The following is a 288358-nucleotide window of genomic DNA, read 5'->3' as shown; positions in this document are numbered from 1 at the left end:
CCATGTCAATATGGTTAGCTTATTGTTGTTTCGGTTATTTCTAATTGTACTATTTCACTGTAGATCCCCCAGCCCAGCTAAACCTGCCTTAGATAGCTCCTTTGTCCCACCCCCCATACACGCGGAGACCGACTCAATTGGTGCTATCTTTTTCATTGTTACCCAACGCTTAGGTTTACCTCCACTTTACTCATATCCTTGTCTGTACATAATGCCCTGAATCTTTTCTACAACGCCCGGAAATCTGCCCCCTTTATTCTATGTACCCAACGCACTAGAAGACCAGTTCTTAAAGCCTTTAGCCGTATCCTTATTCTAGTCCTTCTCTGTTCCTCTGGTGATGTAGAGGCTAACCCAGGCCCTGCAGCCCTCAGTATCACTCCTACTCCCCAGGCGCTATCATTTGTTGACTTCTGTAATCGCAAAAGCCTTGGTTTCTTGCATGTTAATATCAGAAGTCTACTTCCTAAGTTTGAGTTATTCACTGTGTTAGCACACTCCGCCAACCCTGATGTTCTAGCAGTGTCTGAATCCTGGCTTAGGAAGGCCACCAAAAATTCTGAAATATCCATCCCCAACTATAACATTTTCCGTCTAGATAGAACTGCCAAAGGGGGTGGAGTTGCAATCTACTGTAGAGATAGCCTGCAGAGCTCTATCATACTATCCAGGTCTGTGCCCAAACAGTTTGAGCTTCTACTTCTAAAAATCCACCTTTCCAGAAATAAGTCTCTCACTGTTGCCGCTTGCTACAGACCCCCCTCAGCCCCCAGCTGTGCCCTGGACACCATATGTGAATTGATTGCCCCCCATTTATCCTCAGAGTTCGTACTGCTTGGTGACTGTTACGCACGCCTCTCGGAAGAGGGAACGCAACACCCTGCTACAACTCAACTCTCCGTGGTGTGAAAGAGGTATGGGACTGTAGGTGTGAGTAAGGATGACAAAGGGCAGAGAATACCGTTAACAGGGAATTTTATTCCTTCACACGGTAAGTTTGGGGAAAAGGGGCTGAACGGAACCAAAGCAAAGAAAGTAAATATCAAAGCCCCCTCTCCTACCTTACCTGCCTACCCACTACTTACTTAACTAGCACCACCTGGTGCACTAACCAAAATACAAGGGATGGTCCGCCCAGGTCTTTCCTAGTGTGCATAGACAGTCAACTTCTACGGGTAATGTATGCCCACGGGCCTCTTGCCTAAGCTTTCCCCAGGTGCCTTCCCCTTCCCCCCTTGGGAACAAATGAAACAAAAATAGCACAAACTGGTTCTCAACAAAAACCTGAGAAAAAAACTAACTCAGGATATTAACGAAACTCTGAGCCACAAACTAACACAAAACATTACAATTGGTTCTCAGAGCAACAACAACACAGTACATACCAAACTCTTAGCATACAACCAACATGCTGTAACTCTCAGCAATTCTGGTTCCCCTTTCCTCTTCTGAGCAACAGAACTGGGGCTTATATAGCTTCAGAAGGAGTTGGTAATTGGAGACAGCTGCGTCCTGATGAGGGCGCATGGTCAGCTCTCCAATCATCAATGTTCATTGACCAATCAGCTGCTTGTTGGGGAATTTCAGGAACCCATTTCCTGAAATACATACATGAAAATACACAACCTACAACACAGAAACTGGGGAACGTAACAGTGACCTAAATTGGGATATGCTTAACACCCCGGCCATCCTACAATCCAAACTAGATGCCCTCAATCTCACACAAATTATCAACGAACCTACCAGGTACAACCCTAAATCCGTAAACATGGGTACCCTCATAGATATCATCCTGACTAATTTACCCTCTAAATACACCTCCGCTGTCTTCAACCAGGATCTCAGCAATCACTGCCTTATTGCCTGCGTCCGTAACGGGTCCGCGGTCAAACGACCACCCCTCATCACTGTCAAACGCTCCCTAAAACACTTTAGCGAGCAGGCCTTCCTAATTGACCTGGCCCAGGTATCCTGGATGGATATAGATCTCATTCCGTCAGTAGAGGATGCCTGGTTGTTCTTTAAAAGTAATTTCCTCTCAATCTTAAATAAACATGCCCCATTCAAAAAATACAGAACTAAGAACAGATATAGCCCCTGGTTCACCTCAGACTTGACTGCCCTTGACCAGCACAAAAACATCCTGTGGCGTACTGCATTAGCATCAAATGGTGGTCCTCTGTAGCTCAGCTGGTAGAGCACATCGCTTGTAACGCCAAGGTAGTGGGTTCGATCCCCGGGACCACCCATACACAAAAATGTATGCACGCATGACTGTAAGTCGCTTTGGATAAAAGCGTATGCTAAATGGCATATTATTATTATTATTATAAATAGCCCCTGCGATATGCAACTTTTCAGGGAAGTTAGGAACCAATATACACAAGCAGTCAGGAAAGCAAAGGCTAACTTTTTCAAACAGAAATTTGCATCCTGTAGCACTAACTCCAAAAAGTTTTGGGACACTGTAAAGTCCATGGAGAATAAGAGCACTTCCTCCCAGCTGCCCACTGCACTGAGGCTAGGAAACACTATCTCCACCGATAAATCTACAATAATCGAGAATTTCAACAAGCATTTTGCTACGGCTGGCCATGCTTTCCACCTGGCTACCACTACCCCGGCCACCAACTCTGCACCCTCCGCTGCAACTTGCCCATGCCCCCCCCGCTTCTCCTTCACACAAATTCAGACAGCTGATGTTCTGAAAGAGCTGCAAAATCTGGACCCCTACAAATCAGCTGGGCTAGACAATCTGGACCCTTTCTTTCTAAAACTAGCCGCCGAAATTGTCGCAACCCCTATTACTAGCCTGTTCAACCTCTCTTTCGTAACGTCTGAGATCCCCAGAGATTGGAAAGCTGCCGCGGTCATCCCCCTCTTCAAAGGGGGTGACACTCTAGATCCAAACTGTTACAGACCTATATCCATCCTGCCCTGCCTTTCGAAAGTATTTGAAAGCCAAGTTAACAAACAGATCACCGACCATGTGCAGCCGTCTTCATCGACCTGGCCAAGGCTTTCGACTCTGTCAACCACCGCATTCTTATTGGCAGACTAAATAGCCTTGGTTTCTCAAATGACTGCCTCGCCTGGTTCACCAACTACTTCTCAGATAGAGTTCAATGTGTCAAATCGGAGGGCCTGTTGTCTGGACCTATGGCAGTCTCTATGGGGGTGCCACAGGGTTCAATTCTTGGGCCGACTCTTTTCTCTGTGTATATCAATGATGTCGCTCTTGCTGCTGGTGACTTTCAGATCCACCTCTACGCAGACGACACCATTTTGTATGCATCTGGCCCTTCATTGGACACTGTGTTAACAAACCTCCAAACGAGCTTCAATGCCATACAACACTCCTTCAGTAGCCTCCAACTGCTCTTAAACACTAGTAAAACTAAATGCATGCTCTTCAATCGAATGCTGCTGGCACCCGCCCACCCGACTAGAATCACTACTCTCGACGGGTCTGACCTAGAGTATGTGGACAACTACAAATACCTAGGTGTCTGGTTAGACTGTAAACTCTCCTTCCAGACTCACATTAAGAATCTCCAATCCAAAGTTAAATCTAGAATCGGCTTCCTATTTCGCAACAAAGCCTCCTTCACTCATGCTGCCAAAAATGCCCTCGTCAAACTGACTATCCTACCGATCCTTGACTTCGGCGATGTCATTTACAAAATAGCCTCCAACACTCTACTCAGCAAATTGGATGTAGTCTATCACAGTGCCATCCGTTTTGTCTCCAAAGCCCCATACACTACCCACCACTGTGACCTGTACGCTCTTGTTGGCTGGTCCTCACTACATGTTCGTCGTCAAACCCACTGGCTCCAGGCCATCTATAAATCACTGCTAGGCAAAGCCCCGCCTTATCTTAGCTCATTGGTCACCATAGCAGCACCCACCCGTAGTCTGCGCTCCAGCAGGTATATCTCACTGGTTATCCCCAAAGCCAACACCTCCTTTGGCCGCCATTCCTTCCAGTTCTCTGCTGCCAATGACTGGAACGAATTGCAAAAATCTCTGAAGCTGGAGACTCTTATCTCCCTCACTAACTTTAAGCATCAGTTGTCAGAGCACCTTACCGATCACTGCACCTGTACACAGCCCATCTGAAATTAGCCCACCCAACTACCTCATCCCTATATTGTTATTTATTTTGCTCTTTTGCACCCCAGTATCTCTATTTGCACATAATCTCTTGCACATCTAGCATTCCAGTGTTAATACTAATTGTAATTATTTTGCACTATAGCCTATTTATTGCCTTACCTCCATAACTTTTTACATTTGCACACACTGTATATATATTTTCTGTTGTATTTTTTTTTTTACCCCATATGTAACTCTGTGTTGTTGTTTTTATCGCACTGCTTTGCTTTATCTTGCCCAGGTCGCAGTTGTAAATGAGAACTTGTTCTCAACTGGCTTACCTGGTTAAATAAAGGTGAAATAAATTAAAATTAAAATTACGCCATTTTTTCCCAATGCATACACCTGATTAGGAGAGGAATCTTACAAAGGGAGTTTTCCAATGCAACTTTAATTATTTATAGACTTATACACTACCGGTCAAAAGTTTTAGAACACCCACACAGAAGCTGTCAGTACCTACATGAAGGCCCAGATAAGCATGGAGTGGCGTTGGTGCTGGGGACTGTCATCCCACAGGAACGTGCATGTCTGTTAGTCGCTGCTGTGGCACCCTGTTGCCATCTGGGTGGGGAAAAAATTATTGATTTATTTACAGCGGCGCGGGAACAGCAGTACCAAATGTGCTCAAACGACCGTGGACGTGCTTCATGAGCCTCACAAAGCATTATGTACACTGAGTTATTTAAGAAACTGCCATTTAGGGGTGACAGTAGCGACAGGGACATGAGGGATAAATAGCAAGCAGAGAGAAAGGTTATAAAAAGCCTCTCAATTAGAGAGACGTTTTCTCTCTCTCTCTTTTCTTTCCTTGAACCCTCTCAGGTACAGGGTGACAAAAGAACGCTGACAGAGAGGCACATGCTACTGGAGCCATTCTGTATTGATTATGTCTCCCATTCATCACTGAATGGTCCTGATCTGCTACAGAACAATGAAGAGGAAATAGTCTGGTATTGTGGTGTGTTGGTGAAAAGGAGTAGGAGAGACAGACAAAGAGAGACACACAGAGATTGAATTGAGCGGTAGAGAAAAAGAGAGAGAGAGAGACTGAGGTATATATAAAGAGAGAGAGAGAGAGCACGAAAGGTAGCGAAAGAGGTTCTGAAGAAAGAGAGAGAGAGAGAGAGAGAGAGAGAAAGAGGAGAGGGAGAAAGTGATTGCCTATGAAGATGGAGGCCCAGAGAACATAACACATGAGTTTCCTGAATGTAGGTCATCGATTCAGAAATGTGTGTCAGTGTGTGAACTGTGAAGAACAGGGAGCACGACTTCAAAGATCAGAGGAGAGAGGGGGGGCAGAGGGAGAAGGAGAACAACAAGACGGGGAGGGAGGAGGGGAATGCAGCAACAGAGAAAGAGAAGTGAAGCATGGTTTGACAGATCGATTGGCCTTTTAATTATTAATAGACTTATACACTACCCGTCAAAAGTTTTAGAACACCTACTCATTCAAGAGTTTTTCTTTATTTTTACTATTTTCTATATTGTAGAATAATAGTGAAGTCATCAAAACTATGAAATAACACATATGGAATCATGTAATAACTAAAAAAGTGTTAAACAAATCAAAATATATTTTATATTTGAGATTCTTCAAATAGCCACCCTTTGCCTTGATGACAGCTTTGCACACTCTTGGCATTCTCTCAACCTGCTTTTCCAACAGTCTTGAAGGAGTTCCCACATATGCTGAGCACTTATTGGCTTCTTTTCCTTCACTCTGCGGTCCCAAACCATCTCCATTTGGTTGAGGTCGGGGGATTGTGGAGGCCAGGTCATCTGATGCAGCACTCCATCACTCTCCTTCTTGGTAAAATAGCCCTTACACATCCTGGATTTGTATTCCCAAGACTAAAGCCATATACTGTGAGAAAGATCAGTTCAGTTAAACTAAAGCTCTCAGTCTCATACTCCATCCACTGCAGCACAGCTGGGTAAAAGCGTCTGCCCGCCCTCCCTCCACCCTACTCTCTCCCCCTCCCTCCCTCCCTCCCTCCCCAATTCCTCTATCACTACATCTCATTCTGACCTTCCTGTTCTCTCCCTCCCACTTCCTCATTCCTTCCTCTTCTCTGTACCCTTGATGTCTCCCTGACTCTCCCCTCTTTCCCTCCCTCTCTCCCCCTGCATCCTCTCTTCCCCATCTCTCTCACTGCCCCTATTCCCCAGCATGCCCTCCTTTCTCTCCCTCTCTTCTCACTCTTCTCACTCTTCTCTTTCTAACTTTCTATCCCTCTCTTCTCACTCTTCTCTTTCTAACTTTATATCCCTCTCTCTGGGGTTGGCAGCACCTGGTCCAGACTAATCCCCAGTGGGTTGATCTGAGGGGGAAAAGTACAATGAGGGAGGGAGACAGAGAGACAGAGAGACAGAGAGAAGGCTGTGCTTTTCAAGCTGATCAGACTCACCAGCAATCTGCTGGAAATATATATATAAACACACCCATAAACAAATTAATCAAAATGGCAGATTAGACTAGACTCGGGTGTGTGAGTGTGTGTGTGTATTCATAGTGAGTATGTATGACAGTGGAGGCTGCTGAGGGGAGGACGGCTCATAATAATGGCTAGAACGGAGCGAATGGAATGGCATCAAACCATGTGTTTGATGTATTTGATACCATTCCACTGATTCCGCTCCAGCCATTACCACGAGCCCATCCTCCCCAATTAAGGTGCCACCAACCTCCTTTGATGTATGAGAGTGGCTTCATCGACATGTATCTTACAACAGTTCATACAACTTCACATAACTCATCCATCTTGTACGAATGGTTTGGCCCATTCCAGGAACTGCAAAACTGCTTTCCATAGAGAACGTGGCTGCCCCCTACAGGAAGTGAAGGGAACTCACTGCTAACTACACTATATTCTGTATATAGTAAGTACATTTGTTCCCTCTACCTCCTCAGGGAGAGCTGACTGGTCCCAGCTGGAGGGCTTGAATTTCAGCTGGTTTAGTGCTCCCCGGCAACCCTCTCTCTGATCTCAGTGTGTTTGTATGTGTTAGTTGTCTGATCTCTCTCCTCAGTCTCTCCCGAGATCACAACATACGTGAATCGCCCATTATTGTTTGATCTATGCAACTGTCAAATTGCATGCACCTAAACCCAGAGGTAATACGTCCATTTAACTCGCACTAACACTGTGAGAGAACATCAAATCCCAACCAGAGACGTAAAAAATGTGTATAAACTGTATGCACTCATGACTGTTAGTCACTTTGGATAAAAGTGTATGCTAAATGGCATATATATAATACATTAGAGACGTGATTGTATATATATGTAGATGTAATGTGTCTAAAAGCAGTATAGTCACACAGACTAAATAATGAACCATGGCCAATGTTACATAAGGTCGATTAGACGGAGGCACAGCAGCCACTCCGGTTCTAGGAAGGAAGATCCGCCTGGTATCAGCCTGCCTGGCAGCACATCTGAATGGGGGCGTTCATCTCAATGTCCCTCAGCAGCGACACTGCATGAGAGCTAGCAGTGGTGCTGTGTCTCAAACGGCTCCATAACCAAAGGCTGCCATTCGTGAGTGGGTGGGTGGCACAGGCTGGGTAGCAGGCTGGTGCCAAGGCTGGCCTGGCAGCGGCCACTGGGCTGGAGTGGTGAAGTGGAAGTGGCACTGCCAAGGAGGAATATCACAGCCCATATGGGCAGTGAGTGGCCCTCTGTCCACTGTCAATATGGGCCAAACCATTTAAATTAATCTAGAATCAATTTGTTCTCTTCATCGACATGTATCTTACAACAGTTCATACAACTTCACATAACTCATCCATCTTGTACGAACCTCATATTTTCCAAGTTGCAACCATCAACAAAAATATGGCCTACTTGGCTATATGACTGAATTACATAATTAGGTCACATTCTCCAGTAACTCTCCCTCACTCCCTGAGGAGCTGGACACTCTGGGGAAAAAAGGGATCCAAAAGGGTTCTTTGACTGTCCCCACAGGAGAACCCTTTTTGGTTCCAGGTAGAAACATTTTTGGTTCCAGGTAGAACCCTTTTTGGATCCAGGTATAACCCTTTTTGGTTCGAGGCATAACCCTTTAGGGTTCTACATGGAACCCCAAAGGGTTCTACATGGAACCAAAAAGGGTTCTTTAAAGGGTTCACCTATGGGGACAGCCGAAGAACCCTTTAAGATTCTAGATAGCACCTTTATTTCTAAGAGTGTACAGTACTGTATGTATCATTAAAAGCACGGAACCACCTACGTATAATCAGGGTAATTACTGAGCTGTTTGTCTGATGACACGTGAGAGGAGAATATAACACACAGTATGAAAGACAGAGCTGACTTCTACACTGCTGAGTGTTCCGTGCAAAAGTTTACATCTGTGAAGCAGTTTGCAATTATGCACAATGGAACTTACTTTGCACCTTACTTACGTATTAAAATACTAGGCTATATAAAAGGCAGAACAAAATGGTGAAAATCAATCTTGAAAAGCATCACAATATTGTATTGCATTGTATTGTCAACACAACCAAAATTATCACGTTCAAATACAACATTTTTGAAAAAGGTCAACAGCGTTCATTCACATCATTCTTGGCAAAACCTTCCAATACATCTGGTCATTTCCATATAAAAGTACCCTTGAGCACCAACATGTGAAGTTCATAGGAGCATTGGGTGTCAAATGAGTCTATATTTTGGGGAAATGAAGGCATAGATATATTTTTCAACCATTTTCCATCTTAAACATTAGGCATAAGTAATGGCTTTGATTTCTGGTCAAATAGATGGAAAAGTATTAAAAGGTATTAGAAATATATCGAAACACAAAAATGTTGAAGTAAAGAACCATTCCAACTAATATCAACACATATCTAGTTTTGAAGAACGTATTTGCCTGAAACATTGCCTTGTAACTGATGTCAATTTCTGTTTATGAATTATTAAGTGATTAAAACTCCTAATTCTGTTACCAAATCAGTAACGGAATTACTGCAATTGGAAATCATAGTAGTCACAAACAACAGTTGGGTCACCTGCTACTGTCCTCCTTTCCCCTGGCATACTGTTATGTTCAGCTGATAACTTTTTTCTTTCTCTTTCTGTCGTCTGGTGGTCAAAGCGAGGGTGTAAATTCTCTCTCTCTCTCAATTCAATTTCAATTCAATTTCAATTGAATTTAAGGGCTTTATTGGCATGGGAAACGTATGTTAACATTGATTGCCAAAGCAAGTGAAGTAGATAGTAAACAAAAGTGAAATAAACAATAAATATTAACAGTAAACATTACACCCAGAAGTTCCAAAAGAATAAAGACATTTCAAATGCCATATTATGTATATATACAGTGTTGTAACAATGTGCAAATAGTTAAAGTACAAATGGGAAAATAAATAAACATAAATATGGGTTGTATTTACAATGGTGTTTGTTCTTCACTGGTTGCCCTTTTCTTGTGGCAACAGGTCACAAATCTTGCTGGTGTGATGGCACACTGTGGTTTTTCACCCAGTAGATAAGGGAGTTTATCAAAATTGGGTTTGTTTTCGAATTCTTTGTGGATCTCTGTAATCTGAGGGAAATATGTGTCTCTAATATGGTCATACATTTGGCAGGAGGTTAGGAAGTGCAGCTCAGTTTCCACCTCATTTTGTGGGCAGTGTGCACATAGCCTGTCTTCTCTTGAGAGCCAGGTCTGCCTACGGCGGCCTTTCTCAATAGCAAGGCTATGCTCACTGAGTCTGTACATAGTCAAAGCTTTCCTTAAGTTTGGGTCAGTCACAGTGGTCAGGTATTCTGCCACTGTGTAATCTCTGTTTAGGGCCAAATAGCATTCAAGTTTGCTCTGTTTTTTTGGTTAATTCTTTCCAATGTGTCAAGTAATTCTCTTTTTGTTTTCTCATGATTTGGTTGGGTCTAATTGTGTTGTTGTTGTCCTGGGGCTCTGTGGGGTCTTTTTGTGTTTGTGAACAGAGCCCCAGGACCAGCTTACTTAGGGGACTCTTCTCCAAGTTAATCTCTCTGTAGGTGATGGCTTTGTTATGAAAGGATTGGGAATCGCTTCCTTTTAAGTGGTTACAGAATTGAACAGCTCTTTTCTGGATTTTGATAATTAGCGGGTATCGTCTCTCTCTCTCTCTCTCTCTCTCTCTCTCTCTCTCTCTCTCTCTCTTTCTATCTCTCTCTCTCTCTCTCTCTCTCTCTCTCTCTCTCTCTCTCTCTCTCTCTCTCTCTCTCTCTCTCTCTCTCTCTCTCTCTCTCTCTCTAAAAGCTGTGGTTGTGTTAATGAAAAAAGCAAATTTGGTGGGTAGGCTCATTGCTAGTGGAATATTTGTAAGGGGTGTGTTGGTGCCAATTTCTCCTTTTTCTACCCCTTCGACTAGGGTGGTATTTGGAAATGTGCCTCCGTTTATTACGGATGATCAAATCAGGAAGGAGCTGAGTCGTTTTGGTAAGTTTGCAAGTGGTTTTCGTGTACTGTCGGCAGGTTTTCAGCCGTCAAGCATGTTGTTTTGTTTCTGAATAACAATGAGCAACAGTTAAATGTGCATTTTAAAGTGAGGCATGAGGAGGGGCTCTATGCAGGGTTTGCCAGCACAGATAGTCTATGGCACTTTGAGTGTGGGGATTTGGGGCATAAGAGCTTTGCGTGCCCACATAATGGCCGTAGACAAAGTGAGGGTACAAGCACCAGTGGGGGAAATCTAGCCATGCTACAGATGGTAGAGTAGCTAAGGCTGGGTCTAGTCATGCTACAGATGGTGGGGTAGATGAGGCTGGGTCTAGTTATGCTATAGATGGTGGTGTAGGTGAGGCTGGGTCTAGTCATGCTGTAGATGGTATGGTAATATTTTATGTATCATTAAGGAAAATGTTGGGAAATGTCAAAGATAAAACATAGTAAACATAATTGACATTTTATAATCCAGATGCATGTCTAAATAAGGAATATAGTCAATACTCAATACAATGTGTAAACATGCTTTAATGGATAAGAGGAAGAGGCCATATGGAAAAGCGCCCATGGTCTTTTGGAGTAAACAACATGTGACATCTGGACGTTGAAAGATAAGGGTAGAGTGGCACTAAAAGATGTTAATCATTTATCTTAAGGGGAGTAGCTTTGTATGCTATGTAAACATGACTGTGCATTTGTGTGTGTATATAAGAGATCTCTAAGCCAAAGAGAGACAGACGTTCCATGGAGTGGCTCGGCTTTGTTACGCAATAATAAAGTCTAATTTCTGGATTCACAAGCTCCAGTCTCTTGAGAGATATTTTTGAGTTGACTACTTTTGAGTCAAATATTTCTACGACATATTTGGCGAGCTTGCCAGGAGTTGAAAACAGGGGCCAGAGACGGTGTACATCTGCAGTTATGAAACGGCTTGGACGGACCATACAAACAAAAGCGGACGCTTTTAATAGGTATCAGCTGCAGAAATACCAAGTAGGTCTCTCCAAATTTAAGAACCAGAAAATTAGAGACTGGGAGCTTTTGAATTTAAGAATACATGTCGATGTCAGTCTGTTGTTCGTCTGAACCGTCTGTTCAATTGATTTGATTCATTTGATTCATTTGATTCATTTGATTCATCCTGCTGATCTCTTTGTCTGGGTCATTTCGGCACGGGCGGTTGTCCATCTGGTTGAGCGAAAAGACAATAACATGTTAAGTCCTACGATTACCGCTATAAACGTGTCGAGGAAGTGTATCGTTTATAGGCTGCTTAGGTAGGCAGAAATCCTGTGCAATACTGCTTATTTTCTGTGTCGAGGAAGTGAATCAGAGAAGAAGGGAAGAATTTACAGGTCGCTTAGGAAAGCGTAGTAAAAGTCCAGGTGTGTCGAGGAAATGTATCACCTAGGGGGCTAAATAAATAGAAATTCTGTGGATACCGCTTTGGAGAGCTAAAATTAGCGCTCTAGAGAGCTAAATTTGGGACCTACGGTTACCGCTCTAATGAGGAATTCATTGTTAGAGATCTGCTCGGGTAGGTGGGGCATTATCCTGTGTTGTGGTGATGCAAAAGTTAGGCAGGGTCGATCAGGTAAAAAAGTTAGGTCATCCTGAGTAGGTGAACAGGTTAAACAATCACTAAGGCTTCAAAATATAGAAAAAGTGTTAAATAGAGTAGGTCTGATCATGTGGATGAGTGGTTTGCTTGGGCTACTGTGAGTCATTAAACTGTCTGATTCATTTGGGCACAAGTGGCTGCTCAACAGTGTGAGTGAGAATAATAAGAAATCCTGCAAGTAAATAGCCTTTCTGTAAGGAAAGGAAATATATTTGAGGTCGTTTGAAGCTTCTGTCTGATGGAGAAAGGGCGTGCCTAATCTCACATTAGGAAAGAGACGAATAAATGGTGCGTGGATATTCATTGACCAACTGAGTGTAGAAAATTCACGTTACCAGGAGGGGTAGAATAAATCCAGGTCACGTGTACCGGTGTGATCATATGACGTCTATGCATTGTATTTTGATCAATCTTTCAGGGTATGTTTCTGACATTATATTTAGAAACTTTAGAGGTGATGTAGTATTATGATAAATTGACTACAGTAAAATAATAACTGGGATAGGGTTAACATTCCACATTTGGGCCCTTTGATAGAATAAGTATTCCTGTAGGTTATACAAATAGTAATTAAGCGCGTTTGAGAACAACATTGTATAAATATGGAATGAGAGTGGTATAAATGGTGTAAATGAGTCTGAATGATGAGATATAGAGGTGTGTACGATAATTATATATACGTTGGAATAATAAGCTTTTCTTGTAAATGATATCTTGGAGTTTCGTACAACAATGCCTGTCATAGAATTTCGTAAGATCAGTGAATAGTGACCAGCATATACGATTCTGGGAGGATTCTATGACTGAGGGGAAGGATTTGGGTAATTTGTTGTTCGTTCCACTGAGACTAGATTGTGATTAACTGATTTGTGGCAATAAAGAATCATTAGAAACATGAATGGTTTGGTAGATATGAATATATTGGAATAGAATGAATTTTATGTGAGTATAATTTAATACGAGGGATTGGATAAAATTATAGGTGTTGACTTGCCTAAACACGTAGACGTACGTGGGAATGGGAGAAAGTACATAGGGCATGTGGTAGAATTAAGCATTATAATAAACTATCTATTATTTCAGAAGCAGAGGTGATATAGTCAAGGAATTTTAGTATATTAGGGGAAAATATAATTCATTTGGTTAGGTTGTTAGATCTTTTTCCAAATCAATGAATGTGGGGTTTGACTCGTTGACTGTTAAGTTGTTTACGTTGAGCGTGTGAGATCTGTGTCCTTCAAAGCTATTTTCTGATAAAGTGTGGTATGTGGCAGATACTAAAACTACTGACCATTATCATTGGAATAAAGGAGGATTAACTTGTCATTTCAATAAAGCATAGATTCTGCATCGCTGATTAGAGTCTAGGTTTTCTAAGTATAGTTCAGCTATGGTTGTGGGTTGTTTAGATTGAAGGAACAGTCAGGATAAGACTGGATGATTTAGCAGCCTGAGTCTTTTCAGACTGAAGGACTCACTTATTCAACGGGAAAGAAGGAGGAGTGACTATAGTCTAATCAGAAAGGACAGTTACATACATTTGAATAGCGGACTGGCAATTGCGATAGAGTTATGGCCATAATTTGAATTGTTTAGGTAGACTGGAATGAAAGTAAGGTCCTTTAATAATATGAATATACATTTACTATTAGTTATTGTTGGGTTGTGAATAGACTTCACTAATGCCATGATTTAGTTCTCGGGTAAAAGAGAGTCGTACTTGCTTGACTGTATCGAGCTGAAAGAGATATTTGAAGCAAGTTTGAATAGTTGGATGGAAAATCTTTATTTGACAAATTCTAATTGTTATTAATTTATTCTATAGTTTGCGTGACACCAGTGATGTATGCGAATAGTTGGTGAATTCTAGAACGATAATTTATTTTCGTTACGTGAACCAGGGGATGCAAGGAGCTTTGGCTATTATGCTGAGGGAATAGCACCAATTTATAGTTGGTTCTAGATTTGTTGAATAAACAAACGTATATTTTAAACTAAGGTAATGCAATAGGCTACAATTATAACATTATCAGAAAAAGGCACTATATGCTCATCTGTGGTCCTCTGTAGCTCAGTTGGTAGAGCACGGCGCTTGTAACACCAGGGTAGTGGGTTCGATCCCAGAGACCACCCATATACAAAAATGTATGCACGCATGACTGTAAGTCGCTTTGGATAAAAGTTTCTCCTAAATGGCATATTATTATTATCTGGAAAAAGCTAATTTAAGACACAGAAGGACAATAAAAAAACCAGAAAAATAATGGATATTAGGGGTGCCCAGAGAATCCTAGAGGGGAGGGTCAGCTAGTGGCAGTAACTATGCAGGCTGATCAAGAACCTATGCTAAAGGTTCAGGTGAAGAATAGAGGCACCCCAATGATGATAGATACTGGAGCAACTTACTCATGTGTAAATCCAAATTATGCCTCTCACCAACCTCATGTCAGGCAAAGATGCACAGACAATAGCATTTTCATGAAAACGCAGCTAATATATATGACAGTTCCAGTAGAATAAAAAGCAGGAAAAAGTTACGTGTACATATATTAGTGTCAGAACAAATTCCAGTTAATTTAGTAGAAAGAGATACACTGTGTAGATACATGAAATGCAGATCAGAGGGACTAATAATAGTTAAGGAAGGGGTATGTCCACAGAAGGTAATGGGGAAACCATCATCACATTAGTAAACTATTTTGGTAGAAGGGCCCGGCTTTTGTGGAGCGACGGGTAACGGTGCTTCGAGGGTGACTGTTGTCGATGTGTGCAGAAGGTCCCTGGTTCAAGCCCAGGTAGGGGCGAGGAGAGGGACGGAAGCAACACTGTTACATTGATGCTGTTGACCCAGATCACTGGTTGCTGCGGAAAAGGAGGTCAAAAGGGGGGTGAGTGTAACCGGTGTGAAATGGCTAGCTAGTTAGCGGTGCGCGCTAGTGGCATTTCAATCGGTGACGTCACTCGCTCTGAGACCTTGAAGTATTTGTTTCCCTTGCTCTGCTAGGGCCACAGGCATGTGGGAAAGTACAACAACCGAGGCAAGGAATAGCATATTTGAGTTTTCGAGGTAACGAAGCATGTTGGGGGTGATGGAGTGGTAGCAGTGCGGCTAAGGAAAAGCCTAGGGGTTTATGTCACACCCTGGCTCTGGGACTCTATATGTTGAGCCAGGGTGTGTATATTATATGTATTGTATTTCTGTGTTGGCCCGAGTGGTTCCCAATCAGAGGCAACGAGTGTCAGCTGTTGCTGGTTGTCTCTGATTGGGAGCCATATTTATAGAGGCTGTTTTCCCACAATAGTTGTGGGATCTTGTTCCAGTTGGTTTGTTTCCTGTTGGTTTGTACCGTAGGACTGCACGTATCGTTTGTTGTTTTGTTCGAGTGTTTACTCTCTTTAAATAAATATGTTTGCCTTCAACGCTGCGCCTTGGTCTACTCTGTCTAACGATCGTGACAGAAGATCCCACCATACCAGGACCAAGCAGCGTGTCCAGGAGCAGGCGGCCTGGACATGGGAGGAAGCGCCGGGAAAGGAGCTGGAAAGGTTGGCGATGGCCCAGGTGAGCAAATCGTGGTCCTGGGAGGACATGCTCGGGGGCAAGGGGCCATGGGCTAAGATTAAGGCCCTGGCGAGAGAGGAGCAACGGCGTCAACAGTGTCGTCGTCGGACGGACGAGAGGCAACCCCAGAAAATGTTTAGGGGGGGGCACACGGCATGGGGCGACTGGGCAGCAGGAGGCTGCCACAGGGGCGAAATGGGAGACGAGGAGAGAAGGCCACCGGGTTACGGGAGCCATTGGTGAGAGGAGGGAAGGAAGTTGTAGAGGCACGGCGAGAGGTACTGAGGTGTATTGCCAGTCCGGTCCGGCCCGTTCCTGATCCCCGTTTAAGGCCAGTGGTGTGTGTTCCCAGTACGGTCCGGCCTGTTCCTGTTCCTCGCACCAAGCCTACGGTTCGCGTCGCCAGCCCGGCCCGGCCTGTTCCTGCTCCTCGCACCAAGCCTACGGTGCGCGTCGCCAGCCCGGTCCGGCCCGTTCCTGCTCCACGCACCAAGCCAGGGGTGCGAGTCGTCAGCCCGGTCCGGCCCGTTCCTGCTCCACGCACCAAGCCAGGGGTGCGAGTCGTCAGCCCGGTCCGGCCCGTTCCTGCTCCACGCACCAAGCCAGGGGTGCGAGTCGTCAGCCCGGTCCGGCCCGTTCCTGCTCCACGCACCAAGCCAGGGGTGCGCATCGTCAGCCCGGTCCGGCCCGTTCCTGCTCCACGCACCAAGCCAAGGGTGCGCATCGTCAGCCCGGTCCGGCCCGTTCCTGCTCCACGCACCAAGCCAGGTGTGCGCATCGTCAGCCCGGTCCGCCCGTTCCTGCTCCACGCACCAAGCCAGGGGTGCGAGTCGTCAGCCCGGTCCGGCCCGTTCCTGCTCCACGCACCAAGCCAGGGGTGCGCATCGTCAGCCCGGTCCGGCCCGTTGCTGCTCCACGCACCAAGCCAGGGGTGCGCGTCGTCAGCCCGGTCCGGCCCGTTCCTGCTCCACGCACCAAGCCAGGGGTGCGCGTCGTCAGTCCGGCACAACCCGTGCCTGGGTCACCGGTGCCTGGTCAGGTACCGGTCAGCTGCTCCACACCGGAGCTTAAGCAATCCGCTCCTACGATGTCCAGTCCAGCTCCAGCCAGCAGGGCCAGACCGGACCAGGGGCGCTACGGGGGATTATTGGAGGGTGGTGGGCGAGCCCGGGCCGGGAACCGCCTCCGAGGAGGAATGCCCACCCAGCCCTCCCCTGGTTTGTTTATGTTTAGGCGCGGTCGCAGTCCGCGCCTTTAGAGAGTACTGTCACACCCTGGCTCTGGGACTCTATATGTTGAGCCAGGGTGTGTATATTCTATGTATTGTATTTCTGTGTTGGCCCGAGTGGTTCCCAATCAGAGGCAACGAGTGTCAGCTGTTGCTGGTTGTCTCCGATTGGGAGCCATATTTATAGAGGCTGTTTTCCCACAATAGTTGTGGGATTTTGTTCCAGTTGGTTTGTTTCCTGTTGGTTTGTACCGTAGGACTGCACGTATCGTTTGTTGTTTTGTTCGAGTGTTTACTCTCTTTAAATAAATATGTTTGCCTTCAACGCTGCGCCTTGGTCTACTCCGTCTAACGATCGTGACAGTTTAAGTCTTATGGGATTTTATTTCGTTTTATGTGCGCTGAATTGTGGAATTCACCGGAGAAGGGAGCAGTCACAAGTGATGATCTTGAGGGTTGTCTGAAAGGAGGGATCAGGAGATGTGGCAAGAGAGTGAGAATTTCGAATTTAGATTGTGTGGACTGATTAAGAGGTATCAAAATGAAAAATAACTAAATGTGTACTTTTTCTTCTAGGAAAAAGGGGGGAGTGATTCTTTTTTCTTTGAAATATTTTCTGAGACTATAAATAAGGCCTGGCCATTTTTTGTTTGTTTATTGTTTTACTATATGGTGTTCGAATAACCACAAACATACTACTTAGCATGAAATGTTAGCTGTATAGGATTTTTATTTCTATTTTGGGTTTTTTGACGGGATGGAAGTGCAATATCTTAAAGGGGCATACACATGTAATTTGGGTTTTTATTTACTGAGGGATAAGTAAATATGTGTGATTTATTTTGAAAACTTACTGTACACTCGGGATACAACATTTATTAAATGTCTTGATGGTTGTTAAGAGTAGTATACTATTGGATGAAACAATTCATTGAATGATTTCAATTACCTCTGAAATCTGTCCTGGCTTTATAGTGTGACCTGATCACCCGCACTGTAAATTCTAGAGGCATGCTGAATTAGGGGGTTAGATATAATAAGGACAATTGTGAAGAAGTTTATAATTTGGAAAAAATCCTATATATAAATTAGTCCAAACAGGACAAGGATGAAGTGAGAGAGTTAGTCCTGAAGGAGAGGTATTCCTTGAATAGTGTTATGGGAGATACAGTTAAGTAAAGATATGCTCAAGGGTTGTCATTTTAAGGTTAGTTATTATTTTAGGTTTGATAGGCAATATTGTTGTTGTTTTGTTTTTTTGAACACATGAATCACGATGTGATGCATGTGTCCAAGGGGGGAAGTTGGGCTTACAGAGGTTTTAATGTTTTATAATGGTTTTGTGGGGAAATATGCAAGGTTTATTAAGGATATGAGCAGTAGTAATAATGTGTTATGGGTTAGGTTAAATCTTTTTTGTTTTTGTGATAGGAGGCATGGTGTAGAGGAGGTCTGTCTATGAGATAAGTGGACTACAACAAGCTGGAAGCAGGTGTGTTTCATAATCTCAAGGCTTCTCTTGACGGATGAGAGGACATGAGTAGCATACTGTGTCTCACCTAACCTAACAATGCTCTTAAGATTTTCTTTTCATGGGTGAAGATAACTCTGCCCAACTAAGTAGGATAATCTAAGTATTCTCTGCGCCCTGGAGACTATGTGATGGCAAAAGACTACAGAAGAAAGAGCTGGAAAGACCCTATGTGGAGGGGCATGTACCAGGTGTTGTTGGCTACCTTAATGATGGTAAAAGTGGTGGAGACAGATACTTAGATCCATGTTTCCCACTATAGGAGTGTTCCAACCTCAGCAATTGGGTAGCATTGTTGTCTTTTGTGTGTGTCTGTGCTTGTGTCTTTGCAGCAGTAACTCTGAGCTTCCCTATGGGTAGGCTGATTGAAGGACACTCTTCGCAGACCGATGTTGATAGATTGAGAGGGACTCTGGCTGATCCAGAGACCCTAGTGATGGAAGAAGGTTAACAGCTAAAGTGATCATACATCGTCGTCCAGGTTACACCAACAACGGTACGGATAGAGGGGAGCGTGATCGGGTATCATCTAAACCATTGTACCAGAGTGAGGAAACTGATGACTAAGAGACCACCGAGACTTTTAGGACCTCCCAAGACCTTCCAGACCGCCGAGACTTTCAAGACCTACAAGACGCACCAGAAATCCTCATCATTGAGTTCTCTGTACTTGACTAGTTCCCTGATGAATAAGGGGAATGGAGTACTGATAATAGTAGAGAGCAGAAGAACAAGACATAGAAGGGATATAGACAGGATTAGAATGTATATTCTTGCACAGGCAGGAACCATAACTAAAATGCAGGAAGGGATCACTATTAAAATACAAGGGTTAAAATATTATTGATGTGTGAGGAACCAGCACAAAGAGTATGGGGAAGTCACATGGGGTAGTGTGACCTTAAGATAATGAAAGAAAGAGACAGGTGAATCATAGACATAAGGAGAACAGTCCAAGACTTAGATAAACTATTTGATGTAGTATTTAGTGTTAGATTTCCAGGGGGGAGTGTTATTGGAGTAGTTATTCCTTGGAAAAGTGCACTGAACCCTGTACATGTTAGAGCCATACCAAATACAGAAGAAAGGGAATTGAAGGAGCCGTTAAACAATGATTGGTATAGATGAGTACAATATATTGCATTAAAATTAAATAAAAGAAAATAGTCTAATATGCACCACATCTCCGTTTTAAATAGTTAACAGTGGTTCAACATCTTCACAGTTACTAGGACTGTGTGCTAGGATTCAATCACAACTTTTGTAATATTTCAGAAATTCTAACTATAAACAATTTTATGATCAACCAGGATGAGGAGAGAAGTGTAAGCAATTGTTAGAATAGGAACAAGGAAAAGGGAAACACCAGAGTAATGTCAAATAGATTATGAGCAAAAATATAGGAATGTTAAAGTAAAACAATTGGGTTATATAGTTTGGGAGAATTCAAGGGAGAATGTGAAAATAGGGGGTGTTTAAACAGATAGCCTTTGGAATACAGGGACCCCTCAAAGAAAAATCTATCAGGCATTAGATGGAAATGGGTATTAAGAATGAGTGATGAAACATAATGATTTGTCATGTAGACAATGTTAATAGGGATGTTTTGGATTGGAAATTAACTTAACTAAACTGATATGATCTGTCCTTTCCTGAGGCTGCTACGGATGGTGTCGTAATGCATAGCAGAAATAATTCGGTCCAGAGCGGTGTAAACCTCAATAAAAACCAAAAACCCTCTACCCGGCTGAAGAGGAACAACAAAGGCGGTGAAGACGTTCCTGTCCGACACCACCTCTGCCAGGAGACCTGAATCCAGCATCAAATCAAAGCAATCAATTGCCTTCTCTTTTGTGCCTTTTCTCTCAAGAATGTGACAGGAGTCCATGTGGAGTGAGCAGGAGGAGAGAGGTCTATGCAAATGCAACGTTCTTCAAGGTTTGGGTATGCTGGTTTGCAAATGGACAAAACAGAATGATGGTGGAGGTGGGGCGGTTCAGGTGTGACATTGGAATTGGGATATTGCCATGGGTAATCCAAGATGAACTATGAAGCTATCTGAAGAACATAATGAAGACGCCAGAAGATTGAGTGCCGGTAGAGGAAGGGACTGTTAGTTGAGGTAGTATGTTGATTAAGGAGGTATTATACACTACTAAATTTATAGTAATTTGGACTAGGAATGCATTAAGATACTGATCTGTTGTAATTCTCGTTTTGAGGAAGTTAATGCTAGAATTATTATAATATAAATATACATTCCGCCAGTGTCAATATGTGCCAAGGTGAGAGTTTTGACTTTGAATGATGGAACAAAGGTGACTAACTAAGAATTGTCATTCCAAAGTTGTTTTGGGTAATTCATTTGATTATGATTATAAATTATAAGTGGACTGATTGATCTGAATAAGTTATTAATATTAATGCTTAGTGATGTTGACATTGCAATTAATGGATTAGATATTGATATTGATTATTTTGGTTGTTATAATACTTGTGATATGGGTGAAAAAGGTTATGTAAGCTAAAGATATTGACACCATTCTTAACATGTCTAGATATTATTGTTGATACTAACACATATATGGGAAATGCTATAACTAAACAAAAGTGGGGAGCAATGTTTATAAAGAAATACACCCAGTTCAGGGAGCTCCAGGACAGTAGGTAAATGAATATGGGAAATTTGGGGAATGTGGGAATCCTGAATGTTTGTATGAAGTTGTTCCTGGGGGTGGATGGGCCTGCCATGGTTGCAAAGCCTAATAGAAAAACTTGGAGGTTAATTTAGAGGAAAACCTTCCAAACTTGTATCCAATACCTGACTGGGCTCTGGGTCCTTATCAGGATGGGTCAAACAATGAGGAATATATATTGGTTGATTTTGGATCATCACATAACCATGGCTCGGCTGTCTATTTCACCAGGGCCTCGGCAGGCATCCTATTGGAAGTTGAATGTAAAGCTCTTACAAGATGCCAATTTTTGCTCAGGTTTCCAGACTTTTTGGGAAAGGTGGGGGCAGCGGGGAGTATACGTCTCTGAGTCAATGGTGGGATGTGGGAAAAGTCCAAATTCTGCTTTTCTGTCAACAGTATACAGCTCTCTCATCCTCAGAGGCTAGGAGAGTATTGGGGTAACTCGAGCGTAGTATTAGTGAGATGGCGGTAGAGCTGGTGGGGCAAGGCAATGTAGGCCTCCAGGCTAATTTAGCTGAACTACATAGGGACCTGGGCAGTTTTTTCCAGGTTAAAGCAAAGGGAGCACTTGTAAGAGCTAGGTTCTCCATGCTAAAGGAGATGGATGCTCCCAGCTCCTTCTTCTTTGGTTTGGAAAGACAGAGCGGTGAAGCCAAGGGTATGCATTGTCTACGCCTTTCGGATGGGCGGGTGACCTCTGTGGTGGGGGAGATGCGGGAGTGGACTGTGGAGTTTTATACTGAGTTGTATAGGGCAAAACTGTGTGATCCTATGTGTGCTCAGGTTTTGTTTGCAGAACTACTTAAGCTCTCTCTGGCACAGAGGGATGAAATTGACATTCCCCTGTTGTCCCATGAACAGGCAGAGGCCGTAACCCAGATGTCCCCCGGCCGTGCACCGGGAGTCAATGGACTCCCAGTGGAGTTTTATCAAAAAGGACCAGACATATTGCGTACCGGGACGCTCAATCAAGGACAACTTGTTCTTAAACAGGGACATGTTGGACTTGTCGAGAGGTTCTAATGTGAACTTTGGACTGGTCTCTTTAGACAAAAGAAGGCTTTTGATAGAGTGGACCATGAGTATCGGTTTAATGTGATGTCTGTGTTTGGGTTTGGGGAAAGGTTTTTGGCCTGTGTGAATATGTTGTATGCTGGGGCGTCATGTATGGTCAAGGTGGGCCAGTAGGCCAGTCTGGGTAAGAGGGGCTTTAGACAAGGATGCCCTCTATTGGGGAAGTTATATACACTAGCCATTGAGCCTTTTTTGGGCCTGCTACGCAGGAGACTGCGGGGAGTGTGCTGGACAGGCATGGGTGTGTTGACAGGCATAGCAGTGTCAGCGTATGCAGATTACGTTTCTGTGATGGTCAGGATATGCAGGCATTAGAAACTAGTCTGAAGGTGTATGAGGCAGCTTCATCAGCTAAGGTCAACTGGGGCAAGAGCAAAGCTCTGTTATGTGGGGCATGGGGGGATAGGGTCCCTCCTCTGCTTCAAAGGGGTTTGCAGTGGGGTTGTGAAGGGCTTAACATTTTGGGGGTGTACCTGGGCTCGGAAAGGTGGATCAGGAAGAACTGGGAGGGGCTGTCACAGGCAGTGGTGTCAAGACTGGCCAGGTGGAGGTGGCTCCTGTCCAAAGTGTCATATAGAGGGAGGGTGCTGATAATCAACAACCTGGTGGCATCTTCCCTGTGGCATAAACTGGCTGTCCTCAACCCCCCTGCCGATCTGCTCACAGACCTGCAACGCAAACTGGTGGATTTTTTCTGGTCGGGCCATCACTGGCTGAGGGCGGCAGTGTTGTATACTGTATGTCCGTAAATGAAGGAGAACAGGGCCTGGTGGAACTGGAGAGCAGGGTGGCTGCATTCAGACTAAAGGGGGCGCAGAGACTACTGTACCATACGGATGTCGGCTGGAGGGAACCAGCATGCGCGCTGCTGAGGAGAGCTGGCGGATTAGGGTTGGACCGGCAGCTATTCCTCATGAGGTTGGAGGGGCTGAGTACAGTAGGTCTCTCTGATTTTTACTATGCGGTGATGAGGCCCACATGAGAAGGGGGTGTGGAGCCTGGGCTGTGGGCGTGGGAGGAGCCTATCTTCCACAACCCAGCCATCCTTTTGAGATCGGTTCTGTCGGCCACCCTGCAGAGGCGACTGATGGCAGTGGGATTACTAAGGCTGGGTGACCTGCGACTACTAGGAGAGGAGAGGTGGAAAACCCCAGAAGTCCTAGCACAACAAACAGGACTAACATCTCTTAGGCTGCTGGAGAGATTCCTGGGGGAAGTCCAGGAGGCACTGTCTGAGCCGGTAAGGGGGGTGTTTGAGCGGCCAAAGGGGAAGGGGCCACCAATGTTTCCGCAACTGCAGGTGATGGCAGAGACTGGGGACTGGCAAGGGGGTCTGAAGGACTTGTTACATTTTAACACTCCGAGCCAGGGGGAGTTTGAGGGAGTGGGAGGTAAAGCCCAATACAACCTCTGTATTACGGTAAGGAACATTAGGAGCCTAACAGGAGTGAAGGCACATCAGTGGCAGGGGGTATGTGGGGCGGAGAGTATGGTGGGTTTTGGATGGAGGGGGCTCTACAAACTCCCAGTACCAAGAGCCAGCTCTGCACCCTCCGCAGCAACTTGCCCATAAATGCGGTGCACCTCAGCCATGCTCAAGGTCCTAAACGATATTATAACCGCGATCGATAAAAGACAGTACTGTGCAGCCGTCTTCATCGACCTGGCCAAGGCTTTCGACTCTGACAATCACCGCATTCTTATTGGCAGACTAAATAGCCTTGGTTTCTCAGATGACTGCCTCGCCTGGTTCACCAACTACTTCTCAGATAGAGTTCAATTTGTCAAATCGGAGGGCCTGTTGTCTGGACCTCTGGCAGTCTCTATGGGGGTGCCACAGGGTTCAATTCTCGGGCCGACTCTATTCTCTGTGTATATCAATGATGTCGCTCTTGCTGCTGGTGACTCTCAGATCCACCTCTACGCAGACGACACCATGTTGTATACATCTGGCCCTTCATTGGACACTGTGTTAACAAACCTCCAAACGAGCTTCAATGCCATACAACACTCCTTCCGTAGCCTCCAACTGCTCTTAAACACTAGTAAAACTAAATGGATGCTCTTCAATCGAACGCTGCTGTCACCTGCCAGCCCGACTAGAATCATTACTCTCGGCGGGTCTGACTTAGAATATGTGGACAACTACAAATACCTAGGTGTCTGGTTAGACCATAAACTCTCCTTCCAGACTCACATTAAGCATCTCCAATCCAAAGTTAAATCTAGAATCGGCTTCCTATTTCGCAACAAAGCCTCCTTCACTCATGCTGCCAAACATGCCCTCGTAAAACTGACTATCCTACCGATCCTTGACTTCGGCGATGTCATTTACAAAATAGCCTCCAACACTCTACTCAGCAAATTGGATGTAGTCTATCACAGTGCCATTCGTTTTGTCACCAAAGCCCCATATACTACCCACCATTGTGACCTGTACGCTCTCGTTGGCTGGCCCTCACTACATATTCGTCACCAAACCCACTGGCTCCAGGTCATCTATAAATCACTGCTAGGCAAATCCCCGCCTTATCTTAGCTCATTGGTCACCATAGCAACACCCACCTGTAGTATGCGCTCCAGCAGGTATATCTCACTGGTCATCCCCAAAGCCAACACCTCCTTTGGCCACCATTCCTTCCAGTTCTCTGCTGCCAATGACTGGAACGAATTGCAAAAATATCTGAAGCTGGAGACACTTATCTCCCTCATTATCTTTAAGCATCAGTTGTCAGAGCAGTTTACCGATCACTGTACCTGTACACAGCCCATCTGTAATTAGCCCACCCAACCACCTCATCCCCATATTGTTATTTATTTTGCTCATTTGCACCCCAGTATCTCTATTTGCACATCATCTTCTGCACATCTATCACTCCAATGTTAATACTAAATTGTAATTATTTTGCCCTATGGCCTATTTATTGCCTTACCTCCATAACTTACTACACACTGTAAATAGATTTTCTATTGTGTTATTGACTGTACGTTTTGTTTATCCCATATGTAACTCTGTGTTGTTGTTGTTTTTATCGCACTGCTTTGCTTTATCTTGGCCAGGTTGCAGTTGTAAATGAGAACTTGTTCTCAACTGGCTTACCTGGTTAAATAAAGGTGAAATAAAAAAATGCCTTTAATGTCTCTGTTGGAATGTCTGTGTGAGAGGTTGGGGGTTGAGTTTACTGTAGGGATGTTTATAATGGGGTTCAGGTATTCAAATAAGGAAAAGGCCAAATGTGTGTTGTTGAATTTTCTGTTTGCTCAGGCAAAGCTGGCTATTTGGCTAACAAAGAGGAACAGGGTCAAAGGTGGGGGGATAACAGACCATTTACTATTATTTAATGGGATGGTCTCTGCGTGCCTTAGGGTGGAATTTGAGTTCTATAAAATGATAAAAAAGTGTGGCGATGTTTCAAGAGATACAGTGCCTTGCAAAAGTACTCATCCCCCTTGGCGTTTTTCCTATTTTGTTGCATTACAACCTGTAATTTAAATTGATTTTTATTTTGGATTTCATGTAATGGACATACAAGTGAAATGAAAAAAATTCTAAAAAATTAATAACGGAAAAGTGGTGCGTGCATACAGTTGATGTCGGAAGTTTACATACACCTTAGCCAAATACATTTAAACTCAGTTTTTCACAATTCCTGACATTCAATCCTAGTAAAAATTCCCTGTCTTAGGTCAGTTAGGATCACCCCTTTATTTTAAGAATGTGAAATGTCAGAATAATAGTACAGAGAATGATTCAGCTTTTATTTATTTCATCACATTCCCAGTGGGTCAGAAGTTTACATACACTCAATTAGTATTTGGTAGCATTGCATTTAAATTGTTTAACTTGGGTCAAATGTTTCGGGTAGCCTTCCACAAGCTTCCCACAATAAGTTGGGTGAATGTTCGCCCATTCCTCTTGACAGAGCTGGTGTAACTGAATCAGTTACAAGCCTCCTTGCTCGCACACGCTATTTCAGTTCTGCCAACAAATGTTCTATAGGATTGAGGTCAGGGCTTTGTGATGGCCACTCCAATACCTTGACTTTGTTGTCCTTAAGCCATTTTGCCACAACTTTGGAAGTATGCTTGGGGTCATTGTCCTTTGGAAGACCCATTTGCGACCAAGCTTTAACTTCCTGACTGATGTCTTGAGATGATGCTTCAATATATCCACATAATTTTCCTTCCTCATGATGCCATCTATTTTGTGAAGTGCACCAGTCCCTCCTGCAGCAAAGCACCCCCACAGCATGATGCTGCCACCCCCATGCTTCACGGTTGGGATGGTGTTCTTCGGCTTGCAAGTCCCCCTTTTTCCTCCAAACATAACGATGGTCATTATGGCCAAACAGTTCTATTTTTGTTTCATCAGACCAGACGACATTTCTCCCCCTGTGCAGTTGCAAACCGTAGTCTGGCTTTTTTATGGCGGTTTTGGGGCAGTGACTTCTTTCTTGCTGAGCGGCCTTTCAGGTTATGTCGATATAGGACTTGTTTTACTGTGGATATAGATACTTTTGTACCTGTTTCCTCCAGCATCTTCACAAGGTCCTTTGCTGTTGTTCTGGGATTGATTTGCACTTTTCGCACCAAAGCATGTTCATCTCTAGGAGACAGAACGTGTCTCCTTCCTGAGCGGTATGACGGCTGCGTGGTCCCATGGTGTTTATGCTTGTGTACTATTGTTTGTACAGACGAATGTGGTACCTTCAGGCATTTGGAAATTGCTCCCAAGGATGAACCCGACTTGTGGAGGTCTACCATTTTTTTCTGAGGTCTTGGTTGATTTCTTTTGATTTTCCCATGATGTCAAGCAAGAGGCACTGAGTTTGAAGGTAGGTCTTAAAATACATCCACAGGTATACCTCCAATTGATGTCAATTAGCCTATCAGAAGCTTCTAAAGCCATGACATCATTTTCTGGAATTTTCCAAGCTGTTTAAAGGCACAGTCAACTTAGTGTATGTAAACTTCTGACCCACTGGAACTGTGATACTGTGAATTATAAGTGAAATAATCTGTCTGTAAACAATTGTTGGAAAAATGACTTGTGTCATGCACAAAGTAGATGTCCTAACCAACTTGACAAAACTATAGTTTGTTAACAAGAAATCTGTGGAGTGTTTGAAAAACGAGTTTTAATGACTCCAACCTAAGTGTATGTAAACTTCCGACTTCAACTGTATGTATTCACCCCCTTTGCTATGAAGCCCCTAAATAAAGCCCCAGAGTCTGCAACACCACTAAGCAAGGGGCACCACCAAGCAAGTGGCAACATGAAGACCAAGGAGCTCTCCAAACAGGTCAGGGACAAAGTTGTGGAGAAGTACAGATCAGGGTTGGGTTATAAAAACATATCCGAAACTTTGAACATCCCACTGAGCACAATTAAATCCATTAATAAAAAATCACCACAACAAACCTGCCAAGAGAAGGCCGCCCACCAAAACTCACGGACCATGTGAGGAGGGCATTAATCAGAGAGGCAACAAAGACACCAAAGATAACCCTGAAGGAGCTGCAAAGCTCCACAGCGGAGATTGGAGTATCTGTCCATAGGACCACTTTAAGCCATACACTCCACAGAGCTGGGCTTTACGGAGGAGTGGCCAGATAAAAGCCATTGCTTTTATTTGTTCACCAAAAGGCATGTGGGAGACTTCCCAAACATATGGAAGAAGGTACTCTGGTCAGATGAGACTAAAATTGAGCTTTTTGGCAATCAAGGAAAACGCTATGTCTGGCGCAGACCCAACACCTCTCATCACCCCGAGAACACAGTGAAGCATGGTGGTGGCAGCATCCTGCTGTGGGGATGTTTTTCATCGGCAGGGACTGAGAAACTGGTCAGAATTGAAGGAATGATGGATGGCGCTAAATACAGGGAAATTCTTGAGGGAAACCTGTTTCAGTCTTCCAGAGATTTGAGACTGGGACGGAGGTTCACCTTCCAGCAGGACAATGACCATAAACATACAGCTAAAGCAACACTTGATTGGTTTAAGGGGAAACATTTAAATGTCTTGGAATGGCCTAGTCAAAGCCCAGACCTCAATCCAATTGAGAATCTGTGGTATGACTTAAAGATTGCTGTACACCATTGGAACCCATCCAACTTGAAGGAGCTGGAGCAGTTTTGCCTTGAAGAATGGGCAAAAATCCCAGTGGCTAGATGTGCCAAGCTTATAGAGACATACCCCAAGAGACTTGCAGCTGTATTTGTTGCAAAAGGTGTCTCCACAGAGTATTGACTTCGGGGGGGTGAATAGTTATGCACGCTCAAGTTTTCTGTTTTTTAGTCTTATTTCTTGTTTGTTTCACAATAAAAATATTTTGCATCTTCAAAGTGGTAGGCATGTTGTGTAAATCAAATGATACAAACCCCCCAAAAATCCATTTTAATACCAGGTTGTAAGGCAACAAAATAGGAAAAATACTTTCGCAAGCCACTGTATGGTGTGGTGGGGGGGCTGTGTCTATACCTGGGGAAGATGTCTGGATATACGGTTGTAGAAGTGGTGACGTTTGGGTTATTGTGATGTGTGGTGTTGTTTTTGTATCGTGGGGTAGAGGGTAAGGTGAGTATGCAGTATAGGGTATATTATTTGTTTTAAAAAATTAAGGGGGGTGAGTTTTTAATTAAATGAGAATGTATCATTAAAGAAAGACAAAAAGTCTCTCTCGCTCTCTCGCTCTCGCTCTCTCTCGTTAATGTTATCTCTCCCAGTTCTTACTGACACCTACCCCTGATTTCCATTTACTGTAACCAGCATCCGCACCCACTGAGCATCGACCGACACCGGACATCTGTGAACAGTGAAAAGTAGTTTACATTTGGTCAGTCCGCCCTGGCCTTGATCTCAGCGTCCACAGATGTTGTTTTTTGGGCCAGTCCGAACCGACCTTGATTTCAACGTCTGTAGATTTTTGGTCTGAACCTATCATAGATGTCTATGTTTCACAAGTTTGGACAGTACAGTACAGTACAGTACAGTGAAGCACAGTAGAGTACAGAAAGAAAAGTAAAGTAGAGTATAGTTCAGTACAGTAGAGTAGAGCACACTAGAGTACAGTATAATATACTGTATTGTACTGTACTCTACTGAACTATACTTTACTGAACTCTACTATGCTGTACTGTGATATCCAAACTTGTGAAACATAGACGTCTATGATTGGGTCAGATTTGGTCCAATCCGGACCAACCAAATGTGGTTGTTTTTGGGTAAGGAGCTCATTAGAATAATAGCCAGTGTGTAGAATACGGCTGTAAATCCACTTCACTTGCTGTAGTTCAAATAACCAAAATAGATTTTTGCAAACTCAAGGTGTCATGTCATAATGGTCGCATTAAAAACGGAGGGATATTTTACCGTAATTCTGTTACCAAACTTTGTATCAACACAGTTCTTCCAGTAAATGTGTTTTTGTGAAGATTTCTATGTAAATTGATCAAAGTATTCATTGTGCATAGAGTTGTATGGTCTGTTAAAATTTGAAATCAATAATTGAGTATTGCATTGTGTAATATAACAGAGTCAAGTGCAGTCTCCATGGTAAACTAGCCTCCACACACTCACAGACACACTCTCATGCACGCACACACATATTAGGATGATCTTGGGTGACTGCCAGTCGAAGAAGAGGACATTAACACACACTTTCCAAAGTACATGCGAACACTCACTAACACAATTCCTAAAGAGAAAAAGGAAATGTCCACAAAATTCGCTTCCAACCATCATAATAATAATAATAATAATAATTTGGAGGGTGCTTATATTTGTCCTGTTACAAGTGTGTAATGGAAATGTGATTTTTGCATAACCCAACTCCCCCTGAGACACCCACAGGGAGTGGGGTCACGGCCAGGGTCACTATTGTCCAGCGCCCTTGGAGCAATTGGGGTTAAGTGCCTTTCACAAGGGCACAGCTAGAGGTTTTGACCTTATCGGCTCTGGGATTCAAACCAGCGACCTTTCGGTTATGCTCTAACCTCGAGGCTGTACCTGATGTTCAACTCCATCATCCCGTTATCCACCCATGGAGAAGGACAGATTTGACTGATACATTTCTGATCCAACTCTGTTCCATTACTTTCTCAGATTGAAATGTTATTTTTGGCTTCACTATTGTCTGGATCAGTGGATTTTCAAAAAGAACATCACACTTTACTCACCACAGTACATCATGATGGAACAGATGGAATCCTCACAATACTTTCTTCTTCTATCAAGTTTTATTCATACACACACCTACAAGTTTTATAACAACCTAGCTGGAAAACAGCCTCCTGGTCTTCTTGTTCCCCAGCCAAATAACACAGAGCACTAGATCCTGCTCTTGGTGAGTTAAGAGGAATGCTATGGCTCTCCAACTCCTCAATCAAGGTTGCGACTCTACAAACTTGTTGGATGTATTTGCGGTTTGTTTTGGTTGTGTTTCGGATTATGCTGTGCCCAATAGCAATTAAAAAAGCATAAATACCAAAACATGCTAACCTCTCACCATTACCAATAACGGGAGGCTAGCATTTTTCAACTTGGACTCAGGGGTAGACGTAACATAGTAAACATAAATCTGTGTCCCTCCATTTAGTATGATATGTTACGAATTACACTTCTGTCACGGTTTCGGCCGAGACTGCTCCTCCTCCTGGTTCGGGCAGGCTTCGGCGAGCGCCGTCCCCGGAGTACTAGCTGCCACCGCTCTATGTTTCGTCAGTCGATTGCTTTTGTCTGTCTGTATCACCTGTGGCCATTTGTGTGTTGATTGCGTGCCCTATAAGTTCCTTGTTTTGTGTTAGTATTATTGTGTGTTGTTATTTTTACTGCCACAGTGTCGGAGCTACGTCTTTGCTCCCTGTTTGTTTTGTGTTTAGTGTTTACGCGTGTGCGTAATTCTCCCTCGCCTCTTTGTGTTTTTGAGGTCAGAGGTTTTCCAGTTTCTTTGGACTATTAAATATACTGTTGGACTTTACCTCAGTGTCCTGCGCCTGACTCCTCCACCACATCCACATCGGTAACGTGACAGAACAACACACCATCATGGAGTCAGCAGGAACAGCGGCGGTACCCGAATCCCTGGAGGACCGGATCAACTACCAGGACAACATGATCCGGCAACTTCGGGACCGCCATGGACGAGGTGTCCCACACTCTGCGCCGATTGGTGAATCGAGAGGTGCCCACGCACTCTTACAACATCCCATCACCAACGGCCAGTCCTCCTCTCTCAGCACCGGAACCCAGTGGCATTCGGCTCTCGCTCCCGAGGGCATATGGCGGTTCTGCAGCCGGGTGTCAGGGATTCCTCCTGCAGGTGGAACTTTACCTTGCCACCATACACCCGGCGCCCTCGGGATACGAGAGCGTCTCCGCCCTCATCTCCTGTCTATCCGGCAAGGTGTTGGAGTGGGCCAACGCCGAATGGAGGGGAATAGACGCCGCAACCATCACCTACGCGGAGTTCTCCCGCCGCTTCAGGGCTGTCTTCGATCATCCACCTGAGGGGAAAGCGGCGGGAGAGCGTCTATTCCACCTTCGACAGGGGAAGAGGAGCGCACAGGAGTTCGCACTGGAGTTCCGGACACTAGCGGCTGATGCGGGGTGGAATGAGAGGGCCCTCATCGACCACTACCGGTGTAGCCTACGAGAGGACGTTCGACGTGAGCTGGCCTGCAGGGACACCAACCTGTCGTTCGACCAGTTGGTGGACATTTCCATCCGTCTAGACACCCTGCTGGCTACCCGCGGACGTCCCAGTGGGGGTCGTCCATTCCACCCTCCAGCACCTCCGAGCCGATTCCCATGGAGCTCGGGGGTGCTGGCGCTAGAGAGAGGAGGAGAGGGAACCCGAGGGGGGCCATCCCCTGCACCACCTGTGGTCGTGGAGGACACACCGCGGCCAGGTGCTGGGGAGGGTCTCCTGGGAGAGGTGACAACAGGCCACGCACTGGGGAGTCATTTCAGGTGAGTAGGCGCCCCACTTACCCATAGCTTTCTGTTGGTCACATGAGTATTCCTGTGAGATTTCCACAGGTGGCACCTCATTCCCAGCATAAGGCGCTAGTAGATTCAGGCGCAGCTGGGAACTTTATTGATCGGGCATTTTGTGGTAGGTTAGGAATTCCCCTTCGGCCGGTAGAAGCTCCATTTCCTGTCCACGCATTAGACAGCCGGCCGTTGGGGTCGGGTCTGATCAGGGAGGTCACAACACCACTGACGATGACAACGCAGGGGGGTCATGAGGAGACCATTCAGTTTTATCTGATTGACTCTACTGCGTACCCCGTGGTGTTGGGCCTTCCCTGGTTAAGCACCCATGATCCTACCATAGCGTGGCAACAGAGGGCTCTTATGGAGTGGTCTGCCCAGTGTGTAGGGAGATGTCTAGGTGTTTCCGTAGGGGCGACCTCGGTAGAGAGTCCGAACCAAGTGCCCGCACTGCGCATTCCCCCTGAGTATGAGGATTTAGCACTCGTGTTTAGCAAATCGAGGGCAACACGGCTACCTCCTCACAGACAGGGGGACTGTGCGATAAATCTCCAGACAGGAGCAGCCCTTCCCCGGAGTCATGTGTATCCCCTGTCTCAAGAGGAAACAGCGGCAATGGAGACTTACATAGCCGAGTCCTTGGCACAGGGATACATACGGTCCTCTACTTCCCCGGTCTCCTCGAGTTTCTTCTTTGTGAAGAAGAAGGACGGGGATTGCGCCCGTGTATTGATTACCGTAGTCTCAATCAGATCACAGTTAAATACAGTTACCCACTTCCACTGATTGCGGCGATGACGGAGTCATTACGCGGAGCGCGGTTCTTCCGAAAGTTGGATCTCAGGAGCGCGTACAATCTGGTGCGCATTAGGGAGGGGGGATGAATGGAAAACAGCATTTAGCACCACCTCGGGTCATTACGAGTATCTCGTCATGCCATACGGGTTAATGAATGCTCCTTCAGTCTTCCAATCCTTTGTTGACGAGATTTTCCGGGACATGCATGGGCAGGGTGTAGTAGTTTACATCGACGACATCCTAGTGTATTCTTCTACACGAGCCGAGCATGTAGCCCAGGTGCGCCGAGTGTTGAGAAGACTGTTGGAGCATGACCTGTATGTCAAGGCAGAGAAATGCCTGTTCTTCCAGGAGTCCGTCTCCTTTTTGGGTTATCGGTTGTCCGCGTCTGGCGTGGAGATAGAGGTAGACCGGGTATCGGCCGTGCGTAATTGGCAAACTCCAACCACTGTAAAAGAGGTGCAGCAGTTCTTGGGTTTTGCTAATTACTACCGGAGGTTTATTCTGGGTTTTTGACAGGTTGCAGCTCCCATTACGTCCCTGTTAAAGGGGGGTCCGGTTCGTTTGCAGTGGTCGGCTGAGGCGGACAGGGCATTTGTCAAACTAAAGAACCTGTTCACCTCGGCCCCTGTGCTGGCGCATCCGGATCCCTCTTTACCCTTCCAAGTAGAGGTAGACGCGTCCGAGACCGGTATTGGGGCAGTTCTGTCACAACGGTCCGGCACGCCACCTAAACTCCGCCCCTGTGCGTTCTACTCCAAGAAGCTCAGCTCGGCGGAGCGTAATTATGATGTTGGGGACAGGGAGCTGTTAGCCGTAGTCCAGGCCCTAAAGGTGTGGAGGCATTGGCTTGAGGGGGCTCAACACCCTTTCCTCATTCTGACTGATCACCGTAACCTGGAGTACATCCGGGCAGCTAGGAGATTGAACCCTCTCGTCAGGCTAGGTGGAACATGTTCCTAACCCGGTTCGTTTTTAAGATCACATACATCCCTGGGTCCCAGAATGGTAAGGCAGACGCCCCTGTCCCGGCGGTATGACACAGAGGAGAGGTCCAACGAGCCTACTTCCATATTGCCGGAGTCTTGTTTGGTGGCTCCGGTGGTATGGGAGGTCGATGGCGGAAATCGAGCGGGCACTGCGTACCGACCCTACTCCCCCGAGTGTCCTGTGGGGCGGACGTACGTTCCGCTCGAGATTCGTGATCGACTGATTTATTGGGCTCATACATCACCCTCCTCTGGACATCCAGGTATTGGCCGGACCGTGCACTGTCTTAGCATGAAATACTGGTGGCCAACGTTAGCTAGGGATGTGAGGGTTTATGTCTCCTCCTGCTCGGTGTGTGCCCAGTGTAAGGCGCCTAGACATTTGCCCAGGGTAAGCTACACCACCTGCCCGTTCCACAACGACCATGGTCCCACCTATCGGTGGATTTCGTAACCGATCTTCCCCCTCCCAGGGGAATACCACCATTTTGGTCGTTGTGGATCGGTTTTCCAAGGCCTGTCGTCTCCTTCCCATGCCGGGTCTCCCTACTGCCCTACAAACCGCTGAGGCCCTATTTACCCATGTTTTCCGGCACTATGGGGTCCCCGAGGATATAGTGTCTGACCGAGGTCCCCAGTTCACCTCCAGAGTTTGGGGGCGTTCATGGAACGGTTGGGGGTCTCGGTAAGCCTTACCTCGGGGTACCACCCAGTGAGCAATGGGCAGGTGGAACGTGTCAACCAGGATGTGGGTAGGTTTTGAGGTCCTATTGCCGGGACCGGCCGGAGGAGTGGTCTAGGTTCATCCCCTGGGCAGAGATGGCCCAGAACTCTCTCCGCCACTCCTCCACCAATTTAACACCTTTCCAGTGTGTTTTAGGCTATCAGCCGGTCCTGGCACCATGGCACGAGAGCCAGATCGAGGCTCCTGCGGTGGATGATTGGATTCGGCGCTCGGAGGAGACGTGGGACGCTGCCCATGTCCATCTGCAGCGTGCCATCCGTCAACAAAAGGCGAGCGCCGACCGCCACCGCAGTGAGGGACCGGTGTACGCACCGGGAGATCGAGTCTGGCTCTCGACTCAAAGCCTGCCCCTCCGCCTGCCCTGCCGGAAGCTGGGTCGGCGGTTTGTGGGGGCCCTTCAAAGTCCTGAGAAGATTGAACGAGGTGTGTTACAGGTTACAACTGCCTATAGAGTATAAAAATATTAACCCCTCGTTCCATGTGTCTCTTCTCAGGCCGGTGGTAGCTGGCCCACTCCAAGAAGATGAGATAGGAGAGACCCCTCCGCCCCCCTTTGGACATCGAGGGGGCCCCGGCGCACCGGGTCCGGACCATCTTGGACTCGAGGCGCCGGATGAGTGGTCTCCAGTATCTCGTGGAGTGGGAGGGTACGGTCCGGAGGAACGGTGCTGGGTGCCCAGGAGGGACATACTCGATCCATCCCTCCTGACTGAGTTTCACCATGGGCATCCCACGCGCCCGGGTCCGCGTCCTCCTGGCCGTCCCCGAGGCCGGGGTCGGCGCACGGCTGGAGCCGCGCGTCAAGGGGGGTACTGTCACGGTTTCGGCCGAGACTGCTCCTCCTCCTGGTTCGGGCAGGCTTCGCGAGCGCCGTCCCCGGAGTACTAGCTGCCACCGCTCTATGTTTCGTCCAGTCGATTGCTTTTGTCTGTCTGTATCACCTGTGGCCATTTGTGTGTTGATTGCGTGCCCTATAAGTTCCTTGTTTTGTGTTAGTATTATTGTGTGTTGTTATTTTTACTGCCACAGTGTCGGAGCTACGTCTTTGCTCCCTGTTTGTTTTGTGTTTAGTGTTTACGCGTGTGCGTAATTCTCCCTCGCCTCTTTGTGTTTTTGAGGTCAGAGGTTTTCCAGTTTCTTTGGACTATTAAATATACTGTTGGACTTTACCTCAGTGTCCTGCGCCTGACTCCTCCACCACATCCACATCGGTAACGTGACAACTTCCTATGATATCTTATGAATTCCAATTTGTTGTGGCTAGTGTTAGCTTGGTGGCTAACGTAAGCTAGGCTAGGGGTTAGGGTTATGGTTAAGGTTAGGGTTAACGTAATTAGGGTTAAAGTTAGGGTTAAGGTTAGGGTTAGCTAACATGCTAAGTAGTTGCAAAGTAGCTAAAAGGTACACTGACCAAAAATAGAAATGCAACATGTAAAGTGTTCATCCCATGTTTCATGAGCTGAAATAAGAAATCCCAGAAATGTTCCACACTCACAAAAAGCTTATTTCGCTCAAATTTTGTGCACAAATTTGTTTACAGCCCTGTTAGTGAGCATTTTTCCATTGCCAAGATAATCCATCCACCTGACAGGTGTGGGTTATCAAGAATCTGATTAAACAGCATGATCATTACACAGGTGCAACTTGTCTCAGGTTTCAAGTTTGTCTCAAATTTTGAGGGAGCGTGCAATTGGCATGCTGACTGCAAGAAGGTCCACCAGAGCGGTTGCCAGAGAATTAAATGTTAATTTCTCTACCATACGCTGCCTCCAACTGCAGACCAAGTGTTACCACGCCAGCCCAGGACCTCCACATCCGGCTTCTTCACGTGGGGGATCATCTAAGGGGAGTGGGGGGAGGAGCATTTCTGTCTGTAATAAAGCCCTTTTGTGGGGAAAAACTAATTCTGATTGGCTGGGACTGGCTCCCCAGTGGGTGGGCCTGGCTACCAAGTGGGTGGGCCTATGCCCTCCAAGGCCCACCCATGGCTGCACCCCTGCCCAGTAATAATAATAATAATAATAATAATATGCCATTTAGCAGACGCTTTTATCCAAAGCGACTTAGTCAAATTGGAGTGGTCCTCTGTAGCTCAGCTGGTAGAGCATGGCACTTGTAACGCCAAGGTAGTGGGTTTGATCCCCGGGACCACCCATACACAAAAAATGTATGCACGCATGACTGTAAGTCATCTGAGGGGATCTTTGAAAATCTTTGAAATTGTTGCATGTTGCGTTTATAATTCTGTTCAGTATAGTTACACATTTGCTAATTAGCTAAAATACTAAAGTTGTCCGTGACGACATTGGATCACGCAACCTTTAAGTTGCTACATTGAGGGAAAAAAGTATTTGATCCCCTGCTGATTTTGTATGTTTGCCCACTGACAAAGAAATGATCAGTCTAATTTTAATTGTAGGTTTATTTGAACAGTGAGAGACAGAATAACAACTGTCATGCCCTGACCTTTAAATGACTGTTGTTTCTCGTTGGTTTGGTCAGGGTGTGTATTTCTATGTGTCCTTCTATGTTTGTAGATCTATGTTGGCCGGGTGTGGTTCCCAATCAGAGGCAGCTGTCGATCGTTGTCTCTGATTGGGGATCATACTTAGGTAGCCATTTTGCCTACCTATGTTGTGGGATCTTGACTCTTGTTTGGCTTGTTTGTGTGTAGCCATTGTGAGCTTCACGTTACGTTGCTTTTGTTGTTTTGTCGTGTGTTTACTTAGTTAATAAACATGTATGCACCTTGGTCCAATCCTGTACTCAACGAATGTGACAACAACAAAAACATCCAGAAAAACGCATGTCAAAAATGTTATAAATTGATTTGCATTTTAATGAGGGAAATAAGTATTTGACCCCTCTGCAAAACATGACTTAGTACTTGGTGGCAAAACCCTGGCAATCACAGAGGTCAGACGTTTCTTGTAGTTGGCCACCAGGTTTGCACACATCTCAGGAGGGATTTTGTCCCACTCCTCTTTGCAGATCTTCTCCAAGTCATTAAGGTTTTGAGGCTGACGTTTAGCAACTCGAACCTTCAGCTCCCTCCACAGATTTTCTATGGGATTAAGGTCTGGAGACTGGCTAGGCCACTCCAGGACCTTAATGTGCTTCTTCTTGAGCCACTCCTTTGTTGCCTTGGCCATGCGTTTTGGGTCATTGTCATGCTGGAATACCCATCCACGATCCATTTTCAATGCCCTGGCTGAGGGAAGGAGGTTCTCACCCAAGATTTGACGGTACATGGCCCCGTCCATCTTCCCTTTGATGCGGTGAAGTTGTCCTGTCCCCTTAGCAGAAAAACACCTCCAAAGCATAATGTTTCCACCTCCATGTTTGACGGTGGGGATGGTGTTCTTGGGGTCATAGGCACCATTCCTCCTCCTCCAAACATGGTGAGTTGAGTTGAGGCCAAAGAGCTCGATTTTGGTCTCATCTGACCAGAACACTTTCACCCAGTTCTCCTCTGAATCATTCAGATGTTCATTGGCAAACTTCAGACAGGCCTGTATATGTGCTTTCTTGAGCAGGGGGACCTTGCGGGCGCTCCAGGATTTCAGTCCTTCACAGCGTAGTGTGTTACCAGTTGTTTTCTTGGTGACTGGTCCCAGCTGCCTTGAGATGATTGACAAGATCATCCTGTGTAGTTCTGGGCTGATTCCTCACCGTTCTCATGATCATTGCAACTCCACGAGGTGAGATCTTGCATGGAGCCCCAGGCTGAGGGAGATTGACAGTTCTTTTGTGTTTCTTCCATTTGCGAATAATCGCACCAACTGTTGTCACCTTCTCACCAAGCTGCTTGGCGATGGTCTTGTAGCTCCATTCCAGCCTTGTGTAGGTCTACAATCTTGTCCCTGACATCCTTGGAGAGCTCTTTGGTCTTGGCCATGGTGGAGAGTTTGGAATCTGATTGATTGATTGCTTCTGTGGACAGGTGTCTTTTATACAGGTAACAAGCTGAGATAAGGAGCACTCCCTTTAAGAGTGTGCTCTTAATCTCAGCTCGTTACCTGTATAAAAGACACCTGGGAGCCAGAAATCTTTCTGAGTGAGAGGGGGTCAAATACTTATTTCCCTCATTAAAATGCAAATCAATTTATAACATTTTTGACATGCGTTTTTCTGGATTTTTTGGTTGTTATTCTGTCTCTCACTGTTCAAATAAACCTACCATTAAAATTATAGACTGATCATTTCTTTGTCAGTGGGCAAACGTACAAAATCAGCAGGGGATCAAATACTTTTTCCCTCACTGTAGACGTTCGCGTTATACGTCCACCCATCCTTGTTTTAATTTCTAAATGGTAAAACAAATATGTATGAAAATACCTTGAAATAAAAAGTTACATTCTGTCCTGTCGCCTCATATAAAACCTTTTTATCTCAAATCCATAATGCTGGAGTATAGAACCAAATTAAAAGTTTTCGCTTCACTGTACAAATAAATACGGACGGGAGTGTACACCTGAACATGTGCGCATATAATGCACATATTAATCTTTCAAGGAAATCAGCCAGCTCTGATAACTGTAATCTACAGCATGGAGCACCATAACAAGCACTGTACCTGCCATATTATCCACATAAAACTGCAGGGAGATGACCATGCTTTTGACAAGCAGCCATGATGAAGACTCATTGAATGGTTTTTATCTATGGATACTACATTGACATTAATAAAGCCCAGTTTTGGCCGTGTCACAATGGCAATTTAATTGGTCATCAAATAAACAAGGAGGACCAAGGCACTCCTCATATAATTAAAATGCCTTTATTGTCATGGCATGTTCAATGGAACACAGATTTATAAATATTCCCTGACGAAGGCCATGCAGCCAAAATGTGCCAGAGTTGTAAAATATTTTTTCCCATTGAACATGCTATAACAATAAAGGCAGTTTAATTATATGAACAGTGGCTTGGTCCACCTTGTGTTTTTGGTGACCAATTAACCCTTTTACCAAAGAACAAAGATCTACTATTGGGTACCCTAGCAGCGCTTCCATTGCTAATTTTTTCTCCAAAATTGTGATTTTTTTTCTCTCTTCTCGACGCCAACACAGACATAAACATACACACACAGACACAAATAAGCGCACACACACTCACAAACACCAAACCCGCCTAAAGTGAGTCAGCTTTGCAATTGCTTGACCTGTCAAAACAATGTATTTTCAGACTGGTGGCGGAAGCTGCTGAAGAAACATCAAAGAGACATGATTCTGTCTGTGTGTGTGTTTTTGTTTTACTATCCTTGTGGATACCAGAAGTCCTCACAAGGATAGTAAAACAAGGAAAATTCGGACAACTGGGGACATTTTGCCAGTCCCCACAAGAAAAATGCTATTTTAGGCTTAGGGGTTAGGTTTAAGGTTACAATTAGGGTAAGGATTACAATTAAGGTTGGGGTTAAGGGTTATGGTTAGGTTTAGGAGTTAGGGTTAGGTATAGTTTTAGGGTTAGGGTTAGGGTTAAGGTTAAGGTTAGGCTTAAGTTAAGGGTTATGGTTAGGTTAAGGGTTAAGGAAAATAGGATTTTGGATGGGAATCAATTGTTTGGTCCTCACAAGGATAGCAATACAAAACTGTGTGTGTATGCTTACTGTATGTGTGGGCCTACTTGAAGGTGTGTGTGTGTGTGTGCCTTCTTGAGTGTGTGTGTGTGCGCACGCTGAGTCTGGCACAGTGCCCCACTGTGGGGAATGTAGGCCAGGCGCTTCCTGTGTGTTCCCGAGTCTGTCCCCAGCTAGGCCAGGCCAGGAAGGAGCCTCTGTGCTGCCCAACTTCATGCCTGACAATGGACCGCCTTCATCCATCTGCACACATCCGCCCCCCAGTCTGCGCGTGTGTGTGTATGTGTGTGTAAGAGTGAGTGCATGTGTGTGTTTTGTTCCAGAATAATGTATGTGGTTTCCCAGTTTGCAACATAAATACTGTAAATCCCTACCCCACATTGATTGTCAGATTAAAGGCTATACAGTATTTTTATGTTTTCATAAATCAATGTTAATTTTTCCATTTTCCATATTGATCATTTTTGTTTTGAAATCCATTTGCTGTTACTATTCCCCTTAAAGACGGTAAAGAAAGCTTTCTATTCACAGCTGCGCTCAGAGGTGAAATCCGTATTTCTCAGACTCTTCTGTTGAGAGGCACAAAAGCAAACCCATTTTTCCATATTTTCTTGACATCTCTATGAATACTTCGGCAACAATGCTGCCCAATCTCAAGAAGAGGGCCAACACTGCACAGCGCCTGGTGTGTGTGAAGTCTTCATGTGTCAGGCTGCAAAGTTAGGAGGATGTTTATGTTCGTGGAATTACTCTCGGTGGGGTATTTACTGTAGGTTGGTGTTTCTGTTGACATTTCGGTCCCATTCTATATTGTGCGCAAAAACGTTGTATTTACATCCTGATAATAGGCATCACATGGTCTTTACAAGTTACAACTGTTATACCAGTTTACTAGTTGTTACACCAGTTTAATAACCGTTTAAACTTTAAGAAGCATAGGTCAGTCGGTCAGTCCATCTGATATCCTGCTTCACCACGGACAGTGTGTTGACATTACAGCGTGTTCGCCGTATGAACCGAGTCACAAGATGTGGACCTGGGGGGTAGGTAGACTCCTGTAGGGATACCATGTACTGTTCCGTACCAAATTTCACACACTTCGGTTCACTTCACTTGGTTGCAAATCTCAGAATATTTGTTTAGCATTTACAAACCACACTGGCATAAATGACAAGAAAAATGTTACACAAACAGACAAACAGATAGACAGGCTGGCTGGCAGAAAGACAAACGGACAGACAGAGCACACAGACGGACAGACAGCGCGGACGGACAGACAGAAGGTTCTGCATGTCTTCTGTCTGTCCGCCCCCTGATGCTCTGGCTGATGTTATTATCTACTATCAGGAGGAGCTATCAGGGGGCCTCTGGTGGGGAGAAAGGGCCACTAATCTACTGAAGTGAGGATTATGAGGTCGGGAAGGATGCCAGCATGGGAGAGCGTTGTCGCCTGCAGCAGGGTCATTGTCCAGGAGAGCTTTCCCTCCTCACTCTCTCTCTCTCTCACACACAGGGCCCACAGAGTACACTTCTGTTCTCTGCAAGGCTGGTCATAAGTGAGACAAATGAGGGGTGAATGGTTTCAAAGCGTTGCTGTGTGGCTCAGAGGGTAGAGAGCCAGTGTGCAGGAAACCAGGTCAGCACTCCACTGATTACTACTGTGCCACAGAATACCAATACCATCACTGAGAACCCAGAACACACAGGAACACACTGTTCAATTGTTGTCATCATAATGGGAGCTTAGGGCCAAATCCTTCAGAGATATGCACAAAACTCAAAGTTATACAGGAGATGGTATAACTTAGACATGCATTGATGTCAATGGGAGAAGTTACGAGTCTGCCCTTACTGAAGAAAGTTAACTCAGTTAACAGTACAATACATACTGTAAGACATCTTCAGACATCTTGTCCTGTTTTTCTTGTGCATAAGCCACATTTTATTTTCAATCATGTGAGTAACGCAAGACTGCCCGGGTTGAGAGGATCTGATGGAAATAGAGAGCGCATTGAGAAGTCCTGGTCACCAGCCACGGGGGAGACCCATTGGTCATAATGAACAGACAGTGTGATTCAGGAAAAGGCTGTCTCAAGAGCTTCACCAGGCCTGTTTAAGTTGTCTACTCAAAAGGACAACCACAAAGGCAACCAGACCATGAGACTGACCCATTGTGATGCTGATCCAAATCATGGTTTATCCCGAGATGAGGTCTCAAAATAGACAAACTTCAAAGGGTTCCTAGTCCTCTTCTTTTGTAACATACCCTATCATTCAATGGTTTAGAAATGAATGATTCAAAGATTTGATTTTCAGATAACCATTTGGATGGCAGCATGTTTCTTGACAGAGGCATTGCCTAAAAACATTATAAAAGTTATTATCAAACAAGTCTGGAATATTTGTCCTTGTGGTGAACTAGTGTTAAATGAAAAGAGACAATCGACTTGGATTTTGAACTTGTTTATTTTATAATAGATGACAGAGCAATTGATCTCAGTGGCACTTGTCCCACAATAATTAACACTGGGAGGCTGAAGTCAAATCAGGCCATTTGTCAACAGCAGTGACCTTACCTCCTTCAAGACTGTGTGTGGTGATTAATAACATTAATGGGTGACAATGGGTACAGGTACTATGTGTCACATACTGTAGAATGAAAAACATTGGTCCACATTAAATATTTTGCACATACCTTAACCCAGTTAACCTTACACTTCATGTGAGCTTGTCCAGGACACTGGAATGGTATGTAACCTACATTATTTTGGTCTGTTCCAGGACAGTGTCTGATAATGTATGTGTGCTACGGTGGAGTACTAGGGAGTCATGTGGTTCCCTACGGGTCTTATCCACTGTGTTAAAGACTTAGCCTGCTAAAAGAGTCTCAGAGACAGAGCAACAAAGACACCTACCTCCCAGCTGCATCAATTAGGTAAGTGTGTTGGCTGCACAGCAGGAGCGGAGACTCACATGCTGTTGTGATGAGTCATTAGGGCCATGTTGTTGCATTTAGCATTGACCACTTGCCGGTTCTGACTAGAGGGAGTACAGCTATGACCGGAAGTTACTTTTTCGTAGCAGGTTAGAAGAATTTACACAGCAAGTTAGGATAATTAACGTGGCAGGTTAGGAGACTTAGGTTAATGTTAGGAAAAGGGTTAGCTTAAATGCTCTCCTAACCTGCTATGAAAAGTAACTTTGGGTCGTAGCTGTACTACCTCTAGTCACAACCTCACTTACCAATGCCGCTTGTTGGTGTGTGAGCTTGCTTGGTATCTAGGAACTAGGTAATTAGCTGATTATCATTATAATGATTTCTAAGCCCCATGTAGCTCAGGTGGTAGAGCATGGCGCTTGCAACACCAGGGTTGTGGGTTTGATTCCCATGGGGGGCCAGTATCAAAATAAAATAAAAATGTATGCACTCACTAATTGTAATTAAGACCGTCTGCAAAATGACTAAAATGTAAAAAGTAGATGATCCCTGAGAGCATTAAAGGTGTACCCTACAGAACCAAATGTCCAAGGTGGTATACATTTGAAAGCAAGTTACTTTTTTTTTTATCATAAAAGAGTGAGTGATTTTTCGTATGATGCATTGACTACCACTCCCATATGGATGAGGGCATTTCTGTGAACTACCAAATCAATCAGAGGTCCGCAGAGTAATCCTCTCAGAAAAACTCATATCCGATATGAATGTAAATGATGAATGACCTCCTAATAACTGATATAGCCTAAATGCCCACTTTGACAGAGAACGCGGATAAAACCGAGGAATAATCTACTCAGCATTTACCCATCCCTGTGACCCTGGCTCTGACATCATTTCCTTGCCCAGATGGCGAGCGGCCAACAGCGTCAGTCAGGGCTGTGGGCAGTCAGTGAGATAAATTAATATAAGCCTGTTGATGGAAGCTGTCAGAGAGAGTCCATTCATTCACTGCTCAGCAACAATGAGTGTATACACACACACACACACACACACAATTAAACACACACGCAATCAAAGACACGAGTCGCCTGACAGCACATTCTCAATCACAGCTACTACGTCTTACCTGGTGATACTTTACACGTGAGGTAACGCTGTAATACCGCACACCTGATCCCCTGAAACCAATTCAGTGGGCAGTAACGTGTTTCAGCAGGTGGCAATCTATTTTTTCCAAAGATACTTCTACGTCACCACACTCTATAGACGCACCAATCTGTGTTGTCAGTGTGTGAAACAGGACTATAATCACTACCTGCAGAGAGGACTAATTCAGACCTCCATCATAATCATCATCATCCGTCATGCACTACTTGATATGAGGTGGGAGGGAACAGAGAAGGATGCCATGAACGTTTAGAGTTATAGGGGTATGAGTGACAGCTCGTCCTAATCAATAAGAAAATGCAACAGTATATGGGTTCCGGAGAGAAATGCCTGGCTAGGGTCTCTCAATAGTGTACATTCGTATGCTTGAACCCTTCCCTTGAAATGACCCTGGTAGGTGTTGGTAATATGATGGAAACTATCCAGTCCTTTCATAGATCAGTAATCATTAATGACCTGTTATTTTCTTCCCTCATCTCCTTCAGGACTAGAGCCTGGGCCCAGTTTTTTAAGTCATCTATCAGGGGTTTTGCCTTTCGGATAGGATTAAATGCATAGAAATAGAATGAATAGAACCAGAGCCCCCATTCAAGTCAATAATTTGTCCGTTCTATTCATTCTATTTCTATGCATTTAATCCTATCCGATAGCCGAAATCCGGATAGATAACTTTTTAAAAACTAGGCCCAGGCTCTGGTCCTGAAGGAAAGGAGATGAGGGAAGCAAAGAAGAAGAAAATTATAAGGGACCATATTACTGAACTGACTCAGGCTTTCCTCGTTCACAGACAGAGAACTGGGTCGTTCCACAAAATTAGTACCTTTTGCATGCGTCCATTTGATATTTTAAGTAGAGATTGTGACCAATATTGAATTGTAAAAGCCTGTTATATTCAATTAAGTGCCCTTTAATATAGACCACATGGAGAATTCAATAAATCAGATGTTTTATATGAATAAAGACTTTAAGATGAAATCGTCAACCCTGTTACGGTCAACACTGTAACTTTATTTGGCACTTACCATAGTAAATGTTTTTTATTTAACCTCGAGATGGGAAAATTTCATGAAGTTGAACATGTGCTCTTTATCACAGAATGTTAAAATTAGGTGAAATCAAACGGTTTTTTTTCACCAAGTTACACATCTCAAAAGGCACCGAATTGGTGGAACGACCCAACCGTGATGCCTCAGTGAATCTATTACTGCTGCTTCTCCCCTCTGGTAGTTTGTGTGACTGAATTGGTCTTTCACGGTCGCCGGATGCAATGTTCCTTGTCTGGTCTTGACTGACAAATAAGGACATAAATGAAGCCTCTATGTAGACAGGTGGAAGGGTTACTAGAGCAGCCGTGGCCTCCTTTTGTTTGAGTTATATGCTTAGTATTTTCATTTATTTAGAGCCAGCACATAAACACCCAACTGAATATGACTCACATTCCTTTCAATCTTTTACCCAGATTTTAGCATAGATGCAGAGAAGTATATTTAGTTTGTTAAAAAAATAGCCACTGTGGTATCTAAAAATATGTTGCTAATTATGCTGTGAGAACAAGGAGTCCGCTAACACTGTCCTTTGATTATAAAGGTTTATTATTTCAAAAGATTTCAGCGTAAATTTACAGACATCTGCAGAACAACCAGACCCAATCTGTAATATGTTATTCTGTCCTCCTTTGTCCCAACCAAGTATTTATAATCTTTAACATGATATGGGTGGTTTCCCCTACAGACCAATCCCATGACTCCACACAACAGACTTCCTCTGTTTTAGGGTGCCCCTATAGAACTGTTCTCCAGATGCTTCCCTAAGCTGAATCAACATCCTCTAAGATACCATTTGCAAACGTTAGCAAAGTCATAAATTGCTTAGACACCACATATTTCCCCCCTTCGAGACTAATTAAGTCTCGAAAACAAAAAGAATAGGATTATGACAAATAACAATTTCTCTTATTGAGTATCTTTAACAATTGTCACACCCTGGCTCTGGGACTCTATATGTTGAGCCAGGGTGTGTTCATTCTATGTGTTCATTTTCTATGTTGGGTATTCTAAGTTGTTCTATGTCTATGTTGGCCAGAGTGGCTCCCAATCAGAGGCAACGAGTGTCAGCTGTTGTGGGTTGTCTCTGATTGGGAGCCATATTTAAACTGTATGTTTTCCCTTGGGTGTTGTGGGTTTTTGTTCCGTGTCGGTATTGTTAACCGTGGACTTCACGAGTCGTGTTTTGTTTGATACTTTAATTAAATAAAGTCATGTTTGTTTCACACGCTGCGCCTTGGTCTACTCACTACTACGACGATCGTGACAGAAAAACCCACCATACAACGACCAAGCAGCGTGTCCAGGAACACACGCAGGAGGTGACGCTGGTGGATGTCCTCCTCGGTTGGGGGCAGATTACCAAGGAGGAGGCCGTCCGGTACCGGAGGGCTATGAAGGGGGAGACCCAGGCAGGAGAGGAGCAGCAGCGTCAGCAGTGCCATCGTCGGAAGGACAAGAGGCACCCCAATAATTTTTTAGGGGGGGCACACGGCATGGGGCGACTGGGCAGCAGGAGGCTGCCACAGGGCGAAATGGGAGACGAGGAGAGAAGGCCACCGGGTTACGGGAGCCATTGGCGAGAGGAGGGAAGGAAGTTGTAGAGGCACGGCGAGAGGTACTGAGGTGTATTGCCAGTCCGGTCCGGCCCGTTCCTGATCCCCGTTTAAGGCCAGTGGTGTGTGTTCCCAGTACGGTCCGGCCTGTTCCTGCTCCACGCACCAAGCCTACGGTGTGCGTCGCCAGCCCAGTCCGGCCTGTCCCTGCTCCACGCACCAAGCCTACGGTGTGCGTCGCCAGCCCTGTCCGGCCTGTCCCTGCTCCACGCACCAAGACTACGGTGTGCGTCGACAGCCCAGCCCGGCCTGTCCCTGCTCCACGCACCAAGCCTACGGTGTGCGTCGCCATCCCAGCCCGGCCTGTTCCTGCTCCACGCACCAAGCCTACGGTGTGCGTCGCCAGCCCTGCCCGGCCTGTTCCTGCTCCACGCACCAAGACTACGGTGTGCGTCGACAGCCCAGCCCGGCCTGTCCCTGCTCCATGCACCAAGCCTACGGTGTGCGTCGACAGCCCAGCCCAGCCTGTTCCTGCTCCACGCACCAAGCCTACGGTGTGCGTCGACAGCCCAGCCCGGCCTGTTCCTGCTCCACGCACCAAGCCTACGGTGTGCGTCGCCAGCCCTGCCCGGCCTGTTCCTGCTCCACGCACCAAGCCTACTGTGTGCGTCGACAGCCCAGCCCGGCCTGTTCCTGCTCCACGCACCAAGCCTACGGTGTGCGTCGCCAGCCCTGTCCGGCCTGTCCCTGCTCCACGCACCAAGCCTACGGTGTGCGTCGCCAGCCCTGCCCGGCCTGTTCCTGCTCCACGCACCAAGCCTACGGTGTGCGTCGACAGCCCGGCCCGGCCTGTCCCTGCTCCACGCACCAAACCTACGGTGTGCGTCGCCAGCCCAGCCCGGCCTGTTCCTGCTCCACGCACCAAGCCTACGGGGTGCGTCGCCAGCCCTGCCCGGCCTGTCCCTGCTCCACGCACCAAGCCTGCGGTGTGCGTCGCCAGCCCTGTCCGGCCTGTCCCTGCTCCACGCACCAACTCTACGGTGCGCGTCGCCAGCCCGGTCCGGCCTGTTCCTGCTCCACGCACCAAGTCTACGGTGCGCGTCGCCAGCCCGGTCCGGCCTGTTCCTGCCACTCGCACCAAGTCTACGGTGCGCGTCGCCAGCCCGGCCCGGCCCGTTCCTGCCACTCGCACCAAGCCAGGGGTGCGAGTCGTCAGTCCGGCACAACCCGTGCCTGGGTCATCGGTGCCAATTCAGGTACCGCTCTACTGCTCCACTAAGGAGCTGAAGCCTACCGCTCCTGCTACGTCCAGTCCAGCTCCAGCCAGCGGGGCCAGACCGGACCAGGGGCGCTATGGGGGGGTTTGTTGGAGGGTGGTGGGCAAGCCCGAGCCGGAGCCGCCGCCGAGGAGGTATGCCCGCCCAGCCCTCCCCTGTTTTGCTTTAGTTGAGGCGCGGTCGCAGTCCGCGCCTTTAGGGGGGGGTACTGTCACACCCTGGCTCTGGGACTCTATATGTTGAGCCAGGGTGTGTTCATTCTATGTGTTCATTTTCTATGTTGGGTATTCTAAGTTGTTCTATGTCTATGTTGGCCAGAGTGGCTCCCAATCAGAGGCAACGAGTGTCAGCTGTTGTGGGTTGTCTCTGATTAGGAGCCATATTTAAACTGTATGTTTTCCCTTGGGTGTTGTGGGTTTTTGTTCCGTGTCGGTATTGTTAACCGTGGACTTCACGAGTCGTGTTTTGTTTGATACTTTAATTAAATAAAGTCATGTTTGTTTCACACGCTGCGCCTTGGTCTACTCACTACTACGACGATCGTGACAACAATAAACCAAAAAACACATTTTTCTATGGAGTGTAAATAAATTTCTATGAAATATGAACAAATCTTTATGGAGTGTGAGAGCGAAAAACCTGTCTGGCAGCTTTCTTTCCAAATATCCATCAATCAATCAAGGCAGTAAAATTCTCTCACGGCCCCTCTGCCCCAGGCAACCACCTAAGTACTCCAGATCAATTCATAAATCTTTATCAATGCATTTTAAACTATGATGCAATTTGAATACACATGAAAGCCTCAGCAAACAAAATACAATTAAAAATGTCCACATTCAGACTGGTCGACCCATCGGACCCTCCTGTGGATTCTCTCTATCCCTGCCTAGACCCAATATCCCTAAGCATCCACGAAATTAACAAAAACATCTGAGATCCCCACATGTACCCAACAACAGCAAATATCATTCTTCAAAAATTAATACAGAAAGAATATGACACAAATGATGTATTACACATGCAAATATGTCTATATATCATTGCAGACACTGGAATGTAGTCCACTACACTTCATCTCCTCAGTAGTGTCGACTTCCAATTCAACGTCGATGATGGAATCTGAACATTTCCACACCTTCCTTGTTCCACTTCCTCCAGTCCATTCATATTGTCCCTGTTTGAGTATTTGAATCCCCTCTACACATTCCCCCATATGCTTCTGGAAGAAAAGAAAAGACCAAACAGTATCTTTTGCAAAACAACACATTCAAATTAAAACATCAATATCAACTAAAAATGATATATAAAATGAATCACATTCCATTTCCCCCCTTTGATTCATCACAAAATACTAAAATCACACTAATATTTAAAAACGTGAAAAATGATTGGATATTCAAAATGGATATCTATCCCTCAATACTCCATCCAGTCCCACTTGTTCATCTTCATCTAGATCAGTAACAGTTAACAACGGCATCTGAGTGTTTTCTCCAGGCATCACAACTCCAACCCATCTCAATATCATAGCCTTCGCAAAAGTCAATAACAAAGTACAAAAGCAAAACATCACACACAGCGCTATCAGAGCTGCTACTAAAATCTGTACTATCACTGCTCCCACTGGGCCTAACTGATCTTGCAACCAAGCCTTCGCTGACCATCCAGCTCCTTCAGATCTACAAAACGCATCCCTTATATTCTTCAATGCATCTATAACACTAGTGATATTATCGGACCTATCTGGGATCAAAGTATACCAATCATCCCCCGTCAAATTCATAGCCAAACATAAGCCACCTTGTTTTGCTAAAATATAGTCAAGAGCCATGTCATGTTTCAACAGCGTCAGTCTGTGACTTCTTTGAGTATTCGACAGAAGGTTAAACCCTCTTATCATTTCATTTGCAAAACCCTGCAAAGTATAGGTAATATTATCAATGTGATCTGCCAAAAATGTTACACCATACCATGGAAAAAGTCCCAGTCCCCACTTCTCTCCTAGACTTATCCTCCAATGGTAGGCTTCCAGACTATGACATTTCGCCATGTCCCTTTTCACCCTATTTCCAAACCTAGACTCAGATTTATCTGTGTCCGGTGCTTCCCCTCTTTTAATGGTAAAAACCTCATATGGAAGCTTCAACGTCGACATGTAACAACATCCTGTCCATCCATAGGGTAAGAATATATACGCTTTATCACCACAAACCCACCAAATATCTCTAAAATTCCCAATAGTCACATTACCAGGCAAAAGCTGATCTTTCACCATCAAAGTCCTGCTATTCTTACTAACTGAAACATAAAAAGTTACATTATATTTCTCATTACTAACCTTATGTTCATGCTTACCCAAAGTCATCATATAATCATCACAATCTGATATTCCCATAAACATACCCTTTCCATCATATGTTTTATTAGAACAAAAACAGCTTTTAGCCCTCACTGGTTTCACCTCCAATGCTTCAGGAATTGCTGTTAACTGATTTTCCTTCCCATCTAACAAATTCACATAGGGTAATTCATTTAACCAAGAACACTTAAACCTAGGCCTAAACAAATGCTTCGACAACGACATTATTGTATCTGTTAATGATTGTTGCTGATACAACAGCCATGATAAAGCATAAGATTGACACGTACTTGATAGAGGTTGAGCCACCGTCTCTAAGATTGAACCTCATGTGCCTGGTGCTGGAATTCTCAACAGACATGGACCCTCAAGATTCCTCACTTATCTTACAGAATGAGTTAACTGCTGGAACCAAAGATTCCTACCTGCTCATCCATCTTTAATTTGCAAAACAGAAGAATCAAATCCATGGCGCTTGTAACGCTGAGGTAGTGGGTTCGATCCCCGGGACCACCCATATACAAAAAAAAAGTAAGTCGCTTTGGATAAAAGCGTCTGCTAAATGGCATATTATTGTTATTATTATATGCCTTCCTTTTAGTTTCTCTCTTCCCTAACGAGCGGTATTGATCAGATATATCTTCTTGTCTTCCATTAAAATCAAAGAACTCATCCTGTACCTCCATGATAGTATTCTGCACTATTTCAGATGAATCTACATCATTCTCTACTACCAATCTGCTCTCCTATTTCAACACTATCCTTACTACCATTGACAGCACTCTCCATCTGTATCATAAACTCCTGAGTCACTCTTACTACATCCTTTAGTTTCAGAAAAGTTGTTGTTGGTGTCTGTGTGTCACACCCTGGCTATGGGACTCTAGTTGTTGAGCCAGGGTGTGTTTGTTCTATGTGGTGTGTTTCTATGTTGGGGGTTCTAGTTCGTCTATTTCTATGTTTTGCCTGAGTGACTCCCAATCAGAGGCAACGAGTGTCAGCTGTTGGCTGGTTGCCTCTGATTGGGAGCCATATTTAAACTGTCTGTTTTCCCTTTGTGTTTGTGGGTTTTTGTTCCGTGTTCGGTCATTGTCACCGTGGACTTCACGAGTCGTTTCTTGTTTTGTATCTTGTTTACACGTTAACTAATTAAAGTATGTTTGTTCATCACGCTGCGCATTGGTCTCTCCCTGACGATCGTGACAGAAAAACCCAACAAAACTGGACCAAGCAGCGTGAAGAGGAGAGAGGAAGGACTTGGGATCGATGGAGTAGGGGTCTCGACTGGGCTAAGCCGAGTGAAGAGCAGAGAGGGTGGACTTGGGAACAGTGGAGGAAGAGTCTCGACTGGGTCAAGCCTAATGAAGAGCAGAATGGCTGGAGTTGGAGGCAGAAGAGCGAGAGTTGGGCGAAAACTATAGAGGCCTGGCCCACGGGGAGGAGAGACCCCCAGAAAATTTTTAGGGGGGGGCTCACGACGTCGGGGCAGCAGGAGGCCGCGATAGAGCGGTCCAGCGGGTTGGCAGAGGAGGCCGCCATGTTAAGGGGGCCACTGGTCACTAAGGGGAAGGAAAGTGTGGAGGCACGGCGAGAGGTACTGGGGTGTGTTACCAGTCCGGTCCGGCCCGTTCCTGATCCCCGCGTGGGGCCAGGGGGTGTGTGTCCCCAGTGCGGTCCGGGTCTGTTCCTGTTCCTCGCATCGAGCCTGTGGTGCGCGTCGCCAGCCCGGTCCGGCCCGTTCCTGCTCCCCGCACCAAGTCAGTGGTGCGCCGTCAGTCGGCACGGCCCGTGCCTGCTCCCCGCACCAAGCCTACGGTGTGCGTCGCCAGCCCGGCCCGGCCTGTTCCTGCCCCTCGCACCAAGCCTACGGTGCACATCGCCAGCCCGGGTAAGGCCCGTTGCTGCTCCACGCACCAAGCCTACGGTGCGCGTCGCCAGCCCGGCCCGGCCTGTTCCTGCCACTCGCACCAAGTCTACGGTGCGCGTCGCCAGCCCGGCCCGGCCTGTTCCTGCCACTCGCACCAAGTCTACGGTGCGAGTCGTCAGCCTGGTCCAGCCCGTTCCTGCTACTCGCACCAAGCCAGGGGTGCGAGTCGTCAGCCTGGTCCAGCCCGTTCCGGCCACTTGCACCAAGCCAGGGGTGCGAGTCGTCAGTCCAGTGAGGCCCGTTGCTGCTCCACGCACCAAGCCAGGGGTGCGTATCGTCAGCCAGGTCCGGTCCTTTCCTGCCTCACGCACCAAGCCAGGGGTGCGCGTCGTCTGTCCGGCACAACCCGTACCTGGGTCACCGGTGCCTAACCAGGTACCGGTCAACGGCTCCACTACGGAGTTGAAGCTAACCGCTCCTGCTACGTCCAGTCCAACTCTAGCCAGCGGGGCCAGACCGGACCAGGGGCGCTAGGGGGGTTTGTTGGAGGGTGTTGGGCAAGCCCGGAGCCAGAACCGCCGCCGAGGAGGTATGCCCACCCAGCCCTCCCCTGTTTTGCTCTTTTTGAGGCGCGGTCGCAGTCCGCGCCTTTAGGGGGGGGTACTGTCACACCCTGGCTATGGGACTCTAGTTGTTGAGCCAGGGTGTGTTTGTTCTATGTGGTGTGTTTCTATGTTGGGGGTTCTAGTTCGTCTATTTCTATGTTTTGCCTGAGTGACTCCCAATCAGAGGCAACGAGTGTCAGCTGTTGGCTGGTTGTCTCTGATTGGGAGCCATATTTAAACTGTCTGTTTTCCCTTTGTGTTTGTGGGTTTTTGTTCCATGTTCGGTCATTGTCACCGTGGACTTCACGAGTCGTTTCTTGTTTTGTATCTTGTTTACACGTTAACTAATTAAAGTATGTTTGTTCATCACGCTGCGCATTGGTCTCTCCCTGACGATCGTGACACTGTGTCATATTTCCTAAATTTGTTATTGCCGTCGTACCATTAATCTCTTTCAAAGTTACTATTAAAATAGTTGCTTTAGTTTATGTATTAACACTATATTAACACTATTTCCAGTGGGAAAGTTACAGATATCCTCTGTGTATTATTTACTGTTGGAGTGGCTACTGTAATATACTTCTCCTGAACTCCTTTGGTGACTGTGGAAGCTTCAACAGACTTCAAGTCTTCCATCATAAGCGTCACCTTACGAGTTACATAGCCTTTTAACCAATAATTCTTAACCGGAACACATTTTAATGCTTGCACTAAATAAGTACACATATATTCTCCCTGATCTTTCCATGTAACATTACGCAAAATAAGTGAGCAATCACTCATAACACTCTTCCACTTCATATCGTTGTACAAAATATACTTCCTTTGACTAGGTGAAACAGCTTCTACTTCTTGTCCTCATAACAACACTTCTTCTCCATAATTATCTCTCCACTTAACTCTAAATTTCCCTTCACCACTGTTCTCTCTCTCTTACTAACTAACATTGAAGCTGAGCTGACTTTCCTAGAGTTACTTCAACCTTAGTTTTCTTAACTTTTTAGTCTGACCTTTTCCCCTAATTTTTCAAAAACCATTTCACTGATTTATCCACAAAATCCTTTCCCACTAATTTTAGGATATATGATCGGGAAGTCCCCACCTGCTTATGACTTCTTTACACAAGAACTTGGCAAACGACTGAGCATCTTTTAGCTTAGTTTGACATCTTATACACCTCTTGGTGTAGGAATGTAACCAAGAATAACAGTCACACCCCTGCAAACATTATTTTTCAGACAGATTATGCACCTACCTATGACATAGTCAATCTATTCAAGCAAATATGGTTCCCAAAAACCCTACTCCTTTGAGATCTTTCTCCTAATCTCCCCCCTTGCAACATTAGCTAACCCATAGCTTCCTAAATCATCAGACCTAATAGGTCTAGAGGCGCTACTATCAACCCCTCATGGTTTCTCCCAAGACAACAATTGATTGCTACTCTAAGGATTTTTTCATTGTCTTCAAAACACCTGCTTTTGAAAGTCCTTCAATTTCTGGTTCAATCCCTTGGATTGCTTCATCTTTCAATGGATACTGATTCTTCCAAGGAGGTCTGGCTCCTCGTCGAAGTTCAACTTTCACCTCAATTGTTGGATATTTTTCCGGTCCTGATGCTACCAGCTGACACCCCCCTTTCGGATCTTCTGGGCACCCCTAGAATCCTTGCTCCTTGTCCCTATAAGGGTTCACCTGTCCTCCAGATGATCTTGACTTGCCCTTGTATCTTCCTCTGAAATTCCCTCTGATGTTTCCTTCTGGCCCATTGCACTCACGGGCAAAGTGACCAACCTGTCCACAACTATAACACACTTCTGAAGATTGCTGGAAGTATGGCTTAAATCTTCCTCCTCTTCCTCTTTCTAAGCCTTCTCGTCCTCTTCCTCTCCAATTATGTGTCTGTCCAGAAACTGTCTATGGATATGAAACAACTGGTACCGCTATTGGTGGCTGGTACAATTGTGGTTGGAACTGGTCCGGTTGAAGCTGTGGCAGTAATAATCTAATATAATAATATGCCATTTAGCAGACGCTTTTATCCAAAGCGACTTACAGTCGTGCGTGCATACATTTTTGTGTATGGGTGGTCCCGGGGATCGAACCCACTACCTTGGCGTTACAAGCGCCGTGCTCTACCAGCTGAGCTACAGAGGACCACAGTGATTGTTGATTTGGTGCACACTGATTCTGCATAACCAAAGCTTGTTTATTCTCCTTCTTATTCTCCCCCTGTTGTATTTTATTTAGTTTTCTGAGAGTTTCTTGGTCCTGTTCTTTCTGGTTGTGTTCCTTTTTCCTGTACAGATCCACTTGATGGGCTATATGATCTGTATAGACACCTTTTGTCATGCTTCCAAGTCCAACCACCTCTGCCAGTTTGCTCCTTACTGGTGAGGGCAGTCCCATCTGCAGTTTAGCTCTCAAAATTGACTGCTCAATTTGACTCACATCTGGATCATTTCCGGTAATATTTCTCCACACTTGATGAACTCTTGACACATAGGCTCTCGGATTTTCTTGTTGTCTTAGTGGGTCAATCAGAATGTTGTCAGGATGCACATTTGTTGGAAACGTATCTTTCAGTGCTCTCCACAGCCGATTTCTACTTGCAGCCAACAATTCAGGGTCATTCACTGCAGTCCCCACATATCTATTAAGTCCAGCTCTCTGAAATATTTCTTCCATACCTGGAATCCCAAGGAGATTAGCCAAAAGTATCTTAATGTCTCCTATGGCTGACTGTGTTCCCACCGTAATTTCTTCCAATTTTGAAATCCAAGGATATGCTCCATCTTGAAGAGTAGGCAGCTTCTCAAGTATATCTGACATATCAGTATTTTGCAAAGGCTTATATTCTAGGTTTTGTCCTCGGATGATCACTGGCATCATCTTCTTACTGGTGCCCTCTTTCCTTGGCCTCAATGTATACTTCTTCTCCAATTCTTGGGATCCTTTTCTCAGCAGTTTTTTCCTCTGTATCTTCAGCTTCTTGAATTGTTCTTCCAGTTCTCTTACTTCTTCTAAATTATTCGCTTTATCCAGGCATGATACGCATCGGTCTATATCTCTTTCTATTTCTTCTGTGCTAGTCATTGTAGGATAAAATCCTCTAAATATGAAGCACCCTTAATCTCCAAATCTTTATCGCTGTCTTCATCTTCGCTTTCATCAGAACTAGAATATCTTGTATTCATCTTCTTCAAACATCCATCACCCCTTCTTTCCGCTCTGGCCAACCTCCGTCTGATCACAGGGTCATATCCACCCATGATCTCTTCTGAATCACTCTGATCATCATCATCATCATCTTCAAGTTCCATCCTCCTGAACCTCACTCCACTCTTAGTTTCCAGACATCTCGTTTTCTTCTTACTTTTGGAGTTTGGATTCATCTTTATGGTCGTTTCTGCATGTCCTCTCTCTATTATTCGTTCATCTTCATCTCTGATGCAATAATCACCCTCCTGAATGATCACTGGAAGCTGAGGATAGACGTCCTTAAACTCTACTTCTTTCTCATAAGGTGGGGGACTTTTTGCTGAATCCGTATGTGAGAAAGGTGTACTGACTTCTGTCATTAGTTTTTCTGTCACCTTCACTTCTTTTACCATTTTCTCTATACCTTTGTTTCATTCATCGTTTGTATCTTTCATCAGTTTTTGTCCTTCATTTTCAAACAGCTTAAGAACACCCAGCTCTCTTTGTCTCTTTTCTTTACATTGTTCCTTTATTTTTTCCTTCTTTTGATCTGCCTTATAAATTGACAGAAGCACTTTCATTATGTTGATGACGTCAGGGTTAAGAGTCCCTTCCACTGGCCATGGTTGTTCAATGTCAGGCCAACGGTTATTCCGTTTTCCAGATAACCTTGCAATACCATTAACTAGAGAATTACTATTTTGTACTACATCAACAGGAGTAATTACTTTCATAGTTTTGATGTCCTTTTTCCCCATTGTAACAACTCTTTTATATTCCTTTATTGTGAATTATTTTATTATTTTAGACTATATAGCTTATGGTTCCCTCCCTCCCTCCCTTTAAAAAATTAATAAAAATAAATAAATAAACAATAAATTAATAAATTAATTAATCAATCAATATAATGTTGTTGTTTTTTTTTTGTTTTTTTTACCAATTTATTAATTAGTGGCAATCTTACCACATCCGATCAGGAAAAGTAAAGGAAAGTAGTCAACTTCAGAGCAATCCAAAAAAGAAAGACCTGTAATCCAGCAACACTACAGCACTCACAAACCAATTGCTTTATAAGCACCCAATGACCTTAATTTATACAGAATTATGTCAGTACTCGATTTCCAACACAACTCTAATCAAACCAACTCATGCACAAAAAACTCCAATATGCAATTACATCAATTGATCAGTCTGTTGCCAATTCCCTGCCAAATTGTCACAACATGAAATATGCTAGGCACACAAAATATCCTGTATGGGAAGGTAAGTTTTGTAAATAGAACAGTACTGGCCTTAATTTGACTTGATCCGTTGCAGCACACTCTGTCACGTGATGTACTTGTCAGCACCTCCTCTCTCTCTCTGTCTCCTCCTTCTCGTCTCTCATATGACAGAAGAACAGACAAGAATTTAGTATTTTATGCACTCACTGAGTTATTTCAACCATTCAATATTCCTCTGTTCACATTCGCGCTAAGAAATAAGCAAACAACTTAACTCAGGAATATTTATAGATAGCTCAATAACATTTTATTTTATTTATTTTTAATCCGTCAACATATCTCTAGTTTATCAATTCAATAGGTCTCAATTAAATAGTTTCATCGTTAAACAACAGCCGATTTAACAAACAGACTACTCCATTCGTGTGTAAATCTCCCCCTTCTTCTCTGTCTGCTCTGAGTCTGCGTCTCCCAGCAGCTCAGTGCAGGCAGGGGAGTGGCATATTTGCTCTACGTAACTCTAAACTCATAAAATCCCACGCATGCGTAGTTCATTCACCAATGCGATTTCAGAGTGAAAGGAGCTCTCTCCCAGCTAAACAACAGAAAGTAGACAGACCAACTTTACCTCCGTTCTTTCCCCCAACAGACAAACAGTAACACTTAACAGAGCTCACAAACCAACACAAAACATAGAACACAAATCCTACTTTGAAGTTTCTTAACTTCACTTATCCTAATCTGCAGATTTATAGTTATTTTCTTATCCATTACAAAACATCTCTATACACTCTTAAAAACTCCTCCCTGTAGGCTCATGATATTCTAATAGTTAGTAAACGTTCTCTTTTTTAGAGAGTCATACGTTTTTAACCTTAACGTCCTTCCAGGGGGCTCATACATAGTTAACAATTATTAACGTTCTCACCAACGGAGACTCATAAGATTTTTAACCTTAACTTAGATATTTCCTTATAAAAAACAAAAACCCCTGTCCTCAACCAAAAAATATATATGTATATATCTCTAACATAAATATTATCCTAACATGAGTCGACACACAGTTTAAACACAACAGAGACGTCTTTATTTGATTATTTTTCTCTCTCCCACACATACACAGTTTAAGAGGCTTTTTTCCGTTCCTACGGACCTCTAAGGCAGTATTCTACCTCCATCGCGCCGTATTTTTCCATTGTTCCTAAATTTCTGCTACCACGAGTTCCGCGGATATTCAATGAGCGGTTACATCAAACATATACTTCGTCAACTATAAGTTGAGCGGTAACTTGCAATAGAATGTATATACCACAACCTCCAGTCCCCGGGACTGACCTAAATTCACCTAATGTGCTTTTAGGATTTTCGGCCCATCCTAATGATCGAGGGGTTATCATAGATTTGCGATGTCCTAATTTGTATACATTTTTCTTGGCCTTATTCCTTCATTCTATTCTTCAATAGTTATAGACACTCCCCCCTGTTTGCGTTGCTTTCAACGCAAACAAATTTAGAAATTTAGAACGGACTCTTATCCCACAGCAAATAACAGCAAAATGCACACATAAGTATTTCAAACGGTACATCTCCCCAGCGCACACACCCACATAAGCAAGCGAACCGACCAGCGCACAAAATTGTGAGAAATCTCACCTTATGAGCCGGCGTCTTGAGCGGGAGTCACTTCGTAGCTCATGAATGGAACACTGGAGAGACGCAGCACGTCCAAACTACCTCGTCGCCATTCTGTGGTATCTAAAAATATGTTGCTAATTATGCTGTGAGAACAAGGAGTCCGCTTACTCTGTACTTTGATTATAAAGGTTTATTATTTCAAAAGATTTCAGCGTAAATTTACAGACATCTGCAGACATCTGGAGAACAACCGGACCCAATCTGTAATATGTTATTCTGTCCTCCTTTGTCCCAACCAAGTATTTATAATCTTTAACATGATATGGGTGGTTTCCCCTACAGACCAATCCCATGACTCCACACAACAGACTTCCTCTGTTTTAGGGTGCCCCTATAGAACTGTTCTCCAGATGCTTCCCTAAGCTGAATCAACATCCTCTAAGATACCATTTGCAAACGTTAGCAAAGTCATAAATTGCTTAGACACCACACCACCAGTCAGGATACAGACAGCTCAAGAGGTATGCTTAGATATGCAGAAAAATTAACATATTTTTTACATCGAATTAAGTTTAATAATTATGGCTCTAGATTTCAGGAAAAAGTAGTTTCAGGTGTTTGAAAAATTAAAAAAATTCTGGGAGGATTATCCCCCAGCCATCCTCACATACTTTGTGTCCCCTCAGATTTTTGGGGTGCATGACGCCACTGTGCTGCAGCGCACACTTGAAAAAGGCAGTTGAAACATTGGGTGTTTATGTGCTCATTGCTGCAGGAAGATGTTTTGAGTTGGGGGTGCCAAATTACCAAAATGAGTGGATATTCTGACACTGTCAAACAGATAAATAAAAACGACCAGGGCCCGGTTTCCCAAAAGTATCTTAGGCTAAGTTCATTATTAGAACTTTAACTTAGCCTTAAGATACCTTAAGATACTTTTTAGGAAACCGGGCCATGGTCTTGACCTGGCCCAGGGCCAATAAAAAGAAGGGAGACACACAGATTGTACAATATTAGGAGGAAATATATAAATATTATAGGCTACAGTAGGTCACTAAATCAGCTTTCTAGTGGCACTGACTCACCCAATGATGAAGATAGCTTGAATATGCATAGCCTAGGCTTCTCACCTTACCAGTGACGATCTCAAGATAAGCCTGAGCTACTTTGAAAAACAGTCAAAATACCAGGGTGAAATTCCAAAAAATTGTATCTTTGTGAAAGGCCTTTAGCGATTCACTGACAGCTCGAAGAAAAATAGAATCCATAGAAATAGAATCCATACGAAAGTGCCCATTCAAGTCAGGACTGACAGCCATTCTGAGCATACCCACGAGTTTACCAGTCAAATTACCAGGGTGAGATTCCAAAACCCTTCCCAGCTAGCACATTTGGTTCCTTGGAAGTTGTGGGAACCTACGTTTTTGGTTTCCCATTAGTTCTGGGAACGAAGCCATGAGTTAATTGACTGTTAAAACAATGTTTTTTTAAACTTTCTGAAAATGGAAGTGAATGTTTCGCCTGTTTTGGGAATGTTAATTTTTTGGTTGCAGGGAGGTTCTGAGAAAGTTTTTCTGTGGTTCACCAAAAGGATGGAGCTAGCATGCCATGTTTGTTTTACTCATTCAAAACTGTTCATTTTAGTCTATTCAAACAGACCCTATTTCAAAGGAAACAAGCACTCGTTAAGATCAGGTGTGGCCAATTAGTGGGCACAGCCAAGACATCTGAACCGATTTAACAAGATAGAGGATAGAGTTTTGTTGATGCTGAGAATGGAATGTATATGTTTTTAAATAACATTCTTAGGACTTTACTAATGTTTTCTTGTGTTTTTTATGGAACGTTTTCTTAATGTTCTGAGAACAGGACTTTAGATAGAACCTTGAGGAAACCTATAGAAAACGTTATGGGAAGGTTATATGCAAAATAACCATAAAACAACCATGCTCTCAGAGCATTATGTGCTAGCTGGGTTCTATGGATTATATTTCTATGGCGATATTTGGCACACATGCTGCCCAAATTCCGTCAATGTTCACAGGAGTAATTATATCATTTTGGAAACATTATTTAAATTCATCAGGGGGTGCTGCAGCACCTTCAGCACTCCTACTTTCAGCGGCTATGTATGTGATGGCTCTAAATAAATGAAAATACTAAGCATATAACTTTGACATCCTGCGTGTGCTTTTCCCTGTGGATATACAGTGGGGGAAAAAAGTATTTAGTCAGCCACCAATTGTGCAAGTTCTCCCACTTAAAATTATGAGAGAGGCCTGTAATTTTCATCATAGGTACACGTCAACTATGACAAAATTAGAAAAATAAATCCAGAAAATCACATTGTAGGATTTTTTATGAATTTATTTGCAAATTATGGTGGAAAATAAGTATTTGGTCACCTACAAACAAGCAAGATTTCTGGCTCTCACAGACCTGTAACTTCTTCTTTAAGAGGCTCCTCTGTCCTCCACTCGTTACCTGTATTAATGGCACCTGTTTGAACTTGTTATCAGTATAAAAGACACCTGTCCACAACCTCAAACAGTCACACTCCAAACACTATGGCCAAGACCAAAGAGCTGTCAAAGGACACCAGAAACAAAATTGTAGACCTGCACCAGGCTGGGAAGACTGAATCTGCAATAGGTAAGCAGCTTGGTTTGAAGAAATCAACTGTGGGAGCAATTATTAGGAAATGGAAGACATACAAGACCACTGATAATCTCCCTCGATCTGGGGCTCCACGCAAGATCTCACCCCGTGGGGTCAAAATGATCACAAGAACGGTGAGCAAAAATCCCAGAACCACACGGGGGGACCTAGTGAATGACCTGCAGAGAGCTGGGACCAAAGTAACAAAGCCTACCATCAGTAACACACTACGCCGCCAGGGACTCAAATCCTGCAGTGCCAGACGTGTCCCCCTGCTTAAGCCAGTACATGTCCAGGCCCGTCTGAAGTTTGCTAGAGTGCATTTGGATGATCCAGAAGAGGATTGGGAGAATGTCATATGGTCAGATGAAACCAAAATAGAACTTTTTGGTAAAAACTCAACTCGTCGTGTTTGGAGGACAAAGAATGCTGAGTTGCATCCAAAGAACACCATACCTACTGTGAAGCATGGGGGTGGAAACATCATGCTTTGGGGCTGTTTTTCTGCAAAGGGACCAGGACGACTGATCCGTGTAAAGGAAAGAATGAATGGGGCCATGTATCGTGAGATTTTGAGTGAAAACCACCTTCCATCAGCAAGGGCATTGAAGATGAAACGTGGCTGGGTCTTTCAGCATGACAATGATCCCAAACACACCGCCCGGGCAACGAAGGAGTGGCTTCGTAAGAAGCATTTCAAGGTCCTGGAGTGGCCTAGCATGTCTCCAGATCTCAACCCCATAGAACATCTTTGGAGGGAGTTGAAAGTCCGTGTTGCCCAGCGACAGCCCCAAAACATCACTGCTCTAGAGGAGATCTGCATGGAGGAATGGGCCAAAATACCAGCAACAGTGTGTGAAAACCTTGTGAAGACTTATAGAAAACGTTTGACCTGTGTCATTGCCAACAAAGGGTATATAACAAAGTATTGAGAAACTTTTGTTATTGACCAAATACTTATTTTCCACCATAATTTGCAAATAAATTCATTAAAAATCCTACAATGTGATTTTCTGGATTTATTTTTCTCAACTTGTCTGTCATAGTTGACGTGTACCTATGATGAAAATTACAGGCCTCTCTCATCTTTTTAAGTGGGAGAACTTTCACAATTGGTGGCTGACTAAATACTTTTTTCCCCACTGTACTTTTACATTGACTCTTTCTGGAATTAGCACTGCAAACATCTACTTGGAAAAATGTATTATAATCTTGGCTACAACGACTTTTGTTTGAACTCCTCTAATTTGACTCACATTCTGACAAAGATGAAAGTCAAGCCCTTGCTCTCCGTTTCTCTTTCATTCTCCGTTTCTCTTTCACACTCCGTTTCTCTTTCACTCTCTATCTCTTCAGAGGAATAGAAGCAGGGGCTGACAGGTAGAGGGAAAACTGAAAGTGTAATTGGAATTCCATTTCCCACTCAGTCGGAGGTGTGCATTTCCACAGCTCTTTCAATTGATGTTAAGGGTGACTGACTATCAAACATTGGCATCAAATTGCAGGAGTAAATTCCATCACTGGCACTGATTATGTGCCAATTTATGGAACTGACTATGTGCCAATTTATTCAACAAACCTTGAGGTAATTCCACTGTCTACCTGGGTGATTTCTGTAAATAAATGCAAGCTTGTCATATAGGAATAATGTACATGACTCAAGTCACTACTACTACCTAGTGCATAATAATTGGCCTAAATACATGACCTCAGAGTGGCCAGAGACGATGAGAGGTGCCCTAAAGACACAAGGGTGAATGATCTCTAATGACTGTCCTTGCACAGTGCTGACTTCAGCTTGCCCCAGTATCTGTGTGTTAGAGATGTCTCTAACACCCAGGAAGCTCCCATTCAAACTCCCATTAGACAGCTCTGCAAGTGTTTCTTGTACATTTATATTGAGCTTTTTGGAAGTACATACCAGCCTTAAAAGGATCTGACCCTTTTTTTCAATTTTAGCCTAAAATACATACCCAAATCTAACTGCCTGTAGCTCAGGACCTGAAGCAAGGATATGCATATTCTTGATAGAATTTGAAAGGAAACACTTTGAAGTTTGTGGAAATGTGAAATTAATGTAGGATAATATAACACATTAGATCTGGTAAAATATAATACAAACAAAAAACATGTGTTTGCAAGAGAAAGGCCACAATATAATATTTAAGTTTACGTGCAATTGAGATTTACGTGCAATTGGTAATACAAAATGTAAGTTTACACACTCCCAGGAATGTCATACATGATGGATCATTAGCTTATACACTAACTTTCACACATCTAGATGGCCAGGTGGGGTGGGTGTGGAGCCAGAGACAGCAGGGGTTCAAACTGTAGAACCCAGTTCCTATATTTGAATATAAAAATTGATTTTATCAAACAAAACCATGTTATCTCTGGGACCCTTAGGATGACAAATCAGAGCAAGATTACTGAATGTAAGTACATTATTTACCTTCAGTGGTGAATGTATCAAACCAGTTGCCGTTATACGTTTTTTGTTGTACACTCTCTTTAAACAATAGCATGGTGTTTTTCCACTGTAATAGCTACTCTAAATTGGACAGTGCCGTTAGATTAACAAGAATTTAAGCTTTCTGCCCATGTAAGACATGTCTATGTCCTGGAAAGTTTGCTGTTACTTACAACAGTCATGCTAATCACATTAGCGCACGTTAGCTCAACCGTCCTGTATACGGGACACTGATCCCGTAGAGGTTTAATGAAATTATGGGCAGAAAGACAAATTCAACTCCATCTTTCATCGAATCAGATGGCTTATTTATCCCAAAACCATTTGATGTTGCCAATTCTTTTTATGATTATTTCATTGGCAAAGTGGGCAAACCTAGGCAGAAAATGCCAACAACGAACAGTGAGCCGTCGTATTCATGCATAAAAAAATGAATAATGAAAGAAAAGCATTGCAAGTTTGAATTTTGTAAAGTTAGTGTGGGAGAGGTGGAAAAATTATTGTTATCTTTCAATAACAATAATGACAAACCTCCTGGCATTGACAACTTAGATGGAAAGCTACTGAGGATGGTAGCTGACTCTATAGCCGCTCCTATCTGTCACATATTTAATCTGAGCCTAGAGGAAAGTCTTTGTCCTTGGGCCTGGAGGGAAGCCAAAGTAATTCCGCTACCCACAAGTGTAAAGTCCCCTGTAGCTCAGTTGGTAGAGCATGGCGCTTGCAACGCCAGGGTTGTGGGTTCGTTTCCCACGGGGGGCCAGTATGAAAATTTATGCACTCACTAACTTTAAGTCGCTCTGGATAAGAGTGTCTGCTAAATGACTAAAATGTAAAGCGGCCTTTACTGGTTCTAACAGCAGACCTATAAGCTTGCTGCCAGCTCTTAGCAAACTGTTGGAAAAAATGGTGTTTGACCAAATAAAATGCTATTTCTCTGTAAACAAACTCACAATAGACTTTCAGCATGCTTATAGAGAAGGGCACTCAACATGTACTGCACTGACACAAATGACTGATCATTTGTTGAAAGGAATTGATAATAAGAAGATTGTGGGAGCTGTACTGTTAGATTTCAGTGCAGCCTTTGATATTTTTTGACCATAACCTGTTGTTGAAAAAACGTATGTGTTATGGCTTTTCAACCTCTGCCATATCGTGGATTCAGAGCTATCTATCTAATAGAACTCAAAGTGTGGTGTACCACAGGGCAGCTCTCTAGGCCCTCTACTCTTTTATATTTTTACCAATGACCTGCCACTGGCATTAAACGAAGCATGTGTGTCCATGTATGCTGATGATTCAACCATATACGCATCAGCAACCACAGCTAATGAAGTCACTGACCCTTAACAAAGAGTTGCAGTCTGTTTTGGAATGGGTGGCCAGCAATAAACTGGTCCTGAAGATCTCTAAAACTAAGAGCATTGTATTTGTTACAAATCATTCCCTAAGTTCTAGACCTGAATCTGGTAATTAATGGTGTGACTGTTGAACAAGTTGAGGAGACTAAATTACTTGCCGTTACCTTAGATTGTAAACAGTCATGGTCAAAACATATAGATTCAATGGTTGTAAAGATGGGGAGAGGTCTGTCCGTAATAAAGAGATGCTCTGCTTTTTTTAAATCACTCCAAAAAGCAAGTTCTGCAGGCTCTAGTTTTGTCTTATCTTGATTACTGTCCAGTCGTGTGGTCGAGTGCTGCAAGGAAATACCTAGTTAAGCTGCAGCTGGCCCAGAACAGAGTGGCACGTCTGGCTCTTTATTGTAATCAGAGGGCTGATATAAATACTATGCATGCCAGTCTCTCTGTAACAATAAATCCATAGCAGTTACAGTACAATAAAACATGTCAAAATTCATAGCTCTTTATGAACTCTTGAAACAATCCAAACATGACAATTTAATCACACAGTAACATTCATTTAGTTGATTCAAGTTTCATCAGTCTTCACACCTTTCCTGGCATCTGTGACCCCAGGACTTCTGTAGGAATGTCTCTTCATCAAGATCGGCACAGATCAGGTGTGTTTGACCCATGTGATAGCCCCCAGTCATTCAAACAATGTCATAAATCGTGATTGCGTCATCACGCTGGGCCTCGGCGCCAGCAAGTCGCTAGACGCATCTTCATCACTGGCCTTCATCATCGTTAACATTCATTAAATCTCTCTATTTTTGACTACTGGTCCAAAAAAAACATATTTTCACGAAGTCAAATTAATTTGTGTATAGGAGATACATATGTGTCTACATGGTCTGCAGCCACTACCAATAACACATGGTGTTATTATATAGGTATAGGTAAGAGAAGTGAATGGGGGGCTCAGCTCACACAGAACTGGAAAACTCAGCTCACACAGAACTGGAAAACTCAGCTCACATTCACTCCACATTACACTGGAGCTAGCCCCCTGACAGCTCTCATTCACTCAGTACGTTATAACTAAATTTCAATCTCTAATTATCCAAATTTCAATCAGCTTATTATCCATATTTCAATCTCTTGTTATCCAAATTTCCATTCTTAATATCCAAATGTCAATCAATCAGCTTATTATCCAAATTTAAATCAGCTTAACACATCCTTCCACACTCACACAACCATACACAACGTTCACATCCACATTCACTTAGTACTATTCCACAACACACTCGGTAATCTCCCTTATTAACCATGTGCATCTTCAACGATTCTCTTGTCGTTACTTCCTATGCACCATATGTATCTCCTATACATATATAATAACACCATGTGTTATTGTTAGTGGCTGCAGACCACGTAGACAATTCTCTTCTCATAAGACTAGTGAATAGCCTTCTCTCTATAAGACTGTGGATACCTTTTTATGCATTACTCGCCTTAATTTTATTGCTTTTATCATTAGAAAAAATATTTTTTTACAAATTCATTTAAATTGACTTACTGAAATCAGTTGCCGTCCCTCAATTGTTCGCGGATGATGTGTGTCCTCCTGGGCAGCTCACAGTAAGGGTCTGGGTGGGTCTCGTCCTCTTTTGGTCAGACGGGAATTTCCCTCACGCTTCATAAAATGCACCACCGGTTTTCCACTGCACTCACTAACTGTAAGTCGCTCTGGATAAGAGCGTCTGCTAAATGACTAAAATGTAAAATGTAAATGGGTGATCTTGTTCCTGTAGTGTTTGTAAACACCCTGGTAGGTTGATTAATAACCTGATTCAGATTACAGGCACTGGTTACAGTGAGAAGGTTCCTCTTAAGTGGACAGCTTGATGAAAACCAGTGAATATTCAGGTCTCCAAGAAAGTAGACCACTCCGTTTACATCACATACACTATCAAGCATTTCACACATTATTTAGATACTGACTGTTAGCACTTGGTGGCATACAGCAACACCCCAAACGAAAAGGCTTTAGATGTGCCAAGTGAACCTGCAACCACAACACTTCAATATCACTTGACATAAGATCTTCTCTAAGCATTACAAGGATATGGCCCTGAATATATACAGCAACACCTCCCCCATAAGCATTTATGTCTCTTCTATAGATGTTATATTGTCACGAGAATTTCTATCTCTAATTAATCAAACTTAATGCTCTGAATAATTCCCAGAGGGTGTAAATTCTCTGGTTTAATCATGAATTAAACAAAGGTCCGCAACCAGCAAGAATGGTCTGTATTTTTAATCATGGAGAGCTCTGGCGCCAAAAATACACAGCCTTTATACCTCCTGACACACAAAGGCACTTTGCTCCGCCCACCTTTAAACAGCTCCTCAGTCCCCTTCACCCTGGAATGCTTTCTCAGCAGTTTCTAACTCCTCCCCCTCTGTTAGTGGGTTGACACTACATTATAACTCTAACACCATTCACACATTTATACTGTATTTGGGGTGAAATCCTTTAGTCATTATTCTTAAAATACAAATTAATCTATCAATCCACCCCTTTGACTAAATGTTTTCACATTCAGGATAAATGTATTTACAAGCATGATTAATCTCAGAGATTACGTCAGAACTAATAAACATTTAATCCAATTGCGGTCTTTCAGGGTCAAAATCCTCGTCATCCACCAAGCCTGGAGGATCGTTTTTCACATTCCCCTGGTCAGAGTCCGGAGTCGGTCCATCTCTCATCATTGTTGTGATACTGCATTTCACCAACGCCTTACTCACCAATCCTCGGACACAGGGAACAAGACAACAACCACATAATACGAGAATACCCATACAAACACTGACCGCCCCTCAGATGGCGGCTGCTATGGTTCTCCATTTACCAAACATTTCATCAAACCACCCTATCCACGATGTACTAACTTCTGAGTTCTCAGTTCATTCTTCACTTAGTGCAGTTAATTCTGCAAGAGCTCTGGTGACTGTCCCATCCAGTGTGGTGTTGTTAGGGATAAATGTGCAACAATGGCTTATCATTCTATAGACATTGGCCCTTTCTGCCTGATCTAGAGCCAACCTCTTTTACTAAGTCATGAGTGGGATGGCGGATAATTTCAGAAATCCCTTTTACTGCATCCCTAGTCCCGCCAATAAATCGTTGTTGGTCGTAATAGATATAATTAATCCACTTCACAATTTTGTTTATTGTCACCCACCAAAAGAACGTGGTAGTAAACCCTTCCCCTAATTCTTTCATAGCTTGTTATCCATCCGATACCCCCCTTGGTATCCCAATCGCATCCATCTAAATAGGGCTATTCTCCTTCTTGTTAAAACTCATCCTACGTCTGTTTAACCCTTTCCTTGGTTCCTGGTGACTAGTTCTAACTAGCTGAATCAGTAGAACCAGGGCGCACGTATCCAGCCACCCTTTTGGTATTCTCTGCCTTATACTGCCTTTACTGGCACACGCCCACCACACATCGGTTACAGGGGCTGTAAGGTTCAGAATTCTCTCCTGTGCTTCTGAACTCAAGTCAATCACATTACTACTATCTCCAATTGATAATTGGTGATGTCTTTGTTTCTCTTTACCCCCCATCTGGATGTTCAGTCCGGCCCGGTCTCATATTCCCGTCCCCAAGTGTGTTTAAACACTTGAGTCTAGGAACAATCCGCCGTGGGGGCCGAACACAAATATAATGGGATTTTATAATCCCAAGTTGCTTATTGACATGTACCCCACCCATTGGCTATGTCCCTAACCCTTATTCTGAATCCGACAGTCTGCCCTTCTCTGACTCCCATTTTGTAGGCCACTCATCCTTGACGGTCAGTATGTCGGGTCGCTTCTCTTCTCTTTTACTTCTTAACAATGGTAAGGGCATAGCGTAATTGGTGGTGGATCTTGACATATCAAGACCATTGCTGAGACTATGATGCAGCTCAAGTTACCCCTATTCCCAAAAACCGCCAACCCTCTCCTGTCCTCAGTCTTTCTGCTTGGTATCACCCCATACTCACACCCTAAGAACACACTACAGTGATGATAGGTCAGGGTAGGAGATCTTCGTTAACAGAGGTGATTCCCGGACCCTATTGGTCCAGTTCTTCTCTCCAACTCTGCGTGTGTTCAGTGGTGCTTGTATGTGTTCTTACCTTTTTGCAGTGGGTAACGTGGACCCAGGTTGCTCTTTCTGCTATTCTAATGGCAAAGGCAGTGACCAATATAACCTGATAGGGCCCTTCCCAACAGGCCTGCTTCCAGTCTTTCTTATTTAGGGACTGGATGCTCACCAATCACCTGGTTAGATAGAGTGGGTCACCTTCTCCTTTAGTTCACCTGTGGGGCACAAAACCTCTGACATACCGCTCACATCAGTATTCTCTTTCTAGACTGTATCTAAAAAAAAAAATGTTTTTTAAAAAGTATTTTGTCCTCTCCTTCGTATATTATTTAATCCTACCACTAGCCTCTTCCCTCCTCTTGACACATGGTTCTGCTCATGTGTCAATATTACCAGCTACCTAACCAATCACTTATATATCACAGGTAATATTGGTAATTTATCATCCAATTGCCATCCCTTATTTATTTTTGAGACTGTCCCTTGCTTCTTTATTGTATAGGAGTATTTTATGTATCATTATGGCACATGTAGGGAGATGCCAAAGGTAAAATATAATAAACATGTTTGATATTTTATAATCCAGATACATGCTTAAATAAGGAATATAGACATGTAGTATATGCTGTGTTTTAATTGAATGCATGTGTTCTTTCACAAAAGCTCTCAACAGTATGCATTACATTAGTTCTTTTTTAAGAAGGGGCCTAAGCCACGCAGCCAATAGAATGATAGAATGAGAGGCTTCAAATAGAAAAAAGCATTCATGACCTTTTGGAGTGGACATTGTGTGACAGCTGGACGTTGAAAAAGAAGGGTGGTGCAGAACTAAAATAAGTTAGGAATTTACCATAAGGGGGTAACTGTATATGCCATGTACGCATGTTTGTGCATTTGTGTGTGTGTGTATAAAAGGGATGTCTAAGCCAGAGAGAGACAGTTGTTCCATGGAACATCTCGGCATTTGTTATTAGATAATAAAGGTCTGATTTTTGGACTCACAAGCTCCCGTTTCTTGAGAGATATATTTGAGTTAAAAATTTAGACAACAATTGCTCCTCCCACTTCTTTTGTCTTTTATGGCGGCTAAATTCGACTTTCATTCAGTTCAGAATCAATAGTAATCCAATCAATCAATCTCTTATCTTGTAAAAACACTAATGTTTAGTTCAAACTCTGTTCTACACCGGCTCTCCCGGGCTTGACCTGAAGACTGATGGTTGGACATGACAGGTCCAAACTTAAATCTTTCAAACCTAACACAAACTCTCCTTCATGCTGTAATCAATCAAGAAGATAGCAAAGGAGAGACAGGTTTTAGCCTGAACTCTGCTCAACCCTGGTGCCGCTCCCTTCACAATGTTTGAAGAGAGACCAAAAGACAGCCATGGATTGAAGTAAGAGCAAGCACTTCGACCCTAGGTCACCTAAGTCTTCTGCCTAGCAACAAAGAATAAAAAACTCTATGTTCGTGATTAACCCAGTTATATCTAATAGCCCACTAAAAAAACTCCCGCATCACCATCTTTAAATCACGACCAATGTCATATATCCCTTTTTACTCTCTACCATTTGGGTAAAATCCCTGTTATATGTAGGAAAAGCTAAGACTGTTTGGGAAGTGAGCAACTCTTTCCTCTTCATAAATTGTTCTTCCTCCTCAGAGTTCCAAATGATTTTACCATGGGCTGCCATTGCCTTCCCATAGATAAGATCACTTAATTTACCAGTATGCAGTACATAATGGAGTACCCAAGCTTTACAGCAGTCTATCATTCCCAAAAAGCTAATCATTCTTCATCTATTTCTGGACAGCTAGTCCCTATCTTAAATTATCCTATCCAGCTTCCTATTATTACTATCTTCCTGATCTTATTACTAAATCAATGATCTAGGCAATAGCTGTTTCGCATTAGATTGTGCCTTCCTCTGATTACTGCAGCTTATTGCATTAATTTAGTTTCAAATAGCAACTTGTTGTTTATTAAAGCATAATAAAAATGAAATGTAAATGACAACATTTGATAATATCTCAACTTACTTAATCCAAGATTAGTACAATTGATTAGTACAATTGACTAGCAACAGGTATCTTTCATTCAGGGAAAGCTCTCTCCCTCTTCTGTTATTTTAATGTTTCAAATCCTATTATTACCAAATTATAATCTTCTTCACACTTTTCACAGCACTATAAATTACCCTCAATTTGATAAAATAAACCATCCCAAAGTCCTCCTCTCATGTCCCCAGAACCACCAGTGTGGATGACCAATCAACACCAGAAAGTCAAAACAGAGCCCAGAGGCCATTGAAATCACCCAACAAACCGTTCTATCCCACAGCATAGTAAACACCACCTATGAACTGTTGAAAATCCCCTAAATTCAACATAACAACCCTTTATAACCATCATACTAGGTGTGTTGTTTTTTATTTGAAAAACCCTATTTGAAAAACAACAACCACAAATAGCCAGGCCCCACTTAATTTGGTAGCTCACTTTTATTACCTAAATACTGCCTAACTTCACTACTGCTCCCCCTAGCCCTGGGCAACATTCCAATGAGATAAGCTAATCTCTTTCTCCTGGTTATACATTTTGTTAACCTTCAATTACCATCAGTAATCTAATGACGGTAGTACACACAAAACATGATACAGATATCCCCAGTCCTAACCCATCAATAATTGTTTGTATCAATCTAATTCCTCATAACTAATCCATAAAACCACTCAAAATTCCTCGAGTATACAATGATTATTTAATTGATTACCCTAAATCTGCTACATGTGATCTCATCTCAAATTATCCATTATCAATTATTTGATCAACCCCCTAGGAAAATCTGTCTCCCCTTCTATTGTTCCTGTTGAAGTGCTAAGTCAATAGTAGCCAATTCAAACACCTCACAATTTGGATCAAAGGGTTCTACTCTTTCTCCCTCAAGGACTAGTCACGCCTTATCTTCCTCACGCTCAAAGCTGGGAAATAGACGTCTGTTAGGCTTCTCTCTCTTTTCTTTCTTTCCTCCTCCCCTGGGTCTGCATTGAAAAGAGTTATGGCCTGTCTTACCACAGTATCTGCATGGGGCCTCACACTCTCTGCTCCTTTCTGTTCTTTCTTGGCTCTGTCCTGTCTGTTATTCTGCTCATGATGGATTGCATGTCTCTCTGAGGCTATTACACAATTCAGTTATTTTCCCAACATACTCTCCGTGATCGGCCAATGGCAAAAGTGTCCTCTGGGCATCCCCTGAAACCCATTGCCCTCTAACGGCAGCCCAAACCTTACTATTCCTGTTTTGGGGTGGGTCATTCCTTCTACCGCTCTGGCCACGTCCTCTGTGTTCATGGCCTGTCTGCTAAATGGCATATTATTATTATTATTATTACTGTATACATCTAAGGTTGCTGGGGCCCCTTTCATTCCCCGCCAATAGATTAGGTAAGGCTATCAGTGGGTACTGGCCCCCTCCTACTCTCTCTCTCTCTCTCACTGCTTCTTTAAATGTACCCCTACGCGGTTCTCCCTCCTGTTTCCACTCGGAACAGGTTTTGTCTGTTTTTCGTTTTAACGTAATATTCTTCCGTTATTTAAAGTACGTTAGTCTATTTATTTAAATCAATTTATTCCCACCTAATTAGTTAAAGTCGGTGCATATTTATATTTCAACGATAAACCAAATTATTTCAGTCTAATTATTTAACCAGTATTTTGCAGGGTCAAACATCAAACGTTAAATTAAATAATAAACCAAATTGCTTCAACTTAATTATTTAAAACCAGTATTATGCTATGTCAAACATCAAACGTTACAGTTCAGTTATATCAGTTCAAACATTTCAGTTTAGTCATACTCGTTATTCATTATTTTTACCTATATATTCCCAATTTACTATTACTTTAATCATTGCAACCTGTTGCATTGATGTTTTAAAAATATAAACCTATTGTTTAATAACTTCATACTTATAACCAATGTTTATTCAATCCATCATCCTAATAATAAAAACGATATCGCATTGTTCACGTAACGAAACCAAATTATCGTTTTAGAATTCACCACTTATTTTCATACACCATTGGTGTTACCCAGCCTATACAATAAAGTAATAACCATTAGAATTTATCAAAGCACTTCCTTCCAGTCAAGTATTTAGACCTCTACTTGAAATCTTACAGCTCAATCTAACTCGCTGGACCCTCTATTTTTTCCCGCTAACCAGAGCCATAAATTATTCTCCTTTGTCCTCAACTCAATTTTCACAGCTCTATCGCCATTTCAGTTCGCTATTCAATTTCTTTAACTGTTCTCTCTGATTCGGCCCTAATTAATAAAACAAATACTTGATAAGCATACATTTAATGATATTCCTATCATCTGAACTATGTACTGTCTCTCACCCCTCCCCCCTGGTCCTTCCTACACAACGGGGGAGGCGCGGGGACCTGCCCTAATCATCTTCCTTCTTAGGAAATAATGTCATTCGTACTTGTAACATATTTTCATAGACCTATCTAGAATACTTCTAAAGCTATCTAATTCAACTTTTAATACACATAAAACCTCTCTCTCCCTACACCCATTCCCTATTGAATAAGTGAGTCTTTCTATTTAACCCCAACCACGCTACAAATCTTCGATTCAACATCAACAAACCAAATACTCGGTTACCATTCATACCAGCCGTTGAATTCACTCATGCACACAGATTTCACCTTATGCCATTAAAATGCCCAACAAAACATAATAGTTCAATGGAACCCTCTATTGGCTCTCTACTATTTATACATTACTTCTATAACCACATTAGTTATGGTCCGATTACCCATTAAACCTTATCACATAATCAACCAACGGCACAACCTTAACCCTTGTGCTTTGCTGGAAAAAAATGACATCCATTATGTTACGGGTCAAATTGACCCGCACAGTTTAAACACACTCAAGACAGTCAAAGAATTAAGTAAAAACAGAAACAACTTTATTTTGTCTTATCAGACATTTCAGAAAGAAGAAATACAATACTTTTTATTTTTTTTAAACAATATTTAAGAACTATTTGTTAAACATATTTCCTTTCTCACAAACAAGATTTTTCAGTTTCCCCAAGTAGGTTTTCCCCCCCCTATTGGTCCATATTATCCCTTCAGTCTTTCTCTCTACATGTTGAACACAATGTGTGTGTGTGCTTTCTGCAGATGTATTTATTGCATTCTACACAAGTGGTGCTTGTTTTACTGTCTTGTCGAGGGGGGCAGAGCTGGCATCTTTTCCGTTTTCTTGCCACTGCCTGTATCCACTGGATCCATTTCTGGTTGATTGGAGGCATGTGTTGATGGTCCAGCTTGAATTTTCTGGACGGCAGATGCAGCTGCTGTCGACCGAGGAGGCCGGACTCTCCTCTGGATCTTGGGAGTGATGAGAGCTTTGCCGAGCTCCTCTAGGAAAAGCCGGCGTCGGTACAATTTGCCACCATTCCATTGCTGGTTGATTTCAGTCCACAGGACATAGGCATTGTAAGCAGACACATCCACAATGTTGTAGAAAATCACCAAAGGCCAGCGGGCAGTCATGCGCTGACAACTATATGTTGCTGTGACTTTATCCAAATTGTCAACTCCTCCTTTGGTGGAATTGTAGTCCAGTATTATTTGTGGCTTGATGTCCTCTCTTGCACTCAGCGATGCATCTTTGTGCATTGTGCTCATTACAAGAACATTCTTGTTCTTCTTTGGGCAGTATGAAACAACAGTTGCATTTTCAGAGAAAGCAAATTTAGAGGAATGCACAGTTCTGCCCTGCATTTTCAGAAGCTCACTGGGAAGTTCAGGTTTGTTTTTTCTGATTGTTCCAACCATGGTCAGCTTTCTCTTCTGTAGTTCAACACCAAGGCGGTAGGATGTGAAGAAGTTGTCACACGTGATGTTATGACCTTGCAGCCCTTCACTCATGTCCAGCACCACCCGCATCCCCTGGTTTTTCTCAGGCACTCCGCCGGGTGGCTTCCCAGTGTAAACTTGCATATTCCATGCATAGCTTGATGTGGCATCACATGCTGCCCATATTTTGATGCCATATTTTGCAGGCTTGTTTGGCATATACTGTCTGAAGGGACAACGTCCTCTGAATGGAACAAGGCGTTCATCAACTGTAACATGAGGACTGGGATTGTACAGTAACGGTAGAATTTCCACCCATTTATCCCATACATCTCTGATTGCAGCTAGTTTGTCTCTTTCACGTCGACCGCGGTCTGGTATCACGGTTATCAAAGCGAATCACCCGAGAAATTATGTGGAATTCTTGTAGAGACATTGTTGCCCGAAATATTGGCCTTCCATTCTCTTCATTCCACAGGCTGGCCGTTGCTTCTCCGTTTGACCGGTAGACTCCAGCTAATATGAGCAATCCAATGTATGCATGCAAGTCAATCCGATCCAGTGGCTTCCAGTTCTCTTGAAACACACGGCTCCCCCAAGTTGGTCATGTCCAGAACAATCTTCTCTATTGCTTGGGGTAAAAAGAGCTCAAAAAGCTGATTGTATGTCATGGACTCGAGTGACAGCAAATCGTGTAGGTCCTGGAACCATTTTTATTACATTGGAAGCTGAGAGTCTACCTTGACCTCGTTGTGGTGACGGTGACCATTCAATATGACCATCTTTAGACTTCCATGTCTTCTCTTCTCTTGATGATGCTTGTTGCATGCTCTGTCTCTCATCTGATGTAGGGGATGGTACGGCAGACTCCTCCTCTGAATCCTCTTCAATGAAGACAAAATCTGGATCATCAACAGCATTGTCCTCTATCTCTGAAATATCCTCTGTCTCTGAAACCTCTTCTTCTTTTTCACTGTCACAGTCCAGAATTTGTGATAAGACTTCATTGATTGAAAATCTTTTGGAGCTCATTTTTGAGTGTCTGTGTCAGGGACCTGCTGCTCTCACACTGAGGAGAAGCTTGGGAAAGCCCTTTTTAACCCAAACACAATTCTAAAAGTGCAACCAGGACCAGTCAAAACAAAATACATCAAAGACACTTTTTTGTTTTGCACCTGTGCAAATATATATACACATGAAAGCCTCCGGGTCAAAATGACCCACAACATCATGTTTGTATACAAAATGTACACAGACATTCCACAACACATCAGTGTGTCCACATTTTGCAGTTAGGTTCATGACCCTAAATGAGGAAAAGTCATGTAATTTCATGGCGAAAAGAGTGGTTAACTAGTATTTTAGACAACGCAAAAGTGGAAACGGGTCAAATTGACCCACAACATAACAGGAGGGTTAAACTCATATGGGGCGGCAGGTAGCCCAGTAACCAAGAGCACCGTGTCAGCAACCGAGAGGTCGCCGGTTCCAATCCCCGAGCCGACCAGGCGAAAAATCTGCCGATGTGCCCCCGAGCAAGGCACCCAACCCCAATTGCTCCTGCAAGTCGCTCTGGACAAGAGCGTCTGCTAAATGACCGCAAATGTAAATATTCTCTACTTTCTCACCCATGACGTACGTCTACGTTTGCGTGAGAAAGTTCATACATATATATCGTTAGAAATGTATAGGTACCTCTCAAATAATCGCTTCGTGGTGTTTTTAGCCAATTCTTAATCGACACAAATTACTTCTTCAAACATTTTACCCGTATATCCTTGTATTGCTGCTGATGTATCATCAAATGAATTATCTAAGTGAGTCTCAGAAATGGCTAATATATTAATGTTATCTGATTTTAGCACCTTATTAATTTCATTAATCTTATTTCTAAGGCTACATATATTAATATGGGCTATTTTCAGCCCTTTCCTGGATAGCTTATCAGAGATAGACATAATACTGAAAAGAGCAAACAAAGCAAGATAAAAATATATACATTCAGCAGTCCATTAATCAATTGGTGTGTGTGTGTGTGCTGCGGGGTTGAACTACGAACCCATAGGCTCTCTCATCCCTTCCAGGCTTCTGGGAGGGAGGGTGGACAATGAGCCTGTCATTGCGGATGTAAGCAATGTCCCCACGCGCTCTGGCAGCATTCATGGCTGGGATACGTTATTTCCTCCTCTGGCGCAAAGCTTCAGGATAGTCTTCATTGAGGAAGCAATATGTTCCTCTCAAGATCTTGGCTCTATCCAGACAGCTACAGTGGCTTGCGAAAGTATTCTGGGCTTTGACTAGGCCATTCCAAGACATTTAAATGTTTCCCCTTAAACCACTCAAGTGTTGCTTTAGCAGTATGCTAAGGGTAATTGTCCTGCTGGAAGGTGAACCTCCGTCCCAGTCTCAAAGCTCTGGAAGACTGAAACAGGTTTCCCTCAAGAATTTCCCTGTATTTAGCGCCATCCATCATTTCTTCAATTATGACCAGTTTCCCAGTCCCTGACGATGAAAAACATCCCCACAGCATGATGCTGCCACCACCATGCTTCACTGTGGGGAGGGTGTTCTCGGGGTGATGAGAGGTGTTGGGTTTGCGCCAGATATAGTATTTTCCTTGATGGCCAAAAAGCTCAATTTTAGTCTCATCTGACCAGAGTACCTTCTTCCATATGTTTGGGGAGTCTCCCACATGCCTTTTGTACGGCTTAAAGTGGTCTCATGGACAGATACTCCAATCTCCGCTGTGGAGTTTTGCAGCTCCTTCAGGGTTATCTTTGGTCTCTTTGTTGCCTTTCTGATTAATGCCCTCCTTGCCTGGTCGGTGAGTTTTGGTGGGTGGCCCTCTCTTGGCAGGTTTGTTGTGGTGCCATATTCTTTCAATTTTTTTATACCGGATTTAATGGTGCTCCGTGGGATGTTCAAAGTTTCGGATAATTTTTTATAACCCAACCCTGATCTGTACTTCTCCACAACTTTGTCCCTGACCTGTTTGGAGAGCTCCTTGGTCTTCATGGTGCCGCTTGCTTAGAGGTGTTGCAGACTCTGGGGCCTTTCAGAACAGGTGTATATATACTGAGATCATGTGACAGATCATGTGACACTTAGATTGTACACAGGTGAACTTTATTTAACTAATTATGTGACTTCTGGAGGTAATTGGTTGCACCAGATCTTATTTAGGGGCTTCATAGCAAAGGGGGTGAAATACATATGCACGCACCACTTTTCCGTTATTTATTATTTAGAATTTTTGAAACAAGTTATTTTTTTCATTTCACTTCACCAATTTTGACTATTTTGTGTATGTCCATTACATGAAATCCAAATAAAAATCAATTTAAATTACAGGTTGTAATGCAATAAAATAGGAAAAACGGCAAGGGGGATGAATCCATTTGCAAGGCACTGTACCTTGTCCTTGAACCTCAGGAACTTGACCGCTATCGGCCTGGGCATGTCACCTGGGCTGGTGGTGGGTTTTCCAGTCCTGTGGGCGTGCTCCACCTCAATCTTCCTGTGGTACATCTTCAATTTCTTAGAGATCATTTCCCTCACTTTGTCCTCAGAATCCGTCCAGGTCTCATGTGGAGATTCTGCAATTCCATCCACAACCATGTTGTTCCGCCTTGGTTTTCCCTCGAGATTTATCCGTCATTGTTATTATTGAATCACACACAGAACTGACGTCCTCTCTCAATGACTTACAGATTGCCGTCATCTTGCCGTTCTCCTGTTTCAACTCATCGAGCTGACCCTGGGAGAACTGCAAACTGTTCTTCAGGTCCTGGACCTCTCTGGTCAGGTCGTCCATTCTTTTATTAGTTGAATCCATCAGTATTTGGACAAAACACTTTAAGCTATTTTCTTGTTGTTGTAACAACTGCTTGTAGAACTCTTTTTGTTTGTTTAAAAGATCCTTCACGTGTGATCGAGAGACACCACTGTCCTCAACGGTACTCCCACCAGCTTTGGTCTTTGTCATGGTAGCTAGCAACGTATGTTACGCTGTTACTCCTCGTAGTTCCAGACAGGGCAGGTCACAGGGAAGATTGAAAACAACAAACAGCAGGGATCTAGACAGCCACAAACCCGGGACAGTAGTAGGGTCATAGACCCCTACACTAATTATCTTTCATCCTCAGACATAGTGAGTTTTCACTATTCTACAGACCTAACTTGCTTACCAATTTTTCCATGTGGTTTATTCCTTCACAGACTCCATGAAATTATGACCTCTTCCTTAATATTTGGTCACATGATTAATTTAGTTAATGGTTTCCTAGAATCAAGGGGTGGCTCAACTAACCCTTAGGCTCAATTTACCCCACTTTCCCCTACTGTAGGAAACAGCCTGTGAAATTCACCTTACTCTACATGTTGGAAGGCAAGGTTACGGGTTGTTGATCTGTGTGGAATGGCCGTACAGCTTGGTGCTACCAAGCGACTAGCACTTTGGGATGAGGGAAATGCATGTGTGACTGAAATAGGTCATTTTTCTCTCACACACACAACTGCTGATTAGAGGCACACGTCACTCTGTCATCATCAGATAATCTGTGTAGCGCATGACATGAGGCAACAGACCGGTATGAAAAGTGACACTATTGAGATAGAACTAGAATATAGGGCTTTCCTGGAGACACCATGAGCCAATGTCTTTACTGAGAGTGGTGCGATGTACTGGCTAGTTGACAAAACTCATATACTGGTAAATCAATTAAAGGATTTACTGCTGGCTATGACATTTATAAAAGTCTTGCATAATCAACCTGGAGGTTTTTCACAGGATATATTGCCAGATTTTCTCATGAAACAGATTATCTTCTAATCTACTCTAATCATAAATGTTACTTCTTTCATCTACCATTGTGGTACATATGAATCAATGTAAGAATCAATGCACAAATTACTTGGCTACCTATCAAGCCTCGATTGAGCAGAACTGCAGCTAGCTGCATTTCTTATGTTTTTAAATCAGATAATGATACAAAAATAAAATGAAGTGTCGCTCTGGATAAGAGCGTCTGCTAAATGACTAAAATGTAAATGTAAAGTGAACTAGCTATCAGTTCAGTTGCCATCTTGAGTCCCTAAAAACAGATTGAAAAACGTATTTGCTACATATGTCATTATCTGGCTAGCAAGTTCACCGGGCCTTCATAATTTAAACATTCCTGAATTCACAATTAGTTAGTTTAGTTGTTCATCTAGCAGCAAACATTAGATCATCGTGTCAATTGTTAGCTGGCTAGCTAGCTAGCTTGGCTAGCGGGCTGATAAAAGAAAACTTGGTATTGTATGTTCAAATTATTGAATTAAAAAATCATAATAAAGGAATTTGTTGAACATTTTAAAATCCCTTTGTAAGCACAAACATTATTTTCACATTTCACGAAGTTATTCCACATACTTTCTGTAAAATGTTCTCTCCGAAGCGGGGACTTTTGTCAGCCATTAATTTCTTCTTCTTCCTCCTCTTCTTTCTGGTGCCTGGCAGTATGCAAACAAACTTTGAATGTGTGAGATGAAAATAGAAAGATCCCAAAACGCAAAATATATTCATAATACAAACCAAAATAAACCAAACTTACTTTGCCCAAAAATATCAGATTCCGCCATTCATTAATATCCTACCCGGCGAAAGATACATTGGAAGCTGACTTCAAAATCGCCCTTCAAAAGGCATCTTATTCTCTTTAGTCCTGCTTTGAAATGTGGCCTCAAAAAGGCAGCATCCTTGTCGATTTGGGACACAGCCTTTATCAGAATTTCACATTACACAGATGATCTACTCTATTCATAATGTTACTTTCATTTACCATTAAACTAGCCTGAAACACAAAGGTCCAAAATGTTTTGATGGTTTATTCAGCAAATATGATCAAAACCAAGGTATGTGAAAGGCTGATTAGAGATCCTTTCAAGATGGCAAGGGTAAATGTTACAGAAAAGTATCAGAAGTGACAACAGTGAGTGGTTACCCATTCATTGTAGAGAAGAATGTGGAATATAAATATGACATACTCCTTTTCAATCAATGTTAAAGTGATATCTTCGAGGAGACAGGTTATGAAAATGCTGTGCAGATTGTACAGACATACAAGGTATTTTTAAAATACAGTACGTAGTGCATGTGTTCATTGTGTTGAGTACCAGTTTTTGCTGAATATGCCCTTGAAGAAAGCATAACATTTTGGGGTTTCTACATTCAATACAGGAGCATTTGCACCCATTCAGTGGTTTGGAATGCAGCCAGATAATTTAAAGACACTTGAGAGAAAGTATAGTTGGGTCTTCTGAACCCTTGCCCTTTGAAATTACATTGCACAATATGACACAAACGTGTGGCACTGACACATTTACATTTACGTCATTTAGCAGACGCTCTTATCCAGACACTACCACAATACAACAAAACACAGCTCATAATCACATGCACATCCACATAAACTAACTGAGACAATGGTTAACCTTCGAAAAACAAAAAAGTACAGTACAAAAACAGCAACACAAAAACATTTAAATGACAAAACCAGAGCCAAAACTAGACGTTAACTTGACAAGCACAAAAAAACAACACAAAATACAAGTGATTCTGTCTCACTCAACAAATGAAAAAAAGACATCATCACACAACAACAGCAGATTACCTCTCCTATTGCATTTTATTCTATATGTTCTGGAGTGCATTGACAAGTCTGGAGTGGCTTATCCTTGACCTTGATATGCTCTGGCAGCAGGCAGCACAACACAGTGTACAAAGGTTGATATGTCAGAGCAGTCGATTCCTCTTACCTGCAGGCTGATTGCTGGGTTCAACTATACTTGGTCTACTCTATAGGCTCTCAGGGTACATACACATAGGAGCTAGTCAATGGACCAAATCCAAAAAAGAGTGACCTCATTAGCTTGCTTTCAGATTTCTTATGTACATTGAGCTCCAAAAGTATTGCGAGAGTGACATTTGTTGTTGTTTTGGCTCTGTACTCCAACACTTTAGATTTGAAATGTTACATTGACTAAGAGGTTGCAGTGCAGACTGTCAGCTTTAATTTGAGGGTATTTGTATCCCTATCGGGTGAACCGTTTAGAAATTACAGGGACTTTTGTACATAGTCCCCCCCCCATTTTAGGGGACCAAAAATATTGGCCTTTATCAGAATGGTGAATAATGTATTGTCATTTTGGAGTCACTTTTATTGTAAATAAGAATATAATATGTTTCTAAACACTTCTACATTAATTTGGATGCTACCATTATTACGGATAATCCTGAATTAATCGTGAATAGTGATGAGTGAGAAAGTTACAGACGCACAAATATCATACACCCAAGACATGCTAACCTCTCACCATTACAATAACATGTGAGGTTAAATTGCATCTGTAACTTCCAAATAATTTGTAAATAACTGCAAATTGACTGCAAGAAGCCCAAACAGATATAATATTTGACTAAAACATAATAAAACCTTGCTTACATTTGTATACGATCACATATATCTCTCTATTATGTGTGGGGAATACTTTGGAACAGATGTCCAAAATGTAAATCCCTTAGAGTTCCTTTGCTGGTGTTTTTAGTCCCCCCAAAAAAAGATTTGCTCAGAAAACTTGGGAGGGGGCAAATAAAATCACGGTCCGCCAGTCGGGGAACCCTGCTCTATTGGCATATCAAAGTTCCAGAGTGGGATTTCTTCTACTCTCTGTAGCTCAGTGGGTAGAGTATGGAGCTTGCAACGCCAGGATAATGGGTTCAATTCCCGGGACCACCCATACGTAAAATGTATGCACACATGACTAAGTCTGCTAAATGGCATATCATTTATATATATATATATATATATTAATGTCAGCTCCAGGGAACACAGAGACGAACACAACATTTGGTCACTATGGTGGCTACATCCCACTCGAAAATGTGTATGTTTGTGAGTGGACCAAGCATCTGTACGTGTAGTCCATCATCCCTCACCTCTACCACCCTCTCCCCTCCCGTCTTTTCTCTCCATTACGCACTCAGTGGGATGTCCTAGAGGGTGCCGGTGTGTCGTACCTCCTGCCCACTCAGCCTGCCAGAGAAGAGTCCAGCATTGGTAAACAACAGTGTTGGGGAAGCTACTCTGTAAATATAGTTTACCAAGCTACCAATTACTTCACACTGGAATGAGTTAAACTACACTAAAGCTACCCTTAAGAAAAAGTACTTCACTACATCCAAACTACTTCATGAAAAATTGTCATTTGTAAATCTGAAATGCCATAGACTACAAATTGCAAGACAGATCACTTTGGGGTCATATGCAACCAGAAGGTGTAATTTTGCTCATTTAACACAAAAACGATGTTTCAAGTGAGATTTAGGAAGGTCTGATGCTGGAAAAAGAAAGGAAATGATTGCGTACTGCACCTATATTTTATTTTTGCAAAAGAAGTAGTGTGTAGTTCCAGTAGTTATCTACACCGCTACACGGCAAAAAAAGTAATTAACTACTGAAAACACTACCAAGATTTTAATTTAGTTCAACTACCACAAAGCTACTGAAAAATGTAGTTACATTACTAGTTGAACTACATGTAGTTCACTACTCCCCAACACTGGTAAACAAAGCCCCCTCAGCATGTCACCGGGGCGGGCAGTGAATGAGCACTGATTATTAATCCTCACCTAATCTTGCGCCTGAGAAGGGCTGATTAGAGGGAGAAAAGAGAAAGACTGTGACAGAGAGTGGGAAAGGACAGGAGAGACAGACAAACACAGACAGACAGACTACCATGATACACAACAAACACACAATAGCACAGATACAATACTCACACTAAACAGCTCATATTCTCTCATACATTACGCCAGGGTATGATTACAGTTTGTCAGGAATATTCAACGAAAATAGTTATTTTTGTTGGTGAAGGTTTTCCATCTTTCTCTTATGCACGTTAACCATTCTTTTTTGTACCGCAGTCCAAAATGTTTCAAGAACATTGAATGTTCCCAAAAAGTGAACTGAGAGAATGAAGTATGACATTAGGCAAATGGACCATTTTCACCAGCAAGGTCCCTTTATGTTCCACGTTCGTCATTAGCATCACTTAACATTAGTGGAGTGAGTGAGATGCCTTATACTGTCTGTATTGCACACCTGTCCAGCAGGGGGCAGGAGTGGGAGCAATGTTTACAGTACAGTACAGAAATGGTTTTGGTTCCAAAACTTTTGTTGCCACATGGCCAAACTAAGGTATTTTTTGAGTTTTGTTGTGACCCAGAAAGTTATTTAGCAAATATCTCCTTTCTCTCCAGACCCCAGTCTTGAGCCACGACTTCCAATTAGTTAACCACAAAACACCAGAGTGCAGACCCACCATTTAGGGAAACACCTTACGAGGTCCCAACTCAGTCATCGGGTATGGGCGTATTACAGTTTCCATGGTAGATATACACCGGCCCCTCACATCGGTAGTAGAGCTGGAACACGTCCCCATATCCATGCTCCCTCCACCAGGTACACAGCTGGCGGTTCCAGCCACAGGCCAGCTGGTGGAACAGCCCTGGGTGCTCCATGCCGATCATGCTGAAGAAGTCCTGGTCCCCCAGGTGGCCCCTGAAGCGGTACTGGTCAGCCAGCTGGGCCACGTTTCTGGGCTCCAGGAGTTGGTTGTAGAGGGCCGAGGTCCGCATGGCCTCCAGGTCCAGCAGCATCACACCACTGTTGAAGCCCGGCAAGCCATCGGGAGGAGGCTCACCCACACGGGACTGAGGGTTCTCCTTACGGTACTGCCAAAAGGTGTGTCTGGAGGGGAAAGAGACAAAGGGAAGTTCAGAGAAAGTTCACAACAATGCAGACAGAGAAGTAGCGTAGAGAATATGTGATTACCTAGTTGTGTGAAATAAAGAGACAGAGATGGCACTGATTATGTCAAATTGAGACCAAAAAGTTTGACAAAATCGCACCTGCACTTTAAGTCAACTAAAATATTATAATTTATAGACCTGTCTCCTCAAAGATACCGTTTTGAGTGAGTAAAGTATTTTTAAAAATATTTTTTCTTATGCTACGCACCACCATACTGCTACATGCTGAAAGCCTAGATGAAGAATCCTATCATGCTTTTCTACATGCCCCATCCAGAGTGGCCAACACCGCCCTGCACCATCGGGCCCATTCCAGAGTGGACAGCACCTCTCCACCCCACTACCCCCATGCTAACAGGACAACACCACAATCAGAAGAAACCAACAGTCCAGCAAGACAGCTATGCAGAATTGGCACGAAGAATAGAGCACCCTGCTGCAGCTGAGCTAAACCAGAGAAGGTATCTGCTGAAAAAGCCATTAAGAGACTGCAACCAACTAAGCCAACTCACGCTATAGTAGACTAATAGCTGCCATAGCAAGGTTATTTATCACCAAATATGATTACGTAGTACCTGTCTTGGACTACATCAAACCAGGAGAAGCTAGTTAAGCTAGCTAAAATTAGCTAGCTAGGCTAACTGAGGCTGCAGTGCATGCGCTTTCTCATCCTACAGTTACAAATAACAACTTCATTCAGAATATTAAGTAGCACCCTACCTATCTGTTGGCTCTTGGTCATTGTAGCCTATTCTTCTCCTTTAACTTTTAATTCCGTCATTTTAATGAAATCTTCCATTGATTAGATACAGTATCTCCTAACCTTTTCCACACAAGTAGCGTGGCTCTATGACTGTAGCCTATTGCCGCTTTGATTATTATGATTGGCCAAGAACAAGATAAACGCGACACGCTCCACTCGTTAAAAGCAAGAGCAGCAGCCTAAATTATCACATTTCTCTGTCTCTACTGCAGCAGTCGCGTTCGGATCTGTATGGGCCCTTCCGGACAAGTCAGTTAAAATTACACATACCCGAGACCCATGACAATCATATCCGATCCAGACCCGTGACCTTATTTAGATTTCTGGATCCGGGTATTGGGGTACAGGTGGATCCGTGAAGACCTCTAATTCACACCCCTTTGCTATGGCACTCCAAATTGTGCTCATGTGCGTCCAATTTCCTTTGACTATCCTTGAGATGGCACTACAACTTGATTGGAGTCCACCTGTGGCCATTTCAAATGTTTGGACATGATTTAGAAAGAAACACACCTGTCTATATAAGGTCCCACAGTTGAAAGTGCATGTCAGAGCAGAAACTATACCATGAAGTCCAAGGAACTGTCCGTAGATCTCCAAGATAGAATTGTGATGAGGCATACAGTACCAGTCAAAGTCTGGACACACCTACTCATTCAAGGGTTTTTCTTTATTTTTACAATTTTCTACATTGTAGAATAATAGTGAAGACATCAAAACGATGAAATAACACATATGGAATCATGTAATGTAGTAACCAAAAAAAGTGTTAAACAGATCAAAATATCTGTTATATTTGAGATTCTTCAAAGTAGCCACCCTTTGCCTTGATGACATCTTTGCACACTCTTGGCATTCTCTCAACCAGCTTCATGAAGTCAGTCACCTGGAATGCATTTAAACTAAACAGGTGTGCCTTCTTAAAAGTTAATTTGTGGAATTTCTTTCCTTCTTAATGTGTTTGAGCCAATCAGTTGTGTTGTGAGAAGGTAGTGGTGGTATACAGAAGATAGCCCTATTTGGTAAAAGACCAAGTCCATATTATGGCAAGAACAGCTCAAATAAGCAAAAAGAAATGACAGTCCATCATTACTTTAAGAGATGAAGGTCAGTCAATCCGGAAAATGTCAAGAACTTTGAAAGTTTCTTCAAGTGCAGTCGCAAAAACCATCAAGAGCTATGATGAAACTGGCTCTCATGAGGACCGCCACAGGAATGGAAGTTACCTTTGCTGTAGTTTATTAGAGTTACCAGCCTCAGAAATATCAGCCCAAATAAATGCTTCACAAAGTTCAAGTAACAGACATATCTCAACAGCAACTGTTCAGAGGAGACTGTGTGAATCAGGCCTTCATGGCCGAATTTCTGCAAAGAAACCACTACTAAAGGACACCAATAAGAAGAAGAGACTTGCTTGGACCAAGAAACACAAGCAATGGACATTATACCGGTGGAAATGTGTCCTTTGGTCTGGAGTCCAAATTTGAGATTTTTGGTTCCAACCGCTGTGTCTTTGTGAGACGCGGTGTTGGTGAACGGATTAACTCTGCATGTGTATTTCCCACTGTAAAGCATGGAGGAGGAGGTGGTATGGTGTGGGGGTGCTTTGCTGGTGACAGTGTCTGTGATTTATTTAGAATTCAAGGCAGACTTAACCAGCATGGCTACCACAGCATTCTGCAGCAATACGCCATCCCATCTGGTTTGGGCTTACATTTACATTACATTTTAGTCATTTAGCAGACGCTCTTATCCAGAGCGACTTAGTGCATACATTATTTATTTTTATTTTTTCATACTGCCCCCCTGTGGAAATCGAACCCACAACCCTGGCTTTGCAAACGCCATGCTTTACCAACTAAGCTACACAGGCTTAGTGGGACTATCATTTGTTTTTCAACAGGACAATGACCCAACACACCTCCAGGCTGTGTAAGGGCTAATTTACCACGAAGGAGAGTGATGGAGTGCTGCATCAGATGACCTGGCCTCCACAATCCCCCGACCGCAACCCAATTGAGATGATTTGGGATGAATTGGACAGCAGAGTGAAGGAAAAACAGCCAACAAGTGCTCAGCATATGTGGGAACTCCTTCAAGACTGTTGGAAAAGCAGTCCTGGGGAGGGAATGGCCGGCAGGGAGGTAGCTCAGTTGGTAGAGCATGGCGTTTGCAACGCCAGGGTTGTGGGTTCGATTCCCACGGGGGGCCAGTATGAAAAAAAAAAAAGAATAATGTATGCACTAACTGTAAGTCGCTCTGGATAAGAGCGTCTGCTAAATAATGTAAAATGTAAAATGTAATTCCTCATGAAGCTGGTTGAGAGAGTGCCAAGAGTGTGCAAAGGTGTCATCAAGGCAAAGGGTGGCTACTTCGAAGAATATAAAATATATTTTGATTTGTTTAACACTTTTGTGGTTACTACATGATTCCATATGTGTTATTTCATAGTTTTGAGGTCTTCACTATTATTCTACAATGTAGAAAATAGTAAAAATAAAGATAAGCCCTTGAATGAGTAGGTGTTCTTAAACTTTTGACCGGTAGTGTATATTTAAAACCAAATAGTAGTATTTTACTGGGTGACTTTCACTAGAGTCATTTTCTATTAAGGTATCTTTATTTTTACTCAAGTATGGCTATTGGGTACTTTTTCCACTGCTAATGCCTGTAACATGACCCAGATTATCACTTAACCAACTACAGTGTATACCAATAGTGTTGGATCTGTGACTTCCACTTGCATTGATCATATCTTCACTAATGCTGTAGAGCTTTGCTCCAAAGCAATATCAGTTCCCATTGGCTGTAGTGATCATAACATTGTAGCATTAACAAGGAAAGCCAAAGTACAAAAGGCAGGGCCTAAAGTTATTGATAAGAGATCATACAAAATATTTCTCAGCTCTCTTTTGTTGAAGATGTAAACAATGTATATGTTGGTCTATTGTGTATAAGGAGGAAAATCCAGATGCAGCACTTGGACTATTTGTACAATTATTCTTGCCAAATGTTGACAAACATGCACCTGTGAGAACTGTTAGCGCCCCCTTGATCGATGATGAATTTAATAATTGTGTGGTTAAAAAAAAAATTGCTAGAAAAGTGGCAAACAAGTCAGGCTGCTCAGCTGATTATAGTACCAAAACAAGATAAACGACAAAAAACTATGGGAAAAGATTTATGGAGCACCTTAAATTATATTACGGGCAGAAAACGAAATTCCTCTCCAACGTTCATTGAAGTTGATGGGTAATTTATGACAAAACCTGATATAGGCAATCATTTCAATGACTCTTTCACTGGTAACGTGCGTGGACAACCTGAGAAGTGAAATGACAACACTGAACAGTGAACCATCATATTTGTGTATTGAAGATCTAATAATGATTGTATTTGGTCAAGTTTGTGTAGAAGAAATAGGAAAATGATTGTTATCCATCAATAATGATAGGCCACCAGGTATAGACAACCTAGATGGGAAGCTATTGAGAATGGTAGCAGACCGTATTGCCACCCATATTTGCCATGTCTTTAACCAAAGCCTAAAGGAGTGTGTGTCCACAGGCGTGGAAGGAAACTAAATTAATTCCCCTACCTAAAAATAGTAAAGCACCCTTTGCTGGCTCTAACAGTCGCCCAATCAATTTGCTGCCTGTTTTTAGTAAACTGATGGAGAAAATAGTGTTGAACAAATACAACGCTATTTTTCAAAGAACAAGTTAACTACTGACTTTCAGCATGGATATAGGAAAGGGCACTCAACTTGTAATGAACTGACTCAGATGAAAAAAAAAGGATAATAAGATGATAGTTGGAGCTGTATTGTTAGATTTCAGTGCAGCCTTTGATGTTATTGATCATCATTAGTTATTTAACCTCTTAAGGATCGGACCCTTTTTTTCAATTTTCGCCTAAAATGACATACCCAAATCTAACTGCCTGTAGCTCAGGACCTGAAGCAAGGATATGCATATTCTTGATACGATTTGAAAGGAAACACTTTGAAGTTTGTGGAAATGTGAAATGTATGTAGGAGAATATAACACATTAGATCTGGTAAAAGATAATACAAATAAAAAAAGTAGTTTTCTATTATTTATCATCTTTGAAATGCAAGAGAAAGGCCACAATATAATTTTGCAGTTTAGGCGCAATTTAGATTTTGGCCGCTAGATGGCAGCAGTGTGTGTGCAAAGTTTCAGATTGATCCAGTGAAGCGTTGCAATACTGGATTATTTTGTATCAAGTCTGCCCAAATGTGCCGAATTGGTCAATTGATACATTTTCAAGTACATAACTATAGAGAACATACAAAAATGATATGGCAATAGAAAATGTATGTTTACACACTCCCAAGAATGTCATACATGATGTATCATTAGGTTATACACAAACTTTCACATATCTAGATGGCCGGGCGGGGTGGGTGTGGAGCCAGCGACAGCAGGGGTTCAAACTGTAGAACCCAGTTCCTACATTTGAATATAAAAATGGATTTTATCAAACAAAACTATGCTACATTTTATCTCTGGGACCCTTAGGATGACAAATCAGAGCAAGATTACTTAATGTAAGTACGTTATTTACCTTCAGAGGTGAATGTATCAAACCAGTTGCCATGCTACATTTTTTGTTGTTGTGCACTCACCTCAAACAATAGCATGGTGTTTTTGCACTGTAATAGCTACTGTAAATTGGACAGTGCAGTTAGATTAACAAGAATTTAAGCTTTCTGCCCATATAAGACGTCTATGTCCTGGAAAGTTTGCTGTTACTTACAACAGTCATGCAAATCACATTAGCGCACCTTAGCTCAACCGTCCCGTATACGGGACACCGATCCCGTATAGGTTAAAAAAACTCACTTGTTATGGCTTTACATCACTTGCCATCAGATGGTTGGAGAGTTACTTATCCAATAGAACTCAGAGTATTCTTCAATGAAAGCTTCTCTAACATCAAATCACATTTTATTTGTCACATGCGCCGAACACAACAGGTGTAGACCTTAGAGTGAAATGCTTACTTACAAGCCCTTAACCAACAATGCAGTTTTAAGAAAGAATACCAAAAAAATAAAAAATAAAATAATACGAAATAAAAGTTACAAATAATTAAAGAGCAGCAGTAAAAATAACAATAGCGAGGCTATATACAGGGGGTACCGGTACCAAGTCAATGTGCGGGTGCACCGGTTAGTCGAGGTAATTGGTGTAATATGTACATGTAGGTAGAGTTATTAAAGTGACTATGCATAGATAATAAACAGAGAGTAGCAGCAGCGTAAAAGAGGGGTGGGGGGCAATGCAAATAGTCTGGGTAGCCATTTGATTAGATGTTCAGGAGTCTTATGGCGGTTTAGAAGGACCTAGACTTGGCGCTCCGGTACCACTTGCTGTGCGGTAGTAGAGAGAACAGTCTATGACTAGGGTGGCTGGAGTCTTTTACAATTTTTAGGGCCTTCCTCTGACACCACTTGGATGGCAGGAAGCTTGGCCCCAGTGATGTACTGGGCCGTACGCACTACCTTCTGTAGTGCTTTGCGGTCGGAGGCCGAGCAGTTGCCATACCAGGCAGTGATGCAACCAGTCAGGATGCTCTCGATGGTGCAGCTGTAGAACCTTTTGAGGATCTGAGGACCCATACCAAATCTTTTCCGTCTCCTTAGGGGGAATAGGTTTTGTCATGCCCTCTTCAGATATATACAGTGCGGTATCCCTCAGGGCAGTTGCCTTGGGCCGTTACTTTTCTCTATTTTTACAAATTATTTGCCACTTGTCTTAAAAGAAGCTAAAATGACTATGTATGTTGATGATTGCACAATCTACACATCAGCACCTACATACAGTGAGCTCACTGAGACTCTTAGCAAGGAGTTACAGTCAGTGTCCGAATGGGTATTAACAATAAACTGGTCTTAAATACATCTAAAACCAAAAGCATTGTATTTGGTTCAAAGCCTTCTCTTAGACATAAACCTCAACTGGAGTTGTGCATAAAGGGTGTGACCATTGAACAAGTTGAAGAAGCTGAACTTCGAGGAGTAACATTGTATGGTCGGTTATCATGGTCAAGTCATATTGACAAAGTTGTTGTGAAGATGGGGAGAGGTACAGTATGTCTATTATAAAAAGATGTTCTGCGTTTTTTGACACAAGATCAACTGTACTAGCTGTTCAGGCTCTCAGCTTGTCCCATCTTGATTACTGCCAGGTAATATGGTCAGGTGCAGCAAAGAAAGACCTAGCATAAGCCTAAGCTTTAGGGCTTAACTGTACGCGCGCCAAATTGCCTAAACAGCCAATCGCCATATAATGCTTTTGGGAACGGGCAGAAAAAGTTATCAATCCACGGAGGCAAAAAGGACATTGTCGAAGTTTAATTCAATAAGACAAAAGCTGCGAAAGGAGAGTTGAAAATAAAGGGAGGGCCAGAAAAGCCATGTTTGGAAAGGATTTGGTGAAGTGGTAAAAGAGGATGATGGCAGTGCCGGCTATGTTGTGTGATGATTGTGAGGCGCTATACAAATTAGACAGTCACAAGACGGGACTTCAAATAGGCCTATGGCATGTCAAGGGAACTGTAGCCTACTGTTTAGATGGGTTAAATGAAAACTGAAATCTGGACGACTAACCAGAATAACCTACTGTCTTTTGGTGAACACCAAAGTCTTCTGATAATACTACCGTGCGAATCGACATCCCTCTGTTTTGAGAGAAAATGTCTGAGTTTTACAGGTGTTGCTCGCAATTTGAGCAAGAAAACAAACTGATTCGATAAATTGAACGAAGTGCTGCGCATAGCGCATAGTGGCTTGCGAAAGTATTCACCCCCCTTGGCATTTTTCCTATTTTGTTGCCTTACAACCTGGAATTTAATTGATTTTTTGGAGGTTTGTATCATTTGATTTACACAACATGCCTACCACTTTGAAGATGCAAAATATTTTTTATTGTGAAACAAACAAGAAATAAGACAAAAAAACGGAAAACTTGAGCATGCATAACTATTCACCCCCCCAAAGTCAATACTTTGTAGAGACACCTTTTGCAGCAATTACAGACGCCACTCCTGAGTGGCGCAGTGGTCTAAGGCACTGCATCGCAGTGCTAACTGTGCCACTAGAGATCCTGGTTCGAATCCAGGCTCTGTCGCAGCCGGCCGCGACCGGGAGACTCATGGGCGGCGCACAATTGTCCCAGCGTCGTCCAGGGGAGGGAATGGCCGGCAGGGATGTAGCTCAGTTGATAGAGCATGGCGTTTGCAACGCCAGGGTTGTGGGTTCGATTCCCACGGGGGGCCAGTATAAAAAATATGTATTCACTAACTGTAAGTCGCTCTGGATAAGAGCGTCTGCTAAATGACTTAAAATGTAAATGTCTTGGGGTATGTTTCTATAAGCTTGGCACATCTAGCCAATGGGATTTTTGCCCATTCTTCAAGGCAAAACTGCTCCAGCTCCTTCAAGTTGGATGGTTCCGCTGGTGTACAGCAATCTTTAAGTCATACCACAGATTCTTAATTGGACTAGGCCATTCCAAGACATTTAAATGTTTCCCCTTAAAACACTAGAGTGTTGCTTTAGCAGTATGCTTAGGGTCATTGTCCTGCTGGAAGGTGAACCTCCGTCCCAGTCTCAAATCTCTGGAAGACAGAAACGGGTTTCCCTCAAGAATTTCCCTGTATTTAGCGCCATCCATCATTCCTTCAATTCTGTCCCTGCCGATGAAAAACAGCCCCACAGCATTATGCTGCCACCACCATGCTTCACAGTGGGGATGGTGTTCTCGGGGTGATGAGAGGTGTTGGGTTTGCGCCAGACATAGCGTTTTCCTTGATGGCCAAAAAGTTCAATTTTAGTCTCATCTGACCAGAGTACCTTCTTCCATATGTTTGGGGAGTCTCCCACATGCCTTTTGGCGAACACCAAACGTGTTTGCTTATTTTTTTCTTTAAGCAATGGCTTTTTTCTGTCCACTCTTCCGTAAAGCCCAGCTCTGTGGAGTGTACATCTTAAAGTGGTCCTATGGACAGACACTCCAATCTCTGCTGTGGAGCTTTGCAGCTCCTTCAGGGTTATATTTGGTCTCTTTGTTGCCTCTCTGATTAATGCCCTCCTTGCCTGGTCCGTGAGTTTTGGTGGGCGGCCCTCTCTTGGCAGGTTTGTTGTGGTGCCATATTCTTTCAATAAAACATTTTTTTGATTGAATGGTGCTCCGTGGGATAGGCAAAGTTTTGGATATTTTTTTATAACCCAACCCTGATCTGAACTTCTCCACAACTTTGTCTCTGACCTGTTTGGAGAGCTCCTTGGTCTTCATGGTGCCGCTTGCTTGATGGTGCCCCTTGCTTAGTGGTGTTGCAGACTATGGGGCATTTCAGAACAGGTGTATATATACTGAGATCATGTGACAGATCATGTGACACTTAAAGTCCACCTATGTGCAGTCTATTTAACTAATTATGTGACTTCTGAAGGTAATTGGTTATATGCACGCACCACTTTTCCGTTATTTATTTTTTAGAATTTTTTGAAACAAGTTATTTTTTTCATTTCACTTCACCAATTTGGACTATTTTGTGTATGTCCATTACATGAAATCCAATTAAAAATCCATTTAAATTACAGGTTGTAATGCAACAAAATAGGAAAAACACCAAGGGGGATGAATAATTTTGCAAGGCACTGTATGACAGGGCCTACATGTATCAACTTTCATAGTGAATGCTTTTGTTCATAGGTTTTGTGCGATTTTGTTATTTCACCTTTATTTAACCAGGTAAGCCAGTTGAGAACAAGTTCTCATTTACAACTGCGACCTGGCCAAGATAAAGCAAAGTAGTGCGATAAAAACAACAACACAGAGTTACATATGGGGTAAAAGAAAACATAAAGTCAAAAATACAACAGAAAATATATATATAGTGTGTGCAAATGTAGCAAGTTATGGAGGTAAGGCAATAAATAGGCTATAGTGCAAAATAATTACAATTAGTATTAACACTGGAATGATAGATGTGCAAGAGATAATGTGCAAATAGAGATACTGGGGTGCAAATGAGTAAAATAAATAACAATATAGGGATGAGGTAGTTGGGTGGGCTAATTTCAGATGGGCTGTGTACAGGTGCAGTGATCGGTAAGGTGCTCTGACAACTGATGCTTAAAGTTAGTGAGGGAGATAAGAGTCTCCAGCTTCAGAGATTTTTGCAATTTGTTCCAGTCATTGGCAGCAGAGAACTGGAAGGAATGGCGGCCAAAGGAGGTGTTGGCTTTGGGGATGACCAGTGAGATATACCTGCTGGAGCGCATACTACGGGTGGGTGTTGCTATGGTGACCAATGAGCTAAGATAAGGCGGGGATTTGCCTAGCAGTGATTTATAGATGGCCTGGAGCCAGTGGGTTTGGCAACGAATATGTAGTGAGGACCAGCCAACAAGAGCGTACAGGTCACAGTGGTGGGTAGTATATGGGGCTTTGGAGACAAAACGGATGGCACTGTGATAGACTACATCCAATTTGCTTAGTAGAGTGTTGGAGGCTATTTTGTAAATGACATCGCCGAAGTCAAGGATCGGTGGGATAGTCAGTTTTACGAGGGCATGTTTGGCAGCATGAGTGAAGGAGGCTTTGTTGCAAAATAGGAAACCGATTCTAGATTTAACTTTGGATTGGAGATTCTTAATGTGAGTCTGGAAGGAGAGTTTACAGTCTAACCAGACACCTAGGTATTTGTAGTTGTCCACATACTCTAGGTCAGACCCGTCGAATGTGATAGTGATTCTAGTCGGGTGGGCGGGTTTCCAGCAGCGTTCGATTGAAGAGCATGCATTTAGTTTTACTAGTGTTTAAGAGCAGTTGGAGGCTACTGAAGGAGTGTTGTATGGCATTGAAGCTCGTTTGGAGGTTTGTTAACCCAGTGTCCAATGAAAGGCCAGATGTATACAAAATGGTGTTGTCTGCGTAGAGGTGGATCTGAGAGTCACCAGCAGCAAGAGCGACATCATTGATATACACGGAGAAAAGAGTTGGCCCAAGAATTGAACCCTGTGGCACCCCATAGAGACTGCCATAGGTCCAGACAACAGGCCCTCCGATTTGACACATTGAACTCTATCTGAGAAGTAGTTGGTAAACCAGGCGAGGCAGTCATTTGAGAAACCAAGGCTATTTAGTCTGCCAATAAGAATGCGGTGGTTGACAGAGTCAAAAGCCTTGGCCAGGTCGATGAAGACGGCTGCAGAGTACTGTCTATTATCGATCGCGGTTATAATATCGTTTAGGACCTTGAGCGTGGCTGAAGTGCACCCATGACCAGCTCGGAAACCGGATTGCATAGCGGAGAAGGTACGGTGGGATTCGAAATGGTCGGTGATCTGTTTGTTAACTTGGCTTTCAAAAACTTTCGAAAGGCAGGGCAGGATGGATATAGGTCTGTAACAGTTTGGATCTAGAGTGTCACCCCCTTTGAAGAGGGGGATGACCGCGGCAGCTTTCCAATCTCTGGGCATCTCAGACATTACGAAAGAGAGGTTGAACAGTCTAGTAATAGGGGTTGCGACAATTTCGGCAGTTAGTTATAGAAAGAAAGGGTCCAGATTGTCTTGCCCAGATGATTTGTAGGGGTCCAGATTTTGCAGCTCTTTCAGAACATCAGCTGTCTGAATTTGTGTGAAGGAGAAGCGGGGGGGCATGGGCAAGTTGCAGCGGAGGGTGCAGAGCTGGTGGCCGGGGTAGTGGTAGCCAGGTGGAAAGCATGGCCAGCCGTAGTTAAATGCTTGTTGATATTCTCGATTATTGTAGATTTATCGGTGGTGATAGTGTTTCCTAGCCTCAGTGCAGTGGGCAGCTGGGAGGAAGTGCTCTTATTCTCCATGGACTTCACAGTGTCCCAAAACATTTTGGAGTTAGTGCTACAGGATGCAAATTTCTGTTTGAAAAAGCTAGCCTTTGCTTTCCTAACTGCTTGTGTATATTGGTTCCTAACTTCCCTGAAAAGTTGCATATCGCGGGGGCTATTTGATGCTAATGCAGTACGCCACAGGATGTTTTTGTGCTGGTCAAGGGCAGTCAAGTCTGAGGAGAACCAGGGGCTATATCTGTTCTTAGTTCTGTATTGTTTGAATGGGGCATGTTTATTTAAGATTGAGAGGAAAGCACTTTTAAAGAACAACCAGGCATCCTCTACTGACGGAATGAGATCTATATCCATCCAGGATACCTGGGCCAGGTCAATTAGGAAGGCCTGCTCGCTGAAGTGTTTTAGGGAGCGTTTGACAGTGATGAGGGTGGTCGTTTGAACGCCGGGACCCGTTACGGACGCAGGCAATAAGGCAGTGATCGCTGAGATCCTGGTTGAAGACAGCGGAGGTGTATTTAGAGGGTAAGTTAGTCAGGATGATATCTATGAGGGTACCCATGTTTACGGATTTAGGGTTGTACCTGGTAGGTTCGTTGATAATTTGTGTGAGATTGAGGGCATCTAGTTTGGATTGTAGGATGGCCGGGGTGTTAAGCATATTCCAATTTAGTTCACCAAGCAGTACGAACTCTGAGGATAAATGGGGGGCAATCAATTCACATATGGTGTCCAGGGCACAGCTGGGGGCTGAGGGGGGTCTGTAGCAAGCGGCAGCAGTGAGAGACTTATTTCTGGAATGGTGGATTTTTTTAAGTAGAAGCTAAAACTGTTTGGGCATAGACCTGGATAGTATGATAGAGCTCTGCAGGCTATCTCTACAGTAGATTGAAACTCCACCCCCTTTGGCAGTTCTATCTAGACGGAAAATGTTGTAGTTGGGGATGGAAATTTCAGAATTTTTGGTGGCCTTCCTAAGCCAGGATTCAGACACTGCTAGAACATCAGGGTTGGCGGAGTGTGCTAACGCAGTGAATAACTCAAACTTAGGAAGGAGGCTTCTGATATTTACGTGCAGAAAACCAAGGCTTTTACGGTTACAGAAGTCAACAAATGATAGCTCCTGGGGAGTAGGAGTGATACTGGGGGCTACAGGGCCTGGGTTAACCTCTACATCACCAGAGGAACAGAGGAGGAGTAGAATAAGGATACGACTAAAGGCTTTAAGAACTGGTCTTCTAGTGCGTTGGGTACAGAGAATAAAGGGGGCAGATTTCCGGGCGTTGTAGAAAAGATTCAGGGCATTATGTACAGAAAAGGATATGGAAGGATATGAGTACAGTTGAGGTAAAGCTAAGCGTTGGGTAACAATGAAAGAGATAGCATCACTGGAGGCACCGATTGAGCCGGTCTCAGCGTGTATGGGGGGTGGAACAAAGGAACTATTTGAGGCAGTTTGAGAGGGACTTGGGGTTCTACAGTGAAATTGTATAATAACAACGAACCCAAACAGCAATAGGCAAGGCATATTGACATGGGAGAGAGGCATAATGCAATCACAGGTGTTATTAGAGAGAGCTAAGACAACAACTGGTAATAGCGATAAAGTTTGGGCTGAGGCTAAACAGAATAAACAGGACAGGGTACCGTGTAAAGGAACAGTCCAGCAGGCATCAGCTGTGTAGCTGAGTGATCATAAGGTCCAGTGAACAGCAATATGTGAGTCCGAGAGCAGTTCGATTTTTGGTCCTAAAGCACAGCGAGCAGGAAGCACGGCTGTTGTTTGCGTGTGCTAGCGGGCCGGGGCTAGCGGATGGATCTTCGTGGTCGACGTCGTAACGGGAAGCCTGTTGAAACCACATCAGACGATTTCGTCGGCAAACCAGTTGTGTTGGATCGGCGGGGCTCAGTGTCAACACTAGGAGGTCCCGTCCGGTTGACAGAGAGGTAGATAGCCGGGAGATGGGCCTGGCTCGAGGCTAGCTCAAGGCTAACTGGTGCTGCTAAGGGGCAATGGTAATTAGCCAACAACAGGTTGCAGCTAGCTGGTTGTGATGATCCGGCGCTAGGGTCCAGTGATTCCAGCAGAAAGTCCGATATGCTCTGGGTCGATAGCACGCTGTGCAGACTGGCCGACGAATTGTCCAGGCTAGAGCTAGTGCTGGCTGGTGGTAGTGCAGGCCACGGACAATGGTGAAGACGCTAACGGTGGCTAATAGCAAGTAGCCATTCGGTTGCAGCTAGACTAGTTTCAGCTTAAGGTTCTTGATAAAAGTTATAAAGAAATAATAGAATCCTTTCCACGTTGGGTGAGGCGGGTTGCAGGAAAGTATATTTAGTTTAAAAAATGAGAAGTAAAATGGAGAAATATATACAAAATAGACAAAAAAACAAGAAACTGGCTATTTACACTAGGACAAAGAAAAGAAAACACGACCGCACTGCTACGCCACCTTGGAATGTTTTGAACATCGCCAAATGTATCATAAAAAAATATTGCGCCTATTTAATGCAACCCTTGCTGTTAATAGATCGCAAAGCAGCATACAACTGAGCTACACGTTTGGAACAAGTTCACTTTCTCATTCATAGCCTAAAAACATATATCAAGTGCAAGTTAGCTGTTAAGCTCACATCTGAATGCTTGGGTGGATTTAGGACGCATTCTACTGCGGATCGATAAAATATCCTAATGATTATGGTCACACTTCCTCAACTCAAATATTATGGTGACACTATACCAAGATGGTTTGGTAGGTTTAGAAACTTGGGAACCAAACTCGAGTTATCAGTGTAGCCTGTAATCGCCTGGACTCCTTGAAATGTCTTCACACCTAGAAAATAACCTACAGGATTCAGTCATAACTGTCACTTTATATTTAAAAAAAGAATAACTAATTACAGAGGGCCGTTTGGAAAAAACGTAGCCCGTCCAAATCGTCCTCTGGAATAAAGGACATTCTGGGGTAATAAATACATAACCAACATTCTCTAGTAATACTAGTCCCGTGCAAATAGGCCTATAGCCTTAATAATAACTCCTGCAGAATTAAGCATTTCTAGCAATAAAATGATACACCAAATGTAGGCAAAATATGGACTTGGGAACAGGAGTGGAGAAATATAATTTATTTATTTCAGCATTTTGAGAGAATGTAATGCTCAGTTAGATACGATCTGTAGAGGTGCTGTCTTCATCATAAAATCATCATAAAAGCTGATAGTATTTCAACTACAGTTGAAGTCGGAAGTTTACATTCGCTTAGGTTGGAGTCATTAAAACTTGTTTTTCAACCACTCCACACATTTCTTGTTAACAAACTATAGTTTTGGCAAGTCGGTTAGGACATCTACTTTGTGCATGACAGAAGTCATTTTTCAAACAGATTATTTCACATATACAGTGAGGGAAAAATGTATTTGATCCCCTGCTGATTTTGTACGTTTGCCCACTGACAAAGAAATGATCAGTCTATAATTTTAATGGTAGGTTTATTTGAACAGTGAGAGACAGAAAAACAACAAAAAAATCCAGAAAAACATGTGTCAAAAATGTTATAAATTGATTTTTATTTCAATGAGGGAAATAAGTATTTGACCCCCTCTCAATCAGAAATATATCTGGCTCCCAGGTGTCTTTTATACAGGTAACGAGCTGAGATTAGGAGCACACTCTTAAAGGGAAAAGTCCACAGAAGCAATCAATCAATCAGATTCCAAACTCTCCACCATGGCCAAGACCAAAGAGCTCTCCAAGGATGTCAGGGACAAGATTGTAGACCTACACAAGGCTGGAATGGGCTACAAGACCATCGCCAAGCAGCTTGGTGAGAAGGTGGCAACAGGCAAAGAAACACAAAAGAACTGTCAATCTCCCTCGGCCTGGGGCTCCATGCAAGATCTCACCTCGTGGAGTTGCAATGATCATGAGAACGGTGAGGAATCAGCCCAGAACTACACGGGAGGATCTTGTCAATGATCTCAAGGCAGCTGGGACCATAGTCACCAAGAAAACAATTGGCAACACACTACGCCGTGAAGGACTGAAATCCTGCAGCGCCCGCAAGGTCCCCCTGCTCAAGAAAGCACATACACAGGCCCGTCTGAAGTTTGCCAATCAACATCTGAATGATTCAGAGAAGAACTGGGTGAAAGTGTTGTGGTCAGATGAGACCAAAATTGAGCTCTTTGGCATCAACTCAACTTGTAGTGTTTGGAGGAGGAGGAATGCTGCTTATGACCCCAAGAACACCATCCACACCGTCAAACATGGAGGTGGAAACATTATGCTTTGGGGGTGTTTTTCTGCTAATGGGACAGGACAACTTCACCACATCAAAGGGACGATGGACGGGGCCATGTACCGTCAAATCTTGAGTGAGAACCTCCTTCCCTCAGCCAGGGCATTGAAAATGGGTCGTGGATGGGTATTCCAGCATGACAATGACCCAAAACACACGGCCAAGGCAACAAAGGAGTGGCTCAAGAAGAAGCACATTAAGGTCCTGGAGTGGCCTAGCCAGTCTCCAGACCTTAATCCCATAGAAAATCTGTGGAGGGAGCTGAAGGTTCGAGTTGCCAAACGTCAGCCTCGAAACCTTAATGACTTGGAGAAGATCTGCAAAGAGGAGTGGGACAAAATCCCTCCTGAGATGTGTGCAAACCTGGTGGCCAACTACAAGAAACGTCTGACCTCTGTGATTGCCAACAAGGGTTTTGCCACCAAGTACTAAGTCATGTTTTGCAGAGGGGTCAAATACTTATTTCCCTCATTAAAATGCAAATCAATTTATAACATTTTTGACATGCGTTTTTCTGGATTTTTTTGTTGTTATTCTGTCTCTCACTGTTCAAATAAACCTACCATTAAAATGATAGACTGATCATGTCTTTGTCAGTGGGCAAACGTACAACATCAGCAGGGGATCAAATACTTTTTTCCCTCACTGTAATTCACTGTATCATAATTCCAGTGGGTCAGAGGTTTACATACACGAAGTTGACTGTGCCTTTAAACAGCTTGGAAAATTTCAGAAAATGATGTCATGGCTTTAGAAGCTTTTGATAGGCTAACTGACATCATTTGAGTCAATTGGAGGTGTACCTGTGGATGTATTTCAAGGCTTACCTTCAAACTCAATGCCTCTTTGCTTGACATCATGGGAAAATCAAAAGAAATCAGCCAAGACCTCAGAAAATAAATTGTAGACGTCCACAAGTCTGGTTCATCCTTGGGAGCAATTTCCAGAGCCTTAAGGTACCACGTTCATCTGTACAAACAATAGTACACAAGTATAAACACCATGGGACCACGCAGCCGTCATACCGCTCAGGAAGGAGACGCATTCTGTCTCCTAGAGATGAACGTACTTGGTGCGAAAAGTGCAAATCAATCCCAGAACAACAGCAAAGGACCTTGTGAAGATGCTGGAGGAAACAGGTACAAAAGTATCTATATCCACAGTAAAACGAGTCCTAAAACATTACCGATGTCAACTAGAGTGAAGCATTCATTCTAACGATCTATGACATTATTCTGGTGATCAAGGGTTTATTTATTCTTCTAGGGCAACATATAATGACAAAAGAGAAGCTGCATGTATCTAATTACAGACAAGTTGACTAACAAATAGCCTACCAAAATGTAAAAAATTCTAAGCAGAAACATATCTAAATCAGGCAAAACTAAATCCTGCACCCGTCAAAAAATCATTCTGCAGTCTTTGACTGTAGCCTATAGTGCAATTTCTATATTTGCGGGTTAAGGTTGGGGTCGGGCCTCAGGCTCATCATTTAACAAAATTGTTAAATTACGAGCCTAGTTGGTTTAGCCACGGAAAAAGACAGGAACCTTCCCGCTAGCCATGATTGGCTGAGATAATGAATGGGCTAGACATACCGAGAGATGAGTTTCGGTGGTCTGCTATGTAGCATGCTTCTGTCTATAACATGAGCTGCTCAGTATGTGTAGATAATCCTTGCTACCACTGCTTTTTTGAAAGATAACAGCCATGGAGAACTGCAAAAGTGTTGCTACTGCTCTCAACAACATTGCTGCCCTGAATTTAGCAGGCGCTATCGACAAAGATCAGTGGGAAAAAGTTGATGGACTACTTTCTGCACATGGTCAGTGTGAACCGGAGTGATTACGGCCATCTATTGTATTTCATGAACATGTTTACATATCTAGACAATAGTGACCCATCCACTTAGGTAGATGTGGCTGGGGGGTGGTTATAGCATTTAGTGTGTCTGGGTAAGCATCATCTAATAATTATTAAATATTTATACAATATTTTTTATCTGGACACTTTCTATTTTTGATATAGCTACTATGCAAATAACTATTTCACTGTACTGTTTACACCTTTTGTATCCTGTGAATGTGACAAATACACTGATTTTATTTGATATAGTGTGTGTTTACCAGAGACTAATGTGAAGAACAACATGACCTGCACCAACATCAGATTAGGATATAGGTCAAGGAATAGATCATGTATTTTTACCTGGAGTTTTTCCTTATTGTAGGCTACTACTTTCACCCTTTTAGTCTTGAAATCTTTGGTTGTTTACTCCACTACCTTACTCTGTTTAGCACATGGCCTCACGTGAATCCTTTAAGAGATGGGTGGGGTTAAGGCTTAAGAGGGTGTGAACAACGCTGAATAGGTGTAGACAAAGAAGAGCTCTCCAGTAGGTGTACCAAAACATTCAAGGACCATTTTCTCAAAAGTGGGGTTACAATTTTATCAACTTTCAAAGCATTACTTTCCCATTGTTCCTCAACTGCAGTGTATTACATATAATTTAGTAACTCTGAGTCTTTACTTTTATCCAATGTAAAAAACACAATTTAAAATGTTGCTCCATAAGACCGAATCAAGGCGGTCGGTCACAATTAATGCATTGCTCAGTTATGTATAGAGCCATGTCATTGTGAAATGCTCTGCCACCAGAGGTTACTCAGCCAAAAAGCAAATTTAACTTTAAAAAAAGATGTAAAAAAAGATTTTGTATCACAGAGCCTCTCATTTTACATTTTTACATTTTAGTCATTTAGCAGACGCTCTTATCCAGAGCGACTTACAGTTAGTGAGTGCATACATTTTCATACTGGCCCCCCGTGGGAAACAAACCCACAACCCTGGCGTTGCAAGCGCCATGCTCTACCAACTGAGCTACAGGGGACTATAGCTCTCTCCTTTCTAAAAACCTAATTTTAACTGTACTGTATACAAGAATCTGAATATGTATATATGAATAGTGTGTAAATAGTATTTTTGTTGTCTCTTGGTGTCTTTCCAATATATCACTTATTTTTTTATTTTGGGGGGGGATGTAATACTGTATCTTATGTTGTTCTTGTCTATAACTGTTCGGTACTTTGTTATGTAATTGTACGTTTTATGTGGACCCCAGAAAGAGTAGCTGAGGCATGTGCAGTAACTAATGGGGATCCTAATAAAATACAATCATTTTAAACACAGAGATGAGTTGAATACAGCTTAGCAGCAGAACAAGAGAAACTGTAAGAGCCATGTAAGAGTTGGTTGTTCAGTGGAGTGTAATGTTCTAGAACATGGCAGATAGAGATGTAGGGGTATAAAGGTCAAACAGTTATCTGTTGAGCAGGATAAATAATCATGTCTGTTCTACATAACAGCAGCCTACATCTCTATCAAGCTACTGAACATTCCATACATTTTATTTTTTAAAGGCCCATGCTGAAAAAGCCTCAGCCTTCTCATCCAAAGGCTCATAGACCCGTGGTGGACATTAAGATTTCTGTTGAAATGTCTCATTCAAGTGTGTGTGTGTGTGTGTATGTTTGGGCTGGTCCCATTCGATGGCGAGCAGAGAGCAGAGCAGATCTGCTTCAGGCCAGGCCAGGGTCTGCTGAATAAACAGCCCCGCACAAAACAGGAAGAGAGCTGGTCCAGGAGCCAGATGGAGCGCCAGGGGGCTCTGCCAACTCAGCACCCTGCTCTGCCAACACACTAAGCCCATAGATCTACATAGTACATGGCATCTTAAATCACCTTGTGTGTGTATATGTTTGTTTATATATTATCTTGCTACACTGTTACAGTTCCTGTCAGTGGTACCAGTTTGTGGCAGAATAATATCTGATATCAGGTCATTATCACTGTTGATGAGAACTTGGTCTGGACGGAACTAGTCGATTACATAACAGACAGGTAATGTGCTTAGTCCTGGCCTAGTTCAGGAGCTCTATGGCCCTTTGTCTTTAGCCTAGCCTTCTGGCTAACCTCAGGGATCTCCAATCTAAAGGGTATTTTCTAGGAGCAGCCTGCCTCCCGTGTGCTCTGCTCTGCTCTCCAGCTCTAACAGAGGAATGTGAGGCCAGCAGCCTAGAAGTCTGACCGTGTGTTTGCTCAGCTGTGGTTACCTTCAGGGCAAGACGCTGACTCTCCAAAACGTAGACACCACAGCGCCCCCTAATGGTGACGGTACCTCCGTCTCACCTTGAGGGCAGATGAGGTATGGACTGAGTTAGGGGAGCTTAGGGTGGACTCAGGACTGAGAGTCATTTAACCCTCTACACACTGCAGGCTTATCCCTCTTTGCAGCATACAAGATTGAATGACGCATACCTGCCAAGCACGCCTCTCTCTCATAAGCAGCAGCTTATGCAGGAAATCCACAGATTGGCTCGGGCCCGCTATGCCAGGAAATGCCTGGGTAAATGTTGTGAATGCAGGAATTTCGAAATGAGGCCAAATGTCATGGAAATGGCGGCTGATGGGCGTGAAGGCACCTTGAGGGGCGCGGTGGAAATGTACGCTGGAGAGGCGGGCCAGGCTGACTTACTGTAATCTACTGTGTGATGTGTAGAGTACTGTACTTGCATGGACTGATATATTAATATAACTAGGCAGGTACAGGTGTATAATTTGGGTGTGAAGCTTTAAAAGTCAACTGCCCTTAGGTCGTTTAAAACCAGTAAAGTTGGTTCTATGTGGCATCGATATGAGTCATTAATTCTAGTGTCAAAATTGACTACAAAGAGTTAATAGGATAATTTTGGTCATAAAGTCCAGTCTCGGCCAAAAGTGAGTTCGTCATGACTTACTGGAGGTTTGGGTATGGATTACGATCAAGCACACGTGCCCAGTGACCAATAACACGAGAGAAGCAGCTGTGCTGATTGCACTCTATCAGCTGCACATGCTCCATGCAATTTTTACAGTCATTTAGCAGACACTCTTATCCAGAGCGACTTACAGGAGCAATTATGGTTAAATGCCTTGCTCAAGGGGACATCAACATTTTTCACCTAGTCAGCTTGAGGATTCGAACCAGAAACCTTTCGGTTACTGGCCCAACGCTCTTAACCGCTAGGCTACAATCATAGCAGCCAGAACCTCCAGACAGTGAGACAGACCTGCCCATTACGAAGCGCCTCAAACTTGTTTACATAAGACAACACGTCGCCAATGTTATGCTAAAATAACCGTTGGCCCTAAGCCCTTTATGGAGTGGCCACTTGCTTATGCGTTTGTCAATCACTCGAATGTGCCACTTTTTGGGGGCAAAATTAGAATTGAGACGATCAGAGCGCACTTGAATCCCAACTGTAACTTGTCAATATTCCACAACCCATTTGCAAGCATCTTGTGTCCCCGCGACCTGTTTTGTAACACAATTCCCTATAAAACACTGCCAGACAGACCAACACACACTCTGGTAATTGATAGAGAAAGTTGTAAAAAATGAAATGGCATGGAGCACACACGTCGCCACTCGGCAGTGACTTGATAAGTTGATTGTGGCCTGGCTGCTCAATGTGCATGCTAGCTACTGCTTCCTAGCTTCATTGAAAAGGGAAAAGAAAAGGGGAAACACAGAGTTGGAACTTAGCTAGCTACTTTGATGAAGTTGTAGACATGTTATTGTTCTCAGAAAACAGTCCTGGGCACGCAGCCAGACTTTCCCGACTCAATAGACCGTCTATGCAGTGCACTGACTAGTTTTTTTATTTACATGTATTATTATTTTTTTTAAATTTTTGGGGGGGTAGATCAGCTTTAATATTGCAGATAGATTGTAACTTCCATCAATGTAATTGTCTGCATCACTTCCAATCCCCCATATGTTTTCTTTTTTTTTCTCGCATATATACATACAGTGGGGAGAACAAGTATTTGATACACTGCCGATTTTGCAGGTTTTCCTACTTACAAAGCATGTAGAGGTCTGTAATTATTATCATAGGTACACTTCAACTGTGAGAGGCGGAATCTAAAACAAAAATCCAGAAAATCACATTGTATGATTTTTAAGTAATTAATTTGCATTTTATTGCATGACATAAGTATTTGATACATCAGAAAAGCAGAACTTAATATTTGGTACAGAAACCTTTGTTTGCAATTACAGAGATCATATGTTTCCTGTAGGTCTTGACCAGGTTGGCACACACTGCAGCAGGGATTTTGGCCCACTCCTCCATACAGACCTTCTCCAGATCCTTCAGGTTTCGGGGCTGTCGCTGGGCAATAAGGACTTTCAGCTCCCTCCAAAGATTTTCTATTAGGTTCAGGTCTGGAGACTGGCTAGGCCACTCCAGGACCTTGAGATGCTTCTTACGGAGCCACTCCTTAGTTGCCCTGGCTGTGTGTTTCGGGTCGTTGTCATGCTGGAAGACCCAGCCACGACCCATCTTCAATGCTCTTACTGAGGGAAGGAGGTTGTTGGCCAAGATCTCACGATACATGGCCCCATCCATCCTCCCCTCAATACGGTGCAGTCGTCCTGTCCCCTTTGCAGAAAAGCATCCCCAAAGAATGATGTTTCCACCTCCATGCTTCACGGTTGGGATGGTGTCCTTGGGGTTGTACTCATCCTTCTTCTTCCTCCAAACACGGCGAGAGTTTAGACCAAAAAAGCTATATTTTTGTCTCATCAGACCACATGACCTTCTCCCATTCCTCCTCTGGATCATCCAGATGGTCATTGGCAAACAATATTAATCCATGACGGCGTAGTGTGTTACTAATGGTTTTCTTTGAGACTGTGGTCCCAGCTCTCTTCAGGTCATTGACCAGGTCCTGCCGTGTTGTTCTGGGCTGATCCCTCACCTTCCTCATGATCATTGATGCCCCACGAGGTGAGATCTTGCATGGAGCCCCAGACCGAGGGTGATTGACCGTCATCTTGAACTTCTTCCATTTTTTTATAATTGCGCCAACAGTTGTTGCCTTCTCACCAAGCTGCTTGCCTATTGTCCTGTAGCCCATCCCAGCCTTGTGCAGGTCTACAATTGTATCCCTGATGTCCTTACACAGCTCTCTGGTCTTGGACATTGTGGAGAGGTTGGAGTCTTTTTGATTTAGTGTGTGGACAGGTGTCTTTTATACAGGTAACGAGTTCAAAGAGGTTCAGTTAATACAGGTAATGAGTGGAGAACATGAGGGCTTCTTAAAGAAAAACTAACAGGTCTGTGAGAGCCGGAATTCTTACTGGTTGGTAGGTGATCAAATACTTATGTCATGCAATAAAATGCAAATGAATTAGTTAAAAATCATACAATGTGATTTTCTGGATTTTTGTTTTAGATTCTCTCACAGTTGAAGTTATTATTATTATTATTTCGTAATTTAGCAGACACTCTTATCCAGAGCGACTTACAGGAGCAATTAGGTTTAAGTGCCTTGCTCAAGGGCACTTCGACATATTTTTCACCTAGTTGGCTCGGGGGTTAGAACCAGCGACCTTTCGGTTACTGGCACAACGCTCTTAACCATTAAGCTACCTGCTGCCCCTATGATAGTACCTGGCCCCATCCATCCTCTGTACCTATGATAAAAATGACAGACCTCTACATGCTTTGTAAGTAGGAAAACCTGCAAAATCGGCAGTGTATCAAATACTTGTTCTCCCCACTGTATATATACACATACAGTGAGGGAAAAAAGTATTTGATCCTCTGCTGATTTTGTATGTTTGCCACTGACAAAGAAATTATCAGTCTATAATTTTAATGGTAGGTTTATTTGAACAGTGAGAGACAGAATAACAACAACAAAAATCCAGAAAAACGCATGTCAAAAATGTTATAAATTGATTTGCATTTTAATGAGGGAAATAAGTATTTGACCCCCTCTCAATCAGAAAGATGTCTGGCTCCCAGGTGTCTTTTATACAGGTAACGAGCTGAGATTAGGAGCACACTCTTAAAGGGAGTGCTCCTAATCTCAGCTTGTTACCTGTATAAAAGACACCTGTCCACAGAAGCTATCAATCAATCAGATTCCAAACTCTCCACCATGGCCAAGACCAAAGAGCTCTCCAAGGATGTCAGGGACAAGATTGTAGACCTACACAAGGCTGGAATGGAGCTACAAGACCATCGCCAAGCAGCTTGGTGAGAAGGTGACAACAGTTGGTGCGATTATTCGCAAATGGAAGAAACACAAAAGAACTGTCAATCTCCCTCGGCCTGGGGCTCCATGCAAGATCTCACCTCGTGGAGTTGCAATGATCATGAGAACGGTGAGGAATCAGCCCAGAACTACACAGGAGGATCTTGTCAATGATCTCAAGGCAGTTGGGACCATAGTCACCAAGAAAAGTATTGGTTACACACTACGCCGTGAAGGACTGAAATCCTGCAGCGCCCGCAAGGTCCCCCTGCTCAAGAAAGCACATACACAGGCCCGTCTGAAGTTTGCCAATGAACATCTGAATGATTCAGAGGAGAACTGGGTGAAAGTGTTGTGGTCAGATGAGACCAAAATTGAGCTCTTTGGCATCAACTCAACTCGCCGTGTTTGGAGGAGGAGATATGCTGCCTATGACCCCAAGAACACCATCCCCACCATCAAACATGGAGGTGGAAACATTATGCTTTGGGTGTGTTTTTCTGCTAAGGGGACAGGACAACTTCAACGCATCAAAGGAACGATGGACGGGGCCATGAACCGTCAAATCTTGGGTGAGAACCTCCTTCCCTCAGCCAGGGCATTGCAAATGGGTCGTGGATGGGTATTCCAGCATGACCCAAAACACACGGCCAAGGCAACAAAGGAATGGCTCAAGAAGAAGCACATTAAGGTTCTGGAGTGGCCTAGCCAGTCTCCAGACCTTAATCCCATAGAAAATCTGTGGAGGGAGCTGAAGGTTCGAGTTGCCAAATGTCAGTCTCGAAACCTTAATGACTTGGAGAAGATCTGCAAAGAGAAGTGGGACAAAATCCCTAAGATGTGTGCAAACCTGGTGGCCAACTACAAGAAACGTTTGACCTCTGTGATTGCCAACAAGAGTTTTGCCACCAAGTACTAAGTCATGTTTTGCAGAGGGGTCAAATACTTATTTCCCTCATTAAAATGCAAATCAATTTATAACATTTTTTACATGCGTTTTTCTGGATTTTGTTGTTGTTATTCTGTCTCTCATTGTTTAAATAAACCTACCATTAAAAATTATAGACTGATCATGTCTTTGTCAGTGGGAAACTTACAAAATCAGCAGGGGATTAAATACTTTTTTCCCCTCACTGTGTATATATATATATATATATATATATATATATATATAATATTTTATACAGTGGGGAAAAAAGTATTTAATCAGCCACCAATTGTGCAAGTTCTCCCACTTAAAAAGATGAGAGAGGCCTGTAATTTTCATCATAGGTACACGTCAACTATGACAGACAAAATGAGATTTTTTTTCTCCAGAAAATCACATTGTAGGATTTTTAATGAATGTATTTGCAAATTATGGTGGAAAATAAGTATTTGGTCAATAACAAAAGTTTCTCAATACTTTGTTATATACCCTTTGTTGGCAATGACACAGGTCAAACGTTTTCTGTAAGTCTTCACAAAGTTTTCACACACTGTTGCTGGTATTTTGGCCCATTCCTCCATGCAGATCTCCTCTAGAGCAGTGATGTTTTGGGGCTGTCGCTGGGCAACACGGACTTTCAACTCCCTCCAAAGATTTTCTATGGGGTAGAGATCTGGAGACTGGCTAGACCACTCCAGGACCTTGAAATGCTTCTTACGACGCCACTCCTTCGTTGCCCGGGCGGTGTGTTTGGGATCATTGTCATGCTGAAAGACCCAGCCACGTTTCATCTTCAATGCCCTTGCTGATGGAAGGAGGTTTTCACTCAAAGTCTCACGATACATGGCCCCATTCATTCTTTCCTTTACACGGATCAGTCGTCCTGGTCCCTTTGCAGAAAAACAGCCCCAAAGCATGATGTTTCCACCCCCATGCTTCACAGTAGGTATGGTGTTCTTTGGATGCAACTCAGCATTCTTTGTCCTCCAAACACGACGAGTTGAGTTTTTACCAAAAAGTTCTATCTTGGTTTCATCTGACCATATGACATTCTCCCAATCCTCTTCTGGATCATCCAAATGCACTCTAGCAAACTTCAGACGGGCCTGGATATGTACTGGCTTAAGCAGGGGGACACGTCTGGCACTGCAGTATTTGAGTCCCTGGCGGCGTAGTGTGTTACTGATGGTAGGCTTTGTTACTTTGGTCCCAGCTCTCTGCAGGTCATTCACTAGGTCCCCCCGTGTGGTTCTGGGATTTTTGCTCACCGTTCTTGTGATCATTTTGACCCCACGGGGTGAGATCTTGCATGGAGCCCCAGATCGAGGGAGATTATCAGTGGTCTTGTATGTCTTCCATTTCCTAATAATTGCTCCCACAGTTGATTTCTTCAAACCAAGCTGATTACCTATTGCAGATTCAGACTTCCCAGCCTGGTGCAGGTCTACAATTTTGTTTCTGGTGTCCTTTGACAGCTCTTTGGTCTTGGCCATAGTGGAGTTTGGAGTGTGACTGTTTGAGGTTGTGGACAGGTGTCTTTTATACTGATAACAAGTTCAAACAGGTGCCATTAATACAGGTAACGAGTGGAGGACAGAGGAGCCTCTTAAAGAAGAAGTTACAGGTCTGTGAGAGCCAGAAATCTTGCTTGTTTGTAGGTGACCAAATACTTATTTTCCACCATAATTTGCAAATAAATTCATTAAAAATCCTACAATGTGGGGGATTGGAGGGACGCCATGTGCGACTGACGTGTTTTCCGTTTGCTCCCGTGGTATTTTTAAAGTTTATGTGAATTTTGCAGCAAAACCGTACTTATTTTCATATATTATTTTGGTGATCCCTTCCCGTAAAAACCAAGACTACTTTACTTCCAAATATCAGCATGTCGACGAAACATAAGGCCAAAAGCATGACTTTGAGAAAACCCGGCCTACAAGACACACTCTCATCACCGCCCTCCCCTGAGCCTGACGACCCGGGGACTGATACTCTACCCGGGGGGGGGGCGGCTTGGCCTGGCGGCGCTGAAGTGAACATTCTCGAGGCCATCAAACTACTACGCTCTGAGATAGTTGAAATGAAAACGGAGGTGGTTGCTACGATTGAGGCCCGAATAAAGGAGGTTTCTGATACTTTAAAAGCAGATCTAACCATCCTGCGGAACGAGACGGTGCCGGCAATCGCATCACTCAAAACAACAATGGAGTCGCACACTACAACGATTGCAGCACTGGAGACCTTCGCTACAAATGTCTCCGATTTAACTACATCCCTGGAGGCTGACGTGAAACGCCTAGCTGCGGACTTGAAAAAGGTGAAGGAGAGCTGTGTAAGTTTGGAGGGATTCTCTCGCCGCAATAACCTGAGACTTGTATCAGTCCCAGAGTCAGCGGAAATGCCTCGCGCCACGGATTTCGTTTCTGGGCTGCTGAAAGATGTTCTAGCCTTAGATGAAAAGCCCCTGATTGATCGTGCCCACCGGTCGCTGCGCCCAAAGCCCCGGGATGGGGAGAGGCCCCGTGACATAATTCTTCGAGTGCACTTTTTCCATGAGAAGATGGAGATTCTCCGACGAGCCCGCAATACCACTCTGAGCTTTCAAGGACAGAGCTTCTCCATCTACCAGGACTACTCCCCCACTGTTTCCAGGCAGCGCGCAGCTTTCGGACAGGCCAAACGACTACTTCGGGACCATCCAGGTGTGAAGTACGGACTGCGATTCCCGGCCCGTTTATGGCTATCTCATGATGGTAAAGACTACACATTTGAATCTCCGGATGAGGCTCTCTCTCACATTCAACGTCACATCAAGAAGTCTTGAACTTGCTCATAGTTCAGCAACTGTTGCTAGCGAACTGTGGATAGTAAGTAACCCACCTGTGGTACAACTATGTTTAGCTACAACATGCTAATTTTGTATAGTTGGGGGTTGGCGTACCCATTCAGGCTTATTTGATGTGATCTAATGTTTTGATCATCTAGTGTGCTTGCCTTACAAGCATTCAGTCATTTTAATCTCATTGTATTGCGGTTTTACTATACTCCTGTGTTTTCTAGGCTGTCTTGCTCACCTATTCAGTTTGTTTACATAGTGTCTCAGTGACTCAAAATATTCTTGGTTATTTGCTTACTGCATCCGTTTGCATTGACCCAGTAAACAGTAAATGCTTCCCGAGGCGACACGTTTTTTTGGGGTCTTCACTTAAATTTTAAGGCTCTGAGCGTCATTTATGCCCAGCAAGCGTTAAGCGTTGCGCACACGTAGTTTTTGGTCTTGGTTGTAAGCTGTCTCAGCATTCAACTAGACAACTATTATAATAATAATAATTATTATCATTTTTGATTGTCTTACTACGATTTCCTTACTTCAAATTAGGTTTTCGGCTGAGAGCCGTTACACATTCTATTTATTTTCTTTATTTTCTCTCTCAAATGCCTGTTATAAGACTGGGAATATAATTATATACATCTACAAGTGGTGCTTTTGTAATTTCGTCTGCACAAGGGATTCACCTTAATTTCTTTTATTTAAAAAATGATTATCTCTTTTTGCTGTTTGATCCACTAACAAAACACGACTTTAAAGAGCGGGACTGTGGGTTTAGGTTTAAGACCGCACTCTCACAGACATACTGTGCGAAGAGAACATGCTCTATTTAGGCTTGTACCTCGTTTGGGGAGGTACTGTCTGGGATGGGGGAGGGGGGTGGGGGGAGGGGTTGAATTGTTCAGTTCTAATGTTGTCATTCTGTCTTTTTTTTTTTTTTTTCGGTACTTTTTTCTCAACATCTACCACCGTACATTATTACTCTGAGACAAGTTATTCTGGGGTTTCTGGGCGCTCATTGCTTTTCCATTCTATGCTCTAATGACGGGGGTTGTATAACGGGAATGCCCAGAGGGCCCGAAACAATGCGATCAAATACATTTCGTGGAACACCAAAGGGGTTAATAACCCAGTGAAACGTAAGAGGGTGTTGACACACTTAAAGGGTTTGAATGCAAATGTTGCATTTCTACAAGAGACTCACTTGAGGACTGGTGAGCACTTTAGGATGCGTAGGGACTGGGTTGGTCAAGTGTTCCACTCTAACTTTCATAGTAAATCAAGAGGGGCTGCCATTTTGGTTGATAAAGTCACTCCCTTTGTAGCTTCTGAGGTTATCGCTGATCCTAAGGGACGATACGTCATAGTAACCGGTAAACTGTTTTCTACCCCTCTTGTTTTGGCTAGTGTTTATGCTCCCAATTGGGATGACACAAGTTTCATTTCTTCCTTTTTGTCTGCTATACCCAATTTAGATTCTCATTTATTGATTTTAGGGGGGATTTCAACTGCAAAATGTCCCCAGTTCTTGACAAGTCCTCACGAACAACTACAGGCCCATCTAAATGTGCCCTACTTATTCAAGCCTTTCTTCAGAAATATGCCATGTTTGAGGCCTGGCGTTTCCTACATCCTACAGAAAGACAGTATTCCTTTTATTCTCATGTTCATCAAACATACTCCCGGATTGATTACTTCTTTTTGGACAAAAAACTTTTGCCTAACCTTCGGCAGTGTACTTACAAGAGTATTGTTATTTCGGACCATTCACCATTAGTGCTTGAACTAGAGTTTCCCCAGCGACCTCCTATGTGTTATCAATGGCGTCTTAACCCCATTTTACTCTCAGGTAAGGAGTTTGTCAATTTCATTTCTTCTGAAATCACCTTATTCCTAGAAACTAATTCAACACCAGGTATGTCCTGCTCTACCATATGGGAGTCTCTCAAAGCATACCTACGTGGCCAAATTATTTCTTATACAGCCAACCAAAACAGAGTTCGCTCTCAGCGACTTCCGGGACCTGAAGCGAATCCATAGCCACATTGGATGAGAAGTATGCCACGGTTCCTTCCTCTGATCTGCATAAAGAGCGCCAACTACTCCAATCTGAATTTGATGAGCTTTCTACCAGGCAAGCTGAACAGCTACTCTTGCGAGCTCGGTACAGAGTGTATGAACAAGGCGACAAGGCCAGTAAACTCCTTGCACATCAGATCCGTAAATCTGAGGCCTCACGTTTAATCCCACAAATAAGGACCCCGTCTGGTGCCACCACAGTTATACATAAAGAGATCAATGATCAATTCAAACAATTTTATTCTGCGCTATACACCTCTGAATCCCCTCAAGACCCTTTGCTGATTGATTCCTTCTTTAATGGCCTGAATATGCCTTCAATTGATACAGACACCCATGACTATCTAGAAGAAGAATTTACACCTGAGGAGATTGCAACAGCAGTGTCCGCAATGAAAAGCGGTAAATCACCGGGTCCGGATGGTTTTCCAACCGAATTTTACAGGACGTTTTCTGGTCTGCTTTGCCCATTCTTGTCTCGACTATTTGCAGAGTGCCTTAATACCTCAAAGCTACCGCCTAGTCTTTATCAAGCTTCAATTTCATTACTATTAAAGAAAAACAAAGACCCCCTGGAATGTGGATCCTTTCGCCCAATCTCGCTTTTAAACTGTGATTACAAAATCCTAGCCAAGCTTTTAGCCATCCGTATGGGAAGGCTCGCTGCATCAAGTAATACACTCTGACCAGACTGGCTTTGTGAGAAATAGGCATTTGTTTTTCAATATTAGGCGCCTTATGAATATACTGTACTCCCCTGCGTCGGAGGACCCAGAGGTGGTGGTCTCACTTGATGCAGAAAAAGCGTTTGACCGCGTTGAGTGGGATTACCTAACAGCCACCCTTTATAGATTTGGCTTTGGCCCCAAATTCATTGCGTGGATAAAGATTCTTTATTTTTCCCCCCATGGCTTCGGTACGGACTAACAACTTGTCCTCTGACTATTTTCCCTTGCACCGCGGATCCAGACAGGGCTGTCCACTCTCCCCCTTGTTGTTTGCTTTGGCAATCGAACCTCTCGCCATTGCATTACGCTCTAATGATGCCATTCAAGGAATAATCCGGACGGGCTCAGAGCAGAAAGTCTCGCTATATGCGGATGACCTCCTTTTGTTTATCTCTAACCCTGATACCTCATTGCCACGCGCCTTATCTGTTCTTAAAAGGTTTGGATCAATCTCAGGGTACAAGCTGAATCTAGGCAAGAGTGAGCTTTTTCCTGTAAACAAGGCTGCTTTAAAGTGCTCTTTTACAAGTTCTCAGTTTAGGATTGTCCGGGATCAATTCACCTACTTGGGAGTTAAAGTGACAAGGAAATATTCAAATCTGTTTCAGGAAAACTTGGTTGCTCTAGCAGACAGTTTGAAACAATCTTTTGCTTTTTGGAATGCGCTACCTCTTTCTCTTATCGGAAGGATTAATGTCATTAAAATGAGTGTGTTGCCCAAATTTCTATATTTATTTCAATGTCTACCCATTTTTATTCCAAAATCTTTTTTATTTCACTGGATCAAACATTCATGCATTTTATTTGGGATGGCAAGGTACCACGGATTGGTAGAAAACATTTACAGAAGCCTAAGTCATTGGGGGGTTTAGCTCTACCAAATTTTCAGACATACTATTGGGCTGCAAATTTCAGAGCCCTTCTGTACTGGCTGCAGACTGATCCTACTGGCCCTAGACCAATCTGGGTCCAGATGGAGTCTGAATCGTGTAAACCTGCTGCACTTTCTTCTGTGTTGTGCTCGTCTCTCCCAGTGTCCCTAGGCAAAAGGTGTGTCAACCCAATTGTAAAGCAGTCTCTTAAAATTTGGAATCAGTTCCGCTTAGCCTTTGGCCTCCGAGGCTTTTCTCTATCAGGCCCAATCAATCAGAACATTTTATTTCCTCCATCTTTGAATGATGGGGCTTTTGACATCTGGCACTCACTAGGCCTCTCCTCACTAGCCCAATTATTCTTTGATGATACATTTGCCTCTTTTGCTCAGCTACAGGAAAGGTTCAACCTCCCCCCAATCCCACTTTTCCGCTATCTCCAGACTAGGAACTTTGTCAGAGCTAACACACCTGAATTTCCCCATAGGCCTGTGAATACAGCTATAGAGAGCATCCTGGAGCTGAACAAGCTTCCTAGGGGCGCAATTTCAGATGTATATGCAATCATTCATGACTTACAGAACCCTTCTTTGGTGCCTTTAAAGACTCGATGGGAAAAGGATTTGGGGAGGAACTTGGGGAAGACACCTGGGAATCTGTGCTGCGCAGGGTGCATTCGTCCTCTTTTAGCACTAGACACAGCCTCATTCAATTCAAGGTGGTTCACCGTATCCACTGGTCTGGGGCCAGACTTGGAAGAATATTCTCTGATTTTGATCCTACCTGTGTCAGATGTAAAATTGAACCGGCCACACTGTTGCATATGTTCTGGGGCTGTCATAAACTGTCAGGTTTCTGGGAATTAATATTTAAATGTTTCTCTGATATATATAACACTGTTATAGATCCCTCTCCCCTTACAGCCCTTTTTAGGAGTACTGCCCATAAGCACCCCCCTGTCAAGAATCCAGTCGGACACTGTTGCTTATACAACTCTTTTAGCTAGACGGCTAATACTACAGAACTGGAAGATGGCAGCTCCCCCATCTTATAAATATTGGGTGAGAGATGTGTTGTGCTCTCTGAAACTAGAAAAAAATTAAATTCAATTCACGTGGGAACCCCAAACTGTTTAATGAGGCTTGGGCTCCATTCCGGTCTTACTTTAAACAGTCCATCCTCTGATAGCATTCCTATTAAAACCAAAATAAGTCTGTATTTGACCCCCTGTGACTTAGGGGTTGGATGAGCATTTCTCTGTGTTTTTTTCTGGGGTGGGGGTGGGGGCATTAAGGTTGATGTGCTTATTGATTGTGACCTGCGGATGCCTTGTTCATCTCGCCCGGGCAGAGACTAAGGTGTGAGCTTGTTTTTCCCAGTTATTTTTATTTTTAATTCTGTTCACGCCTACATAAAATTATCAATATTCATTTTTATTTTAAAGCATTGTAAACTTTTTATTTTTGGTCCAGTGGATGATTGGTCTGTGGCCTTGACTGTCTGTGAGTGGTTGCATTTCTCCACCCCATCCCTTAACTGTTTACAGGAACAATGGTGAGGTGTTTGCTCTGTCCCTATACTATAGATTGCCCTTTAACCTTTTGTAGCCTTCTGCCTGGTGTGTTTAACTTGTCTAAAGTATGGTCTCTTTAAAGTTATTTTTTTTTTATATTTATTATTTGTATTTTTGTCTAGTTGAGTATATTATTTATATTGCTTTGTCTTGTCTGTGTGTGTGTAAAACTTAATAAACAGAGTTCTCAAAAAAAAAAATCCTACAATGTGATTCTCTGGATTTTTTTTCTCAATTTGTCTGTCATAGTTGACGTGTACCTATGATGAAAATTACAGGCCTCTCTCATCTTTTTAAGTGGGAGAACTTGCACAATTGGTGGCTGACTAAATACTTTTTTTCCCCACTGTGTGTGTGTGTGTATATATATATATATATATATATATATATATATATATATACACACACACATAACACACACACACACACACACACACACACACACATACATATAATTTAAAAGAATATATACAGTGGGGAGAACAAGTATTTGATACACTGCCGATTTTGCAGGTTTTCCTACTTACAAAGCCAGACAGACCAACACACACTCTGGTAATTGATAGAGAAAGTTGTAAAAAATGAAATGGCATGGAGCACACGCGTCGCCACTCGGCAGTGACTTGATAAGTTGATTGTGGCCTGGCTGCTCAATGTGCATGCTAGCTACTGCTTCCTAGCTTCATTGAAAAGGGAAAGAAAAGGGGAAACACAGAGTTGGAACTTAGCTAGCTACTTTGATGAAGTTGTAGACATGTTATTGTTCTCAGAAAACAGTCCTGGGCACGCAGCCAGACTTTCCCGACTCAATAGACCGTCTATGCAGTGCACTGACTAGTTTTTTTTATTTACATGTATTATTATTTTTTTTTAATTTTTTTTGGGGGGTAGATCAGCTTTAATATTGCAGATAGATTGTAACTTCCATCAATGTAATTGTCTGCATCACTTCCAATCCCCCTATGTTTTCTTTTTTTTCTCGCATATATACATACAGTGGGGAGAACAAGTATTTGATACACTGCCGATTTTGCAGGTTTTCCTACTTACAAAGCATGTAGGGGTCTGTAATTATTATCATAGGTACACTTCAACTGTGAGAGACGGAATCTAAAACAAAAATCTAGAAAATCACATTGTATTATTTTTTAAGTAATTAATTTGCATTTATTGCATGACATAAGTATTTGATACATCAGAAAAGCAGGACTTAATATTTGGTACAGAAACCTTTGTTTGCAATTACAGAGATCATACAGTTTCCTGTAGGTCTTGACCAGGTTTGCACACACTGCAGCAGGGATTTTGGCCCCTCCTCCATACAGACCTTCTCCAGATCCTTCAGGTTTTCGGGGCTGTCGCTGGGCAATACGGACTTTCAGCTCCCTCCAAAGATTTTCTATTGGGTTCAGGTCTGGAGACTGGCTAGGCCACTCCAGGACCTTGAGATGCTTCTTACGGAGCCACTCCTTAGTTGCCCTGGCTGTGTGTTTCGGGTCGTTGTCATGCTGGAAGACCCAGCCACGACCCATCTTCAATGCTCTTACTGAGGGAAGGAGGTTGTTGGCGAAGATCTCGCGATACATGGCCCCATCCATCCTCCCCTCAACACGGTGCAGTCGTCCTGTCCCCTTTGCAGAAAAGCATCCCCAAATAATGATGTTTCCACTTCCATGCTTCACGGTTGGGATGGTGTTCTTGGGGTTGTACTCATCCTTCTTCTTCCTCCAAACACGGCGAGTGGAGTTTAGACCAAAAAGCTCTATTTTTGTCTCATCAGACCACATGACCTTCTCCCATTCCTCCTCTGGATCATCCAGATGGTCATTGGCAAACTTCAGACGGGCCTGGACATGCGCTGGCTTGAGCAGGGGGACCTTGCGTGCGCTGCAGGATTTTAATCCATGACGGCGTAGTGTGTTACTAATGGTTTTCTTTGAGACTGTGGTCCCAGCTCTCTTCAGGTCATTGACCAGGTCCTGCCGTGTAGTTCTGGGCTGATCCCTCACCTTCCTCATGATCATTGATGCCCCACGAGGTGAGATCTTGCATGGAGCCCCAGACCAAGGGTGATTGACCGTCATCTTGAACTTCTTCCATTTTCTAATAATTGCGCCAACAGTTGTTGCCTTCTCACCAAGCTGCTTGCCTATTGTCCTGTAGCCCATCCCAGCCTTGTGCAGGTCTACAATTTTATCCCTGATGTCCTTACACAGCTCTCTGGTCTTGGACATTGTGGAGAGGTTGGAGTCTGTTTGATTGAGTGTGTGGACAGCTGTCTTTTATACAGGTAACGAGTTCAAACAGGTGCAGTTAATAAAGGTAATGAGTGGAGAACAGGAGGGCTTCTTAAAGAAAAACTAACAGGTCTGTGAGAGCCGGAATTCTTACTGGTTGGTAGGTGATCAAATACTTATGTCATGCAATAAAATGCAAATTAATTACTTAAAAATCATACAATGTGATTTTCTGGATTTTAGTTTTAGATTCCGTCTCTCACAGTTGAAGTGTACCTATGATAATAATTACAGACCTCTACATGCTTTGTAAGTAGGAAAACCTGCAAAATCGGCAGTGTATCAAATACTTGTTCTCCCCACTGTATATATTCCCCTTTATTACTTTCCAACCCCACCACCCTTTCCCTACTTGGAGTAAACTAGTGAACAACAATGCTTAGGCCTCTACTTCAAGCTTATACCTACTATCTACATTTTATGGACACAGTCAATTTTACAATAATTATATTTTGTTAGTTTTTTCTCCTGAACTTCCTCTACTCTCAACCTCTCCGATCATTTTCATGATGTCCATCTGGTTTGCTTCTACAGTGGGGAAAAAAGTATTTAGTCAGCCACCAATTGTGCAAGTTCTCCCACTTAAAAAGATGAGAGGCCTGAAATTTTCATCATAGGTACACGTCAACTATGACAGACAAAATGAGAAGAAAAAAAATCCAGAAAATCACATTGTAGGATTTTTAATGAATTTATTTGCAAATGATGGTGGAAAATAAGTATTTGGTCAATAACAAAAGTTTCTCAATACTTTGTTATATACCCTTTGTTGGGGGCTGTCGCTGGGCAACACAGACTTTCAACTCCCTCCAAAGATTTTCTATAGGGTTGAGATCTGGAGACTGGCTAGGCCACTCCAGGACCTTGAAATGCTTATTACGAAGCCACTCCTTCGTTGCCCGGGCAGTGTGTTTGGGATCATTGTCATGCTGAAAGACCCAGCCACGTTTCATCTTCAATGCCCTTGCTGATGGAAGAAGGTTTTCACTCAAAATCTCACGATACATGGCCCCATTCATTCTTTCCTTTACACGGATCAGTCGTCCTGGTCCCTTCGCAGAAAAACAGCCCCAAAGCATGACGTTTCCACCCCCATGCTTCACAGTAGGTATGGTGTTCTTTGGATGCAACTCAGCATTTTTTGTTCTCCAAAGACGACGAGTTGAGTTTTTACCAAAAAGTTCTATTTTGGTTTTTGAGTCCCTGGCGGCGTAGTGTGTTACTGATGGTAGGCTTTGTTACTTTGGTCCCAGCTCTCTGCAGGTCATTCACTAGGTTCCCCCGTGTGGTTCTGGGATTTTTGCTCACCGTTCTTGTGATCATTTTGACCCCACGGGTTGAGATCTTGCGTGGAGCCCCAGATCGAGGGAGATTATCAGTGGTCTTGTATGTCTTCCATTTCCTAATAATTGCTCACACAGTTGATTTCTTCAAACCAAGCTGCTTACCTATTGCAGATTCAGTATTCCCAGCCTGGTGCAGGTCTACAATTTTGTTTCTGGTGTCCTTTGACAGCTCTTTGGTCTTGGCCATAGTGGAGTTTGGAGTGTGACTGTTTGAGGTTGTGGACAGGTGTCTTTTATACTGATAACAACTTCAAACAGGTGCCATTAATACAGGTAACGAGTGGAGGACAGAGGAGCCTCTTAAAGAAGAAGTTACAGGTCTGTGAGAGCCAGAAATGTTGCTTGTTTGTAGGTGACCAAATACTTATTTTCCACCATAATTTGCAAATAAATTCATTAAAAATCCTACAATGTGATTTTCTGGAGAAAAAAATTCTAATTTTGTCTGTCATAGTTGACGTGTACCTATGATGAAAATTACAGGCCTCTCTCATCTTTTTAAGTGGGAGAACTTGCACAATTGGTGGCTGACTAAATACCTTTTCCCCCCACTGTATATGCCATATCTTTCTAACTGTGCTCTTTCACAAAAGCTCCCAACCTACAACCTATATACTAATTATGGACACAGTATGCTTACATTATTAGTTATCTTGTTATTATTTGTTGTTAGTTGTTATTAGTCCCATCCTTCAATTCCATTCAACACCTCCAATCTATCTTTTAACACCATCCATATAGGATTTCTATTTGCCATATATATTTCAACTGTACTGTGATGTCTTACAAAAGTTCTGAACCTTTCTATTCTCATTGTTTCTACAGATTGTGAATTGAAAATAATTTGTTTTGCTAAAAGTATTATTATGTTATTGATCGATTGACTATGACTTTTCAGATCACCCAGTAATGTTATCTGCAAGGTTAGCTGCAGTTAAATATTGCAATCCTTAATCCATTCCTGGATCTGTGTCCAAAAACAAGCTACAAATAGACAGTACCAAAACAAATGATCTAATGATTCTGTCTCTTCGCAGCAAAATCTGCAGAGCTGGGAAGATTGTATCCCCCATATAAATAACATTCTATTGGTAGCAAGAATTTTATATAATAATTTAAATTGAAAGATTCAAAGTTTTGAATCCGGTGTCATTTTGCGTATCAGTTCATAAACACTATGCCATGGGATCGGTACGTCAAATATATCGAAATGGTCGGTGATCTGTTTGTTAACTTGGCTTTCAAATACTTTCGAAAGGCAGGGCAGGATGGATATAGGTCTGTAGCAGTTTGGATCTAGAGTGTCACCCCCTTTGAAGAGGGGGATGACCGCGGCAGCTTTCCAATCTCTGGGGATCTCAGACGTTATGAAAGAGAGGTTGAACAGACTAGTAATAGGGGGTTGCGACAATTTGCGGCTAGTTTTAGAAAGAAAGGGTCCAGATTGTCTAGCCCAACTGATTTGTAGGGGTCCAGATTTTGCAGCTCTTTCAAAACGTCTGCTGTCTGAATTTGTGTGAAGGAGAAGCGGGGGGCATGGGCAAGTTTCAGCGGAGGGTGCAGAGTTGGTGGCCGGGTAGTGGTAGCCAGATGGAAAGCATGGCCAGCTGTAGCAAAATGCTTGTTGAAATTCTCGATTATTGTAGATTTATCGGTGGTGATAGTGTTTCCTAGCCTCAGTGCAGTGGGCAACTGGGAGGAAGTGCTCTTATTCTCCATGGACTTTACAGTGTCCCAAAACTTTTTGGAGTTAGTGCTACAGGATGCAAATTTCTGTTTGAAAAAGTTTGCCTTTGCTTTCCTGACTGCTTGTGTATATTGGTTCCTAACTTCCCTGAAAAGTTGCATATCGCGGGGGCTATTTGATGCTAATGCAGTACGCCACAGGATGTTTTTTGTGCTGGTCAAGGGCAGTCAAGTCTGAGGAGAACCAGGCTATATCGGTTCTTAGTTCTGTATTTTTGAATGGGGCATGTTTATTTAAGATTGAGAGGAAATTACTTTTAAGGAACAACCAGGCATCCTCTACTGACGGAATGAGATCTATATCCATCCAGGATACCTGGGCCAGGTCAATTAGGAAGGCCTGCTCGCTAAAGTGTTTTAGGGAGCGTTTGACAGTGATGAGGGGTGGTCGTTTGACCGCGGACCCGTTACGGACGCAGGCAATAAGGCAGTGATCGCTGAGATCCTGGTTGAAGACAGCTGAGGTGTATTTAGAGGGTATGTTAGTCAGGATGATATCTATGAGGGTACCCATGTTTACGGATTTAGGGTTGTACCTGGTAGGTTCGTTGATAATTTGCATGAGGTTGAGGGCATCTAGTTTGGATTGTAGGATGGCCGGGGTATTAAGCATATCCCAATTTAGGTCACCAAGCAGTACGAACTCTGAGGATAAATGGGGGGCAATCAATTCACATATGGTGTCCAGGGCACATCTGGGGGCTGAGGGGGGTCTGTAGCAAGTGGCAACAGTGAGAGACTTATTTCTGGAAAGGTGGATTTTTAGAAGTAGAAGCTCAAACTGTTTGGGCACAGACCTGGATAGTATGATAGAGCTCTGCAGGCTATCTCTACAGTAGATTGCAACTCCACCCCCTTTGGCAGTTCTATCTAGACGGAAAATGTTATAGTTGGGGATGGAAATTTCAGAATTTTTGGTGGCCTTCCTGAGCCAGGATTCAGACACTGCTAGAACATCAGGGTTGGCGGAGTGTGCTAACGCAGTGAATAACTCAAACTTAGGAAGTAGACTTCTGATGTTTACGTGCAAGAAACCAAGACTTTTGCGATTACAGAAGTCAGCAAATGATAGCGCCTGGGGAGTAGGAGTGATACTGAGGGCTGCAGGGCCTGGGTTAGCCTCTACATCACCAGAGGAACAGAGGAGGACTAGAATAAGGATACGGCTAAAGGCTTTAAGAACTGGTCTTCTAGTGCGTCGGGTACATAGAATAAAGGGGGCAGATTTCCGGGTGTTGTAGAAAAGATTCAGGGCATTATGTACAGACAAGGATACGGAAGGATATGAGTAAAGTGGAGGTAAACCTAAGCGTTGGGTAACAATGAAAGAGATAGTATCACTAGAGGCACCAATTGAGTCGGTCTCCGCGTGTATGGGGGGTGGGACAAAGGAGCTATCTAAGGCAGGTTTAGCTGGGCTGGGGATCTACAGTGAAATAGTACAATTAGAAATAACAGAAAAACAATAAGCTAACCATGTTTGGGCTGAGGCTAAACATAAACAGGATGTAGTACCGTAAAAAGGAACAGTCCAGCAGACATCAGCTGTATAGCTGAGTTATCATAAGGTCCGGTGAACAGCAATAGGATAGTTCGGAGGCTGCTAAAGCACTAGCAGGTAAGAGGCCACGGCTAGCGTGTGCTAGCGGGCCGGAGCTAGCAGATGGAATCTTCGTGGTCGACGTCGTCGCAACCACATCAGACGATTTCGTCGGCAGACCAGTCGTGTAGGATCGGCGGGGCTCCGTGTCAACACTAGGTGGTCCCGTCCGGTTGACAGAGAGGTAGGTAGCCGGGAGATGGGCCTAGCTCAGGATGATTAGCCAGACCACAGCGTCCATTTAGTTGAAGCTAGCTGGTAGCGATGAATCCGGAGTTAAAGGTCCAGTGATTCAGTGATTCCGGCAGAAAAACTGATATGTTCTGGGTCGATAACGCGCTGTGCAGACTGGCCGAATATCCGGTGATTAATATCCAGTGATTGAATTAATCCCGAAAAAAATCCAATGTTCTGGGTGAAATACCACTAACTGTGGCTAATAGCAAGTAGCTAGTTAGCTGGCTAGCGGCTAGCGTTTCAACTGGAGATTCTAGATAAAAGGTAAGTCAATAATAGAATCCGTTCCACATTGAGTGAGGCGGGTTGCAGGAAAGTATATTTTGTAGAAGGATGAAAAGTCTGATAGGGAAATATGTACGAAAAATACAAAAAAACAGGGTATTTACAGGCTATTTACAGACACACGACAAAAACAGAACTGCACTACTTCGCCATCTTGGATAGTGTAATTTTAACTGACTTGTCCGGAAGGGCCCATACAGGTCCGAATGCGACTGCTGCAGTAGAGACAGAGAAATGTGATAATTTAGGCTGCTGCTCTTGTTTTTAACGAGTGGAGCGTGTCGCGTTTATCTTGTTCTTGGCCAATCATAATAATCAAAGCACATCATATATTATGCACATCGGGTCTGGGTGGGAAAGCCCCAGGTCCATTTCGGAACGGGTCCTACTTTTTGGACCTGTGAAGACCTCTAGTGTGAATACTTACAGTGCATTTGGAAAGTATTCAGACCCCTTGACTTTTCCACATTTTGTTACGTTACAGCCTTATTCTAAAATGTATTAAATAAATACAAATCATCAATCTACACACAATACCTCATAATGACAAAGCGAAAACAGGAATATTGACATTTTTGCAAATGTATTACAAATAAAAAACAGATATACCTTATTTACATAAGTATTCAGACCGTTTGCTATGAGACTCGAAATTGAGCTCAGGTGCATCCTGTTTCCATTGATCATCCTTGAGATGTTTCTACAATTTGATTGGAGTCCACCTGTGGTAAATTCAATTGATTGGACATCATTTGGAAAGGCACACACCTGTCTATACAAGGTCCCACAGTTGACAGTGCATGTCAGAGCAAAAACCAAGCCATGAGGTTTGGCCTCCTGTAGCTCAGTTGGTAGAGCATGGCGCTTGCAACGCCAGGGTTCTGGGTTCGATTCCCACGGGGGGCCAGTATGAAAAATTTATGCACTCACTAACTGGATAAGAGCGTCTGCTAAATGACTAAAATGTAAATGTAAAACGTTGAAGGAATTGTCCGTAGAGCTCCGAGACAGGATTGTGTCAAGGCACAGATCTGGGGAAGGGTACCAAAAAATGTCTGCAGCATTGAAGGTCCCCAAGAACACAGTGGCTTCCTTCATTCTTAAATGGAAGAAGTTTGGAACCGCCAAGACTCTTCCTAGAGCTGGCTGCCCGGCCAAACTGAGCAATCGGGGGTGAAGGGCCTTGGTCAGGGAGGTGACCAAAAACCTGATGGTCACACTGACAGAGCTCCAGAGTTCCTCTGTGGAGATGGGAGAACCTTCCAGAAGGACAACCATCTCTGCAGCACTCCAGCAATCAGGCCTTTATGGTAGAGTGGCCAGACGGAAGCCACTCTTCAGTAAAAGGCACATGACAGCCTGCTTGGAGACACCTAAAGGACTCTCAGACCATTGGAAACAAGATTCTCTGGTCTGATGAAACCAAGATTGAACTCTTTGGCCTGAATGCCAGGCGTCACGTCTGGAGGAAACCTGGCACCATCCCTACGGTGAAGCATGGTGGTGGCAGCATCATGCTGTGGGGATGTTTTTCAGAGGCAGGGACTGGGAGACTAGTCAGGATCAAGGGAAAGATGAACGGAGCAAAGTACAGAGAGATCCTTGATGTAAACCTGCTCCAGAGCGCTCAGGATCTCAGACTGGGGCCAAGGTTCACCTTCCAAAGAACAACGACCCTAAGCACACAGCCAAGACAACACAGGTTTGGCTTCGGGACAAGTCTCTGAATGTCCTTGAGTGGCCCAGCCAGAGCCCAGACTTGAACCTGATCGAACATCTCTTGACACCTGAAAATAGCTGTGCAGCAACGTTCCCCATCCAACCTGACAGCGCTTGAGAGGATCTGCAGAGAAGAATTGGAGAAACTCCCCAAATACAGGTGTGCCAATCTTGTAGCGTCATACCCAAGAAGACTCGAGGCTGTAATCGCTGCCAAAGGTGCTTCAACAAAGTACTGAGTGAAGGGTCTGAATACTTATGTAAATGTAATATTTCCATTTTTTATTTTTCATAAATTTGCTAAATATTATAAAAACCTGTTTTTGTTTTGTCATTATGGGGTATTGTGTGTAGATTCACAAACACAAAAAAGTAAAGGGGTATGAATACTTTCCGAATGCACTGTATGTAAATGACATTTCTGTATTTCATTTTCAATACATTTGCACAAATTTCTAAAAACATGTTTTCACTTTGTCATTATGGGGTATTGTGTGTAAATGGGTAAGAAAAATAAATATTTTTAATCCATTTTTAATTCAGGCTGTAACACAACACATGTGGAATAAGTCAAGGGGTATGAATACTTTCTGAAGGCACTATACTGTACTTACCCCAACCAGAAGCCATGGATTACAGGCAACATCCGCACTACACTAAAGGCTAGAGCTGCCACTTTCAAGGAGCGGGACACTAATCCGGATGCTTATAAGAAATCACGCTTTGACTTCCGATGAGCCATCAAAGCGGCAATGCAGGACTAAGATCGAATGCTACTACACCTGCTCTGGCGCCCAACGGATGTGGCTGGGCTTGCAAACTATCACATATTACAAAGAGAAACCCAGCCGCTAGCTGCCAAAGACGCGAGCATACCAGACGAGCTAAATGTCTTCTATGCTCGCATCAAGGCAAGCAACACTGAACCATGCATGAGAGCACCGGCTGTTCCGGATGACTGTGTGATCTCGCTCTCCGTTGCTGATGTGAGTAAGACCTTTAAACAGGTTAACATTCACAAGGCCGCGGGGCAGAATACCAGGACGCGTACTCGGAGCATGGGCTGACCAGCTGGCAAATGTCTTCACTGACATTTTCTGTAATATCAACTTGTTTCAAGCAGACCACCATAGTCCCTGTGCCCAAGAACGCCAAGGTAACCCTTCTAAATGACTATCACCCAGTAGCACTCACATCTATAGCCATGAAATGCTTTGAAAGGCTGGTCATGGCTCACATCAACACCATCATCCCAAACACCCTGCACCCACTCCAATTCACATACCGCCCCAACAGATCCACAAATGACACAATCTCTATTGCACTCCACACTGCTCTCACCCACCTGGAAAAAAGGAATATCCATGTAAGAATGCTTTTCATTGACTACAGCTCAGCATTCAACAAACTCATCACCAAGCTCCGGACCCTGGGACTGAACACCTCCCTCTGTAACTGGATCCTGGACTTCCTGATGGGCCGCCCCCAGGTGGTGAGGGTAGGAAACAAAACATCCACCACGCTGACGATCAACACAGAGGCCCCTCAGGGGTGTGTGCTTAGTCCCCTCCTGTACTCCCTGTTCACCCACGACTGCGTGGCTGCGCACGACTCCAACACCATCATCAATTTTGCTGACGACAAGACAGTGGTAGGACTGATCACCGATGACGAGGCAGCCTATAGGGAGGAGGTCAGAGACCTGGCAGTGTGGTGCCATGACAACAACCTCCCTCAACGCCAGCTGATCGTGAACTACAGGAAACGGAGGGGCGAGCACACCCCCATCCACATCGATGGGGCTGTAGTGGAGTGGGTTGAGAGCCTCAAGTTCCTCGGTGTCCACATCACTAAGGAATTAACATGGTCCACACACACCGACACAGTTGTAAAGAGGGCCCTCAGATCCTCAAGAAGTTGTACAGCTGCACCATTGACAGCATCTTGACTGGCTGCATCACCGCTTGGTACAGCAACTGCAAGGCACCCGACCGCATCGCGCTATAGAGGGTGGTGAGTACAGTCCAGTACATCACTGGGGCAGAGCTCCCTGCCATCCAGGACCTCAATACCAGGCGGTGTCAGAGGAAGGCCCAAAAAAATTGTCAAAGACTCTAGCCACCCAAGTCATAGACTGTTCTCTCTGCTAGCGCACAGCAAGAGCTACCAGTGGACCAAGTCTGGAACCAACAGGACCCTGAACAGCTTCTACCCCTGAGCCTTCAGACTGCTAAACAAGACTGCTAAACAACTAATCAAATGGCTATCCGGACTACCTGCATTTATTTAACTCTCTTGCACTGACTATGCACACACTGGACTCTACCCACACATACTTACGCTGACACCCCAACACACACATACACACGCCACACACACACACACAACATGCGCACACATGCATGCTAACACCACACACACATTCACAAGCATTTCACTGTTAGTCTACACCTGTTGTTTACGAAGCATGTGACAAATGCAATTTGATTTGATTTGAGCAGAGAAGCTCTGCCTGACTCTCCTTGACTGGTGTGGAGAGAGGCTCAGGCAGTGTCAAGGAAAACCTTTAAACACTGCTTTTATCCATATGCCTCCAACTCCCAAAAACTCCCTCGTCTAGTTGGTGAACCGATTTCAGAGAGGGGGATTTGGGGCCTTTGGCGCTGAAAGCGGTCCAGATAAGCAACCAGGAGAGAGCTCATGTCAAAGGTCCCCTGGTGTTAACTCCTGCTATTTGAAGCCCCAGACGCAGTTCTGCTTTTATCCTTGTATCCTCCACTCAGGAGGCCACGAGAAAGAGAAAACTTCAAAGAAACACTGAGAACTGAAAGTCTAACCAATTGTTTAGTCTCCACTACCTGTTATGGTGAACTGACAGATTGAGTTACAGGACTGCATCTCCATTCCATGGGGTGTCTTCAGAGTGTAACAGGTTAATTTGTGAGCTCTACCAAAATTGAAATCACAGTAATTCATTGACATAAACCTTTTAAATCAAAAGGTAGCATTACAGCTTCGATACTTGCGAGAAAGCGAGTAATGAAGTTGCAGGAAGGGGGTGGCCACCACTGTTGCCTGGTGATAGTTAAAAGACAATGACCTTGTCAACAATGTCTGCTGCACAAAGCGGGCTTCACGATGAAATAACAAGGAGCTAATAGCGGAATACGAAACGTGAAACATCAGACCAACAGCCACACCATATGAACAAAACAATCCATCTCAGCTTAGACCTTTCTACTGCCGTCAAATGTCAACCTCCCAACGGAGTTTGTCCCTTTGTTAAATGATTCTCAGAGTCATTTATCTTTAGGCATTGTGTGTCAACAAAACAAGGGAAAGCGAAAGGTGTTTGGTGAAATTTTTCTGACCTTGTTTATGAGAACATCTTGTTTATGAGAAGGCACTTGTTGTGCCTCAATCCAGATCTTGGAGACCCTGAGGGGGACTTAACACTGTATGTCTTCTAGCCAAACAGAATGAGATGAATCACACACGCAACGCACACACACACTTCAGTGCACACCACCTCTCAGTACAGAAAGAATTCTGAAAATATAGGCCAGCCCACAGGAACTCTTCAGAGAATGAAATATTCATGCATACATGTACTACTTTAAAACATGTGGGGTGCAGCAGGATGGATCTAACAACAGCAGGGCCTAGATGAGTGTGTCAGTTAGCGCGCCTGTCAGCAACTTCTCTGCAGATATAGATAACCAATTACAGCCAGCGCAGCCCAGAGCATAAGTGGAATTTATCAGCGTCCGCCCTATTCTAAATGCTAATTCATTAGCCGTGCCCCCCTGATACACAAACATGAGCATCGGTGGGAGGATAGTGAGGCGAGCAAGAGGAATAGAGGCCTCGCCTCCTATTGTAAGTGTTTCCTCTCCCTGCAGCTCAGCTAAGTCTACTGGGACTAACAGCTTTCCTTTGACACTGTAGATTGTTTTATTGCCGCTTTATAAATAGCAGCTATACACTCCAAACGTACTTGTTCACATCGCTCTGTTGTACTGTCCCCCTTCCCCGTCCCCCAACCTGTAGGAAAGGGGGCTTTAAAGGCCATCCATCTCTTTTAAGTCAAGTAAGGTGGAGTGCCATGTGCACTCAGCCACATATTCCGGCCCTCTGCGACCGGCTAGGGCAACATTGACACAACCTTTAACTCCTCCACATGGCTGTTTTGACACCAGGACTTTTGTTGAATAGGAAGCCATCATACAGACGGAGGACAAACAGCACTAAGACTGCAGTGGAGGAGAACCCTGGCCTATACCGACTGCTGAGTTAGGGCCAGGGAGAGCTAGAGGCAGGTTGAGGTGTGAGCTACAATGGGGGAAGTATGTGGTTAGGGTGGGATAAAATTCCATCTTGGTGGCAGACTTGAATGTCCACAGGGTACGTGCATAAACACACACACCAGCAAGCATGCGCACACACACACACTTCTGTCCACTAAAGTAACTCCAATCCTCTGAGGATATGGCTGGGAAATTGCAGTGTGAAAAATTGCTCATTTTAAAGCCCTCGTCATGTCCAAGGTCATTAACATCACAGTGACATAGCCAAAAGTAGAGTAAACATGTTCCCTTCAAGGAATTGAACACAAAACTCTACTCAGGCCCATCCAATTACATCAATTGAGCGAAATGTGCATGAAACTTGATCCAATAAAAGTTTTACATAACAGAGCCCAGAAGGAACTGTTTAAAAGGGGACGGTGTGGTTAATGTGCCAAGACACGTGTTTACAATTACCAGTGTACCAGAACATTTCACCTCTCACTTCTCCTCCATGTCAAATACCTCTCTGCTGTTTTCAGCCTGAAGTCTAAAAGCAACAGAGAAACCAGGATTCAGTTTTGCAACATTAGATAAACATGAACTCGATGAATGTAGAGGTATAAGCAACGAATATGCAACCCAATCGCATGAGGCCAAAGGGGTTGTGGCTAGATGGTATACATCAGGGTTCCTCAACTGGCGGTCGAATTTGGCCCGCAGGTGATTTTGTTTGCCCCCCCCCAAAAAAAAAAATCAGCTCAAAGTTATTTAAATTTTGGAAATCTGTTTTAAAGTATTCCCACGCATTTTAGAGATACAGTGCATTCGGAAAGTATTCAGATCCCTTCCCTTTTTTAAACATTGTTACGTTACATCCTTATTCTAAAATGGATGAAATAAAAAATTTCCCCTTATCAATCTACACACAATACTCCATAATGACAAAGCAAAAAAGGAGTTTTGAAATACCTTATTTACATAAGTATTCAGACCCTTTGCTATGAGATTCGAAATTGAGCTCAGGTGCATCCTGTTTCCATTGATCATCCTTGAGATGATTCTACAACTTGATTGGAGTCCACCTGTGGTAAATTCAATTGATTGGACATGATTTGGAAAGGCACACACATGTCTATATAAGGACTCACAGTTGACAGTGCATATCACTCTGTAGGGTAGCACCATGGTTTAGCCGAAGGACAGCTAGCTTCCGTCCTCCTCTGGGTACATTGACTTCAATACAAAACCAAGGAGGCTCGTGGTTCTCACCCCCTTCCATAGACTTACACAGTAATTATGACAACTTCCGGAGGACGTCCTCTAACCTATCAGAGCTCTTGCAGCATGAACTGACATGTTGTCCACCCAATCAAAGGATCAGAGAATGAATCTAGTACTGAAAGCATAAGCTACAGCTAGCTAGCACTGCAGTGCATAAAATGTGGTGAGTAGTTGACTCAGAGAGAAAGACAATAGTTGAATAGTTTTTAATAAATTAATTTATTCAAATATTTAGGAGAAGCAAGAGAGAGAGAGAGAGCTAGCTACATTTCATGTTTTTTTTCCACTTCCACTTACTTAGCTAGTGAATTTAGCCAGCTAGTTTAGCCTACACAAAATACCCGACTCAAACAGAGAGGGATGCTAGGTTGCCTAGCTGGCTATGGCTATCCAACACTGGAACTCTTCCAAGTCATAGTAAGCTTCTGGTTTTATGAATGTATTGCCATCGGGGTCCGCCGGTGTAGCTGCTAAACTGCTAGCTAACTGTACCGCATGATTGTAGCGGGTTTACTAACGTGTTCTAAATTCTTCAAACTCTGTCAAATTGGTTGTTGACCATTGCTAGATAGCCATTTTCAATCCTTGACATTGATTTTGAAGCCGATTTAAGTCAAAACTGTAACTAGGCCACTCTAACATTCAATATCGTCTTGGTAAGCAACTCCAGTGTAGACTGAGTGTACAAAACATTAGGAACACCTGCTCCTTCCATGACAGACTGACCAGGTGAATCCAGGAAAAAACTATGATCCCTTATTGATATCACTTGTTAAATCCACTTCAAAATCAGTGTAGATGAAGGGGAGGAGACAGGTTAAAGAAGGATTTTTAAACCTTGAGACAATTGGAAAATGGATTGTGTACACTACCGGTCAAAAGTTTAAGAACACCTACTCATTGAACGGTTTCTCTTTATTTTTACTATTTTCTACATTGTAGAATAATAGTGAATACATCAAAACTATGAAATAACAAATATGGAGTCATGTAGTAACCACAAAAGTGTTAAACAAATCAAAATATATTTTATATTTGAGATTCTTCAAATAACCACCCTTTGCCTTGATGACAGCTTTGCACACTCTTGGCATTCTCTCAACCAGCTTCATGAGGTACACCTGGAATGCATTTCAATTAACAGGTGTGCCTTCTTAAAAGTTAATTTGTGGAATTTATTCAGTTGTGTTGTGACAAGGTAGGGGGGGTATACAGAAGATAGCCCTATTTTGTAAAAGACCAAGTCCTTATTATGGCAAGAACAGCTCAAATAAGCATAGAGAAGCGACAATCCATCATTACTTTAAGACATGAAGGTCAGTCAATCCGGAAAATTTCTTCAAGTGCAGTCGCAAAAACCATCAAGCGCTATGATGAAACTGGCTCTCATAAGGACCGCCAGAGGAATGGAAGACCCAGAGTTACCTCTGCAGCAGAGGATGAGTTCATTAGAGTTACCAGCCTCAGAACATGCAGCCCAAATAAATGCTTCACAGAGTTCAAGTAACAGACACATCTCAACATCAAGTGTTCAGAGGAGACTGTGTGAATCAGGCATTCATGGTCGAATTTCTGCAAAGAAACCACTACTAAAGGACACCAATAAGAAGAAGAGACTTGCTTGGGCCAAGAAACACGAGCAATGGACATTAGACCGGTGGAAATTTGTCCTTTGGTCTGATGAGTCCAAATTGGAGATTTTTGGTTCCAACCGCTGTGTCTTTGTGAGACGCGGTGTGGGTGAACGGATGATCTCCGCATGTGTATTTCCCACCGTAAAGCATGGAGGACGAGGTGTTATGGTGTGGGGGTGCTTTGCTGGTGACACGGTCTGTGATTTATTTAGAATTCAAGGCACACTTAACCAGCATGGCTACCACAGCATTCTGCAGCGATACGCCATCCCATCTGGTTTGGGCTTAGTGGGACTATCATTTGTTTTTCAACAGGACAATGACCCAACACACCTCCAGGCTGTGTAAGGGCTATTTTACCAAGAAGGAGAGCGATGGAGTGCTGCATCAGATGACCTGGCCTCCACAATCCCCCGACCTCAACCCAATTGAGATGGTTTGGGATGAGTCGGACGGCAGAGTGAAGGACAAGCAGCCAACAAGTGCTCAGCATATGTGGGAACTCCTTCAAGACTGTTGGAAAAGCATGCCAGGTGAGAGAATGCCAAGAGTGTGCAAAGCTAGTAAAAAGAAAGAAAATTGTAAAAAGAAAGAAAAACCCTTGAATGAGTAGGTGTTCTAAAACTTTTGACCAGTAGTGTATGTGCCATTCAGAGGTTGAATGGGCAAGACAAAATATTTAAGTGCCTTTGAATGGGGTATGGTAGTAAGTGCCAGGCGCACCAGTTTGTGTCAAGAACTGCATTGCTGCTGGGTTTTTCACGCTCAACAGTTTCCTGTGTGTATCAAGAATTGGTGCCAGGAAGGCCAGTAGGAGGTACTCTTTCCTCTGGTCTAAAGAATATGTATCCCAATGCCCAGGGCAGTGATTGGGGACATTGCACTGTGTAGGGTGCAGTCTTTTGGATGGGACGTTAAATTGGTGTCCTGGCTCTGTGGTCTTTAAAGCTCCCAATAGCACTTATCGTAAGAGTAGCGGTGTTAACACCGGTGTCCTGGTTAAATTCCCAATCTGGCCCTCATACCAATATGGCCACCTAATCATCTCAGCTTCCAATTGGCTCATTCATCCCCCCTCCTCTCCCTTGTAACTATTCCCCAGGTCAATGCTGTAAATGAGAATGTGTTCTCAGTCAAGTTACCTGGTAAAATATGGGTAAAAGGGTCTGGGTCTTTATTGATGAATTGTCTGTCTTCCTTTGCCTTTGAGACGCATAAGCACTGGCCAACTTGTCCCTCAAGTACTCTACTTGGTAAATTAAGTAGGTCATGATTCAGAACAGTCCACTCAGTGACATCTGTGGTCCTTTTATCAACTGTTCCAGCACCAGACCTAGCCTGTTTCATTCTACCAGAACCTCTCAATCTGGCCTAGTATTCCTACAAAGTGCTCCTCAACCCGCCTGCCAGAAGTGCCAAGTCACGGCGCTCTCATCTGCGGTTCCTTTGTAAGCTCACAGTAAGCTGCCAGGCTGTGGTGTGAATCCTCCCGAAGAGAACATCAGGGACGATCTCTACCACTCCTCATCCAAATCTGCCCTTCACATTGTTCAGAGCAGGGAACAACCTGATTTTACAGAGCAGATTAAACACTGAGTCGGAGATGGGGAACACTATTCCCGCTGAGAAGAAGAAGAAAAAAGGCATGTTCCCTGCATTACAGAGATGTTTGGCAGATTGTGCAGGTGTAACGAAAAGTGTTTCAATAAAGAGAAATAAATTGATATTTAAAGAGTTGGCACTTGGTAGGTGAAAACTCCAACACCTCTAACAAAACATTCACACTATATTCCCCAACCAATTATCCTTTGACACTGTGTACAAAAACAGGACCCCCTTCGGAATAAAAAAAAAACGCCTCTACATTTGGATTTATCCAGAAAAAGGCCAAAGGGGCATGTAATAAGAAAGTAAACTACTTGGCAGGTGAAAACTTCAGCCTACACTTCATGCGACACGTTCACATTCAATGATGTACCTACCCCCTCATAAGGAAATTACACCTTGGTACAGAAAGAACCCCTCGACCAAACAGCCTACAGTACATATTATGAGAGTCTATGCCCTTAAATCACATAAGCCTGTGTGTCATCTCTGACACACAAGTATAATTACAGGCGGGTAGGTCTTATTTCTCAGACTGAGACAGCCCTTTGATTGTGCAGTGAGGAAAACAGTATTTTAAGACTAATCAGAAGCTAATGATTATATCACTCACATGATGACTAAGGAAGTTAAGTGGGTGCTGTGTAGAGTCATATTCTGTGTCAAGAACATTTTTAGAAAATGAGACATGAGATAAATGGCCCATTTATTTATTTTACCTTTATTTAACTAGGCAAGTCAGTTAAGAACAAATTCTTATTTACAATGACGGCCTACACCGGCCAAACCCGGACGACGCTGGACCAATTGTGCGCCGCCCTATGGGACTCCCAATCACGGCCGGTTGTGATACAGCCTGGAATCGAACCAGGGGGTCTGTAGTGACGCCTCAAGCACTGAGATGCAGTGTCTTAGACCACTGCGCCACTTGGGAGCCCATAATTGGGCTCAATCAGTATTACTTTCTAACAGGCTTTTACCAGGACGTCTTACTCAAGATGTCCACTGTCAGACCAAGTGGCCTAAGGGGGTAAACCAGATCTTGCTGCAACCAGAAAGTAAACCAGGTGGGTGTACGGTCTTATAGTTATTGTCTCTTTGGTACACAGTGGTCTGACATTTCTCTGTCTATGTCTGGCTGTACATGCAGGTGTTATGCAAGAGGGGCTGCTGGGCTTTAAAACATTAAGGATGCAGCTGTGGGATAAAGGAAGAAATAGGAAGAGCATCTTCACCTATAATAACATTGAATTGAAGGGATGTGTTGTGAATGCGGCCGAGCAGGGCTGTGTGCTGCTCCTGCATAACGTTGCCTCCATTAGCAATGAACAAGATGAGGAGTAGAGAGCTTTCTCAGTCCTCTCCACTGGTTACAAACACACACACAATGCTTTTCATTCACAAAAACCTTTGTACGTATGCACACACAGACTGTATTTCTATTTTTGCATGAACATGCAAAGTGTACAACTGGAAACTTAAACTATGTATGACACTAATACTCCCACTGTAGGCCTATCTGTAATACTGAAAAACAATCCACAATCACATCATTAATGTTTGTTGCCTACTGCACTTACTGAGCATTTAAGGGCTGCAGTTAAATCCTATAAACGACTTGATATTCAACAGGACATTTATTGCTTTTGGGATTAAGCAAATGTATTACAGTTGAGTTAGAGACAGTCGTTTTGGCCAAAAGACAATGTCCTTAAAGGCCTTTTTATCTAACAAACTCCAAAATGTACTGTGCTGTCAACAGGTTTTATTTTCCCCAAAAAGTCAAGTTTCTTGCTTGTTTTCTTGTCCACTTTTCTTCCCGGGAAAAATCTAAAACGGCATCCTTGGGACGTCCCAACTCTGACGTCACCCCATTGAAGTTGACATTTAAAACGGTTAAGGTTAGGGTTAGGTAAGGGTAAAGGTAGGGGTTAAAGTTAAGGTTAGGGTAGGGACGTCCCAAGGATTCCGGATAGCACTAACCTTTTCTTCCCACAACTTTAACTGACTTGTTTTACGGACTAATTCTACTTCAACCTGTTGAGCTATGATGCCGCCCTACATTGGACAAACAGACTGGCAGGGTAAGTTACCCCTTCATCAATGGTGAGAGCATGTCATACAAACATACAGGGTCTTGACGTGGGTCCTCTGGGGGACTACGTTAAACTCCAGAGAGGCTGGCATGGAGCAGTTCCTGGTTGGAGGCCCAGTGAGTGGCTATGGTGGGAGCAGAGATAGGGATCTGTTGGAGAAACTGGAGCCCTCCGCGATCTGGCAGGAAAGCTAAGGTTGTGTCTGTAATAGCATCGCCTGAAATATAAACTCTCTGCTCTGGCCTGTGCAGACGGCATCCCTATTGGAAAATCACTGCATAGAGCCAGTGTTAGGACGATAACCTCTATGTTGACTCTAGTGTCACCAGAAGAGAGGACCAGTGAGCCGAGCACAGGATAGACAGGGCTGGTGTCTTCACTTCAGTGGGGTACAGACAGGGGGACACATACATGAGAGACAACAGACAAGGGGTCATGAGTGACACAAAAAAAATAACACTTCATACACTACAAATGTTTCCTTTAGGCTGGATCGTGTTGTTGTTGGGCTGATTGTATTGTATGTTTTTTAAATGTTGTAATGTTGTATTGATTGCTGCAGTCTTCTTGGCCAGGTCTCCCTTGCAAAAAAGACTGTCTCAATGGGATTTTCCTGGTTAAATAAAAATATACCAGAACAGATGGTCTCCCCAGTCTTCAACAACCGACTGCTTGAGTGCACTGAGTGGCCAGATACAGTATGAACAGCCATACGGAGCCTATACCAGTTGTACTGACGTTACTGGAGACTTGCAAAAAGCTGTGTGTTCGCTGAGGACTTAGGTTCAGTTACTGAGGAGGAAAAAGTGCTCTGTAGTGTAAAATTGTACTATTAACCAGCCAATTTACATTCATGAAAATGTATGGGTCATGAGTATCTGCTAACAGTAAAATATTAAGCAGTGAAAAAGAACATTCATCTTGTCTACACAACCTTCTGGAGAGTGAATATTGAGAAAAAAAGCTTTTCCTGAAAGCACGCGCAAGATTGATGATATGCAAGTCCAACTAAATTGGATTCTTTCCCAGGCTTTTTATTTATTTCACAAAAGGTGTCTTGTTAAACTTTTCTTCAACGTCTTGCGGAGATGAATTTGCTCCTGATGTGGAGAAAAGTAGCAGCAGGAGAACAAAATACTGTCAATTAAGTCCTTTTCCTCTCTAGACTGAGACTACCCTCTGACACTTGGGCCTAGGTAGGAATATGAGCAGAGAGATGCTATGTACTTCTACGTCTCATTAACTGCATAGAAAGTTCTATGAAAAAGCATGGAATAGGCACAGCACACACTGCCCATGCATCCATCTCCATAGCATTTGTACTCAATGAAGGAGGGGGAGATGGGATCTCCAAAAGTGAGAGGGGTTAGTTAGCAAAACAAGCCTAAGTGTACAATGCTAGAGCTGCAGACACTCAAGCTCACTCAATCTTCATTTCATGCACACTTGCTCACACACAGTCATTGATGTACACTCCCTCCCTCTAAAATCAACAAGACTTCCAGACTTGTTTGTTTACAGCAGTAAGCAGCTGCTCCACAACCCCTTCCTGTGAGCATGGCCCAGTCTCTCTCTCTCACACACACACAAACAGCCACCCTCCGGTGTGACGTCTTGTTTTGATGCAGGACCCTGGTGGAAACCAACGCTGCAGTCTAAACGGACCAGTGGTATTTGTGTTGGTGGCCGTGAATGGGATGTTACAATCAGGCCAGGAACAAAGGCTGGGGATGACGGAGCCCAGAGCCCAGGCTCACTCCCACACAGCTGGGATTTAAGGAAAACAGGTCAGGAGCAGGTCCAATAACATGCCACCTTTACCTACCTGACCACTTTACTTCAGCTTGGCAGTGAAGTAAAATATTAAATCATTTTCTGTAAATAGCATGAACATCTATGATAAATCTTTTAATACAACCATATTGCATCATCTATTATGGCGCACAGCCCACGTGGCTCTGTTTACATCAAGAATGGAGGGGGATTATTGTTGTTCCTATAGTAAAGCTTTCAGTCCGTTTACAGTCTCCCCCTATAGCACAGAATATACACAGAGTACAAAAAATTAGGACATAGACTGACCAGGTAAATCCAGGTGAAAGCTATGATCCCTTATTGATGTCACTTGTTAAATCCACTTCATTGAGACATGGATTGTGTATGTGTGCCATTCAGAGGGTGAATGGGCAAGACAACAGATTTAAGTGCCTTTGAATGGGGTACTGTAGTAGGTGCCAGGCGCACCGGTTTGTGTCAAGAACTGCAATGCTGCTGGGTTTTTCACGCTCAACAGTTTCCCGTTTGTATCAAGAATGGTCCACCACCCAAAGGACATCCAGCCAACTTGACACAACTGTGGGAAGCATTGGAGTCAACATGGGCCAGCATCTCTGTGGAACGCTTTTGACACCTTGTAGAGTCCATGCCCCGACAAATTGAGGCTGTTCTGAGGGAAAAAGGGTGTGCAACTCAATATTAGGAAGGTGTTCCTAATGTTTTATAAACTCAGGGTGTTTCTCAAAATGTATACTACCATGCTTCGAGCATGCAAATTGGAGCACGGGAGGGTCGGAGTATGAGTCCAAATCAAAGTATGCGAAACAGTGTACGGAGGGCACTTCTCGAATGCATTCTCTGGTTATACATACTTTAAGCATGCATCGCGGCAAGCTTCAACAGAAAGTATGCAAAGAAATATGACGCAACCACGTAAAAAATTATGCAAATTTTAATTAAATCAATGGGGCCCATTATTTGAGCTGAAGCGAGAGAAAATACACTCCAACTTTGGAATGAAATGTTGCCTATTCACATCTCATACGTTGCCGGACTACAATATTTTAGCTTGACACGTTAATAAATACATGCTGTGTTAATTTTGGTATGGTTACCTGCCTACAATATCCACTGTAGTGTGCGTAGGTCGCAAGCCCATAGTAAGCCAAAAGAGCTAACTGACTAGCTACTACTGTTAGCTAGTCAGATAGCCACAAATAATTGTTAGCTAGCTAGCTACCCACGAAGAATTGACATCTACCTTGGATAACATTGGTTTTAGGTCATTTTTGCTTGTTATACTATCTGGTTAGCTACATTATTACGATTCACATATAGCTAGCTGATAATTCTGAAGTAAAACGTTCGCTTTGTGTATATCTTGTTTTGTCTCGATTCTTGCCATTGTCCTGGCTAGAAGAAGGTTCAGTGAATGGGGAGATGCAGCGTGAGGTAATACAGTAGGGGGAGTAAGTGCGAGTGCTTCTCAAATGTAATGTTTTATGCGTTCTCCACACACTCGTTCTCACAAGAACGTACTCAAGAGAACGTCCTCGGAGAATGCACTTGGAGCATGAGAGTGTGGAGCACGGTAGTATGCATATTGAGAAACACCCTCAGTGTACACTATACACTGCATTAGGTGCATTAGGAGCTCTCCCTACTCTGTATTATATTATTGTGTGTGAGTTCCAGGGCCATTGACACACACTGCCTCCCTCCAGCCCAAGCCCCAGATACGGGGGGAGAAGGGAGGGTGTTCGGAGTGGGATCACACATTAGATCATCTTATTGGATGAAATTCACAGCACTGTGTTCTGGGAGCATGCTTCTCCTTAGGCAACATCCATCAATGCTTATATCAGTTTGTCTCAGAGACAGTACAAGCTAAAATGTGTTACACAACTTTTTTTTTTTATGTTGTCATTTAGCAGACGCTCTTATCCAGAGCAACTTACAGCAGCAATTAGGGTTAAGTGCCTTGCTCAATGGCACATTGACAGAACCTTTCAGTTACTGTCCCAACTCTCTTAATCGCTAGGCTTCCTGCCCCCAATGATTTTCTCAAGCCTTATTTCACTCACATAATAACGGTAAATGGGGCATTCTATAGAGAATGCTCACTGACTGAAGGATGTTTATGGCTATCTACGGGATGTGCCGGTATGCACATTACTGAAGCGTGATACATCTGTTTTGGGAGGGGTAAAACAATGGGCTAAGTGCTGTGAATTCCCTCTGCAGCTTCGACAGATGGAAAGAGGGGAAGGAAGGAGGGAGGGATGGAAGAGATGGAAGGAAGGAGAGCGAGGGAAGGAGAGGGGTAGAAAACAAAGCTATGAGCTCAGACTATTAGCTGTCTCTAGTACCACCTAGAGGAGGTGGTGTCTATGGCATGTTTAAGTTGTTGCTGGCTGGTTTACACAGTGTGAACGAACAGTTAACAGATTTACTCAAGTCAAATGAGACTAAGCAATATGAGGTGAGTCTGAATCAGTTGTTATGAGACAGCTGTATTCTGGCTACATCAGAGTAGTTGAAACCTATTTAGAAAAACTCTGTGAAACTACCCCACAGCGTGTTGATGGATGATAACAAAATGTGTGTAATTATAAATTATAAATAAATGTTCTGTTTGATAAGTGCCTGTTAAAAAATGGTCTCTCTGTTTGCCCCCTAAGTATTACAGAGGAGCCTGTTTATCTTAGTGCAACTGTTCAAATAGTTTCCCCTGCAAACACAACTTTACGGCAGAGCTACTTACTGTGGGATTAAGGTGAGAAGATAAATAACTTAGGGAGGAAAAAAATATGATTGGGAAAAGTAATTCAGCAGTGGTTGTGGACACTGGACGGACACACACACAAACACAAATTGGATTATTCCTAGAACCATAGGCTCTTGTGGTTTTGTCAAAGATGTGGCATCTTAAATCACAAGATGTGTTTGATACTAATTACCTCTGACTTAATATAAGCCAGTCTCCTGAGTGGCGCAGTGGTCTAAGGCACTGCATTGCAGTGCTAACTGTGCCACTAGAGATCCTGGTTCGAATCCAGGCTCTGTCGCAGCCGGCCGCGACCGGGAGACTCATGGGCGGCGCACAATTGGCCCAGCGTTGTCCAGGGTGGGGGAGGGAATGGCCGGCAGGGATGTAGCTCAGTTGATAGAGCATGGCGTTTGCAACGCCAGGGTTGTGGGTTTGATTCCCACGGGGGGCCAGTATAAAAAAATTAATAAAATGTATTCACTGACTGTAAGTCGCTCTGGATAAGAGCGTCTGCTAAATGACAAAAAAAAAAATATATATATACATAAAAAATAAATAAAAAATAAATAAAAAAAGCCATCTCTCCTCTGCAAGGCCTACAGGGTTTCATGGAGCATGCGTTTGGAGCCTGCAGGCAGGCTGATGTGATGAGCTTGGATAAGAGGAGCGGAAAGTGGAGGAGAGGAGAGGGGAGGGGGAGAGGAGAACACAGCGACAGCATGCTGGAATGGGAACTGTCCTCCAGTGAATAGAGAGGCAGCACTGATGAGCACAGTGTGTCCGTTTGTTGCAGCCTAAAAAACACAGTGACCTTCAGAATGGCATATCATACATGCACACGTTTCCTTTTGGTGCTCACGTCCGACTCCCCCACCTCCCCGGACTCCCAATCATCCCTCACTGACCCTCCTCCTCAGCAAGACTCTCCACACATCTGTCTCTCCTAACTTCCCTCTCCTCACTTCCCCTTTCCATATGGACAGCCCTTGACAGCAGGGCTCTGAGCGGACTTCCTCTCTGCCAGCTCCTGTCACTGTCACTTTGGTGGGAACATACGGCAAGGGAGCACTCGGAACTCAAAAGGTGCCCTCTCATTTTCAGCTTTTAGAGTGCCCCACTTTCAACAGACTGGCATCGACTGACCACAAGAACATATCGACAAGTCCTGCCTCTCTGCCACTCAAAGCAATGTGTTTCAGGGGTTCTGGTCTGCTCTCTCATCTCAAATAATACTGTGATGTTGTTTGTCACGGTTTAAGAAATGTTTTGTGATGTTAAATGGTCTTTGTTTTTTGTGGCAGTGAAATAAATGGTTAAATAACACACTGTGATCCTTTCCAACCCCAAGAGTCCTCAAGTTTCGTGTGTGTGTGTGTGTGTTGAATACCTGTATACCGGCTGCATCTCTCGGGCGATGCCGATCACAGCTCCGGGAGGGAAGCGATCAAACTCCAGAAACAGCTCCCTGATGTTGCTCCTGTACTTCAGATCCAGGTCCAGCTGTACAATGCGCTGCAGATCTGAAACAGAGTTAAAGACATTTCCACACAGAAATGAACACTTCTTGATAGCACCCCTTGAGTAGCAGATTATTTTGGCTATACATCATATTGGCCAAGATTATCAGCTATTAGTGCTGAGCGATTAGTACTTTTTGAAGTCTGTTCAGTGTCGGGTCGATTCTGAAAAAAGAATCATGGTTTTCGAATTAAAAAAACTATATATATTTTTTTTTCATTAAATGCACTATGCAAAATGTGTGTTGAATGCTGTAACACAGAATAAAAAATTAAAGTTCCATGCTGGTAGTGACTGCCCATTACTGCTTATCACTTATTAACCATCATTTATTCACATTACTATAATACAATATTTTTTTGATTTGATTAATTTGATGACTTTATTATTTCATTCCAAGTCATCATCTCATCTCTATAGAGCTGCTTCCTATGCTGTCTGACAAAATCACTATTTAGTAGTTCTTCAAAGTAAATAAGGCATTTTATGACTGCTGAATACCAACTATCAATCACTCAGATCATGTATTTTCAGATAGAGATAACTCACGAAGCAACTGCTCTCTGTCCCTCTCGATCGCGCATTCTTCTGTCTCTTTTTGTCACTTTCTTAAGACTACTGTGGATTGGGTTTTTGGACCATCTGGGTACTTGGTCTAGATCATTTTTGGGACATCCAGATAACTTTTTGGGACATCCATTGAGAGTGTGTCTAGATCATTTTCATGTACTTTCAAATTACTATTTTACTATTACACTCGTTAACAGTATTATAAAATATATGAAACTGTGAGTAACATCTGTAGTTCGAGATGGTTTTCAAATTGACACCGATTGATCCTGCTCTGTTGATCAACTGAGATAGGCACAGTATTGTGTCCATGACAACAGTCCAGCACCTTAAGTATTCCCTCACCTTTCACTGCCATGCCAACCAGCAAAACACAGGAAGGTGGAACAATGAACAGATGAGTCTCTGCTGGTAACTGGGGTGACTACGGCTGCGTTTACACAGGCAGCCCAATTCTGATCTTTTGCACAATAATCGGCAAAAGCGCTGATCTGATTAGTCAAAACACCAACTCTTTTTTAAAAAATGATCTGAATTGGGCTGCCTGTGTAAACGCAGCCTAAGTGTCTATAGAGTGTTAAAAGTACAAGCAATCGCTGCCTAAGTCAAGCAAGACAAACATGTGATTTCAGTTAACAATACTAACATATAACAGAACAAGTTTTCCAGCTTCTTGATATCAAACGTGTCTCTGTCCCAATCTTAGAGTTGAGGTCACAATGGAGAGGCCAAACCGAACTCGGGGCCCTGGCCTGGAGAGGCCAAACAGAACTCGGGACCCTGGCCTGGAGAGGCCAGATTGCACAGACAATGGGCCTGCATATGGAAAAAGGAAAACAAGTGGCCTAAACTAAGCCTGTTGAAACCAGAACAATGCTGGGCTAGAGCAGGACCTCCACAGAGGATTTGGCCAGAGCGATATTTTAGGGCCGGTCTCTCTGCAGAGAGTGTCATCCGTTTTCTCCCCTGCTCTTTAAAAGGGGCAATCTACAGTTGCTAAATACATTTTTGGACTTATAAATTAATCATATGTACCCATTGATTCTTGACGAATATAACTTATAAATGCCTCATGAGCATACTGTCAACAGTCATACACCATCAGAACACAAAATAGAAGCTTGTTTTACTCCAATGTTTATAAACAATGAAAATGTAAACAAACACTGTATTGCCTCAAAACATGGTTAAAACTATAATGTTGGTATCATGGATGGTCAGTCCTTGTATCTATAGCTCTATGAATTTGAGAGTTGTTACATTTTTCCAGCCCCATCCCAGTTTTTTACCCAAACAGTGGTGGGGAGAAAGCTTTATTGTTTCAAGTTCGGATTGACTCTTTAAACAAGGAAGTCCCTCTCACAATGCCTTCATGAGGGAGAGTGGCAGAGAATCATCCCCCGACCGGCGAACGCTGACTTTGTTTGTTCTGAGGGGGCTTAAAACGGCCTGCTTTGGGACAGGGGAAAGCAGGAAGAGAGTCTTTGGCTGATACAACATTGGGTTGAGCTATGATATAACCACATAAAGCATAAAAGACCACTGAGACAAAGAGTCACATTCACTCACACTCTCCCATTGCCACTTCTCTTTAACCATCAATGACTGCAATTACGACACCATTTAATGCTGACGGGCAGTGCAGAATGGCCTTTAAAATAAACGTGATTTCAATGTGAACAGTGCAAATCAAATTCTCTATTAATACTGATGGGGCAATGCTGGGTGACATTTTACCATACCGGAGGCTCTGGAGGCTCTCTGGCTGGTGCCTTGGGGTAACGTTACAGTGCAGGATAAAAGAGTGTTTGTGTTCGGCCAACTCAGATTCATTTCATTCGGCCTCGTTTCCCCGGGGGAGAGACCAATTCCCAGACCTGGAGGGGTCACAGCAGGGTTCACCACCATGGCCCACCTCCGGCGCCCTGCAAGCGTCTCCACGGACCAGGCCTCAGCGGGCCATGATGACTGCTTTGTTTAAATCATGCCTTCAGGGAACATTATGTCTGAGGAAAGTAGGTGGCATTGAAGGGGGGCTTGGGGTTTGGGAGGGAGGAGACTTGGTCTTCTACTAAAGCCTTTTCTTATTTGAAAGAAAATACGTCAGGTGTGGTCTTCTATTTCATTTGTCTGATGTGTCTAGTTGTACATTGGTTTTGAAATCAGTCCCTTTTATAACATAATCCACTATGACCAACAAAGCTACCAACACCTTGCCTCATTCCCCTCTCACTATACTTCAGGCCAGCAAAGTGCTGTGCCATTTTCAATGACTCATATATTGGATAAAAATGGAATGAGGCTTTATCCATCCCAGTTCTATCTATTTCTACACAGTGTAGTAATTACGGGCTGCATTGTCTGACAGAGATAAAGAGGCAGTGGGGAGTTTAAAGCGGAAATCAGCAGTAGAAACCATAACGATGCGTTCTCCCTGCCCGTTTCAGTAAAAAGCTGAGGGATGAGGCTGGAGAAATGTAACCACTCTCAAACGTATAGACTATGAATGCAAGGACTGTCCGTCCATGATATTACAATTATTGTTTTAATCATGTTTTGAGGCTATACATGTAGATGTAAGCAAGTGCTGATTGCCCTGTTAAGACGGTTAGGTGGCTATGAGTTCGCCCAAGGCAGCGAGTGCATTACACTGTTTCTGTGTTGTCTGTAGTGTCTGAACCTCAACAGCAGCAACAGAGGACCTTACTTATTCTGAAATCACTACATCTAGCTGAACCTGGTTATGACTCATAAGTTATCAGCCAACCACCCTGCCTTATAATACCACCACCACAACAAACCAAATGGCCATTAGCCTATGCTTATGTTGTTCAAATAGATTTTGCTGGCATGCATAGTGGGCAATCTCTGGGGACAGATTGAAGGCAATCTGTTTAGTAAATACTGTGTACTAACATGAGGTTGGTTTATCCACTGTGTTCTATTCAAACCTAACCCAGCCACATCATAGACTGTTTAAAGTGCCAGGGGACAGCTTAAGAAGAATGAAAAATAACAAACATTTTGTATATTCCAACAATTTTCTTGACTCATTGACCTGCACTCACTTCCTAAACACAATCTAGTGCTGATCAGTGATGTTTGTGTGGCTGGTTTTTTTCTTTCTAAAAACAAAAGGTCTCATCAGATGTGGGTCTAGATCAGTGTTGGGGAGTAGTGAACTACATGTTGTTCAACTATTGACTTAACTACATTTTGCAGTAGCTTGGTTGTAGTTTAACTAAATTAAAATGTAGGTAGTGTTTTCAGTAGTGAATATATACAGTGGGGAGAACAAGTATTTGATACACTGCCGATTTTGCAGGTTTTCCTACTTACAAAGCATGTAGAGGTCTGTAATTATTATCATAGGTACACTTCAACTGTGAGAGACGGAATCTAAAACAAAAACCCAGAAAATCACATTGTATGATTTTTAAGTAATTAATTTGCATTTTATTGCATGACATAAGTATTTGATACATCAGAAAAGCAGAACTTAATATTTGGTACAGAAACCTTTGTTTGCAATTACAGAGATTATACGTTTCCTGTAGGTCTTGACCAGGTTTGCACACACTGCAGCAGGGATTTTGGCTCAATCCTCAATACAGACCTTCTCCAGATCCTTCAGGTTTCGGGGCTGTCGCTGGGCAATACGGACTTTCAGCTCCCTCCAAAGATTTTCTATTGGGTTCAGGTCTGGACACTGGCTAGGCCACTTCAGGACCTTGAGATGCTTCTTACGGAGCCACTCCTTAGTTGCCCTGGCTGTGTGTTTCAGGTCGTTGTCATGCTGGAAGACCCAGCCACGACCCATCTTCAATGCTCTTACTGAGGGAAGGAGGTTGTTGGCCAAGATCTCGCGATACATGGCCCCATCCATCCTCCCCTCAATACGGTGCAGTCATCCTGTCCCCTTTGCAGAAAAGCATCCCCAAAGAATTATGTTTCCACCTCCATGCTTCACATTTACATTTACGTCATTTAGCTGACGCTCTTATCCAGAGCGATTTACAGTTAGTGCATACATTATTATTTTCATACTGGCCCCCCGTGGGAAACGAACCCACAACCCTGGCGTTGCAAACGCCATGCTCTATCAACTGAGCTACCTCCCTGCCTGCCATTCCCTCCACTACCCTGGACGACGCTGGGTCAATTGTGCGCCGCCCCATTGGTCTCCCGGTTGTGGCCGGCTACAGCAGAGCCTGGATTCGAACCAGGATCTCTAGTGGCACAGCTGGCACTGCGATGCAGTGCCTTAGACCACTGCATCGCTTGGGATGGTGTTCTTGGTGTTGTACTCATCCTTCTTCCTCCAAACACGGCGAGTGGAGTTTAGACCAAAAAGCTCTTTTTTTGTCTCATCAGACCACATGACCTTCTCCCATTCCTCCTCTGGATCATCCAGATGGTCATTGGCAAACTTCAGACGGGCATGGACATGCGCTGGCTTGAGCAGGGGGACCTTGCGTGCGATGCAGGATTTTAATCCATGACGGCGTAGTGTGTTACTAATGGTTTTCTTTGAGACTGTGGTCCCAGCTCTCTTCAGGTCATTGACCAGGTCCTGCCGTGTAGTTCTGGGCTGATCCCTCATCTTCCTCATGATCATTGATGCCCCACAAGGTGAGATCTTGCATGGAGCCCCAGACTGAGGGTGATTGACCGTTATCTTGAACTTCTTCCATTTTCTAATAATTGCGCCAACAGTTGTTGCATTCTCACCAAGCTGCTTGCCTATTGTCCTGTAGCCCATCCCAGCCTTGTGCAGGTCTACAATTTTATCCCTGATGTCCTTACACAGCTCTCTGGTCTTGGCCATTGTGGAGAGGTTGGAGTCTGTTTGATTGAGTGTGTGGACAGGTGTCTTTTATACAGGTAACGAGTTCAAAAAGGTGCAGTTAATACAGGTAATGAGTGGAGAACAGGAGGGCTTCTTAAAGAAAAACTAACAGGTCTGTGAGAGACGGAATTCTTACTGGTTGGTAGGTGATCAAATACTTATGTCATGCAATAAAATGCAAATTAATTACTTAAAAATCATACAATGTGATTTTCTGGATTTTTGTTTTAGATTCCGTCTCTCACAGTTGAAGTGTACCTATGATAAAAATTAGACGTCTACATACTTTGTAAGTAGGAAAACCTGCAAAATTGGCAGTGTATCAAATACTTGTTCTCTCCACTGTATATTAAATATATATATATACAGTGCCTTCAGAAAGTATTCAGACACCTTGACTTTTTCCACATTTTGTTACGTTACAGCCTTATTCCAAAATTGATTACATCTTTTTTTTTACTCAGCAATCTACACACAATACCACATCATAACAAAGCGAAAACAGGTTTTTAGACATTTTTGCAAATGTATTAAAAAAAAAGAAGAAATACCTTATTTACATAAGTATTCAGACCATTTGCTATGAGACTCGAAATTGAACTCAGGTGCATCCTATTTCCAATGATCATCCTTGAGATGTTTCTAAAACTTCATTGGAGTCCACCTGTGGTAAATTCAATTGATTGGGCATGATTTGGAAAGGCACACACCTGTTATAGACAGGTCCCACAGTTGACAGTGCATGTCAGAGCAAAAACCAAGCCATGAGGTCGAAGGAATTGTCCGTAGAGCTCTGAGACAGGATTGTGTCGAGGCAAAGATCTGGGGGGGAAGGGTACCAAAAATAGTCTGCAGCATTGAAGGTCCCCAAGAACACAGTGGCCTCCATCATTCTTAAAAGGATGAAGTTTGGAACCAACAAGACTCTTCTTAGAGCTGGCGCCAGGCCAAACTGAGCAATCGGGGGATAAGGGCCTTGGTCAGGGAGGTGACCAAGAACCCGTTGGTCACTCTGACAGAGCTCTAGAGTTCTCCTGTGGAGATGGGAGAACTTTCCAGAAGGACAACCATCTCTGCAGCACTCCACCAATCAGGCCTTTATGGTAGAGTGGCCAGACGGAAGCCACTCCTCAGTAAAATGCACATGATAGCCCGCTTGGAATTTGCCAAAAGGCACCTAAAGACTCTCAGACCATGAAAAACAAGATTCTTTGGTCTGATGAAACCAAGATTGAACTCTTTGGCCTGAATGCCAAGCGTCACGTCTAGAGGAAACCTGGCACCATACCTACGGTGAAGCATGTCGGTGGCAGCATCATGCTGTGGGGATGTTTTTCAGCAGCAGGGACTGGGAGACTAGTCAGGATCGAGGGAAAGATGAACGGAGCAAAGTACAGAGAGATCCTTGATGAAAACCTGCTACAACGGGCTCAGGACCTCAGACTGGGTCGAAGGTTCACCTTCCAACAGGACAACAACCCTAAGCACACAGCCAAGACAACGCAGGAGTGGCTTCGGGACAAGTCTCTGAATGTCCTTGAGTGGCCCAGCCAGAGCCCAGACTTGAACCTGATCTAACATCTCTGGAGAGACCCGAAAATAGCTGTGCAGCAACACTCCCCATCCAACCTGAGAGAGTGCCAAGAGTGTGCAAAGCTGTCATCAAGGCAAAGGGTTTTCTGTTAACATAGTAACATATGACCCAAAGTGATCAGTTCTTGCAATTTGTAGTCTATGAGATTTCAGATTTAATATCAAAGTGGTTTGGATTTACTTAACTACTTTTTAAAAGTACCTTTAGTTAAGTAAACTATATTTTTGTTAAGGGTAGTGTGAAGTAATTGGTAAACTATATTTTCAGAGTAGCTTCCCCAACACTTGTCAAGATATAAGTAGTAGTGAGGAGGACAATGACTTAGGGGAGTACAAGTGCTCACACTACCTCCCCTCTTCCTAACAACCCGCTCTCTCTTTGGTGAAGTGCTGAACTGAAATCAGAGGAGGCTGTATGTAGGTCAGTGAGTGTGACACTACAGCTGCATCGTGGTGTCATTCTCCACAGCAAAGCTGAGCTGAAGGACCCGTCTCCCACCTCTACTCTCTTCCACTGTACCAAATGAAAGCTAGGCTATTATTTATCACTGTTGAGTCATGATTACAATGACACTTTCCAATCACCAGTGCATTGACAGCCATCTGATGAACTCACTGTAACTGGGACAGAAAAATACATTAAAACACGCTGAAAACAGACAGAATTGTGTTCTTGTAGTTTTAATGGAATAACAGTCTCACTGTGGAATAGTACATTTTAAGAATATCTTCATTCGAACTGCCATACATCCCCTGAAAATATGTCTTTGTCACGTTCGTTGACAGACGGGTCAGACCAAGGCGCAGCGTGATATACGTACATGTTTATTAAACCAAATAAATACAACGACAAAACAACAACCTAAACGAAACATGACGTCCAAGGTAGCGCACACACAACATACCTTACACGGAACAAGATCCCACAACTAGACAGTGCCAATAGGATGCTTAAGTATGGTCTCCTTATCAGAGACAACGAGCGACAGCTGCCTCTGATTGGGAACCACACCGGCCAACATAGAACTATACATACTAGATCCCACATAGAAAATACTACATAACAAAGAATATACACACCCTGACTCAACATATACGAGTCCCCTGAGTCAGGGCGTGACAGTCTTACCCCTCAGAGGGATGATAATGCTGCGTGACATGTCGTTATAACTGTCTGTGTTGTTAGTTGTAGTGACACAACAAACCTTCCAGATCAGGCTGTTTTGACGCTGCCTAGAGACATTCATATATTATACTATATTGAAAACAGTCCGTCTGGCTCTATTCATGACCAATGGTGTCATTCACACAGCCCAGTCCAACACAGTACAGCCCTACCCATTTCCCAGGCCTCTCAGCCTGTATTGATGGATCTGTTGGGAAAGGTTCGATGGCTGGAACAAGCCCCCCAGGGGAGAGCAGAGGAAATAATGCGAGCAGACAGGCCCCCTCCCAGTGTCCGTGGAAAAACCGGGTGACCGCGCTGCGATTCCTTGAAGTTCAAGCGACGGCTCTTTCATCCCCGCTTATAGAAAAACGTGAAGTCATTTCAGAGCAGCCCACAGAGAATGAGACTTTCTAAGATAAATTAATTCCTTTCATTTTGCCCCCCAATCCCTCTTGCTTTGGACAACAACTTAGCATGACACAGGGGTATGTTAAACAAATAGGCCTAGGTAAGGGAACATTGAAAATGGCACCATCTAACAACTAGTGTCTAGGCACTGTAAACAAGCTCCATCAGTCTTCCATCATGTTGATTAGAAATATCACCTCTCCAAATACACGACTGTCACATCAAACACCTCCATTTGTGTGGCCCAACCATTTTCACACTAACAAAGTTCTTCACACATTAGACTCCAGTCTCTTGCTCTAGTAGAGAGTCCATGTGGAAAAGGAAAAGTGTTACGAAACCAATAACTAGCCTACGGATATTGTTACACTTGCTTTGTCTAGGGGTCATAGGCCTAGTTGCATGTCTGTAACCTGAATGAATGTGTGTATTTATGTGAGAAAACAAATTATATTTGATTTGAAATCAGCGTTTGAAGACCGTGTTGGATGTGCATGTGCCCAGGGCAACAACAACCTTACCTTAGGTCCAGGGCCAGCTCTTTCTTGACACCTTTCTGTCGTCGAGCTCAAGCGCATTATTATTTGTTCAGATGGTGACGATACACCTACTCATTCAAGGGTTTTTCTTTATTTTTACATTGTAGAATAATAGTGAAGACATCAAAACTATGAAATAACACATATGGAATCATGTAGTAACCAAAACAGTGTTAAACAAATCAAAATATATTTTATATTTGAGATACTTCAAATACCCACCCTTTGCCTTGATGACAGCTTTGCACACTCTTGGCATTCTCTCAACCAGCTTCATGAGGTAGTCATCTGGAATGCATTTCAATTAACAGGTGTGCCTTCTTAAAAGTTAATTTGTGGAATTTCTTTCCTTCTTAATGTGTTTGAGCCAATCAGTTGTGTTGTGACAAGGTAGAGGGGGTATACAGAAGATAGCCCTATTTGGTAAAATACCAAGTCCATATTATGGCAAGAACAGCTCAAATAAGCAAAGAGAAACGACAGTCCATCATTACTTTAAGACAGGAAGGTCAGTCAATACGGAACATTTCAAGAACTTTGAAAGTTTCTTCAACTGCAGTCACAAAAACCATCAAGTGCTATGATGAAACTGGCTCTCATGAGGACCGCCACAGGAATAGAAGACCCAGCGTTACCTCTGCTGCAGAGGATAAGTTCATTAGAGTTACCAGCCTCAGAAATTGCAGCCCAAATAAATGCTTCACAGAGTTCAAGTAACAGACACATCTCAACATCAACTGTTCAGAGGAGACTGTGTGAATCAGGCCTTCATGGTCGAATTGCTGCAAAGAAACCACTACTAAAGGACACCAATAAGAATAATAGACCTGCTTGGGCCAAGAAACACGAGCAATGGACATTAGACCAGTGGAAATGTGTCCTTTGGTCTGGAGTCCAAATTGGGAGATTTTTGGTTAAAACCGCTGTGTCTTTGTGAGACGTGGTGTGGGTGAACGGATGATCTCTGCATGTGTAGTTCCCACCGTATAGCATGGAGGAGGAGGTGTTATGGTGTGGGGGTGCTTTGCTGGTGACACGGTCTGTGATTTATTTAGAATTCAAGGCACACTTAACCAGCATGGCTACCACAGCATTCTGCAGCGATACGCCATCCCATCTGGTTTGGGCTTAGTGGGACTATAAATTTGTTTTTCAGGGATGAGTCGGACGGCAGAGTGAAGGAAAAGCAGCCTACAAGTGCTCAGCATATGTGGGAACTCCTTCGAAGCTGTTGGAAAAGCATTCCAGTTGAAGTTGGTTGAGAGAATGCCAAGAGTGTGCAAAGCTGTCATCAAGCCAAAGGGTGGCTATATGAAGAATATCAAATATAAAATATATTTTGAATTGTTTAACACTTTGTTTTTACTACATGATTCCATATGTGTTATTTCATCGTTTTGATGTCTTCACTATTATTCTACAATGTAGAAAATAGTAAAAATAAAGAAAAATCCTTTAATAGGTGTGTCCAAAATTTTGACTGGTACTGTACGTACAAAAAAGGAAAAATACCAAAAGGCCCAAACTAAAGAATCAAAAATCAAACAAAAGGCCTCATGGTCAACACACAGAACCCCCAGCCTTACGGCTTGCCAGCTGGGACGCTGACTGGTGATCACCTTAATTGGCAGCACCTGATCTGCTTATCAACCAGGCTCAGTACTTGACAAGGTTGCTGCTGACCCCTGGGGGAATGGAGTGTGGAGGTGATAGTGAGCTGTCTAAACGACCTAACCAACTCCCTAACAAAAGGGCCAGGTGTGGTTGAGGCCAGGGGAACAGTCAGGTCAGTTCAGGACATGTTGTAGAGACCCCCTGGGACTTCACAGGTAAACATGGGACACCTCTAAAGGATTCATATCTCAGTGGCTTCATTAAAATACTGAGAAATATTTCCATTGTGTACTTTCCCTCGTCTATTCTGAAGAGCAAGTCCTGCATATGATGCTTATTCTTAATATAGGGATAGAATGACGCTGCAATGGATAGCTGCCATTTTACTGGCTCCTGAACAATTCTGCTATTTTGTGTTTTTTTGGCGCCGATCTTAACTTTTTTCTACATAATGTTTCCGCCATTGTTTCCTATGAGCGAAAAGAGCTTCTGGACATCAGAACAGTGATCAACAACCTCATTTGGATGAAGATTTCTACTTCAACGAGTCAGCAGCGCAGGACATACTGCTCATCACGGGCCAGGCCCTAATCTCAGAGACTCGGAAAAGCAAGAGACGGCGTGAGAGGCTGACATGCGGGCACCCTGACGAAACTATGTTGGCAAATAAATAATCCGCTCTATTGGCGAACATACAAATCACTGGAGAACAAACTGGACAAACTCCATTCAAGACTATCCTATCAATGGGACCTGAAAAACTGTAATAGCTGAACAAGGACATGGATAATATACATCTAGCTGGTTTTTCCTATGCATCGGCAGCCTCGGGTAAGCTCAAGGGGTAAGGTGTGTGTCTCTTTGTTAACAACAGCTGGTCCGCGATCTCTAATATTAAGGAAGTCTCAAGGTTCTGCTCTCCTGAGTTAGAATACCTCATGATAAGCTATAGACCATACTATTTACCAAGATAGTTTTCATGTATAATTTTCGTAGCTGTATATTTACCACCACAAACCGATGCTGGCACTAAGACCACACTCAACAAGCTGTATAGGGCCATAAGCAAACAAGAAAATAACGAGGGGGCGCTCCTAGTGGCCGGTGATTTTAATGCAGGGAAACTGAAATCAGTTTTTACCTCATTTCTACTAGTCACCTGTGCAACTAGAGAAGACAAAACTCTAGATCACCTTTACTCCACACACAGAAAAGCATACAATACTTCCTCGCCCACCATTTGGCAAATCTGACCATAACTCTATCCTCCTGATTCCTGCTTACAAGCAAAAATTCTAACAAGAAGTATCAGTGACGGAAGTGGTCCGATGAAGCGGATGCTAAGCTACAAGATTGGAATATGTTCCGGAATTCATCCGATGGCATTGAGAAGTTTACCACATCAGTCACCGGCTTCATTAATAAGTGCAAAAAAATTAATAATAATAATTTAAAAAATACATAAATGCAACGACGACGTCGTCCCCACAGTGATCCCAACCAGAAGCCATGGATTACAGAAAACATCCGCAATTAGCTAAAGGCTAGAGCTGCCGCTTTCAAGGAGCGGGACACTAATCCGGACTCTTATAAGAAATTCTGCTACAACCTCCAACGAGCCATCAAACAGGCAAAGCGTCAATACAGGACAAAGACTGAATCCTACTATGCCGGCTCTGACGCTCGTCGGATGTGGCAGGGGTTGCAAACCATCACGGATTACAAAGGGAAACCAAGCAGTGAGCTGCCCAGTGAGGCGAACCTACCAGATGAGCTAAATGCCTTCTATGCTCGCTTTGAGACAAGCAACACTGAACCATGCCATGAGAGAACCAGCAGTTCCGGACGACTGTGTGATTTTGCTCTCCGTAGAGTAGGACCTTTAAACAAGTTAACATTTATAAGGCAGCAGGACCAGACAGATTAACAGAACACATACTCGGAGTATGCGCTGACCAGCTGGAAAGTGTCTCCCTGACTCAGTCTGTAATACTTACACTACCGTTCAAAAGTTTCGGGTCACTTAGAAATGTCCTTGTTTTCGAAAGAAAAGCAATTTTTTTGTCCATTAAAATAACATCAAATTGATCAGAAATACAGTGTAGACATTGTTAATATTGTAAATGGCTATTGTAGCTGGAAACGGCTGATTTTTTATGGAATATCTCCATAGGCGTACAGAGTCCCATTATCAGCAACCATCAGTCCTGTGTTCCAATGGCACATTGTGTTTGCTAATCCAAGTTTATAATTTTAAAAGGCTAACTGATCATTAGAAAACCCTTTTGCAATTATGTTCGATTACAGAATCAAAATGCCCAGAAACAAAGAACTTTCTTCTGAAACTCGTCAGTCTATTCTTGTTCTGAGAAATGAAGGCTATTCCATGCGAGAAATTGCCAAGAAACGGAAGATCTCGTACAACGCTGTGTACTACTCCCTTCACAGAACAGCGCAAACTGGCTCTAACCAGAATAGAAAAGAGGCATGGGAGGCCCCGGTGCACAACTGAGCAAGAGCACAAAATACATTAGAGTGTCTAGTTTGAGAAACAGGCACCTCACAGGTCCTCAACTGGCAGCTTCAGTAAGTAGTACCCACAAAACACCAGTGTCAACGTCAACAGTGAAGAGGCGACTCCGGGATGCTGACCTTCTAGGCAGAGTTGCAAAGAAAAAGCCATATCTCAGACTGCCCATCTTAATCTTTTATTTTTATTGGCCAGTCTGAGATATGACCAGCTGGAAAGTGTCTTCACTGACATGGGCTCCCGAGTGGCGCAGCGGTCGAAGGCACTGCATCTCAGTGCTTGAGGCGTCACTACAGACCCCCTGGTTCGATTCCAGGCTGCATCACAACTGGCCGTGATTGGGAGTCCCATAGGGCGTCGTCCGGGTTTGGCCGGTGTAGGCCGTCATTGTAAATAAGAATTTGTTCTTAACTGACTTGCCTAGTTAAATAAAGGTAAAATACTTTTTCTTTGCAACTCTGCCTAGAAGGTCTCCGGGATGTCGCCTCTTCACTGTTGACGTTGAGACTGGTGTTTTGCGGGTACTATATAATGAAGCTACCAGTTGAGGACCTGTGAGGCGCCTGTTTCTCAAACTAGACACTCTAATGTATTTGTGCTCTTGCTTCAGTCTTCCAGAGATTTTAGACTGGGACGGAGGTTCACCTTCCAGCAGGACAATGACCCTAAGCATAATGCTAAAGCAACACTTGAGTGGTTTAAGGGGAAACATTTAAATGTCTTGGAATGGCCTAATTAAAGCCCAGACCTCAATCCAATTGAGAATCTGTGGTATGACTTAAAGATTGCTGTACACCAGCGGAACTCTAGGTCCAAAAGGCTTCTCAACAGCTTCTACTACCAAGCAATAGGACTCCTGAACAGCTAATCATTGCTACCCGGACTATTTGCACTGCTGCTACTCTGTCTATTATTTACGCATAGTCAATTTAACTCTACCAACATGTACATACAGTGAGGGAAAAAAGAATTTGATCCCCTGCTGATTTTGTAAGTTTGCCCACTGACAAAGAAATGATCAGTCTATAATTTTAATGGTAGGTTTATTTGAATAGTGAGAGACAGAATAACAACAAAAAAATCCAGAAAAACGCATGTCAAAAATGTTATAAATTGATTTGCATTTTAATGAGGGAAATAAGTATTTGACACCCTCTCAATCAGAAAGATTTCTGGCTCCCAGGTGTCTTTTATACAGGTAACGACCTGAGATTAGGAGCACACTCTTAAAGGGAGTGCTCCTAATCTTACCTTGTTACCTGTATAAAAGACACCTGTCCACAGAAGCAATCAATCAATCAGATTCCAAACTCTCCACCATGGCCAAGACCAAAGAGCTCTCCAAGGATGTCAGGGACAAGATTGTAGACCTACACAAGGCTGGAATGGGCTACAAGACCATCACCAAGCAGCTTGGTGAGAAGGTGACAACAGTTGGTGTGATTATTCGCAAATGGAAGAAACGCAAAAGAACTGTCAATCTCCCTCGGCCTGGGGCTCCATGCAAGATCTCACCTCGTGGAGTTGCAATGATCATGAGAACGGTGAGGAATCAGCCCAGAACTACACGGGAGGATCTTGTCAATGATCTCAAGGCAGCTGGGACCATAGTCACCAAGAAAACAATTAGTAACACACTACGCCGTGAAGGACTGAAATCCTGCAGCGCCCGCAAGGTCCCCCTGCTCAAGAAAGCACATATACAGGCCCGTCTGAAGCTTGCCAATGAACATCTGAATGATTCAGAGGAGAACTGGGTGAAAGTGTTGTGGTCAGATGAGACCAAAATGTAGCTCTTTGGCATCAACTCAACTCGCCGTGTTTGGAGGAGGAGGAATGCTGCCTATGACCCCAAGAACACCATCCCCACCGTCAAACATGAAGGTGGAAACATTATGCTTTGGGGGTGTTTTTCTGCTAAGGGGACAGGACAACTTCACCGCATCAAAGGGACAATGGACGGGGCCATGTACCTTCAAATCTTGGGTGAGAACCACTTTCCCTCAGCCAGGGCATTGAAAGTGGGTCGTTGATGGGTATTCCAGCATGGCAATGACCCAAAACACACGGCCAAGGCAACAAAGGAGTGGCTCAAGAAGAAGCACATTAAGGTCCTGGAGTGGCATAGCCAGTCTCCAGACCTTAATCCCATAGAAAATCTGTGGAGGGAGCTGAAGGTTTGAGTTGCCAAACGTCAGCCTCGAAACCTTAATGACTTGGAGAAGATCTGCAAAGAGGAGTGGGACAAAATCCCTCCTGAGATGTGTGCAAACCTGGTGGCCAACTACAAGAAACGTCTGACCTCTGTGATTGCCAACAAGGGTTTTGCCACCAAGTACTAAGTCATGTTTTGCAGAGGGGTCAAATACTTATTTCTCTCATTAAAATGCAAATCAATTTATAACATTTTTGACATGCGTTTTTCAGGATTTATTTGTTGTTATTCTGTCTCTCACTGTTCAAATAAACCTACCATAAAAATTATAGACTGATCATGTCTTTGTCAGTGGGCAAACGTACAAAAACAGCAGGGGATCAAATACTTTTTTCCCTCACTGTATTACCTCAATTACCTGGACTAGCCGCTGCCCCCGCACATTGACTCTGCACCGGTATCCCCCTGTATATAGCCTTCCTACTGTTATTTTATTTTACTGCTGCTCTTTCGTTATTTGCTTTTTATTAATTTTTTTTACACTTTTTTTTTTTTTATCTTTAAAAAATGCATTGTTGATTTAGGTAAGCATTTCACTGTAATGTCTACACCTGTTGTATTCAGCGCATGTGTCAAATAAAATTTGATTTGAAGGCGCTGGAGCAGTTTTGCCTTGAAGAATGGGCAAAAATCCCAGTGGCTAGATGTGCCAAGCTTATAGAAACATACCCCAAGAGACTTGCAGCTGTAATTGCTGCAAAAGGTGGCTCTACAAAGTATTGACTTTAGGGGGGGTGAATAGTTGTGCACGCTCAAGTTCAGTTTTTTGTCTTATTTCTTGTTTTATTTCAAATATTTTGCATCTTTAAACTGGTAGGCATGTTGTGTAAATCAAATGATACAAACCCCAAAAAAATAAATTTTAATTCCAGGTTGTAAGGCAACAAAATAGGAAAAATGCCAAGGGGGATGAATACTTTCGCAAGCTATGAAATGCTTTGAAAGGCTGATCATGGCTAGACCCGAATGGAATCCGCACACGCAGGATTCCGACGAAAATGCGCAGAAAATGCATAGGATTCTAAAGCTAAAAAGTTACTGAAATTGACTTGTTGTTGAATAAATTTTTCCTCAGTTTTCATTGATGTTTTTCAATCACTGAAAAGTGTAGCCAGAGGTGTAGCCCACTCTTCTCACCGTTGCCCCTCCCTTGTCTGAGTGAGAGGTGCAGTGTGCAGACAGCTCTGTGAATGAATGACAACTGTCTGAGGAGAGAAGTATTGAACAGAAAATGCCCAGACTTACAGCAGAAGAGCTGAGGAGTAAACCCTTGGCGACCAGAATAACAGCCAGGGACAGGGCCACGGAGTTTCCAGCTGCAATGTACGAGGATGGAGGAGTACTTTTCTGTAAAGTCTGTCAGCATTCAATCAACTACATACGGCATCAAAATGCGGTGGAGAACCTGGTCACTCCGACACAGAAATATGAGGGCTAGCGGACTAGGTAAACACTCTGATGCTTTAGCTAGCTACATATATATTAACTAGCTGGTAGGTTTGTTCTAGTTAGCTAATATCTGTTCTTGAAAATTAAATTTTTGTCTGTATCTACATAGCAGTAATTTAGCTAGCTAGCTAACGTTAGCCTGGCGAGCTTCCCATGTTGTCACTCAAGCTCCATCACGTCATTTAGGCTAGCTAGCTAACTTAGCTGAGGTAATGTTAGTTAGTTAACAAGTTAGCTCCACCACGTCACTTTGGCTATCAAACCAAGTGACAAGTTAGGAATTACAAAAGCAGCAAGTCACAGCCATATTTTTTGTGACCTTTTTTGTGACTTCTTTTAGTTAACTATCATTGTTTGAAAATGTATTTGTGTGTGAGACATACTGTCAGGTTGGGCTGTGTGTCTGTGTGTGTGTGTGTGTGTGTCTGTGTGTGGCTTCAGGAGAGTGTGTGCTTAGCTTCAAAGCTTGAGATCCACTATATGCCTGCTATTGAACTCAACCTGAGAAATCTTAAATTTACCAAATCTAACCAATTGTTCTTTAAAAAATGTTTCTGTCCAAACCAGAAGACATTTACATAATTTAGCAGACACTCTTATCCAAAGCGACTTACAACACAGACCCTGGCCTCCTGTCTGGCCAAGACCCCCTCCAAAGCTGAGAGAAAGGAGTTAATCTTGGACTTCACAAGAATATTAATTAACGGAGATATACCTCGAGAAGGGGCCCAAGTTCTCCACATTTCTGAAGAAACACTGCAAGCAGGGAGGGTCTATCCCAACGCCATCCCATCTGTGTACAGAGTACCTGCCAGAGCTCTATCCACAATATGAAGAGGACATCAAAGATGCTGTTGATGGAAAGGACATTTATATCATCCTTGATGAGACGACCAATGCCTTTGGACGATGTGCACTCGCCATCCTACTCCAGCCAGTGGGTGAGCGACCTGTTGTAGCAGACCTGGCTTTCTTGGATAAAGTAAACTTTACCACGGTGTCCTAAGCTGTCATTTCCTGTCTCAACATCAATGGGGTTGACTTTAACAATGTGTGGGATTTTGTAAGCGACTCAGCTAGCTACATGAAGAAGGTTTTCACTGGCATCTTGAAGGGCCTCTTCCACAACTCTGGACACGTCACCTGCTTTGCCCATCTCCTGAGCCTGGTGCTGGAGGTTTTTCCAGAGGTGTTTGAGGACGTGAACAGATTGTGTGCTCTGGTGAAGAAGGTGTTCTCACAGGCACCCCAGCTTCGTGTGGACCTGAGATTATTCATGCTGGAAAATGGCGATTCTCCTGTGATGCCTGTGTATGCTGTACATAGAGGTGGGGCTCCTGGATACGGGCTGTGGAGTACCTGGCAGAATACATGGATGTGCTCACCGACTTCCCTACGACCTTACCAGAATCGGCAAAGTGTGTCCAGGACCTTTGTGAGCTGCTTAGGGAACACAAGGCCCAGCTGAAGGCCACAGGCAGTGTTCATTGTGGAGCATAGTGTGGAGATGGTGACTTACCTGACAAAGCTGGAGGAGACCTCTGTTTTGGTTTGAAGCAAAATAAGACTCTTCCTAGAGCTGGCCGCCCGGCCAAACTGAGCAATCGGGGAAGAATGGCCTTGGTCAGGGAGTTGACCAAGAACCCGATGGTCACTCTGACAGAGCTCCAGAGTTCTTCTGTGGAGATGGGAGAACTTTCCAGAAGGAAAACCATCTCTGCAGCACCCCACCAATCAGGCCTTTATGGTACAGTGGCCAGACGGAAGCCACTCCTCAGTAAAAGGCACTTAAACACTCTCTGACCATGAGAAACAAGATTATCAGACTTTGGCCTGAATGCCAAGCCTCATGTCTGGAGGAAACCTGGCACCATCCCTATGGTGATGGCAGCATCATTCTGTGGGGATGTTTTTCAGTGGCAGGGACTGGGAGACTAGTCAGGATCGAGGGAAAGATGAACGGAGCAAAATATAGAGAGATCCTTGATGAAAACCTGCTCCAGAGCGTTCAAGACCTCAGACTGGGGCGAAGGTTCACCTTCCAACAGGACAACGACCCTAAGCACACAGCCAAGACAATGCAGGAGTGTCCTTGAGTGGCCCAGCCAGAGCTCGGACTTGAACCCGATCGAACATTTCTGAAGAGACCTGAAAATAGCTGTGCAGCGACGCTCCCCATCCAACCTGACAAAGCTTGAGAGGATCTGCAGAGAAGAATGGGAGAAACTCCACAAATACAGCTGTGCCAAGCTTGTAGCGTCATACCCAAGAAGACTCATTTTACATTTAAGTCATTTAGCAGACGGTCTTATCCAGAGCGACTTACAGTTAGTGAGTGCATACATACTTTTTGTATCTTTCATACTGGCCCCCCCGTGGGAATCGAACCCACAACCCTGGCGTTGCAAACGCCATGCTCTACCAACTGAGCTACAGGAGGCCAAACCTCATGGCTTGGTTTTTGCTCTGACATGCACTGTCAACTGTGGGACCTTATATAGACAGGTGTGTGCCTTTCCAAATCATGTCCAGCCATTCCCTCCCCTACCCTGGACGACGCTTGGCCAATTGTGCGCCGCCCCATGGGTCTCCCGGTCGCGGCCGGCTACGACAGAGCTGGATTCGACCCAGGATCTCTAGTGGCACAGCTAGCACTGCGATGCAGTGCCTTAGACCACTGCGCCACTCGGGAGGACTCAAGGCTGTAATCGCTGCCAACGGTGCTTCAACAAAGTACTGAGTAAAGGGTCTGAATACATATGTAAATGTGATATCATTATTTTTTTTATACATTTGAAAACAATTCTTAACACCAGTTTTTGCTTTGTCATTATCGGGTATTGTGTGTAGATTGCTGAGGGAAAAAAACAATTTAATCCATTTTAGAATAAGGATATGGAAAAAGTCAAGGGGTCTGAATACTTTCTGAATGCACTGTATCTACCTCAATTACCTCGTACCCCTTCACATCGATTCGGTACTGGTACCCCGTGTATATAGCAAAGTTATCGTTACTCATTGTGTATTTATTATTATGTGTTATAACTTTTTTTATTTCTCAATTTTATTTCTCTCTACATTGATGGGAAGGGCCCGTAAGTAAACATTTCACTGTTAGTCTACACCTGTGGTTTACGAAGCATGTGATGAATAAAATTTGATTTGATTTAGGCTGTTGTTCAGTCCCATACTGTACATACTTGTGAGTCACTTTGGAGTTGAACGTTTGAAAAGTGACAGTATTGTATGATGTAACTGTTGTGACCTGGAATGACAAGGTTGCCATTTTCTTAATTTGCATTGCCTCATGCTACTCATAGTGTTCTGTATGGTTGGAGTAATGAACAGTTGGTATGGCTCAGGTAAGAGAGGGAGAAACCCTAACACAAATCTATAGCCCCCATAGAGAGCTACATCTTTCCAAAAGAGCTGGAACACTTTCATATAAATGATAAACATCAAAACAATGAATAAAATACCTGCACTTGACCCACTTTCCCTCACATCTCCGTTTGTGGCAATTCTAGCGATCACTCAACTGTGCAGAAAATATAAGGTCCACACACAAAATCACATTCACACAAACTGCCTATCTTCAAGTGAAAACTCCAGCAGTCCCCCTGAACATATAACAATTCCTCTGACAGAGGAATAGCTACTTGGTGACTCTGAAGCGAGCTTTGGAGAGAGCGGTTCAGCACGCTATGCCAATTGCAGAAAAACATGGAAAGGAAAAACATCTATTCAACCTCAGGTTAGCCTTCAATTGCTATTTGAAAGGGCAAGCAGTAAATTGGCCGGGCAGATCTGAAAGGCCAGAGTGACAACAGATCAGACAGGAGGAACACAGCGCATTCATTCCTAATCCTTCCTCTCTCAGACTCTGTAGACCTTGTTTGGTTCCTTTGAGTGTGTTTTCATGACTGCATTTTTTCTTCAGACCTCTTTGACTGGGCCTTGAGCGATGTGTTGTTGACCAGTCTAGTGTGAATGACAAAAAGTAGTGGAAAAAAATGGTCTTCCACCAGTGCGTGAAGTCTGCAAATGTCAAGCTGCAATCTTCTCCTGGATGTTGCTTCTTCTTATAGGAATTCAGGATTTCTTGGAATCCAAGGCTTGTGTTTCTGGTGCATTCACTAAAGGCACTTTAGGTAATGTTTACACTGAAACCTTGCTTCCTACGACCAAAATGGACAACTGACTAACTGATCTTATAACATATGGATGTAACATCTTGTTTGAAAAGCATTAATTGAAAAGCAGTTATTGAACTCTTCTACTCCCAATGCTTCCTTATTGCTGTAATAAATAGGAACACAACCTACTCATGTTCCAACGTCCTCACACTTCTTTTTTTATGAAAGTGATTCACAGTATGGGTACAGTGTGTGTATGTTTGGTGCGGTGCGGTGTGGTGTGCGTGCGTGCCAAGGGAAAGGTGTAAACCCAAAAGCCAGTCCACTTGCTCCACTGGCTGAGCAGCGCCCCATGCTGTCCTTCCACCGGGGTGTGAACAGCTCTCAGCCAGAGGAGGCTGCCACCATCAGCTCACACTGAGGGGCACTGAAGCGACCTGCGACAATCGAACAGAACGCTTCCCTTTCTCCCCGGGAGAGCGCTCCATGCCATGTGTCTGTCAAGCACCTGCCAGTCTGCCTTATCCAGCTGTGTGCAGCCCTCCCCTCAATAAACACCACCTCAGTTCCCCCCGCCTCTCCCCGAGCATCCTGTGAGGCGACACAGGAGAAACTAGTGTATACGTTTGAGTGAATGTAAGTGTGTTAGAAACAGTGTAGGCCAAGGTTCTCTAACTGGCCTGCGGGTGATTTTATTTGGACACCCCCAAATAAGTTGCCCCCACCAAAAAAAGAATACACTACATAACCAAAATGATGTGGACACCGGCTTGTTGAACATCTCATTCCAAAATCATGGGCAATAATGTGGAGTTGGTGCCCCCTTTACTGCTATAACAGCCTCCACTCTTCTGGGAAGGCTTTCCACTAGATGTTGGAACATTGCTGCGGGGACTTGCTTCCATTCAGCCACAAGAGCATTAGTGAGGTCGGACAATTAGGCCTGGCTCGCAGTCGGCATTCCAATTCATCTCAAAGGCGCCCGATCAGGGCTCTGTGCAGGCTGTCATGTAAAAATCTTCCCAGCGGGAAATAGTTCTCAATCGCTCTGATTGTGATCCGATTGTGACGTCATGCTGTAAAATGTCTTCCAGAAAATTTTACTAGTTCAATAATTGCACACGCATCTCTTTATGTGGATGGCTGAGCTCATCTCTTTATGTGGATGGCTGAGCTCGTGCGGATGTTTCGACCTCGAAAAACTGCTCTGTGGGCACGTGCATTTGCTTCATAGATCTGCCAATCAATGGTGGCCAGGAGTATTGACACTGACCAATCAGAAGCTTGTTGAGGCGTGAGGTCAGCATATAAACACCCGGACTCGCGTGTCAAAGTGCTAAGGATTGTGAGGAGAGATTTTTTTTTGTGATTGCAAAGACTTGGGCACTATGAGAGGGTGTGAGAAACATCTGCATAAGCTCAGCCATCCACATAAAGTGCAATTATTGAACTAGTAAAATGTTGACACTGGGAGAAATGTTACAACATGACGTCACAATCAGAACGATTGGGAACTAATTCACGCTGGGAAGATTTTTACATGACACAGGCCAGTCAAGTTCTTCCACACCGATCTCGACAAACCATTTCTGTATGAACCTCACTTTGTGCATGGGGGCATTGTCATGCTGAAACAGGAAAGGGCCTTCCCCCAAACTGTTGCCACAAAGTTTGAAGCACAGAATCGTCTAGAACAGGGGTGTCAAACGTACGGCCCGCGGGCCGGATCAGGCCCGCAAACGGGTTTAATCCGGCCCGCGAGATGATTTTGAAAAAAAAATAAAAAAATGAAAAAAAATAAAAAAAATTAAGTATAAAAATGCGCTGCAATTTTTCTATAAAATGAACTGCTGTTCCAATTGCGTCCACTGGATGGCGCAATAGCAATTGTGTTAAGCAAGCAAACTGTTTATACCGGGGCAGAGCAAGTAGGTCAAGCACGTGCAGCCAATGAGCTACTTTGTTTTGCCCGCGATATTTATTACGGCTTCTACTTTTAACATTATGTGCTTTGGCACCCTCATTGCCCCAATATGTCTCTGTCAAAAAAGAGAAAAGTGGACGCAGAGTGCAGTGTTCCAAGAAAAATTGTCATCCTATTTAATCACGGAATTGAATGGGAAAGCTGTATGTTTGGTGTGTTCAGAGCATGTTGCAGTGCTGAAAGAATATAACCTTCGTCGCCACTATGTGAGTCTTCATGCCGACAAATATGACAACTTTCAAGGACAGCGGAGATGAGAGAAGGTGAATGAACTGTTGGCGGGTCTGAAGAAACAGCAGTCTGTGTTTACTCACAGCCGAGACATCAGTGACGCTGCAGTGAAAGCTAGCTACCTCATTGCTAATGAAATCGCAGTGGCTTCAAAACCATTTAGTGAGGGTGAATTTGTAAAAACATGCATGATGAAGGCAGCGGAGATTGTGTGCCCTGAAAAGCGGCAGGCTTTTGCAAATATCAGCCTGACAAGAAACACAGTTGCAGACAGGATTTCCGATCTTTTAGTGGATTTGGACAGCCAGTTGAAGCAAAAAGTAAAGTAATTTATTGCGTTTTCGGTTGCAATTGATGAAAGCACGGACATTACAGATGTTGCACAACTGGCCATTTTTTTCATCCGCGGAGTTGATGACACATTGACCGTCACCGAGGAGTTCGTGGAGTTGGTGCCGATGACAGATACAACGACAGCAGCTGATATTTTTACCGCACTCGTCGGCGCGCTGGACAGGGTCGGAGTGGACTGGTCCCGCGCTGTCAGCCTGGCTACAGATGGTGCGCCCTCAATGATCGGGAAAAAAGCAGGCGTTGTGACAAAGTTCAGAGAGAAAGTGCAATCTGCAAATGGAGGATGTGATTTTTTGACTTTTCACTGTATTTTGCACCAGGAGGCTTTATGTTGCAAGTCATTAAAGATGGATAACGTCATGAAGGTGGTCATCCAAACTGTTAATTTCATCCGATCCAGAAGCCTGAATCACCGTCAGTTTGACAACCTTCTCAGAGAGAAAGACCACATCTATGGCCTGCCATACCACACTGAGGTAAGATGGTTAAGCCGAGGTGCTGTGCTGAGGCGTTTCTTTGATTTACGAGAAGAAATTGAACAGTTCATGGAAGAAAAGGGCAAACCAGTGTTAGAATTTCATTCCGCAGAATGGATGCCGGACCTTGCATTTATGGTGGATGTTACAGAGCACCTGAATAACTTGAACAAACAGCTGCAAGGGCGCAACAAAGTTGTCACGCAGTATTATGACAGCATACGTTCTTTCAAGTTGAAGCTGTCATTGTGGGAGACGCAACTTGCCGGTGGTGATGCAGCTCACTTCCCCTGTCTGAAAAATGTGTGCGCGACCCAACATGTGGCAGACATGAAGCGGTTCAAAGATAAAATAACTGGACTGTTACGGGAGTTTGAGCAACGCTTTCAGATTTATGTTTATATGTTTTTATGTTGATGTGCTATTGTTTTTAATTGATTTTATTTTATTTGTATATTTAACCTATTCTTGACTCTGTGGTTCTTGCACTTGTTTGGGGAACAGGATTTCATTATTTTTATCTACATTTCTGCCTGAGAAATGACACCCTGATATAGTTCTGCGATCTGTGAAACAGTTCTTTTAATCACTGAGGCATTGTGTGTTTGTGTGTTCTTTTTCTTTAGAATTTTCAAATAAACTTGACGTGTTTTATGATTAATAGTGATGTTGTGCTTGTACTATTTTGGACACACTGTCCTCAGGCTCCAGCTTTATGTTGTATGTTGATCGTATTAAAACAAAGAAAACAATCTGAAGTTGTTGTTTTTAAGTTATATATACCATGATTTTTCCAGTCCGGCCCACTTGGGAATAGATTTTCCTCCATGTGGCCCCTGAGCTAAAATGAGTTTGACACCCCTGGTCTAGAATGTAATTGTATGCTGTAGAGTTAAGATTTCCTTTCACTGGAACTAAGAGGCCTAGCCCAAACCATGAAAAACAGCCCCAGACCATTATTCCTCCTCCACCAAATTTTACAGCTGGCACTATGCATTTGGGCAGGTAGCGTTCTCCTGGCATCCTCCAAACCCAGATTTGTCCGTCGTACTGCCAGATGGTGAAACGTGATTAATCACTCCAGAGAACGCGTTTCCACTGCTCCAGAGTCCAATGGCCGCAAGCTTTACACCAGTCCAGCCGATGCTTAGCATTGCGCATGGTGATCTTAGGCTTGGGTGCGGCTGCTCGGCAATGGAAACCCATTTCATGAAGTTCCCGACTAACAGTTATTGTGCTGACATTGCTTCCAGAGGCAGTTTGGAACTCGGTAGTGAGTGTTGCAACCAAGGACAGATTATTTTTACACGCTACGTGCTTCAGCACTCGGCGATCCCGTTCCACTTCGCGGCTGAGACGTTTCTACTTCACAATAACAGCACTTACAGTTGACCGGGGAAGCTCTAGCAGGGCAGAAATTTGAGGAACTGACCTATTGGAAAGGTGGGATCCTATGAAGGTGCCACGTTGAAAGTCACTGAGCTCTTCAGTAAGGCCATTCTACTGCCAATGTTTGTCTATGGAGATTGCATAGCTTTGTGCTCGATTTTATACACCTGTCAGTAACAGGTGTGGCTGAACTAGCCAAATCCACTCATTTGAAGGGGTCTCCACATACTTTTGTATATATAGTGTATATACTGTACATATGTATATTTTTTTGTTGTTGTTGGACATAAGACTTTAAAAACACCAGCAAATCAGCTCCAAGTGATTAAATTTTTTGAAATCTGTTCCAAGGTATTCCCACGCATAATAGAGATATGTGATCAAATCAAATCAAACCAAATTGTATTTGTCACATGCGCCGAATACAACAGGTGTAGACCTTACAGTGAAATGCTTACTTACAAGCCCTTAACCAACAATGCAGTTTTAAGAAAAATAAGTGTTAAGTAAACAATAGATAAGTAAAAAATAAAAGCAGTAAAATAACAGTAGCGAGCCTATATACAGGGGTACCGGTACAGAGTCAATGTGCGGGGGCACCGGTTAGTCAAGGTAATATGTACATGTAGGTATAGTTAAAGTGACTATGCATAGACCATAAACAGAGAGTAGCAGCAGCGTGAAAAAGGGGGTGGGGGGGACAATGCAAATAGTCTGTGTAGCCATTTGATTAGCTGTTCAGGAGTCTTATGGCTTGGGGGTAGAAGCTGTTAAGAAGCCTTTTGGACCTAGACGTGGCGCTCCGGTACCGCTTGCTGTGCGGTAGCAGAGAGAACAGTCTATGACTAGGGAGACAAATTGATTCTAATAAGGCTACAATGTTTGTTTGAACAGTCGCTGAGATTATATTTGGTTATCAATGCAAAATAGGCTGCTTATTTAATGCCAAGCTAAACCAACACAACAACCTTGAAGTTGAAGTGATTTTGAAATTGATTAGCTTCCCACATCGCCATGTGAAATAATCTGATTTCTAATAAAATAATATGCCCTGGCAAATATTGGTATATTTGCCAGTGTAACCTACAATGTTATGTCCCTTTGATATGCTGCTTCAGTATTCACTCCCGTATCAGCAAAAAATAGAAAATCATTTGTTTTGGTCGGGGAGGAAAAGCACATACAGTGGGGGAAAAAAGTATTTAGTCAGCCACCAATTGTGCAAATTCTCCCACTTAAAAAGATGAGAGAGGCCTGTAATTTTCATCATAGGAATATGTCAACTATGACAGACAAATTGAGGAAAAAAAATCCAGAAAATCACATTGTAGGATTTTTTATGAATTTATTTGCAAATTATGGTGGAAAATAAGTATTTGGTCACCTACGAACAAGCAAGATTTCTGGCTCTCACAGACCTGTAACTTATTCTTTAAGAGGCTCCTCTGTCCTCCACTCGTTACCTGTATTAATGGCACCTGTTTGAACTTGTTATCAGTATAAAAAGACACCTGTCCACAACCTCAAACAGTCACACTCCAAACTCCACTATGGCCAAGACCAAAGAGCTGTCAAAGGACACCAGAAACAAAATTGTAGGCTGGGAAGACTGAATCTGCAATAGGTAAGCAGCTTGGTTTGAAGAAATCAACTGTGGGAGCAATTATTAGGAAATGGAAGACATACAAGACCACTGATAATCTCCCTCGATCTGGGGCTCCACGCAAGATCTCACCCCGTGGGATCAAACTGATCACAAGAACGGTGAGCAAAAATCCCAGAACCACACGGGGGGACCTAGTGAATGACCTGCAGAGAGCTGGGACCAAAGTAACAAAGCCTACCATCAGTAACACACTACGCCGCCAGGGACTCAAATCCTGCAGTGCCAGACGTGTCCCCCTGCTTAAGCCAGTACATGTCCAGGCCCGTCTGAAGTTTGCTAGAGTGCATTTGGATGATCCAGAAGAGGATTGGGAGAATGTCATATGGTCAGATGAAACCAAAATATAACTTTTTGGTAAAAACTCAACTCGTCGTGTTTGGAGGACAAAGAATGCTGAGTTGCATCCAAAGAACACCATACCTACTGTGACGCATGGGGGTGGAAACATCATGCTTTGGGGCTGTTTTTCTGCAAAGGGACCAGGACGACTGATCCGTGTAAAGGAAAGAATGAATGGGGCCATATATCGTGAGATTTTGAGTGAAAACCTCCTTCCATCAGCAAGGGCATTGAAGATGAAACGTGGCTGGGTCTTTCAGCATGACAATGATCCCAAACACACCGCCCGGGCAATGAAGGAGTGGCTTCGTAAGAAGCATTTCAAGGTCCTGGAGTGGCCTAGCCAGTCTCCAGATCTCAACCCCATAGAACATCTTTGGAGGGGAGTTGAAAGTCTGTGTTGCCCAGCGACAGCCCCAAAACATCACTGCTCTAGAGGAGATCTGCATGGAGGAATGGGCCAAAATACCAGCAACAGTGTGTGAAAACCTTGTGAAGACTTACAGAAAACGTTTGACCTGTGTCATTGCCAACAAAGCGTATATAACAAAGTATTGAGAAACTTTTGTTATTGACCAAATACTTATTTTCCACCATAATTTGCAAATAAATTCATTAAAAATCCTACAATGTGATTTTCTGGAATTTTTTTTCTCATTTTGTCTGTCATAGTTGACGTGTACCTATGATGAAAATTACAGGCCTCTCATCTTTTTAGGTGGGAGAACTTGCACAATTGGTGGCTGACTAAATACTTTTTTTCCCCACTGTATCTCGCAGCTGTTTTTACCAATAGCCTGAAATCACTAGTTATTACTTCTAAATAAAATTATAATAAGGCTCCAATTTTGGGGGGTTTATTGTTTGAACAGTCACTGAGATTATATTTGCTTCAAAAATGCAAATTAGGCTACTTGGATGCATAGCCTATAGATCAGATCAAGGAACCAAGCGAGCTTCATTGCCTACACGGGTCGCGTTACAATTTTAATGTGGCACGGGTGTATGTTGAATGTCGGAGCACACTACAAGGAGCTACGACATTGCAACACTGCGCTCTGAATCATCCGTCTCCGTAGGGTATAAATCGGCCTTTAGAGAGAGAGGCTGAGGAAATAAACCATTGTGCACACAGACCGAGAGAGAGAGAGAGAGACAGACAGACACAGAGAGACGTTATTCAGAGGCTAGCCATCTCTACTACACACAGCCTTCTGGGAATCTGACTCCATTAGGACAGATTAGCCTGGTCCCAAGATCGGTTTGTGCTTTTGGCTACTTCATTGTCAAGCCAAACTGTTTTGCATGAGCATTCCATAAGGAGTTGGCAAGAGAGCAGAAACAGACTGACACCCAGGCTAGCTAGATTAGTCATCCACCAAGCACAGAACTTCAGATTGAGCTGGTCACCTTGGGATAGACTTTGGGGTACTTTCTGTGAGTCATCCAAAATAAAAATAGCAGTAAACACCTAAACATCTGATTCAGACATTGGGAGCAAAACACACCCAACAAATATAGTGAGTGACACTGAACTTTTTAAACGGTAATGGTCAAAAGAAAATGTCAACCACCAAGACACCTTCTTCTGATGGTATCAACTGTGTAGTGGAACATACTGCAAATACCTATGAAAAAGTGAAACATCAGTCAGATTTGGCTTTGTAACTAAAGTAACTCTTACCTGTGGGCATGATGTGGTGCATGGCCACTGACAGGAAGAAGATGGCGTCACTATAGTAGGCCCCGGAGCCGGCACTGAAGTGCTTCTGCATGGCCTCCACGATGGGGAAGAGCTTCTGGCTCAGGACCGCCACGTCATGGAACACCACCTTCACCACAAACAAGGGCAGTCAGGCATATGAGAAACATGTCATTCAGACATTCAAGTCATTCAGAATTGATACTGACAATTGCACAAGACACATGCCCATGACATTTATTACATTATTGTTCTAATGGGGATGTGCATAAGGGTTCTTCACAATCAAACCCTCCCCTCCCCTCTCCAGGAGCCCCGTCTCCCTGCCTCTCCTCAGCAGGTCACTCTCCAAGCTACCATGAAACCCTTCTGCCCCCAGGGGCCCTAATCCCATGGTGCAGTGCAGGGATTTGGCTGAGAAGCAGAAGCGGTCCGCATTCCCCAGTCAGATCATGTGGATCTCTCTCCAGATTAGCGGAAGAGGATTTTACATTAATTTATTTCCACAGAAACAAATATGATCAAATGTGGGGGGGTTAATGGGATTAGGCAATAAGAGAGACATATTTAATCAGATCTGTGTGCTTGGGATGTGCAGACATCATTTAATGTTCCATTACCGATTAAGGTAAGCCTCCCCTACTGTACGTCTGTGCAATAAAAACAGCCCTGGAGATGGTATTGTGGAACAGCACCTAGGCCTAGCTTTGTAAAAAGAGAACTCTTACGTAAACCCATTTTCCGGTACATAAGTGTTGTTATGTTAGCTACCCACAGTGCAATTAAAGACCTTTATCACATTAACTGTGGATTTAATCAATTAAATATTCTTATCCCAACAAATGGGTGAAATATGAGTGTTGTGCTGATTTTGCCTTTCCCAAATGACTTACAGCTGAGAGCTCCTCGGCACTGAAAATGCGAGAATGAAAGCAGCAAATTAAACATTTATGATGTTTATTTCTAGATTTTGCTTGTATATTTAATAGATTAAGTTACTTTTTAAGAGCTATGGATGAATAATTTAGATAGTAAACAAGACGGGGCAGAACTCCTCCCAACAACCCACATGTACTAAATAATACAGGAAAAGTGTAGGAGATTCCTCAGTTGTACTCTTATTACAGTTATATTCCTCAGTTGTACTGTACCAACGTCCTACTTACATTCTATTTTGATGTCATGGAACACAACATAAAGAAAAGGGAAAAACTCACCTATCATAACAGGGTTTTTTCTGAATCAAAATGGGGCTTAGGTGGTGGGCGTGGCAGGGAGGTGGCCAATGGGGCACTCGCCTACATAAACTTTTAGAAAATGTGCAGTTTTCAAACTAATTTCATGCAACGCCATCTGAGTGACTCAAACATACAGGTACATCAGTTTTTCTACATACTTTATATCTATACTCAACAAAAATATAAACGCAACATGTAAAGTGTTGGTCCCATGTTTCATGAGTTTAAATAAAAGATCCCAGAAAATGTTCCATACGCACAAAAAGCTTATTTCTCTCAAATTTGTTTACATCCCTGTTAGTGAACATTTCTCCTTTGCCAAGATAATCCATCCACCTGACAGGTATGGTATATCAAGAAGCTGATTAAACAACATGATCATTACACAGGTGCACCTTGTGCTGTTGACAATAAAAGGCCACACTTAAATGTGCAGTTTTGTCACACAACACAATGCCACAGGTGTCTACATTTTGAGGGAGCAAGCAATTGGCATGCTGAGCTGTTGCCAGAGAATTTTATATTAATATCTCTACCATATGCCACCTCCAACGTCGTTTTAGAGAATTTGGCAGTACTTCCAACCGGCCTCACAACCGCAGACAACGTGTATGGCATTGTGTGGGCGAGCAGTATGCTGATGTCAACGTTGTGAACAGAGTGCTCCATGGTGGCAGTGGGGTTTTGGTACGGGCAGCCCTAAGCTACAGACAATGAACACAATAGCATTTTAATCGATGGCAATTTGAATGCACAGAGATACCGTGACAAAATCCTGAGGCCCATTATCGTGCCATTCATCCGCAGCCACCACGTCATGTTTCAGCATGATAACGCACGGCCGCATGTCGCAAGGATCTGTACACAATTCCTGGAAGCTGAAAATGTCCCAGTTCTTCCATGGTCTGCATACTCACCAGACATGTCACCCACTGAGCATGTTTGGGATGCTCTGGATCGACGTGAATGACAGTGTAATCTAGTTCCCGTCAATATCCAGCAACTTTGCACAGCCATTGAAGAGGAGTGGGACAACATTCCACAGGCCACAATCAACAGCCTGATCAACTCTATACAAATGAAATGTGTCGTGCTGCATGGGACAAATGGTAGTCACAACAGATACTGACTGGTTTTCTGATCCACGTCCTACCTTTTTTTAAAAGGTACATTATATATACAAAAGTATGTGGACACCTCTTCAAATTAGTGGATTCGGCTATTTCAGCCACACCTGTTGCTGACAGGTGGGATTGTTTTTCATGGTTCGGGCTAGGCCCATTAGTCCCAGTGAAGGGAAATCTTAACGCTACAGCATACAATGACATTCTAAACGATTCTGTGCTTCCAACTTTGTGGCAACATTTTGGGGAAGGCCCTTTCCTGTTTCAGCATGACAATGCCCCGGTGCACAAAGCAAGGTCTATACAGAAACCGTTTGTCGAGATCGGTGTGGAAGAACTTGACTGGCCTGCACAGAGCCCTGACCTCAACCCCATCGAACACCTTGGGAGGAATTGGAACGCCGACTGCAAGCCAGGCCTAATCGCTCAACATCAGTGCCCGACCTCACTAATGCTCGTGGTTGAATGGAAGCAAGTCCCCGCAGCAATGTCCCAACATCTAGTGGAAAGTCTTCACAGAAGAGTGGAGGCTGTTATAGCAGCAAAGGGGGGTCCAACTCCATTTGAATGCCCATGATTTTGGAATGAGATGTTCGACAAGCAGGTGTCCACATACTTTTGGTCATGTATTGTATCTGTGACCAAAATATGCATATTTGTATTCCCAGTCATGTGAAATCCATAGATGAGGGCGTAATGAATTTATTTCAATTGACTTATTTCCCTATATCAACTGTAACTCAGTATGATGCGTTTATATTTTTGTTCAGTATATACAGTGGTGTGAAAAAGTGTTTGCCCCCTTCCTGATTTCTTTTTTGTTTCTCACACTTAAATGTTTCAGATCATCAAACAAATGTAAATATTAGTAAAAGATAACACAAGTAAACACAAAATGCAGTTTTGAAATGAAGGTTGTTATTATTAAGGGAAAACAAAATCCAAACCCACATGGCCCTGTGTGAAAAAGTGATTGCCCCCTACAACCTAATAACTGGTTGGGCCACCCTTAGCAGCAACAACTGCAATAACTTGCGTTTGCAATAACTTGCAATGAGTCTTTTACAGCGCTGTGGAGGAATTTTGGCCCACTCATCTTTGCAGAATTGTTGTAATTCAGCCACATTGGAGAGTTATCGAGCATGAACTGCCTTTTTAAAGGTCATGCCACAGCATCTCAATAGGATTCAGGTCAGGACTTTGACTAGGCCACTCCAAAGTCTTCATTTTGTTTTTCTTCAGCCATTCAGAGGTGGACTTGCTGGTGTGTTTTGGATCATTGTCCTGCTGCAGAACCCAAGTTCGCTTCAGCTTGAGGTCACGAACAGATGGCCGGACATTCTCCTTCAGGATTTTTTGGTAGACAGCAGAATTCATGGTTCCATTTATCACAGCAAGTCTTCCAGGTCCTGAAGCAGCAAAACAGGCCCAGACCATCACACTACCACCACCATATTTTACTGTTGGTATGATGTTCTTTTTCTGAAATGCGGTGTTACTTTTACACCAGATGTAATGGGACACACACCTTCCAATAAGTTCAACTTATGTCTCGTCAGTCCACAGAGTATTTTCCCAAAGGTCTTGGGGATCATCAATATGTTTTCTGGCAAAAATGAGACGAGCCTTAATGTTCTTTTTGCTCAGCAGTGGTTTTCGTCTCTTTCTTATGGTGGAGTCATGAACACTGACCTTAAGTGAGGCAAGTGAGGCCTGCAGCTCTTTAGATGTTGTTGTGTGGTCTTTTGTGACCTCTTGGATGAGTCTCTTGGATGAGTCGTCGCTGCGCTCTTGGGGTAATTTTGGTCGGCCGGCCACTCCTGGGAAGGTTCACCACTGTTCCATGTTTTCGCCATTTGTGGATAATGGCTCTCACTGTGGTTCGCTGGAGTCCCAAAACTTTAGAAATGGCTTTATAACCTTTTCCAGACTGATGGATCTCAATTACTTTCTTTCTCATTTGTTCCTGAATTTCTTTGGATCTCAGCATGATGTCTAGCTTTTGAGGATCTTTTGGTCTACTTCACTTTGTCAGGCAGGTCCTATTTAAGTGATTCCTTGATTGAGAACAGGTGTGGCAGTAATCAGGCCTGGGTGTGGCTAGAGGATTTGAACTCAGGTGTGATAAACCACAGTTGAGTTGTGTTATAACAGGGGGGGCAAACACTTTTTCACACAGGGCCATGTAGGTTTGGATTTTGTTTTCCCTTAATAATAACAACCTTCATTTCAAAACTGCATTTTGTGTTTACTTGTGTTATCTTTGACTAATATTTACATTTGTTTGATGATCTGAAACATTTAAGTGTGACAAACATGCAAACAAATAACAAATCAGGAAGGGGGCAAACAATTTTTCACACCACTGTGTGTGTGTGTGTGTGTGTGTGTGTGTATATATATGTATGTATGTATGTATGTATGTATGTATGTATGTATGTATGTATGTATGTATGTATGTATATATATATATATATATATATATATATATATATATACACACACACACACACACACACACATACATACATACATACAGTGGGGAAAAAAAGTATTTAGTCAGCCACCAATTGTGCAAGTTCTCCCACTTAAAAAGATGAGAGAGGCCTGTAATTTTCATCATATGTACACGTCAACTATGACAGACAAAATGAGATTTTTTTTTTCAGAAAATCACATTGTAGGATTTTTTATGAATTTATTTGCAAATTATGGTGGAAAATAAGTATTTGGTCAATAACAAAAGTTTCTCAATACTTTGTTATATACCCTTTTTTGGCAATGCCACAGGTCAAACGTTTTCTGTAAGTCTTCACAAGGTTTTCACACACTGTTGCTGGTATTTTGGCACATTCCTCCATGCAGATCTCCTCAAGAGCAGTGATGTTTTGGGGCTGTCGCTGGGCAACACGGACTTTCAACTCCCTCCAAAGATGTTCTATGGGGTTGAGATCTGGAGACTGGCTAGGCCACTCCAGGACCTTGAAATGCTTCTTAAGAAGCCACTCCTTCGTTGCCCGGGCGGTGTGTTTGGGATCATTGTCATGCTGAAAGACCCAGCCACGTTTCATCTTCAATGCCCTTGCTGATGGAAGGAGGTTTTCACTCATAATCTCACGCTACATGGCCCCATTCATTCTTTCCTTTACACGGATCAGTCGTCCTGGTCCCTTTGCAGAAAAACAGCCCCAAAGCATGATGTTTCCACCCCCATGCTTCACAGTAGGTATGGTGTTCTTTGGATGCAACTCAGCATTCTTTGTCCTCCAAACACGACGAGTTGATTTTTTACCAAAAAGTTCTATTTTGGTTTCATCTGACCATATGACATTCTCCCAATCCTCTTCTGGATCATCCAAATGCACTCTAGCAAACTTCAGACGGGCCTGGCTTAAGCAGGGGGACACGTCTGGCACTGCAAGATTTGAGTCCCTGGCGGTGTAGTGTGTTACTGATGGTAGGCTTTGTTACTTTGGTCCCAGCTCTCTGCAGGTCATTCACTAGGTCCCCCCGTGTGGTTCTGGGATTTTTGCTCACCGTTCTTGTGATCATTTTGACCCCACGGGGTGAGATCTTGCGTGGAGCCCCAGATCGAGGTAGATTATCAGTGGTCTTGTATGTCTTCCATTTCCTAATAATTGCTCCCACAGTTGATTTCTTCAAACCAAGCTGCTTACCTATTGCAGATTCAGTCTTCCCAGCCTGGTGCAGGTCTACAATTTTGTTTCTGGTGTCCTTTGACAGCTCTTTGGTCTTGGCCATAGTGGAGTTTGGAGTGTGACTGTTTGAGGTTGTGAACAGGTGTCTTTTATACTGATAACAAGTTCAAACAGGTTCCATTAATACAGGTAACGAGTGGAGGACAGAGGAGCCTCTTAAAGAAGAAGTTACAGGTCTGTGAGAGCCAGAAATCTTGCTTGTTTGTAGTTGACCAAATACTTATTTTCCACCATAATTTGCAAATAAATTCATTAAAAATCCTACAATGTGATTTTCTGGATTTTTTTTTCTCAATTTGTCTGTCATAGTTGACGTGTACCTATGATGAAAATTACAGGCCTCTCTCATCTTTTTAAGTGGGAGAACTTGCACAATTGGTGGCTGACTAAATACTTTTTTTCCCCCACTGTATATACACACACTGAAAACGTTTTTCCATAGGCGGTGCGGGAAAAAACTTTGGCGGCCCACCCAAGCCTTTTCTATGCATAAAATAAACTGCATAAAATAGGCCATGTCTACCATTGTCAGTGATTATAGATTTAATCAAGATAGTAAGAAAACTCTGAATCTAAGAGATTTGACTAAGAAGAGATGGTTTGGGATTAATTGGACCGCAGAGTGAAGTAATAGCAGCCAACAAGTGCTCAGCATATGTGGGAACTCCTTCAAGACTGTTGGAAAAGCATTCCTCATGAAGATGGTTGAGAGAATACCAAGAGTGTGCAAAGCTGTCATCAAGGCAAAGGGTGGCTACTTTGAAGAATCTCAAATATAAAATATATTTTGATTTGATTAACACTTTTTTGGTTACTACATGATTTCATAGTTTTGATGTCTTCACTATTATTCTACAATGTAGAAAATAGTCTAAATAAAGAAAAACCCTGGAATGAGTAGGTGTGTCCAAACTTTTGACTGGTACTGTACAGTTGAAGTCAGAAGTTTACATACAACTTAGCCAAATACATTTAAACTCAGTTTTTCATAATTCCTGACATTTAATCCTAGTAAAAATTCCCTGTTTTAGGTCAGTTAGGATCACCACTTTATTTTAAGAGTGTGAATTGACAGAATAATAGTAGAGAGAATGATTTATTTCAGCTTTTATTTATTTCATCACATTCCCAGTGGGTCAGAAGTTTACATATACTCAATTAGTATTTGGTAGCATTGCCTTTAAATTGTTTAACTTGGGTCAAACGTTTCGGATAGCCTTCCACAAGCTTCCCACAATAGGTTGGGTGAATTTTGGCCCATTCCTCCTGACAGAGCTGGTGTAACTGAGTCAGGTTTGTAGGCCTCCTTGCTCGCACACGCTTTTTCAGTTCTGCCCACACATTTTCTATAGGCTTGAGGCCAGGGCTTTGTGAAGGCCACTCCAATACCTTGATTTTGCTGTCCTTAAGCCATTTTGCCACAACTTTGGAAGTATGATTGGGGTCATTGTCCATTTGGAAGACCCATTTGCGACCAAGCTTTAACTTCCTGACTGATGTCTTGAGATGTTGCTTCATAATTTTCCTTCCTCATGATGCCATCTATTTTGTGAAGTGGACCAGTCCCTCCTGCAGCAAAGCACCCCCACAGCATGATGCTGCCACCCCCGTGCTTCACGGTTGGGATGGTGTTCTTCGGCTTGCAAGCATCTCCCTTTTTCCTCCAAACATAACGATAGTCATTATGGCCAAACAGTTATATTTTTGTTTAATCAGACCAGAGGACATTTCTCCAAAAAGTATGATCTTTGTCCCCATGTGCAGTTGCAAACCGTAGTCTGGCTTTTTTATGGCGGTTTTGGAGCAGTGGCTTCTTCCTTGCTGAGCGGCCTTTCAGGTTATGTCGATATAGGACACGTTTTACTGTGGATATTGATACTTTTGTACCGGTTTCCTCCAGCATCTTCACAAGGTCCTTTGCTGTTGTTCTGGGATTGATTTGCACTTTTCGCATCAAAGTACATTCATCTCTAGGAGACAGAACGCGTCTCCTTCCTGAGCGGTATGACGGCTGTGTGGTCCCATGGTGTTTATACTTGCATACTATTGTTTGCACAGATGAACGTGGTACCTTCAGGCATTTGGAAATTGCTCCCAAGGATGAACCAGACTTGTGGAGGTCTACAAATGTTTTTCTGAGGTCTTGGCTGATTTCTTTTGATTTTCCCATGATGTCAAGCAAAGAGGCACTGAGTTTGAAGGTAGGCCTTGAAATACATCCACAGGTAAACCTCCAATTGACTCAAATGATGTCAATTAGCCTATCAGAAGCTTCTAAAGCCATGAAATCATTTTCTGGAATTTTCCAAGCTGTTTAAAGGCACAGTCAACTTAGTGTATGTAAGCTTCTGACCCACTGGAATTGTGATACAGTGAATTATAAGTGAAATAATCTGTCTGTAAACAATTGTTGGAAAAAATTACCTGTGTCATGCACAAAGTAGATGTCCTAACCGACTTGCCAAAACTATAGTTTGTTAACAAGAAATTTGTGGAGTGGTTGAAAAACGAGTTTTAATTACTCCAACCTAAGTGTATGTAAACTTCCGACTTCAACTGTATATCTGCCTAACAACTGGGCTATACACCAGCAAACACAACACTGAATTTAGTAAGAATAATTAAAAAGTCAGACTAAGCAAAGCACATTTTCCAGTGTGAGTGACTGACAGACAAGTGAGAAAACCCAAAATGGTGACATATTTCAAAATCAATCAAATGTTATTTCACATGCGCCGAATAAAATGAAATGAAATGCTTACTTATGAGTTCTTTCCCAACAATGCAGAGTTAAAAAGTAAGAAACATTTGCTAAATAAAAAAAAGAAATAGTAACACAAAATAACAATAACAAGGCTATACAAGGAGTACCGGTACTGAGTCAATGTGCAGGGGTAAGAAGTATACTGAACAAAAATATAAAAACGCAACATGCAACAATTTCTAAGATTTTACTAAGTTACAGTTCATAGAAGGATATCAGACAATTGAAATAAATTCATCAGGCCCTAATCTATGGATTTCACATGACTGGGCAGGGGCGCAGCCATGGGTCGGCCTTGGAAGGGCATAGGCCCACCCACTTGGGAACCAGGTCTACACAGTGGGGAGCCAGGCCCAGCCAATCAGAATACGTTTTCCCCACAAAAGGGCTTTATTACAGACAGAAATACTCCTCAGCAGCCCCCTCCCCCTCCTCAGACAATCCCACAGGTTCTGGTCCTGGGCTAGATTGGTTACACGTGGTCTGCGGTTGTGAGGCCAGTTGGATGTACTGCTTATGGTAGAGAAATGAACATTAAACTCTCTGGCAACAACTCTGGTGGACATGCCAATTGCATGCTCCCTCAACTTGAGACATCTGTGGCATTGTGTTGTGTGACAAAACTGCACATTTTAGAGTGGCCTTTTATTGTCCACAGCACAAGGTGCACCTGTGTAATGATCAAGCAGTTTAATCAGCTTCTTGATATGTCACACTTGTCAGGTGGATGGATTATCTTGGCAAAGGAGAAATGCTCACTAACAGGGATATAAACAAATTTGTGCACAAAATTAGAGAAATAAGCTTTTTGTGTGTATGGAAAATGTCTGGGACCTTTTATTTTAGCTCATGAAAAATGGGACCAACACTTTACATGTTGCATTAATATTTTTGTTCAGTATAGTTGGGGTAATTTATGTAATATGTACATGTAGTTAGGGGTAAAAGTGACTAGGATAGATAATAAACAGAGTAGCAGCAGCGTATGTGAAGAGTGTGAAAGAGTGTCTGTGTGTGTGTGTGTGTTTGGTGTCAATATGCATGTGTGTGTTTTGTGAGTGTGAGTGTGTGTGTGTGTGTGTGTGTTGGAGTGTCAGTGTAGTATGTGGGTAGAGTCCAGTGAGTGTGCATAGAGCCAGTGCAGGAGAGTCCGTGCATACAGAAGTGGGTCAACGCAACTAGTCCTGTACAGCTTGCCGTGCGGTAGCAGAGATTGTGACTTGGGTGGCTGGAGTCTGACAATTTTTAAAGCCTTCTTCTGACACCGCCTGGTATGGAGTTCATGGATGTCAGGGAGCTCAGCCCCAGTGATGTACTGGGCTGTACGCACTACCCTCTGTATATGTAGCGCCTTAAGGTCGGATGCCAGGCAGTTGCCATACCAAGCGGTGATGCAGCCAGTCAAGATTCTCTCAATGGTGCAGCTGTAGAACTTTGAGGATCTGAGGGCCATTGTCAAATCTTTTCATCTTTCCAGTCACCTTGTTGGGTAGAGAATAACAGTTTCCTATCCAAATCAGTCAAACATCCGCTTTGTTGAGAAGAATGTTTTCAATTTTAAAAAGCCATTTAGGGCTAACTATGCAGCTAACGTTAGCTAGATAAATCATGCCTCAACTCAAAATAAAACATACAAAAACACAAGAATCGGAATGTTAAATACAAAATCAGTTAATAAGAACTGAATTTGGGCAGCTATTTGGTTCTGTCCAGCTGCACTGGTTTGAGAAGGGAAGCCCACATTGAGCAAAGCTTCCTCTCAGCTTTTCCTGGCTGGCTAGCTGACTCCAGTCCACTGAACAGGGGGACTAGGGTCACGGACGGTCACCCCTCTATGTCATGAGAGCCTGCAGTAAACCATTGGTGATCGTGGAAAGCCCCATGTCCTGTCCCATGCTTGTACCCATTGACAAACAAATCATAAGACACAAATCTGGGCAGAACCCATGGGACTAGGACTGGGCAAAACAAACAACGTTTTCCGTCAGAGCACATGGACTGCTCTAGCGTCAACGAGGCCACACAAGCATATACACGTACGCAAGCACACACACGCTTGTTACAGTGCGTGTAACTCATACATACATGCATGTCTGTGGGTATGTGCGTGTGGGTCAGAGATGATGTAATAAGCATGGTCCCCTGCGGAGGGATCGTATGAGATGTTTTGTTTGGTTCACAGGGGTCTCGGACAATGTTTTGTCACTAAACAGTCAGGGAGTCACGGAAGGGTTTACATAACTACTGTCCTGTGTTGACGCTACTGAGAGATGTATAATTAAAGAAACGAGGTGAGGATTTGCAGACAAGCCTGTCAACATGCTCACAGGCCATCGCAGTTCACAGCCATCCCATTAGTGACTGTGCAGGATGTGTGTGTGTGTCATAGAGAGAGTTATTTGTTTCTGTGGTGGAAGCTGAATATTCATTTTTCATTTAATTCTGCATGTTCGAAACCACTGTGTTAGTCTGTATGAATATATATACAGTACGAGTCAAAAGTTTGGACACACCTACTCATTCCAGGGTTTTTCTTTATTTTTTACTATTTTCTACATTGTAGAATAATAGTGAAGACATCAAAACTATGAAATAGCACATATGGAATCATGTAGTAACCAAAAAAGTGTTAAACAAATCAAAATATTGTAGATTCTTCAAATAGACACCCTTTGCCTTGATGACAGCTTTGCACACTCTTGACATTCTCTCAACCAGCTTCACCTGGAATGCTTTTCCAACAGTCTTGAAGGAGTTCCCACATATGCTGAGCACTTGTTGGCTGCTTTTCCTTCACTCTGCCGTCCGACTCATCCCAAACCATCTCAATTTGGTTGAGGTTGGGGGATTGTGAAGGCCAGGTCATGTGATGCAGCACTCAATCCCTATCCTTCTTGGTAAAATAGCCCTTACACAGCCTGGAGGTGTGTTAGGTCATTGTCCTGTTGAAAAACTAATGATAGTCCCACTAAGCCCAAACCAGATGGGATGACGTATCGCTGCAGAATGCAGTGGTAGCCATGCTGGTTAAGTGTGCCTTGAATTCAAAATAAAATCACAGACAGTGTCAACAGCATTTGTTTTTCAACAGGACAATGACCCAACACACCTCCAGGCTGTGTATAGGCTATTTGACCAAGAAGGAGAGTGATGGAGTGCTGCATCAGATCACCCGACCTCAACCCAATTGAGATGGTTTGGGATGAGTTGGACGGCAGAGTGAAGGAAAACCAGCCAACAAGTGCTCAGCATATGTGGGAACTCCTTCAAGACTGTTGGAAAAGCATTCCTCATGAAGGTGGTTGAGGAATGTTTGCAAAGCTGTCATCAAGGAAAAGGGTGGCTTTTTGAAGAATTATATTTTGATTTGTTTAACTGTTTTTTGGTTACTACATGATTCCATATGTGTTATTTCATAGTTTTGATGTCTTCACTATTATTCTACAATGTAGAAAATAGTCAAAATAAAGAAAAACCCTGGAATAAATAGGTGTCCAAACTTTTGACTGGTACTATATATATATATATATATATATATATATATATATATATATATATATATATACAGTGGGGAAAAAAGTATTTAGTCAGCCACCAATTGTGCAAGTTCTCCAACTTAAAAAGATGAGAGAGGCCTGTAATTTTCATCATAGGTACACGTCAACTATGACAGACAAAATGAGAAAAAAAATTCCAGGAAATCACATTGTAGGATTTTTTATGAATTTATTTGCAAATTATGGTGGAAAATAAGTATTTGGTCAATAACAAAAGTTTCTCAATACTTTGTTATATACCCTTTGTTGGCAATGACAGGTCAAACGTTTTCTGTAAGTCTTCACAAGGTTTTCACACACTGTTGCTGGTATTTTGGCCCATTCCTCCATGCAGATCTCCTCTAAAGCAGTGATGTTTCGGGGCTGTCGCTGGGCAACACAGACTTTCAACTCCCTCCAAAGATGTTCTATGGGGTTGAGATCTGGAGACTGGCTAGGCCACTCCAGGACCTTGAAATGCTTCTTACGAAGCCACTCCTTCGTTGCCCGGGCGGTGTGTTTGGGATCATTGTCATGCTGAAAGACCCAGCCACGTTTCATCTTCAATGCCCTTGCTGATGGAAGGAGGTTTTAACTCAAAATCTCACGATACATGGCCCCATTTATTCTTTCCTTTACACGGATCAGTCGTCCTGGTCCCTTTGCAGAAAAACAGCCCCAAAGCATGATGTTTCCACCCCCATGCTTCACAGTAGGTATGGTGTTCTTTAGATGCAACTCAGCATTCTTTGTCCTCCAAACACGACGAGTTGAGTTTTTACCAAAAAGCTATATTTTGGTTTCATCTGACCATATGACATTCTCCCAATCCTCTTCTGGATCATCCAAATGCACTCTAGCAAACTTCAGACGGGCCTGGACATGTACTGGCTTAAGCAGGGGGACACGTCTGGCACTGCAGGATTTGAGTCCCTGGCGGCGTAGTGTGTTACTGATGGTAGGCTTTGTTACTTTGGTCCCAGCTCTCTGCAGGTCATTCACTAGGTCCCCCCGTGTGGTTCTGGGATTTTTGCTCACCGTTCTTGTGATCATTTTGACCCCACAGGGTGAGATCTTGCGTGGAGCCCCAGATCGAGGGAGATTATCAGTGGTCTTGTATGTCTTCCATTTCCTAATAATTGCTCCCACAGTTGATTTCTTCAAACCAAGCTGCTTACCTATTGCAGATTCAGTCTTCCCAGCCTGGTGCAGGTCTACAATTTTGTTTCTGGTGTCCTTTGACAGCTCTTTGGTCTTGGCCATAGTGGAGTTTGGAGTGTGACTGTTTGAGGTTGTGGACAGGTGTCTTATATACTGATAACAAGTTCAAACAGGTGCCATTAATACAGGTAACGAGTGGAGGACAGAGGAGCCTCTTAAAGAAGAAGTTACAGGTCTGTGAGAGCCAGAAATCTTGCTTGTTTGTAGGTGACCAAATACTTATTTTCCACCATAATTTGCTAATAAATTCATAAAAAATCCTACAATGTGATTTTCTGGAGAGAAAAATTCTCAATTTGTCTGTCATAGTTGACGTGTACCTATGATGAAAATTACAGGCCTCTCTCATCTTTTTAAGTGGGAGAACATGCACAATTGGTGGCTGACTAAATACTTTTTTCCCCCACTGTATATCTCACACACATACATATAGATAGATAGATACATACATTAGGTACAGCTTAATTATCCCATTGGCTGAAAAAAAAGCAGAAGAGGGGGATTTCTAAACTGTAAGATATTTTGGAAGAGCAACACTGCCCCCCTGTGTCAAAGATCAAAACTATTCACAGTGCATTTGTGCACTCACCCGCAAGTACGCTCCTCCAAACAAGGCCTGTGTTGTTTGCCAGTTGAGGGATTAAGCCTATTTTTAAAGGTTTAAACTCTAGACTCCACAGTATAGGACTAACATTCCATGTAACACAAGCACACACACTGACCGGTGAGTGGTCATCCTTGTAGGAGATGCATCAGGGCACCAAACAGACTTACCTCATACTGAAACGTTCCGACGAGGAGCAGCTCTGGGAGCATCCTCTCGCCCAGCTCTCGGCTGGCCTCATCGCTCACAAAATGAAGGACCAGCACCTCTTCGTCCAGGAAGAGGCCGTATTTCGCCATGGATAACATGGCCACCCGGAACTTCTCCTGCAGGCTTCGGCTCTTGTCCACCTTGGTGAACATCATGAGGGCATGGTAGTACTGGCTGACCTCATGTCCACTGTCCGCCCTCCTAGCCCTAACTTCGCCCTCCTCCTCCCCATCCCTCACCACCTCTCCTCCCTCAGGGTGCATCAGCCTGGTGTCCAGGGAAAGGTCTGCATCGTTCCGGTTGGCGTTGTGGCTGGCCTGGGTCTGCTTGATGCGCTTGGTGGTGCTGGAGAAATCATGCCTCTCCGAGCCAAAGAAGTAGAAGGCTACAACGGCCAGCGCTGCTGTGAGGAGGAGGACAAACTGATAGGACCTGAAGGTGCTGACTCTACCCATAGTGTTGACTAGAACCCTCAGGATACCCATGCTGTAACTCCCACAGATGAGTGCAGAAGCCCTGTTATTGTCACAGCTCGTAGAATATGGGGATGAACCCTGAGTTTAACATGCTGGATCCTTCTTGTGCAGTGTTGGTTTCAGAAAGGAGCCATTCGTTTACTAGTCTTGTCCACACCCTGACAAGGTTGAGAAGTCATTTTCCTATAAAAGGAATGAATTACTAAGGTCAGTCTACCCCTTCAGAATGGTTTACCTTAGTTGAAATGTACAAAGTGTCCATTATTGTCACATGAAAGAAATCTGATGTGTAGCTACTGCAAAATAAATACATCCAGAATACAAAGTAGCTGAATCACATTCAAAAATTTCATATTCAAAAAAATAAATAAAAAAAACAGCAATTCTTGCAACAACAGCAGAAATTGTGTGAAAAGATGGGAGCTTTTCGTGCAATCAATGTTTTCACATGCATGCATTGTTTTGAAATCCCTGCAAATTTGGCCACCATGTTCTCCAGCATGCAATGACCTAGCCCAAGATGTACTCTTAAGGAGCCTAACGTTACCATTACTCCTGAAGGTCCAAGGACCTTACATGTTATTTTCAGAGGCAGACTGGTTCTGGCAGACAAAACAGCCAAATACTCCATCTAAACGTGAATCAATTCTCAATTGCGATACGGTTCTAGAAACATAAATCACTTTACTTTCATATCACATCAACATAATTTCACAAATGCAAAATACACACTCACTGTTTTAACCGGCTTTACCACAGTTGCAGCCGACAGTATTTGCTACTATGAAAGATAAGATCCTTATGCTTCCAAAATCGTACCGCAAGCGATGTGTATTCATGTTCAGACCGAGCTTTGGGACTCTTAACAAAACTCCCCCGTACAGAAGACGCTTTCCTCCAATGACTTATGTGTAATGGAATGGAACTGAGAGTCATGATCAAGGGCGAGCAATGACCATGCATGCAACCGAGTAAAGAACACTAAGAAAAAGCAACAACAAAAAAGATTTTCAAGAAAACAGTACACATTTATTCACTCACCATGTTGGTGTTGGAGAACTCTCGATACAGAGAAAGTTGTGACAGTTGAGTTGGAGCAAGTAGACTGGTAGCAAGGACAGTACAGTCAAATATTTTTATAACTAAACCTCATTGTTCTATCTGTGGTACAGTATTAGCAAGCTAGCTAATACTAGCTCTACTAAAGATTCACATTTGGAAGCAACAGGTTTGTACAGACAAAGTACATGTCACGAACGCGGTGAGGACTGCAAATTATTCCACTGGTTACTATATAGCTTGTCAACTTCAAATAAAAAAAAACATTTCCATAGAATTGGTAATCAGACATTAGATCATATGTTTTGTAGCTAGCTTGCCACACTAATCTAAACGCCACTTCCGGTGATGACGTCTAAATCGATCCCCCTAGATTGATGCCGCGTTCACACAACTGGGAACTCAGAAATCTCAGACTTCCGACTTTAGTGCATTCAAAACAACTGGGAACTCGAATAAAAACGAGCTCCGAATGGGATAAATCGTTTTGAAAGGTTTTGAAAGGTCATCCAACTCGGAATTCCAAGTCGGGAACTCGGGCCTCTTTCTAGAGCTCCGATATTCCGACCTGAAGATCACTGACTTCATGATTTTACCACATATTTTTCAGAGTTCCCAGTTGTTTTGAACGCATCATTCACTTGCTTCTTCCGCTGACTGTTTTACGAAACCTGACAAAACACACAAGGTGATATCTAAGTAAGTAGCTACTATAAGTGAAACAGTATACAAGAAGAGTTAATGGTTAATTAGGGAACAATTTCTTTGGAAAAACAGAATTTGCCATACCACCAGTACGTCATCACTGCCACGCCTATCATACGGAGGGCGGGTAGGCCATATGACTGAATCAAGAAGACCTAACTATGTGACAATATATTCTAGCTAATGGCGGTGGGAATTCAATTGTGTGTAGCAGCTAGCTAGTGAAAATTATGACATTTTTTTATGTTTGCTTGACAGCACAATTCTATTTTAAGTTCTTTAGATGCTAATTTAGCTGGGTTGTTACATCTAGCTTGACCTTTGTGCGTTTCAAATTGACAAACTAGTCGTGGAAAATGACGAACGTTATTCAAGTGACAAATGTATCTCCGAGCACCACCTCCGAACAGATGAGAACTCTCTTCGGATTTCTTGGAAATATTGAAGAGCTCAAGTTATTTCCACCTGAGTGAGTATTCTGAATATGAAACAATTTAGTTAGCTAGTTAGCAACATAGCTAACTACATTTTCCATAACAAAATTGGCCATAGTCCTGTTTGGGGCCTATGCGGCTATAGTGAACCTAACCTTAACTAGCATAGCACACTCGCGCCACTGATACAGATGAGCCTAGCTCGCGCCTACTTGGCTGTTCGCTCGCAATTTAGTTAACGATGGATGAAGGTTACCTAGGTAATTTTCTAGTAAATGCTGCTGCATCAAGTTTAATGGAGACGGATATCTACGAACTCTTGCCCACACTGCCTATATAGAACATTAGCCAACTAAGAGAAACGGCTAGCTAGTAAACTAGCTCAATAATGCTAACTACCGAATAGCAAAGCAGGCCTACAGTGCAGTCAATTGTAGTTGACCCATAGAATTAGAATACTTTATTATAAATTGTTATAATATTAATGTTATTAATTATTATAATATTATTTATTAGTAATTTAATAGGATCTCCTGAGTTGACCAAACTGGACGCAGAAGCTGTTTTGTATCTTTGAATTACCCTCGCTATGCTATGAAAATAAATGGCTCCATTGAATAACCGTGCAGGGTAAGTTAGTAGGAGCTAGCCTAATTGATGTGTTCTGTGCTTTGCTGTTTTTCACCTGTCGAATTACACCTGGCTGCACTGCAGTTAAGGTAGGAATTAGGAGACATCTTGATCATCCCTCTGAAGCGATCGTGTTAATTAATCTCTCTTCCCAATTGTAACTTAATTAGAAAAGTGATTATTGAGCATTTATGTTTTCAGGAAAAAACTATACTATTCATTGTTAGGACCTTGTTTATATTACCCTATGTCGAGAATCTGTTTGTATTTCTTGCACAACAAATTTGTATTTTCTTCCAGTGAATCTCCCTTGCCTGTGACTTCACGTGTCTGTTTTGTAAAGTTCCTTGAGTCAGAGTCGGTTGGAGTGTCCCAACATCTGACCAACACCGTCTTCGTGGACAGAGCCCTGATTGTTGTCCCATTCGCAGAAGGTTGGTGATCTTTGGCCTAAATCTAACGTTTTCCAACATAGTATATGAACTAACAAAGCTTAACCAAACCTGATGCTACATCCAAAACCATACACACTATTTGGATTGTTGATCAAATTTGTATTTAAAGTAAGATTAAATACACAAGTCTTACCAGAAATTGGAAATATACTAGGGGTAAAAGGGAATACATGTGTAATCTTGCTGTTCTAGTCTAGCATATCTTTTTTTTTTTTTAAACTTCTCTCTGTCATTTGTGTTGTGGTTTTCATAGTGGACAAGGCATTTGCAGAACCCCTTCCTTGCTGACTGAAAAGGGTCCTCTACAACCATCAGGATTTTAGACAAATAAATGGCAGCTTGGCTCACGAGCCCCTTCCCACTGTTGTTCTGCTGTAAAGATTAACTCTCTCTTTCTCTATGTCCAAGGCATTCTTTTCATTATAAGGGTAACCACTCAATGAACCATATCAATAGCTATCCCACATATCAACAATCTCTAATCTGGACACATAAGAGATTAAAGTAATCAAAGTTTGATGAAGGTCACAATCAGTAGTGGGTTTGCATCTAATCAACTAAAGGAAGCATACAAAGGTAAATTAACTGATTGCAGCTATGCATGCTAGAGTAGATTTGTATAGTACTAGGCCTACATCCATTTAGTTACTTCCAGCTACAGTCCTGGAAGATTCTGAACACCATTTTGGTCATGATTATGATGATTCACATGCTTATCTGTTTTTTTGGCCTTAACCCATCCAATTTGAATAGCTGTGTTTCACAGTCCTTTTATATATGTGCATCTCCTTTCCCACATATACTGCAGGTAAAATACGACTGGTTGTTGTTGCAGTGAAATGCTTTATAATGATCCTCTCCACTTGACTCTGAAAGGGTTCAGTAAGTCAAACATTTAACGGTGGTTTTTCTTTTTGTTGTTGTGTTTTACAGTTCTTTTTCCTGGTTCAGCCAGCCCTATATACCAGGCCCTGCTGAAAATGCCACCCAACAGTTTTGTCTTCTGCAGCTTATCCTGTTTCTCAAGTGTCCTTTCTGTCATTTCTCTGTAAATATGAAAAGTTGTTTGATTTAAAATTAGCTTAATTTCAGATTGCACACCCATGGATCATCTCATAAGATTTTCCTTTTTATTTAACTATTGTATAAGATTTTCCTTCAGCATTGGGCACCATTGTATTCAACCTTTTGCTGGCATTTTCCCTTATTTATAAGAGCCTACTCTGTACTTATTTTTTTCCTTGTCAGCATTTCTGTTAGTTGCAATTTAAGTTAAACTTTACAACACTGTACCTGGTGAAATACAGTAGCCAGTCAAACGTGTTGTAGGCTCTTTGGAAGAAAGAAGCCACCAGCAAAAGCCCAGAAACAGAATTTGGTGGAGCTTTTTTTATTTCTTAATGTACTGGTAATGGTAAGTGTTTGAGGCAAAAGTAATGAACTGTTCCCTGCTGTTGACGCCAAAATCATGAACTTTGTTTTCTGTATCTTGATGTTTTTGTGTGCTTTGTAGCGAAGCAGCCGACGCGTATCGCTTGTTCATAAAACATCTAATGAAACTTGAGAGCACATCCCACTGGACAACCGGCTGTGCTTGCTTACGTTTGGTTCATGACTTAAAAAACAAGTACAGGTGATACAATCTTGGCAGTGTTGACCACAGTGTGTATTGTGACTTTGTTCTCGTAGTAGTATTCTGAAATCATACTTAACAAGTCAGCGACCAACATTTTCAGACAACACAAAATGGAATATATGTCTTGCTACATATTGTGGTAAGAGTAGTTAGCCTGAGGTGGTTTGTCTGTGGCTCTGTTTGAGTGTGGTGGCTGTTTGTGGAGACCTGTGCTGATTCTGTGTTTTTCTCCAGGAGTGATTCCTGATGAGTCTAAAGCTCTGTCACTGCTGGCACCAGCGAATGCTGTGGCGGGATGCATGCCTGGAGGGGGCCTTCTCCCCACTCCAAATCATTTGGCGTCGGTAAGTGTTCTGCAAGGAGTGTGTATCTATTGGTGTTGTATTGAGACCTATTAACTGTAACCATGTAAGGCCCCATTTTTTTTCACAACAAAAAAAGTAGCTGGATGGAAGATTTGTCTGGTTTGTATCCCTTGTTCTGGCAGATGGGAGGCGTTCCTCTTTCAGCTCTCGGAAATCCCAACATGGATCCCATGGTTGCCATGGGCATGTCTGGCAACATGAACCCCCAGGTTGGACATGGCTACTTTCTATACCACTACTCTCTGTACTTTTAAAACGGCTGTAGGTTATAACATTAACAGCATAAGACCTTTTCCGATTTAATGACCTATTGGTCGAATTATCACATTATATATTTATATAGCTTTGCATTTATGTTCTCTATTTTAGGCCCTCTCTGCTGACTTTCTGAAGCTTATGCAATCCATGGATCCTACTAAGTAAGTATCACTCCCAATTCTAACCAGTCTAAATAATATTATTCTAACAGTTATTATTGAATATGCGGTAAAGTCATCCGTATTATTTATTTGTGACTAACTGGGTTTTATGTGGTCCTGTATGGCTACGTTGGTAGAGTATGGCGCTTGCACCGCCAGGGTTGTGGGTTTGATATCCAGGGCCAGCCATATGTAAAACGTGTGCTTTGGATAAAAGCGTCTGCTAAATTTCATTTATTATTATTTTGACCATTGCAGAATGAATCCAATGGCTGCTGGTATGATGGTTAATCATGGTATGAAGAATGACTCCAACAAGGATATGGAGGCTGCCATGAAGAGGGTCAGAGAGGCCCAGTCCCTCATCTCTGCAGCTATCGAGCCTGGAAGTGGGTTCTCACTAATTTAGGCCACTTATATTTGCAGTATTACCCTTGTGTTTTGACTGACTCATTCCTGTCTTCTATTGTGCTCTTCCTCGCATCTTCAGGATTTGTCGTTGTAATGTTACCGTTTGTTCTCACAGATTTGTGTTACATTGGAGTTTCCTGAACATTAATTCTTCCTTTGTTTAACTGGTAAATGTCATTGCAGATAAGAAAGACGACAAGCGCAAACATTCCCGCTCCAGCTCTCGGTCTCGGCGGAGGAGGTCCAGGTCTCGCTCTCGTCATAGGTGGGCCGCTGATGAGAAACTGCATATCTTAACTAAATAAGCAATTTTGGGCATGTGCTGAATGTTAGCCCCACTTTACCTGCATATTCATGAGTTGATATTGGCAAACTTGAGTTGTTTGAGTGCATGGATTAGTTGGGACAGCTAACGGTCTAATCTGATTGCAGGCGATCGAAGAGCAGGTCTCGGCGGAGGTCCCACTCAAGGAGCTGGAGGCGGTCGAAGAGCCCCCGCAGAAGGAAGTCCCACTCCAGAGAGAGGGGCAGACGCAGCAAATCCAGGTGTGTCCATCTAGTGTTTTATTCACAGCTGGGATCAGGAAAATGTGGTGCCTTATGTACCTGTATCAGGATTCCTTCAAATCATTGTTTGCCTTTTGTTTTTCCCGCTTGTAGGGATAAGAGGAAAGAGGAGAAATCTAAAAAGCGCTCCAAGACGCCGCCTAAGAGCTACAGCAGTACCAGGAGGTCTCGAAGCATCAGTCGGTGAGTGGTTTAAATACAGGAGGAGTCAGGATAGATTGACCTAAATGCATTGAACCCGCTTCATATTCTAGACATTTCAGGAATCCAAAGACAACCAGTGGAATGTAGGATTAAAGTAACTGTCCAGTGAATCTCACTTTTAAAAGTTCATTCTGTTAACCCAAATTATGTTGACTCATCCTATACTCATATTTGTGGCAAAAGCATGAATTGGAGAGAAAAAAGCACTACAAAACCCCACCTCAGACATGTATTTCAAACAGACCGTTTAAAGAAAAGGGTTGCTATTTCCTCAGAGGATTATGTCACCCTCCTGAGGATGAGCTGGCCAATCAGTGGTCTACTCACATGAATATTTGTAATGACCTGTTTACGCCCACACCATTCTAACATAGAAAAGCTGCTTTTTTCTCATATTGTAATTCATTGGTTTCCCTCGCATCTCTAATATCTGGTCTTCAACAGGAGACGTAGAAAAAGTCGCAGCACCTCTCGGTCACCAAAGAAGTCCAGGTCCCCAAAGAGGAAACTGTCCAGGTCCCCTTCCCCTAGGAGGTGAGTGTGGTACATAAGATGGTCCTCCTGGTTCAGTGCCACACTGGACTCCACAGTGCAGTAATCTGTAGGTGTACCTGTCTGTATTTAAACAATGGTTCTTGTCCCCCACAGGCACAAGAAGGACAAAAAGAAGGACAAAGAGCGAGAGAAGGACAGGGATCGCGAGAGGAAAGAGGTCAGAGACCGGAGCCGAGACGAAAGAGAACGATCCACCAGTAAGAAGAAGAGCAAAGACCAGGAGAAGGACCGCGACCGCAAATCTGACAGCGAGAAAGGAGATGTCAAGGTGTGCAACCACTGACTTTCCCTCATTAACGAGTCTCATTCTAATCATATCAGTTAAATGTCTATCGTAATTTTTATTTATTTTTTCTCCCTGGACTAGGCTTAAGATGTGTCCGGGGGAAAACCGACGCTGAATGTTGTCATGTCCTAACTGACCTGTTTCATTTGCCATTTATTCCTTTATTGCTCAGAGCTCTTTGCTCTTGCAGGTGACCAGGGATTATGATGAGGAGGAGCAGGGCTATGACAGCGGAAAAGAGGTAGAGGAGAGGAAGAGCGACTCTGATTCACCCCGGGAGGAGTCTGAAGAGAAGCCTGCAGAAGAGAGCGGCAACAGGTCCAAACAGAACGGAGATGACTGCCATGATGAGGACGACATGGAGATGAGCGACTGAGTGCGCTCAGAGAGACCCAGCCAGATGACCTCATAGATCACTCAAAACCTTAAATTAATACGTGCGGGTGTCTGCTGGTTTGTAGTCACATGTTAGAGACCAGTTCTCAAGACCGGTTAGGGAAAATCTTGTTCTGTTTGGAATAGCCAGTTTATTTCTGTCATGGACATGACCAGTGAGCATGTGTAGGAAGTTTGGCCCAAATGAGTACCTTTTGTAAAAGATGACATCGTTTTAAAAATGTCACATTGCTGTACTTTTTTAAGTTGAAGGGCCTGTTGAATGTGAGGGATTTTGAAAGCGGTTTCTATTTTTGTCCTCAAAGATTTTACTCATCTTGAACGTAGAGGAACTGTTTTCTCCTAAATGACTCACTGAATTGGTGTAAATTTAAACATTTTACAGGAAAGGGTTTGGTCCCCCGCTTACTCACTGTTAATCATATTTAGCCTGGTACCATTCTGTTTTTGGTGCAGTGCAGCTTTCTATTCTTTCTGTTGGAATCCTGATAAATTGACTTGATAAGTACTTAATACTGTTGTGACTAGTCATACCCTCTCACCCCTGTGACAATATACGGTAGATCAAAATGAGTGTTTGGATTATTATGAATACCCTGTACTGTCTGCAACATGTTTTACAAGGATCTAATAAAACTAGGTCTAAATGGCTATGGTGGGATATGTTCAATAGCCAGTTTTGAAATGCATGATAAACAAATGGTACACAAGTTCATTTAGATATGTGGACTTTTTTATTTTGGGGCTTTTATTTTTTAATATGAAAATAGTGTGGCAGGCTTTTACAAGGTCTATTGCTGTACAACGGACATGAAAAATGCATAAGTGTATACATTAGGGCCTGGCAGCTAAAGCCATGGTCAGGAGAAGTAAAAACATTCAGCACACAACAAAAAGTGACAAAAGCACACTTCCATTTGCAGCACTAACCAGTAGTACATGGAAGCTTGATGGAAAGGTTTATAATAAACACTGGCTACGTCAATAGGCCACCGATCAATGTAGGTAGAAAAATGAGTCAGAGTACAAAGCATTCTGCCATGTCTATTGCTGCTGTATTGATCACCCTCCAGCTCAGCGAACCCTGTTAGACGCAGAACCACATGAGCACCACTTCAGAGAAGTCCTATTTCATTCCTGAAGCAAGGCATAGTTGAGCTTATTGTTGGATTTGACCTTTTCCTCAAAACTAAAGAGCAACATTCTGCAATGTTCAGAAGCAAACAGGACTCGACTGAAACTGTTCTTGAAACAAATTAACACGACTGAAATCCTAACTGAGTCTGTATAATCTGAAGACTGCAACTGCCGAATAGTCCAGTCCTTGGACACAGTAAAACTCAAGGATGTAAGATCTCAGTGCTTTGTACACTTGGCTCACACATAGGTCTGTAGGGAACATGTCAACAAAGACTTGACTTAAGGATTTGGAGACTTTCACCAGCACAATATTCTATGTACAAAAATATCCATTGCCACCACGATACAAACCAATGACCTCTTGGGTGAACTCACATCAACTAACCTTTGCATAAAACTTCTGAAACTCTTCCTGTCATAGACCTCTACTCCCATATTAACACAAAAGAAAAAAAATTAAAATAGGTATTTACACCTTGCGCAGGGAAAGGCCTGGTTTTTCTTACCTGTAAAAAGTTAATTTACTTCGTACCTAAACATCTACAGATAACTTGTACTCTGAAAAAATGTACACCACCTGGTTCATTTCCATCAACTGAATTGTACAGTTTGTTACATAGTTTACAAAGGTAGAATATGAAAACAAGGCTTGTAATAACTTAATGCCACGCTTCCTGCCAGTCAAATAGGATAAGACAACTCTGATCTAGTACAACTAAAATTCCTAGCATTTCTATCATTGCTTCCAGGTGGATGTGTTTCAGATGCAGTACCAAAGGGTTGAGTATCGACTGGTGCAGTAGGTCCGCCCCTCTGCTGCCCAGGCCAACTCAGCCCAGTACGGACTGGCTGTAGTGCATCTAAACAGTGCCCAAAGTTCAGTGAAGCTACTCCAAACAAAGCTCTGGATAGTAGCTACTTGTTGTTTACAGTGGAACAGTATTTATTCTTCTCCACATACGTCCCACACAGTGAATTCAGTGCTTTACTACAGGTCAGTTAATCATAATCCCTTTATAAACATTACATACACAACATATTTCACTTACATTTAAAACCTCACCTACAATTTCCTTTTCTTCTCCTATGACAATTTGATGAAATATCAATGTCCTTTCATAGGTGACCACTTTCCGGTGTCAGCCGAAGGGGTTAAAGGTCAGGGAAGCGGCTGGGGTCCTCTTTGTACTCATTGGGAATGGTGAAGATGGACTGCTCAAACTCGTCGTAGCGGAACTCTTGAAAAGTCACCGTGGCCGTGATGGTTGGAAAGACAGGGATATCTGTGTGGGGAAACGAAAAAGAGAAACATGTTATAACATCATCATCAGGAAATAAATCTGGTCAGACAGTCAGTATACGTCCAACTGGATCTCTTTTACTGTACAATACATTTCCCTCTGACTAAGCAGTATACAATAGTACTTACCCAGCTTGACAGGGAAACCAGGAGGGAGTTTCATTTGAACAAACTCTCTGAGTTTATTAAAGTGCTTGAAGGGTGCTATCACCTCCAGAACGTTTAATAACCTGAAAATAAACAAGAAAGATCAGTCTTTCATTCTCACTCAATGAAGAATGCATGTCATGCATCACTTCATGCCAGAGAGTACTGCAGGCTACAGTCACTGGTACATTAAATTAGTGATGGGGGTAATAATAAGAAAACGAGGCCTCTGCACACCACATAAAAAGGAGGCTATCATGCACTTTGTGTCAATCAACCTATTTAGCCCAGAATAAGCTAAAACTAGGTTAACTTCATGTGAGCTTAATCTCAGATATCAATACTTCATGAATTATTTTTATGATATGTTATTATAATTAGTAAGTTATCCCGTTTGGCAACTACTGCTGTCTGGCTAGACTTCAAGGTCGTCTGGGGGTGATCGAAGAGGAGACTTACGATTCAATGCCCAGCGGGAAGTCTTGACTCATGGCTACGGTCGCTTTGAAGTTCTTCTTGCTCTCTTTGCATACCAGCTCTCTTCCTAGATGAGGCGCTCTGAAGGAGAAAAAGAGGGAGAATGTCTGTCAGAAAATGAGGTAAACACTTTTGAAAGAAAAGGAAGAAAGTCTTACTGTGTTCCTGAAAGTGAAATGACTGATGGGAGTGTATAGAAGCTCTGCACTTCAGTGACATCTAGAAAAACGTTTTTGTCCACACAATTTTGAAAATGTGTGTTAAAAATGGTATGGGTATAATGGCATGGCATTTGGGTCATTTGGGCAACAATTTTATAATTTGTCTTACAATAGAATACCCATTTTATGTGAGGAACCTGACTGCTAGGTGATTGAAGGGGGAAGCAGAAGCCTGTTGCTACTGAAACGGTCAACACTAGCTTCTATACCCACAGTCATAAATTGTAGAAATGGGCGGAGTTTATCTTCTTAAAATATTATTTGAAATCTAACCCTAATCTTAACCACACTTCTAACCTTATGCCTAACCCTAACCTTAAATTAAGACCAACAATTAAACATTTTTTGCCAATTTTGACTTTGTGGCTGTGGAAGCTAGTGGAAACTAATGAAACCCCATCAAGCCAATGGAACAAGACAGCTGAACTTGACAGTTCAAGGGTCAGGTTTCTCCAACAGAAAGTGGAACAGCTCTCCACAGCTTTAACTGATGAAGTAAGAGGATTGGCTTTAAATAGAACTATCCACCCACTCTCCCTGTCGTAACTGTGCATAAGTGATCCATCTGTCTGTCCTTCATTTAACCCTGTATGTAGACATGTGAGACTAACAATGAGTAAGAGTGCGTGTGAAAGAAAACTTGTGAAGTGTGGTGAGAAGTAAAAAAGTAATGGTCATGCATACTTTCCGTTCTCTGCGTTGATGTATTCCTCCCAGGAGATAGTGTTGGGTGAAGGGGCAGTTAGTGACTGTCGCCTCACAGGCTAAAGAGAAGGAAACCCAAATCATTGGCAAGGACAGACACCTGACAACACAAAGCTACACAGAACAAAGTCAAGATAAAAAAGTCCTACATAACAAACTGACTTCAAAGAACACAAACCAAAACACGGTCAGACAAAACAAACTGTACACTAAACGTTTTTTTAATTATTTTTTATGCTCTTCTGAAAAACGCTTCATTTTTTGCTAAGTTGTTTGTAACATTTCGCCTGTATCCACCTGAAATAAATTAGATGTAGGCTGCTGAGGACATGGGAGTGACAATCGTTGAGGTTGGAGCATAATCGATCATAGGGGGGATTGTGGGGACCAACCCAGACGACCAAGATCGACGACGACCAATTTCCTATGAGGAGCATATCTATGCTTACAATCATATCATGAGTAACCAGCTTAATTACTCACACCACAGGAGGCTGGTGGCACTTTAACTGGGGAGGACGGGCTCGTGGTAATGACTGGAGCGGAATAGGTGGAACGGTATCAAATACATCAAACACATGGTTTCCAGGTGTTTGATGCCATTCCATTAACGCCGTTCCGGCCATTATTATGAGCCGTTCCCCTTCAGCAGCCTCCTGTGACTCATAATTAACTTAACATGGTCTTAAAGTATACAAGTGTTTTCCATCTGCTGTTGGCCACTAGGGCTATTATACCATCCTTTTTAGCCTTTGCATTTTCACATGACCATCTGTCCCCCGTATTAAAACTTTTACTTTTGGAACTCAAGTCTCCTATTTTACCTTTATGAAGTCAACTTAGCTACTGCACAATTCGGTCTACAATTCACATCCACATTCGTGTCACTAGAGGGCCAATGTGCATCACTAATGCTGAGAGCAGGAATGACCACATGAACAGTGGTAAAAACAACTTGATGATTTTACAGCTGCACACATACTGCATGAATGAAAAGGGGTTGTTAATTCTCGACACGTGGCTTGTCACCAGCACCTTGCACCTCTCTGGACATTAAAAGTTGGCCCTGGACACACACAGGCTTACTATCTCACATAGGTCAGCAGACCTGGCTCCACAATAGTACTATCCTGCTAATACTGTGGCCATGGCAACCTCGAGAACACCAACCGACGCACATCCACAAATACGCACGTATGCACAAACTCACACACATCCACACTAGTATTGAACTCTCTCTCCTTAACTGACCCATCACTATGAGTGACTGTGATATTCTGAAACGTGAATTGAGAAGTATCCACCATAATGTACAGTGGCCTACTTCAAGAGAAGACAGACATAATTGGCACCAGATGATAGTCAGTATCCCATCATTCACAAATAGGGTTCCCTTTACTTCAAACTGGACTATGTTATTATCCCTGTGGGACCTAGTGGAGCACAGTGTTTTGATACATTTGCTGTTGGCTCGCACGCCTCTCACTCCCGCCACCCCCATTGCCTCCAGTCTGTTGGCCGTGCCCCGCCCCCGTTGCTCCGTGGAACCAGGGGTTTTAGACTTCATCCACCTAGTCAGTAGTACAGAGCCCTGCTTTAAACCCCCCACTATCTGTGTCCCCAGGTACCGCGCTGACCCGCTATGCCACCACCGTCGGAGTAAACAGAGGACGACGTCAGTGCTGGGACGGACTCGGCATGTTATTTTTCCCTCAACCTACTTCTGCAAAACAGTTTCCACTGAGCAGGGAATCACTTGTACAAACATGGATGGATGCACAAAGGACTGTGTGTAAGCAGTTTTTTTCCGTTCAATACTGAGCTGACCTTGACCTATATGCTCACAGGTTTTAATACACAGTAAAAAATAAAATGTGAACAACAGATAAAAAATGCTTGAAAGCATTTACCACCACAGTTCAAGGACAACAATACCACAGGAAGTAAATACCACAGGACACATCAACAACACAAAACCCAGTTCACGACATGACAGGACTAACAAAAACAACAGAGCTGCCAAAAAGCATATATTGAGCTTTGTGAGGCCATGGCTTCCCTTTTGGAGGCTTTATGTGCAGTGCTTAGACAAGGGCTCCCAAAGCAAATTATCTATAGGGCCAAATTTAGCTTCCATCACTAGAGGGGGGTGCCTGGTATACATGCTCGAGGAAGTGGGGCAAAATGCAAATGATATGAATGGACAAAGCCATCAATCATGTGACACCATTCATGCCTATGTGAAGACTCAATAGCGCATTGAAGTCAAATTAAGTCGGATAAGATGCCGTCTCATGGAGATATAACGTGCAGTTTGAGTGCAGGAAGTGACGTTGCACGCTAGTTCAGTGCTGCCCCCTCTCATTGAGTAACTCAAGTTGAAGGCCGACCGGGGTACTGCAGGCTGCCATTAGCAACTAAATTAATAATATAATAATAATATGCCATTTAGCAGACGCTTTTATCCAAAGCGACTTACAGTCATGTGTGCATACATTTTTACATATGGGTGGTCCCGGGGATCGAACCCACTACCCTGGTGTTACAAGCGCCATGCTCTACCAATTGAGCTACAGAGGACCTTATAACTTCTTCTGTGTGCGATTTTAAAATAATTTGTTGCTTGGCACACCTGTATTTGGGGAGTTTCTCCCATTCTTCTCTGCAGATCCTCTCAAGCTCTGTCAGGTTGGATGGGGAGCGTTGCTGCACAGCTATTTTCAGGTCTCTCCAGAGATGTTCGGTCGGTTTCAAATCCGGGCTCTGTCTGGGCCACTCAAGGACATTCAGAGACCTGTCTTGAAGCCACTCCTGCGTTGTCTTGGCTGTGTGCTTAGGGTCATTGTCCTGTTGGAAGGTGAACCTTCTCCCCAGTCTGAGGTCCTGAGCGCGCTGGAGCAGGTTTTCATTAAGGATCTCTCTGTACTTTGCTCCGTTCAGCTTTCCCTCGATCCTGACTAGTCTCCCAGTCCCTGCTGCTGAAAAACATTCCCACAGCATGATGCTGCCACCACCATGCTTCACTGTAGGGATGGTGACAGGTTTCCTCCAGACATGACGCTTGGCATTCAGGCCAAAGAGTTCAATCTTGGTTTCATCAGACCAGAGAATCTTGTTTCTCATGGTCTGAGAGTCCTTTAGGTGCCTTTTGGCAAACTCCAAGCGGGCTGTCATGTGCCTTTTACTGAGGAGTGGCTTCCGTCTTGCCACTCTACCATAAAGGCCTGATTGGTGGAGTGCTGCAGAGATGGTTTTCCTTCTGGAAGTTTCTTCCATCTCCACAGAGGAACTTTGCAGCTCTGTCAGAGTGACCATCGGGTTCTTGGTCACCTCCCTGACCAAGGCCATACTCCCGCCCCGATTGCTGTTTGGCCGGGCGGCTAGCTCTAGGAAGAGTCTTGGTGGTTCCAAACTTCTTCCATTTAAGAATGATGGAGGCCACTGTGTTCTTGGGGACCTTCAATGCTGCAGATATTTTTTGGTACCCTTCCCCAGATCTGTGCCTCGTTACAATCCTGTCTCGGAGCTCTACGGACAATTCCTTCGACCTCATAGCTTGGTTTTTGCTCTGACATGCACTGTCAACTGTGGGACCTTATATAGACAGCTGTGTGCCTTTCCAAATCATGTCCAATCAATTGAATTTACCACAGGTGGACTCCAATCAAGTTGTAGAAACATCTCAAGGATGATCAATGGAAACAGGATGCACCCGAGCTCAATTTCGAGTTTCATAGCAAAGGGTCTGAATACTTATGTAAATAAGGTATTTCTGTTTTTCATTTTTAATACATTTGCAAAAAAATTATAAAAAGCTGTTTTCGCTTCGTCATTATGGGGTATTGTTGTAGATTGATGAGGAAATGTTTTTATTCAATCCATTTTAGAATAAGGCTGTAACGTAAATGTGGAAAAGGTGAAGGGGTCTGAATACTTTCCGAATGCACTGTGTATTAGAAGCAATTCCCATTCACTATAATGGGGGTTCCGGCTTTCTGCTTACAATACCTCCAGTACTGCGGTCGGCCTTGAACTTCCATGGCTTCAATGAGAGGGGCAGTCGTTCTCCCTTGGCAAAATGCCACAAACGAGGTTTAGAAGGGCCGTTTTCATTCCGACAGACAGTATGTCCAAAACAAATACAACTATAAAGAAACCCAAGAGGAGTGAGTATTTCCAAATAAACCATGCCGACATGTTCTATATCAAAAGAGCCGTATGCTAAGTGAAAAGACATGACACTCTTGTGGTCCATGTCTCATTGACATGTTTTGGTAAAAGTGACTGGAAGTGAGAGGAGATCCTATAGGATGGTGATATAAGAGTGGCAAGTAGTGGGGTCTGAGAGGGCCTACCCCAAAGGTACAGCGGGAGAGGAGAGTTTCAGGACTGGACTCGCATTTATGCTGAAGGTACAAGCAAACAGGATCTTCACTTTGCACACAGTGCCCAGCACACAGCCATAACAGGTGACATCATACCAGTCGGCCCTAGCAGAATTCCAGTTAGAGGCCCCAGCATAGAACTTCACCCAAGGGCCCCAACTTGGGATGTCCCACTGCTAAACTAGACAAAGACCGAACCCAAGCCAGCACAGAGGCCCAGCATGGCGCTATAGCTCTGGGTCACAACAAGGTTTGAGAAGAGGAAAAGTTAAAAGTTCTGTAACGTTATGGATGTGAAAATATTGTTAAATGTTTTAGTTGGGTGAATGTTTACATTGTGGCCATACAGTATACCCGTACTCTGCAGCTAGAGAGACTCCCCTCATAGATCTGCAGCTAGAGGGCCTCACGGCGGAGCTCACCTCATAGTTCTGCAGCTAGAGGGCCTCACGGCGGAGCTCACCTCGTAGTTCTGCTCAATGAGGTTCCCTCCTTTGCTCAGGCTCTCCATGATGGCTTTGTTCCTCAGGATGTCCTCCTCGGTCAGGTGCTCCCGACGCTTCCGTGACTCCAGCACCAGCCCGTTCACTGAGTAGAAATCTGCCAGGAAATTTCCCACACGCTCCTGGAGCGACAAAGGACATGAAAAAAAAAAACTCAGTCACCAATTTCCCTTCAAAAGACAGAACCAAACAGCAATACCCCAATAATAATAGTCTCCCAAGATGTTTATCAAACACAACCTCTATGTTTTGGTTACTCTGTTGCCTTTGAACTTTGTTGTGGGACATGGGTATCCTGTACTGCATTGAATAACAAGACTGTACTGTAGAGTAGCAGAGGTCACATTCTGAGTAGGGCTGTTCGGTGACTGTATTACCGCCACACTGGCAGTCACGAGTCATGACCGCAGTCAAATTCCACGTGACCATTGATAGATGAATTTGTATGTTTAATGTAATGACTATAATATTCCTCCCCGATACTGTATAACTGTGTAAACTGTGTTAGAGTTATAAGACAATAAAACCACTAACAGGGAAGGGGGGTAAAAACAGTTGGAGACAAACATTCCATAGGAAGGGGGAACCTAGAAACTGTTAAACTTAAACATTCTATACTGTGGAAAGTCACAGGCCGCCTAAAGGTGGGCGGAGCAAGTTCCTTTGTGTGAACGCATATAAAAAGACTGTGTGGGTTTTTAGCGGGAGAGCGCTCTCTGAATAAAGACTGGGAATTTGTTTAATTCTTCGTTAACCAGAGCCTTACAACCTCTGGGAATTATTCAAAGCTTAAGTGATAGTTGAGTTCAACCATTGAGATAACAAAATTCTCGTGACACCATTTAGTCACGGTAACTAGGCTTCTCCAAGCTCTGATGCTGCTGATGGTCATTAGTAGCCTACCAAACTTGCTAACTGCCTGGTACTCAGCACTCTATTGTCCCTCTAATCCCTCTGACATCAATGCAAATGTAATCAAAAATCAAATCAAACACTTCATGAGAGCATGTTGCGCAACATTTCTATAGGCTATGCAATTGTATGAGAAAACAGAGTTTTGATGACCTCTATTATAAAAAGGAGGATCCTATCAGCTTTCTACAGGCTAGGCCTACTATATTTATTTCTCAACTTTCCAAATATTAAGCATATTGCTTCACTTTACAACAGGAGTATAGCCCACCTGGCTGGCATGAAAATGACCCATGGGAAAGGTGTCCTCCATTCACTATTTAAGTGCATAGATGACATGTATTTTGCCCTGCCCCTGTTCCGAGACCGGTGCATGATAATGGTCCATTCTAAATCAAAACTAATTTCACACATATATTATTTAGTATATGTAAAGACAATATTAAATTAAGAATAGTCTGATGGGTGAGAAAATTAGCCTATCACTTGTGAATGATATATTATCACTTGTGAAGGATGCCCAGCTTGTGTGCATTAAGGCAAGAAACAGCACATGCCTTTTTTTGCAACTTTTTCAAATCAGTCGCACACCTCATGTAGCCTAGCCCATAGGCCTATATGTTTTGATAAGGTTTGTATCACAACTAAAGTGGCCAAATAACTTCTTAGAATTAAGCACATTAATCAGCTTTATAACCGGTGTAGAACCTAACTAGCATACATAGGCGGCGCGTGAGTTTCAAGTTTGGGGAAGAACATTTTCACCATAAAAATGCACCTTTATAATAAAGCATTACATGCATAATCACATTTGCGGTCACTTTTGAGAATGGTGTTTTCCCGCTAATTGATTACATTTTGGAACATTTGCGCTTATAGCCTACTGCAGTGTGCGCATCGCTGCGCTTATAATGTGGAAAAATAGCCTAATAGTTTATCAACATTTTAAGCTAAACGCTCTGATCTGTTGCATCAACCTCATTGCTTTTAAAAGGTTTTTTGATGAGAGTGGTTGTATTCATTTGGGATCTATCGTATCCCACAACTGTTCCAGACTAAGTTAGGAATATTTATTTCTCGCACAGAAGGACAAGTTGACCAATAGTATAGGTCAACTTTTGTACTATGGGGATAGTAGATTGACATAGGCTAGTGCTTTTGCTGTTCGTTAGGCCTAGTTCCCCGGCCGTCCTACAATATAAACTAGATGCCCTCAATCTCACACAAATTACCAAGGAACCTCCCAGGTACAACCCTAAATCCGTTAACATGGGCACCCTCATAGATATCATCCTGACTAATTTACCCTCTAAATACACCTCCGCTGTCTTTAACCAGGATCTCAGCGATCACTGCCTCATTGCCTGCGTCCGTAATGGGTCAAACGACCACCCCTCATCACTGTCAAACGCTCCCTAAAACACTTCAGCGAGCAGGCCTTTCTAATTGACCTGGCCCGGGTATCCTTGATGGATATTGACCTCATTCCGTCAGTAGAGGATGCCTGGTTGTTCTTTAACAGTGCTTTCCTCTCCATCTTAAATAAGCATGCCCCATTAAAAAAATTCAGAACTAAGAACAGATATAGCCCCTGGTTCACCCCAGACTTGACTGCCCTTGACCAGCACAAAAACATCCTGTGGCGTACGGCATTAGCATCGAACAGCCCCCGCGATATGCAACTTTTCAGGGAAGTCAGTAATCAATATACAAAATCAGTTAGGAAAGCAAAAACAATAAATATTGTGGTTAAATTCAAATATACTAATTGACAAAAAAACTTTATTTTTTGATAGAATGTTTAAAAAAGGTATAATCTTCGTAAATGATATCATCGGTAGGACTGGTGGAGTTATGTCGCACATGCAGCTAACAAAAACATATGGAAATGTCTGCTCTACTCAAAATTACAACCAAATAATTGCAGCCTTACCGCAAAAGTGGAAGAGGAAAGTGGAAGGGGGAGAAAGTAAGGAACTTGTCTGTCGGCCTTGCATTAAAGAACATAATTGGTTAAGGAAAACTGTGATAAATAAAAAAGTATATCAGTTTCACTTAAGGACCAAAGGATTGACAGCCGTCCCATATAGATTGCAAAATAGTTGGGAAGAGATTTGACGTACTGATCCCATGGTATAGTGTTTATGAACTGACACGCAAATCGACACCGGATTCAAAAATTTGAATCTTTCAATTTAAATTATTATATAAAATTCTTGCTACCAATAGAATGTTATTTATATGGGGGATACAATCTTCCCAGCTCTACAGATTTTGCTGTGAAGAGACAGAATCATTAGATCATTTGTTTTGGTACTGTCCATTTGTAGCTTGTTTTTGGACACAGGTCCAGGAATGGCTAAAGGATTGCAATATTTACCTGGAGCTAACCTTGCAGATAGCATTACTGGGTGATCTGAAAAGTCATAGTAAATCGATCAATAATATAATAATACTTTAGCAAAAATGTATATTTTTAATTCACAACCTGTAGAAGCAATGAGAATAGAAAGGTTCAGAACTTTTGTAAAGCATCACAGTACGATTGAAATATATATGGCAAATAGAAATCCTATATGGATGGTGTTAAGAGATAGATGGGAGGTATTGAATGGAGTTGAAGGATGGGACTAATAACAAATAACAACAAATAATAACAAAGGTAGCTAATAATGTAAGTGTGTCCATAATAAGTATATAGGTTGTATGTTGGGAGCTTTTGGGAAAGAGCACAGTTAGAAAGATATGGCATATAGAAGCAAACCGGATGGACATCATGAAAATGATCGGAGAGGTTGAGAATAGAAGTAGTTCAGGAGCAAAAACAAAAAAAACTAAACAAATATAATAGAATTATTGTAAAATTGACTGTGTCCATAAGGTGTAGATAGTAAGTATAGGCCGGAAGTAGAGGCCTGGGCATTGTTGTTCACTAATTTACTCCAAGTAGGGAAAGGATGGCGGGGTTGAAAAGTAATAAAGGGGAGTATATATATTTAAAAAATGGGGGATTGGAAGTGATGCACACAATTACATTGATAGAAGTTACAATCTATCTATAAGCTGATCCATCCCCCCCCCAGAAAAAAAAAAAAAAAAAAAAGGAAAGCAAAGGCTAACTTTTTCAAACAGAAATGTGCATCCTGTAGCACTAACTCCAAAAAGTTTTGGGACACTGTAAAGTCCATGGAGAATAAGAGCACCTCCTCCCAACTGCCCACTGCACTGAGGCTAGGAAACACTGTCACTACCGATAAATCTACGATAATCAAAAATGTCAACAAGCATTTTGCTACGGCTTGCCATGCTTTCCACCTGGCTACCCATACCCCGGCCACCAGCTCTGCACCCTCCGTTGCAACTTGCCCATGCCCCCCCCCTTCTCCTTCACCCAAATTCAGATAGCTGATGTTCTGAAAGAGCTGCAAAATCTGGACCCCTACAAATCAGCTGGGCTAGACAATCTGGACCATTTCTTTCTAAAATTAGCTGCCGAAATTGTCACAACTCCTATCACCAGCCTGTTCAACCTCTCTTTCGTATCGTCTGAGATCCCCAGAGATTGGAAAGCTGCCGCGGTCATCCCCCCTCTTCAAAGGGGGTGACACTCTAGATCCAAACTGTTACAGACCTATATCCATCCTGCCCTGCCTTTCGAAAGTATTTGAAAGCCAAGTTAACAAACAGATCACCGACCATTTAGAATCCCACCGTACCTTCTCCGCTATACTATCTGGTTTCCGAGCTGGTCATGGGTGTACCTCAGCCACGCTCAAGGTCCTAAACGATATAATAACCGCGATCTATGAAAGAAAGTACTGTGCAGCCGTCTTCATTGACCTGGCCAAGGCTTTTGACTCTGTCAATCACCGCATTCTTATTGGCAGACTAAATAGCCTTGGTTTCTCAAATGACTGCCTCGCCTGGTTCACCAACTACTTCTCAGATAGAGTTCAATGTGTCAAATCAGAGGGCATGTTGTCTGGACCTCTGGCAGTCTATGGGGGTGCCACAGGGTTCAATTCTCGTGCCGACTCTATTCTCTGTGTATATCAATGATGTCGCTCTTGCTGCTGGTGACTCTCAGATCCACCTCTACGCAGATGACACCATTTTGTATACATCTGGCCCTTCATTGGACACTGTGTTAACAAACCTCCAAACAAGCTTCAATGCCATACAACACTCCTTCCGTGGCCTCCAACTACTCTTAAACGCTTGTAAAACTAAATGCATGCTCTTCAATCGAACACTGCTTGCACCCGCCTGCCCGACTAGAATCACTACTCTCGGCGGCTCTGACTTAGAATATGTGGACAACTACAAATACGTAGGTGTCTGGTTACACTGTAAACTCTTCTTCCAGACTCACATTAAGCATCTCCAATCCAAAGTTAAATCTAGAATCGGCTTCCTATTTCCCAACAAAGCCTCCTTCACTCATGCTGCTAAACATGCCCTTGTAAAACTGACTATCCTACCGATCCTTGACTTCGGCGATGTCATTTACAAAATAGCTTCCAACACTCTACTCAGCAAATTGGATGTAGTCTATCACAGTGCCATCCGTTTTGTCACCAAAGCCCCATATACTACCCACCATTGTGACCTGTACGCTCTCGTTGGCTGGCCCTCACTACATATTCGTCGCCAAACCCACTGGCTCCAGGTCATCTATAAATCCCTTGTCATCTATAAATCCCTTCTAGGCAAATCCCCGCCTTATCTTAGCTCATTGGTCACCATAGCAACACCCACCCGTAGTATGCGTTCCAGTAGGTATATCTCACTGGTCATCCCCAAAGCCAACACCTCCTTTGGTCGCCATTCCTTCCAGTTCTCTGCTGCAAATGACTGGAACGAACTGCAAAAATCTCTGAAGCTGGAGACACTTACAGTGGGGAGAACAAGTATTTGATACACTGCCGATTTTGCAGGTTTTCCTACTTACAAAGCATGTAGAGGTCTGTAATTTGTATCATAGGTACACTTCAACTGTGAGAGACGGAATCTAAAACAAAAATCTAGAAAATCACATTGTATGATTTTTAAGTAATTACTTAGCATTTTATTGCATGACATAAATATTTGATCACCTACCAACCAGTAAGAATTCCGGCTCTCACAGACCTGTTAGTTTTTCTTTAAGAAGCTCTCCTGTTCTCCACTCATTACCTGTATTAACTGCACCTGTTTGAATTTGTTACCTGTATAAAAGACACCTGTCCACACACTCAATCAAACAGACTCCAACCTCTCCACAATGGCCAAGACCAGAGAGCTGTGTAAGGACAACAGGGATAAAATTGTAGACCTGCACAGGGCTGGGATGGGCTACAGGACAATAGGCAAGCAGCTTGGTGAGAAGGCAACAACTGTTGGCGCAATTATTAGAAAATGGAAGAAGTTCAAGATGACGGTCAATCACCCTCGGTCTGGGGCTCCATGCAAGATCTCACCTCGTGGGGCATCAATGATCATGAGGAAGGTGAGGGATCAGCCCAGAACTACACGGCAGGACCTGGTCAATGACCTGAAGAGAGCTGGGACCACAGTCTCAAAGAAAACCATTAGTAACACACTACGCCGTCATGGATTTAAATCCTGCATCGCACGCAAGGTCCCCCTGCTCAAGCCAGCGCATGTCCAGGCCCGTCTGAAGTTTGCCAATGACCATCTGGATGATCCAGAGGAGGAATGGGAGAAGGTCATGTGGTCTGATGAGACATAAATATAGCTTTTTGGTCTAAACTCCACTCGCCGTGTTTGGAGGAAGAAGAAGGATGAGTACAACCCCAAGAACACCATCCCAACCATGAAGCATGGAGGTGGAAACATCATTCTTTGGGGATGCTTTTCTGCAAAGGGGACAGGACGACTGCACCGTATTGAGGGGAGGATGGATGGGGCCATGTATTGCGAGATCTTGGCCAACAACCTCCTTCCCTCAGTAAGAGCATTGAAGATGGGTCGTGGCTGGGTCTTCCAGTATGACAACGACCCGAAACACACAGCCAGGGCAACTATGGAGTGGCTCCGTAAGAAGCATCTCAAGGTCCTGGAGTGGCCTAGCCAGTGTCCAGACCTGAACCCAATAGAAAATCTTTGGAGGGAGCTGAAAGTCCGTATTGCCCAGCGACAGCCCCGAAACCTGAAGGATCTGGAGAATTTCTGTATGGAGGAGTGGGCCAAAATCCCTGCTGCAGTGTGTGCAAACCTGGTCAAGACCTACAGGAAACATATGATCTCTGTAATTGCAAACAAAGGTTTCTGTACCAAATATTAAGTTCTGCTTTTCTGATGTATCAAATACTTATGTCATGCAATAAAATGCAAATTAATTACTTAAAAATCATACAATGTGATTTTATTGATTTTAGATTCCGCCTCTCACAGTTGAAGTGTACCTATGATAAAAATTACAGACCTCTACATGCTTTGTAAGTAGGAAAACCTGCAAAATCGGCAGTGTATCAAATACTTGTTCTCCCCACTGTATCTCCCTCACTATCTTTAAGCATCAGTTGTCAGAGCAGCTTACCGATCACTGCACCTGTACACAGCCCATCTGTAATTAGCCCACCCAACTACCTCATCCCCATATTGTTATTTACATTGTTATTTATTTTGCTCATTTGCACCCCAGTATCTCTATTTGCACATCATCTTCTGCACATCTATCACTCCAGTGTTAATACTACATTTTAATTATTTTGCACTATGGCCTATTTATTGCCTTACCTCCATAACTTACTACATTTGCACACACTTTATATAGATTTTCTATTGTGTTATTGACTGTACGTTTTGTTTATTCCATATGTAACTCTGTGTTGTTGTTGTTTTTTTTCACACTGCTTTGCTTTATCTTGGCCAGGTCGCAGTTGTAAATGAGAACTTGTTCTCAACTGGCTTACCTGGTTAAATAAAGGTGAAATAAAAATAAATAAATAAAATAAGGCCTAGTTGGCTTGTTGGCTGACAAAAACTAAATGTGGACAGTTCTTTTAACATCTTCAATATGCGCCTCGGAATTCAATAAAAAGGACACGCGCAGTTCCGTCGCTGATGTGTCGGTCTTCACTTTTAGTCTACATGGAAGCTGAGATGCCTGTGAGAAGGACCCGATCACGTGACGGGCATTGGCTAATAAGAATTGGCCACTGGCTGCAAAAGGCATGGATTTTTTTAGGGGGCATTACGGCCACACAAGGGCGATGCCGCCGGGTAATTCCAGGCATTATTAAGTGCTTGTCAAAATGTGAATGAGAGACTGATGAAGTGTGTGCAGCCTGCACAAGAACCAAAGCAAAGAGTATGCCGTTCATGCAACTTTTTTCAAATCATCATTAGAGTCACATGCAGTCTTAGAATGTATTAAAAATCTAAATTTACCCAACGTTTGTATCACAACTAAAGTTGCATAAATAACTCCAAATCAAGCATATAGGAGGACCTGTTTCTTTGTTAACCGGTCAACACAGAATAGCCGCATGTGCGCACGCACTCAGAAATCGTTTGGAGAAAATATCCTATCTATTTTATACAGCTATGTTCAATTGTATTCTTCATACTATAAAATAATGCCATGGAATTCAAAGCAAATCTTTGTCTGCTAAATGAACTAGAGTAGCCTACAGCCATATGGCATTGCCAGATCAGGGCCTAACATAAGGACAACTCAGAGTATGCTATTGTGTTCTTCTGAAATAAACTACATTTTCTTTAGACCTGTCTGAAATAAATAATGAATTTATTGTGGTGGTGTAGGCTATATTAAATGGATTTATTAGACTTTTTTAAATGTAGATGTTCCAAAGGTCTGCATCAGTGGCTTGTAGGCTATGTGTGGAAGCCAGGAGATGCTAAATGTGTTTATGTTCATTAACGGTCAATTACCGTGAGACCGGCAGTTATTTGCTTGACAATCACCGGCTGACAAAATGTCATGATCGCCACAGCCCTAATTTTGAGAAAGATATGTTTTAGTATTAGACGGAGAGCGAGACAGAGATGTATAAATTAACCGTTTTATCCTCTCGGAACAGCCAGCCGGTCTGGGCTCTGGAGAATGTGATGGACTTGGTGGAGAGGGTGGCAGAGTAAACATCGCTGCTCATGAGGATGTCCACCTCTTCCTCTGTCTCCATCTCTGACTCCTGGAACACAAGGAGCCACCGCCAAATTGGTAAGCAGGTAGAAGCCTTCAGCACACACAAACACACTTCACAAAAACAGGGCTCACAGAGTTCAGAAGCTAGGTGCCCCATTTTTAAAGGTGGAATAAAAAACTGTGAGGGTCATTAGCTAGAGAAGTGCAAAAACAACAACTTCAGCATCAAGTCGTGTGTCTCACCTCGTGGTGTATCCGTTGGTACACCTTCTGTTCATTGTCCAGCACCACAAAGGACTCCGAGGGGATGGCGTCACCATCGAAGATGAAGCTGAGGTCACCACGTTGGCACTTCATATCTGTGAAGTCTATTAGGGTGGTGTCCAGTCTATGACCAAACAGACAGAAAGGGAAGGAGAGAAAATTGAATTTCAAACCACTTCATGGGTCAATATAATGTCAATAGCACCAGTACCAGCACATTAAAAAAGCACATATTGCCTCTAGTTCATATGTATGCTTATTGATTACTCACATCTACATAACCCCTCCACACCCCTTAAAAACCAAAAGATCAAAAGAAGTAATGAGAGAAATGACAGAAAGAGTGTGAGGGAGACACACACACAAACACACACACACCGAGTATAAGATCAAGGACACTTCCTTGTCACTAAGCAACAGACAGCTTAAAAGTAAAGCTTTTTTCGATAAAACTAAAGAATTGAAACTTGGTTTCTAAAAGCTCAGATGGCTTTTGATTTAATGGTTGCCATGGGAGACAACCCATTTCTATGTTTTCAGAGAAAAGCTAGTTTCAGGAAGTAGTGGAGAAATGAGGTGTGGCAACAAAGATAATAACTAAACAATTATATGTGCTGCACATAGACAATGAAAAGGAGAGTGAGAGGCACGACAGAGCGAATACTTTCAACCATTGGAATGAAAATGAAGTTACAGTGCATTTGGAAAGTATTCAGATCCCTTGACTTTCTCCACTTTGTTACGTTACAGCCTTATTCTAAAATTGATTAAATTCATTTTTTTCCTCATCAATCTACACACAATACCCAGTAATGACAAAGTGAAAACAGAAATACCTTATTTACATAAGTATTCAGACCTTTTGCTATGAGACTCGAAATTGAGCTCAGGTGCATCTTGTTTCCATTGATCATCCTTGAGATGTTTCTACAACTTGATTGGAGTCCACCTGTGGTAAATTCAATTGATTGGACATTATTTGGAAAGGCACACACCTGTCTATATAAGGTCCCACAGTTGACAGTGCTTGTCAGAGCAGAAACCAAGCCATGAGGTCGAAGGAATTGTCCATAGAGTTCTGAGACAGGATTGTGTCGAGGCACAGATCTGGGGAAGGGTACCAAAACGTTTATGCAGCCTTGAAGGTCCCCAAGAACACAGTGGCCTCCATCATTCTTAAATGGAAGAAGTTTGGAACCACCAAGACTCTTCCTAGAGATGGCCGCCCAGCCAAACTGAGCAATCGGGGGAGAAGGGCCTTGGTCAGGAAGGTGACCAAGAACCCGATGGTCACTCTGACAGAGCTTCAGAGTTCCTCTGTGGAGACGGGAGAACCTTCCAAAAGGACAACCATCTCTACAGCACTCCACCAAATAAGGCCTTTATGGTAGAGTGGCCAGACGGAAGCCACTCCTCAGTAAAAGGCACATGACAGCCTGCTCGGAGTTTGCCAAAAAGGCACCTAAAGGACTCTCAGACCATGGGAAACAAGATTCTCTAGTCTGATGAAACCAAGATTTAACTCTTTGGCCTGAATGCCAAGCGTCACGTCTGGAGGAAACCTGGCACCATCCTAAGCACACAGCCAAGACAATGCAGGAGTGGCTTCGGGACAAGTCTCTGAATGTCCTTGAGTGGCCCAGCCAGAGCCCGGACTTGAACCCGATCGAACATCTCTGGAGAGACCTGAAAATAGCTGTGCAGCGACGCTCCCCATCCAACCTGACAGAGCATGAGAGGATCTGGAAAGAAGAATGGGAGAAACTCCCCAAATACAGGTTTGCCAAGCTTGTAGCGTCATACCCAAGAAGACTCAAGGCTGTAATCGCTGCCAAAGGTGCTTCAACAAAGCACTGAGTAAAGGGTCTGAATACTTATGTAAATGTGATTTCTGTTTTCTGCAAATATGTCCCCTTGTGTTTTACACCTCCAGCAGAGGAATTACATTTGAGTCCATGAAATGTGCAAAGATTTGGAAAAACCTGTTTTTGCTTTGTCATTATGGGATGTTGTGTGTATATTTAATTTAATCAATTTTAGAACAAGGCTGTAACTAAACAAAATGTGGAAAAAGTGAAGGGGTCTGAATACTTTCCGAATGCACTATATACCTTGGCCCCCCTCTCCTACGGACATTTTGAAAGCCTGTTAGACAGCTTTCTTTCTTCACCACCCACTCACAACAACATGCACACACTTTCATGTGTCTGAGAATAATTAGCCCTGAATCTTCAGCGTTGCATAGATTCAGAGCAGGGGAGAGGTGCGGAGGAGGGGGGCAATTTGTGAGGCAAGTAACCTAGCAACGCCTCAAAACGCGTTCATTTGTCTGTCTCTCTCTGTGTGTGTGTGTGTGTGTGTGTGTGTGTGTGTGTGTGTGTGTGTGTGTGTGTGGTTGTGTGTGTGTGTGTGTGTGCGCATGTCACGGTATGCCAGAGCTGTGTGTGGTAAAATTCAGGCCCTTTGAAGAACAACACAGCCTGAACCTGGCTTCATGTCACTGAACACTGAGGCTTGTAAAGCTCAGCAACACAGCATACATTAACCAGCCTGCTAACACATTAACCCAGAGAACTTTACTGTATTCTGTATAGTCCAACTGGTGAATAGCATTTTGCTACTGGATGGGGAATAATTGAATGTGACAACTCGGCACTGGGCAAATTATAATAGAGTCGGTAGAGTTAGGTTGAGGGTAGGTGCTGCTTCTCTCTATCTACGTGTAATTATTTGGAGAGGGATGTAGAGGTAATAGATCTGCAAACAGATGCCGTGCTGCTCAGTCACAGCAGTGTGAAAACCGATTTCACACTCTAGTTAACCGTGCTGGTAGTTAGCCACCGTGCTCGGGCTGGCTTTACAGAAGCCCATAAAGCTGGGAGAAGGTGTAGTGTTCAAGGCCAGGGATTTATACTGAACTGAATAGGGCCCTAAAAGCTTGAAAGTGCTTCAATAAAATAGTTTTCTCAAGGCATATTGACTTTTATTATAGTGGGTTTTACCATATCTCATTGCCCATTTCAGTATAATACTGAAGCTGAGGACATCAGTCAGGAGAAGCACCAGTCTAATGTTGTTGGACAGAGGTGGCTCCTTGGGTTTGTCCATAGGGGAAAGCTCAATACCTGACTCTTTCTGCATTTAATGAAACTTCATCTCTGCCCTGCCAAGACTATGACAAGATGGCTGAAGGAGAAACAGACCCAACCAAGGTTAAACATTGGTGAAGACAGTTTATGGATTTTGAGCTGCGTAGGAGGAGAAGCAACAGCATTGTGTGTGCGTGGACAAGCTTTACACAGGCTGTAGCAGCTGAGACCAGTACAGAAAACTGAATCAGTGATCCATGATGGGACATCCGTCTGTTTATTACATGTGTTGTAATCTGTTTGACATGCTTCTTTGTTACAATGATCTTATCTATTGGCTTCAAGCAAATTGTTGCTTGTTAAGACGTCATAAAAACAAGGGATTACTTGACTCACCGGATGTTGATGCCCTGTTTGTAGATCTTACAAGCGTCAGAGGGAAGGATTCGGGAGAGCAAAGGCACTGCAACATGGGGAAATAAATAGGCCTAAGTTTAGAAACTCCTTAATAATGATCATCACCAACCACTTCAAAGCTCCTATATTCCCCCTTTCGGAGCCCATACCAGCACAGGCATATGCAGTTCAATATTTAACACTCTTTACAGACTGTCATTAAATAATGATTTCCAAAGTCCTGCACCAAAATAAATTGCACAAAATCACAGAGTGAGAGAAAAAGTATTTAAAAGGTATAAGTCCTGCCTCCCGAGTGGCGCAGCGGTCTAAGGCACTGCATCGCAGTGCTTGAGGCATCACTACAGACCCGGGTTCGATTATTATTATATGACTGACTTAGGTTATGTGTAAGTAGGTATTATATGACTGACTTAGGTTATGTGTAAGTAGGATTTGAGACCACTTCTGACCCTTGGAGGGCACCATACTATTGTCCATGTTCCAATACTCACGTTAGCATGCTGTACTATATTGCATTATAAACTGGGTGGTTCGAGCCCTGAATGGTGATTGGCTGAAAACTGTGGTATATCAGACCGTATACCATGGGCATGATACAATATTTATTTTTAATTACGTTGGTAACCAGTTTATAATAGCAATAAGGCACCTAGGGGGTTTGTGGTATATGGCCAACATACCACGGCTAAGGGCTGTATCCAGGCACTCCGTGTTGTGTCTTGCTTAAGAACAGCCCTTAGCCGTGGTATACTGGCCATATACCACACCCCCTTAATTCTAATGTATATATAAGTATGCTAGCATGGATATTGGAACATAGCCTATGAATGCCATGTGTGCCAGCAGTGCACCTCTCTCTGAGAGGAAATCAATTCCCTTTGATCTGCACTAGTACAGACAGGACAACGTGTCTGTTTTATCCCCAGCATATTGAAAAGGGCTGCTGGGGTCCCGGTCTCTCAATGTCTGTGAGGTGAAATGTTCAGAATATTGCATATAGAAAAAGAATGAATAGAGCTGGCACAATTCTCTGTTATATCTGTTCTGCACTATACATTTCCATCTGAATGTTCTGTGATGTTTCACCCTCCTGAACAGTGCTAATATAAAAAGGCATCTCCCAATGCATTCTTTGGATTTGAGCCATTGCCACACAGGGGCACTAGGCTACATCCCCTGTCAAATTCTACCAACTCACACTTACACAATCAGCATCCCTTTCTTTTCTGTTGTGAACAGTCACATAATTTTTACAAGCAGGTCAATATTTAACATGGACAGGGACATGTGAACACACTCTTGACTTACACTGGACATTTAGCCAAAGTAATTCAGGACATTTGTAACAGCATTTTCTCTATAATTTATTCCAAGAAACGATAGGCATTAAGTGAATAATGCATCTAAAATTAAGCTTAATTGATTCTCTCTCTTTCTAACTCGCTCGACCTCTGAATGCTCAGCTATGAAAAGGCAACTGACATTTACTCCTGAGGTGCTGACCTTGTGCACCCTCTATAACCACTGTGATTATTATTTGACCCTGCTGGTCATTTATGAACGTTTGAACATCTTGAAGAACGATCTGGCATTAATGACAATGTTAGAATCGCTACCCGGCACAGCCAGAAGAGGACTGGACACCGCTTGGAGCCCGGTTCCTCTCTAAGTTTCTTCCTAGGTTCCTGCCTTTCTAGGGAGTTTTTCCTAGACATCGTGCTTCTACATCTGCATTGCTTGCTCTTTGGGGGTTTAGGCTGGATTTCTGTATAAGCACTCTGCTGTAAAAAGGGCTTTATAAAATACATTACATTAGATTGATTGATGTAAATGTTCATAGGCCTTAGTAATGCTGGTGGTGGGATGTTGTAATGATGTATAGCCACCACCAGGGGAAGTGTCTGTCTTTCTGTCAGTGTGTGGATGGGAAAGCCACTCCCTCCAGAGGATTACCTCAGGGTTGTAAACAATCTCTCAGCTTCACTCTGTTCCCAACCAACTAGGCAGAGAGCACTCACTCACTGACACCCACATAGCTGGGCTCTCTTAGAGATACCACCACATTAACACAAACACACTCTGTTTAACAACGTCAACCATGCTAGTATTTTAACTTTAATCTAAGTAGATGCACTCTGTGTTGTTAAAAAGAAACTGAACAGTTGTAGTGAGTAGGCCTGGTTGTGGGTAATTTGATCATATACTTGTGTGGAATGCAAAGAAAACTCACCCCAGCTTTGAAAGTCCCAGTGAAGCTCCAAGTAAAAGTCTCCCAGCTGTAAAGAAACGGAATATCAATTTCATTATCGAAATACACCAGCGAGAGTAAACTGAGGAAGAGTGGACCTGACAGACATTACCGTATCAAGCATATCCTAGTTCAGCCTAATTTTCTTCAATGAGTTTAGGATCCAATATGTAGTTAAAATGCTCTGAAATGACACAGCTGGCCCACATAATCTCAAGGTACTGACCGGAAATAAAACCTCCAGATGTAGTATTAATGATAGCGCATCACATCTCTGAGAAATATAATCCCCTGAAGTTAGATTTTCACCTACAGTTGAAGTTGTGGTCCTCTGTAGCTCAATTGGTAGAGCATGGCGCTTGTAACGCCAGGGTAGTGGGTTCGATCCCCGGGACCACCCATACGTAAAAATGTATGCACACATGGATTTGGATAAAAGCGTCTGCTAAATGGCATATTATTATTATTATTATTATTATTATAAGTCGGAAGTTTACATACACTTAGGTTGGAGTCATTGAAACTCATTTTTCAACCACTCCACAAATTCCTTGTTAACAAACTATAGTTTTGGCAAGTCGGTTAGGACATCTACTTTGTTCATGACACAAGTAATTTTTACAACAATTGTTTACAGAGAGATTATTTTACTTATAATTCACTGTATCACAATTCCAGTGGGTCATAAGTTTACATACACTAAGTTCACTGTGCCTTTAAACAGCTTGGAAAATTCCAGAAAATGATTTCATGGCTTTAGAAGCTTCTGATAGGCTAATTGACATCATTTGAGTCAATTGGAGGTCTACCTGTGGATGTATTTCAAGGCCTACCTTCAAACTCAGTGCCTCTTTGCTTGACATCATGGGAAAATCAAAAGAAATCAGCCAAGACCTCAGAAAAAAAAATTGTAGACCTCCACAAGTTTGGTTCATCCTTGGGAGCAATTTCCAAACGCCTGAAGGTACCGCGTTCATCTGTACAAACAATAGTACGCAAGTATAGACACCATGGGACCACGCAGCCGTCATACCGCTCAGGAAGGAGACGCGTTCTGTCTCCTAGAGATTAACGTACTTTGGTGCGAAAAGTGCAAATCAATCCCAGAACAACAGCAAAGGACCATGTGAAGATGCTGGAGGAAACAGGTACAAAAGTATCTATATCCACAGTAAAACAAGTCCTATATCGACATACCCTCAAAGGCCGCTCAGCAAGGAAGAAGCCACTTCTCCAAAACCGCCATAAAAAAGCCAGACTACAGTTTGCAACTGCACATGGGGTCAAAGATCGTACATTTTGGAGAAATGTCCTCTGGTCTGATGGAACAAAAATATAACTGTTTGGCCATAATGACCATCATTATGTTTGGAGGAAAAAGGGGGTGTCTTGCAAGCCGAAGAACACCATCCCAACCGTGAAGCACGGGGGTGGCACCATCATGCTGTGGGGGTGCTTTGCTACAGGAGGGACTGGTGCACTTCACAAAATAGATGGCATCATGAGGAAGGAAAATTATGTGGATATATTGAAGCAACATCTCAAGACATCAGTCAGGAAGTTAAAGCTTGGTCGCAAATGGGTCTTCCAAACGGACAATGACCCCAAGCATACTTCCAAAGTTGTGGCAAAATGGCTTAAGGACAACAAAGTCAAGGTATTGGTGTGACCATTACAAAGCCCTGACCTCAATCCTATAGAAAATGTGTGGGCAGAACTGAAAAAGCATGTGCGAGCAAGGAGGCCTACAAACCTGACTCAGTTACACCAGCTCTGTCAGGAGGAATGGGCCAAAATTCACCCAACTTATTGTGGGAAGCTTATGGAAGGCTACCCGAAACGTTTGACCCAAGTTAAACAATTTAAAGGCAATGCTACCAAATACTAATTGAGTGTATGTAAACTTCTGACCCACTGGGAATGTGATGAAAGAAAGAAAAGCTGAAATAAATCACTCCACTATTATTCTGACATTTCACATTCTTAAAATAAAGTGGTGATCCTAACTGACCTAAGACAGGGAAGTTTTACTAGGATTAAATGTCAGGAATTGTGAAAAACTGATTTTAAATGTATTTGGCTAAGGTGTATGTAAACGTCCGACTTCAACTGTATCTCTGACATCTAGGCCTGCTGCATCACAGGAATGATAATATCCTCTCATCTAACACAGGAGAGAACTGCTCTTTCATCCCTTTCCTCCATTGCTCTCTCCTTCTCTTCATCACTCAGGTTCATCCCCTTGGGGAGTCACAACTGACCTGGTAGTGGCCTATGCCCAGGGCACCAGATGTTTATGCCCACAGATTACCCTCGACAACTTCATGCCAGCCACAGTGCTGCAAGGCTCTCCAAAGCCCAGACTATCAACTGTGTCTGTGCATGTGTGTGCGTGCGGCCGTGCATGCATGCGTGTGTATGTACGTATGTGGAGTGGAAGAATCTGCCTCCCCCTGTGTCATGCCATCCAGGGAGCTTCGTTAGAATGTTTGTGAGAATGTCACCTTTCATGCAGGTTGATCCCCCATCCCTCCACCAGGGCCCATGTTGCGGTCTGTTTGCATATTCCCTGAGCGTAGGCGGCTAGGGGGCGGACATATTCACTGCATGTCGAGGGTTGTACTCTGGGGGTGCTTTGTTGTGATGACAGTAGTTAGTGTGTGACTGAGTGACTGAGAGCGCCTGGGTCTGTGTGTGTCTGTGTGCGTCCAGCAGAGTGGCATTTCTGACTAGGAGGACTAAATCAAATCAAATCAAATTTTATTGGTCACATGCGCCGAATACAACAGGTGCAGACATTACAGTGAAATGCTTACTTACAGCCCTTAACTAACAGTGCATTTATTTTAAACAAAAAAAGTAAGAATAAAACAACAACAAAAAAGTGTTGAGAAAAAAAGAGCAGAAGTAAAAATAAAGTGACAGTAGGGAGGCTATATATACAATAGAATAAAGTGACAGTAGGGAGGCTATATATACAGGGGGTACCGTTGCATAGTCAATGTGCGGGGGCACCGGCTAGTTGAGGTAGTTGAGGTAATATGTACATGTGGGTAGAGTTAAAGTGACTATACATAAATACTTAACAGAGTAGCAGCAGCGTAAAAAAGTATGGGGTGGGGGGCAGTGCAAATAGTCCGGGTAGCCATGATTAGCTGTTCAGGGAGTCTTATGGCTTGGGGGTAGAAGCTGTTGAGAAGTCTTTTGGACCTAGACTTGGCACTCCGGTACCGCTTGCCGTGCGGTAGCAGAGAGAACAGTCTATGACTAGGGTGACTGGAGTCTTTGACAATTTTGAGGGCCTTCCTCTGACACCGCCTGGTATAGAGGTCCTGGATGGCAGGGAGCTTTGCCCCTGTGATGTACTGGGCCGTACGCACTACCCTCTGTAGTGCCTTGCGGTCAGAGGCCAAGCAGTTGCCATACCAGGCGGTGATGCAACCAGTCAGGATGCTCTCGATGGTGCAGCTGTAGAATTCTTTGAGGATCTGAGGACCCATGCCAAATCTTTTTAGTCTCCTGAGGGGGAATAGGCTTTGTCATGCCCTCTTCACGACTGTCTTGGTGTGTTTGGACCATGATAGTTCGTTGGTGATGTGGACACCAAGGAACTTGAAGCTCTCAACCTGTTCCACTACAGCCCCGTCGATGAGAATGGGGGGCGTGCTCAGTCCTCTTTTTTTTTCCTGTAGTCCACAATCATCTCCTTTGTCTTGGTCACGTTGAGGGAGAGGTTGTTGTCCTGGCACCACACGGCCAGATCTCTGACCTCCTCCCTATAGGCTGTCTCATCGTTGTCGGTGATCAGGCCTACCACTGTTGTGTCGTCGGCAAACTTAATGATGGTGTTGGAGTCGTGCCTGGCCATGCAGTCATGGGTGAACAGAGAGTACAGGAGGGGACTGAGCACGCACCCCCTGAGGGGCCCCCGTGTTGAGGATCAGTGTGGCAGATGTGTTGTTACCTACCCTTACCACCTGGGGGCGGCCCGTCAGGAAGTCCAGGATCCAGTTGCAGAGGGAGGTGTTTAGTCCCAGGATCCTTAGCTTAGTGATGAGCTTTGAGGGCACTATGGTGTTGAATGCTGAGCTGTAGTCAATGAATAGCATTCTCACGTAGGTGTTCCTCTTGTCCAGGTGGGAAAGGGCAGTGTGGAGTGCGATAGAGATTGCATCATCTGTGGATCTGTTGGGGCGGTATGCAAATTGGAGTGGGTCTAGGGTTTCTGGGATTATGCTGTTGATGTGAGCCATGACCAGTCTTTCAAAGCACTTCATGGCTACAGACGTCAGTGCCACGGGTCGGTAGTCATTTAGGCAGGTTATCTTAGAGTTCTTGGGCACGGGGACTATGGTGGTCTGCTTGAAACATGTTGGTATTACAGACTCAGTCAGGGACATGTTGAAAATGTCAGTGAAGACACTTGCCAGTTGGTCAGCACATGCTCGGAGTACACGTCCTGGTAATCCGTCTGGCCCTGCGGCCTTGTGAATGTTGACCTGCTTAAAAGTCTTACTCACATCGGCTACGGAGAGCGTGATCACATAGTCGTCCGGAACAGCTGGTGCTCTCATGCATGCTTCAGTGTTGCTTGCCTCGAAGCGAGCATAGAAGTGGTTTAGCTCGTCTGGACTATGCTGGCATATCTGGAGCAAGTACACAGCCTGCCCCGCAGCGCAATGGATCATGTTCATTTAGGAAGAAGAGAAAAATGGGAAGAGGAGGGGAGAGGAGAGGTAGGGAGCAGAGGACACAGGGTAGAGACAAGATGGGGATACAAGATATACAGAGGTAGGATCTTAATTTAATTTAAGACAGTTTGCTACAGCAGGGAAATAATCCTGCAGCAACAGGAAATGTGAATTATTATGTAGACATTTTTGTAGGGGTTGTTGTTAAATGGAAATTACAGACTTCAGAGGCCTTTTTACACCTCAAATACACTACAAGGGATCAGGGATATGAAATAATGATGACTCAGTGCCGTACCTCTTTGAGGGCGTTCAGTAGCTTTGGCCTCTTGTCCGCCACACTCTCTCTGGATTGCTGTTTCAGCTTCCTTAGCAGCGCTGTGACTGACAGAGAGAAGAACAGAGAGAGTGAGGGGTGAGACCACAACAACTACATACGGTAACAACAACCATCATTACTGGAATCTGTAGATACTGGTCTTCAAGAGGAAGTATCCCATCAACTGCATTTCACATAGCTAAATAGAGGAACACATTTCACCATGCAAATTTAATTGAACTTGACCCTAACCTATACTGTATGTGTTTAAAAGCTTAGTTGCGATGACTGAATCATTTGGCGGCCGGGTAACTAAGCATCACGTCACACAAAACTTGATCACGCAGTATAGCATTGTGCAGTATTAAAGCACATGACACTGTCAAAGAATGTCAATAATGGGAGAAACACGCCTACTGAATGCTAGCTCTAGTTCCTGAGATGCACTATATTGACTTCCCAGCATAAAAAGCTTTCAGCCTAATTCCTGACTGGCTGGCTAATATGAGTTCGGAGCTCTCTTGTTTTCATATAAATAAGACAGAGCTAAAACAGCCACACCCAACTAACATTTATCTCATACAAATTTGACCGAGCTGGCCATGGACCCAAAATGTCAATGTTTTGTTCTCCGAGCAGTTATCAATTTTGCCTTACGGCAAGGTGCTCCATCATGCTGGAAAAGGCATTGTTCGTCACCAAACTGTTCTTGGATGGTTGGGAGAAGTTGCTGTCGGAGGATGTGTTGGTACCATTCTTTATTCATGGCTGTGTTCGTAGGCAAAATTGTGAGTGAGCCCACATCCCTTGGCTGAGAAGCAACCCCACACATGAATGGTCTCAGGATGCTTTACTGTTGGCATGACACAGGACTGATGGTAGCGCTCACCTTGTCTTCTCCGGACAAGCATTTTTCCGGATGCCCCAAACAATCGGAAAGGGGATTCATCAGAGAAAATGACTTTAACCCAGTCCTCAGCAGTCCAATCCCTGTACCTTTTGCAGAATATCAGTCTGTCCCAGGGGAAACTCCTCAGACCTTAATCCCATTGAGAACTTGTGGTGAATCCTCAAGAGGCGGGTGGACAAACAAAATCCCACAAAAAGGCCTCCCGACTGGCGCAGTGGTATAAGGCACTGCATCGCAGTGCTAGCTGTGCCACTAGAGATCCTGGTTCGATACCAGGCTCTGCTGTAGCCGGCCGCAACCGGGAGACCAATGGGGTGGCGCACAATTGGCCCAGCGTCGTCCAGGGTAGGGGAGGGAATGGCAGGCAGGGAGGTAGCTCAGTTGATAGAGCATGGCGTTTGCAACGCCAGGGTTGTGGATTCGATTCCCACGGGGGGCCAGTATGAAAATAATAATGTGTGCACTAACTGTAAGTCGCTCTGGATAAGAGCGTCTGCTAAATGACGTAAATGTAAATGTAAATTCTGACAAACTCCAAGCATTGATTATGCAAGAATGGGCTGCCATCAGTCAAGATGTGGCCCAGAAGTTAATTGACAGCATGCCAGGGCGGATTGCAGAGGTCTTGAAAAAGAAGGGTCAACACTGCAAATATTGACTCTTTGCATAAACTTAATGTAATTGTCAATAAAAGGCTTTGACACTTATGGAATGCTTGTAATTATACTTCAGTATACCATAGTAACATCTGACAAAAATATCTAAAAACACTGAAGCAGCAAACTTTGTGAAGACCAATACCTGTGTCATTCTCAAAACTTTTGACCACGACTGTACATAGTCATGGAACACTGGTCACTTTAATAATATTTAAATACTGTTTTGCCCATTTCATGTCATTTATATACTGTATTTTAGTCAAGGCCTATCATATTTAACTGTTGCTGTACATATACTATTCAATCCACGCATCCTTCAGATATACTACATATTCTATCAATATATTGTACATAATGTCTACACATCCCATCATATGTGTATATACAGTGAGGGAAAAAAGTATTTGATCTCCTGCTGATTTTGTACATTTGCCCACTGACAAAGAAATGATCAGTCTATAATTTTAATGGTAGGTTTATTTGAACAGTGAGAGACAGAATAACAACAAAAATCCAGAAAAACGCATGTCAAGAATTTTATAAATTGATTTGCATTTTAATGAGGGAAATTATTTGACCCCTTCTCAATCAGAAAGATTTCTGGCTCCCAGGTGTCTTTTATACAGGTAACGAGCTGAGATTAGGAGCACACTCTTAAAGGGAGTGCTCCTAATCTCAGATTGTTAACTATATAAAAAGACACCTGTCCACAGAAGCAATCAATCAATCAGATTCCAAACTCTCCACCATGGCCAAGATCAAAGAGCTCTCCAATGATGTCAGGGACAAGATTGTAGACCTACACAAGGCCGGAATGGGCTACAAGACCATCGCCAAGCAGCTTGGTGAGAAGGTGACAACAGTTGGTGCGATTATTCGCAAATGGAAGAAACAAAAGGACTGTCAATCTCCCTCAGCCTGGGGCTCCATGCAAGATCTCACCTCGTGGAGTTGCAATGATCATGAGAACGGTGAGGAATCAGCCCAGAACTACACGGGAGGATCTTGTCAATGATATCAAGGCAGATGGGACCATAGTCACCAAGAAAACAATTGGTAACACACTACGCCGTGAAGGACTGAAATCCTGCAGCGCCCGCAAGGTCCCCCTGCTCAAGAAAGCACATACAGTGGGGGAAAAAAGTATTTAGTCAGCCACCAATTGTGCAAGTTCTCCCACTTAAAAAGATGAGAGAGGCCTGTAATTTTCATCATAGGTACACGTCAACTATGACAGACAAATTGAGAAAAGAAAATCCAGAAAATCACATTGTAGGATTTTTTATGAATTTATTTGCAAATTATGGTGGAAAATAAGTATTTGGTCACCTACAAACAAGCAAGATTTCTGGCTCTCACAGACCTGTAACTTCTTCTTTAAGAGGCTCCTCTGTCCTCCACTCGTTACCTGTATTAATGGCACCTGTTTGAACTTGTTATCAGTATAAAAGACACCTGTCCACAACCTCAAACAGTCACACTCCAAACTCCACTATGGCCAAGACCAAAGAGCTGTCAAAGGACACCAGAAACAAAATTGTAGACCTGCACCAGGCTGGGAAGACTGAATCTGCAATAGGTAAGCAGCTTGGTTTGAAGAAATCAACTGTGGGAGCAATTATTAGGAAATGGAAGACATACAAGACCACTGATAATCTCCCTCGATCTGGGGCTCCACGCAAGATCTCACCCCGTGGGGTCAAAATGATCACAAGAACGGTGAGCAAAAATCCCAGAACCACACGGGGGGACCTAGTGAATGACCTGCAGAGAGCTGGGACCAAAGTAACAAAGCCTACCATCAGTAACACACTACGCCGCCAGGCACTCAAATCCTGCAGTGCAAGACGTGTCCCCCTGCTTAAGCCAGTACATGTCCAGGCCCGTCTGAAGTTTGCTAGAGTGCATTTGGATGATCCAAAAGAGGATTGGGAGAATGTCATATGGTCAGATGAAACCAAAATAGAACTTTTTGGTAAAAACTCAACTCGGTCGTGTTTGGAGGACAAAGAATGCTGAGTTGCATCCAAAGAACACCATACCTACTGTGAAGCATGGGGGTGGAAACATCATGCTTTGGGGCTGTTTTTCTGCAAAGGGACCAGGACGACTGATCCGTGTAAAGGAAAGAATGAATGGGGCCATGTATCGTGAGATTTTGAGTGAAAACCTCCTTCCATCTGCAAGGGCATTGAAGATGAAACATGGCTGGGTCTTTCAGCATGACAATGATCCCAAACACACCGCCCGGGCAACGAAGGAGTGGCTTCGTAAGAAGCATTTCAAGGTCCTGGAGTGGCCTAGCCATTCTCCAGATCTCAACCCCATAGAAAATCTTTGGAGGGAGTTGAAAGTCTGTGTTGCCCAGCGACAGCCCCAAAACATCACTGCTCTAGAGGAGATCTGCATGGAGGAATGGGCCAAAATACCAGCAACAGTGTGTGAAAACCTTGTGAAGACTTACAGAAAACGTTTGACCTGTGTCATTGCCAACAAAGGGTATATAACAAAGTATTGAGAAACTTTTGTTATTGACCAAATACTTATTTTCCACCATAATTTGCAAATAAATTCATAAAAAATCCTACAATGTGATTTTCTGGATTTTTTTTCCTCATTTTGTCTGTCATAGTTGACGTGTACCTATGATGAAAATTACAGGCCTCTCTCATCTTTTTAAGTGGGAGAACTTGCACAATTGGTGGTTGACTAAATACTTTTTTTCCCCACTGTATACAGGCCGTCTGAAGTTTGCCAATGAACATCTGAATGATTCAGAAGAGAAATGGGTGAAAGCATTGTGGTCAGATGAGACCAAAATCGAGCTCTTTGGCATCAACTCAACTCGCCGTGTTTGGAGGAGGAGGAATGCTGCCTATGACCCCAAGAACACCATCCCCACCGTCAGACATGGAGGTGGAAACATTATGCTTTGGGGGTGTTTTTCTGCTAAGGGGACAGGACAACTTCACCGCATCAAAAGGACGATGGACGGGGCCAAGTACCGTCAAATCTTGGGTGAGAACCTCCTTCCCTCAGCCAGGGTATTGAAAATGGGTCGTGGGTGGGTATTCAAGCATGACAATGACCCAAAAGACACGGCCAAGGCAACAAAGGAGTGGCTCAAGAAGAAGCACATTAAGGTCCTGGAGTGGCATAGCCAGTCTCCAGACCTTAATCCCATAGAAAATCTGTGGAGGGAGCTGAAGGTTCGAATTGCCAAACGTCAGCCTCGAAACCTTAATGACTTGGAGAAGATCTGCAAAGAGGAGTGGGACAAAATCCCTCCTGAGATGTGTGCAAACCTGGTGGCCAACTACAAGAAACGTCTGACCTCTGTGATTGCCAACAAGGGTTTTTCCACCAAATACTAAGTCTTGTTTTGCAGAGGGGTCAAATACTTTTTTCCCTCACTGTATTCACAACCTTTGCTATGGTTGCAACCAATTACCTTCAGAAGTCACATAATTAGTCGACCTGTGTGCAATCTTATCGTCACATGACCTGTCACATGATCTCAGTCTATATACACCTGTTATGAAAGGCACCAGAGTCTGCAACACCGCTAAGCAAGTGGCACCACCAAGCAAGCGGCACCACGAAGACCAAGGAGCTCTCCAAACAAGTCAGGGACAAAGTTGTGGAGAAGTACAGATCAGGGTGGGTTTCTAAAAAAATATCAGACACTTTGAACATCCCACGGAGCTCCATTAAATCCATTATTAAAAAATTGAAAGAATATGGCACCACAACAAACCTACCAAGAGAGGGCCGCCCACCAAAACTCACGGACCAGGCAAGGAGGGCATTAATCAGAGAGGCAACAAAGAGACCAAAGATAACCATGAAGGAGCTGCAAAGCTCCACAGCGGAGATTAGAGTATCTGTCCATAGGACCACTTTAAGCTGTACACTCCACAGAGCTGGGCTTTACGGAAGAGTGGCCAGAAAAAAAGCCATTGCTTTAAAGACGAAAATAAGCAAACACATTTGGTGTTCGCCAAACACCATGTGGGAGACTCTCCAAACATATGGAAGAAGGTACTCTAGTCAGATAAGACTAAAATTGAGCTTTTTGGCCATCAAGGAAAACATTCTGTCTGGCGCAAACCCAACACCTCTCATCACCCCGAGAACACCATCCCAACAGTGAAGCATGGTGGTGGCAGCATCATGCTGTGGGGATGTTTTTCCATCGGCAGGGACTGGGAAACTGGTCAGAATTGAAGGTATGATGGATGGCACTAAATCCAGGGAAATTCTTGAGGGAAACCTGTTTCAGTCATCCAGAGATTTGAGACTGGGACGGAGGTTCACCTTCCAGCAGGACAATGACCGTAAGCATACTGCTAAAGCAACACTTGAGTGGTTTAAGGGGAAACATTTAAATGTCTTGGAATGGCCTAGTCAAAGCACAGACCTCAACCCAATTGAGAATCTGTGGTATGACTTAAAGATTGCGGTACACCAGCGGAACCCATCCAACTTGAAGGAGCTGGAGCAGTTTTGCCTTGAAGAAAGGGCAGAAATCCCAGTGGCTAGATGTGCCAAGCTTATAGAGACATACCCCAAGAGACTTGCAGCTGTAATTGCTGCATATGGTGGCTCTACAAAGTATTGACTTTTGGGGGGGGTGAATAGTTATGCATGCTCAAGTTCTGTTTTTTTGTCTTATTTCTTGTTTGTTTCACAATAAAACATATTTTGCATCTTCAAAGTGGTAGGCATGTTGTGTAAATCAAATGATACAAACCCCCCCAAAAAATCAATTTTAATTCCAGGTTGTAAGGCAACAAAATACGAGAAATGCCAAAGGGGGTGAATACTTTCGCAAGCCACTGTAATGCGTTTCAGCCAATCAGTTGTGTTGTGACAAAGTAGAGGGGGTATACAGAAGATAGTCTTTTACCAAATAGGGCTAAGTCCATATTATGGCAAGAACAGCTCAAATAAGCAAAGAGAAACGACAGTCCATCATTACTTTAAAACATGAAGGTCAGTCAATCCGGAACATTTCAATAACTTTTAACGTTTCTTCAAGTGCAGTCGCAAAAACCATCAAGCGATATGATGAAACTGGCTCTCATGAGGACCGCCACAGGAAAGGAAGACCCATAGTTCTCTCTGCTGCAGAGGATAAGTTCATTAGTTACCAGCCTCAGAAATTGCAGCCCAAATAAATGCGAGTCAAGTAACAGACACATCTCAACATCAACTGTTCAGAGGAGACTGCGTGAATCAGGCCTTCATGGTGGAATTGCTGCAAAGAAACCACTACTAAAAGGACACCAATAAGAAGAAGAGACTTACTTGGGCCAAGAAACACCAGCAATGGACATTAGACCGGTGGAAATCTGACCTTTGGTCTGATTAGTCCAAATTTGAGATTTTTGGTTCCAACCGCTGTGTCTTTGTGAGACGCAGAGTAGGTGAATGGATGATCTCCGCATGTGTGGTTCCCACCATGAAGCATGGAGGAGGAGGTGTGATGGTGCTTTGCTGGTGACACTGTCAGTGATTTATTTAGAATTCAAGGCACACTTAACCAGCATGGCTACAACAGCATTCTGCAGCGATACGCCATCCCATCCGGTTTGCGCTTAGTGGGACTATCATTTGTTTTTCAACAGGACAATGACCAAAAAAAACACACCTCCAGGCTGTGTAAGGGCTATTTGACCAAGAAGAAGAGTGACGGAGTGCTGCATCAGATGACCCGACCTCCACAATCACCCAACCTCAACCCAATTGAGATGGTTTGGGATGAGTTGGACCGCAGAGTGAAGGAAAGGCAGCCAACAAGTGCTCAGCATATGGTGGAACTCCTTCAAGACTGTTGGAAAACATTCCAGGTGAAGCTGGTTGAGAGAATGCCAAGAGTGTGCAAAGCTGTCATCAAGGCAAAGGGTGGCTACTTTGAAGAATCTCAAATATAAAATATATTGTTTTGGTTACTACATGATTCCATATGTGTTATTTTATAGTTTTGATGTCTTCACTATTATTGTATAATGTAGAAAATAGTAAAACTGAAGAAAAACCCTTGACTGAGTAGGTGTTTCCAAACTTTTGACTGGTACTGTATATATAGATTTTTATTAATACTCTGGACTGACACGGCTCGTCCTAATATTTCTATATTTCTTAATTCCATTCTCTTACTTTTTGATTTGTGTGTATTGTTGTGTATTGTTAGATATTACTGCACTGTCGGAGCTAGGAACACAAGCATTTCCCTACAACCGCAATAACATCTGCTAAATATGTGTACGCGACCAATACAATTTGATTTTGAGTTCACAGACCCAAAGAGGAAACCAAAGGTTGCTGAGGCATTGGTGCTACTAATGAAACTAGGCCACGGGGCCCAGCTCTGTGGCCAAACACATACAAACACAAACACACACACAAAGGCTGGGCTGGGCTCCTCTCTTTGACTCGCGCTGGGCTATGTTTTGGTGTTTTGGGGGCCAGGCATCTCTCTGGCTCTCTCAGGCCTGGCTGCCTAATGAGAGGCGACAGGCTCCGGATGGGCGAGCCTCCTAATCCTCACCGCCCCTCGGCGGGAGAGACCAGAGGGTGGGAGGAGGGAGGACTAACTCACCATCTGCCCACAGACCATACAGCGTACATGGGCCGAGCTGACACAGACCTCAAAACTGGATCTCCTCTCTCTACTTAGGCCTAGGCCTATTCACCCTCATTCACACAGACCAAATCACGGCTATTTTGCTGCCACAACTTTCTGAAAGTGGTCTGAGGAGGCATATAGATGTATTAGAAGCGATAGAATAGCACAATTTCCTGTCTGGAGTGTTAATAATAAATCATAATAGATCATGTATTATTAATGCTAAAGAATCCACCACATAACCAAGACCTGAAATAATATCATCTATCCAACACGCCTCCAACCCTCCACCGGTAAAAAATTAACTACACCTATCGGGCAGCTTTCGAGTAGCAGGGAGCAGACAGTAAATATTGATACAGTGTAGGCACTAGGCAGCACTAGGCTTCACTGCAGGCAAATTACCTATTCATTATATGACAGCTAGCTAGCTAGGTTAACTCACAGAACAGGCTAAGCTAGCAGTCAGTCATAGACAGAGCAGGGCAGGGTGCTCCAGTTTTCCAGTTCTGCTGCCATATCAGAGGCTATGGGACAAATCACTTCCATCTCCACTGGGCTTTGATGGCAGAATTCCCCTGCCATTCTCATCAAAGCACCCAGCAGGGTGCTGGACAGTAAAAGCCCCATATGATTAGCCAGCATAGCCCCAAACCCAGGGGACCAGAGCCTGCTTTTGAACTATTTCATAGACTGCATAGTGATTGATGTGAGCACTTAGGGCTAGATGTCAGCCATCTTAATGAGAGTAATTAATGAATGACTTTCATGTGATTATAATGAGAGAGAAATAAAATGCATGATTGTAAAAGATGAGGGAAGTCACTACAAAGTACATATGTAATTCAATATTCCAACATGTGAAGTGAGATCAACAGAACAGAAGCAATAGAATAGCTAGCTAGTATCAATTTCCTAGGATTTTATGTCTCCTAATGGAGACATAACTGTCCATCCATCTTTCTCACGCAGATCTAGAAAGAAACACCTATTAACACCATTAGGCAGAATGTTTTCACTTAGTTAGCATATTGTGACTGAGGCAATAACCATCTTGCTGAAAAACACGTGGAAACTTTCCGAAATTGAGAAAAACCACTTCAAATAAGACCTAGAAAAAGATGGTGATGGAGAGGACAAAAGGCCTATCTTCACATCATGAGACAGCAGCTAATAACTCATTTAGGTCTTCCTTTGGGTCCTTACTAGGCTACTTTTTGACTGCTCTGTACTGTACTGCCCATGCATGGGAAAGGTCCTTTCTGTTCTTTTGTACTGCCCAAAGCCAGGGTGTAGTTCACTTCTCATCCAAACAGGAAGTTGCTTCAGGCTCAAGTTTGACAACACCACAGACGCCTATATGGAAAAGTTGTTCCCTGTCTTATATAAACCAGAGGAAAGAAACAGTGACAGGCTTTTAGTGAGCACATAAAGTTGACACACAGTCGTGTGGAAAAAAAGCATGTGGACTGTGGGACAAGTATAAAGGGAGAAAACACATGACCCCATCTATTTTCCTGCTGTAAAAAACTTACTCATTTGCTAAATCTGCTACCTGCCATCTGCGGTGAACAAAGAGTTGACCAACCTTTGGTTGTGACTAGTAATTGTCACTTCTGTTTTGGATATACAGTGCTTTCAGAAAGTATTCACACCCCTTGACTTTTTCCACATTTTGTTGTGTTACAGCCTGAATTTGAAAATGGTTTAAATTGAGATTTTGTGTCACTGGCCTACACACAATAGCCCATAATGTCAAAGTGGAATTATGTTTTTAGAAATGTTTACAAATCAGCGGCGCAACTTTCACTGGGGACGGGAGGGACATGACCCCCTCACATTCTGTAATTGCATTTTTGTTCCCCCAGTTTTATCATTGCACTGTGATACTAAAGGGGTGTGCTTTAGGACCATGCGGACGCCTCAGAATGGTCAGGTAGGCTGTTTGGCGGTCTCAGCCAGCTGGATTTAGGACCACGCGGACATCACAGAGCGTGCAGACAGGCTGTGTGAAGGCAAAGCTTCTGAAAGGCTGGCTTATAGGACCGTGATGGGAGAGGTGAACAGAGGCAGGTGCTGTCTGTGTGTGTTGGGCATTTTCTCTGATTTGTAAAAGCAAGCAGAGCAGAAACCGGCTACTCTTTATTTGACTGATGCAAGGTAACTGCTGTTTGACTTAACAGGAAAAAAGTATTTATAAATGACATGTAACGTTAGCTAATGTTTCATCTCCTCTCGACTGAAGTTCTCTCTGAAGTGAATGAATTTGCTACAGTAGCTAGCTAGTAGCTACCACAGCCAGTTCAGCTCTAGCCTCTAGCTATCTCAGTATCTGTCAGGTAGCAGTATCTAACAGCTGTTGTGTGAATGGAAATGTTTTGTAGCCATTGTTTTGTCCCGTTTCAACAGAAGTAAATGAACTTGGCTAGTTTTCACCAGTTGATGTAGCTGGCCAAAAGTTGGCTAACAATAGCTAGATCACTAACTTTAGCTATTGCTTTTGCCTCAATCACACTAGACCTGAATCAAAACGATGAAACCAGTGGCCAAAAGATTGAAGACAGATATTCTGACGTTTTTTGACAATGTGAGTTTTTTTCATTAGAGTAAGTATAGCAATGTAAGGTTATTGATCTGTCAGTTTCCTTAGCTAATTCCCTACTTTTTACACCGACACGGCATAAACAGCTCTACAGGCTTCAATGTCATGGTGCACAGTCAGTACACACTACACAACACTATGCTCATCATGTCTTAGCAGGATCAGATGGTGACAGGTGTCCCAGCAGGGTCAGACAGCCAGGGAATACCAGTCTACAGAGCTCAAGTGAATTTTGCAGTATATTATAACAATCAGTGAATGGATACAAAGTTCCATCTTGAGGTAATGGGTAGGCCTACAGTAGCTACATGACAGCAGCTAAAAGCTACAGTCTGGGATCTGGGAATAATGGGCATTTCAATTATTGAACCATTATATTATCCAAGAATAGAATCAATGTATAAATGTACACCAAGGAAATTCTTTGTCATGCCTCATAGCAGGATCAGATGGTGACAGGGGTCTCAGCAGGGTCAGGCAACCAGGGAAGAACAGTCTGTGGCGGCACTGAGGTGAACTTGGACCTTCTTTTTTTATATTTTCAGTGGTATTGTTAACAAACACGCCCCGATAAAGAAAATGAGAACTAAAAACAGGTTCAGTCCCTGGTTCGACCGTGATCTGGCACAGTTACTCCACCTCAAGAATTCCATTTGGCAAAAGGCTTGGCACACGCTTCCTCAGGCTGACTGGCTCTCGTTCAGGCAAATGAGAAATAAGTGCACTCAGGCTATCCGGAAGGCTAAAGCTAGTTACTTTAAGGAGCAGTTCTCTCTCTGTGGGTCTAACCCCAAGAAGTTCTGGAAAACAGTTAAAGACCTGGAGAAAAAAAACCCTTCTCCTCACAGCTGCCCATGTTCCTTAATGTTGATGTGGTTGTTACTGACAAAGAGCACATGGCTGAGCTCTTTAAATCACCACTTCATTAAGTCAGGATTCCTATTTGAATCAGCCATGCCTCCTTGCCTGTCCAACTTTTTAACCTGTCTCTCCTCTCTGGGGAGGTTCCCATTGCTTGGAAGGCAGCCACGGTGTGTCCTTTATTTAAAGGGGGAGATCAAGCTGATCCTAATTGTTATAAGCCAATTTCTATTTTGCTGTGTTTATCAAAAGTGTTGGAAAAACTTGTCAATATTCAGCTGACTGGCTTTCTTGATGTCTATATTATTCTCTCTGGTATGCAATCTGGTTTCCGCTCAGGTTATGGATGTGTCACTGCACCCTTAAAAGGTCCTAAATTATGTCACCATTGCCCTTGATTCTAAGCAATGTTGTGCTGCTATTTTCATTGACTTGGCCAAAGCTTTTGATACGGTAGACCATTCAATCCTTGTCGGCCAGCTAAGGAGTATTGGTATCTCAGAGGGGTCTTTGGCCTGGTTTGCTAACTATCTCTCTCAAAGAGTGCAGTGTATAAAGTCAGAACATCTGCTATCTCAGCCACTGCCTGTCACCAAGGGAGTACCCCAAGGCTCGATCCTAGGCCCCACGCTCTTCTCAATTTACATCAACAACGTAGCTCAGGCAGTAGGAAGCTCTCTCATCCATTCATTGGCAGATGATAGTCTTATTCTCAGCTGGCCCCTCCCTGGATGTTGTATTAAAACGCTCTACAACAAAGCTTTCTTAGTGTCCAACAAGTTCTCTGTCCTTAACCTTGTTCTGAATACCTCCAAAACAAAGGTCATGTGGCTTGGTAAGAAGAATGCCCCTCTCCCCACCAGTGGGATTACTACATCTGAGGATTTAGAGCTTGAGGTAGTCACCTCATACAAGTACTTGGGAGTATGGCTATACAGTACACTGTCCTTCTCTCAGCACATATCAAAGCTGCAGGCTAAGGTTAAATCTAGACTTGGTTTCCTCTATCATAATCGCTCCTCTTTTACCCCAGCTGCCAAACTAACCCTGATTCAGATGACCATCCTACCCATGCTAGATTACGGAGACGTAATTTATAGATTGGCAGGTAAGGGTGCTCTCGAGCGGCTAGATGTTCTTTACCATTCGGCCATCAGATTTGCCACCAATGCTCCTTATAGGACACATCACTGCACTCTATACTCCGCTGTAAACTGGTCATCTCTGCATACCCGTCGCAAGACCCACTGGTTGATGCTTATCTACAATACCCTCTTAGGCCTCACTCCCCCCTATCTGAGATACCTACTGCAGCCCTCATCTTCCACATACAACACCCATTCTGCCAGTCACATTCTGTTAAAGGTCCCCAAAGCACACACATCCCTGGGTCGCTCCTTTTTTCAGTTCGCTGCAGCTAGCGACTGGAACGAGCCGCAAAAAACACTCAAACTGGACAGTTTTATCTCCATCTCTTCATTCAAAGACTCAATCATGGACACTCTTACTGACAGTTGTGGCTGCTTCGCGTGATGTATTGCTGTCTCTACCTTCTTGCCCTTTGTGCTGTTGTCTGTGCCCAATAATGTTTGTACCATGTCTTGTGCTGCTACCATGTTGTGCTGCTGCCATGTGTTGCTACCATGTTGGGTTGCTACCTTGCTGTGTTGTCGTGTGTTGCTGCCATGCTATGTTGTTGTCTTAGGTCTCTCTTTATGTAGTGTTGTCTCTCTTGTTGTGATGTGTGTTTGGTTCTATATTTATATATATATTAATTATTTTAATCCCAGCCCCCGTCCCCGCAGGAGGCCTTTTGCCTTTTGTTAGGCCGTCATTGTAAATAAGAATTTGTTCTTAACTGACTTGCCTAGTTAAATAAAGGTTAAATAAAAAAATACATAAAAAAAAATCAAGGGTTGATGGAGGCTTTTCCCGATGACACAAAACATGTAAAACAAAAATGTGAGGAAGACCTGGGAGACACTACTGATGATGATGAATAGATACATACACCTGAGCTCAATTTCGAGTCTCATAGCAAAAGGTCTGAATACTTATGTAAATAAGGTATTTTTTTATATATATATATATATATTATTTTTTTTGCTGCAAAAAGTCAAGGGGTCTGAATACTTTCCGAATGCACTGTAAATAGAACCATGTGGAAACCTGCAGAAAACATTCCACTGGAATTCTGAAATTCCCACAGAAGAACGTTGTGTCAACGAACATTACTTTAAATAGAATAATGAGAAAATCTGCAGGAAACGTTAAGTACTGAAATTATGGTTCTCAGAACATTATGTGCTAGCTGGGTCGTTCGCTACATACTTCAATCTGAGACTGCCATCATTGAAATCGTTTGTGGCGATATCAAAATTAGGGGTCTTGATCAAAAAGCAAATCAGAGTTTGGATCATCTCTAACCAATCAGAATAGCAAAGACAATGACACATTTTTGGTGGGCTCTTGCCCAGCCCAATCGGTTTCTGGGTAGAACGGTTAAAATGTTTTTCCATTCTAGAAATCGTTGTGGTACTCAGATCCAGATTCATTGCGGAGAAGAAACTAACGCATGTGGGAGTGGCGTAGCATTTGGCCGGAGAAAGGAGTTTGGGTGGCCAGAAAATATACAGTATGTCTACCATCTGGCTAAAAACGAATAGATTCAGTACTGGTCTTGTCTTTTTAGAAATCAGAAAGGCACTTTAAATATGGGATTTTAGAATCCCTACAAAGACCAGACCACTACTTCCTGGAAAAGTGTGATATCAGCAACGTTCAGTGGCCTCATTCACTCAGATGCTCCCATCCTCACACAGACAGCTCCCACTTCCCTACCAGACCCAGAGAGGTGCTGACCTGCTAATGTTTCAGAAATACTGGGCAGTGCTTTGCTAGGCTAACCATGTTAGCTAGCTTTTCCATGTTTATGACACTGAATAGGGAAAAGTTCAGTGCTACTCTCCTGCCTTACTGACAGCCAGGTCATATGACATGGCCAGGCCTATACACCTACTGTAGTCATTTACAAGATTCGCAGGAACTCAGTCAACTGCTAAGAATAAAAGTCATTCATTTAAGTGAGGGTGGCGTGGCAGTGTGATAACAGAGACCCATGATGCCTTGAAACTACACAGTTAGTGAGTCAGAAGGTAGGTGCGTGCATCAACCAACACAAGTCGAAGTGTAGCCGAACATCAGTCATTTCAAAAGGAATTTATCAAATGTAAAAAACAAATGAGTGCCTCTCTCCTTTAAAACAGTTACCAAATCACACAGACCAAATGGATGGTGGGTATCCATAGCCTCTGGAGTTCCCAACAACCGAATGTTCTGCTTTTTAGGGGAAATGGAAAGAGAGCCTGTGACGAGACGTCCGCTTTTGGACGTTAACAAGGCGACACGCCATCTTAACTCCTCCTCCACATTTACTGGATTGGTTGAACAGTGCAGAAGAGAACCTCCTGTCAGTAGTTTTTTTCTCGCCAAGACCAGTATATAGAGGATCTAGTTTCAGGTGTTTATTTTACACCTGCTACATAGATAGCCATGCACAGTACACACTACAGAAGGCAGCCATGGTGTACTCTGCTCTCCAGTGTATGCATCCCACTCAAAGTACATTACATACCACAGGCTTGCCTGTCCCCCTTTGTAGCTCAACCACAGACCCAAAGAAACCCATGAAAGCACACTCCTCCTTCCATAGCTGTACAGTCAGGATCCATGGGAAGAAAGAGAGAGAAGTATAGGAAACATCAGGCTTCTTACACGCCCAAAATACATCAAAGCCGGCCATAGAGGGAGGAGGTTGGAGTTTTTATGATCTAAAATGCAGTGTGTTCTTGAAGAGTGAGAAATGTCAGTCAGAGAGGAAATGTATGCTTCTGATAACTCAGCTAACGTTATTCTGACCAGCAGAAGTTCACAAGGCTAGAGAGACAGTGATGAACAGCCAAATGAAAGAGACAACGGGAAGAAAGAGAAACAGCTTTCAAAGAATATGCTATCCTACTCCCTTTTTGAGTGCAATGTTCCATTATGGCCTCACTCGCTTTAACAGTTCAAAAGCTCCCTTTGTCATGAGTTAGGTCCATAACAGAGCGGCCGCTCGTTGGCCACGTTCAGAGTGACAGAATGCAGTCTCAGCCTGTGTCAACCCCTGCAAAGCTGAATCACACTGGACAAAAACCCTTATTTTCATAGTTCCCTATTCCAGTGTTTCCCCATATGGATTTGGCAGTGGCGCACTGCTGCTGCTAAATCATTGCCGCCACTGCAGCTAATGTAGATGTATAGATGTATGCCCCAGGAAGACCCCATCCACCACCCTGCAGAAAGACCCCAGGAAGCCCCCCACGGCCAACATAACTAAAGCTGCAAAAGACCTCTTCAAAATTGTATTCTTTGTATTTTGATTCACAAACCAAGAGTAGGGTGACAACATGGGCACTTCACTTTTTTATTTCACCTTTATTTAACCAGGTAAGCCAGTTGAGAACAAGTTCTCATTTACAACTGCGACCTGGCCAAGATAAAGCAAAGCTTTGCAACAGGACAGAAGTTAGAAAGAAAAAGACAAATATGGGGTCAAAATGATGTGACAGATATATCTCGACAAGCTTGGGGGCTTGACATAACACTGCCAGGCCATGCTTGTGGGATAAACAGGGCAGAGAGAGAGGTGTGCCTATACCCAGCCTATGAGGGATGCATTTCCGAATGAATTATCTTTCATCTGAACACATAAGCCTGAGACCCTTGAGGAATTTCTCCCCTGATGGACAAAGGTGCCAACTGAGGTGCCAACTCTGAGAACCATGTGGAGGAATGCACAGAAGCGTCTGTTGATTTCATGGCAGGTTTTCCCCCTAGTTCTTGTTCTCTCCCATGCAGGTGGGGCATTCAAGCAAACAAGCATGACTTCTGACACCAAAATGCTTAATTGAAATCAATCAAATCATTTTAATCCATTAAGCTTAAGATCACTTTATTGATCAATTGGACACAAGGTCCAACTGAAATTTTGGAGAGGTGCGGGGGGCTGCAACACTGGGCACCTGGGGAGCTGTTGTTGTGGAGGGTTAAGTGCCTTGCTCAAGGGCACAATGGCAGTCAATGGCATCTAGGTTTTGATACCAGCAACCCATCGGTTGCCAGCTCACTTTGACAGATTTTTACCGTCAGACCCGGGGTTCGAACTGGCAACCCTCTGGTTGCTGGCTTGCCTCTCTTACTGCTAGGCTACCTGCCATCTATGATAGGGGGAACACTGGTCAGGATTTAGGGGCCACTGGGCACAGTAGAGCCAGTCTGTGAGTCAGGGAGCAGTTGCTTACTCATCTGTCGGTCTCCGTAGCTGATAGCTTCTGCCAGGGGACTCCATCCCTGAGCGTTCTTCACCTTTACTGGTGCATTGTGGGCCAGCAGCAGATGGGCGCACTCTGTGGGAAAAAGAGACAAAAGGAAACAGTAATTGACTTACAGGTCATTACAGAGAGAGACAAGGCTAGAGGGAGAGAGCAATGCCTTCTTAGTTCATTGACAATTTGACAATGGTTAATCTGATTTGTGCTGCTACATGGCCCAGTGTGGGCTGACTACAGCAGTGTTTCCCCAACTCCAGTCCCCCAGTACCCCAATCAGTACACATTTTTGTTGTAGCCCCGGACAAGCACACCTGATTCAACTTGTCAACTATTCATCAGGCCCTCAATGAGTTGAATCAGGTGCTTTTGTCCAGGGCTACAACATAAATATGTGCTGTTGTCGGTACTCGAGGACCGGAGTTTGGAAACACTGGACTAGAGAGACATGGGTCAAGCACGGCAAAGACACCAAATTATTGACCTACAAAAATCTTTAACAAGCGGATTCTGTTTAACCGTTTCCTCATAGCCTAAAGCCTGAAATGAGCCAAGAATGCTAAGTCAACCGTACACTATTTTTCCCACCAAACGCTTCCCATCAGCCCATTTCATTCAAACTCCACTGAGAGTCCCTATCAAAAAGACAAAAGAGGCCCCGGAAGCTAACTTTAACTCCAACCTGACACCATGCCCATTTCGGAACAAGCTCTAATTTATACATTTAACTTCCCTTCTCCAGGGAACGGTTCCAAAAATGGAAGTCTGAAATAACTGAATTGACACGGTCGAATGGCTTCGCTTCAAATATAATTCACTTCAAATACTTATTGAAAAACTCAACATTTTGGTCACATAGACCTTCGAAAAGGCCTCATAGGATTGTCTCTGAAATATTAGCCATCCAAATCTGACTATTTCATTATGAGGATTATTATACTTGCATACATTCCACTGTTAGAAAATAGATAGCCTGTGTAGCCTACAAGTTTTTATGTTGAATAATACAGGAGCCAAACGCTTTTAGGCTGTAGAGGACAATTTATCTTAAACTTGAACATAGTGGAGGGACAGATTGTGAATAAGAATGGGATGAAAATGACTGTCCTGTTGAACCAAATGATCTCATTAATTCATACAAGCTTACAACTTCAATAGCCTATAGCTAGGATCCCTTCCGATGAGCCACACACACACACGGCTCAGCAATGCCAAACAACCATGGAAATTGGAAATTATATATATATATTTTTTTTTACCTCTGGCTTGACCACAACATACACTAGGCCAGGAAATAAACAGACATCAATTCATATGTACTCTGATGGGAAAATACAACAGCCCGAACTCCCAGATCTTGCCTATATGTCTACAGCAAGCAGCACCGCAGTGAGTGAAATACAGAGCTTCTCTACTTCCTGGGCTGCGCACCTTGTCAACAACAAAGCCAAAATGGCGCCTGTTGTTTAGATTGTCAATATAACAGTGACATCTCTAATTAAAATGGTGGCCTCCATGCAACTCCGTTTCAGTTTTGGCTAATGCCATTTATAGCACCCTGCCAAACAAGCAAGTCAAATGCATTGATAGACAGAGATTCACAAACAAAAGATAATTTACATTTGTCAAAAATCCACTGAATTAAAAATATATAGGCCAGCCATTTCATGGCAGGAACTGGGACTATCATCACTCCTTGTTTGCCAACCTGTTACAATGGATGACTCTAATTCATTGAACAAAAGCCACATGGATGCTCTTCTGTGTAGAACAATATTGTCTTTCTTTATCCCGGGAACGTGGGTCAACCAGAAAACCCTATTACCCAACTGAATGAACCTAAGTAGTATCCTCTCTCATTCGAGTCCAAACTTGTTGTTCTGCCTTGTTACTCTGCCAAATGTCACAGAGAATGCACAAGACATACCTCTCTCAGTCACAGAGAATGGAAAGTTCTCCTGATGCAGGGGCGGACTGGCCATCTGGCATTTCGGGCAAATGCCAGATGGGTTGGTCCATTTTTAGCCCAGTGGACTTGTCTGACTTGTTTATTATCTGGCTAAAAAATGGGGGCCTCAAGGAGAAAAATGGACCGGTGTGGGGGGCCTCAAGGGGGTGAAAAAATGGGGATGTGTGTTAAAAAATGCCAGGGCCGATTTCTGGTCTCATGACGGGTATCACAATCAACCACACAGTTTGTGTTTCTGGAGGTTGTGTTTTCCACACAAAGAACCCACTCTTTTTGAATGAGAACATTCATTCTTTATGATCAAGATTAATTTATTGCTGCTTAATTAAACGTAATATCCACAGCAGCACGTAGTAACACTTGGGTGTCCCCCTTGAGTGCAATTACAACCTAAAAAGTGACATTTTTAAAAGGCACTATAGTGATGACTCTTGAATGAAGGCTAGAGTGTGGAAGAAGGCTATATTATTGCCTAAGGAAAATGGAAATTATAAATTCAGAGTAGTTGCACAAATGGGAGGTATTAGTGCTTTGAGAGGCTAATTAAGGATCATATCACCTCTACCTTACCTGACACCCTAGACCCACTTCAAATAGATCCACAGACGATGCAATCGCCATTGCACTGCACACTGCCCTATCCCATCTGGACAAGAGGAATACCTACGCAAGAATGCTGTTCATTGACTATAGCTCAGCCTTCTACACCATACTGTAGTACCCTCCAAGCTCATCATTAAGCTCAGGGCCCTGGGTCTGAACCCCGCCCTGTGCAACTGGGTCCTGGACTTCCTGACTTCCCCAGGTGGTAAAGGTAGGAAACAACACCTCCACCTCCGCACACACCTATCCACATCGGCGGGACCAGAGTGGAGAAGGTGGAAAGCTTCAAGTTCCTGAAATGGTCCACTCACTCAGTGTGTTGAAAAAGGCGCAACAGCGCCTCTTCAACCTCAAGCAGCTGGAGAAATTTGTCTTGGCCCCTAAGACCCTCACAAACTTTTACAGATGCACAATTGAGAGCATCCTGTCGGGCTGTATCACCGCCTGGTACGGCAACTGCACTTCCCACCACCGCAGCGCTCTCCAGAGGGTGGTACGGTCTGCCCAACGCATCACCGGGGGCACACTGCCTGCCCTCCAGGACACCTACAGCACCCGATGTCACAGGAAGGCCAAAATGATCATCAAAGACATCAACCACCCGAGCCACGGCCTGTTCACCCCGCTATCATCCAGAAGGCAAGGTCAGTACAGGTGCATCAAAGCTGGGATCTAGAGACTGAAAAACAGCTTCTATCTCAAGGCCATCAGACTGTTAAATAGCCATCACTAGCTGGCTACCACCGGGTTACTCAACCCTGCACCTTAGAGGCTGCTGCCCTATATACAGTACCAGTCAAAAGTTTGGACACACCTACTCATTCAAGGGTTTTTCTTTATTTTTACTATTTTCTACATTGCAGAATAATAGTGAAGACATCAAAACTATGAAATAACACATCGAATCATGTAGTAACTAAAAAAGTGTGAAACAAATCAAAATATATTTTATATTTGAGATTCTTCAAAGTAGCCACCCTTTGCCTTGATGACAGCTTTGCACACTCTTGGCATTCTCTCAACCAGCTTCATGGAGATAGTGCCTTGTTAAAAGTTAATTTGCTGAATTTCTTTCCTTCTTAATGCATTTGAGCCAATCAGTTGTGTTGTGACAGTGTAGGGGTGGTATACAGAAGATAGCCCTATTTGGTAAAAGACCAAGTTCATATTATGGCAAGAACAGCTCAAATAAGCAAAGAGAAACAACAGTCCATCATTACTTTAAGACATGAATGTCAGTCAATACGGAAACTTTCAAGAACTTTGAAAGTTTCTTCAAGTGCAACCGCAAAAACCATCAAGCGCTATGATGAAACTGGCTCTCATTAGGATCGCCACAGGAATGGAAGACCCAGAGTTACCTCTGCTGCAGAGGATAAGTTCATTAGAGTTACCAGCCTCAGAAATTGCAGCCCACATAAATGCTTCACAGAGTTCAAGTAACAGACACATCTCAACATCAACTGTTCACAGGACAATTTATTTAATTTTTTTCACCTTTACTTAACCAGGTAAGCCAGTTGAGAACAAGTTCTCATTTACAACTGCGACCTAGCCAAGATAAAGCAAAGCAGTGAGATAAAAACAACAACAGAGTTACACATGGGATAAAACAAAACATACAGTCAATAACACAATAGAACATCTATTTACAGTGTGTGCAAATGTAGTAAGTTATGGAGGTAAGGCAATAAATAGGCCATAGTGCAAAATAATTACAAATTAGTATTAACACTGGAGTGATAGATGTGCAGAAGAAGATGTGCAAATAGAGATACTGGAGTGCAAATGAGCAAAATAAATAACAATATGGGGATGAGGTAGTTGGGTGGGCTAATTACAGATGGGCTGTGTACAGGTGCAGTGATCGGTAAGCTGCTCTGACAACTGATGCTTAAAGTTAGTGAGGGAGATAAGTGTCTCCAGCTTCAGAGATTTTTGCAGTTCGTTCCAGTCATTAGCAGCAGAGAACTGGAAGGAATGGCGGCCAAAGGAGGTGTTGGCTTTGGGGATGACCAGTGAGATATACCTGCTGGAGCGCATACTACGGGTGGGTGTTGCTATGGTGACCAATGAGCTAAGATAAGGCGGGGATTTGCCTAGCAGTGATTTATAGATGACATGGAGCCAGTGGGTTTGGCGACAAATATGTAGTGAGGGCCAGCCAACAAGAGCGTACAGGTCACAATGGTGGGTAGTATATGGGGCTTTGATGACAAAACGGATGGCACTGTGATATACTACATCCAATTTGCTGAGTAGAGTGTTGGAGGCTATTTTGTAAATGACATCGCTGAAGTCAAGGATCGGTAGGATAGTCAGTTTTACGAGGGCATGTTTGGCAGCATGAGTGAAGGAGGCTTTGTTGCGAAATAGGAAGCTGATTCTAGATTTAACTTTGGTTGGAGATGCTTAATGTATTTGTAGTTGTCCACATATTCTAAGTCAGACCCGCCAAGAGTAGTGATTCTAGTCGGGCAGGTGGGAGCAAGCAGTGTTCAAGTTAAACAATTTAAAGGCAATGCTACCAAATACTAATTGAGTGTTTGTAAACTTCTGACCCACTGGGAATGTGATGAAAGAAATAAAAGCTGAAATAAATCACTCTACTATTATTCTGATGTTTCACATTCTTAAAATAAAGTGGTGATCCTAACTGACATAAAACAGGGAATTTTTACTAGGATTAAAATGTCAGGAATTGTGAAAAACTGAGTTGAAATGTATTTGTCTAAGGTGTATGTAAACTTGCGACTTCAACTGTACATACATACAGTGGGGGAAAAAAGTATTTAGTCAGCCACCAATTGTGCAAGTTCTCCCACTTAAAAATATGAGAGAGGCCTGTAATTTTCATCATAGGTACACGTCAACTATGACAGACAAATTGAGAATTTTTTTTCCTGAAAATCACATTGTAGGATTTTTAATGAATGTATTTGCAAATTATGGTGGAAAATAAGTATTTGGTCACCTACAAACAAGCAAGATTTCTGGCTCTCACAGACCTGTAACTTCTTCTTTAAGAGGCTCCTCTGTCCTCCACTCGTTACCTGTATTAATGGCACCTGTTTGAACTTGTTATCAGTATAAAAGACACCTGTCCACAACCTCAAACAGTCACACTCCAAACTCCACTATGGCCAAGACCAAAGAGCTGTCAAAGGACACCAGAAACAAAATTGTAGACCTGCACCAGGCTGGGGAAGACTGAATCTGCAATAGGTAAGCAGCTTGGTTTGAAGAAATCAACTGTGGGAGCAATTATTAGGAAATGGAAGACATACAAGACCACTGATAATCTCCCTCGATCTGGGGCTCCACGCAAGATCTCACCCCGTGGGGTCAAAATTATCACAAGAACTGTGAGCAAAAATCCCAGAACCACACGGGGGGACCTAGTGAATGACCTGCAGAGAGCTGGGACCAAAGTAACAAAGCCTACCATCAGTAACACACTACGCCGCCAGGGACTCAAATCCTGCAGTGTCAGACGTGTCCCCCTGCTTAAGTCAGAACATGTCCAGGCCCGTCTGAAGTTTGCTAGAGTGCTTTTGGATGATCCAGAAGAGGATTGGGAGAATGTCATATGGTCAGATGAAACCAAAATAGAACTTTTTGGTAAAAACTCAACTCGTCGTGTTTGGAGGACAAAGAATGCTCAGTTGCATCCAAAGAACACCATACCTACTGTGAAGCATGGGGGTGGAAACATCATGCTTTGGGGCTGTTTTTCTGCAAAGGGACCAGGACGACTGATCCGTGTAAAGGAAAGAATGAATGGGGCCATGTATCGTGAGATTTTGAGTGAAAACCTCCTTCCATCAGCAAGGGCATTGAAGATGAAACGTGGCTGGGTGTTTCAGCATGAAAATGATCCCAAACACACCGCCCGGGCAACGAAGGAGTGGCTTCGTAAGAAGCATTTCAAGGTCCTGGAGTGGCCTAGCCAGTCTCCAGATCTCAACCCCATAGAAAATCTTTGGAGGGAGTTGAAAGTCCGTGTTGCCCAGCGACAGCCCCAAAACATCACTGCTCTAGAGATCTGCATTGAGGAATGGGCCAAAATACCAGCAACAGTGTGTGAAAACCTTGTGAAGACTTACAGAAAACGTTTGACCTGTGTCATTGCCAACAAAGGGTATATAACAAAGTATTGAGAAACTTTTGTTATTGACCAAATACTTATTTTCCACCATAATTTGCAAATAAATTCATTAAAAATCCTACAATGTGATTTTCTGGATTTTTTTTCCTCATTTTGTCTGTCATAGTTGACGTTTACCTATGATGAAAATTACAGGCCTCTCTCCTTTTTAAGTGGGAGAACTTGCACAATTGGTGGCTGACTAAATACTTGTTTACCCCAATGTACATACCTCTATCACTCCAGTATCCCTGCACATTGTAAATATGGTATTGGAACTGACCCAGCTTCTTATTTTCTCGTGTTCTTTTTATTTCTTATTTTTATTTCTCGTGTGTTTTTGTTCTACCATATACAATTTTTTTGTGCGACATTGATATTGATTACTGGATTGTTGGGTTTGGAGCTTGCAAAAAAGGCATTTCACTGTACTTGTGCATGTGAAATTCAAACTAATAGAAAACATACTTAGAGAGAATAAGAGCAGAAGTGTGAGGTAGAAATAGAGAACAAGCGAAATAAAGAAATGTTTTATCGAGAAGGGGAACATTGTTTTTGTAAAATGGGGTAATATAGCCTAATGTACAACTAAATCTAATGAAGAATAATAAAGTTTTCCTATTTTATAAAATACAAAGTAAAATATAAAGTTGTCCTCCGATGATGGGGTGATGTTGGGTCACAAAAGGCCTTGCATCCATCTCCAAACTGAAAAGCAAAATGCTAACACGTGTCAGTGAGTGTTGCATCAGCATGATCCGTGCTTAGCCTCTTTGTCTAGGGCCATGCCAGCTGATAAGAGAGGTTAATGTGTAGAGGAAACAGAGTTTGGCTGCCCGGCCGCCGTGGTCTTGGCTGCTAAGTGCATGACTAGCATCCTACTGGGTGACATAAGCCAGCCAGCCCTATATTTCCCTGCCTATTCCCTGATTGTGTAATGAAAATGCTTTACATAAGCCCGAGCAAGCAAGCAGACAGGCTAGGCTAGGCAGGGTACTGCAGGGCATATCTGTCAGACAAGGCCCTAGGAGCAGGGTTTGGCAATTCAGGGAATAGGAGTGCTATACTAGGGAGGGCTAGTCCTACACTCTTTGAAAAAAAAGGTGCCATCTAGAACCTAAAATGGTTATTTGGCTGTCCCCATAGGAGAACCCTTTGAATAACTTTTTTTGGTTCCAGGTAGAACCCTTTTGGGTTCCATGAAGAACCCTTTCCACAGACGGTTCTACATGGTAGCGAAAAAGGGTTATACCTGGAACCAAAAAGGGTTCTCCTACGGGGACAGCCTTAGAACCCTTTTGGAACACTTTTTTCTAAGTGTACTGACTGGACCACGGCTGTACAACCTCATCGGTAAGACCAGATGGTATCTGCAGATTAGTTCTCTTATCGCAACCTCTACAGCATTCAATCATGAAAATAATTTGGTTTGACATTAATCTACTCTACAGATAATTTATTTTTGGTATGAGAATAAAGGATTTTGCTCAGCCTGAAGAAATTAGACAACTTCTAAACAAAAAAAGACAGAAGGTGGAAATGTTAGCACAAACTACAGTGAAGTGTGAGCTTCTTTGCATGCGCAGTGTGAGGGAGTTTCCTTCCATTATCTGTCCAATGATTGAACTTCAACACACCATGAACATTTCACTTCTAATACATATCAAACCAAAATACTGCCTCAAAACATAATTGATAGCCAATTAGCCACAGCCTGCCTCTATAGTCCGAATCCATCAAATATACAGACGGCAGCTGTGAAAGTCTCCATGGACGGTCTGGTCAGTTCAGCAGAGTGCGTGCGTACAGAGGCAGTGGGGCTCTGCCCAAAACACACCAGTGACAGGAGGGCAGAGATGACGGGGGCGGAAGATATGTACTAATCTGATGGCCTCATGCTTCAGTACGCATGTTGGCTGCAGATGGGGCACTTGTCAGAACCGCCCAGGGCTGTGAATGTCAGCCCCTTTCAGACTAGAGTCAGGCACATCCCCAAATGGCTGACTCATTCACTCCCCTCTTGTCTTTCTCTGTTTCTCTCCATCATCTCTTACAGGAGTGAGATTAATAAATATCTCAATTTATTGGTTGCACTTCTCAATAAATTAGCCTAACTAATATTTGGGCTTTCGGCCTTCTCATCGATCTTCTAAATACAGACTGTGCTTTACTGTTTCCTGATACCAAGGGCCTTTCTCTGTTTTGTGAAAACGTTCCTTTTTAGTGTGCTTATGATATGATGCACTTGAGTGTCAGATTTCACTGGCTATGGACAAGCTCTACCTGGTACCAAACACGCAACTCGTTATCCTGGATCTCACAAATCCATTTGAGGTGGCCTGTCATTTTGTCTCTCTGGGCAAGTAATGCACTACTGGACAGGAGGCACAACAGGACAGGGTGCCAAACAAACACCACCCCTAACAACTGTCAGATATACAGGCAGCTCAGTGATGTTCTGTTGCTGTATGCCAAATAGGGGAATCACCAAATACATCCAGCATAATGCCACATTCAGGATTCAGCCCGTAGCTTTATGGGGTGTAGAGAGGGGAGACAAAGGAACTGTAGATACTGATATCTAAACAAATATCTGCTACAGATCAACTGTACAGATATGGGCTTGTATGACAGATCTGACTCTCCACACATACTACACAATCTTCAGTATCAAACATGTATCCTAAAGTCCTTCTTCCACAGAATCCCACTGACTTTCATTAGTATTCATCATGATTCTACAGTGCAGGGAGAAGAGAGGTCACACTCCATGTATTAGGTGTCAACATCCATTTCCTCACCACAAACAGGCCATCCTTTACAGCAGTGGTTCCCAACAAGGGGTACTAGGACCCCTAGGGGCCTATCCACATGGGGTACTTGAGAAGACTCCGGGAGAGAGCAAAATTCAGTTGGTGGTACAGTAACCGAAAAAGGTTGGTAACGACCGCTTTAATGTATTTTATAGAGACTAGCACACACACACAAGGCAGTACAGTGTCTTCTTCCAAACAGAAATCCCAATAGGGAGGACCACACCCACAATATGAGCTCATGTTGTTGCTATCGCCTGTCTAGCCAATACATCTCTAGAGGATAGGGCAGTGTCATAAGATAGGGATAGGCTAACGCATTACTACAATCAATTCAACCACTACATACTCAGTTGGGTAGCAACCAATACTGTGATAAACGGTACCTATATGTAGTGGGAATGAGATTTCCATGTACTTTAAATCCAGTTGTGTTTACATCTAACAAACACAAGCAGTGAACGGCACACAAGGAACATACGCCTGGATAGTTCACTGAAAGCCCCCTGCAAAAATGCATAAATCTTTCAATAGCATGTATTGTAGTCTCCCAGTGAAATGAAATGTAGGCATCTAGTCACAAAGGGGCATTGCATGAATATTTTACGCAGAAGCATGTTTCCAGTAGAGCCAATACAATTTAACTGAGCACAAAAAGACCAATGTACTGAAGGGTTCTACAAAGCCTTTATAGCAGTCGTGATCATTCTACTTTGTGCTCAAACTACCCACATAGGCTATACATTATCCCACTGTGAAAATACATAAACCAAACTATGTAACTTCAGTAATATGCAACCACCAAGAACTGATGAGATAGGATATGGTCTCTTCCTGGATATTTCTGGGATGAGATTAGCTTGTCACGGTTTACTAAGCCAGAACCCAGAAGCAGACCAGGACAAGGTAAGTGGTGTCAAAGGTGAGTGTTTATTTAACTGATCCACGAGTGCTGCTGAATAATCCAGGGAACAGAGCGGGCGGCGTGGATGAGTTGTTGAGGGTGCAGTAGTTGGTCCAATGATGGCTCGGCAGCCGCCGACCATCAGGCAGAGGTTGGGTGAAGGTTCCGGACGAGTGACGTTCATGGCTAACGATCCGGCAGGGAATGGATGTTAGGACAGAGCCTAAGAAGGGTGATGATCAGGACCAGGTGTGCAGATTGCTGATGGGATGCAGGTGCGGAAATCAAGAGAGCTCCCGCCTAGCAACGTTGCCCGGCAACCAGGCAGGGAGCGTTCCAGAACCCTCGGGAAACTGGAGATCCCGAGCAGAAAAACTAGTACCCAGACAGAAACCGACTCAGACTGCAGGGATCGTTACAGTACCCCCCTCCGACGAACGCCACCGGGCGGACTCCCGGAGCGCCAGGATGGAGGCGGTAGAAGTCACGAATGAGGTCAGCATCTAGGATCTGTCGCCGCGGAATCCAACTCCTCTCTTCAGGACCATACCCCTCCCAGTCCACGAGATACTGGAAACCCCGGCCCCGCCCGTCTGGAATCCATGATGCGTCGCACCGTGTAGGCAGGACCACCTCCGATCATCCGAGGAGGAGGAGGAGGAGGCGGAGGAGGCAACAGAGGACTGAGGAAAACAGGCTTGAGGCAGGAGACATGAAAGGTGGGATGGACTCTGAGCGTCCTCGGTAGTTTGAGTCGAACTGCCACTGGATTGATCACCTTCTCCACCACAAACGGACCAATGAACTTCGGTAACAACTTCCTAGACTCAGTCCGTAAAGGAAGATCCCGTGTGGCCAACCAGACCCTATCTCCGATGGTATAGGTGGGAGCGGGGATCCGGCGACGATTCGCCTGGAGCTGATACCGGTCCGAAACTCTAAGGAGTGCCTTTCTGGCCCGATGCCAGGTCCGGTGGCAACGACGAATATGGGCCTGAACAGAGGGCACTGAGAGCTCCTTCTCCTGAGAAGGGAACAAGGGAGGTTGGTAGCCATACAGGCACTGGAAGGGAGACATCCCAGTGGCAGATGTAGGGGAGAGTATTGTGGGCATACTCAACCCAAGGCAACTGAGAGACCCAGGAGGTGGGGTTGGAAGAGACAAGGCAGCGTAGCGTGGATTCCATCTTCTGGTTGGCTCTCTCCGCCTGACCATTAGATTGGGGGTGAAAACCAGATGTGAGACTGACTGTAGCTCCAATGGCCAAACAGAAGGACTTCCAGACAGCAGAGGTAAACTGAGGGCCACGGTCGGAAACGATATCACTGGGCAAACCGTGGACCCTGAAAACCTCCCCTAACCAGGATCTCGGACGTCTCCGAGGCAGAGGGAAGCTTGGCAATTGGCACAAAGTGGGCGAACTTGCTGAATCTGTCCACGATAGTCAGAACGACCGTGTTCCCCTCAGAAGCGGGCAACCCAGTGACAAAGTCCAGGGCCAGATGCGACCATGGTCGCCGGGGAATAGGAAGGGGGGTGAAGTAGTCCAGAGCTGGGCCGATTGGTACTCTTATTCTGCGCACACACTGGACAGGCAGCAACAAAACCCTGAGTATCCTCGGCCATGGCAGGCCACCAAAAACGTCTGCGAAGAAACGCCATCGTCCGAGCCACGCCAGGGTGACAAGCCATCTTGCTGGCGTGGGACCATTTGAGGACAGCAGGACGAACCGACTCAGGCACAAACAACCGACCGGGTGGACCGTTACCGGGACCGGGCTGCGTCCGAAGGGCCGCCATCACCTCCTCCTCAATCTTCCACATAACTGCTCCCACGACGCAGTTCCGGGGGAGAATTGTCTCGGTCTTGGACCCACTCTCTTCCGTCTTGGAGAACATCCGGGACAAGGCGTCCGCCTTGCCGTTCTTAGATCCAGGTCGGAACGTCAGGGAAAAAATTGAATCGTCCGAAAAACAACGCCCACCTGGCCTGACGGGGAGTTGCGACGTCTAGCCGATTGCACGTAAGCAAGATTCTTGTGGTCAGTCCAGACAATAAACGGTTGCTCCGCCCCCTCCAACCAGTGGCGCCACTCCTCCAAGGCAAGTTTCACCGCGAGAAGCTCCCGGTTACCCACATCGTAGTTCCTCTCCGCAGGCGAAAGGCGACGAGAGTAGTAGGCGCAGGGATGGAGTTTACTGTCCGTGGAGCATCGCTGCGACAGGATGGCGCCAACTCCCACATCAGACGCGTCCCACTTCAACGACGAACTGACGGGCCGTGTCCGGTTGAGAGAGAATCGGTGCGTTGGTGAATCGCCTCTTCAAATCCAGAAACGCTCGATCCGCCTCCGGATTCCACTTGAAGGTCCTGATACTGGAAGTCAAGGCAGTTAACGGAGCGGCCACACGGCTGTAATCCCGGATGAATCTGCGGTAGAAATTCGCAAACCCCAAAAATCTCTGGAGCTGCAATCTCGTACCGGGCTGGGCCCATTCCAGAACCGCTCTAACCTTCTCCTGGTCCATCCTAATCTCTCCCCTGGAGATGATGTACCCGAGGAAGGATGTCGTGTGGGCGTGAAACTCGCACTTCTCGGCCTTCACGAACAGGCGATTCTCCAACAATCGCTGCAGAACCTGCCGGACATGCTGGACGTGGTCGGAAGGTTCCTTCGAGAAGATCAGAATGTCATCCAGGTAAACAAACACAAAGAGACCGATCATATCTCTCAGGACGTCGTTCACCATACTCTGGAATACCGCTGGAGCATTGGTCAGTCCAAACGGCATCACCTGATACTCGAGTGACCCATCGGTGTATTGAACCCCGTCAACCACTCGTCCCCCTCTCTGATCCGGACCATGTGATACGCATTGCGTAGGTCTAGCTTGGTGAACACCGTAGCACCCTGTAAGGAGTCGAAGGCAGAACTCATCAAGGGCAGGGGATACTTGTTCTTGACCGTGATGTCATTCAACCCCCGATAATCAATACACGGTCGAAGAGAGCCATCCTTCTTACCCACAAAGAAGAATCCTGCCCCCAGGGGTGATGACGAGGGCCGAACGAGACCAGCAGCTAGGGACTCCTTGATGTAGGTCTCCAAAGCCTCACGTTCAGGTCGGGAGATACTGTATAACCTTCCCTTGGGGTAGACAGCTCCAGGGAACAGGTTGATGGCACAATCATATGGTCGGTGGGGAGGGCGTGACAGAGCCTTCTGCTTACTGAACACTTCCCCCAAATCGTGATATGTCTCGGGAACCAGGGACAAATCTGGGGGTTTAGCCTCAATCACCTGACTGGGAACCGAATGGGGACAGGCAGTCTTGAGACAGTTAGCATGACAATCAAGGCTCCAACTCGTTACCTTGCCCGTCACCCAATCGAACGTGGGATTGTGTTCCTTCAGCCAGGGGTATCCAAGGACCAGAGGAACATGGGAAGACGGCAGAATGAAGAATGAAATCATCTCAGAATGATTCCCCGACAACAGCATCTTAACCGGTTCAGTCCTCATCGTGATACGTGCCAGACTACTGCCGTCCAGAGTGGTAGCTTCAATGGCTTCCGGCAATTGCTCCTTGGAAAGCCCCAGCTGTTCCACCAACTCGGCATCAAGAAAGCTTCCATCGGCACCTGAATCGATAAAAGCGTTAATCGCTAAGCTCTGATTCCTGTTCATAAGGGTAGCCGGGAAACGGGGTCTGACAGAGGTATTGAGAGGTCGAAACTGGCTCGCTAAAAGTCCTCCCAACTTTAGCGAGCCGCGCAGTTTGACGACCGCCGGGAACAAGTGGCGAGGTAATGTCCCGAACCACCACAGTAGAGGCAACAGTTAGTCCTACGTCTGTGTTGGCGCTCCTCCTTGGTTAACCCGTGCCGCCCCCACTTGCATGGGTTCAGAATCGGGAGACAGGACCTCTCCACTAATCCTGTGTGGTGGACGATGATCGACGTATTCTGGTCCAATCCCCGACCCGACTGGAACCTGAGAAGCTGATCGGTTGGACGGGACCCATTGCTTCTCCCTCCTTCGCTCTCGGACTCGATTATCCACCCGAATAGACAAGGCTACCAAGCTGTCCAGGTCACTAGGCTCCGGATAGGAGATCAACTCATCCTTGAGCTGCTCCGACAGACCCTGGTAAAAGGCCGCTTGCAGAGACTCCTCATTCCACCCACTCTCCACAGCCAACGTCTTGAACTCGATCACGAAGTCGGCCACGCTGCGAGTTCCTTGGCGAAGCAAAAACAGGCGCCTAGCTGCGTCCCTCCCTCGGACGGAATGGTCGAAGAGCTTCCTCATCTCGGCCGTGAACCCCTGGTATGAAGCCATGCAGGGATCCTGTCGTTCCCAAACGGCTGAAGCCCACTCCAGCGCTCGACCACGCAGCAACTCTATCACAAAGGCTATCCTAGCCTTGTCTGTGGCATAAGAGTAGGGCTGTAGATCGAACACTAACCCACACTGCATAAGGAAGGAACGGCATCTTCCCAGCTCCCCCTCATATTTATCCGGCGCCGGAACCTTGGGCTCACGGAAGGACACAGCTCCAGAAGCGGCAGGCGAGATGGGTGAAACCGGTAGTGGATCCTCCACCGGAAACTTGCGCTGGTTCTGGACCTCCGTCAGACCGGTAGAAAGGTTCCGAACTGACAACGCGATCTCCTGTAGTACCGTGCTATGATGGCCCAACATCTTCTCCTGATGGGTAATGGCATGGCGAACAGAGTCCAGGTCCGCTGGGTTCATTACTGGCCGGATCGTTCTGTCACGGTTTACTAAGCCAGAACCCAGAAGCAGACCAGGACAAGGTAAGTGGTGTCAAAGGTGAGTGTTTATTTAACTGATCCACGAGTGCTGCTGAATAATCCAGGGAACAGAGCGGGCGGCGTGGATGAGTTGTTGAGGGTGCAGTAGTTGGTCCAATGATGGCTCGGCAGCCGCCGACCATCAGGCAGAGGTTGGGTGAAGGTTCCGGACGAGTGACGTTCATGGCTAACGATCCGGCAGGGAATGGATGTTAGGACAGAGCCTAAGAAGGGTGATGATCAGGACCAGGTGTGCAGATTGCTGATGGGATGCAGGTGCGGAAATCAAGAGAGCTCCCGCCTAGCAACGTTGCCCGGCAACCAGGCAGGGAGCGTTCCAGAACCCTCGGGAAACTGGAGATCCCGAGCAGAAAAACTAGTACCCAGACAGAAACCGACTCAGACTGCAGGGATCGTTACATAGCTAGCTTTGAACAATCTAACTTTGAACAAAATCCCTTTCTCAAATTGTGCCCATCTCTGTATCTTCCTTAATCCAGAGAGAGATGATCACTGACATGAATGATCTGCAACGGTTCATAGCAGTCATAGCAGATTACATTTAGGAAAGAAAAATCTCTAGTCATTCGTACAGCTAATCATCTTCACTGCCAAGTTCCATCTGTCAGGGTATGTGTGGGCCAACTGTCCAACATTTATCCATCTCAAACATAGACAAGGAGCAATGCATAGCCTCTTTTGTGCAGCCTTAGATTCAATAGTAATTATGTAATCTTCACTATTCTTGAGACAGTCCGTTCTAGCACAGAGTTCACTATAGAGGTTTTAGTCTGAAGGCAAGTCCATTAAAAGGGGTTGCCAGTGCAAACCTATTTTGGTCAGTTATAAATCCATGAGCTCCTGTTCAGAAATGCATGAGCATCCTGCCTTTTGGGGTTTGACTCTGAGATCTGTGATCGGTGCCAAAAGTCTATAGCACTTTACCCTCCACAAAGGGACTCAGGACCAGACAGACACACACGTCGGACACCTAGGCCTTCATGCCAGACAACAGACACTCACCATGCACACACACACACTAATGAAATCTGTGTACTACTCACCTTTGTGACCCATCATGACAGCGAGGTGTAGGGGTGTGTTTCCTGAAGAGCACAAAGAAAATACAGTTTAGACCACAGGAGGTTGGTGGCACCTTAATTGGGGAGAACGGGCTCGTGGTAATGACTGGAGCGGAATCAGTGGAATGGTATCAAATACATCAAACACATGGTTTCCAGGTGTTTGATGCCATTCCATTAACTATGTTCTGGCTATTATTATTAGCCATTATCCCCTCAGCAGCCTCCACTGGTTTAGACTGTGCGTTACAGTTAGGTCTGCAAACAAACACTTGAAACATCCTACCAATTCCCATGTCCATTATTTACATAGCCTAACTGGCGACAGAACCTGGCTTGCCTTGAAAGTCAAAACATCTCTAAACTGATGCAATACATTAACTTCTCATACGAAGTAATATGTAATTGAAGCTGGGAAGGAACTGCTGTATTTGATCAATCAGTAATCCACTAAGGCTGCATTTACACAGCCAGACAAATTCTGATCTTTTTTTTCCACTAATTGGTCTTTTGACCAATCAGATCAGCTCTGAAAAAGATCTGATGTGAAAAGATCTGATGTGATTGGTCAAAAGACCAATTAGATTTAAAAAAGATCAGAATTGGGCTGCCTGTTTAAATGCATCCTTAATCATATAGAAGAAGGATAGTGTGTGTGTGTGTGTGTGTGTGTGTGTGTGTGTGTGTGTGTGTGTGTGTGTGTGTGTGTGTTTTGGTCAGTCTCAGAAAATATACTGTGGACAGGCACAAATGGCACCTGCTTAAAAGGCAGTTAACCTTATAATATTATAATAATACTGTACACTTAAAAGGGCCCCATATAGCCTACACCCAAGAAAGGAACATGTAGACAGACAAAAAGTACCCTTCTGTCGTAAACTAATGAAGAAAAGCCACAAACACTGACAGTATGAGAAAAGGGCTGAATATGCACAAGTAGAATCCTACTGAAAAAGCTCGAAACCGTCCCCACAGCCTCTCCCAGTAGACAGGGTGGCCACCGGGCAGGCATCCAGAGTATAACAGGCCTGCCAGTAGAAGCCCTGATGTGGGCAAAAATATAGGCCTCGGATTAACTAGGAATCCCAGTGGACCCAACTGTGACAAACTGCATGGAGGGCCAGGGCCCAGCTGAGGTTCTCAGATGAGAAAGGGGAGTGTCCGAGACTGGCAGATACCTCAGTCTCAGCCGGTTTATTTTCAGATGCTGCGTAACGTCAGGTTGGTTTAGAGATTCTGCAATAACAATCTTATACACCTTTAATAACCAATTTGTAACAATGAAGAATGGGAGGTCAACATGGTCCAGTCCACTTGAACTGGGATAGCCTTGCCATGCACGAGGAGATGTAGAACCAGCCCTGTTGCAGCCTGCATCATCTAAAAGGTGAGGCTGCAGTATGTAAACAGTGGAGACTGATCAAGTTCCTGGTCATGCTCAAATGGATATGGTCCAAAACATCATCAGACTCACCATACTGACACTACCACAGTAGGCCAAACGGAATAACAGCACAACTGGAGAAATTCAGATATCTTGCATGGCCTCAATGAAAGCAGTACACTCATGTAGGCTAGCATGTGACATCAGTCAAATTCAGATATTGCTGTTTGATTTGCATTAGGTGTGCCTGGGTCAGATTTCTGTTGGTCTTTGAACTGGAGTGAGATTGGGCATAATTCGGGGATGCTGTCAATCTCATATCTAGATTAATGGATGCTTTTCTATGGTCATTGTAAAGGTTGTTGTTGTCCTCACGTATCCATTCCTTAAGAACAACTTCCAATAAGAACAAATACGAGCTGAACTGGGTAGGCCTTGCCCTGCAGCGTTGGGCATTGGGCATCCCAAGGTGTTGGCCTGAGGGAAATGGTAGAGCAATGCCAACCACCCCAGAAATAAATGACGAATACCAAGCTTGGAAGACACACAAGCTCGCCTACAAAGCTTGTTTAAGTTGATCATTTAGTCAGCTGAAAATAAGATTAAACGATAAATACCGACGGTACCGGTATCGCCTGGGTCAAGTAGGCTAGTTTGGAACATAGAGATACGGAGCCATACGAGTCTTACCATGGAGATCTTTCTGAGCGATATTCTGAGTTCGAATGAGCGAGGATAAGAGTCGGACATCCCCTTTGAATACACATTCATGGACTGGAAAGTCTTCGCCGTTTCGGATTACAGGGTTTTTGTTGTTATCCTCGATAACGTCGGCCGTTGACAATGTGTTAGTGTTTGCATTTATCTGCGATTGCTGATTCTGATGTTGCTGCTGTGTCGATGGAGATTTGACCAACTTGTGATTGCTAAAGATTTTACTTGCTTTGCCCTTATTATTAGTTTTGGTTGAAGTAAATGTGCCAGTTGCAGCCTCCTCATCCGGTTCCAGTAAATCCTCTTCTTTGCTTGGTTTATGATCCTTGCGGAGGGAGCGGATCTTTTCTCCGGTCATTTTCTAAACAATTGACAACAGAGCAGAGGGTGCCGTTGACGATGACCCTCTGGGCAAGTAGATGTATTTCGCTGGCAAGAATACCCAAAAACGGTAAATTGCACAACATGAAAATCCTACGTTCTTCAACGAATAAACGGAAAGAAGAATGCAATAACTAAGTAACTACAACTATGTCCCTTTTTCTCATAACCGAAACTGTCCCTGCATAAGCGGCTCCTACAGAGTGCATCATTTGACTAGTACGGAAGATTCATCTGCCATCTTCTGCCAGTAGTATCGCGAGAGTTTGCAAAGGTTACAGCGTCAGTAGTTGAGGAATGCTCAACTCATTTCTCTATCGAGGCGTATCTCGGTCGGAGTTGAGTTTTTATAGCTGGTCGCGTGATTGCTAGCGACAACATTGAGTCATCATTAGTCAATACTTCTAAAAAATGCTTGTACCTATGTTTGTCCTGTACAACCGCGGGCCTTCCACAGGGTGCTGAAATTCATACTTTTAATAAAAACTTTTATCGATTTTTTCCTAATTTGTGTTGCTCAGCTGGAGACGTAGCGGCCTTGATATACAATGTAACCAGAGATTCATTTTTACAAGTATCGACTGATGGTGACTCAATGTTGTTGCAAGCAAATCGCACTACTAGTTATCAAAACTAAACTCTGCCTCCATATAAGAAAACCGAGTTGATTGTTCCTCAGCTACATTACCAGGGGTGTTGGGTTTATACACATTGGTTGTTACATTCTCTGGTGTTACATTCGGGGATATTACAACCCAATAACTACAATGTTACTCATCATGAAATGGATTGGCTACTATTGTGCACACTTACAATCAATGATGTTACAATCCAATGGTTACAATTACGCATTAAATTGATTGGCTACAAGTATGCACATTTAGGCTACAATTACATTTACATTTCAGTCATTTAGCAGACGCTCTTATCCAGAGCGACTTACAGTTAGTGAGTGCATACATTTTCATACTGGCCCCCCGTGGGAATAAGTTCACATGTTGTAAAAAAATATATTTTGCAAAGCAAACTGGGACACTATACTATAAGTCAAATTCTAGCATTCTTCATAAAGTAAATAGTTGAGTGACAGACACACGCACAATCAAATTTCAATCAATCAAATGTATAAAGCCCTTTTTACATCAGCAGATGTCACAAAGTGCTATACAGAAACCCAGCCTAAAACCCCAAACAGCAAGTAAGGCAGATGTAGAAGCACGGTGGCTAGGAAAAACTCCCTAGAAAGGCAGAAACCTAGGAAGAAACCTAGAGAGGAACCAGGCTCTGAGGGGTGGTCCCCTTCTGGCTGTGCCGGGTGGTGATTATAACAGTACATGGCCATTAAAGCCAGATTTTTCTCCAAGATGTTCAAACGTTCATAGATGACCAGCAGGGTCAAATAATAATCACAGTGGTTGTAGAGGTTGCAACAGGTCAGTATATCAGGAGTAAATGTCACTTGGCTTTTCATAGGGATGGATGGAGTCCATTCTCTTATATCACTATGTCATCATAGCACAGATCAAGAGTTTATAGATTTGCTTGACTGTCATGGTCAGTCAATCAACTTTCCATTCTGATGCAGATATAAAATACACTGAGTGTACAAAACATTAAGAACACCTTCCAGAACAACCTCAATTTGTCAGGGTATGGACTCCACAAGGTGTAGAAAGCGTTCCACAGGGATGTTGGCCCATGTTGACTCCAATGCTTCCAACAGTGGTGGACCATTCTTGATACACATGGGAAACTGTTGAGGGTGACAAACCCAACAGCATTGCAGTGTGCCTGGCACCTACTACCATACCCTGTTCAAAGGCACGTAAATAACTAGCAGTATTTCAATCTTCTTGTGTAGTAGTTCAGGATAACTTAATCTTAACAGGAAGCCTGTCCGATCCCAGTGCAGCTGTAAGCAAGTGTAGGGTCAGAATCTATTCTGGCTATCCTCTGGCCAGAAGATACCTTCATGAATAGAGCTAAAGGTAATTAGCGTCTATGAATGGGCTAATTAGAACAGGTGATAGGCGCCTGCTTGGAAGACACCTAGAGAAAGTTTTTTTCAACCGTCTAAATACTGCTTATATTGGTTTTCTTTTGTGAATTTACCTTTGGATTTATTACCTAATTTCATCCCTTTTAACCTCATTTTTGTGCCTTTTTTTAGTTTGATTTACCATCAATATCAATTGGAACCTGTCTATGCTTACCTGGATATATTGCCTTTACCATTCAACAACAAAGGAACTGTGTGACAAACCTGGACATTTGTGAGTATAATAAATGTGATTTTTGTTCAACCAATAAGTTATATCTCATGCCTTTTCTTGGACACACGGGTTGCGTTTAGACAGGCAGCCCAATTCTAATTTTTTTTCTTCTCACTAATTGGTCTTTTAACCAATCAGCTCAGCTCTGAAAAATAGTTGATGTGAAAAGATCTGATGTGATTGGTCAAAAGCCCAATTAGTGGAAGAAAGATCAGAAATAGGCTGCCTGTGTAAATGCAGCCATGGAAGCACATTGAAACCATCCTTGTAAATTGGTTTAAAGGAAGTGGCTAATTAGAATATTGGGACATTGTTTGAAACCACTACAGACAACAATGGCATAACACAAAACAAGAGAGAAAAATATGAGACAGCACATACACCTATTTATATGCCAACTATAGAAGACAATGGAGAAAAGTTTGTGAATTGTCTAATGTAGAGCTAGCCAGCAGATCCAACCTGCTTGCTTACAGCTGCAAAAGGCCATTTTAGCATGGGCAGTGCCATTGAGGGCTTCCACCATTTTAATGTAGTCAACTGGGTGGGACTTCCAACATCATTGGCTGATCCCTCCTGGTGATCCTGTTGGAGTCATGTCCAACCGGGTCATGAGGAGGGATCGGCCAATCGTGAAGAAGAAAATTCAAATCAAATTGTATTTGTCACATGCGCCGAATACAACAAGTGTAGACCTTACCGTGAAATGGTCCTCTGTAGCTCAATTGGTAGAGCATGGCGCTTCTAACGCTTGTAATGCCAGGGTAGTGGGTTCGATCCCCGGGACCACCCATACGTAAAAATGTATGCACACTTGACTGTAAGTCGCTTTGGATAAAAGTGTCTGCTAAATGGCATATTATATTATTATTATAAAAAATATGAAAATGTGTGTACTCACTAACTGTAAGTCGCTCTGGATAAGAGCGTCTGCTAAAATACTAAAATGTAAATGCTTACTTACAAGCCCTTAACCAACAATGCTACTTTTAAAAAAATAAAAAAGACAATACATTTTTTTAAATAAAAAGTAACACAATAAAATAACAATAATGAGGCTATATACAGAGGCTACCGGTACTGAGTCAATGTGCGGGGGTACAGGTTAGTTAAGGTAATTGAGGTAATATGTACATGTAGGTAGGGGTAAAGCGACTATGCATAGATAATAAACAGTGAGTAGCAGCAGTGTAAAAAAGGGGGTCAATGCAAATAGTCGGGGTAGCCATTTGATTAACTGTTTAGCAGTCTTATGGCTTGGGGGAGAAGCTGTTAAGGACTACTTCAATATGTAGATTGCCTCAATAGCGCTTCCCATGCTGTCACATACTCTATAATGGCACAGATACAAAAATGAGTCCTCTATCTATCTCTATGTTCCGATCCTAATCCAGCTGTAATCAAGCGGGTTGCATCTGCTGGCTAGTGCTGATTGTCCTTGAAATGTATCATAAATGTTCCATAGGAAAATGGTTTGCATCTTATTTAACTCCCTTAGGGAAATATTCTGCCAGGTCCACAATCTGTGGGTATAGACTAGATGGACTGTGGATCTACAAATTTAGAAATGTGACTTTACAGTCAAACTGTCTTGACTAACACAGGGACTGAACAACATAACACACTGTCTCCCCCTGTGGCACAGGAGTGCAAATAGTTGTGTAATAGAGAAAAAACGTTTAAGTATTTTTATCACAGCAATATCAAATCAAATCAAATCAATTTTTATTTGTCACATGCACCGAATACAACAGGTGTAGACCTTACCGTGAAATGTTTACTTACAAGCCCTTAATCAACAATGCAGTTTTAAGAAAAATAAGAGTTAAGACAAAAAAGAAAACAACTAAATAAACTAAAGTAAAAAATAAAAGAGCAACAATAAAATAACAATAACGAGGCAATAAACTGTCTTGACTCTCCCTCATAGCGTCAATGGGAGTGTTATTGTTGTTAGTTGTTTTTGCAACATTTTGCTTTTTATGTACTAAGACAAAAAAACATACAAATGTGTTAAAATAACTCTCCTGTTTCTCCTGTTTTTTATTCAACTGAAATTATGTATGTGGAAAAAATACACAAAACTGTCTTCAACAAATTGGTGGTGTAAATGTTAGACTATGTTCAAACTACGAACAAACTACATGAGTTGTACGTAATGTACGTATATATTTGTACGTAATGTACATGTATATAACACATTTGTTTAATGCAGCCTACTCTTCCTCATATTGGCTCAAATTATGTATTGCGTCATACTATCGTTGGCGTGGAGAGAGAACATCTTGCCAGCAACAATATCAAATAAACCACGAGCAAATACGGGTCACGTGGTACGGGACGCCCCTGTTGAAACACCAATCGGTGGTATCCTCCTCTTGTAGAGAGGCGGTGATTGGGCTAGACATTATATGGGTATTACAGGTCGCCGCTACTTCACTATTTAGTTTCCATTTAGATTATTCAACGGTGAAACATACACATACTGTACTCTCAGGGAACCGGCCTTGATTTGTAACACATGGCTTCTAAACACCAACAGAACGACTTGTCTACCGGGTTCCGCGTGCAGTTCAAATCTTTCGCAACAGAGGCGATCCACGTTGGGCAAGAACCGGAGCAATGGAAATCTATGGCCGTGGTACCACCTATTTCTCTGTCCACCACGTTCAAGCAGTATGGACCTGGAGATCATGCTGTAAGTTACCTAATGTATACCATTCGGATAACGTAAAGACCTTCGGGTAACTGTAATAGGTGCTACCTGCGGTACTAATCTGAAATGCTTTGAATGTGTATTATGACCTGAAATGATAGTAGCCATCATCATTGTATAGCGAGCAAGACTTTTCCCATGTACTGTAACAGTATCTAGCTAATTTATGCCTAGCAGAAACCCATATAGGACGTCGCTATATAGGGCTAGTATAACAGTAGCCTAGGCCAGCTAGGTGTCCGGTATCGAGGGGCGTTCGTTCAGTATGGGGTGTCATACCGGTCCGGCCAGACCGGTATAACGAGCTAGACTCATGTGGCACTTATTCATGTTGCACAACCTCAGACAGTGAGGTGCCCACGACCCATTCGCGGCCCCAGGTACCTAGCAAACCACTCTGGTTACGCTTCACTAACTGTAAGTCGCTCTGGATAAGAGCGTCTGCTAAATGACTAAAATAAAAAATAAAAATGTGAAATGATCTTTTTGTGATGAATACTGAAAGTGTTTGTGTTAACGATTGTCATTACATTTAAATACTAATTAATAGCCAGATGATCAGCAATATCAGCATCTGTTTATTTATGAAAGATGTGGCAAATGTGGGCTCTCTGAATGTGGAATGTTGTCTTCATCAGGGTTTTGAGTACAGTCGGAGTGGAAATCCTACTAGAAACTGTCTGGAGAAAGCTGTTGCTGCTTTGGATGGAGCAAAGCACTGTAAGTGTTCATGTCAGACACAACTACCTCGTGAATTTGTATCTAATAATATATAACAAGTTAGAGAATGTAGGCCTATAGCTTACAGGTAGAAAATACCGTTATACCTTTAACTAGCCTCCTGTTTACAACTTGAAGAGAATGTATTCTTTGAACTATCATTAACTGTGAATTTTGTGTAGGTTTTGCTCTGGCTTCTGGGCTGGCTGCGACTATGACCATCACTCACATGCTGAAAGCTGGAGATGGCATTGTCTGCATGAATGATGTGTATGGAGGTAAGATATGGCCCACAGTGTCTGTAAAATTGTCTGGAGAACTACCAAAAGGTAGACAAAATGTTGCCAGTGAAAGAGTACACACATACAGTGGGGAAAAAAAGTATTTAGTCAGCCACCAATTGTGCATGTTCTCCCACTTAAAAAGATGAGAGAGGCCTGTAATTTTCATCATAGGTACACGTCAACTATGACAGACAAAATGAGGAAAAAAAATCCAGAAAATCACATTGTAGGATTTTTTATGAATTTATTTGCAAATTATGGTGGAAAATAAGTATTTGGTCAATAACAAAAGTTTCTCAATACTTTGTTATATACCCTTTGTTGGCAATGACACAGGTCAAACGTTTTCTGTAAGTCTTCACAAGGTTTTCACACGCTGTTGCTGGTATTTTGGCCCATTCCTCCATGCAGATCTCCTCTAGAGCAGTGATGTTTTGGGGCTGTAGCTGGGCAACACAGACTTTCAACTCCCTCCAAAGATTTTCTATGGGGTTGAGATCTGGAGACTGGCTAGGCCACTCCAGGACCTTGAAATGCTTCTTACGAAGCCACTCCTTCGTTGCCCGGGCGGTGTGTTTGGGATCATTGTCATGCTGAAAGACCCAGCCACGTTTCATCTTCAATGCCCTTGCTGATGGAAGGAGGTTTTCACTCAAAATCTCACGATACATGGCCCCATTCATTCTTTCCTTTACACGGATCAGTCGTCCTGGTCCCTTTGCAGAAAAACAGCCCCAAAGCATGATGTTTCCACCCCCATGCTTCACAGTAGGTATGGTGTTCTTTGGAAGCAACTCAGCATTCTTTGTCCTCCAAACACGACGAGTTGAGTTTTTACCAAAAAGTTCTAGTTTGGTTTCATCTGACCATATGACATTCTCCCAATCCTCTTCTGGATCATCCAAATGGACTCTAGCAAACTTCAGACGGGCCTGGACATGTACTGGCTTAAGCAGGGGGACACTCAGGATTTGAGTCCCTGGCGGCGTAGTGTGTTACTGATGGTAGGCTTTGTTACTTTGGTCCCAGCTCTCTGCAGGTCATTCACTAGGTCCCCCTGTGTGGTTCTGGGATTTTTGCTCACCGTTCTTGTGACCATTTTGACCCCACGGGGTGAGATCTTGCGTGGAGCCCCAGATCGAGGGAGATTATCAGTGGTCTTGTATGTCTTCCATTTCCTAATAATTGCTCCTACAGTTGATTTCTTCAAACCAAGCTGCTTACCTATTGCAGATTCAGTCTTCCCAGCCTGGTGCAGGTCTACAATTTTGTTTCTGGTGTCCTTTGACAGCTCTTTGGTCTTGGCCATAGTGGAGTTTGGAGTGTGACTGTTTGAGGTTGTGGACAGGTGTCTTTTATACTGATAACAAGTTCAAACAGGTGCCATTAATACAGGTAACGAGTGGAGGACAGAGGAGCCTCTTAAAAAATAAGTTACAGGTCTGTGAGAGCCAGAAATCTTGCTTGTTTGTAGGTGACCAAATACTTATTTTCCACCATAATTTGCAAATAAATTCATTAAAAATCCTACAATGTGATTTTCTGGATTTTTTTTTCTCAATTTGTCTGTCATAGTTGACGTGTACCTATGATGAAAAGTACAGGCCTCTCGCATCTTTTTAAGTGGGAGAACTTGCACAATTGGTGGCTGACTAAATACTTTTTTTCCCCACTGTATTTGTAGGTATGGTTTGATGCATTCAGCCATGACCATGAAACGGTAATACATTGTCTTTTTCTCTACAGGCACCAATCGTTACTTCCGGAAGATTGCTGCAGAATTAGGCTTGGATGTCTCCTTTGCTGATTGTACCAAAATCGAGTTGCTCCAAGCCGCTCTTAAGCCGAACACAAAGGTAAGTGGAATTCTAAGTCTGCTTGATGACCTTATTCCATTTAATTTATTTTCACCTAAACCTCCAAAGTTTGAAAATAACCCAGGTTTCAGGTTTCCAGGCTGTTGGTGTGAGAATAGATGTGTCATCCAGCATCAGCACTACCATTTCCCTTTTGTTCTTCATGTTAAGTGCTCCACCCTGAGCTTTTCCCTGAGTCATAGCATTATCATAGACTCCATTGGAGAATTCAAGGAGAAACTTCACTCTCACTGTGACTTGTCTCTCTTGTCCATACATGACCATAGTTTAAAACCTAGATCTTATAGCTGTACGTTTTTGATTAGGAGCCAAAACTATGAAACTAAAATGACACCTGCTGCTACAAGGCTAGATACTGTATATTATTGATATATACTGTATTACCTTCCACTCAAACTAATTTGTTCTTTAAATTCTAAAGGGATTCTCCTTTATTTTCTATCTTCATGTAGTTGGTATGGATTGAGACTCCCACCAACCCTACCATGAAAGTGGTGGATATCCAGGCCTGTGCAGAGGTGGTCCACCAACACAACAAGGATACCGTGGTGGTCGTGGACAACACTTTTATGTCAGCCTACTTCCAGGTAAGTAGCAAGTCTATCCTGCCTTGTATGCGTTGTTGGTTATGTATCTAGAATGTTGATTGTTGGTTCGGCATTGCCACATTCAGCCCAGGGACAGTTGGAAATGAGTATCCTTAGTGAAGTTTAACACATTGTCATTTCCTCTCTTCCCAGACTGGTTCATAGTGAGTCATTGATTAACCCAAAGATACTCCTATGTGTTTGTCTCTTGCTCTTTAGCGCCCCTTGGCCCTCGGAGCAGACATCTGCATGTATTCAGCTACTAAGTACATGAATGGTAGGTACATGTTGTCTGTACATTGATGTTGACTGAAGAGAATTTCCACACAAAAAAAATCTGAGTTTACATGGGTGTTTATTTTTTTCCTTCTTATTTGATTGACAGGTCACAGTGATGTTGTAATGGGCCTGGTGTCTGTGAACCGTGAGGACCTGTATGACCGACTGAAGTTTCTACAGAATGGTGAGAGATGAATGAATGGCAACAATGGCAACTGGATAAAAGCAATGTATGTTAAGCTGACACACCCGCCACATTTGTTGCCTACTATGATTGAAGCACTTAAACTTAGCTGTGAAGCAGTTGCTCCATTTTTGTGACCTACTTTCGCTCATCAAATATCCACACATGCTCGTGATGCCAGGGCTTTCCACCAATTATAAACCACTGATAAAGAAGGCTTTGTGTGTTACCCTGGTTGGTTCTTTGTCTGAGGGGCTGATTGGTGTGTTGTATAACGCATTGTTCTTCCTTACTATACCCTAACACTAAAGCCCTGGGAGCCGTACCGTCCCCCTTTGACTGCTACCTGTGTAACCGTGGCCTGAAGACCCTGCACCTGCGCATGAGGCAGCACTTCAAGAACGCCCTGGCGGTGGCCCAGTTCCTGGAGGCTGACCCCAGGGTGGACAGAGTCATCTTCCCAGGTGACTTTTCAAAGTGCATTATTTCTGTATATTGCATAAAATGCATGTTTTGACATGACCTGCTTCCTGGGCAAATAGCTGATATAACAAACATGTCACAATGCAGTCACTTTGGTAAATCCCTGGGCCAGTAGAAGCACATGTAAAGTGTATAGTTACACGCATAGCACATTCCTCTCCAGTTACCCTCTTATTCTCTACGCTTGAGTCGACCGCACCCTGTGGTTAAGGGATTTAACAGTCGACTGTCTGGTTTTCCTCTTATTCCCCCTTCACTCTGTAGGCTTACCCTCCCACCCCCAGCACGAGCTGATGAAGAGACAGTGTACAGGCTGCCCAGGGATGATCACCTTTTACATAAAGGGAAAACTGGAGAATGCCAGCACCTTCCTCAGCAACCTCAAGGTGATTACAGAATTGAGACGCTCACATCTGATTCACAATATAATGCCAAGACGATCTCTACTGGGCTCGTCTGGTTATGCTTCATACACTATAGTTGCTGGAACCATTCTGGAAAGAACAGTGTGAAAATAAACTGCACGGTTCGGCTCTATAGTATGAGGATCACTGTATTTTACTACAGTATGTGTTGTGAATTCACTCACAGATGGACACGGTAATAACATTTTGTGCTGGTTTTTATTTCAGTTGTTTGCACTTGCCGAGAGCCTTGGCGGTTATGAAAGTTTGGCAGAGCATCCGTAAGTATTCCTACATATCATCAACAATCATAATATTGTAACTGCTACAATATTAAGATTCAAAATGTTGTCAGCTGAACCAAATAATATACTGAAGTATCTAAATATACAGTACTTTGATTGCCTCAATTATTGAACAATAATGCCACAAGGGGGCAGCAGTGGTCAAGAAGAAATGTATATATTTTTTGTACTTTGAAGTTTTGAAACCAACTATTTAAACATAGTGCTTTTAGAAATGGATTATTTTTGAATATTTAGCTATTTCCCTTTTCTTTCCCTCTCTCTCAGGGCGATAATGACCCATGCGTCTGTTCCAGAGAGTGATAGAGCCGCCCTGGGGATCAGTGACACGCTGATCCGTTTGTCTGTGGGGCTGGAGGATGAGCAGGACATCATTGAGGACCTGAAACAAGCCCTGAACGCTTCTGTATGCACACTACTGTACACTACACTCTGCCTGTACACTACTGTACAATACACTACACTCTGCCTGTACACTACACTACACTCTGCCTGTACACTACCGTACAAAACACTACACTCTGCCTGTACACTACCGTACAAAACACTACACTCTGCCTGTACACTAATGTACACTACACTCTGCCTCAACACTACCGTACAATACACTCCATTCTGCCTGCACACTACCGTACAATACACTCCTCTGCCTGCGCACTACCGTACAATACACTCCTCTGCCTGCGCACTACCGTACAATACACTCCATTCTGCCTGCACACTACCGTACAATACACTCCTCTGCCTGCGCACTACCGTACAATACACTCCACTCTGCCTGCACACTACCATACAATACACTCCACTCTGCCTGCACACTACCGTACAATACACTCCACTCTGCCTGCACACTACCATACAATACACTCCACTCTGCCTGCACACTACCGTACAATACACTCCACTCTGCCTGCACACTACCGTACAATACACTGCACTCTGCCTGCACACTACCGTACAATACACTTCACTCTGCCTGCACACTACCATACAATACACTCCACTCTGCCTGCACACTACCATACAATACACTCCACTCTGCCTGCACATTACCGTACAATACACTCCACTCTGCCTGCACACTACCGTACAATACACTCCACTCTTCCCGCACACTATCTTGCAATACACTCCACTCTTCCTGCACACTATCGTACAATACACTCCACTCTTCCTGCACACTACCGTACAATACACTCCACTCTTCCCGCACACTATCTTGCAATACACTCCACTCTTCCTGCACACTATCGTACAATACACTCCACTCTTCCTGCACACTATCGTACAATACACTACACTCTGCCTGGTCATAGCACACTCCCTGAAAACAAGTCTCTAAACTCAGCTAGTCTAACACCATGAACCACTGATTTCTGCCCTGCGATAAGTAAGGTAGCTCTGTCAAATCCAGACAAATGGGACCTGGTCAGTGATAATTATCCCTGGAATATTTTGCCCCAAACACATCCGTAGTACATCCACTGAACATCCTGACCACACAAATGGTTGTTTCCATCTGTTGATTTATTCCCTTTTGTTTTCTTTGAGCAGCATCCAAAGAAGAAGTAATGTCTTCAGGACGTCCCAAGACCAGCGGTTGTCTGTCGTCAGTGGGATGGAGCAGAGGCAGGAGTACCCAGTGTTTCTAGCCGTGTACAAGGAGAGAGCAGCGAGATGGTGCCTCAACACAGCGTACACAAACTGTATTTATGAATGCACTCATCATCAGGGAACAACCTGCTCTTAAAACATTACGCCTTCTTCATTAATTATTAATAACCCTTTTTATCATCAATTCTTTGAATGCTGATTTTATCAGGAGGACTTCCAAGGACTTCATTTTAATATTTCATTCTTGCTGCTTTTGCTGTGTGTGTGTGTTTTTGTTTCGTAATTTTTTTGTTTGGAGGGCGTTGATAGGGCACTGTGACAGAGATTCTTATTCAATTACAACGGGTATCCGGGACTTTCAGGAGTATGGCAAATCAACATTAATTTGTCTTTCTGCTTCATTTAGTTTGAACCATGAGAAGAATGTCTTGCTCTGTAAATGTCGGGACAGCAGTTTTGATTAAATACAACTATGTGTCTGGCTCTATCAAATGTATGCCTAGTAAAGGGATAGTGGGGAAGCTTTGCCCTAGAGTTTGAGTCTTAAAGAAAGTTGGCCCGTGAGGGAGTGCTATGTGCATGCTTGTCCTTGCCTTCTGTCGAACAATTTTATATTTTAAATTAATTGCGTGAAGAGGTTTTTAATGGAATGACTCAAAATAGGATTATTATTTGAGCAATGTACAAAGTTCCAGTGGTGTTGCTGAACTCAACTCACAGGCTTGTTCTCAGATCAAAACACTCAGCGATGTCAGGGTTTTCTACCTGAGAACCAACCAACCCCACGTCGTGTTGGTGCTCTCTCACTCAGTTGACGGTGTTATCAATCCCATATCATACTTACTGTATCTCTGATTGCTACTCAAGTATGTGCTTCAATTGGGAAAGACCATGTTTGATCAATGTCATCAGTGTGACCAAACTCATTAAATTCAGTTTGCAGTACGTCATGCTGGAACTCTCACTCACTTGACTGTGTTATCAATCACATATCATACATACTGTATCTGCTTGCTACTTAAGTGTGTGCTTGAATGTTTGATGTCATCTGTGTGACATACTGTAAAATGTGGCCTAGTAGGCTACTGTTTATTAAGCTGTTGTAAACAATGAAATGGAGTAAAACAACTGTATAATTTGGCTTAATAAAAACATTTTATAGTAGACTATAGCATTACCCATAGCCACTTTAGTGTCTCTATTGTCTATATTTGGTAGTGCTAGGTTCTGAACAAACGGACGACTAGAAAAAGCTCAAACCAGGTTTATTCACCCACTGGGTCATACAGCTGTAAAGACAAAGCATGATTACACAAGCACATCTATTTAAAACCTCCTACTAGGCGGGGTCAACTCCTTACACATCTAGACAGCTAATACATATCTGTTGCTAGGCAGGAACTTAATTGGTTCCTCTCACTGCTGTAGTCATGGCCGTGCCTAATGCTAGAACTTTCGTGGGCGTGGAAATGTATGTGTGTGAGATAGGACTGTAGTAAGAAGGTCGTTGTAGTGGGCCCCTCTGGCCCCCCTCCCAGAGGTTTCTTCAAACTGCATCGTTGACTTGACCTCGAGCATAATTCCTAGCTCCTCCCTAGTTTCGCAGCTGGCCTGCCTTATCAAAGACTAACTAAACTGTTGCCCTTTGCCTCCCTTCTTAGAAAAAGAATACTAACTTTCTGCACTTCCCCTTGTCTCACTCAGTAACTTTCCATACACCAAATTCCTATCCACCCTTCATTGACCCCAACATATACAGTGGCTTGCGAAAGTATTCACCCCCCTTTGTAACGATTCCGGCAGTCTGAGTCGGGTCCTGTCTGTGGACTAGTTTTTCTGTTCGTGATCTCCAGTTTCCCGAGGGTTCTGGAACGCTCCGGGGAGCTCTCTTGATTTCCGCACCTGCATCCCATCAGCAATCTGCACACCTGGTCCTGATCATCACCCTTCTTAGGCTCTGGCCTAACATCCATTCCCTGCCGGATCGTTAGCCATGAACAGTAGGTTTACCAGAGTATCAGTCTTAGAGCCTCTAGCGGTAGTTTTGTTGTTTTTGCACCTTGTTGGTTTGTTGTTTACTTACCTCCGTTTTGTTCCATCTGCAGTCACTCGTCCGGAGCCTTCATCCAACCTCTGCCTGGTGGTCGGCGGCTGCCGAGCCATGACGGGATCAACCACTGCACCCCCAACAACTAATCAACGCCGCCCGCTCTGTTCCCTGGATTATTCAGCATCACTCTTGAATTTGTAAATAAACACTCACCTTCGTTTCAACTTACCTTGTCCTGGTCTGCTTCTGGGTTCTGGCTTTGTAACCCGTGACAGAACGATCCGGCCAGTAATGAACCCAGCGGACCTGGACTCTGTTCGCCATGCCATTACCCATCAGGAGAAGATGTTGGGCCATCATAGCACGGAGCTACAGGAGATCGCGTTGGCAGTTCGGAACCTTTCTACCGGTCTGACGGAGGTCCAGAACCAGCGCAAGTTTCCGGTGGAGGATCCACTACCGGTTTCACCCATCTCGCCTGCCGCGTCTGAAGCGGTGTCCTTCCGTGAGCCCAAGGTTCCGACGCCGGATAAATATGAGGGGGAGCTGGGAAGATGCCGTTCTTTCCTTATGCAGTGTGGGTTAGTGTTCGATCTACAGCCCTACTCTTATGCCACAGACAAGGCTAGGATAGCCTTTGTGATTGAGTTGCTGCGTGGTCGAGCGCTGGAGTGGGCTTCAGCCGTTTGGGAACGACCAGACCCCTGCATGGCTTCATACCAGGGGTTCACGGCCGAGATGAGGAAGCTCTTCGACCATTCCGTCCGAGGGAGGGACGCAGCTAGGCGCCTGTTTTCGCTCCACCAAGGAACTCGCAGCGTGGCCGACTTCGTGATCGAGTTCAAGACGTTGGCTGTGGAGAGTGGGTGGAATGAGGAGTCTCTGCAAGCGGCCTTTTACCAGGGTCTGTCGGAGCAGCTCAAGGATGAGCTGATCTCCTATCCGGAGCCTAGTGACCTGGACAGCTTGGTAGCCTTGTCTATTCGGGTGGATAATCGAGTCCGAGAGCGAAGGAGGGAGAAGCAATGGGGTCCGTCCAGTCGATCAGCTTCTCAGTTCCCAGTCGGGTCGGGTGGTGGACCAGAACACGTCGATCATTCTCCACCACAAAGGATTAGTGGAGAGGTCCTCTCTCCCGATTCTGAACCCATGCAAGTGGGGCGGCACGGGTTAACCAAGGAGGAGCGTCAACATAGACGTAAGACCAACTGCTGCCTCTACTGTGGTAGCTCGGGACATTACATCTCCACTTGTTCCCGGCGGTCGTCAAACTGCCCGGCTCGCTAAAGTTGGGAGGACTTTTAGCGAGCCAGTTTCAACCTCTCAGTACCTCTGTCAGACCCCGTTTCCGGCTACCCTTGTGAACAGGAATCAGAGCTTAGCGATTAACGCTTTTATCGATTCAGGTGCCGATGGAAGCTTTCTTGATGCCGAGTTGGTGGAACAGCTGGGGCTTTCCAAGGAGCAATTGCCGGAAGCCATTGAAGCGACCACTCTGAACGGCAGTAGTCTGGCACGTATCACGATGAGGACTGAACCGGTTAAGATGCTGTTGTCGGGAATCATTCGGAGATGATTTCATTCTTCATTCTGCCGTCTTCCCATGTTCCTCTGGTCCTTGGATACCCCTGGCTGAAGGAACACAATCCCACGTTCGATTGGGTGACGGGCAAGGTAACGAGTTGGAGCCTTGATTGTCATGCTAACTGTCTCAAGACTGCCTGTCCCCATTCGGTTCCCAGTCAGGTGATTGAGGCTAAACCCCCAGATTTGTCCCTGGTTCCCGAGACATATCACGATTTGGGGGAAGTGTTCAGTAAGCAGAAGGCTCTGTCACTCCCTCCCCACCGACCATATGATTGTGCCATCAACCTGTTCCCTGGAGCTGTCTACCCCAAGGGAAGGTTATACAGTATCTCCCGCCCTGAACGTGAGGCTTTGGAGACCTACATCAAGGAGTCCCTAGCTGCTGGTCTCGTTCGTCCCTCGTCATCACCCCTGGGGGCAGGATTCTTCTTTGTGGGTAAGAAGGATGGCTCTCTTCGACCGTGTATTGATTATCGGGGGTTGAATGACATCACGGTCAAGAACAAGTATCCCCTGCCCTTGATGAGTTCTGCCTTCGACTCCTTACAGGGTGCTACGGTGTTCACCAAGCTAGACCTACGCAATGCGTATCACATGGTCCGGATCAGAGAGGGAGACGAGTGGTTGACGGGTTTCAATACACCGATGGGTCACTTCGAGTATCAGGTGATGCCGTTTTGGACTGACCAATGCTCCAGCGGTATTCCAGAGTATGGTGAACGACGTCCTGAGAGATATGATCGGTCTCTTTGTGTTTGTTTACCTGGATGACATTCTGATCTTTCTCGAAGGAACCTTCCGACCACGTCCAGCATGTCCGGCAGGTTCTGCAGCGATTGTTGGAGAATCGCCTGTTCGTGAAGGCCGAGAAGTGCGAGTTTCACGCCCACACGACATCCTTTCTCGGGTACATCATCTCCAGGGGAGAGATTAGGATGGACCAGGAGAAGGTTAGAGCGGTTCTGGAATGGGCCCAGCCCGGTACGAGATTGCAGCTCCAGAGATTTTTTGGGGTTTGCGAATTTCTACCGCAGATTCATCCGGGATTACAGCCGTGTGGCCGCTCCGTTAACTGCCTTGACTTCCAGTATCAGGAGCTTCAAGTGGAATCCGGAGGCGGATCGAGCGTTTCTGGATTTGAAGAGGCGATTCACCAACGCACCGATTCTCTCTCAACCGGACACGGCCCGTCAGTTCGTCGTTGAAGTGGACGCGTCTGATGTGGGAGTTGGCGCCATCCTGTCGCAGCGATGCTCCACGGACAGTAAACTCCATCCCTGCGCCTACTACTCGCCGCCTTTCGCCTGCGGAGAGGAATTACGATGTGGGTAACCGGGAGCTTCTCGCGGTGAAACTTGCCTTGGAGGAGTGGCGCCACTGGTTGGAGGGGGCGGAGCAACCGTTTATTGTCTGGACTGACCACAAGAGTCTTGCTTACGTGCAATCGGCTAGACGTCTCAACTCCCCGTCAGGCCAGGTGGTCGTTGTTTTTCGGACGATTCAATTTTTTCCCTGACGTTCCGACCTGGATCTAAGAACGGCAAGGCGGACGCCTTGTCTCGGATGTTCTCCAAGACGGAGGAGAGTGGGTCCAAGACCGAGACAATTCTCCCCCGGAACTGCGTCGTGGGGAGCTGTTAGGTGGAAGATTGAGGAGGAGGTGATGGCGGCTCTTCGGACGCAGCCCGGTCCCGGTAACGGTCCACCCGGTCGGTTGTTTGTGCCTGAGTCGGTTCGTCCTGCGGTCCTCAAATGGTCCCACGCCAGCAAGATGGCTTGTCACCCTGGCGTGGCTCGGACGATGGCGTTTCTTCGCAGACGCTTTTGGTGGCCTGCCATGGCCGAGGATACTCGGGGTTATGTTGCTGCCTGTCCAGTGTGTGCGCAGAATAAGGGTACCAATCGGCCCAGCTCTGGACTACTTCACCCCCTTCCTATTCCCCGCGACCATGGTCGCATCTGGCCCTGGACTTTGTCACTGGGTTGCCCGCTTCTGAGGGGAACACGGTCGTTCTGACTATCGTGGACAGATTCAGCAAGTTCGCCCACTTTGTGCCAATTGCCAAGCTTCCCTCTGCCTCGGAGACGTCCGAGATCCTGGTTAGGGGAGGTTTTCAGGGTCCACGGGTTGCCCAGTGATATCGTTTCCGACCGTGGCCCTCAGTTTACCTCTGCTGTCTGGAAGTCCTTCTGTTTGGCCATTGGAGCTACAGTCAGTCTCACATCTGGTTTTCACCCCCAATCTAATGGTCAGGCGGAGAGAGCCAACCAGAAGATGGAATCCACGCTACGCTGCCTGGCCTCTTCCAACCCCACCTCCTGGGTCTCTCAGTTGCCTTGGGTTGAGTATGCCCACAATACTCTCTCCCTACATCTGCCACTGGGATGTCTCCCTTCCAGTGCCTGTATGGCTACCAACCTCCCTTGTTCCCTTCTCAGGAGAAGGAGCTCTCAGTGCCTTCTGTTCAGGCCCATATTCGTCGTTGCCACCGGACCTGGCATCGGGCCAGAAAGGCACTCCTTAGAGTTTCGGACCGGTATCAGCTCCAGGCGAATCGTCGCCGGATCCCCGCTCCCACCTATACCATCGGAGATAGGGTCTGGTTGGCCACACGGGATCTTCCTTACGGACTGAGTCTAGGAAGTTGTTACCGAAGTTCATTGGTCCGTTTGTGGTGGAGAAGGTGATCAATCCGGTGGCAGTTCGACTCAAACTCCCGAGGACGCTCAGAGTCCATCCCACCTTTCATGTCTCCTGCCTCAAGCCTGTTTTCCTCAGTCCTCTGTTGCCTCCTCCGCCTCCTCCTCCTCCTCCTCGGATGATCGGAGGTGGTCCTGCCTACACGGTGCGACGCATTATGGATTCCAGACGGCGGGGCCGGGGTTTCCAGTATCTCGTGGACTGGGAGGGGTATGGTCCGGAAGAGAGGAGTTGGATTCCGCGGCGACAGATCCTAGATGCTGACCTCATCCGTGACTTCTACCGCCTCCATCCTGGCGCTCCGGGAGTCCGCCCGGTGGCGTTTCGGAGGGGGTACTGTAACGATTCCGGCAGTCTGAGTCGGGTCCTGTCTGTGGACTAGTTTTTCTGTTCGTGATCTCCAGTTTCCCGAGGGTTCTGGAACGCTCCGGGGAGCTCTCTTGATTTCCGCACCTGCATCCCATCAGCAATCTGCACACCTGGTCCTGATCATCACCCTTCTTAGGCTCTGGCCTAACATCCATTCCCTGCCGGATCGTTAGCCATGAACAGTAGGTTTACCAGAGTATCAGTCTTAGAGCCTCTAGCGGTAGTTTTGTTGTTTTTGCACCTTGTTGGTTTGTTGTTTACTTACCTCCGTTTTGTTCCATCTGCAGTCACTCGTCCGGAGCCTTCATCCAACCTCTGCCTGGTGGTCGGCGGCTGCCGAGCCATGACGGGATCAACCACTGCACCCCCAACAACTAATCAACGCCGCCCGCTCTGTTCCCTGGATTATTCAGCATCACTCTTGAATTTGTAAATAAACACTCACCTTCGTTTCAACTTACCTTGTCCTGGTCTGCTTCTGGGTTCTGGCTTTGTAACCCGTGACACCCTTGGCATTTTTCCTATTTTGTTGCCTTACAAACTGGAATTAAAATTGATTTTTTGGGGGGTTTGTATCATTTGATTTACACAACATGCCTACCACTTTGAAGATGCAAAATATTTTTTATTGGGAGAATGCTGGTCATTGACTACAGCTCAGCGTTCAACACCATAGTGCCCTCCAAGCTCATCACTAAGCTAAGGACCTTGGGACTGAACACCTCCCTCTTCAACTGGATCCTGGACTTCCTGATGGGCCGCCCCAGGTGGTGAGGGTAGGCAACAACACCTCCGCCAAGCTGACCCTCAACACGGTGGCCGCTCAGGAGTGTGTGCTTAGTCCCTTCATGTACTCCCTGTTCACCCACGACTGCATGGCCACGCACTACGCCAACACCATTAAGTTTGATGAAGTCAAGACGGTGGTAGGCCTGATCACCGACGGCGATGAGAGGTCAGAGACTTAGCAGTGTGGTGCCAGGACAACAACCTCTCCCTCAACGTCAGTAAGATCAAGGAGCTGATCTTGGACTACAGGTAAAAGGTGGGCTGAGCACGCTCCCATGCACATCGAGGGGGCTGTAGTGGAGCGTGTTGAGAGCTTCATGTCCCTCGGTGTCCGCATCACTAAAGATCTATCATGGTCCATACACTCCAACACAGTCATGAAGAGGCCACGACAACGCCTCTTCCCCCTCAGAGCCTCAAAAAGTTATACAGCTGCACAACAGGAAGCATCTTGACAGGCTGCATCACCGCTTGGTTTGGCAACTGCTTGGCATCCAATCGCAAGGCGCTACAGAGGGTAGTGAGTATGGCACAGTACGTCACTGGGGCCCTAAAAATTGTCAAAGACTCCAGCCACCCAAGTCATAGACTGTTCTCTCTGCTTACCGTACAACAAACAGGACCATGAACAGCTTGTACACCCAAGCCATAAGACTGCTTAATAGTTACTTAAATAGTCCGGGTAGCTATTTGGTTAACTATCTGCATTTACCCTTTTTGCACTAACTCATAACATATGCTGCTGTTACTGTTAATTATATATCCTGTTGCCTAGTCACTTTATTCCAAGTTATATGTACATACACTAAATATACAAAAGTATGTGGACACCCCTTTAAACTAGTGGATTGGGCTATTTCAGCCACTCTGGAGCAGTGGAAACGTGTTCTCTGGCGTGATGAATCACGCTTCACCATCTGGCAGTCCGATGGACTAATCTGGGTTTGGCAGATGCCAGGAGAACGCTACCTGTCCCAATGCAAGTGCCAACTGTAAAGTTTGGTGGAGGAGGAATAATGGTCTGGGGCTGTTGTCATGGTTTGGGCTAGGCCCCTTAGTTCCAGTGAAGGGAAATCTTAACGCTACAGCATACAATGACATTCTAGATGATTCTGTGCTTTCAAAATTGTGGCAACAGTTTGGAGAAGGGCCTTTCTTGTTTCAGCATGACAATGCCTCCGTGCACAAAGCGAGGTCCATACAGAAATGTTTTGTCGAGATCGGTGTGGAAGAACTTGACTGGTCTGCACAGAGCCCTGACCTCAACCCCATCGAACACCTTTGGGATGAATTGGAACTCTGACTGCGAGCCAGGCCTAATCGCCCAACATCAGTGCCCGACCTCATTAATGCTCTTGTGGCTGAATGGAAGCAAGTCCCCGCAGCAATGTTCCAACATCTAGTGGAAAGCCTTCCCAGAAGAGTGGAGGCTGTTATAGGGGGGACCAACTCCATATTAATGCCCCATGATTTTGGAATGAGATGTTCCACGAGCAGGTGTCCACATACTTTAGTAGTGTATCTACCTCAATTAACTCGTACCCCTGAACATCGACTCGGTACTGGTACCCCGTGTATATAGCCAAGTTATCGTTACTCATTGTTTATTTATTATTACTTGTATTACTTTTCCATTATTTCTCTATTTTCATTCTCTCTGCATTGTTGACAAAGGGCCCATAAGTAAGCATTGCACTGTTAGTCTACACCTGTTGTTTATGAAGCATGTGAAGTATAACATTTTATTTCATTTCATTACACTAGTGTCAGAAGTGGGATAACACTTGGCTACTTACACCTGTTTGTGTCAAGCACAATTTCAGGAACAGTGGAATGTCAAGGTCAGATCGGTCAGATGTGTAAGAAATAGGAATTGGAATTCATCTACCAAATTTGGTGATTTGATCCGGTCTTACTAGCCACTAGGATTATGAAACGTCATGTCTGTTTGCACAGTACAGTAGGCCTATCTCTTTGGCATACTTCCTTATTGGCATTCCATTTTCAGTCTGCGTGTTGGCAAGGTATGTTGCAACCTTCCTTAAACAAGGTAAGACATATAACAATTTTATTTGCAGTTTTTCCGTTCTACATTCCGTTATTGGCCTTAGATATCTTTAGTTACATTTTATAACATCAGTGGTGGAAAAAGTACCCAACTGTCATACTTTAGTAAAAGTAAAGATACCTTAATAGAAAATGACTCAAGTAAAAATGAGTCACCCAGTGTAATCCTACTTGAGTAAAAGTCTAAAAGTATTTGGTTTTAAATATACTTAAGTATCAAAAGTAAAAGTTAAAGTATAAATCATTTCAAATTCATTATATTAAGCCAACCAGAAGTCACCATTTTCTTGTTTTTTTATTTACGGATAGCCAGGGGAAAGCTCCAACACTCAGACATAATTTACAAACTGTCACGATCGTCTAATGAGGAGGACCAATGCGCAGCGTTGAAGGTGAACATGACTTTATTAAATTAAAGCCTAAACACGAAAACAACAAACAATGACGAAACGTGAAGTCCTCCGTTACAATGACTGACAAGGAACAAAAACCCACAACACTAAGGTGAACACTGACAGTTTAAATATGGCTCCCAATCAGAGATAACGAGCCGACAGCTGACACTCGTTACCACTGATTGGGAGTCACACGACCAAACAATGAAACACAACCAAATACAACACAACCAAATGAACACACCCTGGCTCAAAATACACAGTCCCGGAGCCAGAGCGTGACACAAACAAAGCATGTGTTTAGTGAGTCCACTAAATCAGAGGCAGTAGGGATGACCAGGGATGTTCTCTTGATACGTGCGTGAATTAGAAAATTTTCCTTTCCTGCTAAGCATAAAAAATGTAACGAGTACTTTTGGGTGTCAGGGAAAATGTATGGAGTAAAGAGTATATTATTTTCTTTAGGAATGTAGTGAAGTAAAAGTAAAAGTTGTCAAAAATATAAATAGTAAAGTAAAGTACAGATACCCCAAAAAACTACTTAAGTAGTACTTTAAAAATGTTTTACTTATGTACTTTAAACCACTGTGTAACATACTGTCGCCGACTGTCTCCAAGTGTAGACCCTAGTGCCACCCAGTCCTTGACATGGGATGGAAGAAGTGCAGGAGCTGTCTTTTTCCAAGGCAATCCATTAGACTATGTTCACTGAAATTCACAAATGACATTATGCTATAGAGACCTCTGATTGTTCACTGTTAATTACTTCTCTATGACTTTTAACCACATTTTCATGACTATTATTATAGCCCACATGAAAAAGTAAGCATTATTGACAATGGAAAGCTGCTGTGTCTGATCCCATGTAGACTTACCACCTCCTGTCGTTGTGCCCTTGATCAAGGCACTTAGCCCCCCACATAGAACTGCACTGTTAGTCACATGTTGTCAACATGTGGTCAACCCTCCATCTGGAGAGCTTCTGGGTGTGCAGGCAAAACTGCTCCAGCTCCTTCAAGTTGGATGGGTTCCGCTTGTGATGAGTGTGATAGAAGGAGTCAGGCGCAGGAGGGTAAATCACCGAATACAGAGTTTATTCCGTCGTATACAAATGCGCTGGATAGCGACACCCGAAAACAGGCACAGGGGAAACTATCTACCCTGGCAATACATGATACGGGATACTCCAACAATAAACAGGCACAGGGGAAATATCTACCCCGGCAAGGCAGGTCTGGGCTTTGACTAGGCCATTCCAAGACATTGAAATGTTTCCCCTTAAACCACTCAAGTGTTGCTTTAGCAGTATGCTTAGGGTTATTGTCCTGCTGGAAGGTGAACCTCCGTCCCAGTCTCAAATCTCTGGAAGACTGAAACAGGTTTCCCTCAAGAATGTCCCTGTATTTAGCGCCATCCATCATTCCTTCAATTCTGACCAGTTTCCCAGTCCCTGCCGATGAAAAACATAATAATAATAATAATATGCCATTTAGCAGACGCTTTTATCCAAAGCGACTTACAGTCGTGCGTGCATACATTTTTTTTTTTGTGTATGGGTGGTCCCGGGGATCGAACCCACTACCTTGGCGTTACAAGCGCCGTGCTCTACCATGCTTCACTGTGGGGATGGTGTTCTCGGGGTGATGAGAGGTGTTGGGTTTGCGCCAGACATATCATTTTCCTTGATGGCCAAGAAGCTCAATTTTTGTCTCATCTGACCAGAGTACCTTCTTCCATATGTTTGGGGAGTCTCCCACATGCCTTTTGGCGAACACCAAACGTGTTTGCTTATTTTTCTTCTTTAAGCAATGGCTTTTTTCTGGTCACTCTTCCGTAAAGCCCAGCTCCGTGGAGTGTATGGCTTAAAGTGGTCCTATGGACAGATACTCCAATCTCCGCTGTGGAGCTTTGCAGCTCCTTCAGGGTTATCTTTGGTCTCTTTGGTCTCTTTGTTCCCTCTCTGATGAATGCCCTCCTTGCCTGGTCTGTGAGTTTTGGTGGGCGGCCCGCTCTTGGCAGGTTTGTTGTGGTGCCATATTCTTTCAATTTTTTAATAATGGATTTAATGGTGCTCCGTGGGATGTTCAAAGTTTTTGATATTTTTTTGTATAACCCAACCCTGATCTGTACTTCTCCACAACTCTGTCCCTGATCTGTTTGGAGAGCTCCTTGTTCTTCATGGTGCCGCTTGCTTGGTGGTGCCCCTTGCCTAGTGGTATTGCAGACTCTGGGGCCTTTCAGAACAGGTGTATATATACTGAGATCATGTGACAGATCATGTGACACTTAGATTGTACACAGGTGGACTTTATTTAACTAATTATGTGACTTCTGAAGGTAATTGGTTGCACCAGATCTTATTTAGGGGCGTCATAGCAAAGGGGGTGAATACATATGCACCCACCACTTTTGCGTTATTTATTTTTTTGAATTTTTTGCAACAAGTTATTTTTTTCATTTCACTTCACCAATTTGGACAATTTTGTGTATGTCCATTACATGAAATCCAAATAAAAATCTATTTAAATTACAGCTTGTAATGCAACAAAATAGGAAAAACACCAAGGGGGATGAATACTTTTGCAAGGCACTGTATGTGATCTAGTGGTGGGAAGCATTCTGTTTTTCAACATTGTGTTGGGTGTAATTACATCGATATATCTAGTGAACAATGGATAAGCAACAATAGGCGCGACCGATAGAAGTGGTCACTACAGGTGTGATCAAGCCGTACATCAAAGTAGCCTGAAGCTGAATGGAAAGTGCTATGCCCTGACCAGTTATTCAGAAGAAAATCCTCTGTGACTGTCAAATTTACATAAGTTAATTTACAAGTTTGGACCCATAACAAACACATTCTACACATTTACAAACTACCTGTTTACAGTATTATTACAACCATGGTGTTCTTTTGTTCCTGAAGCTTATATATCAGATAACCTGAAAATGATCCACATCATATGGGTAGACAAATAATGTATGTTATGCAGCAAAACACAACTATCCTTTTTTTTAGGATTCAAACCAGTAATATGAATCACTGTTGATCCGTCCTGTTCTGATCTAATGAGATGGATGTAGGATTTTTTTATGGCCTAGAATTTAGGCCTTTCCCAGACATGAAGGACGAAGCTAGGCCCCTCTTGGTTTTCATTGGCGAAGACTGAACTCAAGTTAGGGGTTATATGTCAGACTCTCCTAGACCACTATGCCCAACATGTTATACCCCAGAGGTTGTAAATAAACACAAATCTTTTCTAAAAAAGTATTAATACAAAAGTCAAGAGTTGGCTGTAACATGAGTACAAACAAAGTGAGTGTGTGTGTATGTATGTAAGTGTTTGTGTGTGTGTGTATTATGGTGTATTATAATTACCTATCACAAGAATGTATCCCCATTCCCCAATAAAATACCTTAATTGATATCAATCTGGCAACCCTCATAAAATTCTAAATAGGCTTGTATAAAATGCATTATGAAAGAAATGGTGTAAAGTACACTAAAAAGTGGAGCCTTTTATTAAATGAATTATTAAGAAAATGTTGTAATGTAGGCTCCATGAAATATGAAATGCGTTATAAAGAAAATGGTGTAGGCCTACTGTTGCCTACACGAAAAAAGGGCCTTTCTGACTACAAGAGCACCAGTATCCCAAAGTATTAACCAAAAACAAGCATAGAAAACAGTATTGTCATTAATAAAAAACGAAACAACGTAAGGGTAGTATTATATTATAATTATTTCGGTGACAACCTGGTTGATTAACAATATTGTGTTGTTAACACGTTTGTGGGACACACAAAAAAGGCAGTGTAGAACACCATTGCCCATCATGCATTGCTCTAATGACTTTCAAAAATTGTTCCGAAGTTTGCCCCCAAAAAACGTATTCTACTATGAATGAAGTCGCAATTTATTAAATGTCTTTTCCTACGAATTAAGCCACACAAAAACTCACAAAAACGCATGAAATCTGCTGAAATACTTATTGGTGCGTGGTCCTCTGTAACTCAGCTGGTAGAGCACGGCGCTTGTAACGCCAAGGTAGTGGGTTCGATCCCAGGGACCACCCATACACAAAAAAATGTATGCACGCATGACTGTAAGTCGCTTTGGATAAAAGCGTCTGCTAAATGGCATATTAATATTGTACGAATTGAGTGTGAGATTGTGTTGCAACTATTCATGTTTTAGGGGTAGCTCAATGCACAGCAAATTGTTAGTCTGTCTGTCATTATTTTATACCTGCTGCTGAAATTTCACACTCTCTTCCGGCAACCGCCCACTCCCACTGGCACACACGCAGCACCACAGACATGCACTGAAGGGTCATTCCGATAATGGGTGATATGTCGTTTTTTTTATTGATTGATCATATTTAATAGTGTGCTTTCATGAATTATATTAACAACAATTATTAAACTAATTTCCTTGACTTTTCATGACCTTACAAACCCTAATTTGACAATTTGGAACATCGCATCATGCCATTCAGCCTGCCGCATTTTCAATCTGCACAATCTCGACCAGCCTACTGTCACCCACAGATTCACAGACTAGCAGCAAATAAATTTGAACAAAGCAGAATCAGGAAATTAATGCCCACTCTCCATTGCTATTCAATGAAGATCCCGCCTTCATTCCGCTTTGATCAACCTTTTCTGCCGCGGTGTGTGAATCTGTACTAGCAATAGGCTACTTTGTTTTTATAGAGAAGCTGGGTCGCAATTCCCCAAAAATGTGAAGTGCCGGTATGGCGTTC

General features: G+C 43.6%; 4 protein-coding genes across 7 annotated transcripts; 2 read left to right on the top strand and 2 right to left on the bottom strand.

Annotated features, from left to right (window-relative positions):
* Positions 1–84288: 84288 nt before the first annotated feature.
* On the bottom strand, positions 84289–190779 carry LOC121576837 (xyloside xylosyltransferase 1-like). The gene is made up of 5 exons (XM_041890368.2): positions 190048–190779; positions 188491–189189; positions 174097–174244; positions 144772–144904; positions 84289–85616 (listed from the first exon to the last, which is right to left on the bottom strand). Exons 2-5 carry the CDS (start codon positions 189013–189015, stop codon positions 85220–85222), a joined length of 1203 nt encoding a protein of 400 aa, XP_041746302.1. The 5' UTR covers positions 189016–189189; positions 190048–190779; the 3' UTR covers positions 84289–85219.
* A 165-nt stretch (positions 190780–190944) lies between these two features.
* On the top strand, positions 190945–197779 carry LOC121576836 (serine/arginine-rich splicing factor 11). 4 transcript variants are annotated; one of them, XM_041890363.1, is made up of 12 exons: positions 190945–191239; positions 192135–192268; positions 194160–194269; positions 194413–194499; positions 194660–194709; positions 194968–195098; positions 195304–195385; positions 195553–195666; positions 195781–195870; positions 196336–196425; positions 196540–196714; positions 196905–197779. In XM_041890363.1, exons 1-12 carry the CDS (start codon positions 191127–191129, stop codon positions 197106–197108), a joined length of 1380 nt encoding a protein of 459 aa, XP_041746297.1. In that variant the 5' UTR covers positions 190945–191126; the 3' UTR covers positions 197109–197779. The 4 variants fall into 4 exon arrangements, with proteins under 4 accessions (XP_041746297.1, XP_041746299.1, XP_041746298.1 ...); XM_041890365.1 differs by lacking the exon at positions 190945–191239 and adding an exon at positions 193803–193922 and having other exon boundaries at positions 192176–193171; XM_041890364.1 differs by lacking the exon at positions 190945–191239 and adding an exon at positions 193803–193922 and having other exon boundaries at positions 192176–193337.
* A 60-nt stretch (positions 197780–197839) lies between these two features.
* LOC121576834 (ankyrin repeat domain-containing protein 13C) lies at positions 197840–262186 on the bottom strand. Its single transcript, XM_041890362.2, has 13 exons — positions 261507–262186; positions 259415–259456; positions 243068–243172; positions 226042–226127; positions 221035–221080; positions 218781–218847; positions 215275–215419; positions 214946–215077; positions 205967–206128; positions 201098–201177; positions 200175–200273; positions 199698–199798; positions 197840–199551 (listed from the first exon to the last, which is right to left on the bottom strand). The coding sequence occupies exons 1-13, from the start codon at positions 261886–261888 to the stop codon at positions 199421–199423; spliced, it is 1578 nt and encodes a 525-aa protein (XP_041746296.1). The 5' UTR covers positions 261889–262186; the 3' UTR covers positions 197840–199420.
* A 4415-nt stretch (positions 262187–266601) lies between these two features.
* Positions 266602–274803, top strand: LOC121576833 (cystathionine gamma-lyase). Its single transcript, XM_041890361.2, has 12 exons — positions 266602–266882; positions 267539–267620; positions 267803–267898; positions 269651–269760; positions 270234–270368; positions 270588–270645; positions 270754–270831; positions 271143–271295; positions 271579–271700; positions 271947–271999; positions 272291–272429; positions 273578–274803. The coding sequence occupies exons 1-12, from the start codon at positions 266706–266708 to the stop codon at positions 273593–273595; spliced, it is 1221 nt and encodes a 406-aa protein (XP_041746295.1). The 5' UTR covers positions 266602–266705; the 3' UTR covers positions 273596–274803.
* The last annotated feature ends 13555 nt before the right edge of the window (positions 274804–288358 follow it).

This window comes from Coregonus clupeaformis, chromosome 11 (genome assembly GCF_020615455.1).
Source record: "Coregonus clupeaformis isolate EN_2021a chromosome 11, ASM2061545v1, whole genome shotgun sequence".
In the NCBI taxonomy this organism is placed as follows: Eukaryota; Metazoa; Chordata; class Actinopteri; order Salmoniformes; family Salmonidae; genus Coregonus; species Coregonus clupeaformis.
This window is presented reverse-complemented; position numbering and strand designations above follow the sequence as displayed.

Coding starts and splice junctions, on each gene's coding strand:
- LOC121576833 (XM_041890361.2), top strand. CDS start 266,706: ATGGCTTCTAAACACCAACAGAACGACTTGTCTACCGGGTTCCGCGTG. Junction 266,883..267,538: donor ATGGACCTGGAGATCATGCT/GTAAGTTACCTA, acceptor TGTCTTCATCAG/GGTTTTGAGTACAGTCGGAG. Junction 271,701..271,946: donor CCTTCCTCAGCAACCTCAAG/GTGATTACAGAA, acceptor TTTTTATTTCAG/TTGTTTGCACTTGCCGAGAG.
- LOC121576836 (XM_041890363.1), top strand. CDS start 191,127: ATGACGAACGTTATTCAAGTGACAAATGTATCTCCGAGCACCACCTCC. Junction 195,871..196,335: donor AGGTCTCGAAGCATCAGTCG/GTGAGTGGTTTA, acceptor GGTCTTCAACAG/GAGACGTAGAAAAAGTCGCA. Junction 196,715..196,904: donor GCGAGAAAGGAGATGTCAAG/GTGTGCAACCAC, acceptor TTTATTGCTCAG/AGCTCTTTGCTCTTGCAGGT.
- LOC121576837 (XM_041890368.2), bottom strand. CDS start 189,015: ATGGGTATCCTGAGGGTTCTAGTCAACACTATGGGTAGAGTCAGCACC. Junction 174,245..188,490: donor TCGGAACGTTTCAGTATGAG/GTAAGTCTGTTT, acceptor TTTGTGGTGAAG/GTGGTGTTCCATGACGTGGC. Junction 85,617..144,771: donor GAGATGCAGCCGGTATACAG/GTATTCAACACA, acceptor TTTCCCCTCCAG/ACACACCTTTTGGCAGTACC.
- LOC121576834 (XM_041890362.2), bottom strand. CDS start 261,888: ATGACCGGAGAAAAGATCCGCTCCCTCCGCAAGGATCATAAACCAAGC. Junction 215,078..215,274: donor ACCAACGGATACACCACGAG/GTGAGACACACG, acceptor CTTGTGTTCCAG/GAGTCAGAGATGGAGACAGA. Junction 199,552..199,697: donor TGGTTTCCCTGTCAAGCTGG/GTAAGTACTATT, acceptor TTCCCCACACAG/ATATCCCTGTCTTTCCAACC.